This window comes from Ostrinia nubilalis, chromosome 1, assembly GCF_963855985.1.
Source record: "Ostrinia nubilalis chromosome 1, ilOstNubi1.1, whole genome shotgun sequence".
NCBI lineage: Eukaryota > Metazoa > Arthropoda > Insecta > Lepidoptera > Crambidae > Ostrinia > Ostrinia nubilalis.
The window spans coordinates 10621813-10846014 of NC_087088.1; the positions used below are offsets into that span (position 1 = coordinate 10621813).

At 36.5% G+C, this 224202-nt stretch overlaps 6 protein-coding genes and 3 long non-coding RNA genes across 11 annotated transcripts; 5 read left to right on the forward strand and 4 right to left on the reverse strand.

The window, feature by feature from the left end:
- Positions 1-16256: 16256 nt before the first annotated feature.
- Positions 16257-24407, forward strand: LOC135071943 (protein naked cuticle homolog). The gene is made up of 5 exons (XM_063965842.1): positions 16257-16570; positions 20696-20913; positions 21671-21781; positions 21872-22326; positions 22751-24407. Exons 1-5 carry the CDS (start codon positions 16459-16461, stop codon positions 23115-23117), a joined length of 1263 nt encoding a protein of 420 aa, XP_063821912.1. The 5' UTR covers positions 16257-16458; the 3' UTR covers positions 23118-24407.
- A 2815-nt stretch (positions 24408-27222) lies between these two features.
- Positions 27223-37462, reverse strand: LOC135071952 (ras GTPase-activating-like protein IQGAP1). Its single transcript, XM_063965851.1, has 14 exons — positions 37231-37462; positions 36602-36855; positions 36437-36514; positions 36209-36353; positions 34690-35769; positions 33760-34595; positions 32817-33676; positions 32044-32269; positions 31654-31818; positions 31394-31573; positions 30710-30850; positions 30020-30170; positions 29504-29897; positions 27223-29412 (listed from the first exon to the last, which is right to left on the reverse strand). The coding sequence occupies exons 1-14, from the start codon at positions 37286-37288 to the stop codon at positions 29055-29057; spliced, it is 4926 nt and encodes a 1641-aa protein (XP_063821921.1). The 5' UTR covers positions 37289-37462; the 3' UTR covers positions 27223-29054.
- Positions 37463-39817: 2355 nt separating this feature from the next.
- On the forward strand, positions 39818-45125 carry LOC135071958 (GPI ethanolamine phosphate transferase 1). The gene is made up of 12 exons (XM_063965865.1): positions 39818-40179; positions 40335-40790; positions 40876-41006; positions 41086-41285; positions 41395-41920; positions 41991-42166; positions 42521-42708; positions 42785-43011; positions 43389-43582; positions 43687-43788; positions 44053-44244; positions 44706-45125. Exons 1-12 carry the CDS (start codon positions 39983-39985, stop codon positions 44952-44954), a joined length of 2838 nt encoding a protein of 945 aa, XP_063821935.1. The 5' UTR covers positions 39818-39982; the 3' UTR covers positions 44955-45125.
- Positions 45126-45800: 675 nt separating this feature from the next.
- Positions 45801-47496, reverse strand: LOC135075768 (UPF0585 protein CG18661). Its single transcript, XM_063970252.1, has 3 exons — positions 47436-47496; positions 47169-47251; positions 45801-47080 (listed from the first exon to the last, which is right to left on the reverse strand). Exons 1-3 carry the CDS (start codon positions 47469-47471, stop codon positions 46441-46443), a joined length of 759 nt encoding a protein of 252 aa, XP_063826322.1. The 5' UTR covers positions 47472-47496; the 3' UTR covers positions 45801-46440.
- An 805-nt stretch (positions 47497-48301) lies between these two features.
- On the forward strand, positions 48302-49838 carry LOC135072198 (uncharacterized). Its single transcript, XM_063966154.1, has 2 exons — positions 48302-48843; positions 48936-49838. The coding sequence occupies exons 1-2, from the start codon at positions 48547-48549 to the stop codon at positions 49836-49838; spliced, it is 1200 nt and encodes a 399-aa protein (XP_063822224.1). The 5' UTR covers positions 48302-48546.
- A 287-nt stretch (positions 49839-50125) lies between these two features.
- Positions 50126-199018, reverse strand: LOC135072048 (semaphorin-1A-like). 3 transcript variants are annotated; one of them, XM_063966000.1, is made up of 11 exons: positions 199002-199018; positions 135664-135721; positions 58334-58473; positions 56917-57013; positions 56357-56408; positions 54377-54629; positions 53664-53857; positions 53185-53326; positions 52102-53103; positions 51798-51987; positions 50126-51648 (listed from the first exon to the last, which is right to left on the reverse strand). In XM_063966000.1, exons 3-11 carry the CDS (start codon positions 58422-58424, stop codon positions 51426-51428), a joined length of 2244 nt encoding a protein of 747 aa, XP_063822070.1. In that variant the 5' UTR covers positions 58425-58473; positions 135664-135721; positions 199002-199018; the 3' UTR covers positions 50126-51425. The 3 variants fall into 3 exon arrangements, with proteins under 3 accessions (XP_063822070.1, XP_063822063.1, XP_063822055.1); XM_063965993.1 differs by lacking the exon at positions 199002-199018 and adding an exon at positions 196169-196363; XM_063965985.1 differs by lacking the exons at positions 135664-135721; positions 199002-199018 and adding an exon at positions 64779-65072.
- On the forward strand, positions 111370-112293 carry LOC135075777 (uncharacterized). The gene is made up of 2 exons (XR_010258106.1): positions 111370-111457; positions 112069-112293. It is a non-coding gene; the product is annotated as an uncharacterized LOC135075777 (long non-coding RNA).
- LOC135075784 (uncharacterized) lies at positions 161216-163673 on the reverse strand. The gene is made up of 4 exons (XR_010258109.1): positions 163447-163673; positions 162680-162894; positions 162275-162502; positions 161216-161515 (listed from the first exon to the last, which is right to left on the reverse strand). It is a non-coding gene; the product is annotated as an uncharacterized LOC135075784 (long non-coding RNA).
- Positions 199019-202221: 3203 nt separating the features above from the next.
- Positions 202222-203008, forward strand: LOC135075793 (uncharacterized). The gene is made up of 2 exons (XR_010258112.1): positions 202222-202379; positions 202794-203008. It is a non-coding gene; the product is annotated as an uncharacterized LOC135075793 (long non-coding RNA).
- Positions 203009-224202: the final 21194 nt, after the last annotated feature.

Sequence of the window (224202 nt, forward strand, 5' to 3'; positions counted from 1 at the left end):
CCAGACTCCGCTATACACTCCGCAAATAATAAGTAAATATCCTTCCTTCGACATTTTACACTACGCTCCTAGTCCCAAACTGAGCAAAGCTATGGGTCTTAGACAACGGATATAAACATACTTAAATACCGTTTTATATACATAAGTACATATTATACATAGTAACACCTAGACCCATCACAGAAATTAAAATGTATCAATTCAATTTCTGCCCGGCCGGGGATCGAACCCGGGACCTCTCGGCATAGTAATCCGTTTCGAAACCACTACACCAAATGACTGACAAATAAATATTTTTACAATGCTCAATTACATCATTGTACCTACCTTACTCTATTTTCTTAGCATATTCTAAAGTCGGGTGCATCCTATAATAACATTAAATAACCACCGCTTAGCAATATCGTTAGTGAAATCATATAATTTATTGAAATATATAATTATTTAAATAAATATTATAATTTATAGGTCAGGTTTCAAGAATCAAAAGATTGCTATTAAAAGGTGCTATTAAATAGAAACCAAACTTTTTCCTCGCAACAGTGTTACTTGGAATCCAAATCAATACTGTTTTGGAATACTGGTCAAACTGTATCCAAATAAATTAATAAGTTTTAATTAACCACATTATTTATTTAATTAATTAAAATGCAAGTGAGCCTATGTTTTACAACAATCAGAGTGTTAGCCTTGCAGTCACTGTGATCGATTCGGTGTTAACCACTACCGTCGTCAAGCTCAGTTCTGAGATGAAACTGGATAAATATAGGAAAGGAGTGTCGACACGAGGGTGTTCGGCCCACACAGCACGCGACACGCGGCAGTATTGCCTGCGGTTTGCGCCGCTGTCAACGTTGACACAATTAGCCAGTGTGCTGGATAGACAGGATGCTCTGTCAACTGTCTTGGCAACTTTTTACAATCAGTAGTCGTACCTACTTAACAGTTAATAGAAGTACAAATAAATGTATATAATAATACTCTATAATGAACAAAATCTTGTTGAGACCGTGATACTTGTTATTGTTATGAATAAGTGATGCAATACGATTATAATACAAAAATATTGCTTTATTATGTATTTAGTACATTGACATTTACTCTCTTAACCATTTAACATGGACATTGATCCATGCTCTAAACATCTACACGGTAAAATAAATCTCGGAGGCGAAAACAGGATAATTATATGATCAAACGAACTTACCAAGTGAAGTTCGATCTGAATTATCCTGTTTTCGCCGAAGAGATTTAAGGTCCCTCCCAACCCGAAGATTTCTATATCTTCTTCCCTAGAGGTAAACGTCAATGTCATCTCTTCTCTAAATATAATGAGTCCGCTCGGACACCGAACCCACAGCGTGGTAGGGGTGGGGTTATTGATGTGCCGTTCCCGAGAACGCTCTCTCGACTGAGAATATTCTCGGGAGCGTTCCCGGGAGCGTTCTCCTAAGTGAGAAAGGTTGAGAATCATGTTTATCTAATGGAAATAAATAAACTTTCTTAAGTAAAATAGTATTAAATTAAGTCAACAGATAAGTGTATATTAAACAATACACTCTATTTGCAGTGAAAGGCTATATTCTCAGTGTTCCCGAGAATATTCTCGGGAACTTTCTCGGCAATATTCTTGGCAACTGCACCTTGATTATATTTTATTTTTTTCGTCGTGAAATGTCGTTTTAATGATATGTAAGATGACAGAAATTTCTTTTTACACGTAATTAAATAATGTAACTGCCCATTTTTTCGTTTTTAACACGCTTTTATTAGGTCATCGTGTATGTAACTAACTATGCAATGGAATCTTAGAATCTGAATTACACGCACTTCTAAGTCTTGTATCAACATGAAACTTGACAATTATATGTAGATTAGAAATGACAATACAATATTGTGGTACCAGCTGGTCTGATGATGGGACTGGAAGGTGGCCATAAGAACTCCTAAACGAAACGGCGGAATCACATCGAGTTTGGGTTTATTGGATGTCTTTTCGAGGTCTCTTTAAGTGCTAGATAATGTCCAGGGTCCTAATGATGGAGTCAGGAGGTAGCCATAGGAACTCCTAAACGAAACGGCGGAAACTAATCGAGTTTGGGTTCGTTGAATTTGTCTTTTCGAGCACTTTAATGCTAGACGATGTCCAGGGTCCTGATGATTTTTTGGCTTTTTAGTGCTGTTAGTAATTAAAAGCGTGTTTTTAGTTTTTTAAACTATTCTTATTTGACATTAAGGGCATATTTCACAATCGCTTAGTAAGGGCCTGTTTCGCCACTTCTGGATAAGTTGTGGATAGCCTGTCTGACGGATCATTTGACACATTTTTATAGAAAATACGTGCTATCTAGATTGATCAGACACTTAGAAGAATGGTAATACTCCTCTTTAAAAAAGGTGACAAAACCTTGTTGAAGAATTATAGACCCATTTTGCTTCTGAGCCATGTCTACAAGCTGTTTTCGATAGTCATTACGAATTGTCACACTAGCAGGCTCGACGACTTTCAGCCCCCCGAAAAAGCCGGTTTCCGAAAATGTTTTAGTACCATATACCATAATAATATACGCAACGGCAGATTATACGGAAGATCAAGGAGTATAATCAGCCACTTTGCGTTTGTGAACTATGAGAAAGCCTTCGATTCGTTTGAAACATGGGCAGTGCTTCAGTCTCTTCAACTGTGCCAAATTGACTACTGATACATTAAAGTGTTGAAAGGCTTGTACAAACACGCCACAGTGACAGTCCGTTTGAAGATCAGGACCCGAAACCTATCCAGTTGCAGCGAGAGGTGAGACAGTTAGACGTCATCACCACCGCCCTGGAAGATGTTTTCAAGCTTCTGGGCTGGAGCGGATTCAGCATAATAATAATAATAATAATAAATAGTTGTCTCGGCAAACGGGCTAATAGCGAAGAGCTTCGACCAACATCTAAAGAAGCTCTCGCTGGATGGTTGGCTCAAGGGTCAGATGCAAAAGGCGGTGATCCTCAGCACGGCACGCATTGTCCGGAGGTTCCTCAGCATGTGACCCTGACCACCGGTAGCTTGGGCCCTGCTCCACTACCAGCGGAATAACTATTTTTAAGTATTTTTTTATAATGTATTTTTTTTTTTTTTGATAATTTACATTGTAAAAAATATTTAAAATTAAGAACCAAAGTTAATAAAGAGAATAATAATAATAAATAATAAATAAATTTATTTCTGTATAAAACTTAGTCTAGATAAGTACACGTTTGTTTGATAAATATCAACGGTGAGTACATCACCCAGACAGCAGACGTTATCGTAGTCATGGCTGAGATCGTGGAAGATCTAGGCACAATGCTCGATGGCCTCAATAGAGTCTCTCAACAAGTGGGTCTCAAAATGAACATGGACAAGATTTAAAAATCATGTCTAAAGACCGTGTTGCACCCACTCCTCTAAAAGTTGGAGACTCTACACTCGAGGTTGTTGACAATAATGTATACCTGGGACAAATAGTTCAGTTAGGTAGGTCCAATTTCGAAAAAAAAGGTCGATCATCGAATCCAGCTCGGCTGGGCAGCCTTTGGGAAGCTTTACGATATTTTCACGCGGCTTCTCCGTCGCGTCGCCACTCCACTTTAAATCCACTTTGAATCCGCTTTGAATCCGCTTGCAATCCGCCAGGGTGGCAAGGGCCTTAAAACTCAGAGGCACACTGATGTTCAAATACCGTAGCCGAGTCCTAAAGCCGCGGTACGCGTTCGCCACGAAAAGAGTGAGCAAGACAGCAATATCTCACTCACACGTTTCATGCCTTGTTTATAACGACTAGTCTTAACGCCCAGTTAATAAAACATCGAAACATTACAAATAATATCACATATAAAAAACAAAATTAAAATTAAAACTAAATGTATTCTGTCGAGAACACTGAGAATATTCCCGGGAGCGTTCTCGGTTCTCGAGAATATTCTCACTGGGAATATTGCCGGGAACGAGAACTTTCTCAGCGGCACATCTCTAGGTGGGGTTGCCCGCTCTTTTGTTTTTTACTACTACTACGCTGAATATTGTGTGCGGATTGGCTTGTCGTACAGGGGTACTACACGGTAAAATAAATCTCTTCGGCGAAAACAGGATAATTCAGATCGAACTTCACTTGGTAAGTTCGTTTGATCATATAATAATATTTAAAAAAAACCCTCCTTCTGACGCAGTTAGGTAATAAACTACTCGTTAAATGTATCCAATTTCACTCCAACTTACTGTCAACTCAACGACGCGCTTTAAAATCAAAGATTGACTTTGAATTATGCCTTATTTTACAATACACATTGAAAACAATATGACTTGCTTGAGCTTTTTCGACTTTTTCACAAAAATAACAAATAGGCATGAAGAGATTACAAAATTTCTGCAGCGACTGACAGTTCACTTGATTTACTTTGACAGGTGACAATAAAGCCATAGACATTTGCCATATGAAAGACACACTTTTCCAATATTTTTGTTTGCCATGAGATTCTGGTACACCTATACCTATCATTTAATGAAAAGATAAACTAAACTTTTTCAGCACAACGAAAATCTGCTTTGGCGCGTAGCAATGCAACGTGACAACTGCAGTTCGGACTTCTTTATGCGTCCACTACACATACAATAAAATTCGAACTATCGCACATTTTTTCTTTTTAATTCTAATTCAGTAAAAAATGTTTTTGAAACCTTCATTCAAAATTCAAAAGTTATTATCATGACAGAACTTATGACCAGACTATGTACATTGAATAAAATATTTTTCTTTTTATCATCAAGCTTAGCAGTCTAATAAGTTACTATGACACTCGAGTTAATCCACATTCAGCACCATAGCCTCCCCTTCTTCAAGGCCCTCTACAAATGTCAAAACGTCACTTAACCCTTTTAGCACCAGTCCTTTTGTTTTTGAGAAGATGTACCCAAATTTTTATATCAATTTAATTGTAGTCCAGTCGTTTGGTACAAATTAACGTGGTTACCTGGAAAGTGTTCCGGGAGTTTTGAAAATTGGTGATTAAAATAAATTTCGCTATGCTCTCTGTTAGTTAAGTGTGATTGCCGCGCTCGTTGCGAAATTGGAAAAATGCTGCCTTAGAGAAGATTTTTGATAGTTACATTCTTTCCTATTTCGTCGTTACAGCCAAATGACGTTCACTGCTGGACAAAGGCGAGAGGCCTTTGGGTTTTCCATAGGTTTTTCATAATGAACAGTCCTGCGCTGCCCGCATTCAGGTTCTTCCCGCGACCTTTACCAGATCGTCGGTCCACCTACTAGGAGGCCTGCCCACGCTACGTCTTCCAGCCCGTGGTCGCCACTCAAGAAATTTTCTGCCCCAATGGCCATCGTCTCTACGAGCTATGTGTCCCGCCCACTGCCACTTGATTTTAGCAATTCTGCGTGCTATGTCGGTCACTTTGTTTCTCCTGCGGATCTCCTCATTTCTGATTCGATCACGCAGGGAAACCCCGAGCATAGCCCGCTCCATCGCCCTTTGGGTGACCTTGAGCCTTCTTATGAGGCCCATAGTAATCGACCACGTTTCAGAACCTTAAACTTTCCTATTTATTTCACGACTAGCTTTTGCCTGCGGCTTCACCTGCGTGAAATTTAGTGTCACAGATCGGCATAAATTATAGCCTATATGTTAATCTGGGTTACAAACAAAACAATAATATTGTACAGTTTCAACAAAATCCGTTGAGTACTTTTTGCGTGAAAGAGTAACAAACCTGAGACACAGGAATCTTCCTAGTTCAGGTATCAACCCACCAACATTCTTACTTTTTGTTTTTCCTGATTGTTTGTTATCATAATATTATCTGTTCTGTTGGTGAGAAATAAACATTACTTTACTTTATTTTAAACTTCCAGACATCCAAACTTTCGCATTTATAATATTAGTAGGATACAATTATGTAATGTAGAAACATGGTAGAAACAAACAAGACAAAAAAAAATGTATACTTCAGCAACGCGAATTTTTTTATACTTCAGCATATTTAGGACACCCGGCAGCGTGTCCTGACAAAGAAAAAATAACTCGCAATTTAGCAGGTACATTAATTTGACTGTTTCACAACTCTAAATCTATTTAACTTACATTACATGAAATTTATCACATTTATCAAAGCTTCTTAGCTTGTCTATGTCCCAAAAATTATAAAATGAAAAAAGTAGTTGTCAAAAACCTTTTTAAGGCGGATTTTTTTCAATAAGGCGGGCGCGAACTTTCCAAGTAAAATTAACAAATAATTGGACTATTTACTCGTTATTGAGCACAGAGACACAAACTTGGTTATTTTTCCAGAAAATTTATATTTAAGTGCATAAATGTAAAAATGGCTTCATAGTGCACAAAATTGGCAATAGGTGGCATAATAATGGTTACTTTTTTAGCGCCTAGTTTGAAATGTGATTGAACGATGACAACTAACAACAGTTGTCAGTTAGGTAAAATTTTATTTTAGTTGGGAAAAGACAAAAAGTGGTAAATGGGTTAACGTGCGGGGGCTGCAAAATCATGTTGTGACGTCACGCGCGAATATTGAAAATTTTTGAAAATTTTAAAATGTCCGTAAACTTCTCGAGGCTCTATCTTCGGTAATACTGGATGGATTGAGGTGAAATAAAAACTAGTGTAATGTGTGTGATATAAACTTTAAATTAAGTCATAATTTAACTTAATATTACAACTTATGCGTGTTGTCCATTGTTTGTTTTGAAAAGCCTTGAGCTTTGAAGCAGCGTGGTAATAACAAAAGACTTTATTATTCATTCCTTTTTATACACAAGTGATATTAACCCTAAGATTCATCAAATCAGTCATAGGAACTCAATTAAGTTGGCGTGTAAAGTCGTTGCGTGCGCGGCGATGCGAACCGTTGCTTGCGAGTGTTGTAACTTTTACGGACAGCATCAAGCTTAACGTAGCGGCGTTATCCCTTTGTAATACGGGCTATTGTTCAACAAAAATGTAGAGTCCGATGTGCTTTTGACTGTGCAGTGGACGCTCTATAATGGCGATGCGATGTATCATCAAACGCAGCCCACGGGCACCGTGAGCCGGCCTGAATTAATTAGCAAGCAGCACACCGCTCGGCGGGCGCGCCACTCACTGTCTTTATAACATAATTTGCACTTCGCGCGGCGAGATCAAAGAGCGGCCGGCCGATGGCGGCGCCTTTGATCACAACGAGCCTTTGACTGCCGCCGCCTCCGCCGGGCACGCCTCGAAATAGTCAATTTGTCGCTAGTTTTTTTCGTAATTGCTAGAGACTTGCACGTTAACTTGTACAAGTTTATTTGTAAATGTTTTAACACAAGTCGCATTGTGTTAGATTACAGACAATTATGATATATTGCCGTTACGAGTTTTCAATAATGTCTACATTTGCGATGAAATAAGAGTTGTTCAGTATTTATTAGCTCTACCATATTATTAACCGCTCAACAAAAAAGAAACATTTTAAAGTCAATGTCAGAATAATAATGAGTGGGCAGTTACTTTGTGTAAAGTTAATTTGGCTGAACCGCTGTACTTGCTACTTATCTACTCTATTTTTAAATGTTTATTTATATTAATAACATAAATCGAGTTTCATGACAACGGAATATGTACAATTTACCTCTCTATCTGTACAAAGCGTCAGCAAAAATGTTGATGCAAAAAAGCTCAAAGTTCAAAATGTGTATTATGATTTATTAAAAATTACAAATGGAAGTTGGTTTTATCTACTTCCTACACATTTATCGATCGTGTATATTATGTATGTTTGTTTCGATATCGAATGTAACAGCATGTTTGCGAGCAAGTGACACTGCAATACACAGTAGTTTTTATTCTACATGTATCATAATATAAGCTGTATGTTTTCTTAATAAAGAAAATAAATAAATAAATAAATTAAAAGCGCATTGCAGTCAAATAAATCAAACCGTCGCGCAATGCGGTTTATAAATTAGGAAAATGGTCCCGCTAACTCGAAACTAACGTTCAAGCTCGCGCAAATATGCGGTTGGCGACTTTAGCCGCGGCACCCGACAAAGAGATAAAATATAGAGGTAATTAATTTGATGCCAAGCCGTGCGCAGGGATGCCGAGTGTCCGGTCCGCGGCGAAACTTGAAAACCCCTGCAGTTGCAATCGCAACCGCACCTGGCGACTCGTGCAAAACAATTACGGCAAAAAACGCTCAACGACGCACTTTGTGTTTAAAAAGCGGCCGCCGCCGGATACAGAAATGCGACACATAATAGCCAAGTTTGGAACAAGGTAAACAAGCCGCCTCAAGGTCTGATAAAAAGAAATGCAAAAAATATCTTAAATTGTCTTTTCTAGTAATTTTTCCAGTTTGTCTCTATCTACATCTTAACAGAGTATTATTATCAGCCAACTTAGATATGATTTGGCTCAGTAAAACTCCTAAATATGGGTCAATTTCGTCATATAACATGTATGTATGTATATGATGAATTGTTGATCACCAACAAACAGACACCGGGACAGGTGGAGCTCATATAAAAGCTTGTAAATATGCGAGCCCCTCGCGTGCATGTTCCTAAATAATTTATTAAAACAAAATACAAGTTTTACAGTACGAGCACTTTTTTGTTATTCACAAAACGAAATAAATAATAATTTGCGCTCAAACTTTACGCTCGAACGCTCTACAATTCTTGTATCTCGTTGATGTCTTTTTAATTGTTATTCGAATTAAATACCTAATTTTATTAAAAATTATAATTGGTTTTTGTTTTTTGTACGATATTTGTGATGTGATGATTAGACATATTGATGAGTCTGTGGTAACAATAAAAACTTGTGATAGATTTGTAGGCAGGTCTGTTCTTCGAGTGAACGTGATTTTAAATAATACGGAAATATTAAGTTTGTTAGTTAGACCCTTAGCTAACTGTTTATATGCCATTAAAATCTCGTGCACAAAGTTATGTTTCAATTCATGGACAAATTTTATTGACTGAGCGTAAACATCATTAATTCAGGAAAACTAATGAAAATGAAAATAGGGTCTGATTTTTTCACTAGTAACAGTACTTTCAACACCGTTTACTAGTGAAGGACAAGGAATATTAACCATTTCTGTTGTTTTATTCACATAACTGTAACTAAAGAATGAAAAATACAGCAGTAAACTATTCGTGGCACATCTTCAGCGAAGAAAAATATGAAATTTCAGAAGTAAGTTCGTTCAACCCTGGATGCGGATTGCGGCTTGCGGTGCCGACCGGAGCGACCGACGCGGGTGCATCGGGCCAGATACTATCACTCCGTATTACGCCAAATTAAAGTGCACATTAAATTAAAACGCCGACAACGACGCCACTTTACGTCTCTACAGTACTTACATTTTACAGTAATCGGAATTGGCTGACTTTAACGTTAATTGATCAGTAAGTTGACATAATCGGTCAAGGGAATATAGGTGTCATGTTAATTCTACCAGTTTAAAAAAACTTAATTAAATACAATTTGACAATTTGAGATTTTTGTAGTAGGTTATTTAAGTCACCAATACTATGATAAAAAGGTTCAAAAAGTTCAACTTTGACTCGTGCGATTAGATTTCAAGGTAGAGCTTGGTACAAAATGTTTTCACTTTTGTCAATAGACTATAATCGTGGAGGCTGCGAACGTAATGATAAAGCTTCGCGGGCTATCGACTCGATAAATCCAATCTTATTCATACGTGTAGCAGCCACGCCACGCACGAGACAATGTGGCGAAGCGGTCCCGCCGGCAGCGGCGACATCAAACGCCCGAGATGGTATCGCTGCGCCCGCGCCGCCGCGGGCAGAAGAGCCCACGCCCCTTGTTTTTTATACTTTTTAACAGCTTCGCGTCTTATCTCTCTACATGTAGACCGGAGTACGTTTCCTCGTTTTATGGTTATAATGATAAAATTAAATGTATCCGTATTAGGTTGACAACTTCAGCTTTATTTGATGGTAGAGTTTAAGAGATGTTATTGTTGTGTAACATTACATACATAGGCCCAGCTAGCAGTCAATGGACTGATAACAAGCATTTTTAGATAAGATACATCTATTTCGGGCTAAAAGCCAAATGTTATAAATTACTACTTAGAGTAATTAGTGGGTAATTATTACACTTTATCTATTGATTTATTAAACTTATCGATTGTTCGGTAAATAAACTTCATTCATTTGGATAAATAAGTGTTAATTTACATAGAGTCGGTGCTTTAAAGATGTGCGTGGATTTTTTATGACTATACAGTGTGAGTCACGTTAAAGTGTACATATGAAAATAGATGAAACAAGACCTATTTTTATCGACAAAAAAGAGGTCAAAAATTTTTTGAGATTTATTTTTTATTTTTTAAAGAATTTTTTTTCTTCCAATTACTTATTGTAAAGAAAACCTAATAACTTTTAAACTAAGTGGTATATCCTGATAAAATAAAAACAGTAATAATGCTAAATAACAGGCAATACTAAAAAAATACATACAATACACAAAAAATGCCAACAAGTAATAAAAAATGATACTTTTTGGAAAAAATCTGCTTAAAAATTCGTGTTTTTTTGGTTATTTGATTAATTTCTCCAAAAAATGCCCCTATAACAGGTGGTTTTTATTGTTGTGTATTATTCTCTATCGTATTATCTTTGTAAAACCAAAAATTGCATGTCTCTATCCCTATCACAACATTTGCTATGATAGTTTGAACAAAGGCCTACCACAACATTATTCTCCTCTACAGGTAGGGACAATTTTAATTTTAACTAAAATGCTTATTTTACTTCAAAATCTTTTGTTTTTACTTGAAATCTAAGTTGTCTTTATCAAAATTACAAATCTAGAGCCATTTTCAGTTTCGTTGTTAATGAAGCGTTGAATGGCGCGCCCGGAGAGGCTTAGTTCAAACGATCATAGCAAATGTTGTGATAGGGATAGAGACATGTAATTTTTGGTTTTACAAAGGTAATATGATAGAAAATAATACAAAACAATAAAAACTACCTGTTATAGGGGCATTTTTTGGAGAAATTTATCAAATAACAAAAAAACACGAATTTTTAAGCAGATTTTTTTCAAAAAGTAACATTTTTTATTATTTGTTGGCATTTTTTGTGTATTGTATGTATTTTTTTAGTATTGCCTATTATTTAGCATTATTACTGTTTTTATTTTATCAGGATATACAGCTTAGTTTAAAAGTTATTACGTTTTCTTTACAATAAGTAATTGGAAGAAAAAAAATTCTATAAAAAATTTAAAAAAAATCTAAAAAAAATTTTGACCACTTTTTTGTTGATAAAAATAGGTCTAGTTTCATCTATTTTCATATGTACACTTTAACGTGACTCACACTGTAGAATCTCGAATTAAACCGTTACAGCCCGATTCGTTTCGATGACAACTGCATAGCAGCCGACGTCTGCTATAAAGCTCAGCATAAACTGCATTTTTTCCAAACGCAATATTGCAATTTGTAATGGCACGTGATGCAATAGGATGCGGCCCTTTTGATGTCCGCTTTGAACCGGTAATGGATCGCCGTCGACAGTTTGTCGCCTGTGATGTTGCCGCTCAAGAGCCGACAAAGGGCCCCAGTAGCACAAAGCTATTGATATCATTTAAATCCCTTTGATAGTCGCCGGCGTCGCTTTGCATCCCTGTGGGAAAGCGGGCTCTTTTATCAACCCTCTGTTGCGCGTACTGATGTTTATTCGACCGTTAATCGGCAGCTAATTGTTGATTACATATCTTTTTTCTCAACAACTTCACGCTTTGTTGATTTGAAAAACGATATTATTAATATGTTTAAAATTTTAAATTTACAATTCGTTGATTTAATATTTACCATTTTTATTATTATTGTCGTTTGTTGCGTGTAGAACTAGACGAAGGTATGCAGTAGGTATGTTTGTAATACTTAGTTGGTACAGTAATTATTATTATCATAATTACAATGAAAACAAAGAACCTACAAAACATATAACGGAAAGTTTTCAAAACACATTACCGTATCGTATTGAAAGGAACCACTACTTTGTTACGGCAATGTAGAGTCTGTAATATAAAGCCTCAAAACATAAAAATTAATGGAGATTGGCGTCTTTTCCATCGAAAACAACGTTTGTGTTGGTGTTTTTGTAGGACACCAGTGCGTGTTTATTATAAATTATAATCGACACATTTTCCTCGCCGGCACCAAATTACTCTTACGAGAAGATAGAAAAGTAAATCTCTCCCAAAGCCATTATTAAATCTGAATTTTGTAGAGCGTTATATAATACTAATAATCACACTTCATGGCTATTAAGTCGGAACCACTTTTGAGAGCGTCCGACATGGGAGAGAACAGGTTCTGATATAAATGTACCTAAATAAAAAGAAGTCTTCGCGCCGCGAGCTTTGTGAGTGGAGGAGGTACCTACGTAATCGTACGTTATTATAGCTTTGAAGTACCGCGCTAGGGTCTCGATGGCCGCAACTTCTTGGACGAACGCACATTTATGTTCGATTATAGTGACTGTAAAAAGTTTTATTTCAGCCGACTAAAACTTCCGCGAGACTATTTATTGCTACGAATGATCAAGTACTTTTGATGTATAAAATTCTGAACAACTAAAATGTAACTTATTGATGGATATCTAATAAATTGTAGAATAATTCCTAAAATCATAATTAAGATCTGTGTGCGTAATTTATAATTAACAGTTGCTCTACACTACAATGTTATTGGTAGCGTAGATCCCAATGTAACACGAATTGCACTTGCAATTGAACTTAAAATTGCAATTGAAAAGTTTAAACCGTTTTAATTTTGATATTTCAAACATCACGTAGAGCTGCAACATTGCATTAGCGGGTAGTGCCCACTCGAAATGACTTTTCCGATTCAAAGTTGAACGTTTGATGGAAATAAATAGGAGTGGGCAATGCCCACGCGAGAGAACCGAACGACCGCAACTGGCGATGTGCCAGACAACTGAATAGCAGAAATAACGCCACTATCAACATTCCAGGTCACTTCTTACGATCATCTTTTTATTGTACCTAAGTACCCTCTACACTAAATTATGTCTATGTAAATGCACATGCCAAAAATTCAGTCGTAAATAATGGTAAACAATCCGACAAAAACGCGAAAACATCTTTCGCTTCTGTAGGTACTAGAGTAGGATCAAATCTCACACATTTAACATTTTCTCATAAAATTATTGAAATGTTAATGTTCTTGCACTCAGGCATAAAAGATTTGGTAACTGATCAAGTTTAGTGAGTAGGTACCCATGGTCCAACGGGACTTAAAATCCAAGCCCTGTCAATTTAAGACAACCGGATTAAAGGTGGACGATGATAAGAACAAAATAATATGTGTCAGTATCGATGAGGGTGGTCCGTTAGCATCTAACACAGCTAACACTTGTACCGCATTAGAATCACCTCATGTTGGCGGTACATTATTCTATTGTAGGTACATTACAATATTCTGTTGGCAATTTCAAAAAATCGATTGACACACTTTAGAGCCAATATAATGCCGTCGAAGTGGCCATCAACTATTTCGTGGAATACGCCCACCCACGAAGAGACCCGTATGCCATATCGTGCTCATTAAACATGGCCATTTTATTGGGACCCTATCTAAAATTATATAAACACCATAAAAAAACAATTCAAAGAATTGGGACTACCAAATTCTGGAAGTCGAACTTTTGTATCTGAGGTCTATATTAAAGTCTATTTTCAAAAAAGTAAACCAAGTGACTAAGTAAGTAACTTCGTTATCTATCGTCTTCCTGAAGATTTCTTTATTACGGGCATAAAACTGTGTTTGTTGTAAGTCTGTTTTGGAATACGACCCCATCTCGGTCGCAGATAACTCATCAACGATAAACCTAACACGAAGAGGCCGTAAAATTCTAATTTGAATCGTGCACCGCGGCCCTACGGCGCAGAGAGACGCCCGCACGCTTGGCATAGCTCTAAGCTGAAGCAGGGAAGGCATGCTAAAATTGAGCCCAAAATAAGAAATGTCACCTTCCTAGAATCGGACACAAAGGCTCTATAGATTGACAACTTGATTTGTGTCAGAGTGTATTTTATAGCCCGAATGCTTATTAGTTTCCCGTGAAACGAAAATAGAACTTTTGACCAATTTAAATATTACAAATAAGGTAGAGCCAAATGGAAGCGGATTTAGAATTTGAAGCTCATTTGAAGACATTTATGAATGACAATAATTTTTACTTGCGGTACATAAACTGCAGGCTATGTAGAGCTACCACATAATATTATAATGTAGAGATAGCCTATTAGGTAAGTAATGCGGGCATAACTTCAAACAAGGCTGAATCCTATTACAGAAGTACCCACGTAATTGGATCAATTTGGGGATAACGTGATTACGCAAACGTAACTTCTCTTTGAACATAAACAAATGAATGTTCCAAGGACCTATCCAATCTAGATTGAGTAACCGACGACGTATAATCGTAGACAAAGATGCTCCTCAGATTTCGGATTACAGATGGCTTTTCTCTGACTAGGTAGAAGTTACCTACCACAATCTTTTTTGTAATCGCCGCCACAAGGTCGTCGACCGGGCGGAGGCTGCCAAGTAGCGGATGCGCGTGCGGCGTGCACCTTTCTCTCAAGCCCTGCTGCTTTATATTTTCTAGTACTTTCCTTCCTAAGTAAACTTTAGCTTTAAAAATTAATTTAGTACTCACTTAGTAGTCTCTTCTCTGCAGATTACCGATGATATTGATAAATTGGTACTACTCGATATCCGTATCCAGTGGGATGCAGTTCTGAACTGGGGAGACATATCAAAACATCTTTTGAACTCCTTATCTTCAGGTCCCACTACTAGGTACTGACGGGCTTCGTTTTCAACATCTGAAATTATACAATAAACATTAATTACTTGATCAATACTTAAAAACTTAACTGAATTGATGAAAATAGACAAAATACAAGTTAAATGTCAGCTTTTAACTTATAAATCTGACTATTGGTTATTTTATCCTATTTTTCACCCTACCCAACGAATCCACGATTACTAATAAGTACCTACCCTAACTTTTACCTTTCTCCAGGGACTACTCGATCTTATTAGTGAGGTTTCACTAACGGTCAAGCTCGTAGATCTTAACTAAACAGGAATTGATGTGGCAAATATATTCCGAAACACCTAGAGCTTTCTGCTTTGAGCTTAAATCGAAATTATTCGAAGAAAAGGAATGTTGATTGAGACATTTCCTTTTTCATCAAGATAATGTAGTGTGTTGTAAACACACTAACTGCATTATCTGCAGGCACTAGTAGACAGCCGTACCTATAATAATATTATGAAACAATGTAGAGCTCTCTTTCAGGGCAACCTTTTATGAACTTTCAAATGGTTAGTTAGTAAATTGATTTGATTACATTGAATACTTTCGATTTTGAGTTTGCTGCGCAAACAAAATAAGTACTGAGAAGAGAAGATGCTGTTTGCAGTTATTATGAACAACATCGTTTTATATTAATATTATCTTCAGTTTTAATTAATTGTGAAGCGAGCCGATTATAATAATATGTCTATCACGTCAACCCTTGTTATGTTGACGATCTTTTTTCACTAATAAAATTAACCGTCAGGATCTTGAGGTGTCTTGCACTCTTGCAGTTAGCAGCATTAAACATATTAGGTGGGTATGGAACTAATACATTTCCAACAAAAATATACATTTATTGTTAAAAGGAGATTGCCGGTTGATCCAAAACGGAAGATTAATAGTCCCGGTCAGGGGTAAACATGAAGACCCGTCCCTTTTCACACCTTTAGATTACTGGGACATGCGATGCCAATGCCAACTGGGATCACCGAGTGTCTGCAATCTGATAGTCCTAACATAAAAAGATCATTGGATCAAGGAGAAAACAAAAACTGCCATAGGCAGATAATTTGTTTTCCCTAAGCTTAAAAACAAAGTTCTATGCGTATTCCCGTAATTTTATCGCACTGCAAACTGTAGTAACCACTGAAAATATTTTATCGATCATTGTATTGCGTGCGGAAACCCAGAGAATCGGTAGTCAGCAAAAGTTTTGATCGTAGTTAAGCTGTTTTGTTCACGCTAGCAGCAAGCAACAGCCGGCGTACCTTCGGCGGGCGCCCGGCCCGAGCACGCACCGCGCTACTACGGCCCTCCCCTTCCCTGCTCGCTTCATCCATCAGTCACTCAGTCACTCGACAACACGCGCGCGGAGCGGTCGTCTCGCTATCTAAACTTGTTTGTTGTTCACGCGGACAAGTGGGTCACGAGTGTATTAACTGTGACGCGAAAAACTTCGCTTGTGTTCAGCGTGTGGATCAATTCAGTGACAGTGGATACCGATTTTGTAGTGGCAAACAGCGGTCCTTTTGAAGTGTGCGGGATGCGTGCGTGAGCGCAGCGCATGACGTGCTACGAAACGTTGAGAGCTCCGGCACCCGCGGACGCCCCCATGGCGCACCACTTTGTCAAGTGGTGGCGCAACAAGTTTAGAAATGGATACAAGAAATTTAGCAGTACGTACTTACTTTCAACTACCTCTGTTGTTGAGCAATGTGGTCTTCACACCAATGTTCAGTCAGCTGTTTTGCAACGACCATCGTAATCACATAACTTGAAAATAATCTACCTTCCACTTGGTTTTCAATTGATTGAACACAAGAGTGTTTTGTATTGCATTCTGCTGCTGCAGGAACTTTATTGAGTTTTAATCTTCTTCTTGTTTCAAACTCTTCTCTGTAAATCTTGAACTAAATATGAATTTTGATCACAGAAATTCAGCAGATTTCATTGTAGCTCGTAGAAGGTAATGTTAATTATTGTTGATGCTCGATATTACTGAAACATTGATGAATTAAAAGCCAAACCTACACAATTCGCTGGCGAAATAAGACCTGACTCAAGTTACCTACTTACTTAAACTTAAACCTTTATAAAATGGACGTTAATATTGCTATGTTGGTATAGGTATTCGTTAAAATTCTTCACAAACAAGTGGGATTTTGTCAGGTAGTTATTATAGTAAACACGAATCTCTAAAAGAACCAACACAAAAGATAAAAGCAATTATCTAGGTACTTTAAAACCTATTACTTAATACCTATACTTTTTTATCTCAGTCGCGCATTTACAGATCAAAGACGCCGCCGTCCGCGCCGCAAGAATGAATTGAAAAATAAAATGATGATAAAAAATCACAGCGGGTGGTTAATCCGAGACAACCAGTCGAAAATTACTCACGTTCAGTTCAGTTCGCTCTTAATGAAATGCCGACAGAAATGAGTAAAAACTAGTTTTCATTTCGATGTTTTGTAACTAACAAATAACACATGACGTACAAAATCCGGTAATTTAATGAATTCTACAAACTAACATGAGATAAGCTAATTAAAAAGACAATATGGGTTGAATACAGGGTGTTAGGTAAATGGGTATATGAGCCGACACTAGCCCATGTTAACATGGGCATATAAATGGTATGGTGAAGTCAGAAATTTGATATCATCATTTTAATTTTTTTAATTTCCATACAAAATATATTTTACAAAATCCGATTTGTATGAAAATTAAAATAATTAAAATGAAGATATCAATTTTCTGACTTCACCATACCATTTATATGACCATGTTAACATGGGCTAGTGTCGGCTCATATACCCATTTACCTAACACCCTGTATAGATTGCTAATATCTGATCTAAGCGATAGCAACATATCAAATACCATCAAAGTTGATCAGAATTTGGAGAAGTGATTGGATGATAAGACAATGTCAGCCAACTGGGCATAAAATAGCATAGCTGTGTAGCTGTTATCAAGTAGGTAATTAATTTTTGCCCCCAAGCTTAAAAGAGGGTATTAGTAAGTTTATAAAGCCTATTATCGGACAAACTAACCGTAACTTTCTCATTTTGTAGTTCATGACTGACCTTAAAGAACAAATAAAATGCTGATTCTAACAGCCACCGAAGCGTTTATTTAGTTAGATGTTGAAAATAAAAATTTGAAACTTCCGCTCTCAACGACTAATCCTACATCAAAGTGGAAAGAGGTCGCTTTGATCTCTTTCTATTTAGTTACGAAATACGAAAGCAGAATACTTCAATTAGAAGACGATATCTACAGCATCATTCATTTTAATATTCCCGTACACACGTCAAACCTGCGAGGCGAAGTTTGTTAATAAAGCTTTGGATGTAAACCGAGTCGCGCCGCTCATTTGATTAACTTCAAAGCGAAAAGTTGAAAGCACGTCGCCGAAGCGGAGACAATGATACCTTTTATTTGAGATCAAAGAAGTTCCCGCCCCTGGTTTTAAGCTCTCGTGGCTCGGCTCGGTACCTAACAGTCTGCTACGCCAACTGAATGTACACTTTCAGAAGTGTTTCATTACGCACTACGTCACACGTTACTTTGGCACCGACATGTTTAGTGTGCGCTAAGTTTCACAACGCTTTGATTTGCGGTTTGAATATTATAATTGGATCCAAACAGAAGTTAGTGCATTTTACACAAGTAATATTCGCTCTGTATTATTGCAATAAAAATTGTATTGTGTACTATGAGTGCCAAGCTATGACTGTGAGTCGCCGTCTGATAGTAAACAAACCCAATCTATATTGCTCCATCTGATAAAGTTTACACGTTAAACAATACCTAATCAAAACATTTCAATGTTAGCGCCGCGTCCTTTGATGTTTACATTGCGTGAATCATTTAGACTTTTCTTTGGATTTTGATAACTAGTTCCAAGTTCCAAGAGTAATCAGAGTAGATTATGTTAAATACTTACCGAAGTAAACAACATTTGTAAATCGTCGATCAGCTAACAGATGAAAGGATCGCCGACCGATCCAAGTATCGTGGCCCGTGGGCCTAGTCGACGCGCGACGCAACGCAGTCCCGCGCCGCGTGCTAGCCACATTCCTTAGCTTTGATTTAGTTTATCAAGGGTATCGTGTTACATTCCTACAGCCATACTACCTACAGACGGACCCGTGGTTTTAATACGAGCTTTTGTAGTGTCAAATGCTGCATTGATTAGCTTAAATGCCATATTTCGAGTTTACGCGCTGAATTACATTGCAGTCACATTTAATATTACATCTGATTCAGCTAACTAACAGCTAAGTTTCAATCGATCTACGTTTGAAATACACTCGCTAGCAAAAATATGGAATCACCCTATTTATTCCGAGCGATCATAAGAACTAAATGACTAATAGAAGATCAATAAAAATGAAACCTTTTTAAGGAGATATTATAAACTTAAAATTGATACCATAGATACATACAATACATAGTCATTCAGTTCTTAAGATCGATTGGAACACAAAGCGGTGATTCCATACTTTTGCTCGTAAGTAGGTATATTTATCAGCTACCAGTGATTGATTAATGATTTTTCCAATTAAACAAAATAACAATCACTGTTCCGATTCATTATTCTTTCGGTAGCTGATTAATGAAATGATTAGTTTAACGGAACAGTCGTTAACCTTATCATGTTGATTATAATATCATATTTATATACGTGGTTGGTAGTAGAAATTCAGCAACGTTGAAATGTCCTCGTCTATGATAAAGCTGCAAATTTCAAAGTCCAGAAATTCACTGGTACTTATTATGAAGAAGTAATAAAACATGGAATGTGTTATGAGAATGACCTTCCAAGGCTTAATTTTCCTAAAAAAATAAACAATAAACTGGTTTGGTATTATCAAAATGTTATAAAAGTAAGAATGATGCAAGACGCCTCCAGCTTGCGAGCCCTAAAACCTCAGCAAATCTAAAGATGTCAGATAAAAGAATCGGTACCTTTTGAGAAAAATAACATTAGCGGCAGATGTGGCGTAGCGGGCCGCGTATCTTGCGGGCCGACCGCCGGGGCCTTCCAGGAAATAGAGTACGCGCCGCCCCCGGCCCGGCCGAGTCGGTCTCACACTGATCCGTCGATCTTTTTGACTTTGCCGACGACTTGTTAGGATAATTTCGTCGTATTTTACTTGCCATTGTACTTATTTGTATAGTGGAATTCTTTGCCGCGATTACAATGACCAGCGCTGGAGTACCTACCCAGTATATTTTTTTACTGAGGAACTTCTGGGAAGCTGATCAAACTCGATTTTATGGTATATGTTCGATACTGTTCTCCGGCACAGTAGGCTGTCTTAACGTTAAAAATGACTGCACCTTATGCTTGAGGCGAGGAAGTCCATTTTGCAATGCAAGGGTATCATGTCATTACCGCTGACATCACTAGGCCATTGAGGCCACCTTCCGAATATTTTTTCAACAGCGAGCTGCTTTGAACCAAATAACTCACCATTAACCTATTTTAACAAACTTTACCTAGGTAGGTAAGTTTCTTTATGACATATAAAAGTTTGGACATATCCTATATCTACATGAATAAATTATGTAGGAAGGAAGGTCAATGGATGATACTAAAATGTTGGCGGACAAAACAAAGTTTTGGGTTTTCCAATCGCGGACGCGGCGACATCACACACCTACGTATCTATTGTTGAATTTATCTCGAATGTTATTTGATGTTAGAGGGAAGGTCACACTTGGGATAGTCCACAATGAAATATTACTGACCTTGTTAGAGATGTCTTCATAAATTTCTTTTATTTCAGTTGGCACGGAGAGCGAACGGACTGATACGGAGGAGCTGGTTGGTCGGGCTGCGTCCCAGTGCTCGGCGCCTCCAGACCTGCTGCCGAGCGAGGCCCGGGCGCTGCTGGCGCCTTCCACGCCGCCCCCGCGCCCCGTCAGGACTCACGAGCCCCCCTACAAGCCCCCTTCGCCGCCAACCCCGGACCACAATGACGACAAGCCTAGACTACGGTTTGAGGTGAGCTAACAATTGACTAGTGAATACACAACCTAACAGCGCTTGAAGACAAAATAACGGACATAGTCTTCTCAAAAACATTCCAAGATTGTACTACTTAACTCATGAACCCATGAATGAGCGATAGAAAGTCGAGATGTCAGCGATAACTCCAAAAACGTGACATAAGATCTTGTCTTAATAGCAACAACAAGTACTCAAATCCTGGATTTATTTCAAGTATCCACCTAGAATGTCCGTCGATGTTATAATTAGACTGAAGTTCAACGACTGCCGCGGCATAAATAAAATAGAAGAGTAATAGGGTATTATTAAAGATTACAGATATCGTTTTATCGCGGCCGATGTCATTGTTTGATAACAAAAATAAAGCGATGTGTACGTCGCCGTAGTAATTTGTAATTCATTGAATAACGAGATGAATCATCTATTTGTGTCGCGTCGCAGTGCGAGAGCGGGCGGCTCGCCTTTGGCTCACGTATCTCATTGATCGTAAAGGCGCGGCTAGTTTCCTTTTATGCACAAGATAAGGCCGCCGCTGGGCGCTAGCCTACAGTACACGCGCGCCAGGCCGCCGCCGCGCCGCCTCGGCCTGGCGGGACGCAGGTTATCTCTACCACTCGTATACTATACAACACACTAATGCGATTACACGAAATTCACATACATTTAAATAAATAAACAAATTATGTCTGAACATCAATAACACTTATAAGCAAGAGTCATAAACTTTACGATAATATCTTTTCTATTTCAGGAGCTGACATGTGATGTAGAGCTGCAGCACCCTGAACCTTCAAAACAACAGCCTCTTCAATTCTCATTTACGCTTTACGACCTCGACGGGCACGGTCGAATGACAAAAGATGTATGTTAGTCAGCTGATTTTATTGTCTGCCTCATTTACAATCGCAATAAATTAGACGCGATAAACTAACAAAAGCATTCTCGGTTGCAGGACATTGCGGGTATCGTTTCAACGATATACGAGTCGATAGGGAAGTCGGTCACGGTCCCACATTATGGTTCGAAAACCATACAAGTGCGACTAACGGTCGTACCGGAAGACGGGAACTCACGGAGCCATCGTGAAAGGCGAGAGGGCCGGCGCCGGCGGCGGCGAGAGCCCGCCGGCACGCCCGCGGCGCCGCCGGAATGCGCGGACCACAGCGACGAGGAACAACGAGAAAGACTATCGCAAGATGATGACGCATCGTCCAAATCGTCGTGCTCGGGTGACAGAAGACCGCAGCGACCTCCCCCCCAGAACTCACGGCCCCATCGCCATCATCGAAGAGATCACAGGGACCGAAAACATACAAAAAAACGATCAGGCAGCTTACAAAGACGGGAGCTACTGGAGATTATTCAGGCAAACATGGAAAAAAATCACCTGAGCTTTCAAGCTTCAAGGTAAATAACTTTATTTTATGTAAATATATTTTTTGTTTTTATCTTTAACTAGCTGTGCCCGCGACTTCGTACGCGTAAAAACTCGTTTTTGCAACATTTTTCATTGTTGCTCTGCTCCTATTACTCGTAGCATGATGGTATATAGCCTATAGCCTTCCTCGATAAATGGGCTTTCTAACACTGAAATAATTTTTCAAATCAGACCAGTAATTCCTGAGATTAGCGCGTTCAAGTAAACAAATAAACTCTTCAGCTTTACAATATTAGTATAGATGATCAGTAAAAACTAGATAGTTAATTGCGTAAACTAAAATAATGTCACCTAATTAAAAGTTGCGATTTTGCATCAAAACATATCACAGAAAACACATAAAACATTTACCAATATGCCATTTTCTAACTTGTTCTTTTTCATTAATTTCAGAAAGCCCAGTGATCCTGTAGCCAACGAAGAAGACATCACCAATAAATACCAGAAGCTCCGAAATAGATCATTTACTGTGAGTGAAAAGCCGACGAATGCATTTCAAAAAACCAAGGCTGACAATCCTGGACACGGGTATCTGGATTTGGCGAGTGGTGGTGATTCTAACTTGTGCCGGTACGATCGGTATTTACATGCGGTGATATGCTCTTCGGCGCGTCACGCTCATACCGGCTACCATCAAAAACATGCGCCGGCGCCGCGCACGCCTCGCGCTGCCCACCACCACTCCCGGTCACGATCCCACGACCTGCCTGCCCAAGCCACAACCCAGCAACCCAGAGTGCTACAAATAATATTCTTATAGAACTTAGGTATGGGCATTGTCGGCGACGACTTTGTCCATCTACATTTTAATCGCGCGGTACACTATCGTATTTAAATTATTGAGTTACCAAAAGCTGTACTGAATGAAATTAAATTATTACTGTGGTCAAAGTGTGACCATATTCTCGTTAATATTAAGTAATTATAAGACGTCGTTAAAGTCATTACATTAATCAGTATTTAAAGAAGACAAGTGTAGTGTTTTATTAGGTTAGAATCAATTCATAATAATGATATGTATTACTTAACAAGATTTAGTGATACGGTACTGAATAATAATGTATAAGGATTCAAGTTACTTTTTTATTCTTGGGCCTATGGATATTATGTATTGGCATTATGCATTAATTGACACACAATACCGCGAGGCGTGACAAAATCAAGGGTAATGTTATGGTGTTAAATAAAATAATTAATTTATATTGGCATGACCTCATGAGAAAATAATAAATCTCATGGTATGGTAGATCTTATACTCGTAAAAATTCAGTGCCTTAATTTAAAATGGAAAACCGATCAAACGCGCGTTTTTTGTGTAAAGAGGGTTCCGTACGTTTTAATCAAAACTATTTTTTTTCAAATGTTAAGTTGAATGAAAATCAAGTTGATAGTACATAATAAAATTATAATTTATTAATAACCCTTAATATGTCAGAGGGAAGGATCGAAATTTCATTTCTGAGCATTGTTAATTTTGTAAAACATAGAGATTAGGGTTTTATTATTCCAAAATTTGTACGAATGCCTCAAAAGCACGATTACATTTCGAGCGTCACTCAAATGTATGACTCCTATACGACTTATATCTCATTATGGTCAATTTGACAATAAATATAGGATGTTATTGATTTAAAACATGCTACGACACAAAAATAACTTTGAGTGGCGTGTCACCGTTCGGTGTGAAAATTTAATTTAAAGTAAATGGGCCTATATTAATTGTGACATCGGCATATTTACCGCCCATGCAAAGAAAATGAAAGCGTTGGCTGTAGTTGTAGTTACTTCTTTGTAACGTATTGAAGTTAATTAGCCAACATCATTATCCTTGTATTAGGTACACTTCATAGTTCATTACATTGGTTTTTATTTGGAATAGACTTGATATTAAAAACATAAGTATTAAACAAAAGAATGTTGGTCAATTTTTGTCATTGAAAGAATATTAAAAAGATTAAATAATGTATGTAAGTACCACAAATATGTCAATGTAATATTAACATGGATGGATATGTATTAATAATACAGGCTTATTTAGTTGGATATTATGTATACTGGTAGTTACGTGAATGCTCAGTAGATGTACCTTTATGTAACTCATTTTCGAGTTGATAGACTGATTTATAGACGTAAGTGTTAAGCGGTCGCAAGGTGATAGTTTATAATACTGTTATGCCTGTAACATTTAGTTGTTCATATTACCGTTTTGGTACTTAATTTTTTAGAACTAAACTTGTGGCATATTTTATTTGCCCCAAATGCCCGTTTCTCCAAATTCCTCTCATTTCTATGTTGCATTACCAATACCAGTATTCGTTATTATTAATAGTGAGTAGTGAATGAATCTCTAGTATGTTATTATCTACCTCTTTACTTTCTATGTGTTAATTTATTGACAGCTGAATTATAATGTAACTAGACTAACTAGGTCCTTTTGTGATAATTTATAATTAAAACAATTTCACTCAAAGAAATGTTCAGTTTTAAATGTAAGGTGTAACTACTGTATAAAGTGTACAAAGTGCTCGATCTTGTCAAAAATATTTATTGTCAAATATAGTCTTGAGATTAATTTACAAACAACATCTTTAATTTTACCCAACCTGTTCCATTAATTAAAATAAATGGTGCTCAAACTTAATGAATCGTTCAAAACCATGAAATAGTAGAGAATATGTAATTTTAACTTTCAGGGAGCGATGCTCCTGAAATAGAAGATAATTTCGAAACAGCGAAAATCGTCCCATCGTGTTAGAACTCGAGAATAGAACCAATAGGAATAGGTTGTTTTTTTTTCTTGCATCAAAACAGCTTCCCAAGATTTTTGACCATAAACCGCGCGAGGTTCTTTCTACTTCCTAACACCGCTTTATAGTCCAGTCAAATTAGACATGAACCCTGCAATAATTCGCATACAGCTGAAAATTGGTACGAATGTTCGGAGCACCATTATGAATTAACTGTGAAAAGTCCCCATCGATCCGACGTGTGCTAAAAAAAAAATTCAAGGTCAAACTTAAAAAATACGGGTTTTTGAGATTTTCAGCCAAACGGTAAGTTTTATCACAAAAATATGTATGACAAGGTTTAAGACCATACAATTATCTATCAAAATTGTCTATACACTTTCTCCTAAGAGTCAACGTTTCTGAGATTCGATGATCCGAAGAGTCAAAAAAGTGTTTTCTTCATAACAGTCTTACACATAAATCCAATGTGATATCGCCTCGTGCCAAGACTCAGCATTGTATCATGATGTGTTGTCGACGTCGAATATAAAATGATTAACCTCAATGTCATTTGTCATCTTTAATTGTCGAAAAATGTTTGCAACTTAGACGAAGGACTGCACCGTGAGTTTCTAAGATACGAAGTTTTCGTGTCTATTATGTTTAAGAGCTCTTATATGCACACGTCACTACTCTACTTGTAACTCTATGGTCACTCTTTTAGCCCGGTCAAGTCAGAAAATCCAGGTTATAATAATTCGCATAGAGCTGAAAATTTGTGTGATTGTTGAGAACACCATCCATAATGAAATGTCAAAAGTCCCCAGCGTTTTTTCAAATGACGGATTCATTTGAAAAAAAAATTTACGAAGTCCAAGTTTTTTGCATTTTTCCGCCAAACAGTAAACTTATCATAAGAAATGATAAGAAATAGTAGTAGATCATAAAATTATCTATTAAAATTGTCTTTGCCCCTTTTTCCTAAGAGTCACCGTTTATGTGGTAACGATGCAAAAAGTTGGAGAATTCGCATTCTGTTAACTACTCCAAAAGTCCACAACTTCAACTCTATTAAAATAGTTTTGAATTGAACAGGATAACAAATACATCTTAAAAAAGGCCTACTGGGGAAACCTGGTAAAAAAAATACGCCAAATAACCCTCATAGGTGTTGTGGAAACATGTGCATATAACGAGAACATCAAAACTAACTTTTTGAATCGTTCTACCTCATAATCGGTGACTCTTAGGAAAAAGGGGGTAAAGACAATTTTAATAGATAATTTTATGATCTACTATTTTTTCTTATCTATATTTATGATAAATTTACTACTTGGCCAAAAAATGCAAAAAACTTGGGACTTCGAAAACTTTTTTTTTAAATGACGGATCGTCGGGGACTTTTGACATTTCATTTAGGATGGTGTTCTTAACATTCACACAAATTTTCAACTCTATGTGAATTATTATAACCTGGACTGTCTAACTTGGTCGGGCTAAAAGAGTGACCATAGAGTTACAAGTAGAGTAGTGACGTGTGCATATAAGAGCTCTTAAACATAATAGACACGAAAACTTCGTATCTTAGAAACTTACGGTGCAGTCCTTCGTCAAAGTTGCACCCATTTTTCGATAATTAAAGATGACAGACGACATTGAGGTTGATTATTTTATATTCGACGTCGACAACACATCATAATACAATGCTGAGTCGTGGCACGAGGCGATATCACATTGGATTTATGTGTAAGACCGTTATGAAGAAAACACTTTTTTGACTCTTTGGATCATCGAATCTCAGAAACGCTGACTCTTAGGAGAAAGTGTATAGACAATTTTGATAGATAATTGTATGGTCTTAAACCTTGTCCTACATATTTTTGTGATAAAACTTACCGTTTGGCTGAAAATCTCAAAAACCCGTATTTTTTAAGTTTGACCTTGAATTTTTTTTTTAGCACACGTCGGATCGATGGGGACTTTTCACAGTTAATTCATAATGGTGCTCCGAACATTCGTACCAATTTTCAGCTGTATGCGAATTATTGCAGGGTTCATGTCTAATTTGACTAGACTATTAGTATTTTGTCATTTATTTAAAAGAAGGTAGGTAGGACTAATTTGAAAAAATAAAAATTAGAAAAGTTTGTTTGTCAGATGTAGCCTCCTTTATTTTTTGTAACTACATAAACATTATCAAAATCTTAGAAATTAAGTTCACCTTATTTCATACTTTAAATCTATTGTTAGTTTGTTAGTATTTACTTAGACAAAACAATACTCACAGTTATATTGTGAAAGGGCGTATTTCATGAGATTTTATCAAAAAGATCTTAAAAATTCATTAAAACCTAACATTGAACCTTTATATTTGTTCATATTTAATTTTCAGTTAAATTATAATACGACGACTTACGACTCCTATCCTGAGGAAGTTCTTTTTTAGTCTTTTGTGCTTTTAGGATAATTTATTTTTAGTATCCGAGCTAATGACTCAATTTAGACTTCAGTTATAAATAACGTTATTTCAAAAAACCGTTTTTGATATCATGTCATAGAACTATTAAAAATATCGCACAGTTAACATTAAACAACTTTTGTTTACATTTAGGATATTAATAAACAAACAAATTATTAAATTCATTCAAGAGTCGATATCATAATAATTAAAAATTATAAATCTTACAAACTATACACAATGGGCATTATTGCAATAAAATAATAATAAATAAGTTTTTGGTACTTAGATAATACTACACAATTTAGAATTTTTGGTATAGAATTTTAATATAGGTACAGTTGTATGTGATGGATCGGTAACAGAGATAATTCATGTCACTCATTGTATGATGATGTAGTAAACTTCAAATGCATTGATACACTTACAAAATATTGTTTAAAATACTTAAAATAAATACAACTTAAATTACATTTTGTAAATTCATTATACCGCTTAACGAGTATTTCAAATTAAAAAAGATATTATTACTAGATTGTTAAAGGACTTCATTAGATTATTATTTGTTAATTTACTCTAAAGTTAAAGAAACGTTAACTTAAAAAAGGGTTTACCACTAGTCCAAGACGATATCGAAAATAATGAATCTACTACGTTACGTTTCTTTTTAACCGCAAGTGACAAAACGAAAAAGACGCAATCATTATTTGTACTCTCATCAATCAAAGTTTTAACATCAAAATAATTTCATTTTAGGGCCTTAATTTTTATAAATGTTTCAAAATTGGTGCGAATATTAATAAATTATGTCGCTTGCACTATGCCTAGTTGTTGCAATTCACGAAGGCGAGTGAGCTTTATAAGTGGGGTGGCTCGCTACTGAGGGCTTAGTGTGAGTTTACATCAAACGTCCTCACTAGTGAGCGTGTTATAAAATATATGAAAATTTTAGTTCTTGAAAGTTTCCGCTAGGGGCGCTGTACAAGCCATCATACATTTAATGTCATTTATGACGCGCTCACTAGTGACACGCTAGTGACGACTTTTGATTTAAACTCACACTAAGCTCTCTGTTCGTTTTTCAAGTTTTGATAGACATTACACTATCGTTATGTGCATGTACACGTACACACACAAATAATGCACACTCGTCTTCGTGAGTTGCAAGAACTTATACTAGCGGTTCGATTTTCCGAATAGTTTGGTGCCGAAAGCTAAGCGTGAATGACAAAAGCGGTGCTATACAAAACCGAAGCTGGCTTTCACTGTATTATAATTTAATTTTCCATGTACCCCCGTGTACACTAGTATTTTAACTTCCAATATGAAGACTAAGTAATAAAGTAAAACTTAATTAAAATTAAAACATAATAGATAGGCGATGTAAAAAGGTAAAATGTAACAGCCAATTTAAAATAATTATCACAATATCATTTAAGGTAGGTACTCTTTATCGAGGTGCAATAAAAAAAAGAATTAAAAAATATGAATAAACATGATTAAAAAATGCTTATTTGCCGTAAAATTTACTGTTCAGTAAAAATATAAGCAAGTTAACGTTAATTTTAGCTTTGCCAAACATGTCCATTATAGCGCATCCCTCATATTGCTTCTGCAGCAAATCCTGGATATCTATTTCGATAGATTCCATTTCAACTCCCATAAACTTAGCTTTAATAGTAAAAACGCCATTGTGATCAGTCGGTGTGATATCAAATTGCACATTTTTAAATTGTTGAGGAGAGAGACCATCTATTTCTAGCAGGACACCTCTTTCCAATAACTTAGCACCGGAATACCTAGCAGTTAGTTTCGATTTCAACTTTTGTGCATCCTTACCTGATCTTCTCAAGCAGGCGTGAACACTTCTGCAACAAAAAAGGAACCATTTAGCTCATTCAAAAGATAAAAAAAACATTATGATCAATGAAGTCAATATGTTAAAAGAAGTACACATACCTTTTTCCAGTATGAAGATTGGCCAAGCAAGACTTGATGTACTGGTCGTAAGACTTGCACTTCTCCTCATAATACTTAGTTTTTTCCTGTAAACTCTGCTTGGTTCTGGTGAGCGTTGCCAAGGCTCTTCTTTGCGCCTGCCTGTATTTGCCTTTATTACACAAGTCTAGAGCGATTGACGTCACAAGTGCTTGGTATCCATCCTCACGAGTGACGTAGCCTTCGTCTTCCAGCATTTGCAAGTTACGACGGAGTTTGGCTATGTGTTCGCGCAACGTCATAACGTCGTCTGGCTTGGCCTGCCCTGAATATATGCGCCGCTGTATCTTTTTAGCGTATTGCTCTTGCTGTTCTTTTGTCGTTCCAATACAGAGTGCTTCTAGAAGATGCTCACCTGAAATATACGATTTTTTCATAAGAAAAATACTAAGTATCAAAATGGCTACACAGTCAAAACTTGTCAGTAATTTGTGTGATATTCGTGTATTAGAATGCAAAGATTAATACAAGTCTTACCATTCAAGAACGGAATAATGGCCACGCACAGTTCTTTAGTCTTTATGAACAGTTTGTTCAAATCAGTCAAGTCATCAGCTGGAGCCTGGAATTTGTTCACGAGCGCAAGACACACATCTAGTCTTGCGTTTTCTTCTGTAGTCTCTCCTATCTGTTGAAAAATATTTAACGCTCGTTTTCAACCAATCTCATTGGGGGGATCGTTGCGGGGGCGTGGGACGTCCACCCACAAGGTGGACTGACGACATCATAAAGGTAGCAGGGAAGCGCTGGATGCAGGCTGCTACCAATCGATCAACATGGAAAGCATTGGGGGAGGCCTATGTTCAGCAGTACAGTCTAATTTTTTAGAAATATTTATAGACGTCTTATGGCTGAAATGATGATGATGTGATGATGATTTAACCAATCACTTGAGTTATTTCGAGTTTTGTATTAGTACCTACCTAATATGCGCCTAATACTCGAGTCCAGAAGGTTCTAATATTTAAAAAATCAAATAAACTAATTTCTAAGAAAAAAGCCTGTGAAAGACAATAGACAGAAGATACATGTATGAGTAGTTTTAAAAATCTTTTCAAAACATGTACAGAACCCCTGAAAATGTACGGTGAACTCTCCAGGAGATCGCAAAGAATGTACCCACAGAATGGCAGGTAAATCATGCAATGACTAAAGCTGAATACTTACCGAATCGACGTCCCGAGATGCGAGTTCCGCGACTGAGGGCACGTCACCCAAGTCATCTAGTAGCTCGTTTAGGCGGTCCCGAGAGTCTGGCGCTATGATATCTTGGTATTCCACTAGTAATGCGTGTGTATCGACAATTTCCTGTAAAAATGTTTATTGTAATGTAAACTTAATACATGCATACATTCTTTAGTCTCTGATGCATGTTGTTTTCACCTTTAAGTTTGCATTTAACAAGTGTCATTTGTGTAAGTTCTTCTTGTGAACCTACAATGTAACCTTGTTGGTGATCAAATAAATAAATACAGGGTGGGCAAGAAATAAAAACTGTCCTGGAACTATGTGATTATCAGATGTTGAAGTCAATAAATTACCACGGGAAAATGTAGAAAAAGAAAACACATTTCGGCTTCTCAAAGAAAATAATGTGCAGGCTACGTACATTTTTGTTGCAAAACTTGCAAAAGATAGCAGTTACATTGCTCACCTTTACCGGTCGTCGTTTGTTCTTGTCTACTTGAACAATTCCAGTATGACGCAATAAAAACACACGATTTTAATATAACACACATTGTAAAAATTGCTACTTTTTTTTTGTTATGCACCTTGTATACTTTTAAGTAGGTACATCATAATAATATACATGAGGCAATCATCAACACGTGATCTTTACTTGAAATTTACCTGAACTGTGATATAAATATGAGGATGGTGTAACAGCGTGGCCTCCGTATACTCGTCAACAGCAAAGTACTCCTCAAGAGTAGGGCCACGACAGCAGCGTCTGAACAAATCCTTCATCTTCTCATGGCATTCCACTATGAACGGATTCAAGCACTGGAGGTGACGCGACTCTTCTCCAAACTAAAAACAATACAAAAATTCACAATATTCTGAACCTTAATCTGTTTTAGATAAACACAATTAGGTATCTGTCAACTTACGCCTTTTTTCGCTGAAGAAAAATGTAAAATTTTGGCGACGGACGCTAGGTTTTTCCGTTGATCCGTCGTAAGTCCAGCTCCATTAGGCAAATTGACGATATGGAATGCATCTGGAGCTACTATCGCGGCGTTGAGGAACTGGTAATATACCAAGTTGCCAATAACCTAGAATTAAGACATTAGAATTTTAAAATTTTTCAAGACAATTAATTTTCGCTCAGACTTCAAAACAGTCAACTGCACATTTCAAATTCATCTCAAAATTCAACATAGCTGGATGCATTTAAATATTTAGAGCAATCACAGGCTTTTTTCTAAAAGGTGATCAAGAATAGAGGCCTGAAAGTATTTTATCTCCTTATCAATGATATTAATTTTATGCTTGCTTACCTTTAAAACATCCTTCTCCGGAGTGTGAGGAAACTTTGATGAAAGTGCCCTGTGTAACACACGAGCCATGTACGTGATGCAAAACGGTAAGAGTTCCGTTGACTTCGTGATCCTTTCCAAAAATATTGTGACTATCGTCTTAAGTTGACTCAAGGCTGCCTCCAGCCTGGTTCGAACTTCAGGATACTTTAGGGCTTCTTCTTGTGTGACAGTGTATGGTAAGGATCTAAAAACAAATGGTACAAATTAGGCCCAGAACACACGGTGAACCGTGAAACGCAATTGCAACGAAACTGCAACTTCTAGTTACTTTTGAGTTGTATCTCAGTTTCTGCCATAGATTCCGTTGAGAGACCACACATGACGCGACCAGTTTGAAACCGGTTTGAAATGGAAATCGGAAACGGAATCTATGGCAGAAACTTAGATGCAACTCAAAAGTAACTAGAAATTGCAGTTTCGGTGCAATGAGGGCTATCGTTTTTATACTTAACAGTTGGCACCCCTGGCGATTGACAGGACCTTACTCTACAGTGGCGCCATCTTGATGAGTGCAAATGCGATAGTCCTCCTACCACTTTAGCGCTCACCAGTTGGTGCCACTGTCTTCGCTACTAGCAAGTGACAGGACCTTACTCTACAGTGGCGCTAACTGGTGAGCGCTAAAACGATAGCCCTCATTGCGTTTCACCGTGTGTTCTGAGCCTTAGTTATTGCCTTTAAAGAAAACAGACTAATAATAGTGGAAGAAACTTGAAGGAATATTTACTCACGATATTTGTCCCGTTTTCATCTCAGTCTCGTTTCTCCAAGCCTTGTAAATCTCTACAGGTCCAGTCTCAATATTCAAGTCCTTGTCATTTATAATTTTCTCAATGAGTGGTCCCAATATAGTTTTGAGACTATTTAACCCAGATAACTGCCGCGACAAATTCACGGCCATTTTCAACACTAACGGTGTTGACGCAATAATATCAAAAGGCATAACTACTTTACAGCTGATCTCTTCTTCTAATGTGAATCTGAATAACTTCAATAACAAATATTCATCTCTAGCATACGCACCGAAGTTATAAAGACTCAACACAACATTTTGAACAAAATTGTTAGTCTTATTTTGGGGTATACAAAACAGAAGTTTAGACAAATATGTGGGATTGGTTTGTAACTCGTAAAAGAGATGTTGGTATCCATCTAAAAGTCTTTTGCTTTCTTTAGTCAAAGATTTTAATCCTTTAACAGCTGTAGAAACTGTCATTAGAGAGCCTTTCCCGTCTCGATTTTGGAATACAAGCTTCGTCATTGAATTGTGTTTGACTAAATTGTTTAACTTCAAGCCGTGTGCTGCTACTTCTTGGAGGGCTATGCGGTTTTGTACCAAAAGACCTATTTTCAAGTCCATATCGTCTATTTGTTTTGACAACTCTTGATTCTTTCTCATTGACTGCACCACTTCTGACTTCAGGGACTGCAATTCTATTTCTCTATCGTAGTCTTCGGTAGAGAAATCGAGCATCGGAATAAACTTCTTTACAGCTTTTAGGGGTGGGTTTGCAGAATGAAATAGGGAGGTGAATGCGTCGCGAGCGCGTTTTCCACGCCATAGCGCCTGTATTTTGATTATTTTATGCTCCTGAAACATAAAAAAAAACATGAATATTGACAATAGATTACCAATATTGAGGGTAGTTTTCAAAAAAATTTCACTGTATGTACCTGAACTTTATACCAAACCCAAGGATTTTGTTTTCGCTCTCGGTTCAGTTTAGCTTCGATCGCTTTCATTTTAATAAGTGTGCCATATTTTCTTTGCATAATTATTCTCCTCCACCATGCTTGGATTTTTATAACATAATCGACATTTTCCTCAAGGAACTGCAGTCTCGCACTTAACTGCTTACGGTAAATATATCCTCTACAGTATGCTTGAATCTTTACAATCGACTTTTCTAAAACAATCTGTTTGTATTTGTTTACATGATTTTTATTGGTCTTGTCTATGATAACATGAACATCTTTTCTAGTCAAATATCGGGCGTAAGGTACGAAGTCCTTGGGAGTAGACCAACAGTATGTATAAGACTCTACATCTATGTATACTGTGTTGCCAGCGTTTGTATGACATACAATCCATGGGCAAATATAATGTCCCCTCTTTTTTAGAGCCTTTGAAAACATTTGAAAGTAAATGTCCTTACAACTACTTTCAACGGCACCTGGACTAGATAGCAAAGGGCACATAAGAGCATCCCAAAATTCATTAATGTCATTTTTAATTACTGCCAAATTCAAGTGAACAAGAGCATCTGTGAGTTCCTTTACTTTCAAGGATTCAGCATTGACATCATTGATAGTGTTAACGATATCGTCCAACCATAAGTTCTCGGACTCTTTATGAAGTAGTTTCTTTTTTAACATGCGTAGATACAGATGGTGCTCCTCCTTGTGTAGTGGAGCAGTCAACTTCAAGGTTGGATTTTTCAGTAAATTCATTAACATATTGCTGTTTTCGTCCATCACAGCTTTATTAATATCGTCGATTATTTTAACCACTGAAAAAGAAAAACAGTTGAGTAAAAGGTACATTTAGAAAAAAAAGATAAGCAGTAATTAACAAAATATTGGATAAAAACGAAAAAAACTTACATTCTTCATTATCGTCGTCTTTCATGTTAACCATGTCAATGGTGTCACGGATATCTTCCAAGGTAAGCAGAGGGCACGCACATTGCTCCCTGACCTTGACTTGCAAGGCCGTCACCAGCGCCGAGAGATACCGCCGTCTGCAGTGAGGCCGCAAGCCTTCTAAGTGCACCTGCTTTGACATCAGGGTGTTCCAAACTGCAGCCTCGTCCCCCCTATCTACCGCCTGTGATACAGCCGCTATAGCTGTCAGGTAGGACACCGAAGCAGCTATCTCACTCTCATTCAAATTCTTCTCCAATTCACACTTCTCCAACCTCATCTCCTCAAACAAAAGAGGTATCGCATACCTATCCACCTTCATATTCAACTCCAAATGAGGGTTTCTCAAAGCCTTATACAACTTCTCTGGGTCCCCTTCATCCAACGCTTTATTCACGTAGGCTATCGCGTTTTTGTGGTCCACGTGTTCTAATGATTTCTGATTTCCCTCACTTATAATGTTTTGGAATATTTTATGCCAATTGGTAACACTCTCGACGTCAATATCTTTGTTGCACTCTACGATTTCCCTCACTACATCACAATAGAAATCTAAGTTTTTGGAGTTGTATTCTTTTATTTTAACCCAATCTTCATTGAAAGTTTTGTGTATGGCGTTAAAGTCATTGTTTTGTGTTGCAGTACATAATGATTTCCATAAGAATTTATAATTAACAGATGTAATATGGCCCTGAATTTCAACTTGAGTGAGTAATTCGTCATATTCGTCAGGAATGTAACTGTCGTTTAAAGAACGATTATGTGCAGCTTTTACTTTCTCCAGCTTTGCTGCTCTCAAAACTTTTTTGTACTCATTTATGAGTCTGTTTTGTACATAACTAAGTTTTAATTGAGGATTTAGAATAGCCGAAGTTATAGGCTTTTCTGAGTCAACCAATTTATTCAGTTCAAGAACAGCATCATGTAAGGCACTAGAGTCATCTGAATTATTTTTTGATAAAATCCCTCCAATCTTTTGAAACATAGGCAATGGATGTTCACACCTTTGCAAATCTTTAGAAACTGAATCTAGTTCCTCATCTGAAAAATACGAATTGGAAAAATAAATATTTTGATGATTTCGGCAATAATCGTAAATAAGAGGTATTATAAAACTTTCAACATTATTTCAATTGCTGACATGACAGTTGTTCACCTATAACCATACTTCAACATGCTTGAGGACAAATTGAACAATTACTCTTTCCCACTAAATTATCTTAGGTATACTACAAGGACCTATACTAGGTCCCGTTTATTACTGCCAACCTATCAAGTTCTAACATAATGTTTTGATACAATAACAATCACATTTATGCATGTGGATAACTTAAACATGAGATCTTACTACAATGAATGACCACATCCATGAGGTGTTTCTATACTTCATTTCTATTTCTATGGCAAGGAGTGTTGTGTGTTCTAACATTACAGAAAGACATGCTATCTATAGATGAAGAATAAAGAATTTCAGATTTACCTGTAAATGTTGCTTTGCCAAAAACATCATGGATAAGTGGAGCTTTGCCAATTTTAAACAAATGAGAACTGAGTGCATGAATGCAATAAATTACTCTGGGCATATTCTTTTTGTCATAAATGTCCGTTGTTTCTGGTTGAAAGGTCTGAAAATACATAAAACATATAAATTGAATGAACAAATTGAAAACATGCAGTTTCCTTTGTTTTTATTATTAGTTTAACTTACCACAGGTAGCTCAGTCTTTTTTAAAACCTGCAGAAACTTATTAATATTATCAGTGTGTTTAAATTGAAGTCCCATGACCTAAAATTAAATAGTGTTAAGTAAATAACAGTTTCGAAGACAAGCGCAAAAGATTATGTGAATCTAATATTAATTTAAAACACATACTTTGTAACGCCGTTGATCGATATCATATATTTTGTTCAAAGGTAACAAGTCTGGAGATATAAAGTGACCTAGTTTTGCCAAGTACACTCCATTTCGCAGACTTTCCTCAAACTCCGTGGGATGGGGTAGTTTTTCTTTAATACACGCTTCAATCCATGTCTTGGCTTCTTCAAGACGACAAAGATACTCATATGCAATAGTTCTTTGTCTAATAATGTCCATTTCTTGTCCAGTCTTGCGAACATCTGTATCGCCTAGAAATAACATTGTAAGAACACATAAGTTCGATGTAATTTTTAGTTCATATTCGTCAGTTCTTTAGAAGGCTAAAATGGTTAGAATGTGATACATACAAGTGACTTGCAATCATAATACTAATTTGTAACTATTTATATTTTATGGGCCTGCAATATAGTTCTAATAATATTCAGAAGGTAAAATTATTCATAATTTACTTGCTATCTGACTGTAAATTTTGTTCTTGTGGTGTTAATCATCATCCACTAGTTTCCTTCCTTGTTTACATAATGTGATTAGATAATAACATCCCTGATGTTATATAAATTCCTAATTATGCTCCTGCTACTGTTTTAAATTAAACAGATACGTAAAATTTAAAGGGTACTTACAATCGTCTATTTTTCCTATGTGTTTATCTTCTGCACCTTCCTCCATGATAGGAAACATTTCGTATAACTGTTTACTAGGATTTTGGGAATTACACGAGTAGCATAATTTAATTCAAGTGAATGTTTCGTCAGGTCAGAACTTTATTTATTTGCGCAGCAAACCACTAAAGCATTATTTATTTCATTGCAAACACATTTGTTTTACACATTTTCAAAACATTTGTCGGTTACTCAGAAATGTCATTTTGGATTTTGTTTTTTTTTTCACAGATTTATTATGCAGTAAAAAGCGGTCCAACTAGGAATTCAGTACCTTTAAAGACAGATTTCGGCTAAAACTTTTTTTGTAGATATTTTTTAATAAAACTAAAGTTTAGGGTCTTGCAAAGTTTTTGAAATTACTTAAAAGTCATAAAACATTTTTCATTTATTTTCAACTTAAAATTGAAAACTTAACTGTGACTAGCTTTTAACTAAGTTTTTTCCTTTTAGCTTTTAAGCTGGGTATAGTTCCAAAATACTGTGGGTCTAGACAAAGTGCAAATTATAATCGCAAACCAGTCGATAAGTGGTCGAAAATGCGATGGTGAGGGACCTCCTCGTGGTGCACCCTGGGCAACGTCCGCGTGGTCTGTTCAGGCGGGCGGCTAACTTCTCACCTGCGCGGCAGGTCTCGTCAACTCGGTGGGCGTCGGGCAACCCACAATTGAGTGGGCCGGGGGCCGTCGAGGCATTTGCCCGGACCACGATGCAGGGGACATCTTTAAAAACCCATACAGGTGGGGGCTGGTGGGGCGTTTGCTCGGGCCCATTCTTTGGAGGGCCGCTCTCGGTAGTCGGTACTTCTCTGATCAGCAGAGCTGACCGAGCAGCGGCATAGAGCAGACCGTAACCCGCTACGGCGGGCCGGGGGTCCTATTGTACCAGGGCCACGAGGAGAAAAACTCTATAAAAAACAACTGGAGGAGGGGATTGGGGGTTCCCTCGAAGCCAGATAGGCTCGCTCGTGAGCGAGCCTCTAGCCTGAGGCAGAGCTGCGGACAATAACTCGCGGCTCCGTTTCTTTGGGCTCTGGTGGAAACCGTCGGGTTTTAGTGGGTAGGCCCCGCCTTTAGTGGGTAGGCGGGGAGAGTCCCACATAACCCACTGGCCGTCCCCATAGACCTGTAGGTATGCGCAAAGCATTTCCCGACGAAAAAAGGGGGTCTCAAAACAACTCTTGCTCGTGATATAAACCTTTTTTTCTTTATTTCACCTATTTATTCGAAACATTTTTCATAAAAACATAGTTTCAACGTCAATTACGTTTCAATAAAATTCAAAGTGAACGTTTGTTTTTTCGTTTGTTGAGTAATTTTCAGCAAAATACATTTAAATCAATTTTTATTGTCTCAATATTTAATAATCTCGTTCAACAACAATGGATACTAATTTAATGGATGAGGAAGTCAGCGTTTTTGAACCTGGACCAGTTTATGAACCTATTTCAGTTTGCAAATGCTTGATAGATCAGGATTCATCAGAATCTATTGTTATTCTTGAGCGTAAGCAAAAGATTCTATCCACTGTAGCTCGAACTGAAAGCTACCTGCGAGAGCGCCGCATACCTGAACTTGTTCGTTTTCTTCTTACCAAGTTAATATCACAAGGTTCGAACAAGCCTATGCTTTATTTAGAAAAACTACTAAACGACTGTATGTTATTTCGTGCAGGACATGGAGTTGCACCTGTATTGTATGAAAATCGGTAACTTCATTTACATTGTATTATTATCATCACTCTATTGTAGTTTCTAAAGATATGTAAATCCAAATAATTGTAATTATGTAGGGAATATCAATTTAAAAAATAATCGATTTTTACATTACCAAAAATTGTTTATCGTTACAGGCATTTGGAGGCAGTTGTAAAAAGCTTTGATCCAGGTCAAAGAGGCTGGTTGAGTGCTGGACAGACACGCAGAGCATTTATAACACTTGGACTTACTCCAGAAGAATCGCTTGAAGACCGAATTCCTTGTGATGTTGTAATGAATAGTTTACGAAAAACGCAAGAGGCAGAACTTTACAGTTTGTTAGCTGCGGGTATGAATTTACCTGAAGGTAGCGAAGACACGACATCTGATAGTATGACTTATTGAGTAGATATTGTTTGTTACGTTACGTTTATTATCTTAAATATTGACACTAATAATATAATTTTTTTGAATTGAATAAATTGAATTTTACCAAAAAAGAAAGTTGAACAGAATGTCTTGGTGTTAGGTTGACCTTTGTACACAATGTGCAATAAAGTTTTGATTAATTCGGTAAATCTCACTGCTTTTTCTTGAGTTTACATAGAACACACTTTAAGAGATCTCACGCCCGATAAACCTCCTTGAGAGAGAAGCCGCACGCAATGTTATGTATGACGGTCAACGGACAACAGTACAGTCCGTGCTTGTAGCGCCATCTGCGCTTGGTTTTGCCATAATTAAGATAAGGAACAAATAATTTTCAGACCCTTTGTTGGACCGCACCGCATGCTTGACAATATTGACAGTTGACAACAGATTGACATTGACAGTTTTGACAATATAATTTGATGGACTGTTTGTTGTTGGCCGAGTGCAGATTTTTGCTCGGTCAGATTTAAAAAATTGTGAATTAAACTATGTGATTTATGAGATAGAATGATGCGGAATTGTTTTTAAAAAAATATTACCGCACTTCTCTCACTAAAATTTGGACCAACACTTACCCATTGTAATATGTTCATCCGAGGAATCGTTATCCACTTTATATTTCTTTTCTCCATTTTTGATATTTATTTTAAGTCTCCAATTGTAAGGAATGTAATTCCTTATCAGCCACGTCATGAAGCCCTTGCTGACCGGCTTGTTCTTTTTATTGTTGATGGACTTAGAGCGGAATCGTTTGTAAATTATTCTACAATGCCTTATCTCAGGTATGTAAAATAAAAGAACTAATATTACTCCTTGGATTTGGTTTCTGTTTACTATATTTATGAATAAATTCTGGAATGATACAATAAAGTAATATTATTTTTCATAACTTTCACTGTATGTAAACAATAAATTAAGATTTCTTATTTGATTGCAGATCAGTGGCAAACAACCATGGAAGATGGGGCATATCCAACACACGTATGCCTACAGAATCCCGCCCAGGGCATGTGGCTGTAATTGCAGGATTCTATGAAGATCCGTCAGCTGTTCTTAAGGGTTGGAAAGAAAATCCTGTAGATTTCGACTCTGTGTTCAACCAGAGTGCCTACACATGGTGTTGGGGTGCATATGATATTGTACAAATCTTCACGAAAGGAGATGTTGATGACCACATTTTTGTCAGCATGTTTGATCCCTACGATCAGTCTTTTAGTACTGATAAAAACACGACTCATTTGGATGCCTGGGTCTTCGACAATGTTAAAAATTTCTTTTACAATGCTAAACTAGATATTACTGTTAATGCTATGTTGCGTGTACCAAAGATAGTTTTCTTTTTACATTTACTGGGCACTGATACTTCTGGTCACACACACAAGCCTAAAACACAGTGAGTATTTTGTCTATAGTAGCAGCAATTATCCAGCATGATATACTTAAATGAAATATTGATAGATTTTTACTATTTGTTACAGAAACTTTTTGACTACTTTGAGGCATGTAGATGAGGGGATCAAAGATATAGAGAGGCTTGTAACAAATTTTTATAATGATGATGGGAGAACTACATTTTTGATGACTTCTGATCATGGCATGACTGACTGGGGTAAATAGGGCAAACTTATTGAATGCTATAGCAAATGAAATATTCTTAGTATTAATACTATTTGTTATTCTAATTTTAGGGTCCCATGGAGCTGGTTTAGAACATGAAACTGAAACGCCATATGTGATATGGGGTGCTGGGGTCCAACCTGTCAAGAGTGAGCAGATGGATCCTGAAACTTTAGGCATGTCTCTCAATCACAGATTTGATATTAATCAAGCTGACCTAGCACCACTCATGTCCACAATACTTTCAATTCCTGTTCCTGTTAATTCAGTGGTAAGAATCATTTACTAAGTATTAAGTCATAGCTGGACATGCAGACACAGAATATTAGATTCTAAAAATTATTGATAAGCAGCAAATAATGTTTTCTTTTTCATTACAGGGTGAATTGTCTACAGAAGTACTAAATATAACTCTTTCTGATAAGGCTAAAGCTGTATACAGCAATAGTAGACAGCTAGCTTCACAGTATGATAGAAAACGACAGGATGTAGAAAATAGTGCTCTAACAGCACTCTACAAGCCTTTTGAGGCATTTACCAAGGAGAAGTACAATGAAGCCATAGAATTCACTGAAAGGATGCTTGAGGGTGAAGCCTTAGACCCTGGAGAATATGAGAAACTCATTCTTTTGAGTGAAGAAATATCAGATCTAAGCCTTATTGGCTTAGAGTACTACCAAAATTATTATCAAAATCCCTTGCTGGTGCTAGTCACATTATCGTTTGTTGGTTGGATAATGTGCTTAGTGAAGACATTATTGGAACAGAAAATAAACAACCAAACAGAATCATCTTCTAGTATAAATATATGTCATTACAGGAAAAGAAAAATCTTGAAACATTTCAGCCACCTCTCAAATGCATTTTATTTTATACTATGTATAATAGCATTTGGTTTAGTATTTGGTAAGTAGATAATATACATAAGGATTATTTACCTTTTTTGTTTGTGACTAACACTGTCTTCTATTTCCAGTACAAAGTTTACCATTCCAGTATTATATTTATTTTTTAATGCCCATTATCTTATGGAGGTGGGCACTAAGGCCTTTCAGTTTGTGGATACAGCTACTAAAACAATTCAAAAGTGTTAGAGAGATTTATGCTGTGTGGATACAAAGTTTGTGCTACACTCTAGGATCATTTGCATTGGTAAGTATTACATTTACAAGTAAATTAGGTATACATTGAAAAATGTTGACTAAGCCTAGGCGCAGACCACCGACTTTTAGTTGGCCGATAGTTGGGCCCGATTCTAATTTGTATGAAGAATCGGCCAATACCAAATCGGTGTAATTTGCGCACTTTCATACATTCGACAACAGCCCGACCCTACTATGGGCCAACTAAAAATCGGTAGTCTGCGCCTAGGCTTATAAAAATTGCAACCAAAAATTACGAAACACGAACTTAAATACACCTTTCACCTTCATGGTACATGGCTTAGCTCTCACATAAAGTGTAATATCATAAGACTGATAGTAAAACTTTAAAAATATATTACAGGGCATGTCATTCTCATACAGATGGATGCTTAGTATACCACTGCTGGGGATGGCTATATGGCCTTTCCTCTCCTCATCTAGGAAGCACCTGACAAAACAAATACTTTTGGCCTGGCCTGCTAGCTGTATTCTTCTAAGTATTTTCTCTTTTATGCCAGTAGTGGGAAAGGACACTTTCATAGACTTGGTGTAAGTATAATTTATCGATTTAGCTATGTCTTTGTACTGTCAGTTTATTTACATAATAGTCTATTTCTATTTTCAGAATAGGTGCAGGCATAGTCTGGTTAACATTCCTTATTTTATACAGTTGGAAAGTACTATTCCCCCTTTATCATCGCAATGAAGAAACAGGGAAAGCTATAGTATTAAATTTTATCCAAATTTTGCTACTAGCTGCTTCACTACAAAATATTTATAGCCAATCTATAAGATTTGATACAGGGACACCGGTATCGCAAATATATCAAGGGTTTGCGTGGATTATTTCTGGTGAGTGCACATTATTATACCAGACTAGCTTTCCGCCCGCGGCTTCGCCCGCATTTTGTCTGTCACAGAAAAACTATCGCGTGCGTATTTGCTCACCGTTTAGACTTACCCTGGACTACGACAAACATTTTAAAACCAAAATCAGCTCAATCGGCCCAGCCGTTCTCGAGTTTTAATCAGACTAATTTCGAACATCAATTCATTTTTATTTATATAGATTACTAAAATCATGCTTACTGTATATCCAATATCCATAGACTCTTCCATACGACGTATAAATAATGGAATCAGATATTGCCCTTTATTTCTTTGGGGCACTAATATTGCTTCTCCCTTAGATATTTATATGATGGCTAATTACATTTCTTTTGTTCCAGTTATTTCATTCATATTACCACTAGCATTCTCAAAAAGACTGATTTGCCGTCTTGTGGCGATATATACTTCGATTTTAAACTTTTATCTACTGCTCTCTGTTTCCCATGAAGGACTTTTTATGGTCGTTCTAATATTCAATGCAGCTTGTTGGATGGTTATTGAACATAAACTATTAAACGCAAATAACATGGGGGTAAGTAGAGTAATCAACAGTCCACATCAGTGGTATTACTCAAAATGAGTTTTAATCTCATAAGTAAACACAACAATTTAATTAAAATAACATGGTTTTTACAGATACTAGAATACAAATTCGATGAGTATGAAGATTCGTCAAAAAATTTGCTAACTTTTGAAAGAAGCATAAGCAGGCAAGATTTCAGGAGAGCATTTATATTCGTATCCTTTACTAAAGTTATCTATAAAAATACGTCCTTGGAAGAAGGAAGATGGCTTTAAATCTAAATTATTCAGTATTTTATTGATTATCCATAATTCAAAATCCAATTCCACAATTTTTATACCTACTGCAATTTTTGTATCTTAGAAAATATTGACTAAACATCTCTGTTTGCTTGGATAAACGGAACTCGTCGATTTATTATTTTAAAAAGGTCAAATTGTAGATCTGCTACAAATATTTCCTTAACAATAATATTTCAGACCTTATACATCATTTTAGCATTTTTCGGGACAGGGAATATCGCGTCGCTCAATTCGTTTGAAGTGAGATGGGTGACGTGCTTTATAACATCATTTAAACCGTTTATTATTACTGGGTTAATACTTCTGAAGACGTTGTCGCCATTCCTATGTGTAGCTTGCACGTTCAGAGCGGTTCAGCATTTAACAAAGGTTGGTTGATGTAGTTCCTATGAAGTATATCAAATAAGAGTGGAGGCCACCACGTACCGGAAAACGCAGCGTGTGACGTCCGCCTACAAGGTGGAACGAGGACCTGATAAAGAAAGGAAGGCGCTGGATGCAGGCCGCTGCCAACAATGCGATGTGGGGGAGGCCTATGATGTTCAGCAGAATGCTTAACGATACTCAAATTAAGCTCATAGCCGGCTGGACCCTATTTTCTGACTGTCAAGTATGCAGTAGCCACTGATCGGCTGAACGTGGCTAGTAAGCTGACTTCTCATATTAATCTGGCCACTTTTAGGAAGACAATGATCGGATCGACTAACAGCTTTAAAATGGAGGCGCACGTGGCACACTCGTGTTCGCTCACTTTTGTCTAATTTGTCATCCTAATTCATATGTAACTACTTCTCTAATCTGTGTAATACTCACCATATTTTTCTTTTCAGGCTCCAACGGGTTATTTACATATCATAGTATTGATTTACTCCAACATAATGGGAATACAATTGCTTTACAACGTCAAGAACTACGGAAGTTGGTTGGACATAGGCACTTCAATTTCACAGTTTGTTATTGTCCAAGTGATCACATTATTTATTGTATTAATCAATCAGATCGCGAAGATATTGACCGATATCAGCATGCAAATGTTTATTGGAGGAGTATTTGGAGAAAGTTTGAAGAAATATGTTTAAAACACTGACTTTCTGGGTAGGTAGTTAGACACAATATTAATGTGGGTATTTAAACTTGATAATCAAGACATAATAATTTATTATTACTCTAATTCTTTACAAGAATCGTACTAGTCATATAATGAAAATAATGTTTGTTAACGTTATTAAACAAATAAAGGATCAAATCAATTTCTGTTTTTTTCTTAACGCCTATTCACATTACGCCAAGCAACAACCATGACACGATGATACACTAGCACCAATAATACACCACACCTTATACTTAATTTTATAGTAAATAGGTAGGGTAGGTAGGTATGTATTTAAATAACCGACTGTGCTAGAAGGAGGGTTATGTTTTTTGATGATTGGTTCATTCATTATTATGCACATTTTGCGCACTTTTGATGCCGAACATAGAAAGGAATGGCAGATATTCCTTTCGTCATAAACTTGCTGAGATATTTAGAATTGGTATTTTAGGACTACTTGAGTTACTCATTAGCCCTGCCCTGCAGATTCGATTCACAGCTGGGTCAATAAAATTTAGGAAAAGTCTATAAAGAAACCGGTTCGCACACACCTATCGTGTGCTGATGATAGTCACAATGGGCAATTAATTAAAAGTCGTACCCCGTAACTCCTGCCTTTGAGCCTACCCAATTCTCTGACTGAGATAACGATAATCGGGGCTAGGGAACCAACCGGGCTAGGATGCGCGCCGTGATTTACCCTTACCTATAGATGATTTTAGACATCAAAATGTATGGGCAAAATCGATAAAATGGCGCGATAACCGCTTATCGCGGCGCGCATCCTAGGCCTACATGTTTATGTTCTTAGTTTCATAATAAAACAATAAAATAATTGCAATAGCATTTAATAAGCTTTTATAAAGAATACTTAGGCAGTGTTGCTAGGCGCCGCATCAAATGTTAAGTCATGGGCTTATTATTTTACTACTTAAAATTGTATGTTTGCTACAGAATAGTCCTGATAAATATTCCTAATCAATTATTTTTTTATCTAGGACTAATGTGTTTCTAAAGCTAATCAGATAAATGTTGCGGCGCCAAACCTGTAGGTAGGTATCACAATTTTCTATACAGTACTTTTTAACTTACAATTTTATGTCATGGTATTGGTATACATTCTAAATCCTTAAATATTTAATAAAAAAACAACTAGACACAAACATAAATTATTTGCGAATTAATACAATACAGATATACTGAGATTACAATACTGATTTATAATACTGGAAATTGATGAAATCTAATCTAATTAATTAATCTATAATGTAGAGTGCATATAAACAAAACTAAATCAACATAAATCATTGATTCTAAAACTATTTGTCAACTTTGTATAGAATTTCAATATGCATAATTTTTTTTACATATTTTCTAGGAATTTAGTATACAATTGTCTGGATGTTTCAAATAGGATTCTAATACTTCAAAATACTCCTTGAATACATTTTCAGTACTATTGTGCATCATACTTAATTCTTTTTCCAAATCAAGGTCTTATTATTAGAAGGCATTTCAATAGTGTCAATTAGGGATAAACTATTTTCTTCAGCTAATTTGATTAATGCTGTAATATCACGTATACCCCATGAGGGGTCTCTAGCTCTCAATGAGGCATCAAAATCAATATTACTTTGAGGTGTTATAACTCCATCTTTGCTATAAGGCCCGTAGGTGATCATCAGAGCATCACTCTTCAAATAGATGCCAGCATTTTCAAATAAACCAATAGTACATTCATATGGACTTATGTGGATCATATTGGCATTGTACATGTAGTCAATGCTATTCTCATTGAAACCATAGCAAGAGAATTTATTACAAACATCTACCAACATAGGCTGGAGTATGTTTTTTGTAGGGCATTCATTTGCATAATAGGCAATGCTTCCAAATAAGTTTTCGTCCACTTCTGTTGGTTGAAACTTAACACCAGGGAAGTTAGGCGCAAAATGAGCCAAATGTTGCCCAGAGCCTGATGCTATCTCCAAAAATATTGGACTCTCATCTTCTAAGTTATCAATATCAGACAATATGAATCTTTTCAGAACTTGCAGGATAGGTTCTTTGTTTCTGTTGGCAGCGGGATAGATCAATTTTTCTCCTTTGTAACTGTAAATAAAATGTATTATGGAATTAATTAAACTTTAATTATAAGTAAAATTAATGTGTGAAGACACAATAGAGGTTAGAAACTTACTTCTCATTACTTTGATAGGAGCAGGCAAAATCTTGAACTTTCGATACAAGTTTAGTAGAACTCATAACGATGTTATTATACACCTACAGAGTAGTATCAATTCAATTAATTAGTAAATTCGGTTCGAAGACTAAATAAAACTTCAAATATTGAAGTGCAAGAATTGTTGTAAGACGAATTATTTAATTTATAGGCTTTTTTAATTCATGAAAAATAGCGGAAAGTTTCAAATTAAATAAACTGATGCACCTTTAATAAAAAACTCACTTTTTCGATTCTTCGAAAAATTGCACTTGCTCTCATTTTTATTTGACCGTCTGTCACGGTAGGGAATTTGACATTCAACTCCAAGGATATACGAATATTATGTGGAGAGGAAGTATTGATTTATAAAAAAAATTCTTACAAATATTTGTATTAAATTTTTGTAAGATACATAATGTATTCTTCATTTTAATTATTTTATTTTTCATACAAATCGGATTTTACAAAATTTATTTTGTATGAAAATTTAAAAAAAAATATAAAGGCACTGGGTCTCTATCAGAAGGAACTCTAGGGGTGGAATCTCCATAGGCGTGGGTTAACGGGCAAGGAGATAATATCTTGGATGGTTGACAATCACTTTTCCTACAATTTAACGTTCCACCAAACTCAACACGCTTTCAAAGATAACCTCGTAGCCGCTTACTCACACTTGACATGACACAACTGATTGACAGTTATCTTTTTCTGCGCATCAGTCGGGTGTTACGTTTAGGAATCACAAACCTTCTGCTCTACAGATTTATACAGATAACATAATATTAAGATTGGTACTATTAATCATCAATAATAATTTGCAGCATCTGTGTCCGGCGCCGACAAATAAATTATGATATCAAATTTCTGACTTCACCATACCATTTATATGCCCATGTTAACATGGGCTAGTGTCGGCTCATATACCCATTTACCTAACACCACCCTGTATAAGTAATTTTTCGGCCACCATGTTCATTTCCCAAATTGTATATGTACCAAGCACGTTTATTTCATAGGTATGCCCGGTCCATAGTATAACAGTTATTACATTCTCTCGGCAATCAGACAAACGTTAAAATAAATAATGTCAATGAAGTCAATTGTCAAATTCGATTTGAATGAAATTTTATTGTAATTATTTTCAATTTCTAGCAATAATCAGCATTAATTATATAAACAAACAAAATAAGATTTGTTTATTGATGCTGACAGTGAAATGTGATTTGAATTTGAACCTGCGTCCTGCACACTTTCACACGAATCTTGTGTATTTACAAGAGATTTGTTCGTACTCATTACCCATCATACTCTCATCTGTGTTACCCATGGAGTAATATTTAATTAAACGCATAATATGGATGGTTTTGATAAAGAATTTATCACACAAATGTTTCTCGACAGTGACCATGTTTCTACAGTAAACAGACTAACTGTGGCAATTGCCAATGTTGTTACTGAACATAGTGAAAATATTATTGTATTCAATGAAGCGTTGGAAAAAGATTTCGGACAAGTCCTGCAGGCGGTTGACAGTGGAATTGATAGTTGTCCTGATTCCCTAAAGGTGAATGGATACTACGAAAATATTGTGCGGTCTTTTGATAATGAAGATTACTTAGCAAGATTTAAAATGAAGAAATCCACGGTTCAGGTATTTGTGAACTTTTGGGCGACTATAAACATAATTTGACTAACTTACGTACATAAATCACCCATAATTTATCTGTCTCATTTTTATTTCAGGCCCTGATCAATTTTCTGAAGGAGAACATAGAAAGAAACACTGTTGTGCCACTGGATAAAAAGGTGCATATATTTTTATGGTTGTTAACTAGTGATTGTTCTTTCAATGAAGTTGCAACTTTGTTTGGTCTTCAAAAAGCAACAGTTAGTTATATTTTTCACAAAATGGCCTTATTAATTTGTGAGCAGAGATATAATTTTATTAGCTGGCCATCTATAGAAGAGCAACATGTTACTAGGATAAAAGTTAACAGTAGATATAAGTTTCCTAACTGTGTAGGGTTTATTGATGCGTGTCATTTTAAAGTGGGAGCAAAGCACCGCACTAAAGGTAAACAAGATACTGTTCTTCTACAAGCAGTTTGTGATGAATCTCTAATGTTCATAGACATACACATAGGTGATATTGGAAGGACTAAGAAAAACAAGGTTTTTAAAGATAGCTCATTAGCTCAAGAAATAAAAAATTTCATTGATTTTGAAAATCATATCTTAGGTGATGCTGAATATAAATTAAGAAAGAACTTAATGACTCCATTTTCAAGTGAAGAGTTATTGACTAGTGAAGAAATGAAATTCAATGAAGTCCACTGGAAAGCTCGTTCTTATATTGGACATGCATTTGAATTGCTCAAAGAAAGATTCAGAAAATTAAATTATATGGAAGTTGTTAAACCAGAAGTTGTAAACACATTAATTTGTGCTGCATGTGTCCTACATAATTTCATATTGCTACATGAAGGTTGTCCAGAAATTAAAGAGGAGATGATCATATGTGATGAAGGAGTTACCATTGACACGAATATAGTTAAAACAGCCTCAGAAAAGCGCCAATTTTTATGTAATTATATAAATTACATTAATTTAGACAATGCATTGACCTCCCCAGTGAATGATTTATGAAAAGGAAACACATTTATAATTTAATAATACTTTTATTTCACCACTAATATGGGAAATTGATAAAGTTGCTAATTATTAAATTGATTTTTTGTAATATAAAAAATATAAATAAAATATTGAATATCATTCAATTATTGAATTCTGAAAAATGTACATTGTATTAAAATTTACACTATAGTAGCTGCCTTTGTTACAAACACAAGTTTAATACAATGTAGGAACCTACCTACATTTTAGGTTCATTTCAACATTTTTAAAATAAAGCTTTCTTTAAAAACATGCTCAGCTTTGAAATACATAATATCAATAATTTTATTATAGTCCTACCATGTGTAGCAGGTATATACAGAACATATAATTTCTGCTTAACTTAACAGACTTTGATAATTTCACGGTGGGAATACTTGATTTTTAGATCTGGTGGTTGCTTCAATCAGTATTTGAATCCACATTGTTAGTTTAATCACATTCAATATTGAGATATAAATGATGGATACAATCAAAACTTAAAAATAAAAGAAATATGCTATGAAATTGATTTTCTAAAAAGTTTAATCTGGTTTATATCTATATTTACAAAGCTTGTCAAGCTGGATTCAGTTCATTTGATGTAAACTGAAGATAACAACAGCCTAAAACACAATAATTATAATATTCTCTTTCCCGATGTATTCTTAATTACATTAGGCACTAAATTGGCAACCTACAAGGCACTATGCATTTAGCACAGCAATTTATGCTATAATATAATTTTAACTTCATTCTTTTTAACAATATGATGTCTTTAATAAGAATTTACTTTTCTGAAAAGTGAATTACGTAAGTTTAACAATTTTTCTTATAATAGATAATATTTAGCTTGAACTTTAATGTCAGAACAATTTATTACACAAAAGTTATACAATTGTTTACATTTTAAGGAGTAAATGCTAAAATAAGTGCCATTAGTTACGTACACAGTTATAAAATAATATGTCGCGATTATTGTGTCAATATTGAAATACATTTTAATGGTTGTCAAATTAAATTTTAAACAAGCTCTATTTAATCGGACAATTTTGCTACAATTAATTAAAATCATAATCTAACTATTTAGGACTTATGTCCTTGATTGTATAGGCTTAAATTTATCATTATATACACATTTATTTATTTATTTATTTACAGTAGGTAGCTGTGCTGAGACCTTAATACTTTATACTTATACAATCATGGAATGTAAAAAAAACTAATACCTACTACTTCTGTAATTGGCAAAAATAAGTTGTTTAAAGAATACATGCTATTATGAAGCAGTATTTTGCCAGTTCATTCTATATTAAGTCAGTGGATTCAAAATGATTACTAATTTAAATGCAATCTTCATACCAGAGTAAAGAATATGTACCTATATAAAGTATCTTAATGCAACTGCACTGTACAATTATATAATAACAACAATATTTACATAATAAACACCAACAGGGACACCACACTGAACATTCACTGTCTTGGCCGAGGCACGCAAAGACTTGGCACACGCTACGCGCAGAAACACTGTCTCAATCACTTATTTATTGATCCATACATAGTTTGTTTGGGTATATTTCATATATAAGTCTTTTTCACTTTTTGTAAGGTTCCGCACTTGAGGTCCTTGTCCAGCGATTCAGTTGAGTTTCTTAGGTCGAGCGTGCGCTCTTTGCCCAAATCCATGTGCAAGTTATCTTGCTTGGCAAGTGGACAAACATTTGCTACCATGTTTACGTTTTTTGATCGGGTGGGCATGTATGCTGAATTTGCATTTAGTGGCGTTTCCAAGGGGCTTAGTCTGAAAGTAATGAACAATATTATTAAATCGTGAAATTATTTCAATAGAGACTTCAGTTGCCACTTTCTCATTGTATAGGAACAAAAAAGTAACTAGATCTCTATAAATATTAAATTTTTTCATAAATACCAGCATAAAGTAATAAATACCTATTTAAATGATTGTGTTGTTCATTAAACGGTGAGGTATCGGTAAAAAATGGGTGACGAAATCGCCGTGAGAATAGGTAGCCGATGACGAATCCCACCATGAGTGTGACCAAACACGATGCCACTACTGCAGTGAGCAGCGCCTGCGCGCTGTAGATATTTCCATCGGCAGCTTCAACTGTTAGTAAATCTGAAAACAATATCCATTGCAAATTAAATGTGCACGATAAGGAAGAAAAAATAGTATAGGTACACCACGACTCAACATTTCATAGTTGTTAACCAACGTAAAATTCTAACTCACCTGTTTCATGTTTATTATTGGTGGGTTTATCTTCCGATAAAACGTTTGTTTCAACAACTTCAATCAATATCTCATTTTGAATGTCGTCATTCTTCTGACGTATATCGGATTCAGGTAGTACAGGCTTCTTCGTACCTGGGTTTCTATTAGCATTCCTTTCCCCGGAGAATAGAGATGGCAACTTATTACAAATATCAGTCTTTCCATACTCCACATTCTGTAGGAATCTCTCGGGATTCGGGAATTGTCTATTACCAACCCATGAGCATTGTTGGAGCTTGGCGTCCCATGCACAGTGGGGGTCTTGCAACAAGACACAATCCCGGCATGTTTGAACGTTTCCACAATGTGATAAAGTTATAGATTTGATGATATCACTAGATGCTACTATCAGTTTTTCTGTAGTTAGTGCGACATGCATTTGTTTTATAGGCACGCCTTGTGGCAGTACCTGCACTTCTGAAATCACTGCTGTTCTCACGGGACTTCTGTTGTACTCATCACTTCCATCGATTACACCTTCATTAGACGCTACATTCACAGCTTTTATTACTCTACCGTCGTCTGTGCCGACATATATCACATCATATTTATTGCCATTCATCGCTTGAACTTGCGGATGAACGGCTATTGCTGAGAATCTATATTGTAAACTGACTCTTATGAGAAGTGGGCGTGCTAAAAATGAGGGTACGCCTTTGTTCATTAATGGGTGAGTCTTTATGAAGTTAACAGCAGAGTCTGATAGCGTTCGACTGTCTTCAACGCATGAGCCTGGTCTCGGTGATGGGACCTTTTCTTTTTCTAATGGCAACCAATTGGAGTTCATACTTTCTTGCCCTTTGAATGGGCCTTCGAAAGCGTCGATGATATCTCTCATTGCAAAAGCGCACACGGCTGAGCCGCCTATTGCGTTTTGGGGTGTTGTAAAAACAGCATATACTATGTCGTTTCTATTACCGCCGCCACCATAAATGCCGCTAATGAGTTCAGTTGTTGCTTCTGTAAAATGATTGTAATTGTTAATTACGTTTACGCTTGTATAAAATTATTCATCGTTATTTGAGAAGGTGAATAACTTACGAATTTCATCAAAGTAGAACGGATACTCTCCAGGCATGGAACAGTTAAGCCGTGTCTTTAAAAATGATGTCCATCTGTCGCTGAAAGTATGGGGTCCTCCCTTGTCATTTAGACAAATTCTCGCTACCCTGGAGTACACGGCCTGTAAATAAGAACATCTATTATTTCTATTCTTCGAAAAAATTAAGTTAGTGATGTCACTTCATTTCTATTCATTATACAGGGTGTTAGGTTAGGTTAGGTTAGGTTAGCATGGTCATTAAATGGTATGGTGAAGTCAGAAAATTGATATCTTCATTTTAATTATTTTAATTTTCATACAAATCGGATTTTATAAAAATTATTTTGTATGAAAATTAAAAAAAAAAAAAAATGATGATATCAAATTTCTGACTTCACCATACCATTTATATGCCCATGTTAACATGGGCTAGTGTCGGCTCATATACCCATTTACCTAACACCCTGTAGATACTCACTTTTCCACAATTCATGTATTCTACTGCCGTCTCGCGGTAAAAGAAGTATACGTGGCTGGTTGTTGCAATCGCCCCAACAAAGGATGGGTCGTTAAGTAGACGAAGGTCTGATCGTTCTGTTCGAACTGGTTCTCGGTATATTAGGGGATCGGTTCCGGAAAAGTCAGCAGCTGTTGCTGTGTACAATTGACCATCTGTAACAAAAAAAAAATTGTTAGGAAAGAGCAAGCTTCAGACTTACTGTCCATTAGTCTCCTCCTGCCTATGTCCTAAATAGGTCTTGACTTAGCTTATAGTCGTCCGTCCGTCCTACTTACGACTACTCCTAAGTCAGAATATTTTGTATTAAATATTTCATTTGTTGCACACACACTGTTTGTTCTGTGCCTGTTCTCTAACGTGGACTCAATCTTGCTAGTGAAAATTAAACTGAGCTTAAATAACTAAAACGGCATTTGCGAACCTGACTGGATGGAAATGGTTAACTGTAAAGGTAATAAATCGATCTGTATCGCGGGCGCCGCGTCGTGTTTAGCTCAACCCCTCACCGAGATTCGCGCGCGCGTGCTATTTCGTGCCGTCTTTGTGAAACGATAGTAACGTGAACTAATGTGTGATCACGCCGAATGCAAGAAATTGTTGGATTTACCTCTAATGTCGTATTGTTTCGTATAATAATATTATTAGAATGATTAACGGTATATTGTGCTCACCAGCATATATTGCTGTGGAATTGTGTTGAGGGTCGTAAGGACAGCGTCCTGATCCATCGAACTCTTCTAGGTGATGGGTCGTCGAGTGACTTGCATACCGCCGACACAGGGGTTTGAAGGCGTTGGTTCCGCACACGAGCAGACGGCCGTGTGCCCGAGCGGCCACTCGAGGGAAGTTCTGGCATTCATCAGCTGATTTGCCCTTCAGTTGGCACAGCTCTCGATGCGCATCCGTTGACTGCCATTCTAACCTCTGTGGACAATAGCACAATGTTACTAAACATACAAAAATGCCAAACCTATATTGTTGAACGTTTACATTCACATGACAACAAAAGTTTGCGCGTTGTACATCCTGTAAGTAAATTGTTCATGTGGGCGGCTTTTTGGACTGAGAGTCTGATTCACGGAACAAAATATGCACGTCTATAACATCTTCTTTGTATTTGTTTCGAAATCTGCACTCGTGTTGAGACATTGCATAAGTAAAATACCTATTATCCTTAAACTGAGGTAGTATTATGCAAGACGATGTGATGACGCTACTGGTAGTAAATAGAAATAATGTTGGAGCTATGTACATTGTTATGTTAGGTGCTACTTCTAAAGGGAAAAAAGAAACGATATTAAGTTGATTAGTATTCGAAAGCGGGCTAGTGGACGCGGTACATTGTTACCGTGAATAATTCAACACCAACGCTACTAATATGTGACAAGTATTCAAAATGCAAGCTTGACGATAATCGGATATTTTTCAAAACACTTTTTGAACTTTAAAGCTTAAGAAAAAACGGTAAATTGGATGTGCTTTGTTTGTGTCTGTCGTTCAAACACAAATTAGAAGGATTAATCTCTAGAGTATAAAATATAAATCCTGTTTTTGACTGGCCGAACTTTAGTAATAACGGCTTCGATATGGCAAAACGCCAGCAGACAACGTTGCGTTGCGCTCTACGCACTTTGCAGCCCGATACGCCTCGTATTTTTTATTTAGTGCTCACATTGTGATGGCATTAATCGTGTGTTTGAAATTTGTAGAGCTATAAATAAACTGTAAGACCGATATGTCATAATTTATGTCCAATAGTTTTACGATATTAGTATTTTATATCGCGTTTTTCTATCATGTCAATGACTGCATAAATATGCATTCTATCTATATGCGAGTAACGTTACTAAGAAAAACAGCTTAGGCGATTGTAACAAAAGATAGCATTGTATGATAAACTGATTCATGATAAGGGTACCATATCAGATGATTCTATAAATATCAGAGACTGTTTGACCACAAGAAAAAAAAGAACAAATACAGAAAACTAGAAAACCTTTACAACGCTCTTTGTTACTAAGAGAAATCACAACATTGTGCAAATAAAATTATAGTATGGTTTGAGGAGTGGTAAAGCGAGCCACTTTGTTTCGTTTAGAAAATACAAGCTGTTACCGCAAACTAAATCTCAGTAATAATAAACAGAGTAGAGGACGCGGGATTACTAGGAATACTATTAAGTAGCTTAGTGTAAGTTTAGATACGAGTACATAAACCTGTATTCAACAGTGTAGTATCTATTTAGTGTCGTACGCGGCAGGTCGGCGACCGCGGTTAGTCGCAAAAAACTCTATCTGCCAGTAGCCGGTCTCAGCTACCGCTTAGCAGACGACAGTTATCAAGTGCCCCGTATTTTAATCTAAAAAATATAGCGTCGATAAAAATGTTTATTTATTGATAACCATGCTGCCTTGCTGCACTCTGAACTACAAACCTACCTTGTAATCTAACCGTAATAGTATTTTACGTAAAGTAGGTAACGATGAGTAGGTTTTACTATGGCTACATTGAAGAGCTTAGTAATTTTGTTTTTGTTTAAAAGAATTATGACTAAACTATGAATGGATTATGTGACACACTGTTTATATTTCAATAACACACGGTCGTGCAATGACAATGAGTAATTTGAACAAATGTAGAGAACTCCTTACCTGATCAACGTTTTCTGACAAGTCGTAGAGGCTGAGATTGTAAACAGTGTTCCTGTAACGAAATAAAAATGTATTAGCTATGGAGTGTTGTCTGCAATTAAATATGCGCATTTCAATGAGTGCTCTGTGGAAAATCTGTGGACCGTCTCGTCGCCGCGACACCTGCCCAAATAGGTAGCTACGAGTGCTACGACTTGATATTCTCGAGAGCACCTTCTATGGAAATTACTCTATTCGATGCTAATTCCGCGTAATCGACACGCTTAGCGTTTTATGGCATGAATGAATTTGAAGTAGCATGTCGCTTTCTGTTTTCATAAATAAATAAATAGGAAAATGTGCGTCCGAGACCACACGTATTCTTGTTGGCATGGACTCTACGTAAGTAATCTCATATTATGTCCTCTGTTACTTGTTATCTCAACTGATTAGAATAGTAATCAATTTTTTACACTTAATTGCGCCTGAATCTTATCATCGTCATGTGGGATAGCAATAAAGAATTTGAATCTTTTGATATTATGTAAAACATATTAAAGAGTAATAAATGTTCTACTAACCTGCCTCCTACTATAATAGATAGGTTATCCTTGTCTAAAATGCGGAAGTGGTGCGGCGCCGTCGCGTTGCCCACAAACTGTTCTGAAGTTTCATCGCCTGTAACAAACCAATTCATTAAAAGTTTCACAGAGTCACTGCGACTTAATACAACTAAGCGCAACCCAAGTTATTAAGTAACAGTTTATGATATTACTTGAATGACCAAGTGAACGCATGAGTTAACCGTGAGTTGGCATGACCCGCAACTTGCGAGGCTAATCTAACCCCGGCGTTTCTGTCTGCTGTTCTATTAACCACAGACATTTTGATGTTTTTAGTCTATGACTAATGCTAGATATGTCAGGGTTTTCCAAGTTGGAAAGGGGTTCGCGGAAAAGTTACCAGGGTTCAGCGAACTACTTAATGTATTTTGAGGGGTTCAAACGAGCACTTGGTAAGTAATCACCATCGCTCATAGCCAAGCCTGGGTAGCTTTGACGTGATTGCATGTGCAGATTTCCCAACTGTTTAACATTCAATGTGAAACTCCCTAGGCTATAATTATGTGTTCAATTAATCAATTACTTCTTGTTCTAGCTTCTATTTTTTTCAAGTGCTAGTTAAATATTTTCCCGCAATTCATGTGAATGAAATCGAATTCCTTATCCAAGAACAAGGTAATTTGAGATTGATGGCCGATTTTTTCGGCTGCCGTAAATTCTTTTTTTTATGCGCAGATCAAACGAACAATGTTCCCATTGTACGGTGATTAAACAACACCGAGGATTTGCGATTTCATAACAATTGGTTGGGAAATTCTCACGTGTGCGTCGCCACCACATCTGCGAACCTTCGTGCACCTGTGGATTTCGCACCATCGAGATAACGTCTTAGCGTGGGCGTTAATATTTCTCGGTAGAAAAACAAGTCAATATTATCTTTGATATAGGCATCGGAACAACACGTGTACATAAAAATATCTTTCTGGTTTTTGTTAATGGCAACATTAATTAAATCTAAGATACCCTACCCGGTCCAATCAAATTTAAAGACTATTTTATCTTTTCACATCTTATTAATGAGCATCTGAATCATTCTAAGTTCTTTACCAGTCAATTAGTGGCAAGCGTAATTACTATAATTAAAGACTTTGAACTGGAAACTGATACAATGCCAGATAGCCTTGAGGTGGCTAAATTTCCATATTCATTAGCCATTCTTTCTTTACAAGTAGGTACCTATAGTAAGTTACATAATCTTGTATACTTAGAAAGAGAAATAATCATTGTAAAAGGTTCATGGTTCTATTTAAAAGTAGATATTTATTTGTTCAAAATAACAGATTACAGCGAACTATATTCGCTATTTTTCAAAAAAAGATTCCAGTATGAAGTCGCGTCCGTCTCTTGTAAAGTAAAACGGGCTGTGTCAACTTACCATACTTGACGTGGATACGTGCGTTGGAGTCTGGCATCCATGCTTGGGCCGTCGATGCCAGGAGGACGAGGACGGCGCGGGCTACCGCCATTGTGGCTTAGATTCGCCTCCTTTCTATGCACGCCATCTTCCACTGCCCACTGAAAAAAAAAGAAAAGTTCATTAAATAAACGGGTAATCTGGCCGTAGAGCCGCATTTGTGATATTTACTCAGAATCGTCGAGATTTGAAAGTAAAAATGAACGTTGTTCTTACTAGAATACACGCGAGATAACTCTGTAAAAAGATTCTTTTTGCAGTTCAAGATAACATTTCATTGAAAACCAGTAAAATTTTCCGGAAAACTTGACCGTTTTCCAACATTTGGTAATTTAATCCTATATGAATCTATGAAAATTGATCCCAATTTGTGAAAAACTAATAAAGTAAGCACTCTTTGCTTGATGCACTCTATTAGCTACTGTTGTTTGCACTCTACATAACGGGTATAGTACGAATACCTATGTGAAAAAACCAATAAAATTCATAAAAACGATCGCATTTCATTTCCGGATAAACTACTGAAAATAAAATGAAATTGAACACATTATTTTATTTACACATGTTTTGATTATTCCGAGTCAGGGGATAGGTACTGATTAAAGTAAAGGGAAAACAGCTCAACAAAACACGCACAGTGAGTAAAAAAATCCGTCGGTTTGATGGCAAAAAGTAGCTGTCAGAGTGCGTAATTAATTAAAATTATAAGCGAGGATGTCGTTGCACGCACTCGCTGGTCAGTCAGGTTCCCGTTCACACGGCCCGATATGTACGCACGCAGTATGCATCCGCGCGACTCTGGATTGGCATTCTCCTTTTTATATTTTTTAACTATTCCCATGATCGAATCGTGAGAAGAAAAACCCGATTGTCTTGTCCCGATCGTGATCCCAGCGACATCCACTTCGTTACGATATCTTTTTAATTCACCTTTTATGCTCCGATACGGTTTACTGCAGGACATTTATGTTTTTTTATGCAGATCTTTTACTTTGAATTGCTATAGTAAACAGGGTAACGTTGTAGGATGGGTTATAAATGGTTTACGATCATATTGTGGCTGGCGTACATGTGTATTATGTTTTTCATATGTAAAAAATGATTTTATAGGCTTCGGTTATATGCCTAAATTACAAGCATTAATACTTTCATTATCATGTTTATTTTTAGGATTCATTGAAATAATGCCTTACAGACATTTTGCATGTCTATGTTATAATTTTATTACAGGGTGTTAGGCTGTTAGGTAAATGGGTATATGAGCCGACACTAGACCCATGTTAACATGGGCATATAAATGGTATGGTGAAGTCAAAAATTGATATCTTCATTTTAATTATTTTAATGTTCATACAAATCGGATTTTATAAAATTTACCTTTACTAATACCCATTTACCTAACACCCTGTATACATCTACATTTATATCTCCCTATTCATTAACGATTTATCGAAATCAACCGTAAACCAACTGGTGCATATCATTTTCATTTTAATTACGTTATGAAATGACTTTATGTTGATTACAAACATTTTGTAATTGATAATTTTGTTTAAATCACAATGAATATATTAATATTTGAATAAAAATCTTTTAAAGTTCATTTTCAATGAGTTATTAAAATAATTACGTGGTTTAACTACGTAGGTATTTTCTTTATTCTCTTTTCTGTACCGTTACTTCCGTCTAACCTCATATAGGAATATCACACTTAAATGAGATAACGTATTAGCGTTATTGGCTTCATCCGGTACTAGGTCTTTTCAAATGACACTATTTAAAATACAAATATAAATAATGCAGTTCTTTAGAGATGTGCTGCGGAAATCTTCCTAAATTGGGTCGGAGAAGCCAAGGATCATGAAATGTGCCTAATATTTTCACTAAATTGGGAAATTCCGGGTATACCAGACCTGGAGACGGTTTTCGGGAACTGCACAACTCTTAACTCTTTAGTGCACATTTACGCAGTAGCCACATTGTAACGCGTAGTAACTAACCAAGCGTTATATTTTTCGAATTGGGTCGATTGAATTGGCGGGCGCGGAGTATGCACGCGTGTAATTGTATGTAAGCTTTTACATATATTGTTGTTTTCATAGTAAAATATTGCTTGCACATGCATAAATGAGACTAGTAATATAAAGCAATAACTTATTATTTTTAGTTCTAAAATTAGAAGTTATGGTTCGGTTTGATCGTACGTAAATAATATGTAGGTCATCACTGAAATGAGAAATAAACGAGTTTTTTTTAATGCACTTTAGGACTGGGCAAACTGCTCTACGCGAAGTTAGGTAGATAGAGCACTAATAATGATGAACGATGTTGTATTTTCCTTTATTACTGAGAACATAGGTACCTACATATTTCCTATTGTGTAATGTTTAATTATAACTTTTCATTTATTAATCAAACACAAAATTTCAATTTCGTAAACGAAAAAGTGAGTGCCCCACTGCAATATCACGTGTTACATTAATAATTGAAATCTTTGGAAAATCATTTAACCCGGTTATAATGCAATTTAGTCAGTTGTTCCGAATAAGCGCATCCCCTCGAAAAGGGTTGAAACTAGGGGTTGGGGCTAGAAAGCACTATCGATCATGGCGGCTAGTCTGATAAATCATTGTCATTACTTTCATTCAAGCAACTAAAATTGGTCGGTAATTTTACAATGCTTATTTCGAAAGATCTAACTAAGGCTTACTTGAAATGGATATTTCGTCAAAAGTTCAACATTGGCAAATTGGCAATGTTTGCCTTAAAAGCAAACATTTGACGATAAACCAAACCAGTCAAATTCCCCACAAAATATTATGTACCTTTAAAATCAATTCTTGGAAAACGCAGTTTTGCTCAACGACATTGCAAATTGAAACGTACGCTTTGGAACAAATTATTTCTAATGCTGGTAAAAGGGTTGGGGATTACAGTAACAGGAGGCGTGGTGCATCGCAGATGTCACACAAAGGCGCGCTGCATCTGTAACACAATACCACGCTCCTTTCTATCCATCTGTTTTAACTACCAGTGATGGGGCAAGACAAGTGGCATGGTCCGAGCAGATCGATAATTTTAAAATAGCTCCGACAACTTGGATGATTTATTTATAAAACTCACGAGGTTTCGATAGCGTTGCGTTACAAGTTTTTTACTACATGAAATATTAAGATTTATGTATCAGATGTTTAAGGTGCGTAACTACTATTACAGAAGCTTTTGATTTGTTGAATTTGAATAATAACCTAGAGAGAGTAAGATTTTCTTTTCGCAATTTAGTCGTAATTGGAGCTACAAGGGCGTTCATGATTAGGTTCAATTCGTGCTGCGTAAACAGAATGTCACCTTCGCATTACTGGGTACGTCGCAGTTTCGGTAGTGCTAGTGCAGCATTCCCTGCCGATTGCTGTTGTAATACGTCACGCCGTAACTTGTTAGGGCGGATTCCGCCATCGCTGTATATTACGCTTCGAACCTGTAACCTGTAATTTATCGGGGCCCGATCTGGCGGCACAATTACTGCGCTAAACAAACGGGCGGTTATCGAGCCGAGGGTAATAGCATCGTTATTTTAACGAAATCATGATGTTCTTTACGAAACTGTGCCAGTACAATACCAAACGGTATGGCTCTTCTTGAAAATCGTGTCTTTACCGTCACTCTCAACAATTGGGGTTAATTGATGACGAACGGAAAGTAGTAATCGTGTCCTCTTTTTCAATTTCCATTATGTAATTGCTAATCATTGTGCATTATTTTCCGGTTTAGTAAATTAAAGCTGAAATTAGGTAGTTCATCTCTGATACCTTACATCTCTAAAATACAATAGGAACATAGTAAAGTTCAAGATAGAGATCAATAAAAATGTCATTGCGTACTTACATGGAATACAAAATGACAATGATATCAAATTTTAATAGAGACATTCACATGAATATTTTATGCGGGGAGTTGAATACTAACAAATGTATATCGCGGTCACTTCTCAAGAGTATTGGATCGCTTGTTATTAAAATACGCAGGTGAGCCGGTTGGATATCCCGCATATTAAGCGAGTTTTATAACTCCAAGTGCTTCTCGAATGGCCGGCGACGGGTTGTGTGTGGTATAAACGAGATACGGTTGCAATTACGCAGACGCGGTTGTCATTCGAGCCTCGGGCTGTGTTGAGCTTGAAGTCCTGCCCGGTCCCACGCAACTCGGGAAGCTGCGGTTGTTTTTCTTCCAACCGCAATAAATAAACCCCGTTGAGAAGCCGCGGGCTGATATACATACGACTAGGACTAAGCTAAGACGATAAAAGACACTTTTTCGCCATTTTTCCATATCAGCATACAATTTATAGCTGCTTCTGGCAACGTCACGTGTGAGATGTGTTTCACAAAACGACGTGATAGGGATAGAGGGATAACTACGTGATGGGACTTGAGAACGCGGATTGGAACATCATTCATGATAAATATTATTTCCGTAGCTTTCTTTCTTTTTATACGCACTACGAATATGAATAATGGAGTATATGTTTAACAGTCTTCATACATAGTTATATTGGTTTTTATTAGCATTTTGTATTTCAATGAAAACTTTGGTAATAATAAGGTATTAGTGCTACTTTGCATTAAACATTAAAAGCCTGATGTGCTTTTGACTTTGCATACAATTCCAACAATTTATACTTCTTCACTTCGAATGTTCTAACCTATGTTCTTATAAAAGTTCGCCAGAGCGATTTTCTTAGTTTTTTGTGTGACTTCTCTAGTTTTTGTGTGATTCTAGTAAACAGCCCTACCCTCTTTTTGTAAAGGGTAGGGCTATTACTTTTCACACTATGATACCTAGTATTCAGGAAAGAAAAATAAAATAGAACCTGTTAGTGCGGCAGATCTTTTTTTTATTTCTTTCTTCGCGTCTCTACAAAATGGACGCAAAGTCTTAGAGGCTAGCGACAGATGGCGTTAGGAGTTTGTTGTTTAATGGTGGTAGAGTTTTTGTGAGTTGATATTTATCAAGTTTACCCACCAATTTGAAATCTCTACATTAGAAATATTATTTTTTTGTAAAAGACGATATTATGGAACCAGTTAAAAGTTTGGAGCTCACAAATCTCACTAAGCTAAAAGAGTAGACGTTAGTAAAAACTTTACAATTAAAAGTTAAAGCGTAACTGTTGGCCGCCGTAAAAAATGTAACCTGAATGTTTGTTCACTAAAAAATAACGATAATTAGATGTGCTGACGTCCATTTTTTACATCTGAAACAGTTTCTTTTAAAGTTTAATCAGTCTGCTCTAGATTATGACAACGAACAGAAACGTGTTCAATTGCTAGGAGTAAAAACTCTACCCGTTCGTTGTTCTTAATTTATTTATTATTGAGTAACCAATTTGACTGCGCCCGGGCATCTGTTATTTCCATCTACACTATGTTCGTGTACCTTTAATTATCCAGGCGTATGATGTATGACGCAGAGTGAGCGTAATTAGGTACATGCAGCACAGGATACGATAATGTCATTCATTCATTACCAACATTATCTCTGACTAAAGTAATTGTTTCTTCTTCTATTAAAAGCACAGTCAGGAAGTAGTAAACGATGAATCAGATTTCCAGTATTTATGTTATGTGAACTTTTTGCCCTTTTGCTGACTAGATCAAGGTTTACTCACATTAAACAATACATTCTTGATTACGGTTTAGACATATAAAAGGAAATTGTTCTGCGTTATGGAGCGTGCAATTTATTTACTAACGATTTATTGACATTGATCCTATTTATTCAAGACCAATGATGTTGGAAATATTCTTAAGAATATTTTACTGGTTTTAAAAATAATAATCAAAGAGTTATACCAACGTGGAGAAATAGAGAATTTGAATTTGTTACAAAATACCAATTACTGAATCAAAACTACTCGATTCGTACGTTAACTCTACAATTATCTTGACTTTATCTTTGAAAGAATTAAACAAGTATCTTATCAACAATGCCTTTGAAGCAATTTGTTCATTTATCAAAACATTGTAGTTACGCTAAATGGAACTAATGATAAGCTTCAGCGATGTATCGAGTAACGAGACATACAAACATGTGCCAGTTAGTGCTGGCTTTCAAAATTAGCACGCTGCTACTTTCCAAATGATAGCCTACATCCAGAGCGCGGCTTGCACACAACAAAAGAGGATAGAGACAGTGTGCTTTTGACTGTACAATTTACTCCGTGGAGTCGTCGACTCGTTCGTGGAGCGGGCACGCTTGCTTGTCGTGTCAACAATGGCGCTCTCTCCTTCGCTCCCCTATTCGAGTTTTTGTTTGTGCCGCCTCCACAATGCCCCGCGCCTATGCGCCTCATCAACACTATACGCACTCTACAATCTACGATTGTCGTACCGCAAAGAGGACTCACCGTGATCAATTCACAATTTTAGGTAATCCAATTTCAGTCGATGCATATGCACTCATCGCATGTGGGTCACAAAAAATTAAAACCACTTATAAAATTCACTCATTCCATTTCGGGTATAATGAAAGTAGTCACAACGGGCACTGATCACGGAAACCACAATCGACGTCTGTCACTGGAAACACAAAGTCGGAACCGGTTTTGAAGTAAGGAGTGCAACAGCAACTGGCGTTGCAGTGTTTACAGGGCGCGTTGAACCGGCAGCGCTGCGATCGCACGTGGTGTCGCGTCGCGCTCGGCGAGGGTACTGGGGCGGGCGGCGACGGCGGCGCCCCTCTGCTCCCGCGCCACGAACTTGCCTGTCCAGATCGTTGCGTCTTTTTCTAACTGCGCGTGCGCCGGTGCTAGCGTTTCGTTACAAAAGCAAACGCTCGCCCCAGCCAGTTCTATGGTGTTTTTGTTTTGTATTGACGCTTCTAAATGAGAGGCCATAAAATAGATGTTCGAAATTTTCAAGGGTAACTCGCAACATCAGTTTGTCCATTAGTTGGTTTCAAAAATTTTAATACCTTAATTGAAATAAGTGGGCATCAATTGGTAGAGTAGTCGTTGCAGCTATTGTAAAAATTAAGACTTACGGTTTTTGACCTACAGATAGAATCACGAAGTTTAGTTTTGAAAGAAACATGCATGCAATATTAAAAACACCAGTGTTAGTAAATATTCGTATTGAAAACACAACAATACTCGAAGTAATGCTAACGACGTACGCCGTAAAAGATCGCCACATGTGGCAATCCCAGTCGATTCTACGCACCCCTCGCTATGCGGCCAGGTAGTAGAGTCGTTCGTGATTACAAAAAATATTATAGTGTATTCGCTCTTGGTGAAACACAATGGAAGGGACCATTGTCAAGTTAAAACAATAAACAAAACGTCATGGTACAACAAAATTTATATTTTATTGAGGATGTAGAGTTAAGTGAAAGAAATAGGAAACGAAGATGTAGATTAGAGAGAGACATGGTAAGATTTTTCACTTGAAAAAAATCGATTGCCTCAGGTTGGATTTGAAGTCCATGACATACTCATACTAGGTAACAACTATAATAATTCTTGCTTAGACCGGTAGTCCATGCTAATTACTTACTCAGCAAATGGAATGGAATAATTAATCAGAAATAAAGGTGAATTATGCAAGAGATTACCTATTTCACTACTTTCATAATTGAAAACCGGCAAGCGTGGTTGCTAAATATGGTAAAGGAATTTGAAATTATTTGAGGGAGAATAGGAAATAAAAGTTGGCAATAAATGCTTTTTGGTTTATTGTGGGAACATTTGTACGTGACAGGTGATGTTTGGGATGGTACCTGCGATAATTCTATTATGCTGCCTTACGCTTCTGACGACTCTACAATAAAATCCGGGTTTCTTTGAACTCAAACTCCACAAAATATTTAATACGAATTTGATTACTTTATGAGCTTAGTCCTTCATTTCAACGTTGGACCTACATCGTCCATTGTCCATTATAGGGTTAAAGTTTTATTCCAGAAGTAATTAAGGTAATATATGCTTACATTTAGAGCCCTTATCTGTTGCCTAGAGATTTGATTGTTAATAACAACAACGTCGTCTCTACATTTAAAGACATTATGCATGCATTCTCGGGGCGTATTCTCGACTGAGCCATCGCTGGGATCAGTAATATGGGCGTTTCTGGGCCAGATATCTGAACTTACGATACGACTTGACAAGGAGAGCTTGTGCCCGCAATATGAAGCAAGCGCGCGGTGGGCGGTCGTTTTCCGGACATTTTCTACTAATTGGTCCGCCACGATTTCACGCTACTATAAATGTCGCTCATCCTACATGCGATCCACTAAATTATCACCTTGAAGCAACTGGTCAGTGTTACTGACTTTAAGTAGGTACTCGTAAGCTACGAGCTACGAGAAGTAGACAACTTTCGAGTTTATTATGATCATTAATTTGTCTAGGTTTGGGTTTGAATTTAATCTATCGCAAATTTGTCGATTAAAAAGTAATATATTACAAAGTGCATGCTATAAGATTTATTTATAGGAGTGCCAGTAGTGTAAGTAAAAAGTGGCACTCATCATACCTACCTACTAGCTGTATCTTATCAACCACTTATTAATATCCTTATTTTTTACAAAACGAACTCTGTTAAACAGTTTCACTACTTTGTATAAGCTCAACACATCAAATGCCAAAAGTCGGAGCGACATAATGCATCTGTTCAGTGATAAAAATAACTTTTTAGAGTGCAAAATATTATCTTAGTTACATGATTGTAACCCAACGTTACGTAACGTTATTATGTATATTTCAAATGTCTCTTCTACCTAATAATGGTAGGGTATGGGTACCTAATAATGGCAGAATTTCAAACCTTTTAAATTGCCAAAAGGAATCACGGAATGACTAATTCACAATGTACAGACATTGTGAGCAACACAGAGAAATATTTGCCTATGGCGACATAGCGTCGGACTTTCTCCAGAATAACGTATTACGTCAGATAAGGGGAAGAGGTCGGCCGAAGATTGCCGATAGACTGCTGCAGGTAGGACGGCTATCGCAAACATTTGTCACGAGCATAATGCTTGCGACGCAACACAATCACCATAAACTAAAGATGTTACAATTCAAATTTACTTCCCGTAATTGCTTTCAGACAGTTTGTTTGTGTTTCGCCGCGGGGAACTAGTCTACCCTCATTATGCGGGGACCCCAAATAAGGCCCACCATGAAATTAGGCTCGGTAACGTAAACTAACTTTACTTGTTTATATACCTATCTTTACATGTCAAAACATCTTCATCTACAACAACAATAGCAAAAGCAGAGTGAGCAAATTAATCATCTACGAGTATCTACACCATTGAATCGGAACAATAGGTCATTCATGCTATGTCACATCCAATTGACGCGTTATGACATTACGGCTATTGTAAAATCTTAAGAAATGAAAATAAAGCATCCGATTAACGAAGTTATGGCAGTGGCATTACTATAACTCGGTGTACTTTAGCTCCGAATTACGTTATCTGATGCGAAACGGTTTACGATCTTGCCAGAGCTTATTTGCATATCAGTGGCGGTGTGGGTGCGGGGCGCGCCGCAAGCCGGGACAATATATTTCAGCCAAAGACGACGTTGCTATCTCCACCTATTGTACATAACAAGAAAGGTACTCTGCAACTGGCGGGCTGCCACATCCAAATGCGAAAGCCGTCTGAACTTACTGAAAACGTTAGATTTTTTCATTTTCAACAAATTCTCCGCCATTGTTCGAAAGAAACTTGATTGCATTCGGCGCAATTCAGGGCGCTGGCGACAAAACAAGCACTTTAAAAGTTGCACACTTCGCAATATCTCCGATAAGGTGAAAATAGTTATCTCCGGCTCGTTGTGCCAGGAAGGGTAGCGAGGGAGATATCAGCTGAATGAGGCTTTGCTAACGACATCGCTCGACGTTTCACCACGCCGAGAAAACCGCTACAATTTTGCAAGAAACCGCTCTGATATTATGTACAGAAAGTGCAATTTTCACATTTGCATCTAACTCATGTTTCGCCGATATTAACTCATTTTGAAAACGGATAAATGGTTTACAAACTGTAAGTGCTGTGTTTGAATTTTCGTTACTTTTGTTTGGAACTTCATGCGGTAACAGTAAGTACTTACCTAATTGCTGTATCGGGACTAGTAAATTGCTGCCTTTCAAGTCGTTTTTTCATTCTGATGAATCTCATTTGATGAAGATGATCGATAAAATTGAACGTCATGGGACTGCGTGTGTTCTTTTTGCTATTACAGTCCCCGTAATAAGAGTTGCGTGACCGTAGTCGGCCTAGTATGGTAATGGTTATTGTATAATTCACCGCATGCGTCTCGCATTTGTATAGAGCAGTCGTATATGACCATGAATTTGAAAGGAATTTTGTCTTTGTGATAGGAACCGGCTGAACACAAGCGAAACCACAAGTTCGTACAAAGAGCCAAGTTCATACAAAAAGGTTTTGAATAATGTGGGTGGATCTATTAATGACCGTGAAGTAAGTACCATCAATTAATCTTGTAAAAACTGAGATATGACGGGCGACGGGGTCCATAAAATTATAGCCGGCTTGTAAAATTGTAGGCTACGTTTCATAGATTGAAACAATCAAATAAAAACAAGATGTAAAACGAGTCTCTATTACAGAGCATTCACATCAATCAGTTCAATTTGCGGGGCAAACAACGTTTTTGCGTCGCAGCCCGTAATTGCGGGGCTCGCGTTTAGTTACAAATGTTAGTTGAATCTGTCTACAATGGCAACGATTAGGCGGCCGCACGTTACGTATGCGAGATCATTAAAACGGGCCTCGACACAGTGCGAGTGGCATTACAGGTGACATAAAGCCGGCCGGTGACGATCTAATTCCAAACAAATGCAAATTGAGCCTCGGGAGCATCAGGCTGGACATCCGCCTAATGGCGGCGTATTGTGCGCGCGCGATAATGGCCGGTAATTGGCGCGAGGTCAGCGGGGTCACCTGGACTGCGATGTTTTATCCCGTCGGCCCGATCTCGCGTCCCATCGCGGATCGCCTCTCAACCGTAAGATTTAATCACGCACGTAATTAAATCCAATCGAGCCTTCGATTCATAACAGCTCGCCGTTTATCGGAACCTAACCGTTACACATGGTCTGCTTCGTATTACGAGATTAGCGGGCTTCGTGCAGTATTGCTGGAGCACTCGCCCCGAAAATGCGATCGGATGGATTTAATGACATGTGAGTCTAATGAATTAGAGGACCTTTTCGACACAATAACAGCCTGGCCTGGTGGTTCGCGTAGGTACCTATACCGGTTTACAAGGCAGGCTATGATTTCGGAGCAATTACACTCTGACTCACGCACAATTTTTTGTATAGGATATCTTTTTTTGGATAATATAGATCTACATTTTAGGCATGCTTATCCGTGAACCAGATGCAATAGGAGCCTTGATTTGGGCTAGTTACCAAATTAAAGTGATGTTTTGTTTACTGAATAAACATTTTTTCTTTCTTTCTTATTCATACTTAATGGTAGAGCTCTACAATTGCTAATTGAAAGATATTAGTTTTAAATCCCACAAGAAAGTTATTCTTATCATGGTCATGGTATTCAAATGATTTCGGAAGTCGTAGGCAGTAGTGCAAATCGGAGATAGTTTGCGTTAAGAGAGACAAAGTTGGAGACTTCAAGTGACGCGAAGGAAGCGGGGCGCGGTCAGGCGGCGCGCGCGCAGGAAGTGGCTCGTTGTCCGCACTGCTGACCCGTGGCCGATTCTGATGTTGATAACGATTGTTACACTTTGGCTACTTTTGGAAATTGGTTAAGATAGATTGGTGATATATGTACGAGAGTTTTAACTTAAAATGTAAGTGGAACTACGGCTGATTCTGATGTTGATAAAGATTTTTATACCACAGATACGTCTTCGGATGCTTCGAATGAGAGTTTGAATTTTAATCGCTGTACCCAAACGACCTTATCAACTCTACTTCTCGTTACAAATCGTTACCAGCAACAAAGTAAATAATGAGTAACTTATCAGTAGGTAGGTGTACTACTTACTTGATTGCACCCTAGCTGTTCAGTCAGCACGTCTCAAGATTGCACCTATCTCGATGAGCGTTCTAATCGGCCACAACGTGACACCACGTCTTTGAACTTTGCATCTCACCTTCCTAACGTGAGCACAGAACAGTGTCTACGAACGTGTATTGTTCTTTGAACCCAAATTTAAAATAAATTATTTTTCTTACGAACTAAAAGTCTGACTTGAGTAGCGAACTACAGTGAACTACAAATTGAACGAACTAAATTAAATTTTAACTTTGTTTCGCAAATATAACGTACTTTTGTGGGTCATTGTCTAATTTTGCGCAGGTAAACGTGTCCCTCAACATTTTTTATTTTTTTGTTAGTAATAATGTCAAAATCCTTTACGAATTATGTATTAAATACAAAATACATCGCATTAGCGAACATCCATTATTGGAATAACGACTCAAGATTCAATATTTTTAATTTTTTTTAAAGTAACAGAGTGGTCATTAGTGGTAACAGAAAGGTTTTCCTTACAAATTGTACCTGTCCCATGTAGCATTCCGTTACAATAAACATCAAGTAATTGCATTTTCTACTATAGTAACCTTCTTAAAATAAATTATCATCGTAAACAGAGTATTATAAATATTCAATAAAATATGTTTTAAAATCAGTCAGTATAAAATGTACTTTTTAAATAATTTTCTCAACTTTGTCCCACGTACTATCTGGAACCACCTGGACCACTATGTTACTAACTAATTCACGACTCAAAATGGAAATGGCGGTATTTTGGATATTGTTTAATCTTGGGTGGGATGTCTGCATTCGTCGTGGGAGTTCGTTAGATCGGGAGGAGGGGTAAGTCGCTCGGCAGTCGACCGCAAGGTGTTGAACGTGCTGCGTGTTTTTATTGCGCATCCACTTTGTTACCTACCTATTCACGTAAGTAAATGATGTTTTTTCATTAGTTTACGTTCAGTATATTGTCTAAGGGGTAAATGTGTTAAATGTGAACGAAATTTTTTGCTACACGCTTTATTTTTTGACTGGTGTATAATGGAATGTAAAATTTACCACTCTGTTGCTGCAACTCTGTTACTAGCATGTGGTAACAGAGTTGTTTAGAAAGTAACAGAGTTGCTTATGCCATTATATTATTCTTTAATTTTGCTAAAATATTATGTTTAAATTACTTTTTTTTAATCAGTTGCAATTTAAAAAGTTCAAGCAATGGGTAACTTTGTTTTATACAAATAAATCGAAATAATAAATATTAATAACTCTAAAAACTCATTGTTACAGGATATTTACGTTATTAAAATGCCTCTAACGCCTGCTGAGAAGCAGCGACGATACCCGAGAACGCCGTAGAAATAATCAAGAAAAATACGTTAAAATAATGTTTTTAAGGCAATCGACGATAATGCAACAAAATTGAAATTAATTAAGTGATTTATCCTATGAGGCTTTTGATAATTTACTTGCCGTTGTTCCAGAACCTAAAAAAGTCTGCAAAGGTAAAAGAGTATATTACCAATTTGATATTCCCTTAGTTTAACTTCTGAAATAAGTTATTTCAAATTTTCAGCTACTCTTCCAAGAAAATCAAATTTTTATTACTATAAAGATAAGGAATCTATAAGAAAGTAAGCTCTTGATTGATAAATTACAGTCATAAGTTAATGTTTTGATGAAGTGATTTGGATCTCAAGCTCAATAAGTGCAAATTATTACATAATATTCAATAAAAATAACAACTATGTTACTGTGTTACAACTCTGTTACTTTTCTGTCCCAAAGATTAAAGAACATAGTAAGATTTTAAAGAAAAGCTAGTCAATATAATATAGCAAATATCGCGATGCGTTAATTTATTACATATTTTTACAGTATTATGTTCCAGTTAGCTGCTGATAAATAGATATTTGGAGGACTTAAGTAGAATTTAAGGTATTTTAATATTCAAGAAGTAACAGAGTTGTTTAAGAGTTTAGATTGATGATTGTTAAACTTAAAAAAAGACTGTTATGATTCTAAATATATGTAAAAGATATAATACTGTTTAATATTACTCCCAAAATATTTGCGACTGACTTGTTTAATTTCATAATAAAAGGTAAAACGTAATGGTAACAAAGTTGTATTTTTTTTTCACCCTGATCCATTAAATCTGGAATAAATCTTAAATTACTGGTTAAACATCGCGGCAAACTGTAATAGATATAATTCAGTTGTTTTACCGGACACGGACATAGAAAAAAGTAATATCTAAGCATATATTTATTTTGAAAAAAATATGATTTTAAGTTACATTTACCTGCGCAAAATTTGACAATGACCCTTGTAGTACATTTTGCAGTACGTGCTCGTTTAGCATAGAAACAGCAGTCTATTCTATTCTAACTACGCGTGTGTTAAGAACAAGATATTTTCGTACACGCAAACAATAAAAAAATGCAGCTTCGGCGGAACGTGGCTTGGAGATGGAAATACATAATAATATGCGTTTAATGCATGCTTTTCGCATCACTTAACCCGATGTTTTGATAAATGCAATCGTTTACCATGTCAATTGCACTGTGTTTTCTCTACCTTACACAATGATTAAGTTAAAAATAAATGCGAAATGTAAAACAAAACACTATCAGTGTGGCAGCAAAGGGATTTGCATATCTACCCTCAGAACGGACGCGTGTTGCATTAGTCCTGTGATGTCACGCGCCGTTGCGACGCTCCCACGCGGCCCGACGCCTACATCGCTGTAATTATGTCGGCCTGACCTGACTTAGCCTTTGGTCCTTGAAAAATGTCTTCGGGGATGGGTGTTTTAACCTGTTGATTGTGATTAAAGTGACCATTCATAGTTGATTTGATGACGTAACCACCACCACCGTATTTACCACCACTGAAAATTTATAGCAAAGAAGCTCCTAATTTTTTTAGGTTCTTGTCTCGTAAACATGAATCATTTAATCTATTCGTAGTTCCAAAGTAGAGCCTTTGCTACACACATATTTTACTAAGTACTTACTCTACGGGATTCCAATTCCGGACCTCTGTCAACGCCATTCGTAGTTCGTGGAACTTTAGGCCATCATATCTATGCAGATGGTGTCAATTAATACTATGATGATATCACACCCAAGCGTAACAATCTTCGTGTTGATTGAATAACAAAAAATATGCTTAGGATTGCAAAGAGCCGCGTGGTCTCTGACTCCTACGCTTGCGACCCACACTGGATAATGACTTAAGTCTCGCCATACCATGAAATTCTTGACCCTTATCCTTGAAGAACAGAGAGAGTGTTCAACAATAATTTCATTGAACTTTACGAGTTACTCTGCTTACCATTTAGATTAGGCGGCGACGAATTGTCGTGAGCTGCCTACGCTTCACTCAAGGTGTCAATAAAGTAACTAAGTTATATCTTTTCTCCTAACTTTTGTACGGTTGTAGGTCTTTGTGTACTTCATTTTATCGTCGGCTTGTATGTTGTCTCGAAGTGGTGGTAATTATTTCTTAAGTTTCGTAAAAAGGTTCTTAAAACAAACATGATTTGATTTTTACTCTGGTTCATGGGCGACACGCCTCGTCGCACGACTCCCACACGCCTCTCACCATCATTTAATCGATTTGTCTTTTGTCTCTCCATCTAAACAAGTCAAGGGGAACGCTACTAGACGACGAACTAGACTAGATCATAAATATACAACTTACAACCTACTACTGATTGGTCTGTTACACAAGAATCAACGCTTCTGTTTCCTTCAATGAGCAATGCAATTTTGTTTTCAATTGCTTATGTACGAGTACCTATGTCAGCAACAAAAACAAACCGCGCATAAAGACGATCAACTAGACTTGATCAATAATGTTACAACCAACTAGTGCTAGCTGTAGTTCAGTTACACCCATTAGGTTAGCAAGAAGCAAAACGTCGGGTTTCTAGTCCTGCAGCGTCACGCGTCGTTGCACAGGTCACGCGACTCGTCTATTACCGTGACAATTAAGTCCCGCTGACCTCTCTAGTTCTGTGGTGTTCAGGTTGTCAGTGCACGCCATTTGTATTAACATAGAATACTTAATAGTACCTACTTCATACCTAGTTGACTACTGTAGGCATCAAATTGTTCAATTTGTAATTTACAAGCGATTAATGTCAGAGATGCCTTAGCTGATTGTCTTTATTTTTTGTTCTAACTTTTGTTAACTTATTAATTTGATGATTGACAAATATATTATTAAGTTGGAATTAAATGACTTTTCAGTAGGTAACTACTATTTCAGCAAAAATATGATTACATCGTCTATGTATACGTAGCTTGTTTTGTTTGATGATTTGACAAAACCTACTATAAAATGCTTTCGTACCAGTAGTTAGGTACTTACTTGAATAAAAGAACATTATTTTTAATTAATTAGTGTTTGTATTGTAAAAAAATACTCGTTGCTGATATTATCATTTTGTTACGCTCTGATGAATTGACTTGATAATGTCCTTAAAATTTAAAATCCACATCAACTATTAATAAGGGAAACTCGTGATTGTATTTTCTGTTAGTGGAGCCAGTACTATACTGTCCATTGTAGTTTTTTGTACGACTGTAACACGGAAGCGTTTATTAATTAAAAATAAACATTACTTATCTATCGTTTCCGTGTTTATTGATGCCTCGTACAGTCGACAGCCCATCAGATTATATTTTTTGTTGTAAATTAACACCTACTACGACTGCTTAAGATGCGCTTAGAGCTTTCAAGAAACTAAACGCAAGTAATTAATCTCATAGAAGTACTCGTAGTATGAAGTGTGAGAACACATGAATGCGCAGCGCGTGAGATCGGAACAACAAAAGTCGTTCGCAAAATGCTGTTTCCCACAACGAGCAATACAATTTTGTTGGGAATTGCTTTGTGTCAGCGATAAAAACATATAGTGTAAGTTACTAATCAGGTAGGACAGGACAGATATATGTAAGGACAATGGGTAATTTTGTTTAAACGTTCCCAACGCACAATGCATTTGCAGCTAAGGTAAGATTTCGCACGATACGCCACGTGGCCTGAGAATTCGATTGTATTGTAAGGTTTTAGGTTCCTGAAAACTTGAATGTGACCCAATGTAATTAACGTCATGTAATTGAAATCTTGCAAGTAGGTACTTACCTATTAAAATTCGGCGTAATGTGTAATCCCTCACATCCACACCAGTTTTCAGGAAATTTAATTCTGCTGTTCATCAGTTTATTCCTGGTACTGATTTGGTGTATGTTCTTGTATGTTAACATTGATTAGCTAACATCAAATGTAGATATTTCCGTAACGAACATGGTACTTGCTGGTTACAATGAGCGTGCAGGTGCCGTGAAACCGGGTCAAAGTGCTCGCTGTAACACACTGTTTACATATAGCCGTTTAACATGTTATCAGCTCTAATAAAACACCAGTTAACAGGGTTATTCTGCTGTTGGAAAAAGATGAATTATTACTTTATAATTAAAAACAAACAATACGTTAACCGACCTTCGGAGGCGTACTTGTTGACCGCTTATTATCGACCCAGACTGGAAAAATACCTAAAAAGCTTTTACTTGGGTAACATTCTTTTTCAAATATTCCTTTATGCGTCCTATCACAAAAGGAAATCAAAGTATATTTCAAATTTTTATTTCTATAGGTACACAAATATGAAAATTTTGAGTGATAGAAGAGAATAAACTTTCAAATTATTAAATGGTTTATAAGCCAATAACTCAAGATGTACGCACGAATCTTGCTCAGTCGATTTATTTCGGGCGTGATCGACTTTAGGCTGGATCTTACACGTGATCTGAATGAGTTATAGTTCCAGTGAACCTTGAAATAACTATAGCAGATACCGCATACCGCTGCATATAGCAGTGCAGAGTATGCACTGTATTGAGAATTTAGCGATATAGGCCTACTCGCTGATGCAAACAGATATTTTCCCAGTCATTCAACAATACAATACTAATCAGATTAATTCTGAGTCGAGAATAACTCGCTTACAAAAATGGTGGACACTGATCATGTAACGTACAGTCGACGGCATCGACCTACCACAAAATGACAAACTTCCTCAACTGATTTTGTGCCAAACATCAAAGACGTAAAGTTCAAAATCTATTGCGGAAAAGCGTAATTTTACGGTTATTTGTGTTGTACACTGTACAATATCCTGAACTCGCTTTTGTGACGATTCGCGGTGTTTTGTGTGCGAGCGCCGGACATCCGGCGAGCAGTAATATCTCTGTAATTCCCATAATTGCAGAAACGATATACTACCGACCATTTCCGCCACTCAAAGATTTTCCTACTGTTAAACGTTCTTTGAAAGTGTTAGCTTTTCCGAGTATCTACTTTCATTAACAACGTGATTAGTTTCATGGAATTTTAAAAATACTTGCGAGATACCCATTGTTATTGATTTAACAAGGGCAACCACGAACGAGTTTTAGCCTGAAAATTACCGCACAGTTAAAATGAAAATATGCATGTCTTACACCGGGTGTGTCCTTGTAAAAATGAAATTATTTCATTTCAATAACTCTACATAATATTTTATAGTCTGTTTTGTGTGTGAAAGATATCGATGTACCTACCTATACGTAATCTAATGATATTCAGTCTTTAAAAATGTGTAGATATTAGGTGACTATGAACGTGTAACTAAAGGAGCAAGAACTGTTGTAAAATGTCTAATAACTTACTCATATTTCGAAAGAAACTAGAAAAATGGCATAGCAATTAGCATATAAATGAGCGATTTTGTTCAATTATGCGCGCTATGCTTTAGTTGCATCAGGAATTTCAATTTGAATCGTGTAATTGTATAGCGGCCGTGTGTAAGTGGTATGTAATGTGGTTGTTGGGAAATCTTGGAGTGACCAACGAGATGGTGCGTAGAGGCGACGGCGTTTAACCTAAATTGTTTGATTGCCTATCGCGTCCGCAGTCCCTACCTATCAAGATCGCCGGCCAATACACCGGCCATCCTCACCCACAGTTATTAGCCCTGAATTCCCTCCGACTGTCGCAATATTATCCTCATCCTCAAGTCACAAACTGCTAAAATAAATCATAACGCAATAAAATAAAACGGTGCATAAATCTTCTCCGCACATTTCTCATAATACATTTTTAAACGATGCCATAATTTACAGAGTTATTTTTTAAGATTTATCTCTTGATTTATCGACGTAATTTCACGTTCAATTTTCCGTCACAAAAGCGTTCTAGGAACGAACAATAAAACGTGTTTATCTAACCTTGCGTCCAAAAGCTCGGAAAACAAACGTATAACTTATTTGCATAAGTGAATTCGGCGAACAACACCACCCGGGGATTATTTAATGAGGCTCACCTAACATGACAACCCACAATAAAACACGTCTGTGAATTATTCACGTGGTGGTGCTAACCTAAACATCAGATACAACACAACGAAACTCCAAGTTATGAGTTGGTTCGTGGCACCTTGGCACCTTTTTACGAAGGTAGCACGGGCTACAATGCCATGCATATTGCATAGTGTACCTAGTTCTGACAGTGATGAAGGTGGAGCTGTTTTGTGTACCGGGTTTACCTACATAGTAAACGGTTAGGCCGTGTTCTGGACCACTCGTCCGAAGGTATTCGATTGATTCAAGTAACGGTGTATTGTAGGCAAAATACGAGATATCTAACATTGCTCGAATTCTGAGATCGGCCTCGGATTGGTTCACAAAGCCTTTAAAATTGTCGGATTTGGTTGCTTTGAAACATTACTGTTATAAAGTGGACGGTCATGCTTAGTTTAAAACAACAGAAACCGACGGATCACGTCATGATTGTAATGATTAATGGTCTGGTTAAATGTTTTAGCGTAGCAGATGGTAAGTGTTTCAAAATTGAAAAGGCATTGATAAAGAGGTCTCAGTCCATCAGCGACCAGATTTAGATGGTGATGAATGAAAAATTTGGGTCTTGCTTAAGATTAAAGATGTTGTTGAAAGGACGTAGTCGGCACTTTTCTTTTGTAGAAAAGTAAAATGTCTGTGTATAAATTTATGATAAGTCTACTTAGTAGAGGTATTAATTACTGTCAAAAGTGCATGCTATATAGGCTACTTATAGGTAGGTATCTATCCTAAAAATGGGCTATTACCTACCTGCAAGGATTTTGAATTAGACCGACTCTACTAAGCGTTGAGTTGTTCGCAGAACATCTAAAATAGTCGATGTATCTGATTGTTGACGTTTCCTTATGAGCGGTGCAGGAGTGGGCGGCGGGCGAGTTGGTGCGCATTCGCTAGTTTATGCTTCCCGAGACCGAAATACTTCACAATCGGCGGCATCCGTTATTGAACGAGAGTGTACGGCATCTGCAGACTATGCTTCAAAAATAACGCGTATCGCTCGACGCCGATGTATTTTGATTAACCCATGATTCGTTTACGACTTGGTTGTAGACGTCTCTGAATACGCAGCGACGTGGGTGTGGTCTTCAAATGGTTATGTGAGTAATATTTAGTTAACATGACCAATATTTGTCGAGTTTGGCAATGTGAGCTTACAAATTACAAGAACTTGATTTGCATATTTTTTACATTAAATAATAATTATTATTGATAAGTGCGTAATTTCATAACACATGTAGGTGCACAGATCAAGATGAACAGGACTGGGTGTATAATTAAGTCAGATTCTAGTTTTTAAACGACAGCGATTATAATTCTAGTGTGAAAAAAGAATAAAATTTATAAAACATGGTAGGCTACTTAGAAGTCAAGTGATTTAGCTTGAGATAAGAATACGAGAATGCATTCACTTATAGTATGAATCAATTTATGCATCTAAGAATCAATCAAACTCTACATCATATCTAGAAATCTGCAGGATGTGCTTACAGTACAGTGAACAGAGTGCTTTCTTGCTAACCTCTTCCTTATCGTCTGCCATTACGGACCGTATTGCTCTGATTTTCCGATGACTGTACCTGCCTAGTTTATGGTAGTATTCTCCGAGTGTTTATGGGTCCAGTCATCTGGGATGACGCGCGGCCTCCGCAGCAGCGTCGGAAGTGCGACCGGTTCTCAGCATTCCTATAAACTCTCGGGAACTATTTCTGAGATTGCCAGTGGCTATCCTGCTTGTCTGGAAACGATTCGAGAGCAAAAAGAGTTTCAATAGAATATGACCTAGAGTAAAAACTCTATGGTAGTTATCCAAAATGGCATCGATTGGCCATAAAAGATAAGTATCTACTTCTAGTAAAAGGCGACAGGCAGAAGGGAAGATAAATATTTAATTTATAAACACTTCAATAAAATATCTAAGATGGTCTTGTGTTAGGCACGAAAGACAGGTTTTGTATTTATTCTAAGTATGCTCTCTTATTTGAATGCAAATAGTCTATGGCCATCTATGGTCGACTAACCTAAGCGTTCCTACTCGTATTACATAATAAATAAATATCCACTGCATTTCGAAACTGCTAATTAAGTAGGTAGCTGGAGAGCTTGCAGGAGTAGGTATTAGTGATTTTTCATACTTACAATTTTTTGTGGCAAAATAGGTAGTAGGTATCTATTACAACTGTTACATGTTGTTAACTTGACAAGTCGCTATACGTAAACATTTTTTAGTAATGCGTTTTGAATACGGCTGCTTAGTCGGCAAAATTGATTCAGGGCAATTTCCAACTCCAGCGGACTCAACAACTATTTTGGATTAAATTGGAATAAATTAAGGAATAAGGTGGTGCTACACGTACGCTCATGATTAAACCGTTGCGTGACCCACCCGGCTTTGTTCCTCTAATATACATATAACTAACCATGACATTCGGAATTATTCGCCACGGAAAATTACGGATTAGATAAAGCCCATTCATATTTCCGTTTTCGGCTAAGATACAACAATAAACTTGTAATCGTATTAAAGATGTGTATCGAAATCCGGAATGACGTGTGTCGAGCTTTAATACATCCCGTAAAAGTTATTTTTAGTGTCCGACCGAAACTAGTTTTACGACCGAAACCGAAAACGAATTTCGGCAACGGTGTCTATTTCGGCCGAAACCGAAACCGAAACCGAAACTTCCTTACAAGGCTCATATCGAGCCTTTACCGCCATTTTAGCGCAACCGACAAAAACCAAATTTTACAGGAGAAGGTTTTTTTTAAATATTTTTAATCAGAAGTGTGCTAATAACAAGAAAAATGACATACGTTAATGATTTTTAGAGATTTAAATATATGACTGAAAATAAAACAAAAATAATGAGTATTTATGCCATTTATGGCGCATACTATATTTTTGCTGTCACAGTCTATAGATATTCGGGCGTTTACGATAACATTACCTATCAAAATTACTATGTCCAAGAAATTAAATTTTTGAAAAAATAGGCATTTGAAAAGGTTTTTAAATGAAATATCCACATAATAATCAAAAATTATTTATTCATGAGAAATTTCTTCTTGTACAAATCAATTAACACCACTTATTCAACCACTTATTGCATCTAGAGATTGCAAATATTCAATTGTTTTCTATTTCGAATATTCGAAAAATTTTTCAGTGATATTCGAATATTATTCTAATACTTTCAAAAAATAAAATGCACTTAAAATATCAATGTTTTATTGCTGGTTTTATTGCTTTAAGAACTATGTTTTAACTATTTAACAATAAAGTTCTTAAAACAGTTATAAAATTCTCATCATCATCATAATTTCAGCCATAGGACTTCCACTGCTGAACATAGGCCTCCCCCAATGACTTTCACAATGACCGGTTGGCACCGGCCTGTATCCAGCGCTTTACCTTTTTCTCGAAATTTGATCTTCCTAGCCGAATCGTTTGTCAGAGGTAAACATACTTGTCAACAGTGAACAGTCTCGAGAATCGAGTTCTAACCGAAACATGGACGTTGGACAAGCTTCGTTTTGTCCATTATCATCCGAAGGCCTACCTGTTGGGAGACTCGATTAAAGTCTTCGAGCATTGTGCCAAGGTCTTCAAGCGATTCTGCCATGACCACAATATCGTCAGCAAACCGCAGCTGAGTGATGTATTTGCCATTAATAGGTATTTATGCCGAATCCTTTCCATTCAAGGAGCTTGAAAGCGTCTTCCAATTCAGAGGTCAACTGTTTCGGAGATATAACATCTCCCTACCTCACGCCTCGCCGCAGAGGAATCACCCTTGTGCTTTGCTCCTGTACTCGGACCGACATGGTAGCGTTTCTGTACAGGCATTTCAGCACTTCGATATACCAATAGTCGGAGAGACTGCAGCACTGCTTAGGTCTCGATCCAATCAAAGACCTTCTCATAGTCCAAGAAGAGCACCACCACGCTTCTATCCCATGCCTCTGGCGTTGTTCCCTGAAGTAAGACGGAGTTAAAGAGTCTCTGAACGAGTTTCGGTGTTCCACCTGCGTTCAAAAGCTCCGAGGTTATGCCGTCATCACCTGGTGCCTTGTTGTTCTTTAGCTGTTTTGAGAGCCTTCCTAATCTCGTATAGGCTGATATACGGGACGTCTTTGGTATAGTGTCGCGTTAACCTATCTCTTGCGTCTGTTGCTGAGCTATTAATAGGTTGGGAGGTATATAGCTGTCCATAGATCTTTTTGATCTCACGCAGAACCTCGGCTTTTGTTGACGTTACTGTCCTCCATCTTCAGCATCGTCAGCTGACTTTGATCAATAGAGTTGTCTCTTTCAAGTTATTTGGAAGGTTCCAACCAAGGTTGGTTTCGCTCTATCGCCTCTTTTATACTATGTGTATCAAAGTAGCGAAAGAAACACAACTACGTAAAAATGAACAGAAAAGGTAGAAACAAGATAACTTAGTGTTCACAAATGCAGTCGGTAACATCAATGACTAGTTTTTTTAGTTGGTGATAATGTATTTGATGCTTCCGACTGCATTTGCAAACACTAAGTCGTCTTTTTTCTATCTTTTCTGTTTATTTTTGTAATATTCGAATATTCGAATACATGTTAATTTACTATTCGAATACTAATTTGAAATTGAAAATTCGAATATTCGATTGCAATCTCTAATTGTATCAGAACTTTTGCTGATATAAACAACAGGTTTTTTTATTAGTAAACGCCCACAGTGAAGCGCTAATGTCGCTTGCGATAACAAGTGCAGTCGCTTGCGATAAAATGCATGTGTCGCTTACGTTAAGTTTTAGAAAAAATGTGTATTCACGATAATTTTAGCACTTGCTGTAACTTTGTAACGGTTTTTTTTTGGCGGGAAACACCAACAGGGATGGGTCCGTTACGGTTTAAAATACTAGTGTCGATAAAAAACGGTTTTTTGACAAAAGTGTCGCTTACGATAATTTGGCGGTAAAGGCTCGATATTTTGAAGGAAAAATAAAGAAATCGTTATTATAATCAGTCAGTCTTTATTGTTTTCTCTTTAAATTGCATTAAAATTGAACTTATAAAGCGCCTTTTTACTCTAAAAGGTATCAAATTATGCATTAAAAAAGAAAAAGAAGGATTTATAGTCTAGATTTTTTTTAATTACTAATAATTTCTCAACACAAAATTGGTAGTAGGTAAGTTAGTAGGTATCTACTGTACTTGCCACTTGGATACCTTGGTAATAAATACTAAAATGAACTTTGGTACTCTGAATCCATAATATTATCACCATGAAATGCACTACCTATAGTCATTACTAACTACCTAACTAATGTTTGTTTACGTATAACATTTGCAAAACAAAAAAAATATAAAGGTTAGATTAAACTTGATTATACTTTTATCAGTCATATTTAATTTTTTTTTATGTTTACTACCCGCTCTTATGTTATAACGACATAAAACGAGATAAAACTTACCAAATTCAAAATAAATCACTGAAAAATTGGCCACCACAACAAAACAAAACTAACAGCAAACAAACAAGCGAGCGAATCACGACATTGGCTCTGATCGGATTCATTCACTCATTCAACACGCCGAAAATGACCGATAACAGCGCGGAAACTCCCGAATGCACATTCGGTTTCGGTCGTAGTTTCGGCATGTTTGCCGCCGAAAACGAAACTAAACCGAAACTCGTGTTTTTACCGAAACTCAACCGAAAACGAAACCGAAACCGAACATTCGGTCGGACACTAGTTATTTTAATGTAAGTAGGTCTGTCGTAAACATTAAACATTTTAGGTTTAATGGTAAACAGGAAAAGGTAAGAGGAGTGTCTGCACGCGTGTCTGCATCAATAGTCCTAGATGCAATTTTAGTACCTACTTTTATTGATAGTTCAAGGCAGGCGTCAGAGGCGGCAGATACTGTCTGGGAAAACTCATTGTTTTTATTGCAATAAGATTTCGCATTGCATGAAACACGAACATATTTTCCAATTACTTAACTAGGCATGCATTATATACCGTTAAATAGAATTTAATGCTGTTTTAATGTTTGCTACGAAGCGGAAAGTCGATTAACCGAACAATCGCTCCAACGGTCGCGTGTTGCTGTATTGCAAGTACACAAATTGATGTACAAAGACAAAAGAGTGGCCTCCGCCATTAGACAAAAAGATCTAAGCAACGCCAATTTTGATTTGTTAAAGTATGTAGATTGCCTAACGTAATTGCTCTTGAGTGCCGTTGATCAAATGTTACGCACTCGATTATTACCTTTGGGCCTAATTCACCTTACTTAATGTGCAATTTTGTTAAATTATAACATACTAACTTCGCAACTAAATTCACTAATGCCTTAATAAATCAATGTGCAACTTGTGCATTCACTGTTGGAGTGAATAAATTGATCTCCACCCCCAAGTGTTTTCTGTAATAAGTATCTTACATACACGTTTGTTTTAAGCCAATTTTGGTTACAGATGCATTGAAATTAAATTCTTACTTAAATGCAAGTTAGAATGAGGTTCTTCATTCAAGAAATTAGTAGTCAGTGTGCTGATTATAAAATAAATATAAAAACATTCTTGCTATTGCATCACATTCCTGTGTGTAATAGCTCTATACATGTAGGAGTAATGTACATGATTGTGATATTTATGGCTAAGAAAAGTATCACGCGCTGTTTCACAATTTTCAATGAGTAAAGGAGTGATATAATCATAACGAGGCAGCTAAAATAGTCTGGCATTCGTTCTCGTAGTTATTGAATGAAGACGGTAGTTGTTTGCCGAGTGGCGGCACAAATTGTTGATTACAAAAGAGCAGCAATTGAGACGTCAGCGACGCAGGAAGCGCCCAGATTGAAACTTATGTCTGCAAGAGCTAGTCGACTCCACTCCGACTCCGACTCACAATGAAGACTTAAACATGTATGAGCCTAAAAAGTAAGTTTTAACTTGGAGGAAGTGTTATACGTTCGGGAAGAAACGTACGTGGAGCGAATGGAATGAAAAGAACTAGTTCATCGCTTTGTAAATATTAGCAGGACGGTCAGGATATGTTTAGTGATGTAACAACACCATGTTAGAAAGTTGTTGTAATTAAATATTTGATTAGTAAAAAAAGTCAGGTATTGTCTATTTGTAATGCGAAAATTTGGATGACATTATAGAGACCGCATCAGTTTGATTATGCAAGTTAATTACGTACGTTTTAAAAAAACCCACGAAAATCATCGGACCACTCACCATTGTCAGAAAACAAAACATGATCATAATGTTCGTCTTCAAGATAAGTGGCGAAATCATGCCAAACAATGGTATTACATTTAACAATGAAATCTAACAAGATAAATCATTTGAGTGGAGAAAGTTAGTACATACATATCAGCTTGTTGGCGCTATTGTTTCCCGTGCTCTACTGTTTGCTAATTATTCACGAGTAGTTTATACTTACAACGACGAAATTGTTTTATAACGCATTAGAAGGGTATTCCTATAAAAATAGCCAGGAAGTTTTGAATGCGGAGCGTATTATACCAGATTGTTAAAACGTTAATGGTTAAAGCGGAAGTTTGTTTACAGTTTATCCACGAGACGTCTAATTTGTTTATTAATGGAGGAAATTCCGGGTGGTATAAATCAAGTGGGATGGTAATTGGATGGAAAGCGGTGTCTGCTGCAGCGCTGTGGGCAGCGGTGAAAGCGCGGTCGGAGGTCAGCTGCCCTCGGGCCCGATCAGCTCAACCTCTATCCGTCGATTTGTAGAAGGGATTGGTACGTTATTGGATGACACAATACCTATATGGATGTCATACGTTTTTCCTACAGTCACGTAATGTAGGTAGGTATGCTGACTTAAAGAGGGTAATGTACAGTTTTTTCAGAGCAACTTTTTTTGTTCTCTTTCCCATGTCATTTGGCAAATTAAAACCTATTAGGTCACGAAAAAAGGAGTCTTGTTTTATTTCTAATTCTTGATAAGAGCGATATTCAATATCATGTTTCTCACAATCTATAGGTTAAGTACTATAGCAAGTTGTTTGTGTGAAATTTCTCAGAAAGAAATCAAATATTGTCAGCAATCACTCCCGTTCTCTCCCAAGTCAATAATGGCTCTTAAATAATATCGTGACGATAGTCTGCCGAGCCGAGCTCTTCCTCCGGCCAACTTGACTCGTTTGATGTAACATTTCATTAGGCGCGACGCAGCCAAGCACAAATTGTCCGACGCGATCGCCGAATCTCATTAACAGCAGATTGATGCCCTCTGGAAAATACTTCAAATTATTTCATGCTACATTATTATTGATTATTCACGCTCCCGATACTCCCGAACCTAGTTGATTAACGCGCAATATATTTCAAACTTGTATCCGGCTTATTTCTTTAATGAACGACGAACAGGGAATGAGTTAATTTTGCAAACATTATCACATGAATACTTAATGAAAATTAAAATCTCCGGGGTCTTGATGAGCCTGTTAAAAGACTACGGTTTATTGGTCTGGATTTCAATATTATTCGACTCGCAAAGTGCTCGTGTATTTACCTCCCTAATTATGGCAGATTTAAATTACGCATATTCGGAGTACTCGGAAGTCACGTAAAGGAGAGTAACATTAAAATACCTTACATTGTGAAGAGAGTATTTCTGCTACAACGTCATTGGCGGCTGGTGACGTATAATTCCGTGTGGCGGTCGCCAGTCACGTACCCCTACCCAATGTGTAATCTGTCTGTTATTGTAGTTGCATTCGGCCGAGACGAATATCTTACCGCCCAAGGGGCCGGCCAGCCCGCACTGGGCACATCAAATTTATCCGAACCCAATTTAAATAGATAGGTAACGGGTTGTTGCGCAATGAAGCATCGACCCGTCCCACTGTGTAGTTCATTTTGATCACTTATGCATCAAACACGTTCCGACGCTCCCTCGCCTCGCGCCATAACAGGCACACATCGTACCAAACTTAATAACACTTAATAGCTCCAGTCAAGTTCAAAATGTTTTAAATTTAATAGTCGGCCGGTGCCATATCTAGTTGTATATCAATCAGTTTTATATCTTTAACGCGGGCTGTAAAAAGTCGCCTTGAAGCTTTGTAGGAAGATATCGGGAGATAAGATCTTAACAGCCTATGCGTTTTTATGTTAAAATCACTTAACAAAAAAACCTGTTTTATTAGCATATCCTTTAGTATTTTCAGGCACTGAGAAAAGTATCAAAAAAGCTCTACATATCCTTTTATGAGTTGGCAAATGTGACAACATTTCATTTTCCCAAACAAGTTTTTCTTAATGGTCCCAGTAGGCCCAGTTATAAATGACTGGACCGGTTCTAGATACTAATGATGTGTTTGTTCAGGGCAGTGACTGATTGCTGTTACTAAGGATAGTTTCGCAGCGAAAGCCTCTAACGAAGTGCCATTTCTGCCTATGCGAGGCTTTTAGGGCATCGCAGCTTTTTTCCTCATTTTTTGTGACAGCACTTGGACATATAAAAGCCAGAATACTTAGTAATATGGCCATACTAAGTTTACGTGAAATATAAATTAGTCATGGCTGTAGATCAAGTTGCAGATTAACGAACCAAGTTCACGAAGTTGTCAATGAAAAAAGTATACAATAGTGTTGCTCCATGCATTTGTAAGCCTACCAAATGGGAATTTCTGTAGCTTGCGCACCTTATTTCTCTAAGGTTAATTGATGGTGTACGGTAAATGCGTGCAAGAATGTTGCCCTTGCAGATTTAATGCTGTTTGCGTTGCAATAAATCGTTTATCCTTGTCTGTAGGGCAGGCTCCTCGGCTTTACAAGTCCGGATCAAGATCTATTGCCTCTACGCACCACACAAACTAGTTTTTTTTCCAATTATTTCTAATGGTTTTAACTATGCTTAACATTCCATAGTTAGCATTTATCCCAATTAACTTCTGAGTTGGTCTGGTAGAACCAAGCGCTTAACGGTAAAAACTGGTGCAAATTGATATTAATTCTAACATGGTAAAGTTGGTACCTAGGCTAGGTAGGATTATAGCAAGGTGTAATTTTCCAATAACATAATTTCTTTACATGATGGTTCTTGCATAAAGGAATTACAGAGTACCTACCTCATGGTAGGTAGTTTAGATGTTAAGCTTATCGTCATACTGCCAGATTAACAATGTCTAACGTCTAGAGCTGTAAGGAGTAGGTAGCGTAAACAAGATACCGACTATATCGTACGCCTCTGTAGTGTGGTATCACAAAACCAGCCAAAAGACAGTAACAGTTAAACTAGGTAGTCTGCAAAGGCTTGCCTGTCTCATGGCAACTGGGGCAATGTCAACCGCACCTGGGGCGGCCCTGAACGCACTACTGTGCCTAACGCCCCTAAGTATGCACATTGCTAAGGAGGCGGAGGCAAGTGCCTACAGGATAGACGCTCAGGGGGGCTTCCATTGCATATCCCAGAGAATGAGAACATTACTGGAGGCTATAAAGAGCACACCTACTCTTTGCATGACTTCTGACATCATGGTTCCAAGTTGTAGCTTCCAAAAGAACTACAAAGTGGAAATACCACACAGGGAGGACTGGCTGAACAAGCAAGTCACCTGTGAGAAGGGCAGCCTTATATGGTTTACTGATGGGTCAAAAATGGGCCCTAACGTAGGCTTTGGCGTGTATGGAGAGCAGCCGAAGCTTAGGCTATCTCAAAGCCTGGGCAAATTTGCCTCTATCTTTCAGGCAGAAGTCTACGCCATTATTGAATGTGCGGAAGCTAACCTGCGAAAAAATTATGCCAACCACATAATTTACATTAACTCAGACAGTCAGGCCGCGCTGCTGGCCTTAAACTCCAACTTAATCACCTCAAAGTTGGTAGAAAACTGCATGAGTCGACTAAATACTCTAGGAGAACGAAACAGAGTAACGCTGAGATGGGTTCCAGGTCATGCGGGAATCGAGGGCAATGAAAATGCCGACGAACTAGCCAGAGCGGGAGCGGAGGGAACACAATATGGTCCAGAACCCTTTTGTGGTGTTCCCAAAAGTCTCGCTCGAATGACCCTGGAGAACATCTATTTAAACAAATCCTTTATGGCATGGTCAGACACGCCAGGATTAACTCATTCCAAAGCTCTCATAAAAGCCTATGATCGAAAAAGCTCTAAGCAGATCATAGGACTGAGTAGGACCAAAATGCGCATCTTAGTTCGAGCCCTCACTGGACACTGCAGCTTAAACAAGCACTTGTCCACTATGGGACTGTCCGAAACAAGAACGTGCAGGATGTGCCAAGAGGCAGATGAAACGCCACTACACATGCTCACGGACTGCGGACCTCTGATGCGCAAGCGGAGCTTACACCTGGGCAAACACATCCTAAGCCCACAAGATGTAAAACATATCGCCCCCCAAAAGATACTGCACTTCCTAATGGATGCAGGACTCGGAGGCGAACTGTAAGGAAAACAGCGGCGATCACAATAGATCGATAACGGTCGCAGTGATACTAGGACTTTATTGAACTAGAATAGCCGCTCAACACAAATAAAAAAAAAAAAAACAAGATATTCTTTAAAGTTGTACCAAAATAGAAGTCAAGTATTTGTATTGTAATCCATATTATCTTACCAGCTAGACATTAAAGGAAACATCCTGTTATTAATTACTATATTTTATAACTGTAGGTAAAGCCACAATGTTATATAAGAGGTAATGAGTATTTTTGATCGCAGGGCGTAACGTTACGCTTACGTTACGTTACTTCCTTCCTTCATGTAAGTATCCACTCAGGAAAGTCCATTGAATAATTTATTCTAATAATTGTCTTTACTGTCATACACATTAGGTCTAAATAATTTTACACAAAGCATCGTGACCATGAATATTATTACGATCATGATATTTTGATCAGTTCTACGAACTGTCAAGCAAGATACAATAGCAATAGCTTTGCCGAATCTTATCGCACGAGGCATGTTACGTGTCGTGTCATAGTCACGACAACGCGAGGGTCGAAATCAGAAAGCACAAGTCACCCATTAGCCTAAAATGCATTTCCCGATTACCTAATCATTCCCCGAGGGAAATAATACGATGTGGCCATGTCGACGTTTTCACGCACGTACTGGGCTTATGGGCTCCGAATTTTGTGAGATGCGTGAGGTCACGAGGCTCACGCGCGACGACCGCATCTATGACGTTTACGTAAAACTCATTCATCATTCAGCAACAAATCCCCATTCGTAAATGGGTAAGCAAGTATATCAGTAGGCGACGGAATGCCAACTGACGCTTTTTTCCATTTTCATTGACTGTAGTATCATGAATATTAAAGCACAAGCTTTGTAAGCAAATGATGCGGTTTCATTTACACAAAAAGCAGATTTACTAGAGCTTTGTTATTTTTGCGTCATTAATAATGTGAATATTTTTTGTACCGTTAAACCTTAACGCATGAATTATTAAAATTTTTCTACTTTTGCTTCTGCAGCAAACGACATTCGAATTTAGGCTGGTTACGTTTTTTAGGCTCGTATTTCGAAACGTCGCACAAATATGACCCAGGAATAGATTTTCTGGTCCCTGGCTAGTACTGGTTTAAATATGAAAGTTAACCAATTACAGGTTTGAATTTATGTTCGAGCTTATAACGAGTTTTGAGCATCGATTTGATACGGCCTGAATCTGATAAAATCGTAGAATCGGAGAGATCTACCTAAACTTAGCTAATTTGGCGTAAGATTATACCTCTAAAAAAACTAATCTTTGCCACTTATTTGATGAAATAGAGAAGTGTACAAAAACCACTGTTGAGGCGTGATTGACTTTTATGTGATTTCGTAGGACATAGTCCGAAAAAATAAAAAGTGTCACGCTGTAAGAAAAGTCATCAATCAAGCGTGGCAAAAAGGGAGGACTCCGCGCCGGAGAATAACAGCTCGAGCAAACTTTATAAAAAATGAAATGTTTCTTTCCCGTAGCGTTGACACAGGGAATTGAAATATAGATGTTGAGATACTTGAAGAAGAAATTAGACGCGAAAGTGCGAGTCAAACGTTTTTATTGGTTAGCCGAAGATTAATCGTTCGGTGTTAGGATCTACGCAATTCTTTAGAGATGTCTCAACTGCGAAGAATGGAATGTTGTGTAATGTAATGATATAAGTGTAGGGTCAGCGATTGAAATATATTTGTGATTTCAATTACGATTGCGTGTTTTGTTTTTTTGACATTGATATTTTAGTTCATTGTTGGTCTCACTCATCCAAGTCGGACTGCATGACAGGCAACTCCCACGACGCGCTTGCGACACCTCGGTACCCGATTGCCTTTAGTATGAAGTTTAAATTGAAATAAAAACGCCACTCCTTCCGTCACTACATGAGTGACTTAATTATCTATAAGTACATTAACTAGGTCGTTTTAGAACCAGTGAAGGTTATGCAATTTACTGCGGGTGGACATGCAAGTTTCATACAACGGTCGAGATGGGTCGCAACCCGACCTTTATTACTGGAAGTACTCAGCGTACGTGTGAAATGCGATCGGAATAAACAACGTCCTCTTTCCAGGAGCTCCGCCGCGCGCCGTTAGCGCTAAAAGAGTTTAATTATGCGCCATGACAGAGCTGTGAATTGGCATTGCTCGGTTTGTACCTACAGACTATGCTCAAAGGCAATGTAATGTAGCTTTGTAGTTACCGCGCGTGAGGTGAGTTGTCCAAATAGCTAAGTCTGATTTATTAAAAATGTTCAGCGGTAAGAGTCCCAATACTCCCAATAGACTTAATTCTTTCAGTCAAAAATAATGTTAATCGTGGTTTTTCTCTATGTCCTTGAGCCCGTATTTTGAAACAACGCTGAAAACATGATTCAAGTATAAATTGAAGCGGGTGTTGAATCATTGCATTTCAGCATTTAGGAAAATCAATTCACAAACTTGACTCTATTTTGTAGTGTAGGTATACCTTACGATTCTTTAAAATTGTGTTTCAGAATAATAGGGCTTTAATAAAAATGTTAAAAGTGGAAGTGAAGTTATCTAGTTTGTTGAACGATCCAAAATTAACGATGTAGGGCGATATGACGCGGGTCGAAGCGGCGATCGCGCGGGTCGCATCATTTGTTACTACCCGCGCGCCGTGTTCGTCCCGCGTTTGTGCGGCCCGCGCCTTCTACTGTCCCTAGGGTTGTTACTCCTAAGTAAAACTGGTATCTTTCTCCATTTTCCTGCCTCATGAAAATAAATGTACTGTTTGACAAGTTACTGATATGAGAATGGCTATTCAAAATGAAAAATCTGCAGATTATTTTAATATTTTTAATCTAACATTATTATATTATTATGTTTGAAAGTCAGTGGGCAGAGGGCTGGGTCAAGAAGATGACCCTTCGTGGGCGATCTGTACCTACACAGTCTCGTCTTTAATATCATTGACAATGTTGCGTAACTTCGTAAAGTCACCTACGTTCGGCAGTGACTTTGACATCTATGTCGCGGGATATCACAAGTTGTTGCCGTTAAATTAAAATAGTTCTAAAGTTTTATAACATAGTTCATGTTGGCAGCCCTATGCCCGTGCCTTCAGCGCGCCGTTATTACTGAACCAACGATTCTTTGTTACCGGATATCTGAAACGTCGCGATCAGTCAACTGACTATTATTTATAGAGGGAGAGATTACCTTCAGCTCTGTTTCTTTTGCTGCGGAAATGTTTTGTCAACGTGAAATACTGGGGTGGAAAGCCATAGATTTTTATAAGCTAATAATATGACTTATGCTGACTGATTTATTACTAACTGTAAGGTTATTATGGTATTTATCTAATACTACGTTTAAATTAAGTTGCCAATAAATTAAGATATCGAATGTTTTAAATTCGAGACAGCTTAGCGATCAAGAATTAATGAATAGTTAATCAGAAAAAAGTGCCCTAAAATTGCCTTGAAGTCTAGACTGAATTTGATTATCTAGTACTTGACCTAGTAGAGACCTTTACCTCCGTTAATCTTATGCATTAAACGCTTTTTTTCTTTTCCCTTTGACGACCTAAGTAATTATTACTACAGATAAATTATATATATATATTTTTATATCGAAATGACATTACTTAATAGTAATTTCTGTGTCTATTATTTATAAAATATTACACCTTATTAAAACTACAACTTGAACTAATTTAACTAAAGCACTTACACTAATGTAACCGATTTATCTTGTAATACCTAATCACGCAACGGAAAGTTTGAAAGTAATTAATACAAACCACAATGCAAACTGGAAAAAGTTGTCCAAATAGTAAAGCCATAAAAATACTTAATGGCTTTTTCTAGTGGGGTTTTATAAATAAACATCGTGTTTTATTTGAATCTACACGATACAACTTAACTTTTGTAACGCCAGACATCGCTCTCGTAGTAACTCTAATTCAGTTAGTTGCCTAATTAAACCAATTAATGTTAACCTGTTAATTCGTGGCCATGGAATGTTTTAAGTCAATGGTAACTGTAAGTTTCTGAGAAAAACATTTACAATATTTACTAGTGTTCTAATATTGAAGGAAGAATTCCAGACAGTTGCTGATATGATCCGTTTTATTATATTCGGCATATACTCGTAATAAAATTATTTTTATCATGGGAATACTAAAACGTAATAGTTGATAGATATTTTCAGTAATTGACCGATTAGTTTTATCTTACATTTTTTATAAGTAATATCTCAAATATTTGTATCAAATTTACCTAAATAGACAGAATTTGGAAGTTATTAAAGCTCAATCGTTTTTCTTTGTAGTAAAAGTTGAGTACCTACCTAATATTTTTCCTTTTTTGTTGTTTGAACAAAATATTCAAGTAAAAAGTTTTCGAGTCCCGGCAGGTATGACAATCTATTTTGGATTTGACCTTTCAATTTAGGAGTTTTACGAAGGGGAACGTTGATATAATTGAGTGACTTTAATGTATGTCTAGAAATAAAATGGATTAATGATCCCTAGACACGTACTAGTTACAGGCGTAGTTGATTAAATAGTTTGCTCTTAACTCGATGAGCATAAAGATTAAATTGGTGAGGAGAACTTTGTTCGAGTGCCGACGTGAATGCCAAGCCGCTCCGCGAGAATGAAGATGCTCTCCTACGGCTGTAGTTGCATCAGCCATTTTTGCATAATACTTGCTTTATTGCACTGCGCTGAATGTCAGCTGCGAGGCCAAATCCTTTTCATATAGCACCCGTCTTGACATTTCTTAACTTGCGACTCGTCTATTGAAGTCTGATTCGTTTTGCGAATACAAAATATTTCTTAAATGTGATTTTTCGAACTTAAAATTGGTACACATTTTGCTTTTAGTTCTTTCGTGAGTCTCGTGCATTGTCAAGATTAAATTTTGCTGACGCAGTTGGATTGGAGCTGCTCTCGTAGAGTTGTTTTTATACTAGTGAATTAGTGTTGGTATGTCCGTTATTCGACTGGTGCGAAATTGGTGTGGTGTGTCATAGAAATGGTTTTTAGCATCATCAGGAATTTGTGTTTATTCATAGGATAATGACTGATATATTTAAAATATCACATTTTTGTAATCGCCCGAATGCCGATCACCTAGATTAGCAATAAGATGCGACCCATAGTAGGTAGGAAGCTTTGCGAGCTTAAATATTTATCAACAAGTGACTATTTACCTTGGCCTTTTACCTTCATAGTTTGACATATTAAATTGAAGATGATATTTTATCCGACAGACATTTGATTTTTCTAAGAGCTTAGCTGAGTAAAGTGACCTTACAGTGTAGGTACTACCTAGTATTTTAATTTGAGTTAACTAATAAAAGGTTTGTAAATCCTAGTCAAATAACTAGCATTATACTAAAAGGGTAATAAGGGAACATATTAGTGCTATATTTGTTGGTCAAACTAATTTCTAAAAGGCTTTCCCAAATGTTAAAAGTTGGAGGCCTGTGTTTGCGGACTTTTGTGTCGATACAACAGGCAGTTTGGGAGCCTCCCAGTAGCAGGTACAATGTCGTTGCTACCTGCTCTACAGAGCGCTTTTAAGTTCTGATGACTATCGACGTATTTGATAAATCGTAAGGTTCAAGAGCTGTTACTATTTATTTAGTATGCGTTCCTAAATTTTATTAATGTGGTAGTTAAATTGCCATAATAGTCGTTAAATAACAAGCAGTAGAATGATTGATTTTTTTTTACTTGTAAAAGTTAAAGCTTAGGTACTTTGAATACCACGAGAATTCTTGTAATTTAAATTTGCACATTTATGTTTTGCTCGTCAACCTCCTTGCACTGCAATATTTTAAGCCGATATCCTTGATTTTTACATCGAGGGTTTCACAAGTTGAATTTTTTATTTTCTTTACATATCGATCTTGTTTTGAGTCGGTGTTGGTAATCATTTGCGAAAGTCAAGTGACCTTACCGCAGGACCCAGACGCATGTCTCGAGTCTCCATGTGACCGCGCGAGACAAAAGAATTGCACCAATTGTTCAGGGTATTTAAATGGATCAGTAAAAGAACAAATTATCAGGAAACGATCGTGGAGTGATGTATTGTCTATGAGTCATGCTCAAGAACTGACTCAGGGACTGCGCTGAGAGATATTCTCGGAATAGCGTTAACCTTGACAATCAGCTTGGTGTACTTCGGTCTACGCACTTTTGCTGTACATACGAGTAGGTAGGTATGTAGCCTAGTTCACTGTGCTTACCATGAGTTAACGTTAGGTGTCCTCGCTAGCGAGTACGTAAAACAATGACATTAAATGTATGACAGTTTGTACAGCGCCCCTAGTGGCTCCTTTCAAAAATTCTTCATATAATTTGACGCTAGCGAGCCTAGCGAGCATACCTAACATAAACTCATGGTAAGCACAAAGGAGCAGCGTAACTTTTAGAGTGAAAACCATTTTTAAGAGCCTACTTTATGACTTTTTAGTACATAAAATTGATTTGGAGTAAGTAGGTAGGTAAGGATAGAGATAGAATTAGTAACTGCGATGAAGAACTTTAACTATGTTAATTGCGATCATATTAATTAGGAGAAGTCTAGTACGAAGTGCTTAGCAATCGTTCAGCTGATATTTTTATAGGATTTTCAGCCTGAAAGTTTGGATGTGTTTGAAACATGAAACAAAAATTTAAAGGAATTTACTGAAAATCATTCAGTTTCCAGGAAAGGGCGTATTAATATCTTTCAGTGGAAAAGTGGAAAACGGTTCTAAATAATTATCAGCACGTGTAGGCTCTTTACAAAAATGCCATGTTGTAATAAGTTAATAGAGTTCGGAGGAAAAGATGTTCAATTCAAAGAGTACGGAAAAAGCTGAATGGGGGGAAATTGAAATAAAGCGGCCAATTATAAGTTTGACTCCAGTCGTAATGACTTAGTCGTATAAATTACATCCGAAATGGAATTATAAGTGCTCATTATTTTCGTGGATTTAAAATGATTTATTGTATTTTAAAAATCTTTGACTTGGCCTTTTTGACAAATAGGAAAGCTCTTTGAGGAAGAAATTAGATGATTAAATTGGAAGGAACCGATATTCCTTGAACGAGAAACGAGCTATGTGTTAAAATATTACCAGCTACCTAGTTTCTCATCAGCGTGTGCCAATAATGAAAGAGTCATCAAGTTAGAACTACCGTGCCAGTCCATTGAAAAAATAACGATGCTGCTAAGTGAAGATCATTTATTCTAATAGGCATTATTCTTTGTACACGCGTCACTCGCACGTGCATGTACCCGCGGCGAGAGGAGCGTGGGGCGAATCGTACTCGTATCTAAATCGTACGTCAGTCGTGCGGGGCGAATGTCGAATAAAGATAAATGGGTCTATGAGTGCGGGTTAGGGAGATGTGAGGCGCGGGGCAAGGGGCTAATTGGCTGTCAACGATGAGGCCGGTTCTGCGTATTCCGTCCACGCGAGTGGCATAGACGGCTTACCGTCACCGCCGGCGATTCTCGTGACACGATCAGCCAAACAAACGCATAAAACAATACGACCGGTACGAGACGAGAAAAAATACGCGGTCACGAATATCGATCACGATATGTCGGAAGGTTAAGCTCTGATTTATTTTGAACCGAACAATAACTTCTAATACGTTGAACCTTTAAATGGAAGACCACGGTTGTCAAGCTTGGAGCTTTATGTTCTTAAGCTTAAAAAGTTCAAGTACTTACTGATACTGTAGCTTTAATCTCTCTCTGAATGTTCTCTTGGTAGAGTGATTGCACTAAAACATTAAAAAAGGCTTTTTTGATGTTTTTTCGTTATAAGCGTGGGCAGAAAATCCGCGTAAAAGTCGGGGATGTATGGATCCGCCGGTAAACAGATTAGTGCGACAGGTGAGAGTGGGATCGCATTAAATGTGACTGCGACGCGACGGCCCACACATGCCACGTGAAAAACAGTCAAAAACAATACGTTTACCTATTAGCCCAGAGGTTTTAAAAGGGCGAACAAAAATTATTGCCGTAGCTTGTTTTTGTTAAATTATTTTCAACCAGAAAACTCATACCTGTGTGAAACTATAAGAAGACGAATATCTAATTAGGTAAGAAAAATACTCAAATAATCAAGGCAAAATATTTTTGTTACTAAGTAGGTATACAGAGCGTTAACTTTTTAGTCCCCTGAATTCTAATTCTTATTTATTTCGTTTTTACTATTATTACCCCAAATCCGAATGTGCAATGAATCGAGATACACAGCGGCCGCGACAATTGTCCCACGGCCGCGCCAGGTGTAGCTTCATTAGCATCATGCATTCATTAACGGGACACCCAGTCCCAGCACTAATCAAACTCGTATTACAAACCCGATCTCGCCGCGACGTTGTCAGACCACAAAAACACTTCACGTTATTCGATTATTTATTTATAAGCAATCCCAGAATTACTTTTTGTCGTTTGTTTTTGTCGGATATCGTAACACTGTATTCAAGGTCCAGTGATTCCATTTGCTAAGGTTTACTGCAAAGGACAACGCGACAAAAACCTCTGTAATGCTAATCGTGTACTTTCTCATTTTAATACTTTATTGTTGAAATAAAAAGTAGGGTCCAAAATAAACGAGTAGTTAATTAAAACGAACGACAAACGACCTTAATTCGACACCAATCGGCAATGACGTTCGGATAAAAACAAATGTTTATTTCGAGTTTAATCCTTTAATCCCGTTCGTTCGAGGCTTATTATTGTGTGCATATTTTGTCAATTGGCGCGAAAAAAGCCGTCGTTTTCGCATTCACGTCCGCAGAAAAACAGAGTTGGGTTCACATAAATCTGCGAGACGTACAAAGTGGCGGCATCCCGGGACGAAGTAATGAACTAATTACATTAGCCCGAGTGTCGCGGGCGCGGGACCCGGGACCCGGCTCAAATGGCTGAACCGCGACTATTACTTGGTTCATGTTTTGAGAACAATTCTCAATTTCCATTTTACGTATTACCCCGGCTTTTCCTAGGATAAAACACGTCCTTGTTGCAGATACTGGTAAAATACAAATCGTCGTAGCTTTAGCCATAAGAAAATGAATCCCTTAAAACGTAATTTAATCAATTGCCTCTCATTAGCTTGCTCTTTAGCTTTTGGCTGTATACCACTATTTATTGCTGGATTTTACTGAGACACCCCTCATCTTCATGGACCAGCTATCTTCACAATAGAGCTGATTATCATAGGACATATATGCTTGAGTTTGAATATAATTGAGCTTCGATTCACAATACGGGCCTGAGACTTATCAGATAAAATTTGATGTGAGTAGGTATCAATTGCTTTGTTAAACTTTTCTGAATGCGTGAGCACTATTAATTTTAATTGTGTATAGAGGCCATGTATGTGACGGCAATGTTTCCTTTGGCTCTCAAGAGATTATAATCTAGGTACATAAGAAGCTCAATTTGTACTCCCGGAGAGTTAAGGTAAACGAGAAGAGAGTAGATTTAATATAGCTGCCAATTATGGTTGGTAGAGCATAAGGGTCATTATCCCTGAGCTTTCTTAAATGGTGATTGTCAAGATATTTCGTACCACAGTTGCTTCTAGTGTGTGCAATGTCATTAACGTTATCATACAAATTCTCATCTTCTTGGTTGTTATCGTGTGGAGATAACTGTGCTTGCCGAGATTTGAGATACAAAGCAGAAATGAAGTACCTAGCAAGTTTATTTATATGTTATAAAATCTTAAAGGAAAACTTCGCATGCATGTTACTCATTAGCAGCTACTCATCCAATTAGCTATGCATGCACGTGTCAGATTTACTTCTCAGTTAATTAGTATTAATTGTAACCGAGCATCATCCCTTAGGTAATATTCAAATTAATAGGTAGGTACTAGAGACGGCCATAACCGGCTAATGTTGGATTAACTAATAAACGAATAATCCCTAGATAATAAGAAGTAATTGCTAATCGTCAGGTTAGTATGTCGTAATGTAGGCAGTAATTAAGTGCCATTATCATTATTCAATGATGAACATAATCTATGCTAATAAAGTAAAAGCGACTCTGTCTGCCAGTCTGTTGGTTTTGAGTTTGTCATGCATAAACCATTTTGATGAATTGTCATATATTTTTGTCAAGCTGAGATGTAATTTTATAATGTCAAGAGATTAGTTATTTTACTGTCCCAGTTGTGCGTCCTCCTTACGTCACGTGACTGCAAACCTAGTCCTTTTCTATAATGGAGCAACATATCCATGAATTGATTAACTACCTAATCGCGGGATGACTGTAAATGTTAAGCTAGATTATCTGTAGGTATTATACCAAAGGGTATTAAGTTCGGAAGCCCTCGGTTTACATATTATAATGTTTTGTTCATATCTGCCTCCACCGCAAGACGCGGAAGACAACCAACCGTTATGTAGAGTTAATGTTTAGGAATAGCCGTAGTCGTGAATTGCTCACCGCAGACTGTATACCGCAAGGTGGTTGATACAGCGGCCATCTTTCTTTCCACGCACTTTTACGCGCCATTTTACAGAACATTAAAGTTAAATTACGCATCCATTTGAGACGTATGTCAAAGGGTTAACGCACGCATGTGTTTTATTGTGGTGCGTTTTGTGGTACCCACAAATCGTTTAACACTCACGCGTCAAAACCTTTGGCTTAGTAGGTAGGTGTTACACAACTTTTAAAAGTTCCGTGACTATAGCGAAGGTCAAAGCTTTAGAGCAGAATATGTAGAGTACAGTAATTATTATGTCCCATTTCTTACTAAATAATGTTTAGAAATAATAAGTACTTTCATAAAAGTCAAAATTACTAATGAAAGTGTTATGTAACAAAACTTACCTGAAACTATTAATATTAAGTGCGTAATAAAGTACCTTATTATTCTCGCCGAACATAAAATCGAAACAGACCAGCCGGCTTTTATTGTATGTGTATTTTCACCTAGTCAATAAAGTTTAGGTTTTAATGATAGTTAGCAGTTTTTATGGCATATCTATTGAATATGTAGAGCGTGTTTATGAAAGCCATTTCAACGGCACGGTTTATCTCGGACTTTGTTATTATTAACAAGAGACCATTACCTGGTCTGTGATAGAAATAATAATGTTGCTTTGTTTATTAATTTCATGAGGAAAATTTAATGAAATATTGATTAAGTTAGTTTCTGTCTTGGATACTTTACCATATAATGTTCAATTATGAAGTCGTACGATTATAATTTGATTGACTTACTAATTAAAACAATTTTTTGATTTTAATAATTAAAGTAAATGGAAAGGTTAAATCAATTTACATCACGAAATATCAGAATAAATATGACTCTACTAAATCGTAAATTAAAAGTTACGCAGGTGCCATTATTTTTTGCGCGGAGCTGACTTACACGTATAACTTGTAATCAAGGTTTTTTTAAGACGAATAATTACACGACAACGTTTAGTGCTTCATCGCATTAACGTCTGGCTTTGATCATTAATAATAAAAGGTACTGTCTTGTTATACAGGGTTATTTTAATATTAATAATATGTTAAGATATTGTACATAGAACTTTCAACGTTTAATCTCTTATTGCGAACATTGTATTGTGGGTATTACAAAACATTTCTTTGTTATTTTATTTGTAGAGTAATAATATAGGCTCTTTTAAGAAGGTAAATAATTTCGGTTCGTCTAAGTCCCAGTTTCTAATAAGGCCTATGTTTTAAAAGTAGCTCCTAATGATAGAAATACATTATGTTCAGAAATGCTCAGCGTTATACGAACGTTTTAGTTGTTTTATTTGAGCAGCAGGTCCAACGTAAGAATAATATCACAGCGATCATCGTATCGTACTCAAATTGTAGCAAAATAAAGGAACAGTCTACATTTCGATAAACAATGAAGATTGCGAACATTTCTCAGAGTAAGCTACGACCGAACTCGGAGCACGTATCGTTCGTTGTTTTCATATCGTTTCAAAATATCGAAACCATTTTTGACTCCTAAAGTTGAGGGAAGACTTGCTCTGACCTCTCTATAAGTAGATGATGATGTAACCCTGTATAGTCGCATGTGATACGGTTATTATCAATTAGAGAATAATGTGGAGATTTTTTGCTCGCACGTTTTTTTGGTGTCCTTCGGAAATTATTTTTTAGATTTACACATCACACTCGTGAATAAATTAAGTTTAATAGCCAGTAAGGATTTTTTTCACAAATGCACGGCGTGATTGTAGTAGGTCTTAATAAGACTGCCTCGTTTTTGTATGTAATTAATTTTAGATTTGGAGTGTAGTCGTGACCCGACCGCGTGAGCCTCGCGGGCTTCCGCGCAATTTGTTTCCAATCGAATATTGTTTTCAAGGCATTTTTACTCGAAGAAAAAGCTCAGAAAACTTTTATCGTCATTGATATAAGAGTCAATATCGATCAGCCAATGTTTAATGTTCGGAGCCTACACGGCCTACTCACTATTCTGAACCTGTCCCTACATTTATAGACAAATCAATCAACAACGTTCTATTTGCATACTCGAAGGCAGACTATTACTGAGTAATTATTGTTTTGGTCCGTTTGTTAATTCGAAATTCCTTTTATGTATAAGATTAATCATCCTTATGTACTTGAAAGGAGTCTTGGCGTGCATGTATTTAAGGGCCTAATTATTTATATTTGTATTTTCTTTTAAAAACACTAAACTACTTTTTCAGGTATGCAAAATATCATGTCGATCCCTATCTAAAACAAATCTATTCTGCGGGAACCGTACATTTTCCACCATAAAAAGTAGAAAAGTAGCTTTAGTGATCCATTTAGCCAATCTGGCGTAACTCCAGCAAACATTTACCATATGGGATACCATAAGTGAATAAAGGGTTGTCTCAGGAAATAATATGAATTACCTATGAAAGATGTGTTTTTTTTCTGCGTTTGTTTTTCAAATCCATCCCCAAGCCAAAGGGGATGAACGGCTCTTGGGTCCAGAGTAAAGTCCGCAAATCGCGGGTCCGCGCAGATTGTTATTGACGAGCAAGCCGAGGGCGCAGGATAGTTTTCATTAGGGCCGATCATGTGTGAAGAAGGGCTGCCTCAGGAAGGCGTATGAAAGGTTTACCCCTCATTAAAGATTAGTGTCTGCCTGTGTTTGTTTACCCTCATTTTCAACTGACAGTCTGAGGGCTGATAAAGCACGAACACTGGAACTTTTTTTCCAGATCGTAAGTTTTAACATTTTAAATCACATCATTTTACAGCGAGACACGAGAAGCATCAGTGGTTATGTGTTCTCTATATCCATAGATGACATATTTCTCCTAACATCCAAAAGGGGAATCCCTTAATAGAATCCCTTAAATACACTGTAATATAGTAATATGAGATGAATTCTTCTAGAAATTTAATTCACCAAGAAGAATTTGTTATTTGCCCTTTTGTCATCAAAGACGTCTGCGAACTTGATATCATATTACTCCGTCTTGACATCTCCAATAACATTGTTATTAAACATAGCCTGATATGGGCGTTGCCTTTGTTGATATGCTAAGTGCTTTTTAAGACACACGTCATCAGATATCATATAGGCCTTTTGAGATGCGTACTTAGCAGCGACGACCCGCCCCTAATTGGAATTCAGTTATGAAATAAGATGGGCAAAAATCTATTAAAACATATAGGTATACGAAGTGACAATAGCCCAATATGTGTATGTATCAGTGTCGGACTGACGATTCGAGGGTCAGTAGTTCGAACCCCGTTAACGCTGTACCTACTATTGTGGTGAACCCAATCTTATGGAGGGTTTAATGGGACTAGGTTTTTATATTTACTCGTACCTATTAAGTAACTGCTTGCTAGATAACATGCTATGAGCAACAAACGGGTGGCTTAACTAATTAATTATTTAACTATTTCGGCCTACAAACAACACCATCCAGATTTCTTATCTGCTTGTAATATCACTAACTTAAAACGGATAATAAAATAAATACTTAAAAGAAACTGTCTCTTGTGGGCAACCCTATCAAAAACACGCACTGAAGTCGGAAAAATCATGAAATACAGCAGTGGGTATTAGACATAACGCGTACGAATTGCCGCCAATCCTATCGTATTACATGGCTGTCATATACGCGTAATCGCGTTAGCTTCAGCCCAAATACCACATTTGTATCAATACTGTATCGCCTACTCTGAATGTTACATGCTTTGTGTAACTGAACTAACATAAATACGTAATGACAGATGCTACCAAGGGTAGATTTAGGACGTAACAGGCTTTCATGACGAGCACTAAGTTAACTGCCAGACTGTTAAATTGGCTGTTAATATTTTATTAATCCGTAAGCATTGATCAAATATAGATACTCGTATTTCTGTTATCGGAGGAATTTGGTCATTACCAAATTCCTAAATGGGGTAAATTCAATTTGAAAAATTCAAAAAAAAAAGATTAATGGGTGAATGATGCAAAAAGAAGTTATACTCGTATTATGAGATTTTATAATTATTTTATTAGTCATAATGATACCAAATTTCAATTTCCCACAGTACTGCGGACGGTAATGAGTCAGTCATTAGTGACGATTGTTGTGGTTAGTAATTAATACAAATTAATTAACTAGCAAAGCCAAGGGCTCTATGTATATTATGTGACATAAATAACAATGGCCAAGTTTTACGTTTAAAGAGTTTTCACTACGACATAAGAGTAATATCTATATTGTTTAATTTGTTTATGCCTTTGCGGTTTCTTCTCTGATTTGTGGAACGGTCGTCATGGCTGAATTATGGGGTTAATAAATTAATAACATGGCGATTACTTTTTACCGTAACCAGAGCGCATCGAGATGCTGAACTAACGGTCGGTGAGTCTAAATATTCTAATGAAACAGAAGGTCAACTTCGAACAAGGTTACAAAAAGTGCTGATAAAGGTTAACAGTTTTTTGGAATTAATTAATTGTGGTAATGCACAGCCGCATTGGACTATAAAATTTTGTTGCAAAATCTCACTTCTTACAAAATACATAAGATGCGACCATGTTTAGCATGATGAGTCTCTACATAAACAGGTACTTCTTCAATCTTAACCTTAACAATTAAAACAAGAATATTTGTAGAGACGTAGTGACTTCTAATCTTTGATGCCTAATTAATTGATATTTCTCAACAATGGTTGAAGTATTCAATTTACTATACTTTAAGCTTTTATAAGTTACTGTTCGCTATTTCTGTACTGTAACGAGCGTCTTCCGAGCGTCCACCTCCAGTAGATTATTAATTACAAAAACTTCTTCGGGCTCACACAGCGTGACCGAAGAGTTCGAACCTCTAATTATTTCCATACTAGAGCTGAGTACTTATTAATACGTTTAACGTCAAGAACTGCGGAAAATAATTGAACTTTTACGATATCGGGAGTTTTATTAATTACTCAAGCTTTGACTTCTTATTAAAGGCCAATTAGCCTATTATTTAGGAAATTGACAGCACTAATCATTTTGTCCTTTTTAAAAACTACCTTACCACGACACGTGTAGCAAAAGAAGCTGTGACGTCATTACTTGTACATATTACTATTTGGTGACTTGGAGCTATTGATTAAACCACGTACATGCCCATTATGTGAGTAAAATCTAGAGCATTAAAAACTTCATAGAATAAGAAACTTCATAAAGTTGTATAATTTATGTTTCTGCTATTAGGTAATATTTATAAAACAGTGTTAATGGCAACTGCGTGTTAAGAGCTGTTACAGTTCTATAAACTCCTTGACTATAAATAAACTTTTATCTAGACTAATATATTTCAATTAAACAAAACTGTCTTTGTAAATAATGTTTTCATTCAAAAACCAGTTATAGCATTACATTAATATTCTAATATTCATGTTAATTGATGAAGCTAAGATTCAATTTGGTGCTGTTGGCTATTTCTGTGAATTGTTTTTAAAAGATGATTGGGATTCGTGTGCAAACAATTTCCATAAATTTGAATACCTACAGGCAATAATTAATGTTAATCTTTAATATTAATAGTAAATAACTTTTGAGTATCGTTATAAATATCAGAATATTGAATAAACAAGACGTAGATGGAATAAGCGAGTGTTGTGCATCATTGCGCACACCTACACTTCGGTCCACACGCCTTCTGCAGAAATTGTCAAAACCATTCAAGCAAGCAGTATTGGGGTCTTGTGTGTGACAATGCGTGTAAGGCTTTATATTCTGAATCAAGACACAAGCCTAATCCAAATATAGGAATTCCACCAAGCACTGGATTGAGAAATTGTGAATGAGTTTTGAGCGGCTTAGAATACCAGTGGGCTAATTCAAATGCATTTGTCGAGAGTAGAAATCGTCTGTCAAATAATTTTCTAGTAATCAATTTTGAACTGATTGTCAAGGTAATACAGTTGAAAATTTAATATCAAAGCCAGACTACGCCTAATGTCAGATCAGCCGATGGTAGATGCCAAATTTCCAATATCGCGTACGAAGACGGAGAACTTTGTCAATATAGTGGTACATAAGGGTCATAATTAGTGGATGCCGACGATTTTCGCGCTGTCATCTCAACGACTGCCCACCCTTGTCGTTAGAGCAGTCGACTGGATAGAAAGCATGGAAATAACATGGTGATTGATAAACTAGGTGCAAATAAACATATTTTATAAACACAGAATGCTTTTTGCTTAAATTTGAACATAAATTTACCATAATATAACTTATTACACTTATGTCTGGATTTGTAAGCAGAAATATGGATAGGTACCTACTGGATGGAGTGGATGACATAGTGGATGGAGTGTTTTGTAAAACTGCAAAAAAACTTTACCACTAGCTGCTACTAACTGTAACTTACACAAACTTCTGCCGTTCACCGCTAGGGGCGCTGTGCAATCTGCCATACATTTTGTACGCACTTGGTAAGGTTAAACTTATGGTAGAGCTACAGAACTTTCATATAATAAATTATCATGCGCAAAAATTAGTCTGTTTGGGCCCGCCATACACGGACAGTTCGAGCAATTAGCCAGTGGTCAACATAAAGGCACGGACCGCTTTTGCAGCCAGTCAACAGCTTGAATCTACCATTGATAGGTAACTGCTGGAGTAGTTGGTAGTGAAACTGCTCAACAGGTCACAATTTCATTTTCATTCAAATCAGTAGCAACATTGATTTTGAGGAAGAGGAACCACTGCAACTTTGTAATATTTGCTCGAGCAGTCAGTATAAAATATACCTGGCAACTGAAATTTCACCGTGCCGAAGTAGTCACAACTGCTCGAGCAGTACCGTGTATGTGTGTATGTAGAAATCAGTTGCAGCTAGAAGCTGTCGTAATTGTGTAAGAGTGCCTAAAATGATTTGTGTCTTAGTTTTACTGCTATAAATTTATACTACCCATACCAATATTATAAATGCAAAAGGAATCTGTCTGTCTTGCTTTCAACCGATTTTGATGAAATTTGGCATAGAGATAGTTTAACTCCCGGGAAAGGACATATATAGTTTTTATCCCGGTTTTTGAAACAGGGACGCGCACGGTAATGTATTTCGGTGACAGACAAAATTCCACGCGGGCGAAGCCGCGGGCGGAAAGCTAGTATAAGTATTATAACCCATGCTTAGAAAGGCACGATAAATGTTGGTCTGGGCTAATATCTCTTTTCGTCATTTTCAAAGGCTTTACAACAGTTTTTAACTGTATTATCACATTGTAACACCTATATTACTATTATGGAAGCAATAAACGTATTGAGTATTGAGTATTTGATAAAATCTAACATTAAGATTGACCCCTTCCCTCGCACACCCACATCACGGTAATACTATCATACAGTATTGTAACTTCATATAAACGGACGAAACGCGAGCTTTCCTTCGAAATTCAAATCTCGGTATGCGCTCGACATGCAAAAGTCGGGGGTGTCGCGAATGTGTCACAGTAATAAACTGACGATGTGTTGTTTTGTAAACAGTAAGTGTTTTTTTTTTTAAATAATTACAAGTAAACTATTTATACAGGGTGTTAGTTAAATGGGCCTTTAAGCCGACACTAGCCCATGTTAACATTGTATGTAAATGGTATGGTTGGTGTAGTCAGTGATATCATATTTTTTTAAATTTTCATACAAAATAAAATTATTAAAATCAGATTTGTATGAAAATTAAAATTATTAAAATGCTGATATCAATTTTCTGACTTCACCATACCATTTATATGCACACGTTAACATGGGCCAGTGTCTGCTTATAAACCCATTTACCTAACACCCTGTATAATAAATCAAGCATTTTGTACGCCTCAGTCGAGGCGCATACATTTTACGGTCGCAAATTTATAAGATTTGTCACTAAATCTTAACACAAATATATTTTTTTAGTTAAATCTACTAATGACAAGACAACATGCATTTTTATCCTATTTCATTCACAAAGTATTGTGTTTGTCAAAATAAAATAAAAAATTACAATCACAAAATACATTCACAAAACTAGATAGAAATTCTTAGTAGGCAGATGTAGTGAAAATAGGGTCTGCAGGTGGGCAGCCCTATCGCATGTTGTCATACTGTGACGTACCGCGCGGCTGTTGACATTTATTTAAAAAATATGGCCGAGTTGGAATACTGTATAGATAGTATTACCGTGCCCACATCTCTCCACCTAGATTAAATTATTGTCATTATTTACTGTGTTCATTTGATTTGGTGCATAATCTGAAAACCATTTAAAGATTTAACCATTTACAATGAAAATAATTAGCTCGAATTCGTATAGTTTTTTTTATTTGTCATTTTTGACAATTAGTGTAATGTTTTAAATAAGACCGAAAATGATACGATTTTCTTTATGGTTTTTGTATTAGTTTGTTTTTAAAATTCACTTTATAGTAAATTACAGATAAATCCAGATTTAATCACAGTGTTATTTATTAAACTAGCTGTGCCCGCGACTTCGTCCGCGTGGAATAATGACTTTGGGTAGGCACTTTTAATAATTTAGTCTAATTATTTTACAAATAGCTTTTGCCCGCGACTTCGTCCGTGGAGAAGTCGAAAACGTTCTCATACGATTATTTTTAAATGTTTTAACGTTATTATCTAAATGTTTAAATACTTTTAAAATATAAAAATCAGGTTAAATAAACATGAAAATATTTTTTTCTTATATTTTATGAATATGCAGCTCGGCCTTTGATCCGGTGAAAGTTACTCGGTGGTATTATTTTTTTACAACGAAATCGAAAACTACACCTACCGCAGTATTATTGGTAAACTTTTTTTTTATATTTTCCTACGGGTGCTAGAATCACCAAGCTTCCAGCATGCCACTGGCCGTGGGAGAAGGAGCTTTTCCTCAAGACTACTCCCACTACCTCAAGGGCCTCCGCCAAAACTCTCGCGCGAAAATGAGTTTATGTATACAGCGCAAGCAGGTGCCCGCGGCATGACTTTCATGCATTACTATGCATTGTTGGGCGAGCGCACGCAGCGGGCACCCACTCCGAGGTTAAGTGGAGGCCCCTAGAGTATGGTAGTCGTTAACATGACGTCATGATTGTAAAAAAATGCACTAATGAGTAATTAATATCAACTTTGAAGCAAATCACCACTAAAATAACTTTCTACCCCTTTTTAACATAGTTAGGGCACAGTATATATATGAGCTAAAGCAGTACGGAAGCTTAGCCCTTTCGGCGAGTTAAATACCTACACTTCAACTGAGTGTTAGGGTTGGCACTCTAAATCTTTATAAAATTAATAAGGTTCTTACTTACTTATTTATTACAACGTTTATTTAGGTTTATTAATTATCAAATACCTAATGGAATAAATTAATTGACAAAATAGTTAACAAAAAAATAAATCGTTAATTAGGTTCTTTAATGATCGAATACATAATCGAATAAATTGATTAAGTACTATTAGAGGCCGGTAGAATATCTATTCTCATAAATAAAATACCGGATACTTACTTTCACATACCTATTGCCTCATTTTAAATACAGTTCATCACTTAGTACAAAAGCGCGCGGAGAAAATTACTTTATCAAATAGAAAACATAATTTGTTAAAAAGCGTAATTACGTAATTTAAATAGAACTATTACAAAATCAGATGTAAGCACTTTATTTAAAAAGTAATATTTAATCATTTTTACAATTCAGAATTATTACGAAGTTTAAAAAATGAAAGTTCTGGTTTTGGAAATGCCGAGTTCAAGCAGCCGTATACTACGCAATACACTCGTGGTGGCATGTTTTTAAAAATACAGCGGACAGTGCATGCAATAAAATTATTATTAAAAACAACGCGCGCGACACTCGCGACGGATGGACTGCGAGGTTCGCTTAGAGCTCGTGTAAAGCGTGCGTCTGTGTGCGTGAGTCTGATTTCGAGCGTTTGTATGAAGCTTCCGTACTGTTTAATTTATCTACTGTGGTTAGGGGGTGCATTTCACTAAAATACGAAACACGTCTTCCATTAATTCTGTTATAGAATGCTTATGCAAAATTTTAAGTAGATTGGACGAAGGAATCTCGTTATTTCATACAAACTTTGCCCCTCCTTTTTACCTCCTTAGGGGTAGAATTTTGGAAAATCCTTTCTTATCAGATGCTTACGTCATACAAAGAACACACCGTCCAAGTTTCAGGTCTTTACGATCAGCGGTTTAGGCTGTGCATTGATCCATCAGTAGCTAGGGTTGCCAACTATACTGTTTTGAACAGTATTATACTGTTTTTCACTAAATTATACTTTTTACTGTTGAACAAAAATAAAGTATACAAAATACTGTTTTCAGCTAGCATCACTAGTATCCATAGATATTTTTAAAAGTAAATGCCCAACACCACATTTAAGTACGCGTTGTAGAGCTATACTGTTTGTTTTTTTTTTAATACTGTCTGTTTTCCTTCTCCGACCTCTGATATACTTTATATTTTGAAAGAAAAGTTGGCAACCCTATCAGTAGCGCGCGTAGTACCTACTTGATCATTATTTTGCTGCGATGTGATTTTAAAACTGGGATATCTCCTAAGATATTTATTGAAATCGAATGGTGTAAAGGGCAAGAATGTTTAAAATTAAATACTTGTGGTGAATAATTTATTTATTTGGATAAGGATTAATATCATGTTTATAAAAACACCTTCGCAAATAATGCATTATTTTAAAACAGATTTTTTTTGCATAAAAATGGTTACTATGAGCCAACCTTAAAAGATAGACATATGCTACCGCGGACTTTTTTAAAGAGCTTTTAAAGGGGAACAATCCTGTCATACATGATTTTTGCGAAACTTTAACCGTTTACGCAGCATCAGCTCTCAAAAGGTAAAAATTCATTGATTTGAAATATTCTTGATTGGTGCTCCGCTCCTATTGGTCTTAGCGTGATGATAAATAGCCTAAAGCCTTCAGGAACTAACGGGCTATCCAACACAAAAATAATTTTTCAAATCGGTCCAGTAGTTCCTGAGATTAGCGCGTTCAACCAAACAAACAAACAAACAAACAAACTCTTCAGCTTTATAATATTAGTATATTATAAATGTCTTCATTAAAGTAAATATATTATGTAATTTTAACAGAGGGACTTATATTAGGCTGTCTTTACATAACTAAATTATTATTTTATAGCTCTAATGTAAACTTTCATCAATCATTCCTCCCTCCAATCCAATGACATATAAAAACATCTTAAAGATGACCTAAACTCTATGCCTAAACTGAACTGTCCCACCAAACTCATTGATAAGGGGGCGCTACCGTCGTTCAACTATATAGTTTCCAACATGGCAAAAAATCGGAACCAGCGATCCGGTATTGACGGTGGCGCCCCGCTGCCAATGTCAAGGTTTTATTTCTATCATATTTTTTTTACCACCAAAACTGTCAGATGCTATTTTTCAAATAGCCCTATCCTACTATTTGATACAAAATCTAACGAAATGAATACTTTACATTTCTTGTGGGCTGCCCACAGGGAAGAATTGCGGAGAAAGCGGAAAATGCGAGAATTAGCCAGAATATAACTATGAAGAAAATTTTGAAGACATGCCAGAGCTTCTGTTCAGGGAACGTTACAGGCTTAACAAAGGCCAATTTCAGGAGCTTTGTCATATATTGAAACAGGAAACCTCTTTGCGGGGAAATACAATAATTTCTCTGGAATCCAAGGTTTAATATCTTACATAATATTATTTAAATGCGAAAGTGTGTGTGAATGTATGTTTATGCGAGTATAAAGATAAAGATACATTTATTTGTTCAAACATGTGTAGGTACCTACATAAGGTGTTAAGTCAGCATTTAAAATGGTATCAACATGTCTTACCTTTGCGGTGTACAAATTAAAATTAAATTAAAAGAGTATTATGAATGTTACTCTTTCACGCAAAAACTACTGAAGGGATTTTGTTGAAACTTTATAGTATTATTGTATAAACGTCATAATAACATCCTACTAATATTATAAATGCGAAAGTTTGGATGTCTGGATGTCCGTATGGATGTTTGAGTTTGTTACTCTTTCACGCAAAAACTACTGAACGGATTTTAATGAAACCATACAGTATTATTTTTTATAACACAGAATAACATTATAGGCTATAGGGGTAAAACAGGATCCACGCATACAAAGTCGCGGGCGGCCGCTAGTGCCCAATATATTGTTTGGATAAATTATCTATCAAATTATTATCTTCTTAGTTTCTTCTCCCTTTTCTTTATTTTAAGAAATGCTGTCAAAATATCTGATTACTTAACTAAAACTTGTAATATTGTTTAAGATGAGCTGCCTGCAGGATCTGTTGCAACAGCCACTTTTCTGGAGCATTTTAACAATTTATTTGATTTACTTAATGCGCATGCATTCACCAGACTGGCAAGAAGGGAAGCAATCAGTGTGTATAATATTAATTAAAAGATTTTGTTTAATAGAGAACAGAAGGTTCTCCACTGAATCTGCCTAGTAAAGGCTGCCAAAAAAAAATAAAAATATTAAAAAATTCATACCTCCTTGTTTTATTGAAGCAGCTCTATAATGTACATTTGTTTAGTTTTGAGCAAGTTAGAGCAGTTAAGCCATAAAATTTGTTTCTTCATAACTTCTTGCTTTAAATTAAATGAATGAATGAATAAATAAAACTTGAATAATTGTGAAAGAACTGCGCTGCCCAGACAGTAGATTTATTAAATTAGTTATAGCTTTCGATGTTTAGGTTTCACAAATTGAATACCTTACTATGAAGTTTTCACAATTATATCCTAAATCCTCTCAAAATTTGGTTGTGTTGGATGAGTTTTTTGAAAAGATCACTCTGTCCAGGGATATCCGTAACCGAAACTTTCGGTTATCCGAAACCGTAACCGATTTAAAAGTTTCGGATGTAGGCAGTTTTAATTGTTTTTGTATAGCATTATATGTAAAGGCAAAACAGTCTGATTTACCTTTATAATGCCATCTAGTATAAATTTATATTATTTATTCGATGTAAAGTGTGCGGCCATGAATGAACCGAAAAAAATATCCGTAACCGAAACCGGTATAATATTATTCCTATATCCGTAACCGTATCCATAACCGAAACTACATAATATCCATAACAACCCTAGGTAACTCAGTCCACACGCACATGGCTCAAGGGTATAGGTATTTACAGCTTAATTACTATCCATTCGCTTTAAGTTTGCCGCTGGCGATATGACGTCACTCGAAGGGAAACGTCTATAACTATAACAAACTATATTTAGAATGTTTTTTATTTATTAATATTGATAAGAATTGTGTATTTGCATAAAATAAGACACATTAATTGCGTTTAATCACTAACCGATTGCCTTGAATCGCGGTTGGGGGAGGGGACGCGCGTTTAGTTATGGAGTAGTGTCGATGGGAATGAAGAATTGTATGGTCCATAAAAATAACCCATTACCCAGGACACTACTGGCTTGGTAGTGTAGAAGGGAAAAAATATTCCCCACGACACTACTGGTAGTGTGGTTTGTTGGTGCGGTCGGTCAGAAGGGCGGCAAACTTAGCGCGAACGGGTAGTATGTGAGCCATTCCACACGTGTACATAGGTACGAGTAGTACCTATGGCATGCTATGCTAATAATAATTATTATTGTCTTTGCAACACGTCTAGCATAAATATGTAGGGTATACCTACTAGGTAAAAATAGGTGATTTATTGTAGGGCTTTTGTTCACACGGAAAAAATGACAAAGTTTTTAGTTACTTATCAAATAGGTAGTAGTAACATATATGTAGAAAACAGGAACTTAGATGCCAACGAAAGAAAATAGGCTATCAAATGTTGTTTTGGGGACTTACCTTTATAAAAATATCACATTTAAAAATTCATACCATTTGTTGTTATTTAAAAAACAATGTCAATTTTGACGATTAACTGAAAGTCTATTATCTATGAATATAGTAGCGATATATGGTATCCAGCGGCAATGGCAGTGCAAAATTTTGACAATGACTGTAGTTATCATACTTCGAGTTTGTCCATGGAGACGGCAAAAGTCCTTTAGTTGGCCATAAAGTAAACTTAACGAAAAATGTTACTTAATTGATACCGAGGCGCAACCTGGAAGCATTGCTAAGTGTGCTCCTCGTTACTGGTTCATCGTTCGTCATCGTCATTGTTCGTAAAAACCGGGTCGCGGCAGGCAAATAATAAAATTAGTCTTATGTCTTCTCCCTTATAAACTTCGATGGATAAATAGCTAAACCTCCTTGCGCGTAACTGACGTTTGTTGGAAAACCGATTTTTTCAGGCCATCGGATTTTAATTTCAAAAGTCATTGACCAATCCCAGTTCATATAATAACTATTATGACGTTTTCTATTGGCCAAAAGATTTAACTCTCTAAAAATCCGCGTGCAACCATATCCTGCTTAAATATTGTGCACTTTATTGAGCACAGATTAAACAAGCTAAATGACAAATAGAATAGATTGAAATGACAGATTGCACTTGAATTACCCTACAGGCTTGTTTGATCTGTCCTTGAAATTAAATATTTGTAGGAAATTAGCTACTTAGACTTTCTAATTCTTGTTACGGCCGAAAGATCTTAACTGCTAACACTTTTTCGGTTAGCAGTTTATAAATAGCTAGATTCTTATCCTTGTTATAACGGCGTATGAAACTATTCGGACCTTACCGATATCTATCGAACGTAATTGAAACGTAACGCGAGGTGCGGCCGCGAATGAGCATTCTCGACAAACGGCCAGCGGCGGGGGTTCTCAATTATTCCAGCGGCTATGTCCCGGAATGTCTAATTTGCTCACGTAATTTTGGTCGGAATCCGTCCCCGGCTGACGGTTGCTCGGAACTATTTTTATTGCCTGTTTCCTATTTGCTCCAATCCACCGGGAACAATATAAGTGGAATCCGCAAACTCTAACCAAGTTGTCCCGCTAGTATTGTACACTGCACGTCTCGATGCAGCGACAACACATCCTCACCTCCTTGTTCCCGTGAGAAAAGGTGTAAAATGCCACCCCTCATTAATCATCCTGTATTTGGAGCCATTGGATGTTAATTCGAAAATAATTGGCATTATGCTCTATCCCACGTAAGCATGAACATGGCCTCATATTAATGTGGTTTTCCTAATAAGTAGCTTTCCTGGGGAATTGACTTATAGGCAGGTACAGTCGACGTCAGAAATAATATTAGATACACATTTTCATTGAGTCCAAACACGACAGTAAACAAGTATGATGATAAGTTGGTTAATTTGTATATTATTAATAACTCTTTGCTGATACATACTACTATACAACGTACTATTGTAGGTAGGTATAGTTACACTGTGGTAATGATAAAAACGCATTGACGCACACAAAAAATGTTTTACGCACTAATAACCGTTATGTCATTGTAATTTCCCAAAAACTATGTGTATTAATACTCACATTCTCTGTGGTTTTCCTTACCAGTCTACAATTTTTAGAATTCCCCTATTAGTCTCTGGATATTTCTAAAATAACAAGATGAGATGTTACTGAGGAAGCGAATATTTTTCCAGAGGAAACATTCTTGTTTACTTAATATTTATAATATAATAAAAGTAGTGTAACTGGAGGGAAATAACATTCCCTGAAGTCACTACGGTCATGACTGGTAACGCAAATAAAACGAAAGTAGGTAGTTTGCTTGGCTAACCAATTGCAAGTTACTGACGCCGGTAAATTGGTAAATATTGAAACAAAAGTGAGAGAGCAGTAAATTGTTACTGGTAATTGGTCAAAAATAATAGTTCTTTAGTAAGTTGAATGTTTGCAATAAGGTGCAACTGCTCGAGAACATTGGAAAGGAAATCGTGACAGCAACAAATTCATTAGATACATTTATGTTTAAAAACATTATGATTACTAGCTTAGAGCTTACCCCACCAAATGTTTCAACTACTCAGGAGTCAAGACAGACTGTCCTGGCGCTGCAGAATGCCGAGAGCCAACCCCAAATAATAGGAAATGGTTAAGACAAAGAAAAAGATGTCTAAGTATGTCTCTCGGTATAATAATATGATCGTACTCGTCAAAGTAAATTTCAACCTCGGTGTTATTTGAACCCGGACCAGCTAACGTTGCAGTCAGGTATACCACCACTACGCTAGGTAGCTGTCAACATACACCATACATACATATATAGCAGTATAGTTTATTCCGCTTTAAGAAATAAACAGAGGTGAGAAATGGAAACTTCTGCCGACTCACTCTTCAACTCGGAACTCTGTAATATTACTGCGGTGAGGACCTTTTTCACATAAAAATATGCTTTTTCCAAAGTAATTTTAAAGCGAGTTTACGAATGACAGCGTAATATCACTCTCGAGGGGGTTAAATAGAAGACCGAAGTCGTTATTTCAATTAAACTAGATAAGTAGTACTTACTATATTCACAAAACTTTTCAACTATGAAATATGGATTTTTACATCCAGGCTCTATGAATATGGGCGTAGGGTTCATTGTACGTACTACAAGGTTCTGTTAACGAAATAAAGGGAGATAAGTGATTTTGGAATGATGCCAGGACATGGCCCGTCGAGCCCCACTCCATTTGCTCTTTACATAACTTCGTATTCAAGGGATCATTAATCTTCCTAGTTCCACGCCAGCCCGGTTTAATTTTAATAAACGGCTTTAGCCATACTACCACGGTATTAATTTACATGCCCTAATGAATGCCGCGTACTTGTTGTTCGCAATCCTAGATTTATTCCCCTACTTTAATTGTTATACTGTAACCTAGAACTAGGTTACTTTTAATTGGTAGTATCATTTCGTGATACGGTTAATTAAAACCGGTTTAAAAATACTAGAGGTTTTTTAACCTATTAAAAAAAACAGAATTTAGATACCTAGTTGCGAATAGTACCTACTATGTTGGCTTAAGTCAGTGGTTCACGCAGACTACTTGTAGAAATGAAGACATTCGACAACAATAACACGTTAGTCTAGCTAGATAATATTACAGTAAAGTTTAGGAAACCATCTAAGCATTGAGGTTGCTGGATGGCAATTTTTAAAAAGCTTTCTAACACAATGTTGTTCACTGCGATCATTGAATTTCCTTTTACCAACCTACCACAACGTTGTCTTTTATTAACCCTTTGTCAAAGTGAGTGGTCAGTATAATACCGTGACAAGTTTACGAGGGCTTGTTTATTCTAGGTCTATTATGACCGTAAAATGGAATCATAAGTTAGTAAAAGCTCGACGCTCGTAACTCTATTAGTGGTGGGGCGGTGATGCGACGCACATAATGCTAGACTTTAGGAGTCCCGTCCTCAGGGACTGACCCTAAAATGCCCGAATCCGGCCTTCATCAAACCGTATTTTATGGCAGCGGTCCAAATACGGGAGCACAGGTGTATACCATTCTTTTTTGCTGAGTGCTGGATATAAGGCTCCATTTTTGAAATTCATAAAGTCCTTACGTAACCACAGTACGAGTACAGTAAACACGCCTCCGTTTCATCGAATTAAATTATATTTCGCTGAACTTCCAAAGACGAAGCGATCCATCGAATAAACATTGGTTGTTTGTACTTAAAGGCATAAATAAATACTGTGCCGACGAATTTAATATTGTGTAGTTAAAAGCAAACAATGCGTTGTTTCGAAGTAGACATCAAAACGGGGAGCTGTAGAGACCTCGGGAGCCTGAGTTTGGGTTAATTTATATCGTTACAGAACTCGTAGCGGGATAATTTCCCGTAACAATTTGGTATATTTGTTTGGAGGTACCTGACGTTCCCGTGAAATGCGTGATTTAGTCGGCTCTTGGGAAATATATTCGAACGCCCTGGAGCCGATCTCTGCGTAATGCCAGCCTCCATTCGGCTAATCTCGCCGTGAGCCTGCGGTTGCTTGCGATACGCGCATGATCGCGGTATAGAATGATCCCAAATGCAACGCCCATTTGCCATTGGTTAATGTTATCATCTACAACATGAAACAGATGACTCATTGGCCCCAATGCTGTTACGATATCTAATCCACCACTTCAAATGCTGTTATATTTGCATGCGGTGTGTTTTGATTCGTTCGTCGTATAGCTTTAGATTTTTATTATTTAAATTTAATACGGTTTGCGCAGTCTGCGTACCTACTGTAGATTTTATCAAACACCTAAAACTGATTTTTCTATTCACGTGTAGGTAATATGTAGTTATACACTTTATAATATCTTCGTATGTGCTTCCTTATAAACTATGCTTACTTTTTACAGTTTTTGTAAACATGCCAATTCAAATAACCGCGCTGTCGTGCTTCCACCAGTTTCTAGATAACAGGCTTATTGGTTGAACTTTAAAAGTCGTTTTGCAAACTTTCTTCAAAGGTAACAAAGTTATATCAGAACTTCGCCTACGAAGATTTTTTCCATAACTTACAATAATGACTGTTCGGCGTCTTTTGTCAAGCGAAAATAGTTTTTTCGTTATTTATTTCTTTAGGTTCTTTGAGGTTCTTTAGTACCTACGTTTAATCACCGCTATCACACATTCCTTGCCTTTTTTGCAGTCGATCGAAGCAATTATTTATGAGGACGAAAACAATACTCGTTAAAAAGTACTTAGTTCATGAACTTTCACTAGTTCACCTTTTAGGGTAGAGAGAAACTTTCCGATGGCGCGCCATTCTCGGCGCAACAATAGAGACCACAGTCCACAGAATCGTGGCTATGTATATGCAGTACACATAGGTATTTAAACGGTGCCTACCTGACAAGATCCAAGTATATTATGGAAATGGAACCATGGAAAATAAAAATATCTTCCCCACTTTAATTAAACAGTTCAGATTATTACGATATCCTTTGATGATAAATCAATGCCTTGAAATTTGTCGGAACCTACTGTCTAACTCGTAAAACTAATGCACGTCACTGGCCATCTCATGGCGGGTTTATAGGGGTGCAGGCTCTCAGTGCGGCATAATCGTTAATATTTCGGGCCTTAAATCCCGACGTTACAAGCAACGAACAAAATGTCTGTCGTCGTACAACCCGTGTTGGTTTATAGCGGCACTAACATGTTTAGTGTCCAGCCATTCTTCACTTGGACCGTTCCAACAGGACATTTTTATTTGTTGTTCCGTGAAAGCTTGATTTAACCATTTGAGAATTCTCTCCGAATCCGGGGTAATGGATAAAATAGCTTTTGTGAATTCCGCTTTAAAACGTTTGCTATTTATTAAGCCAGATGCTCAGTGTTAGCTTTCGATTTTATTTTCATGGCGGGAGTTAACTCCGCTGTTTATTTCATCGACTCCGGTATTTATATTATCTGCTATTCAAATATGCGTTAAAATAATCGATTTATTATACTACTCGTACGCCATGTGTACGAGTGGTTTATGAGACTCGGTGATTGAAAATTCGCATGATAGAATAGAGTAGGTAATATAGTCGTACCTAACCATTTCGTTCGTTCGTTCTATAAGTATTTTCATAACAGTTTTTCAAGTTAACAATTTACGCAGGTTGTTGATACTTGATTTTGCAAAATATCATTTCCTTCTATTATTGAAGAACGAGTAGAAAAGATATCACATCAGTGCCAACATGCCTAAATATAATCGCTTTGCATAGAATTTAGTAGGCATATCCATAAAAGTACAATATCGGCAAAAAAAGATTGTCATGTGTTGTTTTTCAAACAAATATTGCGTGTAGGAAACTCGTTTAAAGAGGTTATCTCTTGCAGAAAATTGCTTTGCATCTCCAAGGAAATATCACGGCAAGGAAAATCGCTTTTTCGCAAGTTACGGGGGCACTTGTGACAAATATTCCACAAGTTTTCAAAACAGGCTCTTGCGGTTAACAAAGCATCATATAGGGTTTGTTATTGTTATGTATTTTACAATGTGGTTGATAATATTTTGAATTCTTTGGGAACTATTGTCAATTTTTCACTCAACAATGCTGCAGTCTCATAATATTAAACAAATGTCGTGGCATAAATTTTTACTGTCACATTAAGTTTAAAGGGTTGTATAATTGAGAGTTAAAATTACAAAGTATACAGCCGATATCATTGGGAGAAATTGGTGTGACCCATAACACTTAAAGGTAGGGGAGACCTAGGAGAGTTGTGACAATTTTTACTTTAGGGGCCATATCTCGCTCAAAAAACATTCCACAGCTATGAATCATACAAATTAATGTAGCGCCGTTCCTTCTGTTTTCAAAACAAATACCAAAGTTAACTAAAGTATTAGGGTTTCTAAGAAAATCACCAAAATCTTAGACCACTCCCTCTGTCACAACTCTCCTAGCACCGAGGTAAGTTGTGACAGGTACCGAGGTGAGTTGTGACACTATTGTATTCCATCTATTAGATTTACAAAATACCATAATACTCAATGAAATATTATTTTTTAGCAAAAAAGTACTCTAATCATCCTTTAGTACCAATTAAAACAAATAGTTATAAGATGTCGTTACACAGATTGAGCCACATTTCTCCAGCTTTCATTTCTCTCCCATGACACTGGATTTTTTAAAATTATATTTTTTAGCTAATATTATAGATATTATTTTCTTCCTCTTCTGTAAAAATAAAATAGTCGCGGTGGTAAAATCCATAGACGGAGATTCGCCTTCTGGGTTTACTTGATAAGCCTCTTTCTTCTTAATATTATCTTGACAAGTTTAGATTGTAAGAGGTCGCAGCATATCTCAAACTTTAACCCTTTAACCTCATCACTTCATAAGCCAGGTCCTAGATTTCGACTCTAGCTCTAGACTAGCTAACAGTTCCTCTATGTGGCTTTCATGTATAGTTATTAGGCATTCTGAATCAAAAAAGTAGCAGCATGCAATTACGTATACAAATTATGAACATACTAACACACAAAAAAACTTCTAAAAACATCGTGGAAATGGCCCATCAGAAAAATTCAGTAAGCTAGGAGAGTTGTGACAGCCTGTCACAACTCTCCTAGGTGTATAAAATGACGACTTGGTTCGAATAATAATTTTTATTTTCTAAACACGATGCGCACACAAAAAATCAGTGCTACATTTTGAGACCTGAATAACCATGCAACTTTAGAAAAAATAACACAACAGTGCACACATACTAAAACGTGATATAAATTGAAATAAAATTTTGAAGAAAAACTTACTTTTCGCATTTTTTTGTACACAGACGTCATATTTACGTAACCGTGCCTCTAGCGTCGCCCGCAGGTATTTAGTCAAGAAGAGCGTCTTAAAAGCGACAAACAAGCGTTTTTACCAGCTTCCTAACTATATTAAGTAAGGAGAAATCGTCCTTGTCACAACTCACCTCTGTCACAACTCTCCTAGGTCTCCCCTAATGATGACAATCTTATTGAGAAGGAATACCGCACTAAAATCGGCCGATTCTAATAGGCCAGTAGCAGCAAAATTTCTGTAGCACGATGATACAGTTTCGACTTTATGATGACGGAGTCAATAAAATAGGAACCCCTCATAAAAGAGGACCAGCTAATATTAAGTAAAGAGGGTAGGCACTTGTAAAATGATGTTGAGTTTGCGTGATGCTTTTTCACGAAAGCACTTTATCTACATTTTATATTTGAGGTGCCTACGTTTTTGCGATCCCATTAAGGCATGAAGGCAGGTGATCTGTTTTGATCTGAAAATTATAGGTCACGCTATTAAGTAGGTATATTACAACGATACTTTATAGAGGCATAACTGAAAGGTATAGGTTTTTATTGGTTACTTTCGTTATGTACTACACACACACCACAGTGCGATGTCTCTAGAACGATTATTTGTTGGCGCATATACATTGTAGGTACTTCTGTATATGGACGTTAATAATTCTTACAATGGCAATGGTGCAATTTAGTAATCGCAGCGATTTTATTCTACTTTCAGAAAAGGTGGCACACGCGAGCACTCAACCGCCACTCGGAAGGGTGCCGATATCAGGCGACACGCAGAACTGGATATCATGGTCTGCTATAGATCGGTATTTTTTTGATAAAATAAAGGTTTTTCAATAAAATTGCTTCTTCTACTCCTTTAATATTAATAAGTCGTTACTTTAGCTACTATTTCAACCCCCCAAACTGCATTGAGTAATGTTTAAAATATGTGTTTTCGGATCACCCTCCTTCGGTGCACGCCCGAAGGTGGCATCAAGTCACGCCACGTCCACAGACACTGGTTAATACATATTCATAGGACCAGGGAAAACACTGCTTTGCTATTCACGTACAAGTTCAATAGGAAATGACTGTCATTCGTCCATAAAATTAAAGTACCAATCGTTATTAATTTATTCGGTACTTTGCAAGTTTATAAAAAGATGTCACGCGGTTGCGCAAGATTTTAATTTTAATATTCAGGTAATACCTGTGGTAATACCAACAAATTTTTAGCATATGGATATACTGGTTTGGTGTTCATAATATGGTAAGTTGTAACTACAACTTGAAGGTGATGATTTTTATCTTTTTTGTAGGGCATAATTGCTGGTCTTTATGTCAAACCAAACTGGCTCCGATTTTCTATATAGAATTAACTTGAGGTATCTAATTTACCATTGCTTATTCCTAATATTTATCTGAGTTGATTGTTCTCTTGGAAAATCTCCTGTAAACACTTTCGCTTCTAAGACAAATAGTAACAAAACGCGTCCCTAAGAACACCTCTACCAAGAGTGATCCAAAGTTCATTTATCTTTCAGCTAGCTATCTGCGCTTTTGTCTTTTGGTAAACTTTCCAAGCTTTGAGCGTTCGAAGTTCTTAGTGAAATAGAAACATTTTGATCTATGCGAGTTTCCATCGTCTCAGTTAACTTGCAACCGCAGTGAACTATTGCAGTTCATAAAAACCACAAGAAGTTGCTTTCAACTTCTTGTGGTCATATCAGAACTAATTAAATAACTTTAGATGTACCTCTGTCTATCAACTCAAATATTCTAAATTAACTTAACCATGCCTAAAATTAACACGTGAATCTCGTCGTAATTTTGGTAAAAGCACCACAATCTGTACACAGATCTCGTCACTTCATTTGCCGGCTAGTTACGGAGTGCATTCATTACTGACCCCTTAATTGCAGCTAATCAATACCCATGGTGTCAGCGGGGGGCACACCGACAATTATGGGGTAAAACGGGGCCGATTAAACAGCGAGGGGAAAGCGGGGAGCCCGGTGACTCATGCGGCGAGACGGCGCCCGCGCCACGTACCGTCTTGCCCACCCCACTTTAAAATTACATCGGCTGACGAGCGTGCCAACAAAACTCTGTATGACTGTACAAGTGCACGCTAAGATTGACAGTTAAAACCTTACACTTGAGATGTGCAACATAAGAGCCAAAATCCAACTGCAGTATTATTCACCGTGCCTACTTGTGCTCGTTATTTTCGGGCACTGAACAGTCAATCGCTGCATTCGCTGCCACATACATTTTGAACTAGACGGCGTTAAGACCCAAAATAGACTAACAGGTTTCCGTATTGGTGAATGTTGGGACTTGGTAGTTGTCTGAACTCTACTTGGAAGGTCTATGTTTCAAAGATATTCCTAACTGAGATATGATATAGATTGAGATTCTGAAACTTCATACGACAAAATTAAATACTTACCTAACTAACAAATACCTCCAAAGTTTATACAATTATGTAGGTACACATAAAATATGTAAAAAGACCTAGTTTGATACTAGGTCTTTAACAGCGTCAATACCGAAAATATTTTGTAAAAATTTACAGTTCATATTTATCTTCGGTGTCATCCCAAGGCAAAATATTTTATACAGGATCACAATTTATTAACTGACATTTACCTACCTATAAAAATGTCATGAAAAATATTTTTGTGCTTCGACGAATTTATAAAATTTTTGATATAAAAAGTCACTGCTTTTAATAAAAATACTTTATTAAAACTATCTTCGAGTTAAATAATTCGCATATTAAGAAGGGTTTTGGGACCGAAATTTACGATAAGTATTTTATAGGCCTTCGTAGTATTAAACTTTATATCTCTTTTATTACTCCTATAATATGGATGTATTTTGTTTTCTGCCAAATAAGAAAATAGTACTACGAGTATTATGTACCTACCTTCCAAATTTAATAAATGCTACCAGTATCTCGGATCAGAACAATAAATGGGCCAGTATTTCTAAAGAAATGTGTTTCAGTCCGGTAAGATGGAAAATCTATCATGATTCATGTGTAAGCAGCGTTTGGCGCGGTCAGGCCCGATCCGACAGTGATAGAGAGGAACTTTCAATATCGGGTCCTTCGCGTTTCCGATGCACATTTATTTAGCAGCTGGGGGTCTACTTTGGAAAACGTATTCGATTTGCGTAACTCCATCTCTCACTTGTAGTACCGAACCTATATCGAAATAGTTTAGCAGAGTACACCACCGTTCCAACAGTTTTAGTAGATGGATACAATAGAGGAGAGTGCAGTAAAGCGTTTTTTATGCATCACAATGATGGGTCACTGCGGCAGACGTTAGCAATGGATTTATTTATGACTCAAAATTTTATTTAAATATTTGATCTAACTGCAAGATAATTTTTATAGAAACTTTCGGTTAGATCTTTTAGTTAGTGCCAAATGAACTTTCATATAATAAGAGGAAGAAATAGTAAGAGTTCACAATTGCAACTTTACATAGCTCTACATAGAGCTTAGTTAACACGTAGTCTTCAACTCATAATAGCAATAATTAAACGACTAAAAATACATGTTAAATCAAAAGTAATGTATGTATGTAAGGGTTAAACAAAACTAAAGTATTACTGTACTTGACATTAACATTTTGTTTTGTTTCCAGGATTGGATAATTCGTATGAAGGTTACGTAGATGAGTGAAATTCACAGCTTTACTTATGAATGTATTAAAACTGTTTTACGCTGAGTAATGTAGGTAGAGTCATGTTATTCTCGGTATGTACGAGTACAAAGGACAAATTAATTTTGTTTGAAATTCATGGCCTAGAGGGTAGACGCTGCCCTGTGGTGGGGGCCCAGTACCTCGTGTTCGGAACGACTTTGATATGTTAACTCTAGTCTGTAGTTATGCTAATAAGTGTAATAATATTCTACTTTGCTGTTCGCATTTTTTCCGAGCAGAAACGCAAAGAAAGAACTCGTATAAGACGCCAGTGGGGATTTTAACTAAATTTTTCGTAATGGTTCGTGAGCTGGCAGAACAACATTCTTAATATTACGGAAAAGTGTCTAATATTGCGGTGGGAACGTGGAAGATTTAATTTCATATGTGCAACACCATTTCATAACATTACTGTACGAGTATGCCGCACGCCCACCAGGATAATGCTAGTGCATTTCATAGCTTGTGGTTTGGCTCAGGCACAGCTCACAAGGCCATAAGTGATGATTATGGATTGACTTAGGTAACGGTAATATTATCTACCCTAATGCTATACAATTACCTTATGTAATAATAGCAAATTCAAATAAAAAGCAAGCAAACGTGATACTTATCAATATTTAAGACAATACTATACGAACCGTTCACTTTGTATTTATTTCCTTAAAGTCCTTAAAGTACTTATCCACTGCCTTTAATGGTCAAAACAAGCCTTATTAATAGAATATAACATATTTTAAGTGAAAAAACATAATATAAGTGAATGAGTGATACGATTGGCGTGATTGACGCCATAAAAGCTAACTAGTGTCAGAAGTAGAAAGGTGTTGACATTTATTTATAGCATTTACGATTGTGTTCAGACATGGTTCTTTATGATGACAGAATATGTTAACTCTATGACACAATCTAGACAAAACCACACGCAAAAGTCAGTTTGTAAAGCGAATTTGCGATATATGTATAGTGAGCGTCGGTCACGACATTGCCTACTTTGGTCTTAGTGTTACCTAATTATGTTGTTAAACATTTGGTCATAGGGCTATTATAGCAACGACAGATTGTTGCTATTAAAGTTAATAAGATGGGAACTTTGGCTATATCAACTTAAAACTAAACCCTCTTTGGGTTCAAAGTCAAAGCTGAATTCCGGTCCGATTTCGGGACCATCTCTAGAGGATCCAAAACCATTTCAACTTTATTTTATTGAGAATAGGATAGATGTCATCGAAATAAGAATACGGCCGGTTGCTATTAGTTTTATTCGTGAATATTTTCTAACATCAACTTTTACGTGGCATGTGTGAGTTTTTAGATTAGAAAACAAACATCATCCGGTCGTGGACGGTGTGAAATATTATTTATTTTGTCTCGGCCGACTAGGAGACGGTGCGGCAGACATGCGGGTCTTATTATAGAGCGGGCGCCGCAAATAAATCGAATCGGACGCGGCGCGACGCACAGAGGCTCACTATCAACTGCACGCCTGCCTAATACGGTTCATGAAATCACTGGATTTCGTGACCAGTTTGGGTAGTTAGTTTAGTGTATGGAAACAAACATTTCCTTTCATTTAGCTGAAATAAAATTCACGTTATGTTGTATGTTTCAGTTATTTTGCGTAGGTTACTTTTAATCCGTAATTGAGTTGACATTCAGAACCGATAACCTTATGATTTAAGTTCTATTATTCGATGATTCCTATTGCCCACTGAGTATGAAACTCAGTGGGTTAGTTAAATCTCAATTTACTGACAAAATCATAACGGCAGCAGTATAATACGTTTTGTAGTGGAAATGTACAGCCTAAGGTAACTAAGTGATAAAACGAATAACGCTACTTATGTAGCAAAGTTCTATTCATATAGCAAAAACTGGTGTAATTAATCTCAAGGATTGATTACTCAGCTTACTGGAAGGATAAATTAGTTTATTAGGAAACTTCTGAGCTAATTTTCTAGATTGACAGTAAGGCTGAGTTGCACCACCAAATTTTGACCGTAACTATTACGATAACCGGGCATTTTTGTATGGAGTTTGACAGATTTTTGATGTTTGTTACAGTTTGTCAAAGTAAGATGGTGCAACCCAGCCTAAATTGTCCCACTGTGCGTCTGCTGCGAATGCAAGACTACATGGTTGCTGTTTTTAGAAACGCTGCGGTATTGTGCGCCTTATGCCGCCAACCCAGCGAGTTTAACGGACTAGCTGGACTGACGTCTGGTACCCACGGCGTTTAGCCATAGGCGGCATTCGAGAACTTTCTCCCATCCAACACACCGCCCGTCTCAGCCTCAGTGAAATTCATAGCCCGAGGGCTCTTTACAACGCCAAACGTCCAAGATAATTTAAACGCTTATTACCATTCTGACATCACAACTAATTTAATACGATAGGTTTATTATCTAATTGCTCTCAGAATCAAGCTGGAATCACGTTTAAGTTTCAACAAGAGCTTTCAATTAAAATCAATGTTTTTAGTCGAGTGCGAATAAAGCCCGATCAAGTAATTTGTTATTTCGGATTTCAAGAGCAAAATCTGATTTAAGCTGTGCAAAGCTTTTGATAACAAGGTATTAGGGAGAGTATTTTGTTTAGTCATCATTACTCACTATTATTTCTCAAATACGGGTCATTATTGTAACAAAGTGTTTAGTGAACACGGGTAATTATAATGATATGCGTAAAGGATTTTAGTATCGAGACGTTCATTATTCGCTTCAGGGACCAGTAAAACCGAGTAAGGTCGTGAAGCTCCTTGCTAATTTAAATTTCACAAACGGTTCTTATTTTGGAACGTTTTAAGTACTTAATTCGGTTCGTTAACATCCAAATTTGTCTTTACACGGATCTTAAGAATAGACTTCTAACGGTATTGCCTGGTCTCATTATTGACACAAGATCTTTTTGTACCTACACACACGGGGCGTAACGACCTCTCACTATTCGGTAAGTTTCCCGGAGTGAGTGAGTGTTGGCTTATTAAGTTGGAGTCGGCTGCCTAATGTTCCACAGCCATTACTTAGTCCCCTAATGGATATTTACTCTCGGAGCAAACATAAAAAGTCACATCTCGGACAAGTCGATAGCTGAGACGTTTGTCGTGACATAGTAAAAGAGAGTGGTAAATTATCTTCTATGGCTTCCTTTTTGCACACGTGTGTTTTTTGGATCAAACTATTAATCACGCTATCGTAGAGTTCTGTAGTTAGTATTGAGTGTTGATCTTTTTTGGATCTCTTGGGTTCGATCTTCAGAGGAGGCGATACGCAAATTGAAAAAAAAAATCTTTTTTTAACTAAATGGAGAGCCATTGAGTCACGGTATTGGGAAAACTGGTCTGGTATAAAGCCTCTTAAAATCGAGTGATTCGTCGTTGGTTCGAAGATATCTTACTGTTTCTTTTTACTATGGTCATACTACAGTAGTGTACGTAGCTACGTATAGTTTGACGCGTAAACACTATTACGACTAGGTGCGTGTGATAAAAGTATATCTGTTACACTTAAGAACAGCCGTAAAACATGATAAATGTTTTAGTTTAATGTTTTTTCACTTTTTACATGTAATAACGCTGATATTTGTTTTATAATAATCTATACTAACGTGTTTGTGGTTACTTTTATGTGCTTTTAAAATGTCAGCTGGAACTATATCGATATTTTATATTAGATCTTCACAGAATGTTCAGTAAATAGTTTTACATGAATGTTTCTTTAGTGGCTGTAATGAATGTGCTTTATTTTCAACCTAAGCTGCATATTATAGGTATTTTGGAACTTGTGCAATTTTTGCCAGATTTTCAAAGAATTACTTAGTAAAAAAGACAATGGCATTAGAAGAAACACTTCCCAATTGGATCAATAGAGGGTATTTGGGGATTACGATTGATCGAACGCTTTCCTTTTCAATGATTAATCGAAGCTATTCTTCTTTCAAAGTAATACAAATACTTAAAGTTATATTGAAGTTCAATATCAATACCATTCTCTTAGTTGGCGGTACCTACATAAGTTTGATATATTTATGAGATATTATCAGGGACCCGCGTGGGTTGAGGTACATTCGCGAGCCCTTGAAACTAGTACTATCTATCTATTTTGTATAATATTTCTGAACGTCATGCGAGCAGTCATCGCTCATAATAATGTAATGTTCGATTTATTTAATGCCTCGTTGTTATTCATAGAAATGATTTAACTTAAGATCCGCTATTATATGTGTTAGAATTATAACCTTTATGACACGTGCTAGTTATAAATTATTTATCTAATAGATATTATGCATATAATAAGCTAGCTCAACTGTTACTAAGACAGTGTTTTAAATAACATAGGAACAACAAAAGGGTTTTGGTTTCTAGCTCCTTTCAATAATTTATAATGTTGCGTCTATACATGGTTTTTTTTCAAATAATTCCATTTATTTACTTCAATCAATAATACAAAATCAATATCAATTCGTATCAGCTGCAATCGTTGGCATATTGAACGATTGGCCTAATTCCCTAAATTGTAACCAATTGGAGCCCCGATTGGTCGCAAGGACTGTTTGTTTGGTACACGTTTCACGCGTTTCAATGATTGAATTTAGTTCTTCTGTATCTGGGTCTTCGGTGCCAGGTCCAGTGGGTAAATGATCGTGTTGCGGTTAATTACTGAGCGGCGCACGGTGGCCCTAGGTGGATTTACAGGGAACGACTTTGTTTCGGCTATGATTTTTCGCTGAAAACGATTGAAGAACAGAGATTCTTCAAACCTTTTCATCGAAAAATCTTTGGGATAAAATGTGTTATTCTATGAGTTAATACTCTCAGGCTTGCAGAGTTGACCAGCGTTTGAAAGATAGGTTTCATTAGGATAAGAGATTTCACTAAACTTTACACTTATTGTGAAATTTTTTTTCGTTAGGGGGTTTTCGTCCAAAAATATAGTAAAAAGATCTAAACAAAAGAGTACGGGCTACTTAGATACAATATGTCCTATGTTCTTTAGATGTAGCGACGGATGTCTCTACATTTCAACCGCCCCCTGCCCTTGCTCCAATTCTCACTATCTTTCTTATTCCACAGATTAAATTTAAACGATCACAGCTTCTGGCCAGATCTTTAACCTCAGTCGTTCGGTGTAAATCCCTTATAACGGTGACATCCCGCTCCACCCTGCGCTCGGCGTCCGCAGCCCGCCCCTATCTCGCCGACTAATTGCACAGGAAAAAGTACCAACTATTAACTAAATTGCCATAGACTGTAATGCCAGTAACTGTTTGCTTCTTATCGCATTGCATTATTGACGCGCTGACGAAGTTAAAGAAGTGAGCGAGCGTTTCTGCTTCCTGCTCGCAGATTGGACGAATAACTCGTGGCAGAGCGCATTTTGAACCAGTTTACGATTTTGGCATAACACAGGTGTTCTTTAAAGTTCCAGTAAATTCTAGATTATATCAGATGCAGAGCTTCATTATGTTTTCCATAGGTATTTTATTTCCTAACTTAAGGTGCCAATGCACAATCGTCATCAAAAAAAAATTCTTACAACGCCCATTGGCTCATAATTACTAAACACAAGCTGAATTTAAACCCTAAGATTTAATCTAAAATGAATTCAAAATTGAATGCGAGGCAAAACGTATTGCAAAAGGTTGAAGAAAAAAAATTTTCGATGGAAGCACCACCTGGACTTTAAATGCCAAAAAAGGACGGCAGTGATCGTTCTGGAACAGGTGGATAGCGACGCGAATGTTAATCTTATAATAATTTTGAAAAATGGCACAAGGGCATAGAGGATTGCAAAAACGATTCCCCTTTGGACTTTGAAGACCAGCCAAGTGAATTTAGCAGTAACTTTTCTTTCGTTTAAAAATCGATTATCAGTCAAGTGTTCTGCAACAAGCTTTACATTTGATAATAATCTGTTAAAAAGCTTTCACCGAAAAGGTTGCTGAAGCTCTCCTATCTGATTGACAGTCTGGGCTAATCTCAGAAACTACTACGGATTCCTTTGTATATTGGATCTACCCCGAGGGGGATTTAGTGCTCGTTTTGCTGAAATGGTTCTGGCATTAACCCTGTTGGAGATACGGGGTTGTTCGCTGTAATTCGCAGTCATGAGATGGTAAACGAGCGGTGCTTAAACATTGGAATAGAGGATAATTAAAAGACGTTTCATCATTAATATATTCGCAGCAGCATCTGCCTATGAGTATTAAAATTCGCCAGGTGTTGACAGAAGTGTATATACGGAAAGGTCAGCTAGTGCAGTGGGCAGGTGAGGGGCAGCTGCAACGGCACGCGTTCCTAATTAGTCAGTCTATGCAGCCCCAAGATAAATTACGAAGACACTTGTGCCAACAATGCGCTAGCTGTAGGTAGTAAGTATATTTTTTACTTTCCTTGCATCAACATCGAATGTAAATACCAATTGTAGTAGAGGAATATCTTTAATAATAATCCCAAAAGACACGTCTTTAAGCTACTTAAGTCATTAACCTACTTATTTCATCTCCAAGGCAATGGGTGAGTAAGTCGCATCTCCCCAAGAATTCCAAGAGCGAAGGCCGCAGAACTCGTTACTAAAAAGAGCACAATATGCTAATGCAGTATATTCATGTCAAATATACTTAATGCAAATCTTCTCTGAGCACTTACCCTTTATCACATTTCGAGTTTGATCCGCGCGTGCTCACCGAGGCTCTAAACATCAATCATCGGGTGTAAGTACAACCGAATGCTTCGATCCACACCATCTCCACCACAATGGGCCAAGTACCTGATATATCATGCATGTTTATCCGCCCTTCATCACTCTTAATTTGGGATTTATGGGCCATCGATCGCCAGTAATTTCAATACTGCGGACAATGCGCACACATTCAGCGCAGGTGGCATGCGCATCATCATAAATTCAGTTTAATTACAATTAAGTTAAATGCCAACGGCTTTCGATTAACCTTCGATTGGAAATTGCACCTTACCCGTTGTTTTCTTTGACGGACACGTGGCATTTAAGGTGTTCTAAGAAACTAATGTACCAATTATCGATAAATTCCTATCATGGAAATCGTTGGTGTGATTGCGGAAAAAACCACAATGATTACGAGGATGTAATAATAACATAACAGTTCATGTTAGTTAGTTATGCGTATACTTCATAACAAACCCAAATCAGATGTTGTTTGTGGTTTAAGAATGCTATTGGTCACATCCACGATTTGCTAGTGACGATGATGTCGGCTTCTAAACAACACCATAATTATGATGATATTTTGCATTATGTAACTTTGATTGCTTTTCAAATTAATAAAAACTAGTTAATTTCTTTAATTATTAAATGTTGGTTTGGCAACAAATCCAAAGTCTATTTTGGTCACGACTGGCATAAAATGCAAATTAATAACTTAATAGAACGTTTAATTACAGCTATCTTTATGGTTTGATTTCCAAATACATAAATGTATAATATTTTTAATATCTTGGGCATATCCCTTTTTACAAAGTTTAAAAGTCGTGCGTAAAGTGTTGAGATATTTGGTGTAGTTGTCCGAAGTTCCCACAATATTTAATTACAAAGCAAATTAAACTTAAAACTTTGCTTGAAATAGCCAGTTAGCTGTATTATTTTGTGAAAAATATGTGCTCGTTTTGTTCTACAATACCTCTGCCCCAGGTCACTCTACATTTAACCAAATCTGACGAATGTATTCGTGGGCACGAGCCCTTTTTGTTTTTAGTCGGTTCAAATGTACCTACATATTGTGATTGTAACCCTCGTCAGCCAGTAAGCCCAGATTAGCAGCTGAAAAGCTAATTTTATTTTCAGAATTTATTATACGTCTGGCTTGGGCGGGGTCTTAGCATGAAGCTATTTTTGCTTTGAATAAAATTTTAATAATCCTTCAACTTTAAGCCTTAGAAGTTTAGACGGCTGGAAAAATATACACCGTCTGGATCCATTTACCTCAACCAATTTTTTTACACACTATTTTTGCATCAAAAAGATATAAAGTGGCCCCTAGACTTAAGGCAACCTTGAAGATGAAAAAGAATTCTGACCTATTTCACGCAACATTATATTACCTAAGCCATTACATCAAAATTACCTTTACCTATTCTTTTAAAATCCACCTTTTGTCCTGTAACACTTTACTTGTTTCGCAGTTCGTCGACAATGCATATGCTAATACCGGCATTTGACGTGACCTCCACTTTTATTTCTCAATCGGAACCAAAGTTTGTGACACGACATGGTTTTGCAATTGTTGAGCTATATTTTAGCATTCAGAACCATATTTCACCTGTTTTACAAATCGTGATCTCGTCACATGATTACGAATACGTGATTTATGGAACTGTTTTGATAGAAAAGGCACATGTGAGCCAAAAAAACGACCGGATTTTGGAAATAATTTATATTATTGCCATCACAAATTGATAAAAAGTTTAGGTGTTCATTTAGCGGATCGTTTATTTGTAAATTAAATTAGTTTTCTATATTTAGTCATTTTAATCAATTGAAGAGATTAGAGTCATAATTGGTAATCAGGCTCCAATAAATGTAATATATTAGCAATTTTAATAGCTCCAAGTCTTACGGAGCCGCCGCACAGTCTGTCATAGCCCCATAGTAAATCTATCAATTTTCCTGCGCGGCGTTTTCCGAAGTCAGCAGTTTGCCTTGAACGCGCATTCCGCTTGCTTCAATTCGCTCCTGCGTTGGCACGTGGACCTTCTAACTATGATGACCAACAGTCATAACTTTATAGGACCGGCAGTATAAATAAAAGAAAATTCAAATTATCATGCTTTTATGGTAACGATGATAATAGTGTGTTCCTTTATTAAACGCATTCCCGTATAATAGGCAATCGTGAAGTTGACTCCATGCATACAAATGTGGGATAATGGGATAATTTCTCTGCGACCAGAAAGGCGGGGTATTTATACCGGCCAAATTAATGAACCTATCGATTAAAATAAAGAGCATTAATTATTGTAGCATAAATAAACTTAATAGTTGGGAAGACATGCATTTTATGAGTAATCAACACATCGTTGATAAACAAAGTTCACGTTTTAATAATTGATTTTAGTTCAATGGAAGCATGTAATTTTTTTTGCGATATAATGTTTTTTCGAAATCCACAATTTAAACTCTTGATCAGCACCTCATCTGAATTGAATGTAGTGTAAACAGTGTAACATTAGAAAATCAGTTTCTAAATTTTAAGAATCCTCAAACAAATATTAAATCTGGAGACCCTACACTAACTAATTATACACTTGATGCAATGCAATCGAACATGCGTCAATCTACTTCAATAGAGGCATGAGAGGCCGGCTCGATTGTTGTAAGTATTACTTACGCAAGCCACTCGAATGTTTTCAGACTTTCTATGCCAGCCCTTAGACAAGTTAATCGCTTCTATTCTTGCGATTATCGATATTGTTATAATATTAGTTTTGCTTTGTATTAGTAAAACAATTCAATAACTTACAAGTCTATTGTAAGCGAAAACTTGCCCGAGTTCAAGTTTAGTTACAACGGATAATAATAAATGCTTATTTAGTTTACGAGCTTTCATTTGTTTATGGTAAAATATTTAATGAATACAAATAAGTTTCATAAGTTTGTTAAGCGAAAGCAGTTATTAGATCGCAAGCTCTTGTTCAGCTCAAGTATTTCGTTTCTATCAACGTTAACGAAAGAAGAAAGCACAGCGCATGGCTTCTAATATTCTATATCCCATTACAGTTTGATAGACGGCAGCTAGAAAGTTGATTAGCAAAAAATAAAATTAAACTTGAAAATAATACGTCTGCGGGCAGCCAGTACGGTTTTTTACGGTTGTTAAGTACGGCGGACGTTAATGACGCCACCATTGGTGCCAATTAAAAGAGCATTGTAAATACATAAAACCATGGCTCATTAAATACGTAAAGTGTGATGTTTGTGGATCAATAATATTTTATTTAGTTTGATTATTGAAACGTTATTTTTATTTATTTCTGCGGCGAATCAGGTGAGGTGTAATTAGAGACTCGTACCGAATCATTAAAATGTTTTATTAATAAACGTTGGCTACGTTCTGTTATATAACGTTACAAGAGCTTATTATATTACATCTATAATTACAGTCTGTCCGCTTACATTAGGCGTCTCATCAGTTGCCCCACGCAGCGCTAAGCCCGCAAGACCCTTATCTCCGCACACACTTCGTATTTACGACTGCCACTCAACAGTCTTGTGAACTTATTAATTCAGTGTCATCGGGATGTTTTGTTAACGAAAGGAACATCTTAATCTTCCAAACAATAAATTAGGGATGTTATAGCGGAACCACGCGGAACCGAATTCGGAAGCGGAGTCTATAATTTGGTTTGTCGGAACAGGAATCGGAGGCGATTACAGAAGAGAGATGCATCATTCGTCAGTTATATTCTTATTAGTTCAAAAATACTGGTGGGTTTATAACTGGGCTTAAGAAGTGTAAACCTGTCTAACACTGGCCGCCGCAACCAACGCGCTGCTATACATATATCGACCTCCGATATATACGATTAAAATTTATCAGAACCGAAATCGGAATCGATGCAAAATCAATCGGAAGTTCCGAAGATTCGGATCCGATTCGAACCTCCGTAACATCTCTACAATAAACTCAACTGAGTGACAAGATACACATTTAATTCCGAGAAAGTTCCTCGCTCCCAAGATTTAACACCTACTTTACGTATTTACGCTAGTATAGGCACTGCTCGAGTCTTTATACCGTTGTAAAAGAAGAAACAGAGATTGCTTCGAATTATTAATTTAATATTCAATTTTCTCGTTGATCGTAAACCTTAGCAATGCTGAAAGCAAAAGCTAGGGGATCGTCTGATAGCCGTATAAATAATATAATTAAGGACCAGTAATATACACGGGTAGCTTATAATGTAACTGCGAGACTTATTTTGTGTGAATTTTGAGGGAAAAATTTAGAAATTACTTACCTGTATCTTTTCTCCCAAATTCGTTGCATTAGATTGGTTTTTCCACTGGGTCGGGTCTCTGCAACAAAGATAATTACATATTTTATTCGTTAAATTGTATTCTTTCATACCTTTAAAGACGTGAAGATAAAGGTATAGGTACATTTTTGCATACATACGTAGGTACTCTACCGAACTTAGCTTATTTTGGGACTGGTTTAAGAGACATATGAATGCCAATCTAAGGCAAGTTTTGTAACAGTGTGACAGTGTGAGCATACCCTTATACGGCTAATAGCTACCGATGTTAAAATGATCAAATTAAAACCCGATCGATACTAAGGCCCAGTTTTTTGATTCATAGTTAAAATAACAAATTGTTAAATTTTGTTACTAATGGTTAAATATTAACAAACTGTTAACTAATAGTTAAAAAATGTACTAAAAGTCAAGGTAACCATTGTTCGAAAAACATTTTTTTCTGATATTTAACCACTTGTCATTTGACATCTGTCAAATTTGACTATTGGTTATTTTAACTACGAATCAAAAAACCGGGCCTAAGTAACTTAATTATTTAGGTAATTATTCAGGCCATCCAAAACGCGTTTAGGATTCATTACATTAGGTAGGTAGTACGGTAATAAATGTAGATGGCACTTGTTTTAGTTAATTACTTAATTTGCATTAAAGTATACTGATTTTTAAAATGTGAATATGTATTCTTGTTCTAATTAGCAATTTATTAGCATTTAAATTGCAATAAAATGTATGCCTTTGTGTTCACACTAATTTGTTGTTACGCAATTAGTTCTTTGTTCTTATGTGTACCTAACACTAGTTTCAACAATTTTTTCTTATCTTATTTTATTTATCACAGAATAAAATAAGTATAAATAGGTAATCGTCTAAACGTTGCCTGTGCAAGCGCAGATGTCTCCAAATTGATACGACATGGCGTCCAGCGCATGTCAAATCCGTGAAATCTAAAGTTTTCTTCATCTGATTACTGTTATGTCATTGTCATGACATAATTTTAGAACAAACATTTAAATCGACTTGTTTTATTTTGAAATATTTACGATTTACATAAAACGTTTCAGTCTGAGTTTTCACTTCACTTTTTAAGTTATTTATACAAGTTGTAGTAAGTTATTGCTTTCAGCATTTAAAAATTTAAGTAGATCTTTTCCATGTAAAAACTTATTTGTTTGGTAGAGTTTCGGAGAGTCTTTAGGTATGGATTAATGTTTTTCTATGATCGGATAGGTAGCACTTGTGTGCTCTACACATCAGTGCTTACTGAATTAATGAAATAATTAAACCAATAGTTAATAATCAGTTCAATTAATACATAGGGGAGGATGGGGGAATTGCGGACGCGGGGTAAATACGGACTAGCAAGTACCTACTCAATCCCTCCCCCCGCGGCAGCCCGGTGCTGTCATCTGTTTCTTTCTGCCATTTTAGTGCCACGCAAAAACTTACGACAGCCGGCTGCGCACAGTTTGAAAGGTAGGTAAAATTTAAAAAAATTGTGTATTTTGATCTAATTTTTAGTGTTTTTTAATTTAAGGGACTGGTCTGAATACTAAGTGATGGTAAAAAGTTATATTATCTATTGATAGCTTTGTCAATGAAGTTTGAATCGCCAATGTTTCTTTTTATGGAATGTTTTCATAACCTACAAATTTATCTCTTTGATTTAAAAATACCCAATTGGGTTAATTGCGGACAAGCCTTGCGGGGTAAATACGGACGTCTGCAATTACCCCTAATTCGATAAACTATTTAAAAATTTACCAATAACTGGTACAAACGGGCAGTAAACAAAAAGCATTCCATCATTTTTACCAGCACACCAGAAAAAAAGAATCTAGAAGAAAAGGAACAAAAGAAATTAGACAAGAAAAGAAAAGCCCAAGAAAAACAAAATAAAACTACATCTAATAAGCTAAAAGGATCAAAGGGTGTAAGAAATCTAAATTATTTTGAAAATGAAGGAAATGTTGATTACTTTTGCATTTATTGTCAGGAAAAGTACTACGTTCATCCACCCGCCGAAGACTGGATTAGGTGTTTAAAGTGTAACAAGTGGGCACATGAGAACTGCACTGCAGGAAGTTCTTCTAAAGGCTTTACTTGTGGTTTTTGTCTGTGATGTGGACCTGTCCGTAATTAACCCAGCGTTAGTCCGAATTTACCCCGAGCGCTGCGGGTAATTAAGGACAGACAAGGTTTTGTTTTTGCTAAAAATATTCCATTTGTTGATTGATCTCGTTTAATAAGTATAACTGTTTTTGTAGATGTTTAACTAAAGATTAATTAATTAATAAAGAAAATCTGATTATTACTAATAGTACGAATGTTGTGCGTTATTTCCCTTCAGCGTCCGCAATTCCCCCACTCTCCCCTAAGTCATTCCACAAACTAAGCTTAGTGAAATTAACCGTGAGACTTCTCAGAACTGGCAAATGGAAACTAATCCTTGATTAGCAACTATTGGATTAATTGGCTTCAGTTTAGCGTTACAATTTACTTGAAAGTGTACAATTCACAATATGCTATTTAGATAGAAATAGTATTTCAATCACAACTGTAAAGATTCTTTAAGGTTTCACTTAGTACGTACTATATTTCTTTTATATGAGCACTGAACCACATACTCATATCAGGCCTCTACACTACAATCAGTCTAGCCAGGCGTGGGGAGTGTAGTCCAAATTCTTCATTTTCCTGAATTTGAATCCGCAATTGATTCGTAAATGCTATCATTTTCAGGCAACGTTTCTGGTCTATTGAAGAATTCACTTGTCTTTCATTTCGTCATTATTAATTAGATATACCTAATGTGTTTATTTGACGAGACGATGTGTTTTAACTTTCAATTTTTAAACGGACCCATATAAGTCCATGCTGAGACATCTGAATTCACGTAATAAATCTTAACGTGTTGGCGAGTATTGTGTAAATCAACGCAAAAATTTGCCCCACGTGGGTAGCGTCCACAAAAGGGCAACTTTTATGTATTTAAAATACTAACTAAGCAATTCAAAGCTAAATAAAGGCCGCAAATGAAGCGTGCTTTACGTCACGTTAGAATATTTATGCATTGTGACAGTGGGTGCGCGACGCGGGGTCAGCAGAGTTGACACTGTGTAGTGTTGTGCAATCAATTACCTAATAAGTTGTGCTAACGAGGGAACTAACGGCTCATCTCCATTTGCCCATTTGTTAGTGTGGGTGAAGATTCTGAGAAGACGTTATCTGGAAATATCGATTAATTAACTATACTTAATGGGAAATTAACTCTGTCACGTTTCACGCTCAAGACGCTGAACCAATTTTGATTAATTTTTGATAATAGGCATATGGGACCTAGAAAATTGACAAAGGTTATTTTTAGTCGCAGAAGGAATTCTATAAAAAGTATTTAATAAAGAGTTAGGTACTCGTTTAAAATTACAGTACGTATCGTCTAACGTTAATGGCGTAGTTTTTAATAATTGACTTATGATCTTAATTTTACCGTAGCTTGGACGTTATTAAATTGTGTAAAACACCTAGATGGAAAACTAAAATGTTTTATAGGTAGTCTACTATACACCTTGTTCTGTTTAAAAAAAATCTTGTTGCTTTGTAATTCATTCATGCATACACGTAATAACCACAAATTAATTATTCGTGGTGCATTACCATTTGCCACATAGTATCACGTAGTCATAATAGGTATTACTATAAGCAAAACCGGTGCGTGAATCATTTTAAGGATGTTCGAATCCTTGCATGTAACGTGGACTTGTATGTAAATGTTGCACACTTGTAGTGTGCAGTGCAAACCCTGGCTATTGTGTGTGCCTACAATGCATTACTAAAATGCCTTCGCAACGTAAATCATGACTTTCCGCACAAAGCCTGTTGACGTTGGTACTTCCTTAAACATTATAATCCTGATAAGCTTACTAAGAACCGTACTTTCAAACGATGTACAAAACACTATTAACGCATTTTAAGCCTGTGCTTCGTTGAATTTCGATATTTTCAATACATAAATAAAAATTGTTGGTTAGTCTCTATTCTCATATTTGAGTGTCATTTCAGGAAACATACCCACCTGTAGCATTCTTCGTATTTTAGATTCAGGTGAAGCTAAATCAGTACGGCCTTTTTGTTGGCCTTAAAGTGATTTAGCTAATGTGTCTCAAGCATCAAAATATGTCTATTAAGGTGTTAATAAAAATATATTTTTGTGGCGGATGGGAAAACCTTGGACCTTGAATTTAGAATTAATGTTCCAATGATAATAGTTTTGGTAATACAATGTGATGTTAGATGAAAATAAACATCAAGTAAGTGGTAGTTTATTTGAACATTAAGTTTTTAACGCAATGAAACATCGCTATTAGACGAAAATGTGTTTTTCGTGTCAGCATTAGTGCAATTTGTTAAAATAATTAAAAGCGTTAATCAATAACTTGCTAGCAGTGAACAAAATGTACATTTAACTCATTAACATCTTTAAAACATTGTATATTTTTAAAATTTAGTAAATATTTGGTGCTTTACAGTTTTTGGTTAGTGACATAATAAATAACTCAAGTGAAAATACTTGAAAGACATTTTATTTCTTAGTCCTAAAAAAATCCACTGTCATTATACAACTTATTTACAAACATCTTTTATTATTTCTTCTCTGTTAAAATAACTGTATAAAACAGCAACATCGAGAAATAAAACAAACCTAATAAACAGCAAAAATCCAAGACGTTTTTTCAATTTTGTTTTCATTAGCTACAGAACAATGAACGGGCAAATAAATAATTGCGTAACGGGACGAGACTGAGTGGATATTGATCCATTTCAGTTATTGGCTAAATAACATCCAACTTGATTATTGAAGCATTGAAGGCCAGTCAAGAAGAAAACGTGACGAGGAACATTTTAATCTCTTTCAGCTTTAAGTTACACTGACATGAAAAAAGTGGTTGTGGGTGCAATAGAGCATGAAAAGTCAAGTTACTTCACCAAGCACATCAATAGCTGTATGAGTGACTCTAAACAATTGTGGAAAAACTTGAATAGAGTTTTAACTAACAGAAAGAATTCAGAGGACTTACCTTCCATGTTCAATGATGCACATCAAACAAATTTACATTTCTTGGATGTGCCAGGTGCTGATGGAGTGTCAATGTCACAGCTCACATTCTTTGAGCACCATAGGCACTGTGGCTCTGCTCATTTCTCATTGCGGACTGTCAGTCCAGAAGTAGTCTTGAAAACTATCAATGGACTCAAATCTAATGCTCAGGGGCATGATGGCCTGTCACTTGACATGCTGTTGCTTACTCTGCCGCATTCACTGGACGCCATTACTGCAATAGTCAACCGATCCATCCTTGACAATAAATTTCCTGATAGTTGGAAAACAGCACTTATAAAACCAATTCCGAAGAATAACCACCCAACATCATTGCGTGATCTCAGGCCAATAAGTATCCTCCCATGCCTCTCCAAGGTGCTTGAGAGGATAGTGTGTGATCAGCTAACCAAATATCTTGAAGAAAACAATATGCTTCCACACTATCAATCAGGTTTCCGGCGAGGCTGTGGGACGGCAACAGCCTTGGCAGATGTTGTTGATAATATCCTGGCTGCACAGGACCAGGGGAAGGTCACCTTGCTACTGCTGCTTGATTTCTCTAGGGCCTTCGATTCAATTAATATACCCTTGCTGCTGTCCAAGATGAGCTATTATGGTCTCGACCCAGGTACTGTCCGTTGGTTTCATAGTTATCTGTCCGGAAGGCGGCAATACGTTGAGCTGAAACACGCAAATGGTACTAGGTCACAGTCCCAACCTCAGGTGGTAACCCGCGGTGTGCCACAGGGCTCAATATTAGGACCCATCCTCTACATACTGTATAGCGCAGACATGGTTACTCAAATCAAACACTGCAACTACCACTTGTACGCTGATGACCTGCAAGTCTATGTCTCATTCAATCCAGCCGGTCATGCGAGCGCGATAGCTTTGCTAAATCGTGAATTGGATAGCATCTCTGAGTGGTGCAAATCTAGCTGCCTCGTTCTGAATCCTGGCAAATCTAAAGCTGTGCTGATTGGCACCCCTAAACAAATGGCTAAGCTGAGAGGTGTTCCACTGAACATTCTGATAAGCGGGGAGCCAGTTGAGATAGTGGATAAGGCCAGGAACCTTGGTCTCATTATGGATGGCCACTTGAGATTCGAAAGCCATATAGCTGACTGCGTTCGGAACTGCTTCTATCGGTTGAGGTTGTTGTATGGTATTAGACCGTACTTGTGTGAAAGGCTTCGAATTTCACTTTGTGAGGCACTGGTACTGTCAAAGCTTAATTACTGTGACACGGTTTACGGACCATGCCTCCTAGCAAGGACTGCAAGACTCATACAGAGAGTTCAAAACTCTTGTGCACGTTTCTGCTTTCATATTCCCCCGAGGACACATGTGTCCCCTTTTCTAAATTCGGCAAACTTGATGAGAATGGAAGCACGCAGGCGGCTGCACTTGACCATCATGCTTTTTGGAGTCATTAACACAAAAAGGCCAATTTATCTGTATGAGAAGTTGGCTTGGGCACAGGATAGCAACAGATATAATAAGAGAATGTGCACACACACCTTTCTCACTCCTCAACATCGCACAGTGGCTTTCAGGGGATCCTTTAGATTCGCAGCCGCGCGGTGCTGGAATGACCTACCACCGCCAATGCGCGCCCTGAAAATTAAGAGTACATTAAGAAACAAGCTTAAAACCTACATAATAGAGATACAGAAGTCAAATGGTCAAAATGTACTCACGTCTAGGTTATGCGCGACACGTGTATGAACATTGTAATTCCAACACCGACGGAGGCCCTGAATGCTTACGCGGCGAGGGGAGAACGTTCGGTGCCCCTGTCCCATGACGTTTTATGCTCCAAACTTTTTGCCACGTCACTTTCCATCTGCGTGGCAGCGCATGCTCATGCACATATTTTTTATTTATTGCAAAACTAAAAATCACCCACTCAAACGGCAGTAAAAATAAAATGTTGACACTTGACGGATGAATGATTGACATGACTGATTGACTTTTTTTTTTTTTTCTTTTTCTCCCAATTTTTAATTTTATTTCAGGACTGTGACTTATAGCCACGGCATGTTGCTTTTGATCTCCGAATTAAAGTGAAGTTGTACCTCCGTGTTGTTTTTTATTAGTTTTTTAAATAATGTAATTTAAGTTTTAGCGTAGTACCTACTTGTTATTATTCTGTGGTTTTAGTATTTGAATTGATGGTGGCGCCCTCTTGCAAATGTCAAAACAACTTCTTCTTTGTTGATGGCGGTGAACTTGTGCATTTTCGCCAATTTTGCTAAAACCCGTATGTGATGGTGGCGCCCTCTATTTACTTTTTTTTTCTTTTAATATTGTATTTTTTTTTTTTGTTTTTTCTCTTTTATTTGTTTTTTGTGTATTGTCTCATCTCATATTTGTTTCCAGCTCTCTCCAAAAATGGTCACCGCAGAATAACAGCGTCGTGTTCTGGTTTTATTTACCACTCCAGAGCATGACACATGCTGAGCGGTGGCCAATTTTGGTTCTAACTTAAACTTGTTTTTGTTATCTCATTCTGTGTGTTATATTTTTTAAGTTTGAACCAAATAAATGTTTTTCTTTCTTTCTTTCTTTCTTTCTTTCTTCTTTAAGCTCACTGTCCCTAATAAATTACAAATAACTTTAAGTAATGAATGTCAGCCATTTACATTACGCGATTATAAAGTATCATTAACTATGCCGAAATTACGTAGTTAAACTGACAAAAACCAAACTCTCCACTTTCAGGCAATTAGAAAATCTACTAATTAACGATAGTAGGAAGCAATAGTTTTCTAACCTAGGTACCTATGTAGGTACCTATTTGTGACAAATCCAACAATTAAGTAGGCAATAATTTTATCATAACGAAAAATTATAATAATAATAATAATAAATACACTTTATTGCACACCAAAGATAAGAACAGAAAGAAAAGGAACACACAAGGTACAACTAGGCGGTCTTATCGCTATGAATTATGTCATTAAAGTCAGGTGATAGTCAGCTGTATGAAATGAAGTAGGTAGGTAGGTATACCTATCAAAATAATTCTTAAACATTTTTGATAAATACTTACTTAACTTACTAATAGGTTAGTTGCCAATCAATATCGCTTTGAAAGTTACCCTAGCTACAAGTGTCGCAAAATCTAGTTAGCGTTTTACAATCGTTAGGAGGCAACTTCTTACGCATGAAATGACAGCAAACTCCAATTGTCATTACTGTCAAAATCACGTAATTGAATTTCACGGCTGTTTAGTTTACGAAAAAAGCATCGGATTGTGCCGGCCAAGTGAACCGGAGCCGGGTCGTCTGGTTACGTCACTGCTCTGTAATATCGGCTACTTTAGATTTAGATCAGTGATGTCAACTGGTTGAGACAATCGTGAGTTGGAACTAGGTTGTCTGGGACAATATGATAATGATAAAATATTAAAGTGTTATTTTTGCTGAGTCAGACCATGATGAAAAAGAAACATTACATTTAAAAGTTCCAGTTAAATGAGTTACCTTATTGGTCAGTGATCAAAAAGGTAACCATGTCTCATTGACATGGATATTTTTCTATCGAGATAGTAAATAAAGTCCGCAACATCTGCTAGTTCATCTGCTTCTTTACTAAGGTTAAATAATGCTTAGGCATCACTAACAATATCGGCTGATTGCGTCGGCTTATTTATTACTAAACCGTTGTTGGTTATTGCATATTTTATTCAACAACTAGATTGGCTTGGCAAATAACGCGGAGTTGCCGTCATAATTTTGGGCACTGAAACGTTGGCAGCCTGCCGATAAATTGAAGCGTGCTTTCTCGCTATATTTTACTTTTTCCTAAAAAATTAAAATAATAAATCGTGAATGAAACAAACGCGTGATGTTTTGATTAAAAACTTTCAAACTTTAATGTTGCGTATTCTATTCAATGTGTTAACTTTTAACGATAGAGGCATCGTACGGATGTAAAATGATAATCCCTAAGATTAACATCTTACTCTTATGGCACCATTAGTAGTGTTTTTAGTTGTATGAACTTGTATTTCATATTGTTTTCCCAATTATCTTAGGGGTGTTTTCCCAAGAACGTAACACCAACCACCAAAAACACCCTTAAGATAATTAATATAATTTAACGTAGAAAGAACTGAGTTTTTGTCTAAATTCTTCTTTTCAGAAAGCATTATGTATTGCTGGATCTGAAATTCGTTACTACAGAGCGTAATCCTATTTTTCCCGTTTAACATAATATTTCTATAATCCCGGATTGGGACGAACGATGTGCAAACACAGTCATGCCAGAAATTCAAATATTATTTTCGTGTTCGTGTTAATACCGAAAGGGACGCGTGGGAATAAAAATAGCCTAGTCGGCAATTGTCGCCTCAAATTATGATGATAGGAACCTTCAGAGTTACAAATTGCTTGTAACAAAGTAAATGAACTTGAAGCAAATCGTTGACCGTTATTTGATGAGAAGAAACATAAGGTCACGCACGCATCATGAGCATTCCAAACCCGAGGTTAATCAGTGCGCCTGAGCCGCTGCTCCGACGGCTCAATTACCCCAACTCAAACCATCCTCATATCTCCAAAGCACATCTCGTCAATTTCGTTATCTATGTCAGCCTTGTTAGCGGGTAAAAGGTAATTAGGTATTTACAAAGACCAAAACGGGCAATGCGTTTGAGCAATCGGATAAGATTGCTGATAGAATAATTGCTAGACATTAAAATAATTACTTCTTAACGGTTGCATTTCAAGATTAATGCAACGATTAAAGAAATAAGGAATTATCATTGAACACACAATCGCTTTTAAGTAGTGGGAATTGTCTGGACAATTCTACGAAATATTAGTCTTTGGTAGCTTTACCGCGGGGAAGAAAACGTATAGTGTTTGAAAAGTACGAGTAACGATCGCCGCGGGAGATAGTCTAATGGCACTCTTAATCGCTATCCGCAGGAAAATCGAGGTGTAATTAACATTAATCATAGAGATGTGGGCTCGGAGGAGTAATTGTGGGCATCAGTCCTCGCGGCCAGTCGCGGCTGAAGCCTCCGAATATGAATGGCGCGACAAAAGAAGCGTCGTGCAGATGACGCGGACAAACGACCGGCAACGAGCACTGTTTCCACACCAGACGCTCTATCTTCGAACTAATTAACCATCTGGTAGGTGAAACACTGACAGATTTACGCGCTTAATCAATTCTGATAATCCTGTCAGTGTTAATTCTGATACGGGGCATGCATATTGTTTAGAACAGCACAGTCACGACTGCTCGTACTCGGTAATGGCTCGCGCGAACACGATTACACATAAAGATAGCTAATCAATTTTCACCGAAACTTAAATTGGTTACGGTTGGTGTTGGGAATGAATTGTAGAATGAGTTTATGGGAAAAACTGGTGCAATGAAAAACGGTATTACGGCCGCAGAGCTGGATCGGTATTTTCATAATAATCGCGCATTTTTCAGCGGTATTCTGTTGGCTGACATCGCGTGCCGCGCCTCGTGCCTGGCTCGGCGTCCCGCGCTGTCATGTCCCGGGTCACGCTCGCCGCGGTGTCGTTATGCGGAATATGCCAAATTCATGCCTTGTATAGAAATATTATCTTTTATCTAATGTCTAGTATTGCTCGACTGAGAACAAGTTACATTACATACATCATTTGGTCATGGTCATGGTTACAAAAATCAAAATTTTTCTTCATTGGCCTTCCATATGAAGAGAAGAAAAGCTCCTTAGCATCAGTTAATAATATAACCTAATTTACACACGTGTTACTACGACTCACTCCTTAAGGTCACGAACACTTGAATCAAAGAATTAGAGCTGACAGCAGAATCGAACAAAAAATTACACGCACCATCGTAGTACAATTGTGCCGGTTGACATTACATTGTATTTAATGTCAAGGCCAGCAGAGTCGGGTACGAAAGGAACGATGCGTGAATCAGAAACTTATTTGCATTCGGTTACAAAAGTGCCAAATTACACGCCTAAGTAACATAACCTACGGCTTTGTATTCTCTATTGCAACTTTGACCGTTCAAATATCGTACTGACTACTAACCTCATTTAAGTTTATTATTTAAGTTTTAATGATTGAACTTTAGCATAACTTATCACAGGACTAATTCGAAATGATATTGATTCAGTGAAATAGACGTCAAAAGCTTCCAATACTTTTTAAATTGCTTCGACCTCAGAGGACACAAGTATAAGTAAAGCCATTGAACTTGACAACACATTATCCTAATTACTAATTGATAAATGTCGGGTTCCTGAAACAAGGTTAGGTACGTAATGTTTAATTAATAGTCCGCGGCTTTTTGAAGTAGGTATCTACTGCAATTTGTTTTCTAACATTAATACCCGTTTCTACTTAGTGGCGTGCGGACTGTGCTGTGCATTATAGGCAATTAGTACCAGGTAGGGAAAGGTGTTTTATTCTTGAAAAACATACAAGTATTTTGTCTTACTGTATTTTCTTAGGTATTTCACATGGCGCCCAAAAAGGAGAATGTCACTTAAAACTGAACGGAAATTGCATTCTGTTTAGCATTATGTGGACTAACAAAGTGATATTTTGTTTCATATCTTCCTTTTTCGTCCGACCACTAAGCTGACTCCGTAGTTAGGAGGCAGCTGTGCGACAGCGGTAAATCAGCGCGCGCGCATCTTTCTCGACCAATCAGGACGCGTGTTGTAGGTATGCCCAGACAGGGGTATCTTACGCAGTTGCATTAAGTGCTATTTTGCAACAAAAATATCAAGTCTTAAGTGCTGTCGCCTGTACGGTAACACCGCGTCATTTGCACCTGCCCGCAAAGGAAGTTCTAATGAAGCCCGTTGCATATTGCATTTGAGTTACAAGTTGGGAACGGATAATTGTATAGGCCAAATTGCGTAAGAGGAAGCGCTTGCGTGAGAAAGGTGTTTAGATATTATTGAACCCTTCGATAAATGGCGAGGCTTTAAAGGAAATGAAGGAGCGATAGTTTTTATCTGGCAACAGGCCATAAAATACATATGTTAGATGCCGCTATATGCGATCGCCAGCACATTAATTTATAACAAGACTTCATCGATCTTGCCTTAGGATTAATTTATAAAACTAAGGATAGTTAATTTTGGTGATTATTTAACTCATGCGGTCAATTTTATTACCTAAATGTCTAACCTCATACCTATAATATTTGTGCAACAAAGTTTCAGACTAATAAATAACAAAGAAAATTCAGACAATATTTAGAGTTTTTAGACAGCTACAGTGCATGCATTGTTAGTTACTCCACTATGGCAGTGCCATGCAAATACGATTGCCTTTGAACCACTTGCCTTGATTAGTCCAACTTCATTTCTAACATACGAGTACAAACGCTGACCGAAATCCAGGGTAAAAAGAAGAACCCACGTTAAGTGTTTAATTTACCTTACTACTAGCCTTTTCAAAACAAATTGAATGTAGAAAGCGATCCGCGAGTGTGTGCGCCGCCTCGACTCGCAAACGATTAAAATTCAAAGCCTGTAGAAATGTAATTACTTCTGCTCTGGTCAGAGTTCCGTCGACTTTTATTCGTAGTAATTAAGGTAAACGGCTACTAGTTCGTGATAGTACGTAAGTTCGTAAGTTTTTTTTCTAGCTCAAATAATAAGCAAATGGAATATTATTTATAAAAATTCTTCATTACTACAAAAACTCTATTATTTAAGCTATCTAAAAAACCAAGTACCAACATTGTGGCGCCAAAAATGAGAGCAATACGAAGCTTCAAACTCTCAGAGAGCCAAAAACAGCCGTGCGGCTTGCAAAGGTTGCTCTCACCGTAAGGTTAGCGCTCCAACTTCTTAAGCTTATAAAAAGGCGAAGGAACGTCCATTTAAATAAAACTTGTAATAGTGGTTTCATGTGTTCCTTGACAATTGATTTGGCTTAGAAAAAAGTTATATGAAAACTTAGAATTCCTTTAAAATTGCGATTAATTGACTCACGAAATAGCGTACATATTATTTTTCGGGTGTCCCCTATTTCGTGACACTACCGAATCAAGGATATTATGGATAACATTTTGATGCTTGGTTTTTAAATATTTATTTATGATAATTTAAATGTAAGTTATGAAACAAATAATGCATTTATTTAAGTTTCTCATGACCTAAATTCGGTATATGTTTCGTTCACTAGAATTTATATGACACGAGTTTGAAGTTCACATATATGACCAATTTTAAGATAAATTAGCATAAGTAGTACCAGCGTAATTTTGGTTTTATTTCGATTTGTTTTATTTAACTTTGCTTATTTGTATTGTATATGGGATAGATAATAGTTAATTGACACATTTTGACAATAATCCATGAATTTTACTTGGGGAATTTAGAATAATTAGTATCACGAAACAAGGAACCGTATTATTGTTACTTTTTTCCAAGTTCGTGTTATATAAATGTATGGTGTTAGGTACTTTTATGACACATACCATCAAAGAAATCGACATATTTTTTTGTTTTTAATACTTACCTACTTAAGAAATTAATTAATTACTAACTTTTTATTATGAGTCATTGGTGTATCTGGGGTTATTTTCAGGGGGGGGGGCTACCCTCACTTGAAACAGCTCCAGGGGTGGGATTATGGGGAGAAGGGGGGGGGGGGGGTTACAAATAACAAATCAAAATTTTATGGGTACGAAGGGGGGTGGGGTGAGTCCCCCCCACATTTCTAATGGTTAAATAAATATTTTCACATATCGCTAGAAATAACAAATCAAAATTTTATGGGTACGAAGGGGGGGGGGTTAAGTTTCCCCCCCCCCCCTACATTTCTAATGGTTATATAAATATTTTCACATATTGTTAGAATTAACAAATCAAAATATTATACTAGCTAGACACATTATTTCTTATGAATATTTCAGGTAAGTAATATCGTCAATTTCACATAATTATTTTATTCTAAATTTTTATTATCGTTTTTACATTTATTAAACCCTTAATCATTATTAAAATATCCTAACTGGATGCATAAAACCTTATCCCGAAATAGGGGACATGAGTTCACGAACTTAGAAACAGAGCAAAATTTTGTCACGAAACAGGATCCAAACAAGAGGTCCGCAGAACAATTAATATAAAAAAAAGTTCAAACTATATAACTATTAATTATGTATTAACTTACTGTCAAAAGACCAAAGTTTAGCATACAAAAGCTTTTATACTGATATCGTGCTCGGTTATTTTTAAATAAAATGTTAAAGTCGTAAGAGCCTTAATATACCGAAGTAGGGGGCACTTACCTTAAGTTTAATGCCTGTTTTACATCTCGAGATGAGTGTCGAATCGATTCTGAAGCTGACTCAGGTGACTAAGATGCAACTTTATAAGGCGAGTTTAATTCAACATGAAATACCTACGTGAATTAGTTTTTGGATGTTTGAGTAGGTAGACAGTTTAAGTTACGTGCCGATAACTACAGTCAATACCATACAGGGCTTGGGCATATGGATAAAAAAGTATTTTTTTGAATGATTGGTGGCTATTATGATAGAAATCGTTGCATAAATTATGTAAATGTTAAATGCTGCTGGAGTGAATAATGTTAGCTGTTCATTTAGTTCCACTCGGCTAGTATAGAATATTGGAATGACTGAATGTTGGTGTCAAAAACACTTGTTCCTCACTTGGTTGTATTTCGAAAATTTAAATTTTTTCAGCACTACAGAACACGTAAAATAAACGGCAACAATCGCGGAACTGTGAGCTCAGGTGCGCTCCCCACACAATCAGCAGTAAAAAGGAACAAACTTTCGGAGGAGATTCTCGTGAGTATTACCTTTCTTAATAGCGACCGCAATATGATGCTATGCAACGTCATAAAGTGTGACACAGGAAATGCCAGCTAATAATTTTTACGAACAGCTGTTTGGGGCATAAATTTTAATCAAAACGTCAAGCGGGTTATTTTATAAAATAGCGCTCTAAGAATACTGATTACGGGGTTTGTGCCCCACCGGTAGTCTTAAAGCTAGATAATAACGAGAGCTTCGACTTAATAGAACGTGTTTCCTTAAGAACTCTACACACCAAGCCCGTGAACCCACCGACATTAGTCGTCGACTTTTGAGAAGTTGTCAAAAGTCATACAGAAAGTACAAGTTTAGTCGTCGACATGATTATTTCGACTAAAGCCACAGACACGAAACCAAGCCGCCGGCTGTCAGCGGGCTTGGTGTGTAGAGTCCTTTAGATGCAAACGTAAATTGACGTTGTTCAGTGCCATGTTTACTTGGCCGGCCATCGCTCATGTTTTATTTACACTAATGTCCTGCCTCATAAGTATAATAATGATAAATAAACACATTTCAATTTTGACGCAAGACGACTCTTCTTAGAACCCCTTATTATAATGGGTTATGGATAACTGATCGTTTTCAGCGAAATTGATGTTTGTTCCATTAACTGGCTAGAATAATATCGCCAAAAAGCAATCAATTGATTGTAAACCGAATGCTTTGTTCGTGTTTCTAAATTAGCAAGAAAATTAAGCACTTACTGCAATGCGCATTTAATAAACTGGTTGGGTAACCTCGCTCGTTAAACTGAAATAAATTTGTAGAAAATTTTACATTAAACACGCGACAAACGCATGTGTCAGTGTTTTGAGAATATTTTAGGAATAATCTGACGACGGCAAGTCAAGCTTGACACTGCGACGACTTATGTAGAGTCTATTTTGCAACTGAAGTACCTAGCATGACATGCTGTCGACTCTACGCGTGGAAATAATTTTCCAGTTCCACTTTAAACACTTAAACTGTGCCCTATATTTTAATTTAAGTTATGCTCTATCAGGCAATGCAATTAACATGATAATCCGCTTAGTAGTTTAAAATCAAGTTATCTATAAATTTTAATGTAAATTTTTTTTTAACTCCATTTTGTCCAGAATTTTTCACCGTTATATTTTTTTTATTCCAGCCAGTTAGGCCTACACTTTCAAGTAACTAAATTGTTTATTAGTATAACTACGTATACGATTAAAAGTAAGAGCTATCGTGTCTGTAGAGCAGTGACCTCAGACCTTCAATGATTGCAGCGATTAGATCGCGTTGCGTTTTATCTAAATGCGGTCATTGGCAATTTTATAGTGAACGGGTCCCGCGCACCGCATGCGCCATGCGCCATTAAATCACTCGATATCGATACTCGATATTGTTGCTTGTGCAAGAAACAGCCACTGATTTACTTTATACGCTTCAAATTTCCTTAACGGTTTACTTAACAAATCTCATTGTTTACCGGTATTTAATTAGAAACAAGTATTCTAATTGGGTATCTTGGGTAAGCTGATTATAATCCTGCTTAGCGTTGGTATTTTGGAATAAATAGTATCTATAAATAATACCTAATTGCATATTCGTTAACGTGTTGCTTTATTCACGATGTGTTCAAACAATATGGCCTTGCCCAAATACGCTATCAGATCTGTTAAGGCATAAGTAAATTCCTGACGTGAGATTAATTGCGTATGGAAGACCGCTTGGCGGCGCGCGCGCAGGTGTTCGTTGCATCAGCGCTGCATTCCACGAGGCGACCGCAGCGCTACGTCCACTGTGTGACGTAAAATAAGGGATAGAGGTAGGACCTCTTTAGACAGAATTAATAGGTCCATGTAAACTAAGTTATACGCCATTAGATAAGAGAGTGTTTACAAGAACTTTCAGGAAATAGGGAGAGTAATTTTTATGAAGAATTTTTTTTTATGCATAACTAGGCAGGTATTTGACCACAATCGCACCTGATGTTAAGTGGGATGCAGTCTAGGATGGTACATATCTGCCCTGTTTGTAATTGTAGACACATATTGTAAAAGGATATGCGGAAATAAGATCCAAATTATTTTCCAGTTGAAATCATTATAAGATTAATATTAAGGCTGAGTTGCACCAACTAACTTTGAAGTAAGATGGTGCAACCCAGCCTAAGTAATTCCGTCTTACTCAGCAGATAAATTCAAAAGCAGCTTTGTTCGTTTAGACGAACAAAGCTGCTTTTGAATTAAAAATATGATGCTTGGAATACTAACATTCCAAGCATCATATTTTGTGAAATGAGGAGCTGTGGGCCTACCATTTGCAACGAAGTTGTGACTGCGTCCACTACCTGCCATAGTTTTAATGCCCGTTATGATATTAGATTCAAGCCTACCTACGCCGAGCCACACCCATACTCTATTATCATATTTGTTATTTATTGTGCTTAAATTCGTTATAATCAGGATTAAGTTGCGATATCTCTTCGCTCTCGGTCATTATACGAATACCAGATTATGTCTGACAATATTATGCCAAAATAATTATGAACAGCAGAATTTAGGGTAGGTATTACGAGTAACTATAATAGCGTCGTAATTTTGATTTAGTTCTAATTAATTATAATTTGTTGTAAGATTAAGATGTCTGTTGCATAGTTTTAGATATTTAATCTTGATGTAGTTTAAACTAGGCGAATTATGGCATGGTTAGGGTATTATAATTAATGGAGCTAATAAGCTAGAAGTTAAGTATTGTTGTAATGCAGCTTTGTTTAGATACCTTAGTGATTTGAGATTAAATCTGAAATTGCAATGAAATAAAAGTTCTTTGGTTATTCTTATCTGGGGGCACTTTATCATCTAGCGCATTCGTTCCATGGTTAGTCACGCGACAGGACGTGATCGTATGCGACGCTTGTTTCATCACCGTTTTATGACATCAGGGAGCTCTGGGCCGCTAGATGCACCCAGATATTGCCAAGGTTGCCAACTTTTGCAATTTTCCGGAGCGATATAAACATATTTTTATCTAATCTAAAAGTAGGGCCTTGAGCTTAGCAGTGACGTGACACGACTTTAGCTCAGGGAAAAGTAAATCGACTTACAAATGGGCACAATTTTGTTTTTCAAATAAGTAGTATAATTAAGTTAGGTAGGTTGTAATATTTTTTATTATTTTCTATGCATGAAGGATGTGTGGACGAATAAGTTTAATATTTATTTATATGTTCCCAAGTTTGTGGAAGTATTTAAGTTTGTTTATATACGATATCCCGTGCTGGTATTTTGGGACTAGTATGGACGTCTTATAAAACTCTAAGGATATTTTGGCAACCCTAAAGAGCTAAGACAAGAGTGCAATTAAACCGTCTGTCAGGCACATTCGCGCAGTTCTAGCGCGTATGTTTGCGATTAAAGGATTATATTAGCATAGCCAACAACTTTAAAACAGCTGCTAGAGACATTCGTATAAACCCTATCAGTAACTGACCATAAAGATAAAAGTTATATTCTAACTCGGGTGAGTAGTATTGGCCAATTATTTTAGTGTGCTATTTTGATGACGATATTCTGCAATACGCGATATGAAGATCCTTTTGATTCGTTAAAATTCACGCAGTAAAAGCCACGGGCTAAAACCAATAGAGCCGTAATGAAATTATCACAACTTGGATACATACTTTAAAGATTGTTTGAATAATGAATGACAATGCATTGCACAAATGAGTCAGTCAGTCCTGAGTTGTAATGCCATTCATATCTTTTTTAATCGAGTGAGTAAGCTGACAGTTCAACCTTTTATGTACAATTATCTACAGGAATGTCCAAAAAAATTTACATCCCGTCGGCTACTTGGGAATTAGAGGTAGTGATAGTTCAATACGCAAGTGTCATTATTAATAATTATCTAGTAGCTACGAGTTAGGGCTACGAGTAATTAAAAGCTCATGGATTTGTCCAACAAAATAATTAGCAGCTAAGATTAGTTTTTTTACTGAAACATCAATCAGGATTAGGACTTCAGAATTGATAATATAAAAACAAAGTACTTCGCGGTATGTAATTAAGTTTTCCAACGAGGAATCTTTTGTTTCTTAGATACCTTTACACATGAACATATCAAGTACGCTCTACCTAATATTTAATTTAATACCAGTCCAAATAGAGTCGCAATATTTTATCCAAATCTAACATTAACGGTATAACGATAACGACCCATTAGCCGAGGTGGTTAACGTGAGATCTAATGTTTGTTCATGGAATAAGTAGATAACCGAAAACAATTCGCGAGAAGTGGGGTAACACTACTTTGTTGCAATGCTTTAATTTGTCACTAGCTTTTGTCTGTGACTTCGTCTGAGTAGATAAAAAGTAACCTAACAAATGCTAAGGCTATATGCTATCCTAATTTTAAACTAGTAACAGCTGTAAGCAACGTCTATTAGTACATACATACCTACATAGTTTTCGCATAAAGAAGTAACAAACTTCTTTCCACGCAGCCTCAGCACAGCAAATATTAATGCCTACAAATAGATTCCTAAATATTATTTTATAAAGATTTGAAACAACCTTACCAGTACCAAACAACAAAAAGTTTACGAGTTACTTAAATGATAAAGTTTCAACACGAAAACTCAACTAACAGTGGTTAAAGTAAATAATAATGGAAAAGTTTAAACATAGGTATTTCTTGGTCTAGACCTTTCTTATGTAAATTACAAAAGAAATTACGTGCTTTATTTGGCCTATTTCTGGAAACTTGCTTTGAGTCTACTTTGGGTGTTGTAGCTTTTAATGAATAAAACAAAGGGCAACCCACACCCCCTGAATAAAGGCCCTTTTAGAAATTCTGCCTAGAAATGGATTGGAATTCTAAAAATAGACCTGAAAACTCCTTCGTCATAATATTCATTATATCTCGAGTTCATTATTTTGAAGCGGATTATTTTCCGAGCATTAGTCGCATATTTTCAGGACTACCAATGCAATATTTTCGATAACTCGATGTGAAAGGCACCTTTGTAATAAAAACCCATTTCATTCCATCGAGCCGTAAATTTTGCTACTCAGCTATCTGAGTACCTATCATATGCTTTGAATGAGCTTCTCTTTACATTGGAAATGGATTTTATGCTATTGTTTCCGAAAATTATTTGGAAAAAACTTAAAATTTGATTAAAGAGAAGAATGGGGGCTATTATTTTGAAAACCAAATCGAAAAGAAGGAACAAAGTTATCATAACGCAGCCTGCATTTTCATTGTGTGACATTTTAGACTGCCTTTTCAGTTTTATGAAATAATTTAATCTTCTAGACCTGGCTTTTCTTTAATGATGTTTCCGCATATCTTGCTAGAACAGAATTAGAAATCTATATAATATCAACAATAAGATTCTCTTATAACAAAAAAAATCTACCTAAGTTTCTAAAAATACTGGCTGGTTTTAAAAACGCTCGTTTATTTGTACCTAATTAAAAAAGTTGTTGGTTTTTAGAAAAACGATAAAGGTCTGGTCACATAAGCCGTAGGTAGGGGAAAAGAAGAAACATAATCAAAACAAAATGGTAACATACAAAAAGAATGAAATGTGAAAAAGAATTTCAAAATTCACGTAACAAAATTTGTAGATTTTTGTAATCTGTATGTACTTAATCGTAATTAACAAACTGTTTTATTCAGGTTGAGAGTATTATCAGGGGATGGCACTCCTCTACGTGTGTGTATGCTATTGCGACGAATGCGTCGAACATGCCAGACTGCGTGCCCCCAATACAAAACACCATACATATGCCAAGGACATTTCTAGCGCTCAATGAACCAAGATACGTACATTATGCGCCGTAAATCCACTACCGACTCACACCGAAACAAGTTTTTATTTTATACAATCAAGATGATGCTATCACGAGGTCATAATAACCTTTTGCCTGTCCTTATAAACTAACCTCTTTAACAAATTAGCAAGATTAAGTAATTATAGCCTGACCAGGAACATAAAAACCCTCGCCATGTTGCGGAAATCTAATGGTACTAATTTCTTTTAATGGCAACAATAACTAAAAACTTCATTGACATGTCACCTTGCATGTCAATCTATTGCTGTCAAAGTGTAAACAAACTTTATTTTAAATGTGCGCAATTGATTTTGTGAATTAAATTGCTAAAATCTTTTTATAGTCGTGAAATAAAAGTGGTTCACAATGTATTCAAGTATTTGTCGAAGAGAAATAATAAGGGTTCGGACAATATTTTCATTGAATAATTTTTCCGACAAGGGTGTCAAATTGACTGACATGTTTATCGTATAGTACAGTCCACTATGAAAATTAGCTGTGGTTTGTTTCAACTACCTATTTTAAAGTTTTTTGTCACTTTCTAAGGGTTGAATTTTATGGAATTGGGAAAGAAGTACCGAGTTTGAAGCCTTCATGAGCCGACATTGCAGTTGAATATTCAAGTTCTGAATTTGATTATTGATGAATAATAAAATAAATCCTACTAGCTCGATTGATGGTTTAATTTAATTTATTTAAACCAGATTACCTATAATAATATGTTTTCGTTAATTTATGAAAATATTAAATTAGCCCGTAATCCTGAATCCTGATACATAAAGTCAGCCTATTAATTTAACACAGGTACGACTGTACTCAGTGTTGCACTATCAAATGCAATTGATGCGCCTCTATGCCAGGGTTTTTATGTTCCTGGTCAGGCTATACGTTTGATACAACGAAGATTGATAGCGCTGCTTAATTGGCGAACAGCTCATTAGCAAACAGTGGGCTAATTCAAATGCATTTGTCGAGAGTAGAAATCGTCTGTCAAATAATTTTCTAGTAATCAATTTTGAACTGATTGTCAAGGTAATACAGTTGAAAATTGAATATCAAAGCCAGACTACGCCTAATGTCAGATCAGCCGATGGTAGATGCCAAATTTCCAATATCGCGTACGAAGACGGAGAACTTTGTCAATATAGTGGTACATAAGGGTCATAATTAGTGGATGCCGACGATTTTCGCGCTGTCATCTCAACGACTGCCCACCCTTGTCGTTAGAGCAGTCGACTGGATAGAAAGCATGGAATTAACATGGTGATTGATAAACTAGGTGCAAATAAGCATAGGTATTTTATAACCACAGAATGCTTTTTGCTTAAATTTGAAAATAAAGGATATTGTTCTGCGTCCATACATCGTTCGCCCCAAGACCCCCAAGCAATGAAATAATGATTTTTATATGTGAAATTACTTAACGATTGTCACCTTATACTCCACTAGCTTTTCGCTCGCGGCTTCGCGCGCGTGGCCTACATTAGGTACCTACATATTTTACGGAACCCTATTATTTTCCAAAATAAAATTTAGCCTGTTACTCGTGGATAATGTAGCTTTCGAATGGTGAAAGAATTTAATAAAAACGGTCCAATAGTTTTTGAGTCTATTCATTACAACCAAACAAACAAAGTTTTCCTCTTTATAATATTAGTGTAGATACTTAAAGCACGGATAAGCGGGAGATTCGTTACAATAGGAAAAATGCTTCAGATTTTGAGGTTATTAGCATAACAGAAGTACATTTCCATTTTCTATCTTCTATAGGTACCTACTTATAATAAATCTGTAGAGAGGTCAACTCTGTACATGAAATATATTTTCAAAATAACTATCAGGGGGTGATACTGATGCCAAAAATGCAATCAGTAAAATTTTTGTCTGTCTGTCTGTCTGTATGTTCCTTATAGAAACAAAAACTACTCGACGGATTTTAACGAAACTTGGTACAATTATTCTTCATACTCCTGGGCAGGTTATAGTATACTTAGGAATTCCCACGGGAACAGGAATTAGCGGGAAAATCCTTTTGTATGAAAAATCTAAACCGCTTAAGTTAGACGCTTTAAATTTCGCACGTAGGTACTTTAGTAAACTAATTCCCACGGGAACTGGAATTCGTGGGAAAATCCCTTTGTATGAAAAATCTAAACCGCTTTAGTTAGACGCTTGAAATTTGACATGTAGGTATCTTAATAAACTTAAAGCTTAGTTACAACAGGATATTGCAAAATTCCCACGTGAACGGGAAAAAACATTTGAACGAAAAAATCTAAACCGCGTAAGATAGATGAAGGGGGTAAAACGGGATCCACGCGTACGAAGTCGCGGGCGGCCGCTAGTTGCTAATAAAACTATTTATTGTCAAGAATTATATGTATAATAATGCGAATTCCCGTTCCCGTGGGAATTAGTTTACTAAAGTACCTACGTGCGAAATTTAAAGCGTCTAACTTAAGCGGTTTAGATTTTTCATACAAAAGGATTTTCCCGCTAATTCCTGTTCCCGTGAGAATTCCTAAGTATACTATAACCTGCCCAGGAGTATGAAGAATAATTGTACCAAGTTTCGTTAAAATCCGTCGAGTAGTTTTTGTTTCTATAAGGAACATACAGACGGACAGACAGACAGACAAAAATTTTACTGATTGCATTTTTGGCATCAGTATCACCCCCTGATAGTTATTATGAAAATTATATTTCATGTACAGAATTGACCTCTCTACAGATTTATTATAAGTAGGTATAGATATGTAGGAGAGACGTCTTAATTACACTTTAAATCGTAGATCGATAAAGAAACCCTTTGTCAAACCGTATGAATAGCAGCAAATAGAACTTTGCGTATTGGAAAAATAGGAATGCCTACGGAAAAGCCAAACATTTTTTAAAAAGAAGTTAATATATTTTACTTACATTTAAATCCAAAAATATCTTTATTCCGACCCAAGGGTAAGTAGGCAGTTATGTAGGTATAAATGAAAATACGTATGTAAGTACTTATTATTTATTAATGGTCATGTTCTACATTTTCTATTAAATATGGGCCCAATACATCAATGATGTCGCCATCACAACAAAGTACCATAAATGGTTTAACGAGATTCCGATATTTGTATAGGGAATAAGTTTTTTTTTTGGTATGCATAATTGCTACTTTTTTGCACATAAATGTATGTATGTACCATCCATGATGACAATAGGGGCATTTCACGCGAAGCGGACAGCGAAAATCAAGTCAGGTTTTGGATTTTGTTCATATTTGGATTAAATGTACTGCTATATGACCTGAATGGATGTGCATCATTATAATTTTTTTATGAAGCTTAGTTTATTTTTTATGAGCGTTCAAAAAATTGGTAAAATTTTAGGAACAGATTTTTCAGAAGCTATTACTGCTATTATTACATTTGATTAAAAATAAACTAACTATTGGACTTTTGAGAATAAATAACTGTGTTTCTTACTATTTACTACAAATTTGAAATTTCTTTTTTGTTCACATAGAAAACCGGAAGTAAAGTTTTAAAATCGAATTTTACAAAACTTCGGGATTTTTTAAAATTTTTATTTTTATTTTAAAATATACCTAGTAGTCTATAAATAACGTGTGTAAAGTTGTAGAATGGAGTCTGTATTGGTTTTTGATTTAGACGCAGTACAGTGCGAGCGCGCCGCAATGAGCGTCATACTGGCTATCGACATTTGGCTAGTGTATAAAAATTGTTTGTTCGAAAATAACTGAAACCTTAATATTGTTGCATGCATACTCTTAAACAATTATAACTTTGACTCGGCGAACTTTGTACCACCTAAAAACAATGATTGTTGGCATTGAGATGGTATTACGTTGCAGACCACCCACAACTTATTGGATAATACTATTAAAACATTACCCTTCTTTTTGGGTAGTCGGGATATGTTAGTCCAGGGTGCCACCTATCTCCATGCCAAATTTCATTAAAATCTGTTCAGCCGTTCTTTGTTTTATACATAAAACAAAGTCGTGTTAGTTACACGATTTATAAGTCAAGAACGGCTGGGCAGATTTTGATGAAATTTGATATGGAGGTAGCTAGCCAACTACCTAAATGAGAAGAATAATTTATTAGTTTATCCAATAAGTTGTGGGTGGTCTGCAACGTAATACCATCTCAATGCCAACAATCATTGTTTTTAGGCGGTACAAAGTTCGCCGAGTCAAAATTATAATTGTTTAAGAGTATGCATGCAACAATATTAAGGTTTCAGTTATTTTCGAACAAATATTTTTTATACAGTAGCCAAATGTCGATAGCCAGTATGACGCTCATTGCGGCGCGCTCGCACTGTACTGCGTCTAAATCAAAAACCAATACAGACTCCATTCTACAACTTTACACACGTTATTCATAGACTACTAGGTATATTTTAAAATAAAAATAAAAATTTTAAAAAATCCCGAAGTTTTGTAAAATTCGATTTTAAAACTTTACTTCCGGTTTTCTATGTGAACAAAAAAGAAATTTCAAATTTGTAGTAAATAGTAAGAAACACAGTTATTTATTCTCAAAAGTCCAATAGTTAGTTTATTTTTAATCAAATGTAATAATAGCAGTAATAGCTTCTGAAAAATCTGTTCCTAAAATTTTACCAATTTTTTGAACGCTCATAAAAAATAAACTAAGCTTCATAAAAAAATTATAATGATGCACATCCATTCAGGTCATATAGCAGTACATTTAATCCAAATATGAACAAAATCCAAAACCTGACTTGATTTTCGCTGTCCGCTTCGCGTGAAATGCCCCAATAGCCTTTCTTTGTGGTAAATCGTTTCCTGGCTTCCCGAAAAGAGACTGGAACATAAAGGTTTCTTTGGGCTACTTCCTCTCTACTAATATGTTGTAACCCTAAATGTGCTGGTACGAAATGTTCCTCCATCATACTGCGTGCTTTCATTACATATTTTGTAAGAGTACTCCTTGAAATGCCAAGTAATGTAGCTATTCTGTCATCTGAATCACCGGTCCTCAGCTTCATTATATAAGCACCAACTGTAGTAATTCGTGCTCTCTGATAGTATCTATGGCAAAGAAGATCTGAAGGACGAATCTGAAAATAAAATAAAACATCAGATTCACAGTTCAACAATAAGAAGAGCAATATTTATATAGGATTAACGACTTTTGTGTGTAACGGAATAGTAAGATGAGTGATGAAAGATAATTTATGATTTGAACGCTGAATGATGAGGAATGATTGGTCTATGGAGGAAACGAAAGGGATGAATGAGGAACGAGGATTGAGAGTGAGAATAGTGGTAGTTTAAAAGAGTAGTCTGTTGTTATGCAGGAAGTATAAATAAAACTTTACTGAGTTTATTTGGCTCAGGGAATTTTTAACTGGCTTTATGATAGTAAAAATTATGTTTAATATTATGTAAGTAATAATATTGCAATATTTTAATAATATAAGTCTATTTGTATTATACAGGGTGGAAACGATAAGTGATCTATAACACTTTTAATATTGTGTGGCTGGCATACATTTAGTATGGAGGCTGAAAACATTGAATTTTCGGATAGATCCAGTTAATTCTGTAACTATTTACTGATACCGTTAGAAAGAGCTCGTGAAGCACTTTCAGGATGAGTAACCAGTTTTTCGATATCTTGTGTAGTTTAGAAATAATCGAGTGAGATCACTTATCGTTTCCACCCTGTATAACCTGTATGGATGAGAGTAGTGGCAGATTGAAAGCAATGGAAGGAGTTGAAGGATGGGAAGGCTGATTCGGAAAAAACCTTTTTTATTATTATAATAAACCGGCATAATTATTTTTATGTATTATAAAACTGGCAGGGCTCTTACCTCTCTGGGTTGAATCCAATTTCGAACAATTTTTAATATATCTTGATTATTCTCTGTATCCAAACAATGACTTCAAGTTCGCAATAATGAACAACCACATCCAACACAAACTTGTTGGTGACCTACCGGGGCACCGGTTGGCATATCTGGAGAGTCTTGTGAAGTAGGTGTGGTATCTCTTTGCAATAATGAGTGACAAGCCCCACAGATGTAGTCATTTGCAGTAACCTGTTTAAAAATAATAATAATTAGAAATAAGTTTAAAAAAATTATCAGTTTTTTAATGTCCCGCACTTAAATTATTTTATTTTAGTATTAATTTACAGAAACCAATAACTTTACAAGAATTAGACTGATTGTATAGCCAATAACATTTTATTAAATAAGGACTTTAGCGTGCATTACCTCTAATGGAGTTAGTCGTTCCACAATTATGTTCCTGATGTTAATATGATGTTGAGTGTTAGTTCTCAGGGACATGAGCTGATGTGAACGTGTTCTAGGCTCTAGTGTTCTACTGCAAAGCACACATTTTCTGCTAAGATTTGAAGTAGATGCATTTGTGTTGTATCTTGGGCTTGGGTCCAACATGTTGTGCATATAAGATCATGAGCTGTAACCTGTAAAAATAAATAGATTCATTGCATGCCATGCCACACATACTCCTGTGCGTTGAATAAATTGAGCCGCAAACCATAAAAAAAATGATAATTCAATATTATGTGCTGTTAGTAGAATTTTGGGTCAGAGGGTAGGGTTAAACAGCTTTAGTAAATAAGCATTGTTGTTATAATAATTAATTATGACGTGTTACAAACTTAGTTACAAAAAATTATAATCTAGTAGTCTTAGTTCCAAAAAACAAAACAAAACAAGCTTTCATTGAGAGCAGGGAGATAGTGTCAAAGTAAATAATTCCTTAGATTTACACCAAAACCAGCTGGATTGTCAACATAATTGTTGTTTCGCTCATGCCTCCATTGCGCTGTACCATCGACTAGTTTCTTACAATCGAATCGGGCCTGGCTGTCCACACTGTCCAGGGTTGAACCACAGATAATAGCGGAACATTCATTTCAAGACAACCCGCCATGAGAATGGCAATTCAGAAGTTTGGCAAGGCTAGTACTTATTCATAAGATTGCAAAGCAAAATGTAGGTACTTAACTTACCGATCGAGGTGCTGCCCATTGTTGTGTATAATTAAGTTGCTCATTTTCTAACACCATAGAACCACCAGCCGAGCCTTGGCCGAGCCACACAAAAACAGTAAATCCCAGGCTGAGTATGTCGTTATTGCAATCAATCAGAGTCCGTTTGAATAGCCAAGTTTGTAGTTAATAAAGTTCCGAAAATAAAAGCTAAAACACAAACGAATCACAAAGAAGGATCAAGCAAGACAGCAACACAGCAAGAGTGAGTGAGAGAGAAAAGGTGATGCGAGTGAATGACAATTTGACTAACAAATAGGGATGTCCATTTAGAATAGACATAATCGATTAAATTGATCGTTTTTGAAAAATTTTATTTTTAAACATTGTGTTGCTATAAATATTTATTTTATTTATTTAATAGGACAACCAACAAGACATACACTGGAAGACAATCAATATTTACAACGTATTTAACTTAATCTAAGTGCTGCCTTAATTATAGGTTGCCACGGCATGCAATAGTGGACTTATACATAAACAGTGTCTACACTTAAAGAAAAGAGTAAATATGTAAATGTAGGTAAATAAATGTGATTAAATATACATAAAATGCAATAATCCACTGAAGCGCTGCGGGCGCGGCGGATCTGCGCCCGTCTAAAGGTCTAATGATTAGACTCTAGTCTAATCGATCATACCATTATTTACTTAAATCGAATTAAAAAAGCGCATCTCTGTCTCTGCTCTGTCAATATGTCGGTGACTTTGATTTCGTTTAAATACTTTTAAAATATTTTTTCGAACTGCAACTTGTCCGATAGGTTTGGACACTTGCAAGTAAATAAATAAAATATACATAAAATTATGGTACATACTAAGTCTTTGAAAATCTTAGGGCGATTTTTATCAATGTCCTTTGTCTGCTCGATTGCATTGATGGTAAGGAGCAATGGTATTATCTATAATATCATTGGTAAGGAGGGACTGTTCTAAATACATATTATGATAGTTGAGATGGTTGAGAATATTTCCGGGTCGATCGCTTCCACCTTCGGCCTAGATAGTACCTACCTACCTACTTATACGCCAAACTATCTTATGATTGTTATGCATTGTTAAGTAGGGTTATAATACCTAATTATGATTGTTATGCATTGTAAGTAGGGTTATAAATAATTATAATTTACATAAGCAGCAGGTCGGTTATTTTTATTTAGGCAAATGTAATATTTTAAAAGACAATACGTACGATCAGATATTAAGATCAAAGATAAAGATTTCTGCTGTGAAAAAAAATATAAAACAGCTAACTTCTATATCAAGTTCCAACGTCGCTATACGTACCTACCTACTTAATGCTACTGGATTATACGTTCATAGCTCAGAAGTTTAGTCCTTTTTCAGCAGTGTTTAGTAAGAATATTATTACAAATGGGCTTTTAGGGATTTTGTTCACATGGAATAAACGACAAAGTTCTTAGTTACTTATCCAATAGGTAGTAGTAACATAGGTATATGTAGAAAACAGGAACTTAGATGCCAACGAAAGAAAATAGGCTAGCAAATGTTGTTTTGGGGACTTACCTTTATAAAAATATCACATTTAAAAATTCATACCATTTGTTGTTATTTAAAAAACAATGTCAATTTTGACGATTAACTGAAAGTCTATTATCTATGAATATAGTAGCGATATATGGTATCCAGCGGCAATGGCAGTGCAAAATTTTGACAATGACTGTAGTTATCATACTTCGAGTTTGTCCATGGAGACGGCAAAAGTCCTTTAGTTGGCCATAAAGTAAACTTAACGGAAAATGTTACTTAATTGATACCGAGGCGCAACCTGGAAGCATTGCTAAGTGTGCTCCTCGTTACTGGTTCATCGTTCGTCATCGTCATTGTTCGTAAAAACCGGGTCGCGGCAGGCAAATAATAAAATTAGTCTTATGTCTTCTCCCTTATTAACTTCGATGGATAAATAGCTAAACCTCCTTGCGCGTAACTGACGTTTGTTGGAAAACCGATTTTTTCAGGCCATCGGATTTTAATTTCAAAAGTCATTGACCAATCCCAGTTCATATAATAACTATTATGACGTTTTCTATTGGCCAAAAGATTTAACTCTCTAAAAATCCGCGTGCAACCATATCCTGCTTAAATATTGTGCACTTTATTCAGCACAGATTAAACAAGCTAAATGACAAATAGAATAGATTGAAATGACAGATTGCACTTGAATTACCCTACAGATATGTAAATATGTGTTCGAAAATGTGTTGTAACTTGCAACTTGCTGATGTTGAAAAAGCATTTCATAATATTGCGGATTAGGCAGACTTTTTTTAGAAAAAGAAAAGTTTTTATGACCGCCGTTGAGAAATGGCTTCGCGTTATCTGAGACGAATCGATTTAAAAGTAAACTAACACAACAATGGTTAGGCCTCACTTAATCAATTGCCAATATCGAATTATGATTTTGTTGCACTGTGAAACTCAATATTATATGGCTGATTTCTAAATAAAGATTTCTATTTTAACGCTAAATATGTTTGACAATGATAATGTAAATAAAATAGGTGGTCTACTTTAACCGAAGAGAAATAAGTGCTGGTAAATATCATGCTTTTGTTACTGTTTTTATCTGATTTTAGTATCAAATCTTGTATATCAAATTCAAACAATACACGTCCCAGTTGTATATGACAGGAGTAATAAAAGAAGGATTAACTATTGTTGGTAGCATCTTTTGTGAAATAAACTATCTGAAGTTGAATATTGTGGTAAAGATAACATTTGAATGTAAAACGGCAGAAAAGGATCTAAATAAATAACGCACGGTTCATTGAAATCCGCTTGATCCGAACGTTGCAATATTTACCAGTTTGCAAACGAGCAATGCCGTTGCAGAGAGCAGCTTCTATTTATCAGCGCGCTTTATCAATGGCGGGACCATTTCGTGTTCGAAGTTCGGAGCAAATTATAGCAAATGACCACCTACGTGCGTCGCTTAATCGGCTCAATAAACAGAGTGAAGTAGCTTTGCCTTCGAGTTTAGAACTTCGAAGTCGACCAGTCTTGTAATCTTCGAATTTACGAATAAATCGCGCGAAATTCACTGAACAGAAACAGACGAGCACGTATGATATGACCCACCTAAATTTGCATTAGGTGCGTGCCTTCAATACACGAAAACTCGGATGCCCATACACGAATATAGGTGGATGCTGGTGGAACATAACAATGAAGAGCCATTTAATAAATTCAACGTTTTAAAAGCGAAAATCAATCTCTGTCAATTGAAGCAGATTCATTTCAAAAGCGTAGCCACTGGAATGACAGGAGTAATAAATTGAAGATATAATGAACATTTTGTCGGGACATTCGTATTTTGGGGTCTAGTAAGGGTCGCTTTTTGAGTTAAGCGCTTTGACAGTTATTTCAATGAGGGAAACGAGTCTTTTCACTGAAACTTTCAGCATGCCATTTACCAGTGGTTAGGTACGCTATTCTAATTGATTGCGCTAGACGTATTGAAAAATACTTATTCGATTGCCTTTCACATGTTGATTAATGCGCCGCTCTGTATGAATAAATCAATTATAAGTTCCTCAGTTAGTATTACGCAGTTCCAGTTCTTATGAAAACCTAATTAGTTTTTAGATTGGTACCTATTAAGTTCGTGCTAGGAACTACACGTATTATAGCTAGTAACACGTCTATTAAACGGGTAATTAAAAAGTAAAAGTATTTCAGTGTATTCATGTCAACTTATTTATGTACTAGTTTCTAAACTCTAACGACTCATTACTGGTAAGTATTTTTAAAGTAAAAGTCTTTTAGTGCAGGTACTTATCTACCTATGTCACTACCATTTACCAATTTAGTCCAAGAGGTCAACGAAATGAAAACAAAAACAAAACAGCATCGTACTTTCCGTGCTTGTTTTCTGTAGCAAGAAATTATGTTTACTAAAATATTAAAGACCATGTTTCAAGGTTAATGATATCTTTTGATTAATAGTGATCTACAATGGCCTCGGGTTGGGTGATGTGATTACATAGAGACGAATAATTAAAATGCCTTTGTGACTCGAGGGATGCGTCATGTGCTTTGTTCTGAGCGTTGCGATTATTTGAGATTATAGCCGCTATTGGACATCCTATGTACCATCATCGTTTATATAAATTGGATTAGTTTATCTATGTATTTGCAATTCTGTACATTACGTTCAATGAAAGTCTTAATAATGTTTGCTGACCGAAACACATACGTAATTTTGACTGAAATATTTATTGTCAGTAGTAAAAATTGATTTCTTGGGCTAGTATTGTAAATCACCAATCAAAACTTAAATATAACTCAAGCATAGTTTAAATCTATGCTTCATTTTGAATTGTGTAGAGAATGGTTTCGGAATACAAACCTTCATTCATAGTCAAATATGAAACGATAATAGTACCTACTGCATATAAATTAACATTCACATTAAATAGAATGATAATAATGTTACAGCCAAAGTATATTGTTAGATAGTCGGTTAACGGTGAATTGTTATGAATTTAAAAATAACATCGGTCGTGAGCTAGTGTTGACATAACCGCCGTCAATGCTATTCACCAGTGAATGCTCGACATTTCACACTTTCTGCTTTAAATGTCATTGAAATGTTCAATATGCACTCACCATTGAATAGATTCTGTGAGGATTTTACAAAGTTATTTCGTGTTGCCAATACAGCACGGTGTTTTCGGTTCACGTCTAAAATCCGTGGATTTTATAATAAAAGCCTATTCAGTCAGATTAGTTACTTTCTCGCTGTGATCTAGTGTCTGGATTATACTATTAACACTTTCCCTCTTAGGTTGAAATAATCCTAGATGAGACACATTTTAAGAAACACTTTTTAGTAGGTAGGTACCTACCTACTACTAGATTTGTTTAGGACATTGTGTTGGAGCCTTGAATCAATTCCGTTGAAAAAACAAAGAAGGATCCGTGCATCACATAGCTCCTAAGGCCCACATTTATGATTGTACCAGGTCAGATGCTTTTGGCGTCATTAAAGCCTAACAAAAAGGTTTAGAAGATAATATTTAAAAAAATCTCAATCACTCTATTAGCTCTCCAATACAGATAGTATTATGGTGATAGGGATCTATATTAGAGCTTGTTTCTTTTATACCGTTTGCTGGCCGTTAGTCCTATTACAGAATCAATGGTGCCTCATTCGGGGAGTGCACTCGACATTATACTTTCTCCCGGTGGAATGTAAATAGCTCAGTTCATTCTGTCCACCGTTAGTCTAGGCGCCGGCGACAGTTTTAGAGAAGGAGTTTGTGCTCAACAAACTATTTAAAAAATATATTGTATTTCTATTTTTTCCCTGAAAGCTTTACTCTCCGTTCTTATATTTGTTTACAAATATCTTTATTTGCTTTAAATAGGGTATGTACACAATGGTGATGTTATAAGGTTATAATAAGAACTCTTCTTACTTAGCCATTTAAATATTAGCATGCAAATATGTAGCAGAGAATACAACAAGATATAATTTTAACGATTCAAAAATTATCCTGCTTTCGCCTCCGAGATTTATTTTACCGTGTAGTACCCCTGTACGACAAGCCAATCCGCACACAATATTCAGCGCAGTAGTAGTAAAAAACAAAAGAGCGGGCAACCCCACCCCTACCACGCTGTGGGCTCGGTGTCCGAGCGGTCTCATTCCTTTGTGCGCACGCGCAACGACCGCACGCAGTATAAGAAAAATGCTTAAGTGACGTCACCAGGACGTTTTTACCGACAAAAAACGTAATTATTTTAAGTTGTGCAGTGTAGTGACGAGAATTAGACCCAACACAAGGTTGGTTGTAACAACTATTTTGTGTAAGTGCTCGTACATTTTTATTATAAGCGTTGTGACACGACGCGTAACTTTGACCCATTTTTAGCTCCAAGGTAACGCGCGATGTTAACCAGTAGCCATTTTTTGCTCCGAGGTAATGCGAGATGTTACCCAGTAGCCATTCTTTTGCTCCGAGGTAATGCGAGATGTTACCCAGTAGCCATTTTTTTCTCCGAGGTAATGCGAGATGTTACCCAGTAGCCATTTTCTGCTCTAGCGAGTTAATACGAGATATTAACCAGCAACCACTTTATATTCGGTCATCTTTGCGGGTCATTTTTTAACCAGTAGCGTTAATACAAGATATTAACCAGCAGCCACTTTATGTTCGGTTATTTTTTAACCAGTAGCCGTTTTTTGCTCTAGCGAGTAAAAACGAGATATTAACTACCGAGATAGCCAGGTATTGTAATATTATTCACTTTTACGAGTTAAGTATCTTCTTTTCGGCCATTTTTAAAAGCCGTAAAAACAGAACATAATGAGCTCATACAGAAAAATGTTGCGTTTCTACGAAACTACCCACATTAAGAGCTTGCCTTCTTGGCCTTACACCTTATGAACCATCAACCGTCTTGGAGCATGATGACCTGGCGCCGCGGACGCACTCGCCCCAGTCGAGCCTCCGCCTGCTTTTATAACGACCGATGACCCTGTGGCCATACACATTGTTCAATGCTACAAAGGGTAACTGAATAATTTTGTTGTTTCGTATTTTTATACATTACACCAATCGATATTGGTCTAAATACAAAGGCTAGTAAGAAAGAAATAAGTATCAGATCAAAATTCAAAGTGCATTTATGTAGATTCATTACTTGCTATTATAAGGTCAGAATAAAAGATCCTAAATAAACCTTAGGCCGGTTTGTTGACCGAACCGAGTCGAAGTGGAAATAAATGCCTACTTTATATATGAAGTATGACAATATGTCGTGTTTTCTATGCAACGACTCATATTAACTGACATTGTGATTGTGAGTACTTATCAGTCTCACATTTTTTTTTGTTGGAAACTTACAAAGATCTTTCTACATTTCCGGTCGGTCGACCAATTACATCGACGGTCGACAACTATAACTCATTATAATCCTCTAAAACGGGAAAAGAGGTATTTATTTGATATGACAACTAATCCAGGCTGCTGCACTGAATATATAATTTAAGCTTTAGCCGTTCGCATAACTGTGTGAATCGAGGCTTTATACAGAGGCCGTACCGACAAGCTACGCCCTGCTGTATGGTATGATGGGCTAAGACCTATCACCCGCCCGCGGCGCAACCACGCCGCCTTCCACAAGCGCAGGCGCCTTTATTTACGCCGCAGCGCCGCGCCGCCGCCGCCGCATGCCCAGCGCTGCCAGCGCAACGCGGGAAGCGCCATTAAAGACCGACCAGAACACCAAGGTAACCCGCGTCCCTAGACGACGCGCCATCTATGTACAGGTATGTGCTGGCCGCTTAAAATATTTTTATTTTAAATGCAATGTACATATTATCCGGTTACAGAATTTATTGTACCGAGATACCTATTCGATTCCCGAATCGAACCCAGATGATTTTTTTCATAATCATCATAACCATGCGAGTAAACATAATTAATTATACAAACAAATAATTATACACGTCGGCGCACGAGACGTTGATATTAAGAATATTCTTAATCGCATCCGTCAACACGAGTACATTCTGAGATTACCCACTTGTTAAAAAAAAAAAAAAATGTTCCTTGATGGTGGACTTAGATAGCGTTTATATAAGATGCTAAACAAAGTTTATGTGGTTTAAGCACTTCAAAAGGGATGATATTTTAACCGCAATTAACCGCAACTTTTAACAAAAGATTCATTTATGGTTTAAAGAAACTTATTAATATATGTTTATTACATAAACACGATAGCCATTGAAAAGCAAATAGAATTATGGTCTTATTTTAACGGATGTTTGTTTTGTATCTGAACAAACAGGCAACATTTTTGTTTGTCTCTTTGCGGCCTTGCTTTAGCCCTGATATTTTTACAAAGTTTATTTTTTTATTCATGACGTCTCACCAGCTTGTATCTATAAATAATAGATAAAATCTAAGAGCTTCCTTAAACTGTATCGGTATCGGTACATAAGATGATGTCATTTTTTCTTGTATTGGAAAAACATTATTATGTAGGTTTGTACCTACTAATCAATGTATGATTAATGCTAATAATACTATTGATAGTCTTACAAAGTAAGGCTTCATCATCATTATTATTATTTATTTACAAAAAAAAAAAAAAAAAAAAGGTCAGTTTTAACTCCATGTACTGTTTTACAATTGGTTCGTATAAATTATTATATTTATGTATAACGTTAGAATTCTCATAAGAAGAGATGCGACATCATGAAATACATTGAATCATTTCTTATCTTGCTAAATCTTTTAGACAAGCAAAGTATCTAATTATGCGTTAAAGCGATAATAACTATGTCTTTATAAATATAACACAATAATAATTACATTGTAATCAATGTAATAGAAAATTATTGACGCATCAAAAAAGAAATCGGGCCGCTTGTAATAACAACCGGACTAGTGGACTTTGGTCAGTCAAAGAACGAATCAACCACATAAAATAAACTATGTATTATGTAGGTACCTACCAGTACTACCACTACTTGTAACCTTCAATTTAGATTAAGGACATTTTTTAATGATACCAAAAAATAATGCGATATTATTTTACGAATCGATAACGCTGCCACAAACTCATAATAATGAATGAGTCTTTCTTCCCTTTCTATGAAGTATAAATTGAGAATTAGTATTTTGTTATTTTTTCTTAACATGATTATAAAAATTCAATCATCACAGTCATAATACTGAAGCTGACTGAATCAAGGTGTCTGAATAAAGACACGGAGTAGGAGCTTGGTTTAATATTGTCTCAGAAAATGTTAGACGCTTTGGTTTCAGTACATGACATAAAACTATTTTTTGTTTCTTGAACTTTGTTTGATATTTAGTCATAATTCATATTTTATCGTCTGGCGTAGAGATTTCTACACGATTAACATGAATTAATTTCAATTAATTCGCCTTAGAATGGCGACCATTTTTTTTTTTAGACGTTAATACGTTTTTTCACTAAAAATAAATAAATAAAAAATAAAAATAAAATAGAATGCCGGGGCAACAGGTACATCAGTAGTACCATATTGCCCATTTAAGCTTACCTTTCCTTGGCAGTGAGTTTTGTATTTGGCAGTCGTTGATCAAACAAAACGTACCAGACTCCGCTATACACTCCGCAAATAATAAATAAATTTTAATATCCTTCTTTCGACATTTTACACTACGCTCCTAGTCCCAAACTGAGCAAAGCTATGGGTCCTAGACAACGGATATAAACATACTTAAATACCGTTTTTATATACATAAGTACATATTATACATAGTAACACCTAGACCCATCACAGAAATTAAAATGTACCAATTCAATTTCTGCCCGGCCGGGGATCGAACCCGGGACCTCTCGGCATAGTAGTCCGTTTCGAAACCACTACACCAAATGACTGACAAATAAATATTTTTACAATGCTCAATTACATCATTGTACCTACCTTACTCTATTTTCTTAGCATATTCTAAAGTCGGGTGCATCCTATAATAACATTAAATAACCACCGCTTAGCAATATCGTTAGTGAAATCATATAATTTATTGAAATATATAATTATTTAAATAAATATTATAATTTATAGGTCAGGTTTCAAGAATCAAAAGATTGCTATTAAATAGTGCTATTAAATAGAAACCAAACTTTTTCCTCGCAACAGTGTTACTTGGAATCCAAATTAATACTGTTTTAGAATACTGGTCAAACTGTATCCAAATAAATTAATAAGTTTTAATTAACCACATTATTTATTTATTTAATTAAAATGCAAGTGAGCTTATGTTTTACAACAATCAGAGTGTTAGTCTTGCAGTCACTGTGATCGATTCGGTGTTAACCACTACCGTCGTCAAGCTCAGTTCTGAGATGAAACTGGATAAATATAGGAAAGGAGTGTCGACACGAGGGCGTTCGGCCCACACAGCACGCGACACGCGGCAGTATGGCCTGCGGTTTGCGCCGCTGTCAACGTTGACACAATTAGCCAGTGTGCTGGATAGACAGGATGCTCTGTCAACTGTCTTGGCAACTTTTTACAATCAGTAGTCGTACTTAACAGTTAATAGAAGTACAAATAAATGTATATAATAATACTCTATAATGAACAAAATCTTGTTGAGACCGTGATACTTGTTATTGTTATGAATAAGTGATGCAATACGATTATAATACAAAAATATTGCTTTATTATGTATTTAGTACATTGACATTTACTCTCTTAACCATTTAACATGGACATTGATCCATGCTCTAAACATCTACACGGTAAAATAAATCTCGGAGGCGAAAGCAGGATAATTAGATGATCAAACGAACTTACCAAGTGAAGTTCGATCTGAATTATCCTGTTTTCGCCGAAGAGATTTAAGGTCCCTCCCAACCCGAAGATTTCTATATCTTCTTCCCTGGAGGTAAACGTCAATGTCATCTCTTCTCTAAATATAATGAGACCGCTCGGACACCGAGCCCACAGCGTGGTAGGGGTGGGGTTGCCCGCTCTTTTGTTTTTTACTACTACTGCGCTGAATATTGTGTGCGGATTGGCTTGTCGTACAGGGGTACTACACGGTAAAATAAATCTCTTCGGCGAAAACAGGATAATTCAGATCGAACTTCACTTGGTAAGTTCGTTTGATCATCTAATAAACTTTCAGTAGTACTCACGTTGCTTTGTGCGTAGTCTATAGTAGTATAAAAGTCGAACTCGTACCTGAAAATTGCAAAAATAGAAGATTAATAAATTAATTTATGAAATCGTACACTATTAACATTAGATCTTTTAAAGTATTTGAAAAATCAAGATAGAACATTACTTAATTGTTATTTTAATAATAATAATAAATAATAATAAAATGTTTATTGCCATTAAATCAATGTACAGAGTATTCTTATGACTAGCGGCTTCTGCACTAAGCATAGCTTGTGTCGCAGGAGCCTTTTAGTTTTTACAAGAAGATCTTTACTTTGGGGTCTGAGAACACACAAGTCAGGCAATTTATTGCTATAAGAAATTAAGATTAAAACATAATAATAATAGTAACAAAGCTTACATTAATGATAATGGTATTTTTCTTGTCATCCTTTAATAGAGACTAATCTCTATTAAAGGATGACAAGTAAAATTACATCTTAAGTAATTATGTAGGTAGGTATAGGTATATAATTAAAATCTATTTATTATTCTTATTAATAGCTAACAAAATATGTAAATTTAGTTGTGTGTTGGGTGATATGTGTTGAGTGTTGTGTGTAAAGTGTTGTGAGTGTGTGTGTGTGTGTGTGTGTGTGTGTGTGTGTGTGTGTGTGTGTGTGTGTGTGATAGAGGTTTCTTAGTCTTTAAGTAAGAAGGCATTCTGTGTCCGGGTAATCAAGGTTTTTAAGCCAAGATTCTATTTCAAGTTTGGCCTGGCGAGTTGTCAATGTTTTAATTTTTAATTTGCGGCAGATTTTATTGTATAAAAACGGTAACAGAGAAGTAGGGTGACGTTTGGCAAATTTTGTGCGTACTGTTGGGACCGGGATCTTGAAGACTCGTTGCTTACACAGCTTTTCGTATTCAGGAGACTTGAGGGTGATATTGTGCATGCCAGTGGCAGCCCGTAGTATGAACAGCTGACGGACTCTCAAGACTCCTGCATCTGAATATAGCCGATCTGTATTGTACTTGAAAGGTTTCTTTAGCATTACTTTGAGAACTGCCCTTTGGGCTCTTTCGAGCTCGATCATTAAGTACTTAGCAGCTCCTCCCCAAACTCTTATACAGTACATCAGTAAGGATTGGCAAAGGGTCTTATAAACTAACAGCAGAATTTCCTTTGGGGCCGAGTTTCTTAAGTTTTTCATGACGAATATCATTTTTCGGGTACGAACAGAAAGTTGGGAAATGTGTTCTTTGTAGGACAAATTCTCGTCTATGGTTATTCCTAAATATTTTATGCTACCTACCCTCTCTATCTCGTCACAAGAACAACTTATTGATGTATTTTGTGTGTGCGCGTGTAGTTTGAGTATGTTTGAAGAAGGTGGTTGAGTACGAGCTGTCATATGAAACGCTATGTATTTTGTTTTCTTGGCATTAAGTGTTAGCAGGTTGTTTTTTAGCCAATCAGTAACTACTGTCAAGCCACGTTCAGCATTGTCATATGCGATTTTCCAGGAGGCACCCTGAAAGAGCAAGACCGTATCATCGGCGTAAAGAAGCGTTTCTGCACCTTCAAGCTGTAATGCTGGGATGTCACTCATGTACAGTGTAAATAAAGTGGGTCCAAGTATACTGCCTTGAGGTACGCCGTATTCAACTTTAACCTGATCACTAACTACCGATCCCACTCGAACACACTGTCTTCGATTAGAAAGATAGCTGGAGAACCAGTCGAATGCCAAACCTCGTATGCCCACTTGGTATATTTTGCGAAGGAGTATAGGGGTCGAAACTGTATCAAAGGCTTTGGCTAGATCGAGGAACACGCCCAGACAAGCCTTGTTGTTATCTAGTGCATTGGAAACTGTATTAGATAATAGCATTACAGCGTCTTCGGTGGACTTTCCGCGTCTAAAACCAAATTGGTTATCAGGTATTTGATTATTGCTCTCAAGGAACGCGACAATTCTTTTGTTTACCAACTTTTCTAGCATTTTCGAGATTTTGCATAATTGGTAGATAATTTACAGAGCGTTTTAATGCTTTTTGGCATAAAACTTTCTTTTCTTTTTTTATTATAGCTAAGTATTCTTTAAAAAGTACCTCGTTTAAAATTGCCCGCAGCTCCTGGCCTACTATGCCCTAATCATTAGGTAAACAGCGAACGGCGATTGTTTGAAGTGGATAATCGTGCTGTGGTGTGATGCACCGCGGACAAAAAGCATGAGGATGTGGATTGGACGGTGGGTGGTGTCAAACACGAAAAATTGGCAAAAACATGAATATATTGCGACAAGTGGAATAAATCTGACAGCTGTATTTTGCGGTAAATTGTCAACAATAGAATTAAAGACAGATAATTTTAATACTTATCATCTTTTGAAACGATATAGGTACTAAAATAAATGCGCAAATTGTTACGCGCAGAAAACTTCAAAAATATTATTAAAAACCTTATTTAACCATTTTCCAATGTATTTCACTAATGGAAGCTTCAAAATCCATTAGTTCCCCATAAATTATTCACAGTCAAAATATCGTTCTAAACCTAACAATTCAGACAGAATTAAAAATGTTTGAATCATTTGATCACTATCGGGAATTGACGAGGCAGTTTAACAAAACATTTCTTTCGTTCATGTTAACAATGGCTCGGGTGATATTAAAACACTTGGCGGTCAGACAATGTGGCTCGAATGACACCTCTCCTAACCTACCCTTCAGAACAATGGCCTCGTTAACTGAAACAATAACAGTCCACTTGCCACCAGACGCCGCCCGTCTGACCCTCTATTAAATCAACGATGAAACATTTAAATTGAAAACTTTTATCCAGCCAGATTTACTGTTTCCATTCAGCAGTAAGTTAGCTAAACGCTGTAACATTTAGCTCTGTCACAACCGGTCTGCAGTGTGTCTGTGCACGGGCTAAGTCCGGCGATCCATAACCTAGTACGCTGCAGACTCGTTGTATAAACATGAAGTTTTATTGCTTGGCTGTGTTCCACGCACGGACGTTAAACCCGGTTGAGCCCTGGAGCTGGGAGTATTTACTGGATGGTTTGTTGTCGGCTGCAAGATATTGGGCGTGCGGGCAGCGGGCGTCGATCCAAAGCGTTGATCCGCCCTTCTCTGCATCAGTATGCAGCGCGTGCGCCGCCCGCCAGCCTTCCCGGGACTCGCCATTGTAACATCATTAAGGGCAGTTACATAAGATTGCATTTAATCACCGCAATCTTACCTTTAAGAGAACGCACATAAAACGCGCAGCTATTTCTACGACTATCGGAATCAGAAACTAGCTTTATTCGAAATTTATTCGCGACCAGAAAATAAGACGTCATTTAACGTTCCTATTATTTATACGAATAAGACAGTAAACACTCGGGGTGGAATTTACACTTGTTAAATTCAGATATCTCGGAAACTGGTTGAATTAAATTAATCTTAGTCTGCTATAAATGGCTCCGTTTGCAGAACCAGACTCTGATATACGGGAGTAAGCCTCGTTACTAGTTTTATAGATGTGATCGATCATGGCTTCTTATTTACTTTGTTTCAAAAGTCTGAAGGGTCGCCCGCAATTTATAAGTCGGTGAGCCGATAACAATTGGCTGTAAATCGAGTTGGAAAAAGATAAAAACTGCAAATTGATAGAGGTCGTATACCACTACAAAGTGCGGTAATTGGTCATAAAACACTGACCTAGACAACGAGCGGATGAGTCGTTCATCAATAACAGCGTAATATGAGCTTTATTGCTGCAGCCTGCATGCACTTCAAAATGAATATTATCATATTAACGGTGAGACAATGTGATTACCGTTAGATATAATTACTGGTCTAAATTGAATAAAATATTTTTGATTTTGATTTTTGAGTATTTATTTATTTGAACACCAACAAGGTTACATTGAGTTACAATGTATAGTTAATAAGTTCTAGTCAAAGAGTTAATTAAAAAGTTTGGTGGTTGAGAACTTAACTACGACAAAATAGCCGTGTCAATATCTAAGGATATAATTAATTAATAAGTCTTAATGCCTTATTATATCATTCGTAAAATTAACATGAGTTTTTCTACTGACCTGTTTTTAGCATACAAAATCTATTGAAAGGTCATCGAGTTACATCATCAATGTGTTTTTATTGTTTGTGGTATTTTAACACCTAAGCAAAATCTTTTATCGATCTAAAGTAATTCCAGTAAACATGTACACGGGATGTCCAAGTATCATTACCTTCTACGCAACGTATCAAAAGCCCGTAAACTCTTTCTTTGGGGTCCCATTCCGTCGGGGGTCCCACTTCAAACAGCCTCGAAGTGATTGATCGACTTTCGTTACTAGGTTTCCTTGTTGACTTACTGGACCCCTCAATCTTTTGCTAACCTCTCGAGTGAGTAAATATTGAACATGTATTTTTTAGAACTTGATCGAGCTATACAAGACGCCACAGGGGTCTACTAAACTAACTTTAAGTAACTAAATCACGGTTAGGTAAAATCTTCATCAATTTGTTGCCTAAATCGATTCACTGTAGGCAACGATTGAAATTAATTAATGCCGTAATGAGCTTACAGTATCAGGTATATCTTAGATCAGCATTTGTGCGAAAAGCAGAGTTACACGAGTCTAATATTATACATATGTAACACAGAACATAGAAATCTCTGCCTATGTTCTGCGTAAGGTACCTACCAAAATAAGTATGTACCTACCTATGTGTATACTTTTTTTTCCTATGATGGCATGCACGGCGTGTGTATGTATATTTTAAGCTCAGATAAGTGGAATGCCAGTTCCACTGTATTAGAATAAATAATATCAACATTAAAATTCATTTGATCGAGACTTACTTATCTAGCAAAAAAGCCATAAAAGTTAATTTCAGACACTGCTCAGAGAAAACTAGGCCGAATCTGTCGTGGCCAAAAGAGACAGTTTTACCTATGTACTTAACGACACGAACATCCGTTCTCAGAACATGCACTTAACGTTTAAAAAAACTCAATACAAAACCTGACACGATACTTAGACCTTACCAGCTTTAGATAAACAATCTCGCACTTTACAGAACTGAATACTACATGCTATTTTTGCCTAGTTCAGCCCTCGCTTTCTAATATCTTGTTTCTACTCGTGCGGTTACGATGTAAGCCTATCCGTTAATGGAGAAAATAAGGAAAAAACTTGTATCTACTTTATTTACACGCATTAGCAACCTAGCATGTGTAACCGGCCAATTTGCCGAGTTTATTTTTAGTACCTAGTGCTGATAAAGTACGCATCGCAGTAAAGTGTTGTGAGCCTATAATAAAATGCTGAAAAAAGAAAAAATATATTTTTCTTTGTACCTATCTAACATGCAGTTCTTGTGAGAGTATTGGCAAGTTAATATCTGTTTGGATAGGAAGCGGGTGAGTATCAATATCGGTGTCTAGCTCGACTGCTGAACCGCTGAACGTTGCAAATGGTCTCAGCGACCGCTGACAAATGCTGCGCGAGTGGCAGCAATACTTCTGAATGCGGTGGCGGATACGGTGGCTGCACATTAGGAAGTTTTATAATAGGTACTCGTAGCAGCGCTGCAGGTCTGCTACGAAAAACGAAGTCTATCAATAGGACCAACATACTTATTTCGTACTTATAAGTACATAGGTACCTACATACAAAACATTTCGAATTAGAAACGAAACTTTTACGTATCATCATCATCATTTCACGTCCAGTGCTGAACGTGGTGCCACGGTCTACTATACAATTCAGATTGAAACATCCTGATCATCGCTCTAAGCCCGGTCCGTTCACAGTTTTAACTGACGAGGAAGAACAGCTTTTTGATGACTGGATAAAATAAAAATCAGTAGCAAAAAAGGATTTCTGAAGAGAAAAGAAGATTTGATAAAAGTGTTAATGGAAAGTTTAAAACCATATTTAAATATAAGCGTTTGAACTGATATGTTATGTTCCTATACAAAAAAAATGTTACTTTTCTTTTAACAAAGGATTTTATTTTGTTTATTTCTATCATGAATCTCTTTAAAACCTCTACATAAGACCTAGCAGCTATTTTTCAGTCTTGCGAGAACAGTGCCAATAATAGGTAATTATCACTGCCAATAAAAGGTTTGGCTATGCCAACAACTGGTATTTTGAGGTATTTTTTTCAAAGGTACACTATATTGAATAAATGATTTAATGTATTAATGATAAGTACTTTATCATATTCTGCAAAGATTAAAAGACCAATATAAACGTTTTTATCTTTGATAAAACATATTTTTACATGTAAATTTTACCGGTTTTGTGAAGTAGCTGCTTAAAGTGCCAATAATTGGGTGGTTTACCCTACCTACATACAAAACATTTCGAATTAGAAACGAAACTTTTACGTATCATCATCATCATTTCACGTCCAGTGCTGAACATAGGCCTCCCCCAATGATTTCCATATCCCCCGGTTGGTAGCGGCCTGCATCCAGCGCCTTCCTGCTACCTTCATAAAGTCGTCGGTCCAACTTGTGGGTGGACGTCCTACGCTGCGTTTTTCAGTTCGTGGCCTCCACTCCAGAACCTCGCAATCGATAAGTAGTGCTTACTCGTAGCTCTAAATCCATAGAGACCCGATTTAAGAAGGCATTGATGGCATTGATTGATTGATTCGTAGTAACACTAAAGTTATCGATTTGATACGTGACTATTATACTTATTCTTTAGTATACATTCTTTTTCTTTAAACCTAAGAAAATTCGCTAGTGAAGCCATATCATATCAGCTGATTAAAGTGTTTGTAATTAAAATTCAAAACCTCGTAAGTTTTCATGTGATAATGATTAAAAATGAACCTTATGAATTTCAAAGAAAATAAAAATGCGCATTTCAGAACATTTCCATTAAAACTTTAATTTGGTTAGCTCATTAGGCTCTAACTTTGTGGTCTTAGCGTATATGGACTTTAAATTGCAGTGGTCCAACAACTTTGAAATGTCCAAGCTAAAATTATTATTTTTTTGTTTTAGCAGATCGAGTTTTAGTTAATAACAATATAGAAAAGGTACGAGTAACATAATATGTTATGTAAAATAAATACTTTGTCAGGTTTTAAAAAATAAAATTTGACATGCGTCTTTTTTATGCAAAAATCAATAACTAGTCAAGTATTATACAGGGTGGAAACGATAAGTGATCTCACTCGATTATTTCTAAACTATACAAGATATCCAAAAACTAGTTACTGCTCCTGAAAGTGCTTCACGAGCTCTATCTAACGGTACCAATAATAGGTTACAAAATAAACTGGATCTATCTGAAAATTCAATGTTTCCAGCCTCCATACATTTAGTAAAACCACATGATATTAAAAACTATATAAGATATCGAAAAACTGGTTACTGATCCTGAAAGTGCTTCACGAGCTCTATCCAACGGTACCAATAATAAATTATAAAATAAACTGAATCTATCCGAAAATTCAATGTTTCCAACTTCCATACAATTACTACTGCCACAGTCATGATGGCACTCATGTCTTGATAATATTTTATTGCAAGTAAAGCCTAAAGCCAATTTTTTCCATTAATAATTTTAAATAAGAATGCAATTTACGAGTTAATTTTAAGTGTTTATTAATTAAAATGAAAAAAATAACACTTCTAATATTGTGTGGCTAGCATTAGTGGCATACTTTTAGTATGGAGGCTGAAAACATTGAATTTTTGGATAGAACCAGTTAATTCTGTGACTGATATCGTTTGAAAGAGCTCGTGAAGCACTTTCAGGATCAGTAATCAGTTTATCGATATCTTGTGTAGTTTAGAAATAATCGAATGAGATCACTTATCGTTTCCACTCTGTATAAGTATGTTTTCCTCATCTAGCTGCTTAAGATTTATTTTATAGCCGCGATATATTATATTTATTTGCAGTGCTTTCTTGTTGCAATTATGGCGATGTAGCAGGAAACTGCAAGAGATTCATGTTTACTGAGATATTATTCATGCTTCATATTTCCTTGGAAAACATCTAGGTGCAAAACACTGTACTAAGAAGTGTGAGTTTCCTGATTTATTTACAACACTGTTAACTATGATTTACTAATACATAACAAGATCTGATCCAATTTTAGAATAATTTAACGTTTCTAGTAAATCGTTTAGGATGCATCAGCATAGTACCACAATAGTACCGGATTGGATTCTCGGATATGTCAGTGTGGGGTTGCAAAAAACTAATTTAATCTATGTATTATTTTAAAACTCATGGTTCTGGTAGCATGTTACATTGTTACCTAAAATGCAGGTTCATTACTTCGTAGCAGCCCGTGCTTTATCGTTAAAATATTTAAACCAATAAGTTAATTTTGCAAAAACATTTCGTTATAGATGCATATTAAGATAAGCAAGCCAGTTTCGGTCGCATTCAAGCGCAGCAGACCAGCAAAATTTAGTCGCTTGACCGGTCGGGCGCCGAGGCAAACATTGAATTAGCATTGATAACGTATTAATCCCATATCGAGCAGACCATAACGTTATCAGTAATCACTGGGCAGAAATAGATCACCAGCTCCGATTGGGCTCGCGATTTCTCTGATCCTTATTTATTATTCAGATTCTGTCGTCGCGGGTGTAATTTATATACGTTACCGGCTTTCAACGTGTTCAATATTCGCCGATTACGCACGGCAGTACAAACAACTTTTACTGTTATTAGATTTACGTAAAAGTTCGGAATCATGCCCTATCATCGAGTTGGGGAGCTATATGAAAAGGTTTATTAAAATGAGTTTAGGTAAGTACTTACCTACTTTTGAAATATTATCAGGCCTGTTCATCTCCGCGAGTTTACATCGAAAACAAAACACGTACGATGGCCCACCTACAGGATACTATTCGACAAGGCCTCACATACGAGCGAACATTGACACACGCACGCGTATTCTTGTGTTGATGGAGGAAAATAAAGAAAATGGTGTACTAAATACTGTGCAGTATTTAACTGCCTAAATAATAATAAAAACACAGAATGTACTTTTTTAAGTTGCCTCAAGACACTGAGAGGTAAATAAGTAGTTAATATTATTCATGTTAATTCATGCTAAATCATGTATTTCCTCCGCCATTTTCCGCAGTTTGGCACCTCACGTCACATCATTTTACCGAAGTCAGCCCTATAGCTTCGGCGCAGTGCCGATCATTGACGTTTGTCAACAAAATGGTGCTTGACTCTTGAGACAGGCTAAATTACACCATATTGTTAAGGACATTGAGCATAAATTTTTTTAAATACCTTCGCGAAGTAAAACTTCTGTACGTAGTACTTATTATTATTCTGTGATATTATCATCAAAAATAATAAAACACACGAAAATAAGCTGAAGTTCGGCGATTGATGAATCTATTCATTCGCTTGACATCCATAACGAATTTTCTAGAATCATGTTTTCATTTCCAATAATTTTCCCGTCAAAACTTGACACATTAGTCTTCGGAGGAGCTTAATAATAAGTTCCAAGTGACTGCTGTTGGTACATTCACCTTTACAATGCCTGAGGGCTACCACGCCCGTTTATTGTCTCAGTATTGTTTGAAAATCTATTATGCTGTTGTAAATTAACTCATTATCTATTTAGTGAATTATCATTTAATATGTCAACGTGAGTTTCGTTCCGAGAAACTCATTGTCAGTCTCGAGTATTGTCTACTGGTCGGCGACACGCTTTGATTCGCTTGGTTCAATGCTTTGATGAAGAAAGGGACATGTAGAGTCTCCGCCATGCATAAAAATTCAACTTTAGAATTGACCTCACGTATTTTTATAAAATTTTCTATCAACGAAATAATTTCTTCTTTCTATTTGAGCTAATTAGCTCCGTTCGTAATCAAATTCTCGTATTAGATTCAGGGGTAGAATGTTGAAATTGAAGTTATACTGCCACATGTATGTAATTAATACTGACATTTTGTTCTTACACGATGTTCAACCTGCCCTTTGCACAGTAAATGTGCCTAAACACGTTATTCGAATACAAACGTGAATTATCGTGTTTTGACATACTTTTAATGAATTATACATGCAATAATTGCAAACGCTAAATATAATTGTACATTGTCATTCGGCCCGCGGCGAGCGGCCGGCGCGCGGCCCAGCTCGCATCCAAATAAGCCGTGACACCCCCCGCCTACGAATGAGTATTTAATTCAATGTTCTGGATAGTAATACGTTTTAAACAATAGCATTGACAGCAGTACTTATGTACAAACTATGTCATTGTTCGCGACTTGTAAAGGTGTAATGGAGTCACTACGGCGCAAGTGCATGGATGAACCTTATTAAGGCTACTGGAATGATCTCTAGCGTCTCAGCTCTCTAGTCTAGACAAAGTTCGTGACAGACTTAATTTCGTGGTCAATTCACGAAAAGAAACAAGAACAATAATAAGAGTTAGCAAAGCGATTACGAAATTAAATCTGTCACGAGTTTTACTTTGTCTAGCTAGAGCGGCGGAGATTTAGTAGATAGGATATTTTTCGCCAGCGATTAACGAATTAGTACATTGACAGTACACGATTGACACAGTACAAATTCATCTGATCTTTTGTAAGCTTAATTCTGAATCCTTAACATACTTTAGTTATGGGATCAGACCGAAAATATTGAAAATATCACGATAGGATTGTAGGCTCTACCCAAAACATGTGGCCAATCGACGCGATTCCTTTGTATTCGTGATTGTTTCCCAAAGAACATAAATAGGGTATCCATTTAATTGTCCCGAGCAGTGGATTGATGAGCTCGTCGCGTCGTGCTCCGTAGGCAGCGGTAATATAGGCGAGGGATGTGCCGTGCCGCAGCGATTCGCCCGAGCCGACCGGTTTAATGAAGAGATTTGGCACGACCGCACGAGCTTTAACGGTTTGTGTATATACGTACGAGTGCGTCCTGGCTAGTGTTGCCAGATTTTACGGTTTTCATAGGATGTCCCGTCGTTTCAGCCGTCGTTACGGCACGCTGTTCAACCTAACGCCCGAGTTTTTATATACGCAAATTAGTGCGCGGTGCGCGGTACTGCGGTAGTGCTGCGTTGCGGTTTACTTCTACTATTTTAGTTATATTTTTCTTAATTAAGGTCTTTTCTATCCACAGGTGGACCAATGACCTCATAAAGGTAGCAGAAAGGCGCTGGGTGCAGGCCGCTACCAACTGGCCAATCTGTTCAGCAAAGGAAGTCCTATGGCTGAAATCATGATGATGAAGGGTTTTCACAATCTGCAGTTACCTATATTCCTTATTAGATTAATTTACCATTCGTGGCAAACTATAATAAACAGCGCTGTTACAATGTACGCTGAAAAGCTATGTTGAAATAGATAAATGTAATAGCACTACTGCTTTATTCATAACTGTGTCGTTGTACTGTCAATCCCGCTTATCGAGAACTATTTGGCAACACTACAGCTGCTCGTATCTGTAACTGGCGCTCTGTGGTGTATTAAACAAGAATTAGGAGCAGCCGTTCTCGACAGATTCGCATCTCGTGATTACGTTCACTTGTTTTTTCCAATTCTATGCGACCGGCTGTTTTGAGCCAAGCCCAGAGATGGTTTGTTTGTGGGATTAGGGTGGAACACGCTTTGTTTACAACTGTCCTGGCTTTTAGGATTTCGCTGTAGATCCAGCAATTGTGTATGAGATAATCTTTAGATTACGCTGAATTTTCACTCGCATGCTTAAAGCTCTATTGTGACGCTAACAAAAAGATTAGAGACATAATTCACATAGTGTGTTGTGTATTAAAATAATATTAACTTACAAGTTTATAGCAAGCAAATAATAAAAATCAAATGCAAGTGTTTGTAAAGCTTGCATTATGAATATTGTTGGCGAAGTCTGTACCATTTTGAGTCGGTGCTTGGTACCCTTCCAAAAATGGATATTGTCTATACGAGTATTCAGGAAGCTTGAAAATATTTGTTTCTTTTACTCTTATCTGGGCCGTTTTCTATACGATTCGATTGTCTATTAAATTAAGTAAAGCGGACCAAAAAAAATAAACTTGTAAACGGAATATCTGGCGCTCCGAACAGCGTTCCATTCCCCGTGTTATTTAGCCAGTTATCGCGTGCTGCTGAATAAAAGGCACCAATTTGCATGTATACTTTACTTGAAATTACGGCTGTAGGTTTTGCGAAAATATCCTCCCCAACTATTTTCATACTTTAATCACTATGTTTAAAACAACGTTGTTGTAACATGTAAGTTTTTCTAGCGTGAGCTTTTACTTTATTGAATGTTGACACATCACGAAAGTGCCGTTCGGCGCAAACGAGAATTTCTGCAATTTTTATTGCTCGAGCAAAAATAATGAAATGTGTAAGTTTTAGATTCTGTAGCCTACTTTCGTTTAAGCTTACAGTTAGCCGTCTTTTTATGAGTTAAACTGCTAAGAATTGCAGAAACCGGTGTTTAGGTGTTGCGGTACAGTTATTACATGCGTTATTTACGTGTGAGGGTTTTTAGATCAGTCACGAGCGCGGGCTGATGCACGTGGTGCAAATACGAGCAAGAACCTGCCGATCACGACCGTAATAGACGGTGTTCCCATTTTGTCATTCCAACGGGCGCGCGACGTGGTCTTGTCCCTATTCGTACAGTCGACAACACGTCCAACACTAATTTTTGTTTCAAAATCACTCTTGTCATAAGATCGACTTCATAATTAAGACCTTGAGTGTTTAACTGATGTGCTGTCTGTACAACATGGATATTACAAACTAAAGACAAAGTAATTACAATAGCACTTTATGTATGCTGGGTCCGCTTAAAGTTAATTGCTGCGATTAATTTGTCTTAACTTAACGCTCTTTGCTCATTATTTCAGGGTCTTAATTTGTTTGCGTTTTTACGAGGAGATCGTAAAATACAATGACAGTAGCAGTAAGTTGTGGCAAAGTTATTCAAATTTGAGCTTGCTAAAACCAGGATCAGACTTTCTAATCTACACCCGAACAGACTCGATAGGAGCCTAGCCTAAGCCGAGGTGTTGACAGAGATGCGGAGGTAGTGGGAACTAAGTATCTAATCCCTGCCTAACCCTAGCTTACCTAAGCGATGCTCTGCATCTTACATCAGCACTTCAAGAGCGGTCGTGTCGGCCGGAGCGTTCCCGACTGAGGATGCACTAAGCGGGCCTAACCCAGCTAAGCCGGTATACGTACGCATAGGTAATCGCCGACGACAATGGACTCGAAGCTCGTACTTCCAATACCCCTCATTTGCATACTCCACTATGCGTACCATCCGCCCTATGTGGCTTACGTCTCGTCTGCTATTAGCAAGATTACACTTGAATAAAAAGCGGAGGGAAATTTTGGGGTATTGTGAGTTCTGTGGAACAGAAGTAGTGTTTCTTCCAGATGAGTGCTTCAGAAAAATAAAAGTATTTTATGCTACTCAACTGTTAGGAATCTATCATAAATTATAATTAAAACAATCCAATATTCATTAGATTAGTCACGTAATAAAATTAGGCTAAAATACTGCAAAGAGACAACAACACCAAAGTTAATAAACCCCGCTTGAGAGTTTATAGAAAATCGAAAAGCTGAGAACGAGCGAACATAGGCGTTTCCAATGTCGTTGCAAAAGGAAAACCCAAGGAAGACAATTACAAAAACGACAAAAACGTTGGAAGCAATCCAGCGGGCATGCTCTTAATTGGATGAGACCACTTCCTCTAAACGACGACTCTCCCGCTGCACCGTTTCATATTCAACTAACGAGAACATCTAGAATTTTCCACACCCACCTGACTCCACTCCGTATACGTCAAAGCAGAAAGCAGCGTACTCCATAATCATTAGTTCTTATGTGTCAACGTCTATCCCACCAAAAACATTCTGTAAAAAACTAGCCAAGTCTCGATGGAGCTGCTTGTTTATCTCTAAAAAGTAATGAAATCTAGACAAAGTCGTGCCAAGTCTATGGTTCCTTACTGCGATTTCTTTATTATTATAGTTAATGTTGTGTGACTTGGCCGTTGAAGTGTACAAAACCAGGTGCTCTATGACACCATTGCACCAATCTGTCGCCAGAACCACTATCCATTGATGATGGAAAATTGCCACTTGGAAAACGTTGATTTAATAACCAGACAATTGTAGGCTTAATAAAGCTGCGTATTTCAATAATACTTATGTATGATTATCTTAATAAAGATTGTTCAACGGCCAAGTCACACAACATTAACTATAATAATAAAGAAATCGCAGTAAGGAACCATAGACTTGGCACGACTTTGTCTAGATTTCATTACTTTTTAGAGATAAACAAGCAGCTCCATCGAGACTTGGCTAGTTTTTTACAGAATGTTTTTGGTGGGATTTCACTTCTTTTTGTAGAATGTGGCATAATTATTTAACGTCGTCGTCTTTAAATATTATCGACATTTTTTTACGATAATGAACAGTTAAACACAAATAAACTCAACGACCTTTAAAATGGACAACGAATCAGAATGGTTTTAATAACATAACCTTAGCCTGAGCGAACCTTACGATATAATAAACGAAATCAACGAAATGTAAATAAATTACACAACATTCAACTTAATCGACGGGGGGGTCTAGAAAGGAAAAAAAATCTGGACACCGCGGTGCAGAAAATCGACGCTCAAAGTGCTAGCGCCATCTAGCGGTGAGCGGTACAGGCGAACACCACGATGCCGGTGTGGCGCTAGTAGTATTGATTATGAATGTGGTGTTACTCCAGATCTTCGATTTTCCTAGTTTTTATAGTTTTCCCTTAATGTGGCCATTAAACCCTAACTCTGTACCAAATTTTAGCTCTCTGAGTTTATGGGAAGTACTAGTTCTATTTTGATGATCATCAGTGAGTGAGTGTCATAAATGCGAAACTTTGCTTTCGCTTAACTTCGGAACTAAATGACCTACAGACTTGATATTTTGGATTTTAAGTATGTGATTATAGCTTACTAGATAACGAAAATTTCAGCGTTCTGGTCTTATCCAGAGGTTCTCAAATAGGGGCCTGAAAATGCGGCGAAATGGTTCCAGTAAAGGATGGTACGGCAGTGTTTGCTTCGCGCTCGACTTGGCGGGGGCACTGCCGTGCCCCCAGATTGTAGTTTAAAGTGATATTTATAAAATAAAATTCAAATTAGTTATGTAACTTAAATGAGTTGAGTATGGAAAATAGATTTTAGTGTCGTACCTATAATGTCTTTTTTTCTTTTTCGTTTTAAACTATGCTTGCGACAAAGACCACCACAGTTGGTAAAGAACCCAAGTTCATCATCGTTTGGATGAAGTGGAAAAAGAACATCTCGGATAATGTTCAAGTTATAAGTGTCCAATTTTTTTCTCCATTTCAATCAAAACCCAAATTTGTTCAACGATCACGAATACACGGCCCATTTTATGCCGAGTTTATTCATATTTCATTACGTCTTGAATACGAAATGTTCCCGAAATAAGACTTTTACCAAATTTCGAATTAAGTACACGTTGGTCACGTTCCGCAACGCCAACGATAATCTATAGCTGCCATTTTCTTAGCAGAGTCATGTCACGGCGACCATTGTTCCAGACTCTTTTAATATTGGTTGCAAGTGCAGACACGTGGTGTCAATATTTTTGGTCTGCACAGGTAGATACTAGCGAAAGACGCGAATCAATTGCTCGCTCCAGAACTCGGTTACTACGCTACAAGTCGCGGATTGGATCTTTCATCTTGGCACAATACTCGTACAACTAGTGTGCGTGGAGTAAGAAGTATTCACACTAGTCCGAGTTTTTTCTGTATTTACGAAAAAAACTGGTTGCTTTGCAGTTTTGCATTAGTTATAAAACTTCCATGATTTTTTGAAAGAAATATAATATTTTCAACGTCATCTTATGCTAAAATACCTGTAAAATCTTTACTACAGCAGTCGATCCTCTACGAGTACCTTTATCTACTATTTTTATCTAAGATGCTAGCTCTGCTCATCTCACTTTTTCGATATATCCAGCAAAAATCATTTTTCTTTTTCATACCTAGTCGCATCACACACAATAGAAACGACCTGTGTTAGTGGCACGTTTCCAATTTCATCCTGTTTGAGTTCGTGGACATCTGATTAAATTGTCCCAGTTTCATTCTAACAACAATTTAAAAATTGAGATCAAGGTTGCCGTCCAGTATCGCAATTGGTTTCCAATGTGCTACACTACATGTGCTGTAACGTTCACGGTTTAATAATTAGTCCTAGACTTAATCAAGTGCCAAACCAAACATAGCTGGCGTGATACGTTTCTCATTAAGCAGGGTTTGCATTACACGACCATGGTAATATGCTCGTAAGACTTAAAGCAATCATAATTGATTCTGAAAGTAAACAGTGATTAATTAGTCTTAGGTCTTGGATTACCTACTCAATTACTATTAATTAACTCGTAAACAAAGATTTATTGGAATGCGATATGGTTTCGTAGAAAAACGTTCACTTATCTGAAACCAAAACAAAAATACGTCTAATTTTAACTGCTTTTATTATTAAACTTAATCCATGCATAACCAGTCTACCACGAACTGGCGAAGGCACCGAAATATCAACATGACGGGGTCATTGCCACGAGCTGAGCGCTCTAACACAAAATAAAATATTGCTGCGGACAGTATACAGTGTATTTAAAACTGGAAATGCTATTGAAATAATTAATAGAATACTAAATCCACTCACTGTTTCAGACGTTTCATATTGCTAAAGGAATAATATATCATTTCAAGTCCGTAAACATATAATTATTTGGCTGTAATTAAAATTGTTTTGAACACATCTAATTTTGCTTTCGTTGGCGTTTAACACAGTTTCTAGAACCATTTCAACCATAACGCTGATTTCGTCTCTTTACATTTTAGTAAAATTTCAATCAGATGAGAGAGATGTACGAGTAAGATTTTATATTTTTTTTAAATTTTAAGAATTAGAGTAAATTCAATAAGATTTCACAAACAAGTTTCACAAACGATAAACAACATCAAAAACAGACTACGAATTAATCGTCTTTGTGAGAAATAATGATCAGCTTTTAATTGGATTATGAGGATTGTTTACGATTGTAAGCGTTCCCATTGTATCAAGACGTTAATAAAATGCACCAAAAAGATTAATAGCTCGAAGGTTGACAGTATCTTGTTCAGTCGCTACTCTCTCGTGAGAAATCTTCTGTATGTATGGCAACATCCGTCGTGTACAAATACAACTTGTTGTCTATTTGTTATATGATAATAGAGTCTACTTTGTGAAGTCGCTTGAAAGTGATGTAACGAGTTACTATTGTATAATCATACATAGACCTGTCTACTTAAGTACTTATTACAATTAAGATAAAGGTTATGAAATGTTTCGTCTTCATGTTTTGAAAGTTTCTGAAAACACTCAACAATTTTGTACAAACTTTTCGAATTTCCCAGAATAAGACAAAAACGTTTTTGTGTTCTTACAAAGTTTTTCTTTCATATTTTGCAAAACTTTTCTATGTTGTGAAATGTGGTCGATAAACCAAGATTTTCATGTAAATGATTTATGTAAGCACCGATATATCTTTCCACTTTCCAGCCCTTTAAAGGCAACTCTACCTAATGCTATAATGATAGGCTTTAGGACTAGAAGGAGATAGCTGTCCCCATAAAGTTTCACCGCAGCGACTTGCACTGACCCACTTTTACAAAGTACAATATAATGTTGTGGGAGGATTTGTACACGTTCATCGGACCTGCTTGGTTAGTATCGCTTAGATAAGGGTATTTAATTGAAATGAGAAATTACATTTTCAGATATCTACTTAGATCACTGAATTTAAAAAAGACTTGCTTGCGTATAGGTATATTTGTGTCAGGAAATGAGCAACCAAGACAATAACAATGGAAGCAATAAAGACTATTGAGTATTGAGCTGTGAGAACGAAGTTCACAATGTAAAAGGAAAGCACGTGTTATTGTGTGACATAATTTTCATGTAATACAATGATGATTATTAACACAACATTGTGACAATTTGCAGTCATTGTAAAATCATATTTTGTTTTGTTAATAATAAATTAATCTTACAAAAATGTAATATCAGTTTTTCGTAAATGTAACTATCGAAAGCTCTTTGAAAGTACTTTGGCATTGGAAACAGTAGCAGATACAATCTGCATATAAAATCTATTGCTTCTAAACTACGTGAAAGTAAGCAGCTAGTGTAAAAATTTGTTTTAAAAAAAGTATATTCGTTTCTTTCCTTTCAATATCACCAACGCTATTGTCTGTGGTTTAAAAAAACAGAGGTTTTGAGTGAACACATAAAAAATGTAAAATTTATATCAAAGTTTGATTTTTGTTTGTAAAAACAATATTTTTGGACTTCAAAGCAAAATTAAAACACGCAATCGTCCATATTACAACCTTTCACAAAAACAGTGCTTAACATTTTTATAAACGTTCTTGCCTAAAACTGCTATGACCCATAAAACGTCTGCCTAATTTTTTACGCTATAACACGAAGTGACGTTCTGTTTTGTTAAATCAGACAATCAGTAATCGTTTGAGGACAACAACAAATGAGGCTCAATGGATGAATTGGATGAAATGAATGGGTGGAAGTGAAGTCTTGAACAATTGGCATCATTGTCACCGTCTTCGATTTGGCGGTTACGGCCGTTGAGTGACCTACTTACATCAATTAAAACATAATTAACGTCATCGCATGATGATAACAAAACATGATTACCTATACTAGTTTCTAATGTTCATTTAACCTACGTTCCTATACCTTATTGTATATACGTACAACTAGTACTGTCTAGCGCTTTCACTAAAGCCAATGACGAATTAGGTAGGTACGTACGTACCGGATAAAATGGCTTCAGTATTTTTTTACTTATCACAATTTTTAATATTTGTTTAATAATTTATGTTTGTAATAAGTCATACTTAGGTAGGAAATTCCATTTATTGACCATAACGTTATGGTACTGCTTGCCGGTAATTTACTACACCATTGACCTTAGAAAATTTGTACGCTTTGTTAAATTCCTACTATACCAACATGAATGATGAGTAGAAAACTTGATTACACCACTGTCATTTGACATTTATTCAATAAGTGCTAATGTAAGTCAAGGGGAAGATATTGTTTGGAAACCCACACTAGATCCAATTGAGTATTCCTCCTGCGACACTTTTGCGGCCTCCCAGAAACATTAGTAATGACATTGAGACGTGTTAAACTCAATGATTCAGTGCCCTACTTGCCCTTTTTTCGCCTGTTAAATGTGTGTGTGCTATTCACGGAATAGTAAACAAAACATAAAATACGACAATTGCCTACAGTATTTTTTATGCACAAAATAGGTATGGTAGGTACCTATTTCGTTTCGATATAACCATTGTGCAGTAGCAAAATATAGGTATGTAGTTGAATTCATTTGGAGTTGGTGATGGTGAATATAAAATGGAGTTAAGCTCTTTTCACCAAGTCATATTCGTATGAGTAGATTAAGGTACTTTACCCAACTATCAAATTCAAAGTATGTTGACAGATGATTGAAATCTCTAAAAGCCAATGTTATCTCATATCAGTTATGTTTATCAGCACTGTTTGTATTCAATAACGTCGGCGCTAGTTGTCAGTTAATAAGCCGGATATATGGGCCAAGTTCACCAACTTCTGTCATTAGCGAACCGAATGTACACTTCTCTACCACAACAGATGAACACACAGTGATTTCGCTTCCCACGCGGAAGTTTGGCACACAAATACATATTAGTACCTACCAAGATAGTCAAATAAACAAATAGTCATACTGGAATATTTGAAAGTTTATCCTCAACTTCTGGTGATGAAGAATTTCAGCATAAGATAAGATTTTTAATCCAACCATTTCAATATAATTTTCCATAAAATATGATACGTCTTTTAATAAATGAAGCTATAAACTTTTTAAGCTTCGCTGAAGCTTTTGCTCTTATTAAGATTACGATTAAGCCACTACTTACCCGATTAAATATTAACATTTAAGTATGGAGATAAAAATATGAATAAAAATACCAACACTGCATTATTTATTGCAGTATTTATTGTACCTATTTAGCGTGTGAATTTTAGTAATCGAGTAATCACACGATTCTTCGATGTATCGAGTCGGTTGTGGTTGTGTTTCAGTAATTAACAACTTCGCGATGATCGCCCGTATTTGTATTGATGTTGATTATATCGTGTCGATATATGGTTTGTTTATAATGAGTTTCCGATTACGATGTTATTTCGGCTATCATCAGTCAAGCGCAACTTCGCATTAATTTGATTATCTTTGATTTCATGATTAATGAAGATTCAGCAACCACCGAGATTTATTCCATAATTCATAATAATTAAGAACTATTCTAAATTAATTTGACATTGACATTCTCTACACAGTAAAAAGTCAAAGAGTTTCCTCAAACTAAGCACAGTGTGGGCATAATAGCTGTTTCCGAAGTTCCAAGTATTTTATAAATCCATCGATTAAATCTTAAGACGCGATGCCATGGAAACTTACTGTAGATGAGTTATTTAGCTCAGCATCATTTGAATAACAATGAAATTAGACAGAGTAGGATCATTCCAAACTGTGATAAATTTTGTTTGCACACACACTCAAGTAACTCATTAGTTCACCCAACCCAGTGTGAACCATTAGAAGTGGACAATTGATTCTATTTTTAAAGTATAAGTAAAGGTTGTGTCGCCATCGATTTTTCTTAATGATGAAGCAAATTGAATTGGTCATTAGGGTACACTAAAAGGTAAGATAACCTCTAACCTTATTTTATGCCTTTAAAACTGCTTAATCTTCACAGGTCTATCAGAATTTAGTCAATATACTCAATGATTTTTGTACCTACCGGAGCTACCATTCAGTTTTTTACCATGAAGGTCTCGTGTATGTTAATCAGGCCAATACTAAACATTTGTTTGAACCTTACTATATTTAATTTTATTGTGCGCGTACAGAGAATGCATCTCATTATTATATCATCACCCTGGCTTTCCCGCGGGGTCACGCTGCGATAGCGCATGTAAATTGCAGGTCGAGATCTACAGAGATTCTAACGATGCGTACACACCGGCACCGTTATCAAAAAGCTGTGTTTAGAAAATTATCTCCCACTGTTTGCCCTTAACGGTGCTCTCATCCTTTGACCGATTTCCATGGAGATATCGATAGCCCTTTGGACATTTGTGATCAAGACCAGAAGATTCCAGACGAGGTTGCGTTGTGGATAAGATCGAAACATTTATGAAAGTTAACTGTACCTACCTAATTACTACTATAAAATATATGTGATAATAATGAGCTTCATTTATTATGACAAAATCATCTCGATAAATCCAAAACAGAATTGTATTGTTTCGACTTTCATTTGTTCCACACCATAGCCGCCGTGAACTCCCATGAATACAAACTCCAATTTGTTCATCGTTCCACAAAACAGCGAATATCGTCTGGTAGCATCAAATCACAATTTATTCTAAAACATTTTTCTTGTTTTATATCTCGTTGCCTCGAGCCATTGCTTTGATGCTCAATTTTGACAATATTCAAGACGAGCAATAAACGTTTCGGATCATAACATACTGCTGCGTGTTCCAAACTTTTCTTTCAGCGTTCATTGTGTTCAGTTTCTTAGAAATTTTGTACAAAGAAGACAACAAAATATTTCATGTCCCTTACAAACTCAGTACACAAATGCTTACTTGTTCAACTATAATATCTTTTAGGCATTAGATTCAAACTTAAATGAATTTTTGTAAGGCTTCTCATTTATTAGATCAACCATTAAATATTAACAAATTGATTTCAAAGAGCTTTTGATAAAGTGAGCACAATGCCAAGCTATTCATTAACTAATGACTTTATTGAAATACTTGGTTAGTGTAAGAAAATTGGTTGAATAATTGAAAGTGCCTTAAACAGCAAAGCTGTTATAGAATCAAGTTAATTGGTCTCACCTTCGTGTTCAATGTTAACTCGCGCAACGTTCACCGTCGCCGTAGGTACGCCACCGATTTCTGACAGTCACCCACTTTCAATCATGTGAACCGGTTCAGACAAAGAGTTCACTGTTAATGGCCATGTAACTGCTCAAATAAAAGTTTTGCAATTTTATTCTGGGAGTGAAATGTCCATCGAGTCAATTACATGGATTTAAAAGCTTTAAATTTTAAACGTGTTTAAAAATTATGAGACCAGAAGCGTATCGGTACCTACTTCAGTTCAACGCTGACGTAGTTCATTCCCAAAATAAACTTCCATTACAGCAACATCAAAGTCAGCACAATAAGCGCGGAAAAATATCAATGAATTCACGTCATAGGACAAAAACATCACGAGCGTAGTAGACACGGCACAGCCGGCGCGGGCGCCTCGGGTAAACTCGGCCCACGTCGGTTTTCCACGCACGCAGAGAAGGAAGCAGTTCTCCCATCCCTGTCGCACCCAGGACGAACCCGACTCAGATTAGATCACTGAACTAAAAAGAAACAGAAACGTCTTCCCCGTTCGGCTCCAGCGACGAGGAACCAGTTTTGTATTGTAACTTAGTCCTTACAAATAAAAACTCAAACTCATGCATAGATAATCGTCCAACCCATTCGAAACGAGCTTTATAAGGGGCTGCGCTTGCAACGCTGGAAGGAAACTGTTACAGAACGGAAATGGACACGGGCGGTGGCTCTCCATTAAAATAAAATGAAATTTTAATAAAGTTTTTACTGCACATAAATGCTCGTTTATTGCTGAAGCGAAAAGCACACATCACGAAAAGAGAAATTAAAATATTAAGTATTTTTCACTTGATTGCAATTGAGATAACAAAAGTAATAATTTTAAAGGTAGTTTCATATTAAAAAGCTATTTTGAATTAATTAGTGTGTACTTAAAGTGCCGGTTGAATGAGTGTATTAACATTTCTGTGCATCACTTAGCATAAACAGCCTGTTTAGAAGCGCAGCGCACGAGGCGGGCTGACCTAAAGACTGGCACTTTATATTGCGTACACAAACTCCCGAAGTCTCGAGCACCGGCACCGTTAAAACGACATCAACCGGCAAATGGTAAACATCACGGCTCAGTTATGCTATCACCATAATTTATTCGACAAATATTGCGAACTCTTTCACATTGACGTAAACGACATTTTGAGTAGACTTCATAAAAATAAATGATTTCGTGTGATACAAAGTATCTCATTTCATGCCTGACCCAAGTCTCTTAATTGAGTGAAAGATAAACTTTGACTGTATTTTTTCTTCTCTCTGCTAGGGTTCATAAAACGGTTCGTCGAATACAATGTTAGTGTTTATCTTCTTCGAAGAGTCTTACAATAATAGGTATGTAACATACAGTATGGGTAAATACTAGATATTGATATAAGAGACAACTACGAATATAATTAAATTAGCAAACCCGTGTGCGTAGCTAACTTGACGTACCTACCTAACGAAATCACTAGCTTGAACCCTTTGGAGCCTAAACACATAGCGAGGACATTTCCAACTGTTTTTCTTGACTCTGATACAACAGTTGTCGCTACGTTTTACAGACCCGAACAAATATTACGGACCTCGCCCCCGAGTTGTCTTTGGTTCCGTTCATGTTTCTAGTTGGGCGCCATATTACCGGAGGTTAGAGTTGGGATTGGTACAATAATTCGGGTGACAATTGCACTCCTCGCCGGCTCCGCGGAGGACAAGAGGTCGTTAACGAGAGCGGCAGTTGTTTGTTTTCCCACGCCTCTTGAGTCTTGACGACTGGTCGAAAGCTGGACCAAGCGACGCCGCGACGACCGATTTGTTCACGGTAATTACCAAAACAAAACACGAATTACCGCAACGTCTTTTTTTAGGAGCTCGTTTGTTTATTTGGAAGCCGGCTCTACAGCTTGGAATATCCTCGAATTTCGAGCGTCTGTCAGTTCGTCAATCACTCAGACGCTACGTCGCGTCGTGTGGAGTTGAGCAAAACCTAGTTCCATTTTAGTTGATAAAATTTCAATCTAATCCCTTAGGGAGCATTGAATATTGCACGACTTACACTAGACCGTTTTTCTGTTTGAAATACAGTAATCTTTTTGTGTCAAATAAATATTACAATAATATTTCTTACATAATTTCAGATTACACAATGGCTGATGGATTACAACAAAGCTCTTGCGGTAAACCTAATCTGAATCAGTCAGATCTATTTTTGAAGAAAAATGGGAATATTTATCCGCACAACAAACAAAATCACACCTTTTCCTTTTCTTTGTAACAATGAAACACACATTCACGAACTTAATTTAAGACGTAACGATAACTTTCACACTTAGATTTGCGTAGAGGACTACTTCAAGATATAGTTCACGATTTCGCGAAACAAACCCAAGACTTTCCATTCTCATGTAAAAAATACATGGCCATATAATGACAGAATGTTAAGATACAAAGAGATGTAATTAAAAGATTTCTCACGGGCAATCGCGCTTTGAATGGAAGAAAATGTACCTTTCATTACGACGAAAACATTCACAGCCTATGAAAACATGGTGCGATGGTTGAATAATACCCTTATTAAATTATCTCGTCGCTAGCGCAATTACGTACATTCTTGCTTTTTGTGGAATAACATACGCCATTTTTAAATTACGTTACGCGAGTTATATTACATTTTCTGTGAAATTAGTTTTGAAATTGTTAAATTACAACCCATATTTATTTTACCAAAAATTTCATAAAAAAATATACTCCGAGGTACGTAGTTCGATGAGTTAAAAGCAAAGTAGAAAATAAATATCTTACTTACCTTGCTTAGAAGATTTAGCGACTTCCCATTTAGCTACTAATGGCGTCAAGTTCCCAACGAACTTGGAGGTAAATCCGAAAAGTTTTGTTTTGTACCGTCTATGTGCACACTTTATCGTATCTTTGTTAAAAGTCTAAACTGTTGTGAAGTTACTCCGGCACTTTCAGTGGAGTATCAAAGAATAATCCAAGTCCGAGCCGGAAAAAATTGCGTTACAAAATGAAATTGCAAAGGAACGTGGCATGCTCTCAGTTTTTTAGATTCGCTATAAACACTCGCATAATTTGTAGCGAAATAACTTTGTAAACTGTGAAGTTATATCACTTTAGTTATGAAATATTTATGGACACTAGAATTATTAATCAAACACACATAAAAGTTTTCTGTAGATATGTCTTGTTATAGCGTGTGTGTGGTTAGGATAAGGCTCCTTACCACTTGAACACCCTACACTTAAACAAATAGGCCTTCCTTTAGTTACCAATATTTTACTCATACCCTATAATCAGCAAGCTAAAAAATACTAGACTCTAAGATGTATTCTTTACTTTTCAGAAAAACATTTTAGTAACATATAATACTATATTAACTAATGGATATTTAATAATAGCTTAAGGCATGCTTCATATAACTTGTAATTTGCATAATTAATGCAATTTTTCATAATTTTCATTCGCTACAAAAGTAAAAACCGCAAGCATACTAAATAAAAAACTGAGCAAAAGTTTCCTCTCGTTGGATTTTCCTCCATTAGAGTTCATTCATTTGTTTTGAACATTATATTTCGACTTTGAGAATAGTTCGCGAACACGTACAAAGTGTTGTCGTCACTCGTTGAAAAGATCCGGCGGAGGGCAGCGTGGGGCGCGCGGTTACTGGCCGGCGGCTCGGGCGACACTGGGCGGGCGGCCGCGTGGCGAACGCCGCCCGCCCTTGCGCGAAGTTCATGGCAAGAACCAACTGACTTACTGTTTTGTGACATTATTATATTTCAATCGTATTCGATGTGTGTACGACAAACATGCGAGATATTTAATTTGTAAAGGGAATTCGATCATTGCTTTTAGAAACACGACGCTGAAATCTAGTTATCAGTAAAACGTACAAATAAAATGTGATTCCATATCCGCGCGCGTCCGGGACAACTTTTATTGTTTGTGATTAGATAAGGATTAGACACGAGCGCGAGTATCTTTCTAAATATCTCGGAGGTAATTCTTATATTTGATATTCAATAGCGTTTATGAAATTATGTTCATATTGCACACTTGAAATTACTTGAAACATTACTTACGATATTAAAGTAAAATAGATGACAATGAATGACGACTAGACGAGCAGAAATAAAACAGATTTTGAAATCCCAAGACATTAATTTAATAAAACCTAGCCCTTCAAAAGGTTTGTAGCCTAAAATGTGTAGATATACTCGTAATAAAATTAACTTACATCTGTGTCATTTTATTTAATGAAATAAATACGTTTTTGGTTAATATAATGTTATTTCGAATTAACTGGCTGATTTACTTCGATATCTCGGGTTACGACATCAAATGGCAACAAAACCAATATGACTTTTAATATAATTAATTGTTTTTGTGTGTGTGTTTCGTTGAAATCGACCTTATGAAAATTATTATCGGAATTCGATTATTGTTTGTGATGAAATCTTCGTTCTCTTTAGAGAAATAATAAGTAGGTTAATAAAGATTCTAGCAAAATAATGGTCAAGCTAAAATTAAATCTTTTAATGTTGTGATTGGGGTTGAATTTGCAGTAAAAATATAGTAATTTGTACATGCGATATTTTTATGAGACCCACACACCACGTAACAATACTTATTGTTAATCAGATGTTAATGAATGTAAATATAGAAATACATTAGTCTGCATTTCTGATTTCATTAGTCAGGAAAATATGATTGTAGTAGTTTTCCCGACACTGCATTTTCTTTTTTATTGTAAAAGTTTTCATCAGTATTGTATTTGTACAACAAATAGTTCGATGAGAACAGGTAGAAGAGCTTTCGAAGCCAATCCACAATGCTTGCATTATTCCAGTGGGGATTATTGAAGTTGATAAAAATAATAAAATGGTAATAATTGGCACTTGCGAGCTTCCGAAGAAAATCTTACTTCGAGGAAATATTGTGTTACGACGATACAGCTCTTTGGCAATTAGTACTGGAAAACATGTTTATTGTTTATACTCTGAAAATTATTTAGTCAATAATAAAAAAGATTAAGTATGATTATTCAGTTGTTTACAATATTTTATATTGTGTAACATTTGAAAATGTTATTTTTTTTATTTTACGATTCAATGGATCATAAGTTTTTGAACGTAAATACGCTCGGGGCGAAGGGCGCGGGGAGTGCGCGCCGCAGGCGCAGCGTCTCGGCCAGAGACAGACTGCCACACTCGCCAGCCTAGGGATGGGCAAACGGAAAAAAAATATCGATATTTATCGTATCGATTTTTTTCAAATATATCGATATATATCGCCCAAGAAATATCGATATTTCGATATATTGATATTTTTTGCCCAATTTGCAATTATTTATAAAAATTGCCAAAATTATCTAAATTTTAAAGAAAACACATGTCGCTGTTTCAACTCAAGTTGTAATATTTCAATTTATTTTTTCGAATGAGCATTTAAACATTGACAAAAAAACATTATTCAAACCAGAGCCCCGATTACGGTAATTTTTAACGTCAACAATCCAGACACGCTTCTCGATTTTGCGATACGATTGGTCGTTCAACAGCGTACCTACGTCAGCTATATTGACCAATCGTATCGCAGAATCAGAAACGCGTCTGGATTGTAGACGTTATAAAAGTTACCGTAATCGGGGCTCAGTATTTGTCTGATATTGACATCAGGAGCACTCTTTGTTTGATGTGTTCTCCTGTAAGTCTGCTCCTATCATTTGGCACAGCCAAATTTACCACTGAAGCTACCCTTTCAGATGACACTGAAGATGTCTGACATATCAAATATTTAAGAGCAATATCCGAGAGAACCATTTAAGAGCAATAGCAGAGCTTTAAAAATATTAAAATATATCGATTTTGATATCTGAAAATAAATATCGAAAATTGATATATCGCCGGAAAAAATATCGCTAATTTATATCGATATTTTTCTGAAAAAATATCGATATTTTGATATATCGATATTTTTTACCCAATCCTACGCCAGCCTCGCTTGAAACTTGAACTTGAGCACCCGCGTACCGCTTGATGCGGCGCGCGTCTTAATAAATCGATCTCGTTGGCGTTTTTTCATAGTGCGAGTTTAATAAAACTTTAATGAAACCTCACAGTTAATCAAACTTAAGTGTCTAGCCTACATTTCATCCCGTAACTGGGTAAGTTGTGCATCTCTTATTATTTGTTAAGATAGGGTATGTTCCTAAATAGTAATTAATGCTTTTTATAGTAGAAGTTAAGTGTTGTTGTAATCGCCCTTATAGCATAGATTTACGCTTATTAATATTTTAGCGAATTGTGTAGGTAAATTGGTTGGTATAAATTATGTTCCTTGAAGCGAAATTACTTAATTATTTTCTTATTAGCCATCAGTTAACTGTAACCGTTTCTGCTATCTACAACTGCCACTACATCCCAGTAAATTAAATGCCTAGACCTCTTCTAGTACTTGCTGGCCGTCTTCCCTAGCTTGGCTTATATTCTTCCGCCTGTTTGAAATCACCTAATCAAGATTCGTGGCAGTACAATCTCTTACCCCACACGAAGGCTAATATAAAACAATGTTTATGCAGGAATTACGGCCGGGCTCAGTTTGAGCTAGGACTTATTGTGGACCGTTCCGGAGGGGACAGAGAAGTGGACATCACGGCGTCCCACGGGGACCGTAGGAGGCCGCACAGGGGAGTCTGGCACAAGTGTTACGTGGAACCGATCTTTTTACAACCTACCCACCTGTACCTTAAAATCAAATATTTTTAAACTTAGATTAATAAATTTTGTAAACTTATTTTGCTCGTTTTATTAATTCTAAAAATTAATTTAAAACGTGACAAATGGCGCCCACTCTTATCGTGTAAAGGTTTAAAGATTGGTTCTACACTATAGCACTTTAGTTAATTTTTCTGGTGATGGTTGTGTGCATGTTGTTACTGTAAAACGATGATAGTAATTATTTTTCAGGCTATGTGTTAATATAGATTTTAGAAATAATTTAGTTTAGCAAGTCATTATTTTATATTGCGGTAATATTTTGTTTATATAAAAAAAATGCCAGTATTAACCGTTTATCACAGTTACTATAACTAATAGATAATTAAAAAAAAAATTAAGCTACACCTACATAGCCTGAAGAATTTTTGTGTTTCTCCCTCTGATCAAATTATTATTTCTTAAGTATATATTTTTTTAGATTACTGCATCGTTCTAGATCAAAGTTGATTGTTGTGACAGAACGGATTTAACTGCTTTGGCTTTCCTGTCTATTTAGTTGCAGTAGATTTTTTTATTTTAGTTGCAGTATATTTTTTTTTAGTTTTCTTTGCACAACATACCCAGAATTTTTCTTTCTCAAAATGGCTTATCCTATTAAATTTCTTCACCTTCAAAAATCAGAATTGCAATATGAGGTTACAATTAGAGGAGAAGTACCGGCTGGCACTGTTATAGAATTGAGGCGACAAGTATGTAAATTAACACAATTATATCCGTCGAATGACATCGCCGATTCATGTCTGGAATTGAGCGATGACATTAAGGGCATAGCAGAATCATTAACTAAAGTTAAGGCCAATTTAGAAAATTTGTCTATAACATTAGATGAAAATTTAATTGATCGCACACGCTCGCTCTTAAATCATGTACATCACAGGTTCCGGCGCCTGGAACAGCCTGAGCCAACATCCGAACTATTTTCAAAACTAAAAATAATAAAAAATACTATTGAGGAATACAATTCTGTCTACTCAAAGATTATCGAACCAGAAGAATTTTGCGATGCTGAACATAACCCAGATAAAGATAAAACTTCTTCGGGTGTCGATAACTTGAACGTCACTGTCCATTGTGATCGTGGTCTCTCATCGGACTTTTCTAAACTTAAATTTGATGGCAAAACTTGTGTCAGAGCATTTATTCAAAAAATTGAAGAATTCCGCATAGCAAAAAATGTTTCCGATGAAAAATTGATGTCTTATGCTTATGAATTATTTACAGGCGATGCTCTCCATTGGTTACGTTCTATTAGAGATGAAGTTAATGATTGGGATAATCTTGTTTCTCGACTAAGACAAGATTTTGACATATTTGATTATGATTACCGTATGATCACTGAAATACGTAATCGTACTCAAGGAGAGACAGAAAATATAATTGTGTATTTAGCTATAATTAAAGGAATGTTCTCTCGACTTAGCACATCTATGACTGAGAAGGATCAACTTGAAATCATATTACACAACATTCGCCCATGTTACTCAAATGTACTGGCAAATTGTCCCCATGTATCATCAATTTCCCAATTACAGACGCTTTGCCGGAACTATGAACAAGTAAAAGCCCGTTCTGAGAATTTTAAAGAACCAGTGGCATCATCTACCAAGTCATTGGCTCCTGAATTTGCTTATAGTGCACCTAATAAATTTCCACCTAAAAATTATAATAATTTCAAACCTTACTCTAATAATAAAATTCAAAATAATTCAAATAATGTATTTGCTATTTCACAATCAAAGTTTTGCTACCGATGCCGCTCGGATTCTCATGGTATGAAAGAATGCCCCGCCGAGCGTGTCATATTTTGTTTTAAATGCGGCAAGAAGGATGTTCGTTCTACAGAATGTCCGAATTGTAATAAATATAACATTACTAGCGAACAGAATAAAAAAAACGAATAAGTGAAAATTGCAGCAAAACAGCACACCCTTTCTTCGATAACTCGGATTGGCAGAAATGGTTGCTGACAATTAACAATTTTTTCTCATCTTATAATGTTGCTTCAATTTTCACTTCTAAACCGAGTAGTGATCCGCGTCCTTACGTAAAAATAAATATCGAGAACAACAAGGACTTAAATATTTATGGCTTACTTGATTCCGGTTCAGTAGTCAGTATTTTGGGTCAAGATTCTTATAAATCTATATTAAAGTTTGGTTATTCCTTGTTTAATGACCTTAAAATATCTGTCAATGCTGCTGGTGGCCAAAGACTTCAGTCTTTGGGTTATTTGCTTCTGCCAATTGTTTTTCATAACCAGACTCATGTCATAAAAGTGCATGTCATTCCAGAAGTTGACAGTACTCTAATTCTGGGCATAGATTTTTGGAATCAATTTCAAATTCTACCTAAGCACTTAAATAATGTCGATTATCTTTCTAATGATCCTGGAATGCTTAGCATTTCCCTTGATTCTGAAAAGGTACTTCTCTGTAGCTATGAGCATCTCAGCGCCTCTGAAAGGGCTATTGCTGATAGCGTAGTAGAAAGTTTTAAATCGATTTCTTTTGAGGAAAAAGGACTTGGTAGAACTGATGTTATTTTTCATAATATTGATACCGGTGATTCCGTACCGATCAGACAACGTTATTATCGCATGTCTCCAGAGAAACAAAGAATAATTACAGAACAGGTTGACGAAATGCTGTCCCTGGATGTTGTTGAGCCATGCGAAAGTCCTTGGTCATCACCAGTACTAGTTGTCAGCAAAAAAGACGGCAAACCGCGATTTTGCTTAGATAGTAGAAAACTTAATTCTGTCACTAAGAAGGATGCATACTGTCTCCCTTATGTATCAGAAATTTTGGATAACCTAAGAGATGCCAGGTATCTGTCGAGCATAGACCTATCTAAAGCCTTCTGGCAAATACCTATTCAAAAAGAGGACAAAGAGAAGACCGCATTCTACGTTCCGGGCCGTGGAACTCTGCAGTTCAAAGTTACAGCGTTTGGTCTATCAAATGCTCCAGCCACTCAACAGCGCCTAGTAGATACTCTCTTTGGCCCAGAGTTTGAACTAAAGGTCTTCGCATATTTAGATGACGTCATAATTATAAGCTCTACCTTTAGCGAACACGTTTCATTGCTCCAGCGTGTCCTTGAAAAATTACAAATGGCTAACTTAACGGTCAACTTGAGTAAATGTCAATTCTTCCGTAGCCAACTAAGATATCTTGGTTATATTGTCGACGTTCAAGGTCTGCGTACTGATCCGGAGAAAGTAGAGGCTATACTTAATTATCCGACTCCCAGCAATCGAAAAGAGGTCAAACGGTTTTTGGGTACAGCTTCTTGGTATAGACGGTTTATCCCGAACTTTAGTACAATTGCCGGTCCATTGAACAAGTTGACCTCCACTAAAAAATGTACTCCGCCTTTTCTCTGGACAGATGAAGCTGACAAGGCTTTTTTGAAACTTAAATCTCTTCTTGTTGATACACCTGTTCTTGCTTGTCCAAATTTTAGCTACCCTTTTGACGTTCATACTGATGCTAGTAATTTTGGTGTCGGGGCTATGCTGTCCCAGACGATTGATGGAGTCGAACATCCAGTCGCATACATGAGTAGATCTCTTACTGGATCAGAGAGAAATTACAGCGTCACAGAACGTGAAACACTTGCTGTTCTAGTGGCCCTGGAGCATTGGCGATGTTACTTGGAGAGTGGAAACCAGTTCACTGTTTACACTGACCACTCGGCCCTTAAGTGGTTCCTCTCACTTTCAAACCCAACCGGCAGATTGGCCCGATGGGGTGTCCGATTATCAGCCTTTAACTTTAATATAAAACACCGCCGCGGTAAGGACAATGTTATACCTGATAGTCTTTCTAGGTTGCCTACTCTTGCTGCGATTTCGGGATCATCTAGTCCAGTGACTCAAGACACTTGGTACCAGAATATATTTCAAGGATGTCAGGATTCACCAACTAGTTACCCTAATTATAGAGTTGAGAATGGTTCCTTATATCGTTTTATGAAAAGTAAAAATACCCTTACATCTGAGTTTGAATGGAAGCTCGTTGTTCCACAGGAGCAACGCCTCGGTGTTTTAAGGGATAATCATTCGGAACCCATTTCGGGTCATTTCGGAATTTTCAAAACCTACAAAAGATTATTACTTCGCTACTACTGGCCAAAGATGTATCCCGATGTTGTCAGTTACGTGTCTTCCTGTGAAACTTGCCTAGCTTATAAGCTTTCAACTCAGGGTACTTTAGGTATGATGGGGAGACCTAAAGAGTGTGGTAGACCTTTTCAAACCCTATCTATAGATTTAGTTGGTCCCCTACCGGCTTCAAGAAAACAGCACTGTTATATATTTGTAGTGACATGCTGTTTTTCCAAATATTGCCTCATGTTCCCGCTACGCAGAGCTACTGCTGATCTTGTTAGTAAACATCTGGAAGATTACGTCTTCTTGGTTCACGGCATCCCTCAAACCATTATCCTGGATAATGGCGTGCAATTCACGAGCCGTGAAATGGAATCTTTATTTAAAAAATATGCTGTACCTAATGTTTACTTCACGCCTAAATATACTCCCCAAATGAACACCGTTGAAAGGTATAACAAAACCATTATAACGGCAGTTTCCACTTTTGTTCAAGATGACCATCGCTCATGGGACATTAATCTACCAAAAATCCAATTCGCAATCAATAATTCAGTTAATGAAACGACTGGTTATACACCATCATTCCTCGTCCATGGTCGTGAATTAGTTACGAGTGGGTCTCATTATATAGAAAATGATATCCCAAACGAACTAATTTTTCTTCCACGCGACCCATATGCAGAAAACTTGGGACATTTGGCAAATATTTTCGATAAAGTACAGGTTGCACTTTGGCAAGCACATTTAAAAAACACTCAGCGTTATAACTTGCGTCGAAAGCATGCTGAATTCAATGTTGATGATATCGTTTGGAAGCGATGTTACTTTCAGAGCGACAAGGATGCACGTTTTGCTAAGAAGCTGGCACCTAAGTACGTTAAATGTAGAATAAAGCAAAAAAAATCACCATTAGTTTATGTTCTCGAGGATGTTATGACCGGTCATAATTTAGGAGCTTGGCACATAAAAGATCTTAAAATGCAAAACAAGTAAATCTTTGCATAATCCTTGCTAATTCATAACATAGGTGTAGGTTCAGATTTTACGACAGGTAAAATCTTTTTCTTGGAAGAGGGGTACTGTAACATTTGAAAATGTTATTTTTTTTTATTTTACGATTCAATGGATCATAAGTTTTTGAACGTAAATACGCTCGGGGCGAAGGGCGCGGGGAGTGCGCGCCGCAGGCGCAGCGTCTCGGCCAGAGACAGACTGCCACACTCGCCAGCCTCGCTTGAAACTTGAACTTGAGCACCCGCGTACCGCTTGATGCGGCGCGCGTCTTAATAAATCGATCTCGTTGGCGTTTTTTCATAGTGCGAGTTTAATAAAACTTTAATGAAACCTCACAGTTAATCAAACTTAAGTGTCTAGCCTACATTTCATCCCGTAACTGGGTAAGTTGTGCATCTCTTATTATTTGTTAAGATAGGGTATGTTCCTAAATAGTAATTAATGCTTTTTATAGTAGAAGTTAAGTGTTGTTGTAATCGCCCTTATAGCATAGATTTACGCTTATTAATATTTTAGCGAATTGTGTAGGTAAATTGGTTGGTATAAATTATGTTCCTTGAAGCGAAATTACTTAATTATTTTCTTATTAGCCATCAGTTAACTGTAACCGTTTCTGCTATCTACAACTGCCACTACATCCCAGTAAATTAAATGCCTAGACCTCTTCTAGTACTTGCTGGCCGTCTTCCCTAGCTTGGCTTATATTCTTCCGCCTGTTTGAAATCACCTAATCAAGATTCGTGGCAGTACAATCTCTTACCCCACACGAAGGCTAATATAAAACAATGTTTATGCAGGAATTACGGCCGGGCTCAGTTTGAGCTAGGACTTATTGTGGACCGTTCCGGAGGGGACAGAGAAGTGGACATCACGGCGTCCCACGGGGACCGTAGGAGGCCGCACAGGGGAGTCTGGCACAAGTGTTACGTGGAACCGATCTTTTTACAACCTACCCACCTGTACCTTAAAATCAAATATTTTTAAACTTAGATTAATAAATTTTGTAAACTTATTTTGCTCGTTTTATTAATTCTAAAAATTAATTTAAAACGTGACAATTGTTTCTTTTTATGTTGGAAAAATGTAAAAAAAACGAAATGTCTGTTTGTGTATTACATGTTCACGCCAAAATCACTGTATTTTGTTATGATATAGATTGGAGATTGAAAACTATAAGACCACATAAGCGAAGTCGCCGTCAGAATTTAGTAGCCTCATTAGAATAGTAAACAAGATCAAATGAAGTGTGCAGCTTCTCAGAAATGTATAATTCTGACTGCGGACAGCGTGTTATGAAGGTAAACAGCTGTAAGATGGTACGTCACACTGTAATGAAACGGGCTCGGGGGATCCATCGTGTTTAACTACATGCCAGTAATTACTTTGTTATGTTACTGTTTCTGAGCAAGGGTAAGGCCGTGTGTATATACAATATACATAGTATTGATCGAACCCAGCCTGCTTCAACTGCTTTGCATTAGGTACTAGAGCAAGATCACGACAACGCAAGGAAAGTATGAGTGTACGAATTGAACTTGAAATGAAACGAATGGTGAAGAAAACACCACGTAAAGTTTGTCTTGTGAACCATATTTATGTGTAAAGGGGGGTTTAAATAAATTAATATGTGATGCGAAAGTTACAGCTCTATCCATCTACTTGTTTTTTTCTTTACCTTTTGACTCCTAAACTGCTAAATATTTTTTTTGAAGGGGGGAGCTTGAAGCTTCTGGCAAAATCTAGACTTGTCATAAATAAATTATGCTCTTTTTCCAAGCGTGCCTTTCCCAAAACAAAGAATACGAAAAAGTAAACCAACCAATTTGATGTGGCACTTAAACTACAACAGCTTGAGAAAACTTTTACGTAAGACATAGATAATATTTAAACGCTTGATACAATTTAACGGTCAGCGAACAAGAGTTCGTGCGTGAAGTCTGCCATATAATAATATCGGGAAAGTTATTTTTTCTGATTTTTCACTCGCCGTCTTGAGGGCTTATTGAATTTACCTTCTCGGTGTCATTGTCCCACGCGATATCTGACTTCCAGGTATTACTTTTCTACTTGTAGTCCTAACTTACGTCTGTACGTAAGTAGGCGTTCTCAAATAATGTTTTTTCTATTTTTCTTTCTGAAATGTACGTAGAGGGAAAAATCACATTAATTTTATAGAAACAAATGAAACCAACAAAGAATTTCCAAGAAAAACACACTTTTAGGGCAGACAAGTGCTTTGATAATGAAATTTGATTCTAGTCATATAGAGAATTGTTTTACCTATTTTTGGTGAGCATTATGCGAACAATAACCTACATGTCTTGTATTCAGTCACAAAAGTAACGAACGAATGAATGAATAACGAACTTTTGAAGCTTCAACATCGCATGTTAACCATTGTTACTCGTATTCTGTGGAAAAAAATGTTTCGTAAGGAATACTTATTTACGCCTTTATCTGACAAGAGACCGAAACCTTAAGGCCGGGTAGCAGAGAAAATGGCGAAAATGAGGTTTTCATTTTTCATTTTTGAGGTACTAAACAGTAAAATTAAAGGCTAAGATTTTTATTGGGCATAGTTGAGGATATTTTCTAGGGCTATTAACGGATGGAAACACGATTTGATGAAGTTGACTCGATAGAATAAATTCCCAAAGTTACCTCTATTCGTTTTCTATTTATGGTTTTATTTTTAAAATAAGCGATTTGAGATTCTAAATCTTTTACTAAACTAAAGTTCAGAAATAACTTGAGGGCTTTTAACGGATGAAATTTTTATATTGCGTCTTATTTAGTTACTATGTTAAAAAATGTGGAAAAAATCGTCCATGACGGCTTGGACAATCTCAATCAGTCGCGCGGTGGCGCTTACGGAGGACGGACGCGTGTCAGTTTTTTGGCCGTGACAGTTCGCGATTTGTCAATATTTTTGACAATGATGACTTTGATGAGTCACAGTATAATAATATCAGTGTTACTGGAGAAAGCTTAAATTCAATTCAATTTTGTCTACCTATTGAAATTTAAATCGTTCGCATCCTTTTTTAAACGAAGACTCTACTCATGATACATAGTACATTCCTCAAATATGAGACAAAACCAATGAGTTAAAATTACATTTTAATAGTACCTACATATAATCGTCTTACACTCTTTAGAAGAGCACACTGACACAAATAAATAATAAAAAATACTGTCTAAGGTCTGTAGCTAAAGGTCTAAGCCGTAAGATAGAAGAATCTTATAGCCAAAAACATGGCAGATGCAGCAGATATCAACGGATTTAAAACTGGAGTTCATGTGTATCCTAGTAGTTTTGAGTCTCTAGAGCAGTGGTTCTTAACCTTTAAGTCATGAGGGACCATTTTACCAAATTTCTGTCTTGTCAGGGACCACCTCATAATCGGTCAAAACCAGTTTGACTGCAAAAATCTGTAAAAAGTGGTTTTGACCAAGGTGTGCAAGTGCACATCGTGGACCACTTGGAATGCCTCCAGGGACCACCAGTGGTCCGCGGACCACCGGTTAAGAACCACTGCTGTAGAGCGTCCCTTCCTCCACCATGCGTAAGAATGTTTCAAAAATACTGTCTAAGGTCTGTAGCTAAAGGTCTAAGCTGCAAGATAGAAGAATCTTCTAGCCAAAAAGATGGCAGATGCAGCAGATGTCAACGGATTTAAAACTTGGAGTTCATGTGACTCCTTCTAGACTTGAGTCTCTAGAGCGTCCCTTCCTCCACCATGCGTAAAAGTTTTCCAAAAATACTGTCTGAGGTCTGTAATAAAAGTCTAAACTGCAAGATAGAAGAATCTTTTAGCCAAAAACATGGCAGATGCAGCATATATCAACGGATTTAAGACTGGACTGGCACCACCTTGCAATGTCATCCTCTCATTGTTATCTGTAATGTAAATTATTTTTAAATTGTATTTAAAAAATAAAATGTTCGTTTTATTATTTCAATAATCTGACCCCTCAACTCAACTACACTACACAAACACCTTTGTTCGCAACTGTACTGACGAAACCTCGATATTATACCGTTCATTTAAGATGGCAAGCTTTTTGCTGCGGTAATGCACTCCAGGTAACCGTGTGTGATGCTTATTGCTCATAGTGATTTTCGATACAGAGCCCCGTACATACGTTATACATAAATTATGGAAAGAAAACACCCAGACCAATACAAACAAATATGTATGCAATTTTAGTATGATATTTTTATTTATTAATAAACAAAAAGACTGAACAAAATTGATGCGTGTACTGATTAATGTAATTAACCACATGCAAAGCTTTGTGAATTGCAACAACTATAATTTATTATCCAAGCTCTAAATAATCGCTACTACGAGTAACTGATCATAAAATGTTTTTCCAATCGCTCAAGCTCCCGAGGATCTACCGATAGGTCGGGTGACGTAATCTTGAAATTCTTTTAGCCGGCGCGGAACTTCCGGAAGGTCGGGTGACGCCACGCTTCTTTGAACCGTGTTTACTTTGGCAGTTATATTCTATGTTTATTCGATTCTAAAATATATTCCCAAAAATTTTGAAAGTTGTTTTAATTTGTATCACTTGGATATGATTTGTATTAGAAAGTGCTGTGAGTGTGACGCTTGAACGGAAGGAAGTCAACCTAACCTAACCAACTGCGTAGTTCCAAACTGCGTATTTCTATACTGTGTAGCCGCGAGAGCTCTTTGGCGCGCTGTCTTCGGCGAAGTATTGCGCGCGCAGATTTTGACAGCGCGAAATACCTACTTTAGCAGAAATACCAAGCCTTAATGTATTTGTTCCCAGTTTAGTTAGGACATTGCGGGCTAGAATCAACATATTTGTCGATTGAGCTATATCGGGTACTCGCAGCTTAATCAATGTGACATTAGGTTTATAAGCTCAATTGTTACAACTCACGCGATAGTCGAATATTTAGAAAAACCATCTGACAACAAAGGCGACATTCTCTTGCGCTACAAATCTAAATGAACCCTCAGGTGTACCCCAGTCACAGCACAAAGCTAGACGTGGAGACAGACTAACCGCCGGCTATTTAGGGCAGCATTGTGAGCCGGGACAGGACCTGGAAGATATCTCAGTTATTTGAGCCCCGAGACACAAAATAGATAGGGGCAGAAGACAACCAACATACAAAGAGAGCTCGCGCACATAGAAAACACTCACGATATCGCTAATAATCGCAATCCAGACTAAACCAGTGTGAGCGCGAATGCCGCTCGCTCGAATACCCGTGTGTTTATGTGCGTATGCAAAATTAAGTAGGTACATACAAGTGATTGTCTTCTGTTACTATTTATTTTGTGCCAGAGATGTGTCCGGCACTCCGGTATGCTGATCTGAACTCTACAAACCAGACCACTTCTTGGAATGATAAAATACGCTGGCTGTTCCCAACTCGTTAAGCTCGTTTCAAAAGTTAAAGAATCTTATCGCAATATTTATTCGCGTTTGTTTCTCTCTCGGTTTGAGATAAGTACCATTTCCTAATTATACTTTACTATTTTGCTAGTTGAAAGTTCTGCGTAAATTCTTTTGGGATAATCTCTTACGCTTTGCATGCACACCAAGTTCATATTTCTATTTTATAAACTTGCTAAATATGCACTCCATCATATTAATTCTAGCTAAATAATGGTTCAAAAGCTTGTCTCAAAAAGTACAAGTTCTGTAAAGTTGAAAATGAAAACGTTTCAGTGTTTTAAAAGTTGCTTCATTTGGAACTGTAACTATAATGTTATGTAACATTTCTATTTTAACATATTAAAACAATTGCACATCTGTACGGGCTGGAAGACGTAGCGTAGGCAGGCCTCCCACTAGGTGGACCGACGGTCTGGTAAAGGTTGCGGGAAGAACTTGGATGCGGACAGGACCGTTCATTGTAGAAAATATTGGGGGAGGGCTTTGTCCAACAGTGGACGTCATTTAGCTGAAACGAACGAACGATCATCTGTACACAGCTTTACTGTTTGATATCAAACTGAATATTTGTGTGACTTACTCTTAAGTTAAAGTAAATATAAATCGAAAAATTTTGATATCTCTAATTTCAAATGCTAGGTTTTACGAAGAAACCACTGATCAAACTTTCTTTGAATGAATGAGCTTTTGATGAACTTTACTGATAGAGGTGACTTTCGTATACCTTTGCACATAATATTATATTAAGTGCCTTATTCAAGTTTGCTACTTGATCTAATAAATACTTTGATAAAATAACATTTTCATAAAATGTTTTCATCTAAGTTTCACTACTATTTTATTAATATAAATATTTTTTCATAAACATGTGGGACATATCGTTATTTTTATTTTCTGTAGGTAGTACCTATTTTTATACATAACGACATTTACTTAATATGATTATTACTTTAAGAAAAAAATTGAATTGAATTAGGTATTGTTTGACATTATGTTTGAAGATTATGTATAAGACATAGATATTATGTACGTATTAACTTGAATACAAATCATAAAGTGTACGCTATCACGTAACCGTTGTCTATTTTCGTTTATTTGCTGTAGCACGTAACAAATTTAGGCTTTGGACGAGTAAGGGATGGATTTCGCCAATAATAAGAAGATTTATGGCCGAATACCATATACGTAAAAAGTTATGGCAAGTCGACACGCGTAAAGGTAAAGTTGGATTTAAGTAAGAGGGATATAAATAAGCCGATTTCATAACTTATATTCTGTCGTGAGAATAACATAATAGGCATATACCTACAGGCTGTATTGTGGTAAGCTGGGAAATAATTATGTACATTATGAATACAGATCCATGACCTAATTTCAGTATTGTAAATATTAATTGTTATTTAGTTTATACAGTGGCTTGGTAAATAAAGGCCTATCACTTGTAACACGATTCAAACTCAAAATTCAGACCAGAATGGTAATTAAATCTATTTTCATAATCAAGTATCATTTTATAATACAAGGCTTGCTATAATAACATAACCTAGAGTTTTTTTTAAATACGAACACACAATGATAGGTTAAACAATCACGAGTTTGCCTCAATGGCTTTTTGATTGGCCACGCAGGATGTGTTTTGTACATAAGATTACAATTATTTTCAACCAAGAATTGAACAAGTTTTCCCCAAAATTACACCCTTTATTGTTTACTCGTAACAAAAATATTAGACGCAAATATTAGGCCCATAAATTGCTTCTCATTTTCCGCGGAAAATAGGTCGTTATAGACAAAACCCTTGTTACATCCTAATTAACACAGACGCGTCCCATTATAATTAATATAAGTCTTTATTGTGAAGTTAATTAATTAAGTTGATCTCATCAAAAATAGATAAGAGAGAGAATCAGCCATCTTACGCAATATGTAATTATAACATGTCTGTGAGTGCTGCGTAAATAATTATTAATCCTTGAGGGATTCTGTAAAAGTTACGAGTTAATAGAAAATACCTCTAACGAAATAGATGAATTTATTACTAGACTGACAGGTTACTAGACTGACAGGTTCTAGAGCTAACAGCTATTTACATAACTGAAACTTGCTCAATAATGTTTACATTTTTGTAAAGGTCAATGTTTGTGTTTTGAGATATGTTCAAAATTCATAACATATTGTAGACTTGGTGCGTTAGGTAACAGGGATAGTTAAATAGGGATAGAGGGATATTTAACCTTTATTATGATCGTCTATTCAATATTTTTTATCCTTATCTTCCATCCCCAACCTTAGTTGAATAATATCAGCAATCACATAACATTAAAATTCACAACTTCCAATGATATTTCAAATTATAATAAGTGAATTGTTACTGTAACAATATACTTTCATTATCATTATATTTGGCCAGCATTATATTAATGATCTTGCCAGTTTGAATTCTCAAAGAGCCGGTAGTAAAGGCTATGATTGGCACGAAACGAATCGCCGTAAGCTATAGTCAAATCCAATTAACCAACCTTGACTCTAGTACTTGTGGTTACTAAAAACTACGTCGCTGTTTTTAGAACTGAACGCTGCATAAATAAGTTAGTAAGAGCTCGCCCACGCCAAAGCTTTTATTCCATTGTTTTTTAGGTATCAACGCTATAAAACACTTTCTAGGAATTCGTAATTTCACAAAGAGTATTTGCTACCTACCCTTTTCATAGCAGATAGACGATTTTAAATTTTATAAGGCCGGCAAGTCAACAACTTAGATACAAACGCTCATCAAAAATTCAAACCAGTCAGAGCTGTATACAAACTTTTAAAAGTTGTCAAACAACAACTATAAAAACAACTTCTAAGTTGGAACTATAGACGCATTTTGTCTAGTCTTAGTTTGTGGACAAAGTCTAGACGAAACGCGTCTATAGTTCAAAGGTCAAGCTCAGCTTTCACGGTAGTAAAAATAGTTCTACCATTTACTTGTGAATTACTTGCTATATCAAGTTTGTTTATGTACTAAAGTTGTATCCTTTATATTATTAGGAAATGAAATGTAGGTGGATTATTCAACTACTTACTTATACTCGTATAACTTATTTGATGGGATCAATATGTCACGGAAGAACTTTCTCTGTATACCTTTATTGAACGTTTACATAATCAAAAACAAAAGCAGTAGAGTACCTTTGAACAAAGCTCGTAATATTCTTTTTGTTTTATAACGAAATCTTATCTTATGCTTCATACAAATAAAATCATTCTCGTGCTGGTCATTTCTGCAATTCTTTTCAGTGACGAAGTCCGTCACGTATCTGCATGTCTCAAAAGAAAGGCGTTTTTTCCTTTGTCCTTTTTGTGAGTCTGGCGGATTATTGTGCCTTTATATCCCATCCATTCAATAAAATTGCATTTTTCTGAAATACCCTTAAAGTGTTGAAAGACTTTGACTTAAATGGCGCTTAAAACGTATATGTAGAATGAAACCGAGTTTATTACCGAAGTAGAGTTTCCAGCTAGCGTTTTGACAATTTGATTTGATAAATTACATGTATAGGCAGGTGTACTATCGGCAACAGTGTTAACTGCCCATTGCCGGTTATGTCGACTCGTTCTATCGCAAAGAATCACCATTTGATGAGAGCGAGAGCAAAAACGGAAATGGATAGTTAACACTGTGGCCGTGTGTGTGTACTTATAAGAAAAATTGCAGGATAAAAGCAGCCTTCAGGAGAGATAGTTTTGAAACTAGTCCTATATTCCATACCACCATATTTTTTATTGAATGTCGAATAAAATGATACTTTTCATTACAAGTTACTGGTTCGTTGTATACTATGTGATACACAGGTCGCCGCGAGCATAACTCCGGTCCCTTGTAAATCTTCGTCACGATAACCTCACTGGATGTCTCTGGTATTTAGCAAGCGTCGATGGCCTCCGATTCCGGTGGTATGCTGCAGTACAATGGTTCTGGACTAGTTCCATATAGAGAGTAAGTACATTATAGTATGTCGATATCTTTGATCAATAACGGTTGAGATTGAGACTACTGTCGATGATCATTGATGCTTTGAGTGAGAGCTTCAAAAATAAATAAGCAAACGTAAAATTATATCGCTTTCATCTAGCCTCTTCGCATTCAAACGGAATTTTTGACCTAAAATGTCAGAATGATTTTAATATAAAAGGTAGCAGCCAAAAAGCCCTCTGTATTTATAAGTGGAGCAAATCTTAATTAGTGTCATACTCTGAGATTGTAGACCGCAGAGATAGGTAGCTACTCTTGTAAAGAACAAGCGAAACTCCGAACAAGGTGCTTCATAAAAAAAGCGAAATTAAGTATGAATAAATAAGCCCACTTCTAATTACTGATAGACGTATCTCCGCTCCCATCTAAAGTGCCCTTAGGGCTGTACCTTATAGTTCATTACATTGCGGCGCTATAATAGCGTTGCTTTGTTGAAGAAAAAGTCGGCATATCGAATTGATAAGTCGCTCCGACATTCCTTACCGATGGTAATCTGGATCGGGAGCCGAAAACAAATTGCTTTATATAGAGTATTAAGTGTTTGAGCTGCCGATCGACGGTAGGTGGAAGGTATTCATGATCTGAATTAATAGTAACGACTCTTTTGTTACATTAAATATCGTTAAGGTGTTTGGAACTTGGGCGCTGGGATTTCTTTGATCTGCTTTGGTAGTCCATCTCATTATAGGTTGACGATCGTTCTTAGCTGTATTTACTGTAATATGTTTAAGGAATTATATAGGCTAGGCTATAGCTATGTAATATGTAGTTAACATAAAGTTATCTCTGAATAATGTTCCTTTATTAATTCTCCTTTGAGCAAGCCGTCTAAAGTTTGAAGGATTTGTTTAAAGAATGTAAAGGCATCGATTGTTTTGTCTATTTGTTTCCATGGTACGAGAAGTGGAACAAAAACCAACTTACAATAATCCAAACAATTCAACTCAGAATTAAAGCCACCCATGGCGTCTAAAGCAGTCAGAACAGGACGTCTCTCATTACTATAACAGTAAGCTAAACAGTTGAAATGAGACTGTCATCCATTGCGCGCGTAACCGGGTTCTAGAGAAAGCAGGGTAATAGACACTAGTACAATTACTATCTGTGCAATCGCAGCTAAGCTGTGGAATCTGAGGACAAGAACCCTCGCCGGATGCCTCTAGCCTGAGGGAAAAACTCATAATTGATTCCGCGTATCGCCGCACCGATCCTGTTTGGCGCTAGTATAGGGCTGGCTGGCATGCTAAACAGAAATTGCGTAATGGTAGTGGTTCATTCGCTACTGGGAGGTCAAACTTATTTAAATTTAGACCATTGTGTAATTTGTATACGATTTCTTTTAAGTAGTTAATTATTTGATTGCATTACATAGTTCTTTATTTTACACGTACTTAATATGATTGACAGGAAATATAGCGTATTATTAATAATAATCGTTATGTAAATACATTAATCAATTTATTTATCATTATTCGTGTAATTAGCCGCAGAACGAAAAACATAAACACCTACCTACGACAACTGACCTCGATAAAAGTTTTTATACGGCAGTTGTAGCACCCCTTAGGAGGTTTTAGTTATTTTAATGACATGTTGTACTCGTGTACCATTTAGTATTAAACACTTTTAATAACTTCCCGTTATACTGGTTGGTAAGTTCGGCTTTTGGTTTGAAGTTTTGGATTGGCAGCCCTAAGCGGGTGGGACGAATGGACTTAAAGTGATATTAGTATAATATTAGGCTCTACCTGCTCGTCTCATTAGGTGTCCTTGGGTAAATCCAAGATGATCGTTTTGACAGTTTATTATGCATCTAGAATAACGATTTCTCGTCTATTTTTGTATCTACTAATATTCTCCGTGAAGTGTCTCGCCCTATACCTATGTGAATGTACATGAAAAGTACCTTTGTCAACAGAAATTACTTTTGGAAGTACCTAGACGTTCACTGTCGAAAACCTCCCTTCATACACATAAAAAATATTATGTTGGTAGAGCAATCATTTTGATTACGCACGACAATATTAAACTTCTTATACATGTCTACCATATACTTTTAAATAAATATTAGTATTTAATAAAATAAAAATGATCATACTCCTGCTTTAAATATAAAAATGCTTTAGAATATCCGTTTTATATCGGAATGTTGCCCGAACAAGTCCGTCAAATACGCTTGAACGCATTTTTCAAGTGCTTTGTGTTGAGCCGAGAGCTTCTTTTTGTAGAATAAAATTTTCTTCGAGTACAAATTTAAATATACTTTGGAACTTGAGTCTTTTTATTTCTCACTTTGTACTTTCATTTTGTTTCTTTGTTTTTCGTAAGTGATGTCTTCTTCAAATAATGAAGCTGTTTTACCTATTTCATAAAATTTCTAAAATGTAGAGTTCAGGAATAAAGAATTTTTGAATCCATTATCACACGTTATGTTACACTTCAGTTTGCGATCAATTAGAAGAAAAAAATCACCATGTCACTGTAGCTACGTAATTTTTATATACGATAGTCTTTTATTGATATTTTTAATTGGTGTTGGTGTTAATTTATTCAAGAAATAACGCAAAGACATACATTAAATACATGAATTCAAAAGGGCACAGATAAGGTTTCCTTACATATTACCTATTAAGGCCAGCTTTAACTGAATGTTTACAGTAATTAGCTATCAGATATCACCTGATTAAATGGAACAAAAACACAGATACAGCTTTTTATTAACACAGCCTTGTGTAAAGTTCACAGTAAGTGGTAGCACTGGGGTATAAAATTCCAATTGTACAACCAGCGGACAAGTTTTTGAAGGGCACACTTTTTGTATTAATTATGTAGGTATGATTCTTCATTACACATGGTATTGAACCATTCTTTCCTGAAAATGGTAGTAACTTATACGTTAAAACAATATTTTTAATACTAGACTCCAAAATTGTTGCTGACAGCTTATAATTATAGATGTCTTCTGTACCCATTCAACTAGTTGTCGGCACAGTCAAGAAATCTAGTGTTTTTCTAAAACCAACTAAGTTTTTTTATGTGCCATTGTTGAATACTAACACAACATAAGTACCAGAGCGCAAATATTTGTGGTTATCACAAAATTCTTGTAATACCGAAGCCGTTAACGCTGCTTTTTAGTTGCAGTCGAACCGTCGAAATGATATACGTAATGTTTAGCTGCATTGCATCAATAAAAAGGTAATAAATAACACATTCATTTATCAAACGCATAGTCGTATTATTACGCAATCGAGCTGGTCCACGCATCTTTTATAATTGTAATGGAGGCTGCTTATTAAAAACGTCTCCCGGCTAGATATGGGTGTGTGGAATAGCAATGAGTTTACAAAGAGTAACATTTGTTTAAAATGCGACTATTGTCTGCGTGCCTGAAAAGCATTTTAATAATGAAATAATGTTATTATTTCATGACACGTTTTTAGTTTAGAGAGGAATATCAAACCTTTTGGGATTCTTATTTACGTAACAAAGACTGTTTAAAGTTCAGTGGCAAATGCTCACACAATTTGATGGACTGGACTTCTAAATATTTGCTACCTTCTTTGGAGTCACCCACTTTTTGTGTACGAAAAGGTCTTGCCATGTCGCCGTACAGTCCTGACGGTATGCAGAGCATACATAAATTAAATTAATGGTGAACCACAGAAGCATATCGAATTTTAATTAATTAATGTGATGATATCGAGTTAGTAGCGCCGTATCATGGCGCCGAGGGGTAAATTATTCAGATCACGTCGGTCTAACAGTTCCTATACGTCCCGCTGCCGCTGCGCCGCTCCGGCGGCTTCACAGAATGCCAAATCACTCCGTGCTCAATAACCATTGTCTATCAGCGTGCTTGTTAGTTCGACAAGCGATACCATTTTGCTGGGCTCTGCTGCCGGTTTAGCGACCACAAAGGGAGCAAGACATGCAAATTCCATCCGTATTATGGATACTCCTGACATTTACATAGGAATAGGAGGTGACGGCAGTTATGCTCCGCGGCTGCGGCCCGCTCCGGCGCGCCTGAAGATTACACGCGCAAATCTGGGACGCTCATTCATAACCCGGGCGAAAACGTTCACGAACTAAATCTGCATAAACGTCCCATTACGCTCGTGAAAATCTAATTTCCACATCTAGTTTCTGGGGCAAAAACTTAAATTGTCGCCCTTCATGAAAAATGTTGCAGTTAAAAATAACACGTAACATTAAACATAGAACCAACCAATACATTACTGTGGACGCTATTTTAAACAGTCATAAACTAAGCAAAAACATACATAGTAATTGAAAACGACGCGCTTAAGGCTTGGTATTTCTGCTAAAGTAGGTATTTCGCGCTGTCAAAATCTGCGCGCGCAATACTTCGCCGAAGACAGCGCGCCAAAGAGCTCTCGCGGCTACACAGTATAGAAATACGCAGTTTAGAAATACGCAGTTGGTTAGGTTAGGTTGACTTCCTTCCGTTCAAGCGTCATACTCACAGCACTTTCTAATACAAATCATATCAAAGTGATACAAATTAAAACAACTTTCAAAATTTTTGGGAATATATTTTAGAATCGAATAAATATAGAATATAACTGCCAAAGTAAACACGGTTCAAAGAGGCGTGGCGTCACCCGACCTTCCGGAAGTTCCGCGCCGGCTAAAAGAATTTCAAGGTTACGTCACCCGACCTATCGGTAGATCCTCGGGAGCTTGAGCGATTGGAAAAACATTTTATGATCAGTTACTCGTAGTAGCGATTAGTTAGAGCTTGGATAATAAATTATAGTTGTTGCAATTCACAAAGCTTTGCATGTGGTTAATTACATTAATCAGTACACGCATCAATTTTGTTCAGTGTTTTTGTTTATTAATAAATAAAAATATCATACTAAAATTGCATACATATTTGTTTGTATTGGTCTGGGTGTTTTCTTTCCATAATTTATGTATAACGTATGTACGGGGCTCTGTATCGAAAATCACTATGAGCAATAAGCATCACACACGGTTACCTGGAGTGCATTACCGCAGCAAAAAGCTTGCCATCTTAAATGAACGGTATAATATCGAGGTTTCGTCAATACAGTTGCGAACAAAGGTGTTTGTGTAGTGTAGTTGAGTTGAGAGGTCAGATTATTGAAATAATAAAACGAACATTTTATTTTTTAAATACATTTTAAAAATAATTTACATTACAGATAACAATGAGAGGATGACATTGCAAGGTGGTGCCAGTCCAGTCTTAAATCCGTTGATATATGCTGCATCTGCCATGTTTTTGGCTAAAAGATTCTTCTATCTTGCAGTTTAGACTTTTAATACAGACCTCAGACAGTATTTTTTGAAAACTTTTACGCATGGTGGAGGAAGGGACGCTCTAGACACTCAAGTCTAGAAGGAGTCACATGAACTCTAAGTTTTAAATCCGTTGACATCTGCTGCATCTGCCATCTTTTTGGCTAGAAGATTCTTCTATCTTGCAGCTTAGACCTTTAGCTACAGACCTTAGACAGTATTTTTGAAACATTCTTACGCTTAGAGGAGGAAGGGACGCTCTAGAGAAGTGGTTCTTAACCGGTGGTCCGCGGACCACTGGTGGTCCCTGGAGGCATTCCAAGTGGTCCACGATGTCCACTTGCACACCTTGGTCAAAACCACTTTTAACTGATTTTTGCAGTCAAACTGGTTTTGACCGATTATGAGGTGGTCCCTGACAAAACAGAAATTTGGTAAAATGGTCCCTCATGACTTAAAGGTTAAGAACCACTGCTCTAGAGACTCCAAACTACAAGGATACACATGAACTCCAGTTTTAAATCCGTTGATATCTGCTGCATCTGCCATGTTTTTGGCTATAAGATTCTTCTATCTTACGGCTTAGACCTTTAGCTACAGACCTTAGACAGTATTTTTGTGAAAATTCTTATGCATGATGGAGGAAGGGACGCTCTAGACACTCAAGTCTACAAGGAGTCACATCAACTCCAGTTTTAAATCCGTTGACATCTGCTGCATCTGCGATCTTTTTGGTTAGAAGATTCTTCCATCTTGCAGCGTAGACCTTTAGCTACAGACCTTAGACAGTATTTTTGTGAAAATTCTTACGCATGGTGGAGGAAGGGACGCTCTAGACACTCAAGTCTACAAGGAGTCATATGAACTCCAGTTTTAAATCCGTTGATATCTGCTGCATCTGCCATCTTTTTGGCTAGAAGATTCTTCTATCTTACAGCTTAGACCTTTAGCTACAGACCTTAGACAGTATTTTTTATTATTTAATTGTGTCAGTGTGCTCTTCTAAAGAGTGTAAGACGATTGTATGTAAGTACTATTAAAATGTAATTTTAACTCATTGGTTTTGTCTCATATTTGAGGAATGTACTATGTATCATGAGTAGAGTCTTCGTTTAAAAGGATGCGAACGATTTAAATTTCAATAGGTAGACAAAATTGATAATTTTTAATTATCAAAAATTTAAGCTTTCTCCAGTAACACTGATATTATTATACTGTGACTCATCAAAGTCATCATTGTCAAAAATATTGACAAATCGCGAACTGTCACGGCCAAAAAACTGACACGCGTCCGTCCTCTGTAAGCGCCACCGCGCGACTGATTGAGATT

Bases quoted from the DNA above. Each gene is read 5' to 3' on its own strand.
- LOC135071943 (XM_063965842.1), top strand. From the start codon at position 16,459: ATGACGTGCTACGAAACGTTGAGAGCTCCGGCACCCGCGGACGCCCCC. The intron at 20,914-21,670 runs GTGAGCTAACAA...TTTCTATTTCAG, and splicing joins AGCCTAGACTACGGTTTGAG to GAGCTGACATGTGATGTAGA. The intron at 21,782-21,871 runs GTATGTTAGTCA...TCTCGGTTGCAG, and splicing joins ACGGTCGAATGACAAAAGAT to GACATTGCGGGTATCGTTTC.
- LOC135071952 (XM_063965851.1), bottom strand. From the start codon at position 37,288: ATGTTTCCTATCATGGAGGAAGGTGCAGAAGATAAACACATAGGAAAA. The intron at 36,354-36,436 runs GTAAGTTAAACT...ATGTATTTTCAG, and splicing joins AAAAGACTGAGCTACCTGTG to ACCTTTCAACCAGAAACAAC. The intron at 29,413-29,503 runs GTATGTGTACTT...TTTTTGTTGCAG, and splicing joins AATCTTCATACTGGAAAAAG to AAGTGTTCACGCCTGCTTGA.
- LOC135071958 (XM_063965865.1), top strand. From the start codon at position 39,983: ATGTTCATCCGAGGAATCGTTATCCACTTTATATTTCTTTTCTCCATT. The intron at 43,012-43,388 runs GTGAGTGCACAT...CTTTTGTTCCAG, and splicing joins GTTTGCGTGGATTATTTCTG to TTATTTCATTCATATTACCA. The intron at 43,789-44,052 runs GTATCCTTTACT...ATAATATTTCAG, and splicing joins TCAGGAGAGCATTTATATTC to ACCTTATACATCATTTTAGC.
- LOC135075768 (XM_063970252.1), bottom strand. From the start codon at position 47,471: ATGAGAGCAAGTGCAATTTTTCGAAGAATCGAAAAA. The intron at 47,252-47,435 runs GTGAGTTTTTTA...ACTACTCTGTAG, and splicing joins TTTTTCGAAGAATCGAAAAA to GTGTATAATAACATCGTTAT. The intron at 47,081-47,168 runs GTAAGTTTCTAA...TTTTATTTACAG, and splicing joins TCCTATCAAAGTAATGAGAA to TTACAAAGGAGAAAAATTGA.
- LOC135072198 (XM_063966154.1), top strand. From the start codon at position 48,547: ATGGATGGTTTTGATAAAGAATTTATCACACAAATGTTTCTCGACAGT. The intron at 48,844-48,935 runs GTATTTGTGAAC...TTTTTATTTCAG, and splicing joins TGAAGAAATCCACGGTTCAG to GCCCTGATCAATTTTCTGAA.
- LOC135072048 (XM_063966000.1), bottom strand. From the start codon at position 58,424: ATGGCGGTAGCCCGCGCCGTCCTCGTCCTCCTGGCATCGACGGCCCAA. The intron at 56,409-56,916 runs GTTAGTAGAACA...ATTTCGTTACAG, and splicing joins TCTATTATAGTAGGAGGCAG to GAACACTGTTTACAATCTCA. The intron at 53,858-54,376 runs GTGAGCACAATA...TTTTTGTTACAG, and splicing joins TTCCACAGCAATATATGCTG to ATGGTCAATTGTACACAGCA.